General features: G+C 47.1%; 4 protein-coding genes across 7 annotated transcripts; 3 read left to right on the top strand and 1 right to left on the bottom strand.

Annotated features, from left to right (window-relative positions):
• The first annotated feature begins 5,705 nt into the window (after positions 1 to 5,705).
• Positions 5,706 to 48,774, top strand: LEFTY1 (left-right determination factor 1). Of its 2 annotated transcripts, none has more exons than XM_044291877.1 (5): positions 5,706 to 5,859; positions 45,045 to 45,327; positions 45,653 to 45,896; positions 46,163 to 46,402; positions 48,128 to 48,774. In XM_044291877.1, the coding sequence occupies exons 2-5, from the start codon at positions 45,051 to 45,053 to the stop codon at positions 48,465 to 48,467; spliced, it is 1,101 nt and encodes a 366-aa protein (XP_044147812.1). In that variant the 5' UTR covers positions 5,706 to 5,859; positions 45,045 to 45,050; the 3' UTR covers positions 48,468 to 48,774. The 2 variants fall into 2 exon arrangements, with proteins under 2 accessions (XP_044147812.1, XP_044147811.1); XM_044291876.1 differs by having other exon boundaries at positions 44,911 to 45,327.
• Positions 48,775 to 77,547: 28,773 nt separating this feature from the next.
• On the top strand, positions 77,548 to 128,499 carry TMEM63A (transmembrane protein 63A). The gene is made up of 23 exons (XM_044291802.1): positions 77,548 to 77,679; positions 93,527 to 93,731; positions 94,159 to 94,238; positions 95,254 to 95,323; positions 100,007 to 100,044; positions 108,918 to 109,060; positions 110,194 to 110,245; positions 111,606 to 111,714; positions 111,892 to 111,962; positions 112,408 to 112,488; positions 114,346 to 114,469; positions 115,220 to 115,353; positions 115,433 to 115,570; positions 117,543 to 117,696; positions 120,569 to 120,675; positions 121,707 to 121,793; positions 121,871 to 121,936; positions 122,029 to 122,191; positions 123,128 to 123,233; positions 123,939 to 124,106; positions 124,849 to 124,961; positions 125,884 to 125,946; positions 127,853 to 128,499. The coding sequence occupies exons 2-23, from the start codon at positions 93,537 to 93,539 to the stop codon at positions 128,024 to 128,026; spliced, it is 2,436 nt and encodes an 811-aa protein (XP_044147737.1). The 5' UTR covers positions 77,548 to 77,679; positions 93,527 to 93,536; the 3' UTR covers positions 128,027 to 128,499.
• Positions 128,500 to 147,508: 19,009 nt separating this feature from the next.
• CAPN2 (calpain 2) lies at positions 147,509 to 209,711 on the top strand. The gene is made up of 21 exons (XM_044289135.1): positions 147,509 to 147,832; positions 163,606 to 163,675; positions 173,584 to 173,702; positions 174,501 to 174,634; positions 176,669 to 176,837; positions 177,779 to 177,862; positions 177,945 to 178,030; positions 179,894 to 179,968; positions 181,624 to 181,784; positions 183,291 to 183,460; positions 184,286 to 184,297; positions 186,856 to 187,067; positions 197,190 to 197,226; positions 198,094 to 198,159; positions 202,278 to 202,335; positions 203,242 to 203,306; positions 205,408 to 205,476; positions 205,578 to 205,656; positions 207,338 to 207,454; positions 207,610 to 207,668; positions 209,358 to 209,711. The coding sequence occupies exons 1-21, from the start codon at positions 147,596 to 147,598 to the stop codon at positions 209,379 to 209,381; spliced, it is 2,103 nt and encodes a 700-aa protein (XP_044145070.1). The 5' UTR covers positions 147,509 to 147,595; the 3' UTR covers positions 209,382 to 209,711.
• A 3,290-nt stretch (positions 209,712 to 213,001) lies between these two features.
• TP53BP2 (tumor protein p53 binding protein 2) lies at positions 213,002 to 276,038 on the bottom strand. Of its 3 annotated transcripts, none has more exons than XM_044289077.1 (19): positions 275,915 to 276,038; positions 270,596 to 270,720; positions 256,495 to 256,642; positions 254,365 to 254,478; positions 252,112 to 252,191; positions 251,842 to 251,943; positions 248,775 to 248,946; positions 248,469 to 248,650; positions 244,899 to 245,063; positions 242,532 to 242,763; positions 242,109 to 242,219; positions 239,192 to 239,340; positions 236,878 to 237,292; positions 234,805 to 235,592; positions 233,104 to 233,241; positions 231,811 to 231,944; positions 229,986 to 230,152; positions 215,056 to 215,255; positions 213,002 to 213,530 (listed from the first exon to the last, which is right to left on the bottom strand). In XM_044289077.1, the coding sequence occupies exons 2-19, from the start codon at positions 270,620 to 270,622 to the stop codon at positions 213,489 to 213,491; spliced, it is 3,366 nt and encodes a 1,121-aa protein (XP_044145012.1). In that variant the 5' UTR covers positions 270,623 to 270,720; positions 275,915 to 276,038; the 3' UTR covers positions 213,002 to 213,488. The 3 variants fall into 3 exon arrangements, with proteins under 3 accessions (XP_044145012.1, XP_044145011.1, XP_044145013.1); XM_044289076.1 differs by lacking the exon at positions 275,915 to 276,038 and adding an exon at positions 275,712 to 275,868; XM_044289078.1 differs by lacking the exon at positions 275,915 to 276,038 and adding an exon at positions 275,712 to 275,868 and having other exon boundaries at positions 242,532 to 242,736.
• Positions 276,039 to 288,358: the final 12,320 nt, after the last annotated feature.

Below are 288,358 nucleotides of genomic sequence, written 5' to 3'. Positions count from 1 at the left end.
ACTCATTTGTGGCCAGTGCGGCCGCCCCCCCCCCCCCCCTCCCTCCCCTGTAGTTAACTTCTTGGTAGCCAGCCCCCCCTCCCTCCCCTGTAGTTAACTAATTGGTGTCCATTGGGCCCCCCCTCCGTCCGCTTTAGATAACTCATTGGTGGCCAGTGGGCCCTCTCCCCTCCCACCCCCTCCTAATTAAAATCGCCCCCCTATCATTGGTGGCAGTGGTGAGTACCGATCGGAGTCCCAGTGTAAGCGCTGGGGCTCCGATCGGTAACCAGGGCAACCGGGACGCTACTGCAGTCCCGGTTGCCATGGTAGCTTAGCAATTTGTAGAAGCTTTATACTTACCTGAAGAGCAGCGATGTCTGTGACCGGCCGGGAGCTCCTCCTACTGGTAAGTGACAGGTCTGTGCTATAAGCAATGCGCCGCACAGACCTTTCACTTACCAGTAGGAGGAGCTCCCGGCCGGTCACAGACATCGCAGCTCTTCAGGTAAGTATGAAGCTTCTACAAATTGCTAAGCTACCATGGCAACCGGGACTGCAGTAGCGTCCCGGTTGCCATGGTTACCGATCGGAGCCCCAGCGATTACACTGGGACTCCGATCGGTACTCACCACTGCCACCAATGATAGGGGGGCGATTTTAATTAGGAGGGGGAGGGAGGGGAGAGGGCCCACTGGCCACCAACGAGTTATCTACAGCGGAAGGAGGGGGGGGGGGCCCACTGGACACCAATGAGTTATCTATAGCGGACGGAGGGGGGGCCCACTGGCCACCAACGAGTTAACTACAGGGGAGGGAGGGGGGGGCCCACTGGCCACCAACGAGTTAACTACAGGGGAGGGAGGGGGGGCCCACTGGACACCAACGAGTTTACTACAGGGGAGGGAGGGGGGGGGGGGGCGGCCGCACTGGCCACCAATGAGTTAACTACAGGGGAGGGAGGGGGGGCGGCCGCACTGGCCACCAATGAGTTAAAAACAGGGGGGGGGGTCTGCCCCCTGCTGCCTGGCAGCACCTGCCAGGCAGCAGGGGGCAGTCATGTACACAGTTTTTCAGTATATTCTAACCTGAAGCGTCCCCATCACCATGGGAACGCCTCTGTGTTAGAATATACTGTCGGATCTGATTTTCACGATGTAGCTCATATCCGACAGTATATTCTAACATAGAGGCGTTCCCATGGTGATGGGGACGCTTCAAGTTAAAATATACCATCGGATTGGAGAAAACTCCAAACCGATGGTATAAAAGAACTCCAGACTTTACATTGAAAGTCAATGGGGACGGATCCGTTTGAAATGGCACCATATTGTGTCAACTTCAAACGGATCCGTCCCTATTGACTTGCATTGTAATTCAGGACGGATCCGTTTGGCTCCGCACGGCCAGGCGGACACCAAAACGACTTTTTTTTCATGTCCGTGGATCCTCCAAAAATCAAGGAAGACCCACGGACGAAAAAACGGTCACGGATCACGGACCTACGGACCCCGTTTTTGCGGACCTTAAAAAAAAACGGTCGTGTGCATGAGGCCTATTACTGTACTGTGCCGGCAGCAGGGGGCGCACGGCGTCATAGCAACCAGTGACGCCGTGCGCTCCTGCTCTCAGGAGGGATCCAGGCCGCGGTTCCACGGCCCGCACACGGCTGTGAACAACGGCCGTGTGCATGGGGCCTTAGGCCTCATGCAGTATTTTTTCACGGTCCGCAAAAACGGGGTCCGTAAGTCCGTGACCGTTTTTTCGTCCGTGGGTCTTCCTTGATTTTTGGAGGATCCACGGACATGAAAAAAAAGTCGCTTTGGTGTCCGCCTGGCCGTGCGGAGCCAAACGGATCCGTCCTGAATTACAATGCAAGTCAATGGGGACAGATCCGTTTGACGTTGACACAATATGGTGCCATTTCAAACGGATCCGTCCCCATTGACTTTCAATGTAAAGTCTGGAGTTCTTTTATACCATCGGATTGGAGTTTTCTCCAATCCGATGGTATATTTTAACTTGAAGCGTCCCCATCACCATGGGAACGCCTCTATGTTAGAATATACTGTCGGATATGAGCTACATCGTGAAACTCAGATCCGACAGTATATTCTAACACAGAGGCGTTCCCATGGTGATGGGGACGCTTCAGGTTGGAATATACTGAAAAACTGTGTACATGACTGCCCCCTGCTGCCTGGCAGGTGCTGCCAGGCAGCAGGGGGCAGACCCCCCCCCCCTGTTTTTAACTCATTGGTGGCCAGTGAGGCCGCCCCCCCACTCCCTCCCCTGTAGTTAACTCATTGGTGTCCAGTGGGCCCCCCCTCCCTCCCCTGTAGTTAACTCATTGGTGTCCAGTGGACCCCCCCTCCCTCCCCTGTAGTTAACTCATTGGTGTCCAGTGGACCCCTCCTCCCTCCCCTGTAGTTAACTCGTTGGTGGCCAGTGGGCCCTCTCCCCTCCCTCCCCCTCCTAATTAAAATCGCCCCCCCTATCATTGGTGGCAGTGGAGAGTACCGATCGGAGTCCCAGTGTAATCGCTGGGGCTCCGATCGGTAACCATGGCAACCGGGACGCTACTGCAGTCCCAGTTGCCATGGTTGCTTAGCAATTTGTAGAAGCTTCATACTTACCTGTTAGCTGCGATGTCTGTGACCGGCCGGGAGCTCCTCCTACTGGTAAGTGACAGGTCTGTGCTATAAGCAATGCGCCGCACAGACCTGTCACTTACCAGTAGGAGGAGCTCCCGGCCGGTCACAGACATCGCTGCTCGCAGGTAAGTATGAAGCTTCTACAAATTGCTAAGTAACCATGGCAACCGGGACTGCAGTAGCGTCCCGGTTGCCATGGTTACCGATCGGAGCCCCAGCGATTACACTGGGACTCCGATCGGTACTCTCCACTGCCACCAATGATAGGGGGGGCGATTTTAATTAGGAGGGGGAGGGAGGGGAGAGGGCCCACTGGCCACCAACGAGTTAACTACAGGGGAGGGAGGGGGGTCCACTGGACACCAATGAGTTAACTACACGGGAGGGAGGGGGGGCCCACTGGACACCAATGAGTTAACTACAGGGGAGGGAGGGGGGGCCCACTGGACACCAATGAGTTAACTACAGGGGAGGGAGGGGGGGCGGCCGCACTGGCCACCAATGAGTTAAAAACAGGGGGGGGGGTCTGCCCCCTGCTGCCTGGCAGCACCTGCCAGGCAGCAGGGGGCAGTCATGTACACAGTTTTTCAGTATATTCTAACTAGAAGCGTCCCCATCACCGTGGGAACGCCTCTGTGTTAGAATATACTGTCGGATCGGAGTTTTCACGAAGTGAAAACTCACCTCTGAAAAAGCTTTTATGCAGACGGATCTTCGGATCCGTCTGTATGAAAGTAACCTACGGCCACGGATCACGGACACGGATGCCAATCTTGTGTGCATCCGTGTTCTTTCACGGACCCATTGACTTGAATGGGTCCGTGAACCGTTGTCCGTCAAAAAAATAGGACAGGTCATATTTTTTTGACGGACAGGAAACACGGATCGCGGTCTCGGCTGCAAAACGGTGCATTTTCCGATTTTTCCACGGACCCATTGAAAGTCAACGGGTCAGCGAAAAAAAACGTAAAACGGCACAACGGCCACGGATGCACACAACGGTCGTGTGCATGAGGCCTTAGATGTATACATATTGTGTTCAAATTTCAGATCGAATATATCTCACATTTGAAACATTAGAACTTCTGATCTACCATTGAGTCCGGTGCCTCAACATTCTCTTCTGAAAGCTGCCTTTTCTTTCACATGAGTCAACCAAGGTTGCAAAGTCTTCAGGAAGCCTTTTCTATTATTCTGTTCCCACCCTACTACAGCCAGGTCCATAAATATTGCAACATCGACACAATTCTAACATTTTTGGCTCTATTCACCACCACAATGGATTTGAAATGAAACAAACAAGATGTGCTTTACCTGCAGACTGTCCGCTTTAATTTGAGGGCATTTACATCCAAATCAGGCAAACGGTGTAGGAATTACAACAGTTTGCATCTGTGCCTCCCGCTTGTTAAGGGACCAAAAGTAATGGGACAATTGGCTTCTCAGCTGTTCTATGGCCAGGTCTGTGTTATTCTCTCATTATCCCAATTACAATGAGCAGATAAAAGGTCCAGAGGTCACTTCCAGTCTGCGATTTGCATTTGGAATCTGTTGCTGTCAACTCTCAAGATAAGATCCAAAGAGCTGTCACTATCAGTGAATCAAGCCATCATTAGGCTGAAAAAACACAACAAACCCATCAGAGAGATAGCAAAAACATTAGGCGTGGCCAAAACAACTGTTTGGAACAATCTTAAAAAGAAGGAACGCACCGGTGAGCTCAGCAACACCAAAAGACCCGGAAGACCACGGAAAACAACTGTGGTGGATGACCCAAGAATTCTTTCCCTGGTGAAGAAAACACCCTTCACAACAGTTGACCAGATCAAGAACACTCTCCAGGAGGTAGGTGTATGTGTGTCAAAGTCAACCATCAAGAGAAGACTTCACCAGAGTGAATACAGAGGGTTCACCACAAGATGTAAACCATTGGTGAGCCTCAAAAACAGGAAGGCCAGATTAGAGTTTGCCAAACGACATCTAAAAAAGCCTTCACAGTTCTGGAACAACATCCTATGGACAGATGAGACCAAGATCAACTTGTACCAGAGTGATGGGAAGAGAAGAGTATGGAGAAGGAAAGGAACTGCTCATGATCCTAAGCATACCACCTCATCAGTGAAGCATGGTGGTGGTAGTGTCATGGCGTGGGCATGTATGGCTGCCAATAGAACTGCTTCCCTTGTATTTATTGAAGATGTGACTGCTGACAAAGGCAGCAGGATGAATTCTGAAGTGTTTCGGGCAATATTATCTGCTCATATTCAGCCAAATGCTTCAGAACTCATTGGACGGCGCTTCACAGTGCAGATGGACAATGACCCAAAGCATACTGCAAAAGCAACCAAAGAGTTTTTTAAGGGAAAGAAGTGGAATGTTATGCAATGGCCGAGTCAATCACCTGACCTGAATATGATTGAGCTGCATTTCACTTGCTGAAGACAAAACTGAAGGGAAAATGTCCCAAGAACAAGTAGGAACTGAAGACAGTTGCAGTAGAGGCCTGGCAGAGCATCACCAGGGATGAAACCCAGCGTCTGGTGATGTCTATGCGTTCCAGACTTCAGGCTGTAATTGACTGCAAAGGATTTGTAACCAAGTATTAAAAAGTGAAAGTTTGATTTATGATTATTATTCTGTCCCATTACTTTTGGTCCCTTAACAAGTGAGAGGCACAGATGCAAACTGTTGTAATTCCTGCACCGTTCACCTGATTTGGATGTAAATACCCTCAAAGTAAAGCTGACAGTCTGCAGGTAAAGCACATCTTGTTCATTTCATTTCAAATCCATTGTAATGGTGTATAGAGCCAAAAATGTTAGACTTGTGCCGATGTCCCAATATTTATAGACCTGACTGTAGTTCCTCTATGCGACAAATATTACTCATTTTCTCATACCACATGGCAATAGTAGGTGGCTCAACTTCTCTCCATTTCATCAGTATGAGAAGCTTTGCAGCGGATATCATGTGTGTTGGTAAACTTCCTTTATCGGGTCTATATGTGTAAGTGGGTTTCCACAATAATACTAATGGGGACGAGAGGCACCATTGAGTGGAGCATATCTTGTTTATGGACTTTTCAACTTCTGACCAAAATTGTCTCAGTGCTGGGCACGACCACCAAATATGGGAAATGCTACCTGTGCCATCAGTGCACCTCCAACACTGATCAGTTGGAAGAAGGTGTATTCTATGTAGGAATTCAGGTGTCCGATACCATCTGGTCAGTATTTTCAGTGAGTTTTCTTGAATCCATGTGAATGTGATATTATAAACTTTTTACTGTTATCATCTAATTTAATATTTAGCTCCTTCTCCCATGCGGTTAAGTATGTAGGAACCTGCTGATCTCTAGTGGTCAACAGTTGTTTATATATCATCGAAAGAGACACTTTGGTGGCAGAGAGGGTAACTCTGTAATTTTCTAACCAGGTAGGGTCAGGGAGATGCAGGAATTTAGATTTTTTTAAATTTAGCGCATGAGGTCTCAAAGTCCCATTTCTGCAGAGTATTCTCTTTTTTTAATGGTTTTTACCGTGAGTGCAACATAGTAATCCTGTTAAACGTGCTAAATCTTCAATTTTTAGACCTGATGCCGTTGACCAAATTGTTGTCGCTTGAATGGGACGCTCAAACATGATTTGTGTGAGTAAATAAAGAGGCGGTAAAGGTGATAAGCGGTTGCCATATAAGTTAAGTGCATTTGATTTACGGCTCGTAAGCTCACTAGACAGCTTCTCCCTATCCGTCTTTTCCTTATTAAGCCACAGTAAATGTTCTCTATTGTTGCGTAATAAAGCTTTTTCCATATGTAAAGAAGCCGGAAAGGGTCTAGTCAAGGCTAGCCATCTCTCCAAGTGGATGGCTTGAATATATACATTTATATCTGGGAGAGAGAGACCCCCGTGTTTTCTTTTCCTAGTGAGTAAAGAAAAGGCCAATCTAGCCTTCTTGTCAGCCCGAGGATATTTGCTCATGATCACTTTTAGCTTATAAAGGTATATTTTGGGCGCTATTATTGGTAAAGAGCATAATGTGTATAATAACTGTGGTAGGATATACACTCACCTAAAGAATTATTAGGACCACCATACTAATACGGTGTTGGACCCCCTTTTGCCTTCAGAACTGCCTTAATTCTACGTGGCATTGAATCAACAAGGTGCCGATAGCATTCTTTAGAAATGTTGGCCCATATTGATAGGATAGCATCTTGCAGTTGATGGAGATTTGAGGGATGCACATCCAGGGCACGAAGCTCCCGTTCCACCACATCCCAAAGATGCTCTATTGGGTTGAGATCTGGTGACTGTGGGGCCATTTTAGTACAGTGAACTCATTGTCATGTTCAAGAAACCAATTTGAAATGATTCGAGCTTTGTGACATGGTGCATTATCCTGCTGGAAGTAGCCATCAGAGGATGGGTACATGGTGGTCATGAAGGGATGGACATGGTCAGAAACAATGCTCAGGTAGCCCGTGGCATTTAAACGATGGCCAATTGGCACTAAGGGGCCTAAAGTGTGCCCAGAAAACATCCCCCACACCATTACACCACCACCACCAGCCTGCACAGTGGTAACAAGGCATGATGGATACATGTTCTCATTCTGTTTACGCCAAATTCGGACTCTACCATTTGAATGTCTCAACAGAAATCGAGACTCATCAGACCAGGCAACATTTTTCCAGTCTTCAACAGTCCAATTTTGGTGCAAATTGTAGCCTCTTTTTCCTATTTGTAGTGGAGATGAGTGGTACCCGGTGGGGTCTTCTGCTGTTGTAGCCCACCTTTCTTTCCCATTCTGACATTCAGTTTGGAGTTCAGGAGATTGTCTTGACCAGGACCACAACCCTACATGCATTGAAGCAACTGCCATGTGATTGGTTGACTAGATAATCGCATTAATGAGAAATAGAACAGGTGTTCCTAATAATTCTTTAGGTGAGTGTATGTGGTTAATACATTCTTTCTTCCCAACCAAGACAACAAGGGGAGTGAGCTTCTGGTCAAAAAGGATTGTATCTTCCCTAATAATGGAGAATAGTTGAGCTGGAATAGTAGCTTAGGGTTGCTAGGGATGTTGATTCCCAGGTATTTGATTGCACTATGGAGTCATGTCCTTAACTGTCTTCTGTTGAATCGAGGATAGAGAAACTCCTAACGGCTCTGACTTATCTAGATTGATCTTAAAATTGGAGACTCTGGCATAGCCTCTTCTGGATTGGTGATCATTAACAGTAAGTCTTCTGCGAAGGCAGCCATTTTATGGGTGAAGTTACCTACATGCAAGCCTCTAACTCTAGGAGATTGTCTAAACTTTAAAAGCAGAGTCTCTAAGGTAAGTATAAAAAGTGTAGGGGAAAGGGGGCACCCCCGTCTTGTCCCATTTTGAATTTCAAAGGCGTCCGACAGAGTTCTATTCACCAGAATACGTGCAAACGGAGAAGAGTATAGTAAAAATATGGCCGTTATAAACCCTTCCGGGAAGCCAAAGGCTTCCAGGGTACTCCGCATATACTGCCAATCCACTCTGTCGAACGCCTTTTCCGCATCCGTTCCCAACAGAACAAGAGGAGTTTTTCTCTTCCTGGCATGGTACACAGCGTGTAAAACTCTACTGACATTGTGTCTGCCTTCTCTTCCAGGCACAAATCCCACTTGTTTCTCTCCCACAAGCCCAGACAATAATTTGGAAATACGGTGACTCAAAAATTTGTCCCACCACTTCAGATCAGTGTTGAGAAGCGAGATCAGATTCCTGATCCTTCCCTGTGGCAGGCGCAGCACTATGAAGTGCCTTTTGCGCTGTGCCATTAGAAGAATTCCGATATCTCTGACATTTAGTCTAACCAGACTGTCTATTACTCTGTAATTCCTCTAGCGCCGTTCTATGGAAGCAGTAGGTTTAAAGAGCACACCAAATGCTTCAAATAACTTCTTTATTAACTTCAACTTTTCTTCATATAACACTGCCGCCTCCGCAGAAGATAGTCCGTGTACAAAACACGCGTTGAAAAGATATCACAAAATGGCGGTATGCATAAGATGGTGGTTTAACTGTTCAATCTTGTCATTCAACATAAAATGGTGGATATATTTCTCTCTTCAGTATCTGTAAAGTCACTTTAAGTTATTTAAGCACTTTAGGATCTCTCTGAGAGGTATATATGAGGTCTAACTAAGGCCCCTTTCACACGGGTGAGTATTCCACGCGGGTGCGATGCGTGAGTTGAACGCATTGCACCCGCACTGAATCCTGACCCATTCATTTCTATGGGGCTGTGCACACGAGCGGTGATTTTCACGCATCACTTGTGTGTTGCGTGAAAATCGCAGCATGTTCTATATTGTGCGTTTTCCACGCAACGCAGGCCCCATAGAAGTGAATGGGGCTGCGTGAAAATCGCAAGCATCCGCAAGCAAGTTGATAGGAGACGATCGGGATGGAGACCCGATCATTTTATTATTTTCCCTTATAACATGGTTATAAGGGAATATAATAGCATTCTGAATATAGATTGCATAGTAAAATAGCGCTGGAGGGGTTAAAAAAATAAATAAAAATTATTTAACTCACCTTAATCCACTTGCTCGCGCAGCCGGCATCTTTTCTGTCTCTTTCTTTGCTGATTGCAGTCAAAGGACCTGTGGTGACATCACTCCGGTCATCACATGATCCATCACCATGGTAAAAGATCATGTGACGGACCATGTGATGACCGGAGTGACGTCACCACAGGTCCTTTGACTGCAATCAGCAAAGAAAGAGACAGAAGAGATGCCGGCTGCGCGAGCAAGTGGATTAAGGTGAGTTAAATTATTTTTTATTTATTTTTAACCCCTCCAGCGCTATTGTACTATGCATTCTGTATTCAGAATACTATTTTTTTCCCTTATAACCATGTTATAAGGGAAAATATTACAATCTACAGAACACCGATCCCAAACCTGAACTTCTGTGAAGAAGTTCGGGTACCAAACATGCCTATTTTTTTCACGCACGTGCAAAACGCATTACAATGTTTTGCACTCACGCAGAAAAATCCTGCATGTTCCCGCAACGCACCCGCACCTTTTCCCGCAACGCCCGTGTGAAAGAGGCCTAATAGTTCTACTTGCTGAATTTGGTCGCAATTTGCAGTATGCAGTTAACAGTATGATCTGGTATGGTTGTATGCAATTTGGATTGCAATATGGAATTTGGATTGTGAACTTTGTAGTTTGCAATTGGTGGAACTGTAGGTAAACATGCATATAACTGGTTCAGTATACAGTTCTAATCACTATATTAGCAGTAGGAACATTATATAACTGTTTTAAATACCTATTTTGGCCTCTCTGCTTCCATAAAACACAGCTCTTAGTGAAATAAATGTCTGTTCAGCTTTTCTCCTCTGGTGTAATGATTCCAGCAGCTCCTGCTAGGGGAATTTCCCACACAGGCTGTGTGTGAGGCTGGCTGTGATTGGTCAAAACTCCTGCTGTATGTGAGGCTGGCTGTGATTGGTCAAAACTCCTGCTGTGTGTGAAGCTGGCTGTGATTGGTCAAGAAGCCTGCCCAGCAACAACAGTTTAACTGTTTATGCTTTCTGTTGTTTCTGCTGTGTCATTGAGCTTACCTTACATTATATCATTTTTTTTTAATCATATCTTACCTTACATTATATAATGAATCTTAAAGGCATATTATCTTTTCTGCTTCTGTGAACACAACAGTTTTAGGACATCCAAACATGAAGTCACTGTAAATAACTCTGCTTTTGTCTTTAACACATAAACATAGGAACTGTATTAAGGTTATTGGCAGGTCTAGCTGTATAAACATATAAATTATGTTAGCAATCTTATCTGGCCAGCTACATTCCCCTCCTTGTGAATGATAGTGATGTGAGCTGCCTGAGTCTGTGGGGGAAGTGAGCCACCCTGCAGAAGAGAGTTGCATGTCTTAACGAAGTATGGAGAAAGCACATCCTTCAATTTCTTATAGTAGGAGATGGGGTGAACATCTGGTCCAGGGCTCTTACCAGACGGAATGGTTTCTAAAATCTTGTCTACCTCCTCTAATGTGAAGGGTTGTAGTACGGTAAATTAGCCTTATCCGTCTCAGTTATAGTCGGTATTTTAATAGATTTGAGGAAGGAGTCAATGTGTGCTCATAGTTGATAGCGGGAGTCTCCCTGGTTTGGGTCTTCTCAATTTAAGTTGTATAATGAAGTATAGAATCTGCAGAATTCCTTTGCAATTGCTGGGGTAGTGATCAGCCTATTCCCTTCTTCTGATTTGATAGCTTATATAAATGTCTTGTTCCTTTGGGATCTTAACAAATTGGACATTAATTTAGACCCTTTGTTCCCATGTAAATAGTATTTACTATCTTAGCTGTTTTGACGTTTAAAAGGTCTTTCCACTGTGAGCGTAGGGATTTGAGTGAGTTTTGCACATCTTCGGTTTGTGTTGTTTTGTGTATATTTTCTAGGGTTGAAATCTGAAGAAGTAAAGAATTCATCTTCTGTATCCTTTGTCTTTTAACTCTGGTACCCATGCTAATAAGCTCACCTCTGAGGACCACCTTGCGAGTTTCCCATAGAATGGACACAGGAGTTTGAGTGCTGTCATTCTCTTTAAAATATTCAGCAATAATTTTTTTTGTGTCATAAAATTTGTATTTGCCTCATCTTCTAATAGAGTATTACTTAGTCTCCATGTCCAAGTCTTAGGAGGGAGGTCTTGAAATTTCAGCAATAAGCTAATTGGGGCGTGATCCGAAATGGTGATATTGCCTATTTTCGTGTCAGTCACTGATGTCAGTGAGTGGTTGGATAAGAATATGTAATCTAGACGCTGGTAAGAGCCGTGTACCCGAGAATGAAATGTGTAGTCCCTTTCTTCAGGGTTGAGGATCCTCCAAACTCAGCTCCGCCAAAGCTATCTGAAGTCTGCAGATTTTCTTCTTGGGGACAAGTCTAGCCGAGGAAGTAGTGTCTTTGGTATGATCTAAAACTAGGTTCAGATCACCTTCTAAAATGAATATGCCCTCTGCAAAAATCTTTCGGGACTCTAAGGTCAGGAGGAGCTACTTGACCTGTTTGGTGTTGGGGGCGTATATGTTACCTAGTGTGATGACAGTGTTCAGAATTTTACCTTTAATAAATAGAAATCTTCCTTCTGGATCAACAAGTTTTGCCAACATCGTGAAAGGAATATTTCTTCCTATACCAATTGAGACACCTCTCGCAGCAGAAGAGTATGGGGTATGATACCATGTAGGAAAACATTTGCTGGTCATATTAGGGATATGTAAGTGTCTAAAATGAGTTTCCTGAAGGAAGATTATTTCTGCCCCAGCATATGATAGACCTGGCTACGATTTTGTGGGATATTCATTTTAACTCCCGTCATGAATCAAGTGATGTAGGCTGAGAACACGTTCTAATAAATCTGTGGAGGTCGAGAGCGACACAGGATTAGGACATTTGGGGTAAACACATAAAAAACACACTGAAAGGGCGCAAGGAAGCGCCAAATAGCTATTAAAGGCCTAGAGTAAAAGGCCATGGGTGAGAAAGCTCAGTGAGCACCAATTACCCGCCCTATAACATGTAACTTAACAGGTTTACTAAAACACATATTAAGATAGGATTTAGGGGATACAAAGAGGGTCAGCTTTCATACTCCATTGGTCGGTCAGAGTCTCGATGGATCTCAAGTGGTGCCTATAACTACTCAACAGTATCACTATGGAGAAGCTAACACACTAAATGAATATGTTACTGCCTTGAATTCAGGCAAATGGAGGGAGGAACTAATGTTGAACAAAGAGTATTGTTTCACCTCACAACGGTATAACGTTGATTTACAAGGCGATCACTTAGCGAAACCACTGTATATCTACACTCACCTAAAGAATTATTAGGAACACCATACTAATACGGTGTTGGACCCCCTTTTGCCTTCAGAACTGCCTTAATTCTACGTGGCATTGATTCAACAAGGTGCTGATAGCATTCTTTAGAAATGTTGGCCCATATTGATAGGATAGCATCTTGCAGTTGATGGAGATTTGAGGGATGCACATCCAGGGCACGAAGCTCCCGTTCCACCACATCCCAAAGATGCTCTATTAGGTTGAGATCTGGTGACTGTGGGGGCCATTTTAGTACAGTGAACTCATTGTCATGTTCAAGAAGCCAATTTGAAATGATTCGAGCTTTGTGACATGGTGCATTATCCTGCTGGAAGTAGCCATCAGAGGATGGGTACATGGTGGTCATTAAGGGATGGACATGGTCAGAAACAATGCTCAGGTAGCCCGTGGCATTTAAACGATGACCAATTGGCACTAAGGGGCCTAAAGTGTGCCCAGAAAACATCCCCCACACCATTACACCACCACCACCAGCCTGCACAGTGGTAACTAAGCATGATGGATACATGTTCTCATTCTGTTTACGCCAAATTTGGACTCTACCATTTGAATGTCTAAACAGAATTCGAGACTCATCAGACCAGGCAGCATTTTTCCAGTCCTCACCAATTTTGGTGAGCTTGTGCAAATTGTAGCCTCTTTTTCCTATTTGTAGTGGAGATGAGTGGTACCCGGTGGGGCCTTCTGCTGTTGTTGCCCACCTTTCTTTCCCATTCTGACATTCAGTTTGGAGTTCAGGAGATGGTCTTGACCAGGACCACAACCCTACATGCATTGAAGCAACTGCCATGTGATTGGTTGACTAGATAATCGCATTAATGAGAAATAGAACAGGTGTTCCTAATAATTTTTTAGGTGAGTGTATATCAAACCCATAAATCCTCCAATCATGGATCTCAGTCCATAGGAGCTGATTTCTTCCTCGACGACTTGGATCTCGAGGTAGTTTGCTATTGCGGGACTGTCGGTAGCTTCGGTAGATCCCCTAAGGAAGCCGTCGGCAGCCATGATGGAATGTCCAGAGGCTCCATCTTCAACGCCTCCCTTTTTTTGGGCAAACCTTCTGGTAGTCTCACTACTATCGGTCTGCCTTCCACCGTAGTGCTAAGGCCAAATGGGAAGAGCCATCTTACTGTTAATGTCTTATCTCTTAGTGCAGATGTTAGAGGGCGCAGAGCCCAAGCGTTCTGGCAGCCAAGTCCTAGAATAGCAGAATGGTTGTCCAACATAACAATATCACCTTCGCTTGCTGCTTTGAGTATGTCAGCTGCGTCCAGATAATTAAGTAGTGCGCATACTGTATCTCTGGGAGGTTCTCCTGTCGATGGTTTTGGTCTAAGCGCTCTACAAGCCCTTTCAAGAAAAATGGCGCCTGCAGGTTCTTGTCCTACCAGCATGGTGAATATTTGGCGTACAGTATCCATTAAGGCATCTGCAGGAACAGATTCCGGTATGCCTCTTAGTCTCACATTTTTCCGTCTCCCTCTGTTTCTGGGATTTGTGGGGAGCGGAAGCCCCCGTCGAGGTTCAGACCACCTTGGGAATGAGCCAGTGTGAGAATATGGCTCATATCTTCAATTGCATTTTTATATTTTATTTTTTAAATATAAATTTACAACATGTCCTTTTTTAGGGTGGGCCTGCATTCCTAGTAAAACAGGTGTATTGTCCCTCAGTCTGGTCGCTCCCTGTGGAGGTCAGGGAATGTCGCAGGTGCAGGTCTGAATAGGAGAACCAAGACATATTCAAGGGTCTGTTGACACAGAGAGATGCCACACGCCGTGAATCCCTGGAGCTGTATGTACCTTGTCCAGAGGTTGGGAGGAAATATACCTCAATGCTGAGGTTTGTATCGTTATTTAATCCAAACCCCTCTTCCTTCCTGGACTAATTCCTCCAGAAAACACACATTAGTATGTACATCCCATTCTCGCCGTCGGCCGAGCTGCACAGGAAAACAAACACGTTAAAGATATACTTAAATCTTTCTAAATGGGAAGGAGATTTGTTAACCCGGCTGGGGATCTATGAGGTGGGAGTGTAAGAACTGGAGCATGGCGGACACGAGCTCAGCACCAGCCATGGTAATGTAGTGTATATCGAGTGTACACAAAACTCAAAAAGGTGGTAAATAACATGGTTGCCATCGCGGCTCCAACTGGGCATGGAATAGTTATACTGAGAACATATATCACACATATGTCCAAAGGTGGTTATTTGGAAAGTTTCCCCTACCCCGGTTCCCTGCTTTACAAAAATAAAATAAAATGGAAGACCCATAAATAAAGTTCAAAGTGTAATGGTTGTGCTGGGTCACTGCAGCTCCCATTCACATCAGTGGTATCTGCGCTGCAGTAACCCAGCATGGCCACTACACTTTGAATGGCGCTGTGCTTCCTGTTTCATTCATAGTGCCAGTCCCAGCTATGGAGGCTGCAGGGAACAGATGCTCGGCAGGGTGTCAGCCCCCACCAGTCAGATATTAATGACCAGTCCTCAGGATAGGTCATCAAAATCAGAAGGCTGGAAAGCGCCTTTAATTTTATTTATTTTTTATTAGCGTCACCCTTTAATACTGAGTTGGACCCTATCTGAAATATAAGAGCCCCAGACAGTCAAATGATCAGGGGTCTTAGCAAAATCTGTGGGGGCAATGAAAGCTATGTAAAATGACTTCCCCCTCTGCCTACCGTGTGTCATTTATTATAGTGGTGCCTTTGGACCCCCTAAGCCACACGGACCCAATGTGTCATTTATCATAGTGGTGTCTTTGGACCCCACAAGCCACCAGGGCCCATATGTCATTTATTATAGTGGTACCTTTAGACCCCCTAAGCCACAAGGACCCATGTGTCATTTATTATAGTGGTGTCTTTGGGCCCCCTAAGGCACCAGAACCCAGGTATAACTGCTTCCTCTGCACCCCCTATACCCCATACATTTTGTGGGTCGTAATAACAAATGGGCGACATGTTTGCATTAGGGGGTCCATTCATTTAGTATAAGTCTCAGGCAGTGACTGGTGAGCGTCGCAGTGCAGTTGATTGTGGATGGCCCTGAGCAGTGCCTAGGGTGTTTGGCACCTGGGACGGGTCCTTTCTCTAGCAGCCCCCCCAATACTTGACCACAGGGACATCTCCTGTCATGTAGACCTTCTCTTTCCTCTTCTCCTCCGTTAGACCGCCATGTCAAATTCTTTCAGCCGAATCTCGTCTCTACAGAGTTTGGCCTCATGCACACGGACGTTGTTTTGGTCCGCATCCGAGCCGCAGTTTTTGCGGCTCGGATGCAAACCTATTCACTTCAAAAGATGCGGAACGCGCACGGACGCCACCCGTGTTTTGCGGATCCGCAATTTGCGGATCCGCAATACACACAACGGTCGTGTGCATGTAGCCTTTGTAACACAGACAGGTTAGATTTCTCAATTTTTTCCATCAACCTCCTCATCCTGGTGTCCCCACAGTGTCATCCTGCTGCCACCCTCAATACTGTGCCCGTGGTGCCCCCCAATGCCCCAGGTACTATACTGCTGAAAAAAATGGTGACATAATTGGGTTAATTTATCAAACTGGTGTAAAGTAGAACTGGATTTCCAAAAGAGCTGTCAAATATGAAAGGTGGAATCTGATTGGCTGCTATGGGCAACTACGCCAGTTCTACTTTACACCAGTTTGATAAATCTCCCCAAATGTCCCTATAGTGTCCACAGCAGCTATAATGTCCCCTAGAGTGCCCCCAGTAATAATAACACCCTATATTGGGGCATGGCCTGCACGTTGATGGCGGCGGCTGCTTGAACTTTCGGCTCCGTCTTCATCCATCCTAAGCGGCTCAAATAAAGCATCGGAGGGACTCTTCTTGCATCTCAAGCTGCTTCGGTACACCCCAGAGATGGGTAAGATCAAAAAGAGGCAGGCGCCGAAGAAAATAACCAAGTTCTTTGCCAGATTTCCCCCACCTAGCTCTCGGCCCTCAGGGTCACCCACCTCAACAGCGCATATGCCTGCGTCTCCGGTCTCACCTACTGAGCCCGCAAGAGAGGCGCCTTCACCCCCACCAACAGAGTTGGGAACCTCCGCTGTAACAGAGAGCTCCCTGTGCATGATGCTAGACTCCTTACGGTCCTCACTTAGGGCTGATTTCTCCTGCATGTTAAGGTAGCTGAAGCACGATATCCAGGGCTTGGGAGACCGCGTGTCACATGTGGAAGGCAAGATGGCGGAATACGCCGCCTCTCATAACTCCCTGATTGATGCGCTGGAAGACGGCCTAACAGCCATTAAAAACAAAATCCAGGACCTGGAAGACCGCCACAGACGGAACAATGTACGAATCAGAGGCATACAAGAATCAGTTGGGCCCTCAGAGCTGGAATTTTTCCTGCAGAACCTAATCAAAGAAGCTGTTCCTGACCTCTCGGAGCGTGACCTCGAGATTGATCGGATCCACCGCATCCCGAAGCCCAAGGGGCTAGACCCCTCAGCTCCGCTCAACCCTATAGCTCGCATCCACTTTTATCAGGTCAAAGAAAAGTTCCTTAGACAGCTGCGTCTTGATCCAACCCCATCGGACTCCTTCAAGAATATTATGGTTTTTCCAGATCTGTCTGCAGCAACGCTGGCAAAAAGAAAGGAGTTCGCCCAATTTACCAAGATCCTGCGTGACCAGAAGTTTCGATACCGCTGGGGCATCGCAGTAAAACTGCTTTTCTCTGCCAAAGGGCAGCTGAACGCCTGCAACTCCCCACAAGAAGCAGAGGCCCTTCTCAACAAATGGGGCCTACTCCCTGAAGAACCTATCGCCGGAGGCTTTCAAAAGAACAAACTTGACAAAGTCCCCCCCCCCCCCCCCCGAGTGGGAACCAGCTTGACTCTCCAATACATACTCTCCTGATATGCCTTCGGATGGGTGATTTCGAGTTGTGTAAGAACTCTCTACCTTTTTGTTCTCCCCCCCCCCCCCTTCTCCAAAAGTCTGCTTGATCGGAAAAGAGGTGGCCTCACTACCTCTAAGCAGACTCCCTCTATTTTGAATGCATTTTCACAATTTCTTTATGTTGTACATTATGGTTTAACCTTTAATTTATGTTGGTTAATGTACATAGACGGTGTCCTACTCCCACTCCTACATGTCTAAGATTTCATATATCAATGACCGCCGAGGGGCTGCCTATGGCAGGTTTGCACGCTCTTCATATGTACCCTCATGGCTGAGTTAAAGTTCTACTCTAACAATGTGAGGGGTCTGAATTCCCCGTTCAGGCGCTCTCAACTATGGCTTGATGTGGCCTTAATACAGGAATCTCATTTATTGGAGGTAGATCAGCACAGGTGCACTCACCGCCTTTTTCCTCACATTTTTCACCCCCCCCCCCCCCCAGCCGTTAAAAGACGTAGAGCTGGCACCTTTATTTGTGTCAAGGTGTCAGTAACTTTTGCGCTACATCAATGCATTGCTGATAAATTGGGCCGGTATGTTATCTTAATATGCTCCCTTGAAGGAAGAACATACACCATTGTCTCTGTGTATGCACCTAATTCTAGACAAAAGTCCTTCTTCAATAGAGTATAAAAAAAATGCAAAAAGTGGCAAAAGGCACCATCATAATGGAAGGGGACTTTAATATTCCGATAGATGCGGGGATGGATTGCTCCTCTCATGCTGGGGCCCTACGCGATGATCTGAAGCAGCCTCTTAAAATCTGTGGATTGCATGATATCTGGCGCTACCAGCACGGAGGAGAACTTGATTACATGCATATTTCATCCTCGCATCGGTCGCAATCCCGCATTGACTACTTTCTAGTGTCTAGGGACCTTCTGCAAAATGTAGTTAGATCCGATATCATGACAGCCACCTGGTCAGATCATGCCCCAATATCTGTACTAATAAATACGGGCCTACCTAAGCAACCCCTCCCCTTATGGAAACGTAACCAGTACTTACTCAAATGCCCCAAGCGCTTGCAGGAACTCGGATCTCATCTATCTGAGTACTTCGCAATTAATGAAACACCAGAAATCTCACCTCCCATCTTGTGGCAAGCTCACAAGGCATACATGAGGGGTATCCTCCTCCAATACGCCTCTCGAATGAAAAAATTAAGAGACCAGCAGCTCAAGGATGCCCTGTCAATGTTAGAAATAGAAAATCAATGTTATAAAAATAATTACACCCCCGCTCATCTGACCGAGTTGCGACATCATCAGTCGCATCTTCGCTCAATTCTACTATATAACCATGAAAAATCGCTGCGCAGGTTGAGGACCACATATTACCACATGGGAGACCGGGCTGGATCCCTCTTAGCGAATAGATTGAACAAAAAGGGCCACAAATTCTAAGATTGAAAAGCTACACTATGAAGGCAACACTATCACACATCCGCAAGACATATCAAATGCCTCATACTACACGAAACTGTATAACCTTAAAGATGACCCCTCAACTCCTCAACCCGAAATCTCAGATATGTCCTCTTTTCTGAGTACTCTTAACTTGCCTACACTATCTGACGCCCATTTAGCCTTAATCAACCAACCTATTACTGAAGAAGAAATAGCGATAGCTCTCAAATCTACACCTAGCAGTAAAGCTCCATATAATTAATTGCTATAAGGCGTTTCAGTCTCAGCTTCTCCCCCATTTATGCTCTCTATACAACCACTTCTTTACCCCAGGGACAATTCCCTCAGAAATGCTCTCTGCCATAGTGGTTACTCTTCCAAAACCGGGCAAAACTCCTGACACCCCTGCCAATTTCCGCCCCATTCCCCTACTTAATTCGGATTTAAATCTATACGCGAAAGTTTTAGCTACTTGTATTAACCGATATCTTCCGTCCCTTGTAGATCTAGATCAAGTAGGGTTCGTCCCTGGAAGGCAGTGTAGAGATGGTACTAGGCGCATGCTCAATCTGGATCCAGGAACCCCACAATGCTTGTCTCTCTCGATGCAGAAAAAGCATTCGACAGGGTACATTGAAGGGTTCCTGGGCCAGACGCTCCAAAAATTTGGACTGTGTGGGAACATCCAGAAAACTGTATTGGGCTTGTATACGAATCCAACCGCCAAAGTACTTGCTTCGGGTTTTATATCCGACTCATTTGGGATCACTAATGGAACTCGGCAGGGGTGTCCACTGTCACGGCTAATTTTTGCTCTAATAATGGAGCCTCTGGCGGCCACAATCAGAACCTGCTCCCAAATAGAGGGAATTAAAATAGGTAGGTCGTCCCACGTGATCGGACTATACGCTGATGACGTATTACTCACCTTAATGAACCCAGAGAGCTCTTTGGCTGCCTTGATGCGCGTGCTGAACGAGTTTTCAAAGTGCTCATACTATAAGCTTATTGTTACTAAAACAAAAGTTTTGGATTTCTTTATCCCAAAAGACACTGCGAGCGAGCTAAAACAACGCTATGCCTTCCAATGGGAAGATAGATCTGTCACATACCTAGGGGTAGAACTCGCTCGTAGTGTAGCGGAGACGATTTCCATCAACTTCAAAAAGTTACGGGCGGAGCTTCAGGATGATTATTCCCGAATGGCTCAAGTTCAGCTTTCTTGGATGGCGCGCATCAACGCTGCTAAAATGCTCTCCTTGCCAAAAGTATTATATTTTTTCAAGTGTCTCCCGATACAGATACCTAAAAAACTTATCAATCAACTCCAAACAGACCTATATAAGTTAATTTGGCAAAACAAGCGCCCTAGATTCTCAAAAGCCTCCTTCTTCCCTTCCATTAAAATAGGCGGTTTGGGGGTCCCCTCCTTTTATAAATACTATTTAGCCAATCTTGCAGAACAAGCACTGGAATGGTGGTCCCCGTCCGCGCCTCAAAAGTGGTTACAAATAGAAGAGACATATACAGTCAGGTCCATAAATATGAGGACATCAACACAATTCTAACATTTATGGCTCTATACACCACCACAATGGATTTTAAATGAAACAATTAAGATGTGCTTTACCTGCAGACTGTCAGCTTTAATTTGAGGGTATTTACATCCAAATCAGGTGAACGGTGCAGGAATTACAGCAGTTTGCATATGTGCCTCCCACTTGTTAAGGAACCAAAAGTAATGGGACAGAATAATAATCCTAAATTACTCTTTCACTTTTTAATACTTGGTTGCAAATCCTTTGCAGTCAATTACAGCCTGAAGTCTGGAACGCATAGACATCACCAGACGCTGGGTCTCATCCCTGGTGATGCTCTGCCCGGCCTCTACTGCAACTGTCTTCAGTTCCTGCTTGTTCTTGGGACATTTTCCCTTCAGTTTTGTCTTCAGCAAGTGAAATGCTCAATCAGATTCAGGTCCGGTGATTGACTTGGCCATTGCAGAACATTCCACTTCTTTCCCTTAAAAAACTCTTTGGTTGCTTTTGCAGTATGCTTTGGGTCATTGTCCATCTGCACTGTGAAGTGCCGTCCAATAAGTTCTGAAGCATTTGGCTGAATATGAGCAGATAATATTGCCCGAAACACTTCAGAATTCATCCTGCTGCATTTGTCAGCAGTCACATCATCAATAAATACAAGAGAACCAGTTCCATTGGCAGCCATACATGCCCACGCCATGACACTGCCACCACCATGCTTCACTGATGAGGTGGTATGCTTAGGATCATGAGCAGTTCCTTTGCTTCTCCATACTTTTCTCTTCCCATCACTCTGATACAAGTTGATCTTGGTCTTATCTGTCCATAGGATGTTGTTCCAGAACTGTGAAGGCTTTTTTAGATGTCGTTTGGCAAACTCTAATCTGGCCTTCCTGTTTTTGAGGCTCACCAATGGTTTACATCTTGTGGTGAACCCTCTGTATTCACTCTGGTGAAGTCTTCTCTTGATTGTTGACTTTGACACACATACACCTACCTCCTGGAGAGTGTTCTTGATCTGGCCAACTATTGTGAAGGGTGTTTTCTTCACCAGGGAAAGAATTCTTCGGTCATCCACCACAGTTGTTTTCCGTGGTCTTCCGGGTCTTTTGGTGTTGCTGAGCTCACCGGTGCGTTCCTTCTTTTTAAGAATGTTCCAAACAGTTGTTTTGGCCATGCCTAATGTTTTTGCTATCTCTCTGATGGGTTTGTTGTGTTTTTTCAGCCTAATGATGGCTTGCTTCACTGATAGTGACAGCTCTTTGGATCTCATCTTGAGAGTTGACAGCAACAGATTGCAAATGCAAACAGCAGACTGGAAATTAACTCTGGACCTTTTATCTGCTCATTGTAATTGGGATAATGAGGGAATAACACACACCTGGCCATGGAACAGCTGAGAAGCCAATTGTCCCATTACTTTTGGTTCCTTAACAAGTGGGAGGCACATATGCAAAGTGCTGTAATTCCTGCACTGTTCACCTGATTTGGATGTAAATACCCTCAAATTACAGCTGACAGTCTGCAGGTAAAGCACATCTTGCTCGTTTCATTTCAAATCCATTGTGGTGGTGTATAGAGCCAAAAATGTCAGAATTGTGTCCATGTCCCAATATTTATGGACCTGACTGTACTAGACAACAGTCCCTACCTGCTCTCCTAGCTGCTTATAGCTTGAAACAAATCTGGTTTAGCAAGCAACGTTGTTTATATGGTCGCACCTCACGGTCGTTCTAAAGCTATTCACCATACCAAGGGAAAAATTGGTCATTGGACTTAAAAATGTGGTCAAACAGTGGGATACACCATCTCCGCTGCTTATACTCAGGTTCATCCTTGGTGGACTTTCAGCTCCTACATGATATTTACTCCCTCCTGCACACTCTCAATTCTACCAATTCCTCAGAGTTAGACACCTGTCAAACAGCCTCTCGCAACCATGCTCTCAGGCTGGCACTAACATCTGTCAAGCATATTTTTCAGCTACCACACCTTGCCGCCTTAGGTTATCGTCTTTGTACTCAGGGATTTTTTGTAGTCAAGCGGGCACTAAACAACATGCTCAGATGGGAACAATGTCAGCTGAATGTCAGTTTCACAGTTACTCAATGGAAGGCTGCAATGTATTGGTCCTTTAAAAGTTCTAAATGTTTAAATCATGTTGAGCTAGCCAGAAGGATCCAACTGAGATGGTATCTAACCCTTAATATGTTGGCACATTGCTCGCCAGGATACTCGCCTCTTTGCTGGAGGAAATGTGGAAGTATGGGAACTCCCCTGCATATGTGGTGGTCGTGCCCATATACCCGCTTATTGTGGTGTAAAGTAGAGACCCTGATTCACCAAGTCACTGATTTCAAAATTACCCTCACACCAGCACTTTCCATTCTCGGGTTGGGCCTGGAGGATGTCGCTCCAAAAACACGCTGGGTAGTGGCACATATCTTGTCTGCTGCTCGCAATGTCCTAGCCCGCCAATGGAAACGGGCACGCTCCCCTGAAATCACGGATGTAATCCAAACAATTAACCACCATATGCACTGTGAAATGGTTTATGGGCCCTCATCTGCTGCCCGCATCCGTTCTCATAACCACTGGGTCCCTTGGATATCTAGCAGTTTCGCAACTGCATTACCTGAATGCTTGAAGTAATCTATTCCCTTTACTCATATCTAGACCCCCTTCCCCCCCCTCCCCCCCCCCTTGGTGGCACTTAAACAAAAGGGATACTATTGTTTAAGTGCCAGCATTAAACATTAATAACACCCTATATTGTGCTCCAGGCAATAATCCCTGTATAGTGTCCCCAAAAATAATAGAATTGCCCCTACAGTGCCTCCCCAATAGCAAAGCCCCCCACGCTACTCACCTGCGCTTGCTCGCAGAGTCCCGGCACAGGCGCGGGATTTCACTACCGCATAGGCTTCAGGCCTACTAGGCCTGAAGCCTATGGCGGTGATCGGCGGCAGGGGCAGGGAACTATGCGCTCCGCTCCCATGCCCCGCCGCAGTATGTGGACGTCAGCGCTTCAGCAATGAGCTCTTCCATCTGTATTGATGGAAGCGCTCATTGCTTCTGGGCCTGGCAGTGGCACACCCGGGGCCGACCGCACCCCCCTGGGCACGCCACTGGCCCTGAGACCAAGAGACAATGTGTAAGACTCTGTTCAGACTGCTGCCAGACTAGAATAGTGCAAACATACAACTGTATTCTGCTGAGAAACACAACAGGACCCCATTATAAGTCCTTGGGGGTCCATCAGGTGCCAGTATGAACAGAAACCACAAATGCATATGTAAATGGAGCCTATGTTGTGCAATGGGATGCAATTCACATGGCATTAGCGGATTCCATCCATAGACATTATTGGCTATGCCATAAATATCTGACCATATCTGTCCCTCAAGTTACAATATTAATTGGTTGCAGGAGGACCATTGTATGTTAAAACCAATGTAAGTTGAGTAGTTGGTTCCAAAGCCCCAAAATGTCACCCAAGATAAGAGAAGATGAAGATTTAAGAAAAATAAGCAGATAACTAAGACAGATAAAACAAGTCCTTACATATAACAGTCAGGAATAGTAACTAATACCGCTATAATACCAGAGAAGTGGCCTTGATTGGTTGGATCTCAGTCTGAGATGTTATATGTTGAGTCTGGTTTCAACTTACGATGGGTCACAAAAGACTACTGTATGCTGGAGATATTGTATCCTGAGGCCATTGTATCTTGAGGGATGACTGTATATCTGACCCATATAATCATGGTGCTGCTGTAGGTGGTGCAGAGGTAGCAGTTGTGACCAAGCCCTGGTGCCTGAGGAAGCCTCAAGGTCCCTCTGCCAAATAGGAAGACTCCAGTATTATAAATGTAGCTCGGTTACAGGTTTTGCATCAGGGCCATGGGCTTCGAGGGGTCATTCAGGCCTGTAACCCCTTCCCTTCGATAAGCCGTGGTCCAGACTGACCTGCAGTAATCCCAGCGGGCACCGTGCAGAGCAGCATCCGCAATCCAGTTATGTGTGTCCTTGGTGGGATTCCCCGTCAGTCTCCCACTGGGCACACCACTAATCTTATGTACTTAGGAAGCGACGTGATATGGTTGACCAGGCTTAGGATTGAACAGCTCGCTATCTCCGGGGGTAAACAGATTATTACACTGGCTGCTTTTAACTGGATTACGTTGGACATGGAATCCACATCGCGTCATAAAAAGGCTTATGTCATTGCCCCATCTTGTAGCTTTGTGTGGACTGTATAGGAGAAGCTGACCACACAGTCACATCCAGTCCTCCGATGGAGAACTTCTTGTCTGGTCCAGAAGGCTTGTTAGTTGTACAAACTGACGGTGCAGATCAAGGACAGGCAGATATCTCACTTCCAGTGAGCTCTCCATCATATGCATTAGATAAATGACTGCCAAACCTGATGATTTCACTGGGACCAGCCGTACGTCTCATGGATTGGGGCATGAGATTACCCCGATGGCAGATGTTGGGCTTGAGAAGGGCCAGTGTTAGGACAGCTGCCCATGGCCACCACTGTCCTGCTCTCTCCCGTGGGCACAGATGCCGCGCTACTCACTCTGCTCTTGTCTCCATGCTTCTGTCTAGTGCTCCAGGTTCTGTCCCCTGGGGCGTGTGCGCGCCCACCTCTGGCCTCTTAAAGTGTCTGTGCTTCCAAATCCCTCCATAGCCAATGATTAGGAGTCCATTGCTATTTTAGACGACCTCTCCATGCAGGGGGCCTGAGCTTTACGGTTCCTGGTTACCAGCAAAGATGTTGATGCAATTCTGCATTTCTCCTGTGTTTGTTCCTGTCTGTAGTCCAGAACCATTACCAGTGGTGTGCAGTCCAGATCTACGTAGTTACCTGCATGTAAGACTTAGTGTCTGTTCAGACTGCTCCTACGATTCCCGATGCCAGCACTGGTGTCTCTGACCTCAGTGGGTAAGCTGCCAAATACATCCCGGTGGTAGTGGTCCAGTTGCTCCCCTTCAGCGAAGACCAGATCCTTGTATAGGGGTCAAAATGGTATGCTGGACCCGGAGCACGTGACCAAAAACTACACCATGACGTACGTTTCACCTGGAGAGGCTTCGTCAGGGCTGTGACCTTCTTTTCCCTGTCAGCTGGGTTTTTATGAGGGAGGTTGTACATGACCTCTTCACATGAGGTCTCCCCCCCCCCCCTCCTTTACCCTTGTGCCTTATGTCTATATATTTTCGGTTATTTGATTATGTCTTAATAAGTTACATATATTTTATATGTGCGTCTCCCATCTTTCTTTGGGGTTATTGGTTTGGTTGTTTTGTTGGCTCAGTATATTATACTAGACCCCAGTGTTATCTACACATTATGGCCTCATCCACACGACCGTTGTGTGCATCCGTGACCGCTGTGCCGTTTTCCGTTTTTTTTTCGCTGACCCATTGACTTTCAATGGGTCCGTGGAAAAATCGGAAAATGCACCATTTGGCAGACGCATCCGTGATCCGTGTTTCCTGGCCGTGAAAAAAATATGACCTGTCCTATTTTTTTCACGGCCAACGGTTCACGGACCCATTCAAGTCAATGGGTCCGTGAAAAATCACGGATGCACACAAGATTGTCATCTGCGTCCGTGAGCCGTGTCCGTGATCCGTGTCCGTTTTTTCCTATCATTTCAATGGCAAACTTGACTTAGATTTTTTTTTCATTTTTCATGTCCGTGGATCCTTCAAAAAACAAGGAAGACCCACGGACGAAAAAACGGTCACGGATCACGGACCCCGTTTTTGCGGACCTTAAAAAAAAAACGGTCGTGTGCATGAGGCCTATACAGACGTGGACAAAATTGTTGGTACCCTTTGGTCAATGAAAGAAAAAGTCACAATGGTCACAGAAATAACTTTAATCTGACAAAAGTAATAATAAATTAAAATTCTATAAATGTTAACCAATGAAAGTCAGACATTGTTTTTCAACCATGCTTCAACAGAATTATGTAAAAAAATAAACTCATGAAACAGGCATGGACAAAAATGATGGTACCCCTAACTTAATATTTTGTTGCGCAACCTTTTGAGGCAATCACTGCAATCAAACGCTTCCTGTAACTGTCAATGAGACATCTGCACCTCTCAGCAGGTATTTTGGCCCACTCCTCATGAGCAAACTGCTCCAGTTGTGTCCGGTTTGAAGGGTGCCTTTTCCAGACTGCATGTTTCAGCTCCTTCCAAAGATGCTCAATAGGATTGAGGTCAGGGCTCATAGAAGGCCACTTTAGAATAGTCCAATTTTTTCCTCTTAGCCATTCTTGGGTGTTTTTAGCGGTGTGTTTTGGGTCATTGTCCTGTTGCAAGACCCATGACCTGCGACTGAGACCAAGCTTTCTGACACTGGCTAGTACATTTCTCTCTAGAATTCCTTGATAGTCTTGAGATTTCATTGTACCCTGCACAGATTCAAGACACCCTGTGCCAGACGCAGCAAAGCAGCCCCAGAACATAACAGAGCCTCCTCCATGTTTCACAGTAGGGACAGTGTTCTTTTCTTGATATGCTTCATTTTTTCGTCTGTGAACATACAGCTGATGTGCCTTGGCAAAAACTTCGATTTTTGTCTCATCTGTCCACAGGACATTCTCCCAGAAGCTTTGTGGCTTGTCAACATGTAGTTTGGCATATTCCAGTCTTGCTTTTTTATGATTCGTTTTCAACAATGGTGTCCTCCTTGGTCGTCTCCCATGTAGTCCACTTTGGCTCAAACAACGACGGATGGTGCGATCTGACACTGATGTTCCTTGAGCATGAAGTTCACCTTGAATCTCTTTAGAAGTCTTTCTAGGCTCTTTTGTTACCATTCGGATTATCCGTCTCTTAGATTTGTCATCAATTTTCCTCCTGCGGCCACGTCCAGGGAGGTTGGCTACAGTCCCATGGATCTTAAACTTATGAATAATATGTGCAACTGTACTCACAGGAACATCTAGTTGCTTGGAGATGGTCTTATAGCCTTTACCTTTAACATGCTTGTCTATAATTTTCTTTCTGATCTCTTGAGACAGCTCTTTCCTTTGCTTCCTCTGGTCCATGTCGAGTGTGGTACACACCATATCACCAAACAACACAGTGATTACCTGGAGCCATATATATAGGCCCAATGGCTGATTACAAGGTTGTAGACACCTGTGATGCTAATTAGTGGACACACCTTGAATTAACATGTCCCTTTGGTCACATTATGTTCTGTGTTTTCTAGGGGTACCATCATTTTTGTCCATGCCTGTTTCATGAGTTTATTTTTTTACATAATTCTGTTGAAGCATGGTTGAAAAACAATGTCTGACTTTCATTGGTTAACATTTATAGAATTTTAATTTATTATTACTTTTGTCAGATTAAAGTTATTTCTGTGACCATTGTGACTTTTTCTTTCATTGACCAAAGGGTACCAACAATTTTGTCCACGTCTGTATGTGAGGTTTTTCTTATAGGTTGGTTTAACAGGGGTTAAAAGGTAACTACCAGGGGAGCGCTGGAATAACACCCTTAGGGCTAGCCCTACACCTAACTGATCCATAAAAGTCGGGCTGTTGCATTTTAACATGCTCCATCCTTTTGTTCTCAGGGGAGATATGCCCCAGCCAGAGGTGTCCAGCAGTGGCTTATTCCCCTCTCCCCATTGAGAATGCATGCATACTAAATAATACTTCCAAATAATACTACCGTATAGTGCCCTCATAACATTCCCTTTTACTGTTCACAAAATACCGCCATTCAGTGCCTTGATAAAACTACCACACAGTGCCCAAACAATACAGCCATTCAATGCCTAAATAATGCTCAAAAACAGTACACAAATAATGCTACCATAAAGTGCCCTTTTAACACTGCCTTTTACTGCTCACACAATACTACCATTCAGTACCTTGACAAAACTACCACTTAGTGTCCAAAAATACTGCTATTCAATGACTACATAATGCTGAAATATAGTGCCCTTATAATACTGTTATTCAATCCCCTGCTAAAACTACCACCCAGTATCTACATAATACTCACAATCTATGTCTGAATAAAATTAACATTCAGTATCCAAATAATACTGTAATTTATAGCCAAAAAAATACTCAAATACAGTACAGTACTACAAATAATGCTACCATATAGTGCATGCATAACACTGCCATTCAATGGCTTAATAAGATTACCACTCCATATCTAATCAATACTGCCATTCAATGCTCAAATACAGTATGTGAATACTACTAGCATATAGTGGCCCACACAATATTCCCTTTCAATGCCTAAATACTGCTTAAATACAGCACCCAAATAATACTACCATATAGTGCCCTCATAATACTACCGTTCAGTGCCCTGTGTGACACAGTGAGAGGTTTTGTCTGGGAAAACAGGTATTTTCCTCCCAACATGGGTTTTGGCAGCACCTGGCTGTCCTTAAATAGGCAGCTGGTCTCAGAAGCCAGGTCTCTGTGTTGGGATCTGGGAGCCTTGTGTCTGGATGAAGGTTTGCTACCTGTTTGGCGTGAAAACAGGTTGGTGCTGCTATGGTCAAGGACTCTTTGAGGCAGAATTGCCGCATGGTGTGAATTACCACCAACACCGCAAGGTGACTTTTTGCTTGATTATGACTGCTTGTTTTGTCACTTGCCTAAAGTGTGAATAAAACACTGAACTCTATACTGCGTCCGCTAATCCTGTCTACCAGAGCGAGTCCCCACACCTGATATAGCCACCAGTGTCCAAATAATACTGCCATTCAATGCCTAAATAATATATCCATACAGAAACCACATAATACCACCATACATATGAGTGAAGAGCAGAGGACTGTGCGGCACACAGCTCAATGTAAACTAAAACTGACAGGAGCCCCTAAGAAACAGTGACTTTGGAAAGCTGCCCAGATTGCCAGGCCCTGGAACAAGTTCCTGACTTATCTGTTAATTACATGTAACTTTCAGTCTCTGAGGGCCCTGGATAATGGGACGGGGGGTTTAGAAATCTCCATTTACACATGTTTTGAGTTCTAATAAAGTGCTAAGTGGGTGTTTTTGTCATGAGGATGATGAGCTGTGCTACAGGCAATTAGCCAGAAGGGGGCGCTACACCATATGTGGAGAATATTGCAGCCACAGTCACATAAAATGGTAGTTACAAGAATGGTAGTTACAAGAACCCGAACCCGACGGGGGATGGGCAAATTATCTAATTCGGCAACCTCAGAAAGACACGCGTCTGACGGTGGGTCATCTTCTTCAGGAGAAAACCGACCAAACTAAAATCTCACTGCTTCAGCCAGCAGGAGCGGTCGACAATCTAATGTGTATGGTGGCCTCCCAACTCCTCATTGAGAGCTGATGGTCGGGGGTCATCAGGATCAGACACGTTCAATTTCAAATACTTGATCCTTTTGTTCTCCTTCCTCTCCTCTCCCCAATCGCTACATATGCATACTAGGCTGAGCATGCACATATATATACTGGAGGATCAGGAAAGACAGCTATTGGCCAACGAAGCGCTTTCGCCGACAGCTATCTCATGGGTATGGCCAACTTAAAGGGGTATTCCGGAGATAACTAATAGGTCGGTGATGGGTACTACCGCTGGGACCCCCACTGATCACGAGAACAGGGCCCCATAGGAGATAGTGGAGCACTGTACTCTGGTATCTTCGGAACTCCCATAGAAATGAATGCAGCGGTTGCGCTCCACAGGGTACGGGGCCCCTCTTCTCATTATTGGAGAGGGTCCCACTGGTAGGACCCCCACCGATCTAATAGTCCTGTAAAAAACGGATTACTTTATATAACCAAAATACGGTATACCCCTTTAAGTCGCCGATCCTTTGGCCAGCAGGACCAGTCGGCCATCTAATGTGTATTTGGGGACTGCCAACTATCCCCTGGCGGCAGTCGTTGGAAGACAGACAAGAGGCCCCAATACACATTAGATTATCGGCCAGTCCAAAATTGAGTGGTTTAGCCACCATTTTCAGATAATTTCTGAGGGGCAATAAGACAACTCTTACTGGAGAGATTACACATGCACTACGGGGGCACAAATATGTGAACCCCTGAACTTCATATACCATATACTCTTGCTGAGCACTATCCTTTTGTTCTTGAAGAGATGAGCCAGTGGTGTCTGTCAGAGGCTTAGGGTCCTTTCATGTGGGGCGTTCGTTTACAGGGCCTTCTTCACTCCCCAATGCAAAGTGAATGGGGAACGAATGATCGTTATTATGATCATATGGGATAGAATGAGCGTAATTATGATCATATCTGGAGTAACCACTGTGAGGGGGCACAAATCTGGGCATAATTTCTGTGAGGGGGCACATATCTGGCATAACCACTGTGAGAGGGCACATATCTGGCATAACCACTGTAAGGGGGCACATATCTGGTGTAACCACTGTGAGGGGGCACATATCTGGCCATAAATACCGTGAAGGGAGCATATCTAGGCATAGCCACTGTGAAAGGGGCACATCTGAGTATAGCTACTGTGAAGGGGGCACAATGTATGCATAACTAGTGTGAGGGGCACAATGTGGGCATAACTACTGTGAGGGGCACAATGTGGGTATAACTACTTCGAGGGGCACAATGTCGGCATAGCTACTGTGAAGGGGGCACAATGTGGGCATAGCTACTGTGAAGTGGGCACAATGTGGGCATTACTTGGTGATGGTCTTGGTGATAGTGTCCATTAAAAAAGTTGCCAAAATGATAATCATTTCTCCAGATCCCGCTGTCAGAAATACAACCCAAATTAGAACAAAATGAGTCTTCTACTGGATTTATGGGTAATTCTTGGATATTTTCCAAAGCAGTCTACACAATTGATTGTCATTATGGTAAAAATCCAGTAGATAACACAATGAGTAGACCAGACAGACCCATGACAGACCCACCAGATACATGAAAGCATGTAGACGCTTGGTAATTAGTGGTCTTGGTGTTTAAATCTGAAGGGTCATTTAGATGCAGATGTTTGGGTTACAGTTAGTAGCTGCACTGATGTGGACAGCCTGCCACATTCTCTCTGCTCTTCAGTCTATAATGTTAATTGGTGGCCGACGAGACAAAATGCTGTCACCCAAATCCTCACTCCTCGAGATTACTGGTTGAACTAAAATTAGAAGGCTTCTCCAACACAACTACCCGAACTATCAAACCATCCTTACTAGAGGAACATGCTGGTCAGATTTCTCCTACAACCACCATCATTCATGATACTGAAGGTCCTGACGTCAATCTTGACCCTTTTCCAAACCCTTTGGTATAACATATTTTTCCCATGCTTGAGAACCTTATCAAATACTGTAAATCTCAGTGGAAAATTGGCAATGTTTTTTGATTTTTGTGTTCACTTTTTGAGCCTAAAAATCCCTTGTAACACTCATGTGGATGAATGGATTATCCAATGTGTTTTTTGGCACCGACCCAAAGTCATTTATCAAAAGAAGACTAATTACATCTAAAGAGGAAGGCTCCTCAGATACTCTTGTTTCCATCAATGGAACCATGTTTCCCCAACGGAAAGCCATCGTAAAAACCTCTATTTGCTTACATGGGACAAACATTTGAAATGGAAAATTTCAAGATCACTGTATCAGTTACATTGCTAATTTTCAGGGTTCTTCTCAAGCCAACTCTTTAGGCATCCGCTCATGAAAATATTCACGAAAATACAAAATCTTACTCAAAAGAGGACAATTTCCAGGCGCCATCGCATGATAATGGTCATCTGGGAAGTGTTTGAAGCAAGTCTAATAAATGTTCGCACTGGTTGAACAGGTTTTGTCTCCAACATCAGGTGCCAGGTTATAGAGAGGACCTATGGGGCATGTATCCTAGGGCCTCCATCTTATTGGGGACCAAGAGGAGCGTTCAGTCATCCTGTCCAGCTGACAACAAGTGGAGAGGTGGTCGCTCATGAGTGTCTACCACCTCTCCAAGAAAGTCTCCAGCTTGGCTGTCTCCATCCATCCCATCGAGTTTGGTAGGGAGAGCCACAGACAAATCTGCGGACAGCTCATCTGTATGTGGCAAAGACAGGGGCTCAGTTGGAGTCTTTAAACCAGGCATGGGATGGGGGGATCCCACCAAATTTGTGACCCAGAGGCTTCCACCCATCTAAAACCAGCTGTTTTAGCCTTAGGGCCTCCAATATGCCTGAACCCCATAGAAGCTACCTGGAGCTACACATGTAGCGCAGGTTTAGACATTGATAGAACATGTGTCTGCTCTGTCTGTGTACGATGTCTTTAGACAAATCTTTCCAGCTGCTAATTTGCTGCAAGATGCCCTTAGGCTACAAGCCGTGGCTCGGCACAAGCCTTAACACCTCTGTGCTGCAGACACAACTAATGTATTATCACACGTGACTGGGTAACCTGCACTTCCTTCCTCTGTGAACACATTTAGTACCCTACATATGTAATTAAAGGGACCATGTCATATTTTATGTGCACCTGGGGAGATTAAGATCCTTACCTATTAACCTCCAGAGCTGAAAGCGGCTACAAAGAGCATCTCTGTCTCTAGGAGGACCCAGCACATCCATCCTATACATGGACAGCCCATTGAATTCAATCGGAATTGTGTAATTAATGACTCCTAGCAAGGTATATGAAAATGGGTCTTCTAAGTTCTATATACGTTGCAGGGAAGCGCCCCTCTGAGATGAGTAGCGGGTACCGGACACTTCCCTGTATGTCTCTATGGTCTGCCCTGAGGAGATGCTTAATAATAGGTGTAATGGTCTAATAAAGCACCTAACATACTGTATGAAATATGTGCATGTGAGTGTATGGTCTTCTTCTGGATCAACAAGGGTAAACTAGACCTCCTTCTTACTGAATACAATGCATGATACTAAGCATGTAACCGGATTGTCCTGTGGGCACGGAACATGTTATTCCACTACACGTATATGCATGCATTCACAGAAACACAGACTTACACATATATACATACATACATACATACAAACCGGATTCCAAAAAAGTTGGGACACTATACAAATCGTGAATAAAAACTGAATGCAATGATGTGGAGGTGCCAACTTCTAATATTTTATTCAGAATAGAACATAAATCACAGAACAAAAGTTTAAACTGAGAAAATGTACCATTTTAAGGGAAAAATATGCTGAATCAGAATTTCATGGTGTCAACAAATCCCCAAAAAGTTGGGACAAGGCCATTTTCACCACTGTGTGGCATCTCCCCTTCTTCTTACAACACTCAACAGACGTCTGGGGACCGAGGAGACCAGTTTCTCAAGTTTAGAAATAGGAATGCTCTCCCATTCTTGTCTAATACAGGCCTCTAACTGTTCCATCGTCTTGGGCCTTCTTTGTTGCACCTTCCTCTTTATGATGCGCCAAATGTTCTCTATAGGTGAAAGATCTGGACTGCAGACCGGCCATTTCAGTACCCGGATCCTTCTCCTACGCAGCCATGATGTTGTGATTGATGCAGAATGTGGTCTGGCATTATCTTGTTGAAAAATGCAGGGTCTTCCCTGAAAGAGATGACGTCTGGATGGGAGCAGATGTTGTTCTAGAACCTGAATATATTTTTCTGCATTGATGATGCCTTTCCAGACATGCAAGCTGCCCATGCCACACGCACTCATGCAACCCCATACAATCAGAGATGCAGGCTTCTGAACTGAGCGTTGATAACAACTTGGGTTGTCCTTGTCCTCTTTGGTCCGGATGACATGGCGTCCCAGATTTCCAAAAAGAACTTCCAATCGTGACTCGTCTGACCACAGAACAGTCTTCCATTTTGCCACACTCCATTTTAAATGATCCCTGGCCCAGTGAAAACGCCTGAGCTTGTGGATCTTGCTTAGAAATGGCTTCTTCTTTGCACTGTAGAGTTTCAGCTGGCAACGGCGGATGGCACGGTGGATTGTGTTCACTGACAATGGTTTCTGGAAGTATTCCTGAGCCCATTCTGTGATTTCCTTTACAGTAGCATTCCTGTTTGTGGTGCAGTGTCGTTTAAGGGCCCGGAGATGACGGGCATCCAGTATGGTTTTACGGCCTTGACCCTTACGCACAGAGATTGTTCCAGATTCTCTGAATCTTCGGATGATGTTATGCACAGTGGATGATGATAGATGCAAAGTCTTTGCAATTTTTCGCTGGGTAACACCTTTCTGATATTGCTCCCCTATCTTTCTGCGCAACATTGTGGGAATTGGTGATCCTCTACCCATCTTGGCTTCTGAGAGACACTGCCGCTCTGAGAAGCTCTTTTTTATACCCAATCATGTTGCCAATTGACCTAATTAGTGTTAATTGGTCTTCCAGCTCTTCGTTATGCTCAAATTTACTTTTTCCAGCCTCTTATTGCTACTTGTCCCAACTTTTTGGGGATTTGTTGACACCGTGAAAATTTGAATCAACGTATTTTTCCTTTAAAATGATACATTTACTCGGATTAAACGTTTGATCTGTCATCTACGTTCTATTACAAATAAAATATTGACATTTGCCATCTCCACATCATTGCATTCAGTTTTTATTCACAATTTGTTTAGTGTCCCAACTTTTTTGGAATCCGGTTTGTACATATACATACAGATATATACACACATGCTTTGTTGCATATACAGTGAGGTCCATATATATTTGGACACTGACAAAATTTAGATTTTATTACCTGTTTACTAAAAGATATTCAAGTTATAGTTATATAATGACATGGGCATAAAGTCCAGACTTTTAGCTTTCATTTGAGGGTATCCACATTAAAATCGGATTAAGGGTTTAGGAGTTTCAGCTCCTTTACATGCGGCACCCTGTTTTTAAAGGGACCAAAAGTAATTGGACAATTGACTCAAAGGCTGTTTCATGGGCAATTCCTTAATTATTTCATTCTCAATTAAGCACATAAAAGGCCAGGAGTTGATTTGAGGTGTGGTGCTTGCATTTTGAAGATTTTGCTGAGAAGTAAACATGCGGTCAAGGAGCTCTCCATGCAGGTGAAACAAGCCACCCTTCATCTGCGAAAACAGGAAAAACCCATCCGAGAAATTGCTCCACTATTAGGAGCAGCAAAATCTATAGTTTGGTTCATCCTGAGAAAGAAAGAAAGAAAGCACTGGTGACCTCAACAATTCAAAAAGACCTGGACACCTACGGAAGACAACAGTGGTGGATGATGGCAGAATAATTACCGCGGTGAAGAGAAACCCCTTCACAACAGCCGACCAAGTGAACAACGCTCTCCAGGATATAGGCGTATCAATATCCAAATCTACCCTGAAGAGAAGACTGCATGAAAGTAAGTAAAGACCTGGCCGAGCATTAAAAAGGAGGAAACACAGCGTCTGGTGATGTCCATGAGGTCAAGACTTCAGGCAGTCATTGCCAACAAAGGGTTTTCAACCAAGTATTAGAAAGTAACATTTTATTTACAATTATTTAATTTGTCCAATTACTTTTGAGCCCCTGAAATGAAGGGATTGAGTGTAAAAAATGCTTTAGTTCCTCACATTTTTATGCAATTATTTTGTTCAACCGACTGAACTAAAATTGTGGTAATGTACAGAAGAAGGCCTCATGCACACGACCATTCCGTTTTTTGCAGTCCACAAACCGCGGATCCGCAAAAACCGGTGTGCCTTCCGCAATTTACGGAACGGGCAGCCCATTGTAGAAATGCCTATTCTTGTCCGCAAAACGGACAAGAATAGGACATGCTATATTTTTTTTTGCGGGGCAACGGATGCGGACAGCACACGGAGTGCTGTCCGCATCTTTTGCGGCCCCATTGAAGTGAATGTGTCTGCACCCAAGCCGCAAAAACTGCGGCTCGGATGCGGACCCGAAAAATGGTCGCGTGCATGAGCCCGAAAGATTAGAAAAATGCTGTCTCTGTCCAAATATATATGGACCTAACTGTGTGCAAATTATTTATATAAACAGAGACACACACATATACACCTATATATACAAATACATACACCCCCACATACATACACATATATACATACTGTACATACTCATATACAGTACATACACATACTTACATATGGAGACATATATCTACACACACATTATACATACATACTCATATACATACAGAAATATGCACACATACATACACACACAGATATATACTGTACATACTCATACATAAATATGCAGATATACACGCACATATATGCATACATACTGATATACAGTACATACAAATTGAGGCATATAACTACACACATATTATACATACATATATACTCATATACATGCACATATATAAATGTGCAGACAAATACATGCATACTCATATACGGTACATGCACATACTTATATGGAAATATATACCCACACATTACATACTCATATACATACTTAATATGCAGACATATACATGCATAGACATATACATACTCATACATAAATATACAGACATACATGCACAACTATGCATACATACTCGGATACAGTACATGCACATACTTACATATGGAGACATATACATACTCATACAGAAATATACAAACATACACACACATAAAAGCATACATACTGATATACAGTACATATACTCATACATATACAATTACACACATACAGTATACATATATACTCGTATACAGTACATACGTACACACATATAAATACAGTACATAAACATACATCCATATGCCGACATATACACACATACATACTGATACATATACATACATACAAACACAGACATCTTATCTATAGGCCTCGATACATATATCCTGGGGCTCTTTGCCGTCCAGCAGCGTAACTATAATTCATAGGGCCCCATAGCAAAATAATAAAAGGTACATATAATAGCACACTATATCAGAAAACCCACATAGTAAAAAAAAAAAAGCCGCCATATTGTTAATCCCCACAAAAAAAATGTAGAATGTTCTTGCATCAGATTGGGCTCCCACAACCTCTGGGCCCCATAACAAGTGCCATGGCTTCTATGGCTATAGTTACGCCCATGTTGCCGTCCATATTTCACCTAGTGTAATCTCCTGTCTGACAAGCTAAAAGCACCACCAAGCTCCCAATACACAAACTGGTCCAGAGCCTTCCCCAAATTCCAGGCGGCCCTTGTTTGCATGACAAGAGGAGCTGATAATCCAGCAATGGGAACACCACACTGTGAATGTGAAGTGCACCCAATCCACATCTTATTCTCCGCTCGCCTTGTTTGCTCATTAATTTTATGCTATTTGCAGATCCCATAAAGCCACCGCCACAATCCACAGAGCTGAGCAAGAAAAAAAAAAAAAAAAAAGCGGGGCCCCCACCTGACCCGGGGTCATTAAGGCAGGCATTTAGAGTATCAGCGCCAGACATAAAGGAGTAGCAGAGCCCGCCGTGGGCCAGCGAGGATTCTCAGACAAGTGTAAACAGCATGGGGCACAGGAGGGGCGCATGACATGGACGTATCCATGTCTGGCCAGGTCACTTCCAGCATCTGCTGTCTGGAAGACTTCAAAAAATTGTCAACATTTGCAAATTCCTCATACTTAGACCTCCACACAGGCCTTGTATGTGTCTCGTCTTACTGTCTACTTTAACGTAACTCCTTGAAAAACATCTCAGAAGTCATGGAACCTTTTGTCCATATGGGCAAACACCTGACACCCCTGTTATCAGTCTGCGCTAGCTACAATGGGTCAATGTCTCAACCCAAAGGGGACAGGACCTTATGATTTCATGTACTTCTGTGGGACTCAGCCTCATACTTATAATTTGAGATGAGCAATGACCCACCATGGGGGACCGAGGACAGTTTATGATCACCTAATCACTGGGTGGCCTTCAAAAAGTGGACATATGTATTCTACAACCCGCGCTGTGACTAACAGCCTGTGGCTATAGGGGTTTGCATGGAAGTTTCAACACCAACGGACAGGCACAGGCTGCCGACCATATGAACTTTTTGAAAAAAAATACAGCCTAAAAAATTTCAGATTGAAAAGTACATTCTAACGCTTGGCTTGTCTGCTGGACAGATGATGAACCTCCCCACCATACACATACACACTCAGCCTGGCCAGGTGTGCATGTGTCCTGAACAGTGAGGCGGAAGACACACTCAGCTTGGCCAGGTGTGCATGTGTCCTGAACAGTGAGGCGGAAGACACACTCAGCTTGGCCAGGTGTGCATGTGTCCTGAACAGTGAGGCGGAAGACACACTCAGCTTGGCCAGGTGTGCATGTGTCCTGAACAGTGAGGCGGAAGACACACTCAGCCTGGCCAGGTGTGCATGTGTCCTGAACAGTGAGGCAGAAGACACACTCAGCCTGGCCAGGTGTGCATGTGTCCTGAACAGTGAGGCGGAAGACACACTCAGCTTGGCCAGGTGTGCATGTGTCCTGAACAGTGAGGCGGAAGACACACTCAGCTTGGCCAGGTGTGCATGTGTCCTGAACAGGGAGAAGGGGGGACACATTCAGCTTGGCCAGGTGTGCATGTGTCCTGAACAGTGAGGCGGAAGACACACTCAGCCTGGCTAGGTGTGCATGTGTCCTGAACAGTGAGGCGGAAGACACACTCAGCTTGGCCAGGTGTGCATGTGTCCTGAACAGTGAGGCGGAAGACACACTCAGCTTGGCCAGGTGTGCATGTGTCCTGAACAGTGAGGCGGAAGACACACTCAGCCTGGCTAGGTGTGCATGTGTCCTGAACAGTTAGGGCGGAAGACACACTCAGCTTGGCCAGGTGTGCATGTGTCCTGAACAGTGAGGCGGAAGACACACTCAGCCTGGCTAGGTGTGCATGTGTCCTGAACAGTTAGGGCGGAAGACACACTCAGCCTGGCCAGGTGTGCATGTGTCCTGAACAGTGAGGCGGAAGACACACTCAGCTTGGCCAGGTGTGCATGTGTCCTGAACAGGGAGGGGGAAGACACACTCAGCTTGGCCAGGTGTACATGTGTCCTAAACAGGGAGGAGGAGGGACACACTCAGCTTTGCCAGGTGTGCATGTGTCCTGAACAGGGAGGAGGGGGGACACACTCAGCTTTGCCAGGTGTGCATGTGTCCTGAACAGGGAGGAGGGGGGACACACTCAGCTTGGCCAGGTGTGCATGTGTCCTGAACAGGGAGGAGGGGGGACACACTCAGCTTGGCCAGGTGTGCATGTGTACTGAACAGGGAGGAGGGGGGACACACTCAGCTTTGCCAGGTGTGCATGTGTCCCGAACAGGGAGGAGGGGGGACACATTCAGCTTGGCCAGGTGTGCAAGTGTCCAGAACAGGGAGGAGGGGGGGACACATTCAGCTTGGCCAGGTGTACATGTGTCCTGAACAGGTAAAGGGAAGGCACACTCAGCTTGGCCAGGTGTGCATGTGTCCTGAACAGGGAGGAGGGGGGGGGGACACATTCAGCTTGGCCAGGTGTACATGTGTCCTGAACAAGTAAAGGGGAGACACACTCAACTTGGCCAGGTGTGCATGTGTCCTGAACAGGGAGAAGGGGGGACACACTCAGCTTGGCCAGGTGTGCATGTGTCCTAAACAGGGAGGAGGAGGGACACACTCAGCTTTGCCAGGTGTGCATGTGTCCTGAACAGTTAGAGCGGAAGACACACTCAGCTTGGCCAGGTGTGCATGTGTCCTGAACAGTGAGGCGGAAGACACACTCAGCTTCGCCAGGTGTGCATGTGTCCTGAACAGGGAGAAGGGGGGACACACTCAGCTTGGCCAGGTGTGCATGTGTCCTAAACAGGGAGGAGGAGGGACACACTCAGCTTTGCCAGGTGTGCATGTGTCCTGAACAGTTAGAGCGGAAGACACACTCAGCTTGGCCAGGTGTGCATGTGTCCTGAACAGTGAGGCGGAAGACACACTCAGCTTCGCCAGGTGTGCATGTGTCCCGAACAGGGAGGAGGGGGGACACATTCAGCTTGGCCAGGTGTGCATGTGTCCTGAACAGGGAGGAGGGGGGGGACACATTCAGCTTGGCCAGGTGTACATGTGTCCTGAACAGGGAGGAGGGGGGGAGACACATTCAGCTTGGCCAGGTGTACATGTGTCCTGAACAGGGAGGAAGGGGGACACATTCAGCTTGGCCAGGTGTGCATGTGTCCAGAACAGGGAGGAGGGGGGGACACAATCAGCTTGGCCAGGTGTACATGTGTCCTGAACAGGTAAAGGGAAGACACACTCAGCTTGGCCAGGTGTGCATGTGTCCTGAACAGGGAGGAGGGGGGACACACTCAGCTTGGCTAGGTGTGCATGTGTCCTGAACAGGGAGGAGGGGGGGGGACACATTCAGCTTGGCCAGGTGTACATGTGTCCTGAACAAGTAAAGGGGAGACACACTCAACTTGGCCAGGTGTGCATGTGTCCTGAACAGGGAGAAGGGGGGACACATTCAGCTTGGCCAGGTGTGCATGTGTCCTAAACAGAGAGGGGGAAGACACATTCAGCTTGGCCAGGTGTGCATGTGTCCTAAACAGAGAGGGGGAAGACACACTCAGCTTTGCCAGGTGTGCATGTGTCCTGAACAGGGAGGAGGGGGGGACACATTCAGCTTGGCCAGGTGTACATGTGTCCTGAACAGGTAAAGGGAAGACACACTCAGTTTGGCCAGGTGTGCATGTGTCCTAAAGAGGGAGGAGGGGGGGGGACACATTCAGCTTGGCCAGGTGTACATGTTTCCTGAACAGGTAAAGGAAAGACACACTCAGCTTGGCCAGGTGTGCATGTGTCCTGAACAGGGAGGAGGGGGGACACACTCAGCTTGGCCAGGTGTGCATGTGTCCTGAACAGGGAGGAGGGGGGACACATTCAGCTTGGCCAGGTGTGCATGTGTCCTGAACAGGGAGGAGGGGGGACACATTCAGCTTGGCCAGGTGGATATCCAATCAGTGGATATCCAACCCCTCGGACCCCCAACAATGGTGGTCCCATGCTTGTATACAAATGGAGAGGCAGGGGGCACAACTTTTTTCTCTATTGGACAAGAATGAGTTAGAAAAAAGGTAGGAAAAAAAGTAAAATACAAAATGTATTCATGTATTTTAAGCATTTGCATGCTTACTATTGCAAAATAAAAATTACCGCCACAAAACTTATGAACTAGAATTACCTTAAAAACATTTAAAAAATACAAAAACAATTTTGCTGCATTTACAGGTTTCAAAAATTATTTCATTTTTTTTCCCAAAATAAATTTAATAACCACCTACAGTTACAGTCATCACAAGATGTTCAATAAAGTTTTGTTACGTATTTCATGCTAATTTTTTTCCCTCCCAGAGGGATCTGGCCATGGTCTTTTGTTTGGGGGTACTGGTCGAACCAGCCAGGCACCCATGCTCTGGACAAAAGGGCCCAAGCTGAATGTGTACTCTGAAGGGACTGCCGGCACTGACGACTGTCAACAAACATGTATTGATTGTGTAGGTCAGCTCAATGTCTATAAGGAGTCATAGAAGCAGAATAAAATCATATTTGCAACAGTCTGTAACTTATCATGTTCTCAGCATAAAAACAACAAATCGAAAATCAATAGCATATGCCCATGAGGCACCAAGATGAATTTAATTGGGTCTTCGACAGAGGCCTTCCCGTCTCTGTCTTGGCCAACTAACTAACAAGATGTGGAAGTCAAGGGGTCTAAAATATAAAGGTGGCCATATACATTAGACAGAACGAACCATACAGATTGTTGAGCGGCTAATGAACGAATGATCGCCTATAGAGCGATCGTTCTGCCAAACTGACCATACATTTTCAAAAACATTAGGTGGAGGAGGAATGATCTTTCTTGGATCATTCTTTCATGGAAACATTGTTGTGGACTATTGACTATCAGTTAATGTTGATGGACTATGATGGGTTGGCTAAAGTTGTTAGATTCCACCCAATGAATGATTGTTTTGGTTGAAATCGTCCATTTTGATCGACTTTAGACTAATGTGTATGGCCAGCCTAAAAGGAGAAAGTTGTCTGTAACTGACCTGGGCTACTATCACCGTCTCCACCAACATGTCATCGTCTTGTCTAGGTCTAAAGGTGCCCATATACTGTCAATACGCCAGCCAAATGCTCATTCAACTGACAGCAATTCCTCTCGACTTGGCATAGCGTGTACATGTTCTCAATGGAGACAGCGGAGGAAGCTACCACCAGACTCCTCCTAGATAGGAAATTCAACACGCCCGATCCTGCCTAAATAATCAAAATTGACAGGTCCAACTGTTCTCTCATGTGTAAGAGGGCCTTAAGGTGGCAATAGATGTAAGACAGAAGTTGGCTGATGGTTGGACAGCAGTTGAACGATCGTTTCGTAGACATGGCCATACACATTTGAGACCATATTGGCTGTTGAAGTACATCAAGCTGCCCATTGAAACCAGCCGATGGACGAAAGATCTTTCTGGGAACTTTTTTTTTTTAAAGAAAAATCATTCATCCACAAATGATCTTTTCTTTGAACAAACGATCTTTCGTCCTACCGTGGGACAAGAATTTCCAACATGGCTGACTTCCTTTGAGGTCAGTCACCGGTTGGCTAAAACAATCGTCCTTTGTTAAGTTTCACCCAAAGCTTGTTATGGTGGAAATCGTCCTGTTGGTACCGGTGAAAGTCATCTTCGGGGTGGAAATAAACCATGTAAAGAAATGTCCTTTCAAGAACCCATTGACCCAAAAATACTGTTCATGGTTCATGCGGAAATCAGAATCTTCAAAAGTTCATTCCTCTTTATGGTGGAAACAAATGTTGATTGACAACAAATGGCTCAGAGGGAAATAGGAATCAGTTTATCACTACCGTGCCAGTCCCCGGGTCCACTTCCTACTACTCAAATCATATCCATTCAAGGCTCCGTCAGGGAATTAACACCTTTTGAGGAGCAGGGACAGTCATAACAAGAATTATCTATGACAGGGGAGGCCATTGTTGAATGGAGCTGCGTGGACTGGCATCAGTGACCAACTGGTGTCTATGATTTAGATAGAAAAGACCAAAGTGGTTGGAGGCTATAAAGTTTATACAGAAGCTGCAAAATCAGCAAAGGCTTCCACCTTTCAATCAAAGGTCAATAAGCTATTGTTCAAGTTCACTAATGTAACATAATCATTAACACTTGATGAACCCCCCCCCCCCCCCATAATTTCTCTGTAAGAATTCAACAAAAGACATTTACATATAATACCATCCTTACAGCTGGGTTGTGCTTGGGGTTTTATTTTTTAAGGGCCACCTAAGGACATAATATTGTAAATATTCAGGAGGAACCGCACTGCGGATGTGTAAATGACAGAATCTGAATAATGTTATATACAGAGAAATTTTAACAAATATTTAAGATATATTTTATATTATTTTTATCTTATTTATTTATAAAAAAACACATATTTGATATAAAACATAACCCATTATATACATATACGTTCCATTCATAATATATTGTAAGTAAAGAATTGACGATATATTCACTATTATTTATTTCGTATATAATGCAGTAATCTATAGCATCTGCAGTTCAAACCTCGTTATTTTTTGGAAATGATAATTTTAATGAATACTACATTTATTTTAAAATATTTTTTATATCTCAGTCATTGTAGGGATATTGAACTGTACAATGTCAGGGGCTATTGGTGTTATGTACATGTATTGGCAAAATCTCATTATCTATCTGTATCTATCTATCTCTTATCTATCTATCTAATTTCTTCTCATATCTATCTATCTATCTCATTTTATCTATCATCTATCTATCTCATATTATTATAATTATTTCTCTATCTTGTCTATCTATTTAATATCTATCTATCTATCTATCTATCTCATATCTATCTATCTATCTCCTATCTATCTATTATCTATCTATCTATCTATCTATCTCCTATCTATCTATCTCATATCTATCTATCTATCTATCTAATATCTATCTATCTATCTATCTATCTATCTCATATTATTATTATTATTTCTCTATCTTGTCTATCTATTTAATATCTATCTAATTAAAGCATAAATATAACATAAATATAAAATATATATTCAAAGTGACCTTTACATAGATGTAAAATAATAAAAAAGAACACATACAAAAAATACATAATACTAAATACAACAATAATTACATGAACCTTTCTTAAACTCCTGAAATAGAAATAAAATTACTTTGATAAATGTGACATAATTTTATAAGTCCAGCTAAAAACAGAAATAAAAAATTTGCCTTTAAAAATTTTTTTTTAAAAATTAAATAAACATAATAAGTTATTAACATGGAGCCAACACATAAAAGTTATAAGAAGTCATTTTAATGCTCCACTGCTCAAAACAGCCCTAATTATTAGTGTATTTCTTGTCTGAAGATTAAGCTAAGAAAAGTGTCAGACTCTTAATGGGGGTGACGTTGTCCTGTTGTCTTAGCTCTGCTTCTTCTTTTACATTATTGTCTCTCACAGCAGGGCGCCCTTTGGTCTCCTCATAAAAGGAACCACTTTGGCAGCTCTCCATCAGAAATCTTGTGGTGAAGCAAGGAAAGGAACGAGAAGACATCACATCCTCCTTACATCTTGGACTTTTTCTCTTTGGTTAGAGAATTATGAACACCCATCTGGTTATGAAGCTCATCTGGTTCCTCGGTGCCTTCCTTGTATCCACAGCCAGTGGTTTTACTCCTGACGCCCTCAAAAACGCCATGCTAAAGAAACTGAACCTAAAGGAGGTGCCCAGGCTGGTGAAGAGAGACATTGACAATCTGGTGGTCCCAAGACACATCCAGAGCAAGTACATCTCCATGCTCCAAAAGCACAAGGAGAGGACAAGGAGGGCTCTACCCAGCTTGGCTGGCATCCTCAGGGGCATCCCAGGCAATGCAGGTAGGTTCATGTTATCTTTTGCTGGAAATTAGTGATATCTCTTAATGTCTGATAGTACCGTGGAGGAGTGTGTAATGCGTTGGGGTGGTGCACCAGACAGGACTCTGTTTACTGTCTGAGATACCAATTCATTACACAGTATATATACATTGTTATGTAAGTTGCTGAAGTCTTTCATATCCCCATCCAGACTGTTAAACCTTGGATGATGTATGTTTCGTATGTTAATGATGTGTTGATGGCTGTAATAATTACGTGACCCTCCCTGGTTGACCACCGGGACCCTTGAGCAATTACTAAAGGGCTATCTTATAATTCCTTATAGATATCTCTGGCGACGTGCTATACGCAGATGTCAACAAGCAGACCTTAGCGTTCGGGATGGAGTCCAGGATACCCCAAAACAGTGAAGTGACTATGGCGGAACTGAAACTCTTCAAGTTGCCCCCCACTGCCAAGGGGTTGCCTGACAGACGCATCCAAAGACCGGTCAACAATGCCAGGGTCAGTGTCTACTATGTGGAGATGATGAAAGATGGAAGCAACAAGACATCACTGGTGGACTCCAGGTAATGCATTTTTCAGTAATGACCAACGGGGGTGATATAAGCAGTAATACAATGAGACCTCTCCAACAGACCACCTAATTGAGAAGATCACCCCCTTTATCTGGACCAGATGTCCAGTCTATAGCCCATGCATTCTGGCCATCTTGAGAAGACTTTCCCTGAAGAAGGCCACTGTTTATGAATGGCTCTATGTTGTCATGTAGATATACTTTTATATATTGCCATACATTTGTAATTAAAGGGATGCATTTTGCGTACATTTTCAGACTCGTGCCCATTGTGGAATCGGGCTGGAGGAGTTTTGACGTCACCCATGCCGTGCACTACTGGATGAGAAGCCATGGGCAATCCAACATGCATCTGGAAATCAGGGTGGATGGAGAGAGACACGGGAATTACGCTGCTGAGATGGCAAAACAGGTCCAATTCACTAGCCAAAATCCATCTGACAATGCGGTGGGCAAACCGGAGCTGGTTTTGTACACGCTCAACCTAGACGACCACGGGTAGGTTCTCATGTCAAGCTTTTAGTCTCACTGATGTATAATTATTATTAATATTAGGCCTCTTTCACACGACTGTATGGATTTTTCAGTGTTTTGCAGTCCGTTTTTTCACGGATCCGTTGTTCCGTTTTTTGTTTCCGTTGTGTTTCTGTTCCATTTTTCCATTCAGTATACAGTAATTACATAGAAAAAATTGGGCTGGACATAAAATTTTCAATAGATGGTTCCGCAAAAACGGAACGGATACGGAAGACATACGGATGCATTTCCGTATGTGTTCAGTTTTTTTTGCGGACCCATTGACTTGAATGGAGCCACAGAACGTGATTTGTGGGCAATAATAGGACATATTCTATCTTTCAACGGAACTGAAAAATGGAAATACGGAAACTGAATGTTTTTTTTGCAGAACCATTGAAATGAATGGTTCCTTATATGGTCCGTATACGGAACGCAAAAAACGGACCGTAAATGGAAAAAAAAACGGTTGTGTGAAAGAAGCCTTAGTGGTATAATAGTATTAGTAGTAACATAAGAGTAGAAATAGTAGTAAAGTAATACCATTCCTAGTAGTAATATAGTAGTAGAAGTAGAGCAGGTTACATAATTGCAGAAGTGATAGCAATATTATAGTAGATGTAGAAGTAGTAATATAATAGACATAATAGTAATACCTGTAGTAATATTATACTTTTAATAGCGTAACTGATGATATTATAGTAGATGCAATAATGTAATATACAATAATAGGAGAATATAATATAATAGTGCCAACGGTAGTACTAATAAAATAGAAGTAGTAAAATAATAATAATGATAATTATAATAATAATAATTAAAAAGTAATAAGATACCAGTAGTAATTTAATAGCACCAATAGTAGTAGAATTAATAAAGTAGAAGTAGTAAAATCATAGTATTAGTAGTAATAATATAATAGTAGTAGTAGTATAATAGTACCAAACGTAGTACAGTTAATAAAGTAGAAGTAGTAAAATGATAGTATTAGTAGTAGTAATAATATAATAGTAGTAGTATAATAGTACCAAACGTAGTACAGTTAATAAAGTAGAAGTAGTAAAATCATAGTATTAATAGTAGTAATAATAATATATTAGTAGCAGTAGTTGTAAAGTAATAGTAGTAGCAACAGTAGTAAAAGTTACTAGAACAGCAGTAGTGATAGTAACATAACAGCACAGGTGTGACGCCTCCACACAATTGTAATGTACATAACAATACAAAAAAGCCCTATGAGCATAACAATATACAAAAGCACAAAGACATGAAATGCATAATAGTCCTTTAGTGTCTCCAGTAGTAAGAGGCAGTCATCCAGATGTGGGGTAAACACGAAACATTTACCATTTCTAAGACTTTATAAATGGATAAAACACCTTCTCTCCATAATGACCTGAAGAGGATCTTCATTCCTTTATGTATTCATCCCTTCTTCCCATATGAAAATAGGTTAACAATTCTGTGTAGTGTAATAAATGAGTAAAATCCACATAGAAAATAAATGATATTGAAATATACTACTACGACCACTACTACATAATATAAAGATTCTGCAATTAATAGTATATCGCTTATAATAATTCTGATACTACAGTATTAATGCTGCCACTAGTAAATATAACTGATACTACACTTAATACTTCTATAATACCCCATACAGGTGAGCGTCATTCTCACTCTCACCCTTCTTTCCCTATATTTTAGTGCTCGTGGCGACTGCTCCGCTCCAGCCTCTAAGAAAGACAACACCTGCTGCAGAGAAGAATATTTCATCAACTTCCGGGAGCTCACCTGGACTCAGTACTGGATCATTGAGCCGGCGGGTTACAACGCCTACCACTGCACTGGAGGCTGCCGCCAGCCCCACTCTGCGACCGTAAAATACCAGTATGGGGTGAGGATCTGCGCCGTAGTGGAAAGCTCCCCCTTGCCGGTCATGTACTTAGTCAAGAAGGGCGACTACACGGAAATAGAAGTGGCGGAGTTCCCTAATATGATCGTGGAGAGGTGCGGTTGCACAGCGGACAATATCTCCATCATCTAGCGGCGTACGTCTCTTGCCGATCCGCGCACAGTACTTAACGATGTCGGATGTATGTCTACATCCTGAACTTCCCCACGGCTGGCAAACTCTGCTGGAAAAAGTGACCAGACACAGGAACTCTACTGTCCCAGACGTATGTTCACAGTCTTAGGAATGTTAATCGTGGCCGTGTAGAAGCACTTACCTGTACATAGTTCCTGCATATTTATCGTTGACGCTCAGAGAGATCAATGCGATTTTGTTTTCAGTCCTGTATGTTCATTTCGACAGACTTTCCACGTCTGGACTGGAGTTAATAAATGACATTATTACATAGGTGTTCATATTTTGTATTCACAGACAAGTGTGTACTTTCTCTGCAGTGCCTCCGCAGGTGAAATGAAGCATGACACAGTTCTTATTGAAATCAATGGGTTGTCCATGTAAAGCATGGACATGCCGGGTCCTCCAGAACAAGAGACACTCTTTGTAATGGCTGAGGGTTGTCAATAGAGGACCCCCCGCTTAATTTTTTTGTATAACAGATGCCCTCCCCCGTTCCTTCTACTTCCCAAATAGTGGGAATATTCTGTCTTCAGCTGAAGACCTAAGTGACCTGAGACAGACTGGTTGCTAGGAATGTGGCCACCGGCCGAAGCTGTTGTTAGGCATGTGTCCCTAGCAACCAATCCATCACAAATGACTGGAGGTGCGTGACCTTGGATGACCTTGACATTTTTTTATATGATTTTAAGATATAAACATTTTTTATAGTTTAATGTGTTGGCAGTATTGTGTGGGATTCTGTCTATAACTTCTTACACATTTATCAACATTTTGTTACATTTTGGGCATTTCAGACCCGCCCAAACCTACAAGGACTGCCCACTTATGGGTGGGGTTTATAGAAGCCCATATTTTTGGACCACACCAGATTTTTATTTTTTTGTCTCAAAATTCATTAAAATCCTGGTAAATTGGGGACTGTTGACTATTATGATCTTGAATCAGTTTCTGAGAAAGTTGGGTTAGAAACAATATGGGCGCCATTAAATCTCTCATTGGAACTGCCACCCACGTATGCTAATATCCTGGGAGGCAAATGATTGGACATTGGAGGGGACACATTTATAGAGGACCTGTTCCCTCTCCTGACATGTCTGTTTTTACTAAATCATTTTATTCTCCATGCAATATTGATTCTGGAGCATCTTTGCATATAAATCTATGTTGTTCCGTTCCCTCAGTTATTGCCACTAGAAGTTTATTAATGAATCTGCAGCCGGGTGTTTTTGTTTTTTTTTCCCTTTAAACTTTTTATTTCCATTTCATAAAGACATGTACATTTTGCAGCCGGGTGTTACTGCTGAACCCAGGACCTGGGAGCCGAGCCGACGTACCGGCCATAATACTGACATTAAATAACGATACAACAACCTTATACATTCTATTAAATAATAACCATAGGTCACACAGGTAGGTAGCAGCCCATGGGTGATCTAAGGGATATGGGCTTATTATGCAGAATGATGAAGAGAAGGTCGGGGGTCCCAGATCATACACACACTGCACCCAAATGTCTGGAAAGATGGTGGAACCACGGGGCCACCATTTCCCTCTTCAACATTGGGTTGAACATTGGGATGACCTGTATTTGGTCATCACCATTAATGTCCCAGACTAGAACTGTCCAATGGAGTCCACCATATGTATGGCTGCCTCATAACCAACACAGGTGCCCATCTTAGTGTACCTCACTAACAGAAGACGGGGAGATGCGGGGTAACTTGAAGCTCATGGACTCAAATTCAAAACCTGTACCAGGTCCAAAAATATAATGTGTGAACTCAACCTTTTGACTTTATATTTACATGTGCAGTAGGCAACATGATGTAGTGTGCAATTGTGTGTCCAGGGGAGTATTTATAGAGGGTACCAAGCTATGGAGCCTACAGGGGCCTGAAATGTCCCTCAGTGTATGTATACAGGGGGTTCTATAGAGGGTACCAAGCCATGGAGCCTACATGGGCCTGAAATGTCCCTCAGTGTATGTATACAGGGGGTTCTATAGAGGATACCAAGCCATGGAGCCTACAGGGGCCTGAAATGTCCCTCAGTGTATGTATACAGGGGGTTCTATAGAGGGTACCAAGCCATGGAGCCTACATGGGCCTGAAATGTCCCTCAGTGTATGTATACAGGGGGTTCTATAGGGGGTACCAAGCCATGGAGCCTACAGGGGCCTGAAATGTCCCTCAATGTATGTATACAGGGGGTTCTATAGAGGGTACCAAGCCATGGAGCCAACCAGGGGCCTGAAATGTCCCTCAGTGTATGTATACAGGGGGTTCTTTAGAGGGTACCAAGCCATGGAGCCAACCGGTTCAGCTGCACAGGGGCCCGGCGTGTAAGGGGGCCCATTCATACTAGTGAGCGCTTCTGGAAGCGCTCACTAGTATCATACTAGTGAGCGCATCTAGAAGCACTCACTAGTATGAATGGGCCCCCTCTAGTATGCAAGAGAGAGGCGGTGACGGTGGAGAGAAGCGCTTACTTACCCCTTCGGCTCCGCTTCCTCCCTGGTCTCCTCCAGCCTGACTGCGTACAGCGCGCACTATGTACGCAGTCAGGTCACGTGACTATGCACCGCAGGGCAGGCACTCACATCAGGACACCCCGGCGGACATGGAGAGCAGCGGAGCAGGAGAGGTTAAGTTTTAATTATTTATTTTTAGTCTGATCTGAGGTCTGATGGGGGTCTGTCACATCGATATGGGGGGCATGAATGAGCATATGGGGGTGCCTGAATAAATAATTAACAACTGATATTAGGGGGTCCTGAGCAAGTGACATATGGGAGGCCTGCCTATTTTATATACTGGCAGACATGGGGGGCACTATGGAGGGGGAGGAGCACTATGGGGGGCCCTATCTTGTTTACTGGCACACATGGGGGGCACTATGGAAGGGGAGGAGCACTATAGGGACCTGATCTTATATACTGGCAGACATGGGGGGCACTATGGAGAGGGAGGAGCACTATGGGGACCTGATCTTATATACTGGCAGACATGGGGGGCACTATGGAGAGGGAGGAGCACTATGGGGACCCTATCTTATATACTGGCACACATGGGGGGCACTACGGAGAAGGGGGGAAGGAGCACTATGGGGGCATCTTCTGGGGCCCTATCTTATATACTAGCACACATAGGGGGCACTATGGAGAAGGGGGGAGCACTATGGGGGCATCTACTGGGGACCCTAGTTTATATACTGGCACAGATGGGGGGGCACTATGGAGAAGGGGTGAGAGGAGCACTATTGGGGTCATTATATAGGGGAATTATACTGGCGCACATTATGGGGGCATTTTATACTGGCACATTGTCAGGCACCATGGGGACAAGGGGAGGCGCACTATTGGGGCACGATATAGGAGAATTTCATACTGGCGCAAATTATAGGGCACTATGGGGACCTTGTCTCAACTGGGGGCACTAAGAGTTTTTTTGGGGGCACACAGTAGGGGGCATTGACACACATTATGAGGGCACTATGGGGACATTGGCTGTACAGGGGGCACTAAGAGGAGGTATTTTTTATACTGCCACACAACAGGGTACTTTTATTTTTTACTGTAACACAGTAGATAATTTCTGTCTGGTAGATAATTATTTATATTGGTGGGACTTTGGGGAGCACTGTTACTTTAGTGGGCACCCTGGCACAGTATCAGCTTTGGGGAACATTATGTTTACACTATTAGTGTCAGGGACACTGTTATCTGGGCGCAGTTATTTTTTAGGACACTGTGTGCCAGTAATTATGGAAGGGGAACTATCTGTGTGTAACTAGTATGGGGAGCACAGCGGGCACAGTATTGGGGGTGGCAGGATGGGGTGTTCAGAAGGTGGGAGGATGATGGAAAACTAGGAAACTAAGATGTCTGTCTGTCAAACTCTGCAGAGAGAAGAGATGGCTGAAAGAAATCATCATGGCAGTCTGGTCTGAAAGGAGAAGATGAGGACAGAGAACATCTACATCAAAGCAGACGTCACTGGATGTACGAGGTATGTGGACCTGTATTAGGCTATTTTCACATCTGCGTTAGTGATTTTGGCAGGCTCTTCCAGCAGAGAACAGCCTCCACTGCTGGATGCAGACAGAATGCCCGCCGGTTCCATTGGCTGTAATGGTGTACGGCAGAGATCCCGCCACAATCTGGCAAAAATGCAGAGAATCAGAGGGACACAAACCTCTGCATGCCTGAGTTTGTGTCCGGCCAATTCCTTGCATTCTCTGCCGGATCAGGTGGCCGGAGCGCAGTGCCGCAGGAGTCAAAGTAGCCTTACCCTGTATGTTTTTTATTGCTTTAAGTAATGTTAGTATGGAATAGGTTAGGTTGCAAATTTGGCTGGGGGGCAGGCACATTCTTTGCACAGGGGCCCTCTGCTGTCTGTGTCTGCCCCTGGAGCCAACGGTGGCCTTAAAGGTCCCTCAGTGTGTAAGTATGTAAATAGGGGGTATCTATAGAGGGTACTAAGCCATGGAGAGTGCAGGGGCCTGAAAGGTCCCTCAGTGTGTGTGCACTAGGGGTATTTATAGAGGGTACAAAGCCATGGAGCCTCCGGGTGCCTGAAAGGTCCCTCACTGAGTGTGTGTACAAGGAGGTATCTATAGAGGGAACCATGCCAACAGGTGCCCTGAAGATCCCACAGTGTGTGTGTTTGTGTGTGTCTACAGGGGGTATCTATAGAGGGTACCCAGCCATGGAGTCTACAGGTGCCCAAAAGGACCCTCAGTGTGTAAATGTGTGTACAGTGGGGGTATCTATAGTGAGTAACAATCCATGGATGCTCCGGGTGCCTGAAAGGTCCCTGTGTGTGTGTGTGTGTGTATAGAGGGGGTATCTTTAAAAACTACCAAGACATGGAGCTTACAGGTGTCCGAAAAGTCTCTCAGAAGTGTGTACAGGGGGTTATCCATAGACAGTACCAAGTCATGTAGCCTATAGGTGCCCAAAACGTCCCTCAGTATCTATAGAGGGTACAAAGCCATGGAGCACACAGGAGCTCAAAAAGTCCCTCAGCGTGTATGTGTTTACAGAGGTATCTATAGAGGGTACAAAGCAATGGAGCCTACAGTTGTCTAAAAGGTCCCTCAGTGTGTAAATATGTGTACAGGAGGATGTCTATAAAGGGGAACCAACCTATGGAGCCTACAGGTGCCTGAAAGGTCCCTCAGTTCTTACATTTGAGTACAGGGGGGTATATATAGAAGGTACCAAAACATAGAGTCTACAGGTGCCCGAAAGGTCCCAGATGAGAGGCCAGTAATGATTGGCAAGGGGCCCTGCTACAGATTTTCTGTTAGTTACATCTCTGTGTGTAATTCTAGAAACTGCCAAACTTGTTGTCACCCAGCTATCTACTGGACACCCAAGGAGCCAGACACTCTCTGTTTAGGTTTGGTACAAAGCTGAAGGTATTAAATTTTGCTCAAATGTTAAACTGACCCAAGTGAATTGTGGCTATGGTGGCTGACATGGGCCTGGGACCTTTGATGCCCAGAGGCCCTAACCCCCAGGGCTTATCTGACCATCAAAGAGCTATGTATGCTATAATGGAGCCACATCTCGACCCCCAAAAACCTAAAAAATTTTAATGCAGGAAATTAAAAAATATCTAGGGGTGAAGTCGCCCTTCAGGTCCAAGGAAAGTGTGATCCTCCCCGGTCAGACTCTGTCATGGTCCCTCCTGTGAGAAGATCGGATAGACTTGCTGCACGTGAGGCTATCTGACAGGTCTCTGTTTTCCTCTATGTATGTTGTTGTTCGGCAGGATCTCACCTCTCCTCAGGTGCCGCTCGGTATCAGTGATGAGGCTCTATTTAGATCTGCCTCACACTGCTGACCATGCGGTTGATAGTTTCTGCTTGGAGTTGCTAGTGCTGGCTTGTCTTGGATCTCCTGCTTCTCCATACATCTCTAAGCTAAGTACTTGCTGCCTTCGCTGTTTCTTATTATCTGGTGTGTGTTGTTTCTAGGCCTCAGGGAGACGCAGGTTCCTTCATTCTGGAAGGAACCAGCTGTCTCATCCCCTGCTACCTATCCTAGGGCTCGTGAGTTTTAGCAGGGCTTTAGGTATCCGGTGTATGAGTATTTCCGCCATCAGGATCTGCTCATACTGGCAGGAGTTAGGCAAAGGCCTAGGGATTACTAGGAGGTCACCATCCCTCTTCCTTAGCTTTTGAGGCCTAGATTATTGTCTATTCGTTGTGGTGTGTATTTGGTGTTTTCCTTCCCCTTAACCTGTGACAGACTCATTACTGTCGGCCATCTAAACACAGAATCCACATCTCGGCCCCTGAGCCTTTCACTCCCCGGGATGCTGAAAAGACAGCAGGGATGCGGGCAGGAGCCGCATGATAAGTCCGTACACACAGGCCCAGCTCACGAGGAGGATGCATACTATTTCCTGAGCAAATGAACCTGTTTACAAACCCATAGATAGGACAAAGAGCTCCTCGTCAGCCCAGCTATGTAAATGACGCCCATTAATTAGTACATGTCAAATTACCCAAGAGGGGACTAACAAAATACACGACTGGAGGCAATGAAAAAGACAAATAATCCGAGTCACCCGTCACTGCTTAACCCTGTGATAGACGCCAAGCTGCAAAAAATGTCAGCCACTCGTCTCTGGGAAAGTTGAGTGACTAACAAAATGGCCACCACTTCCTAGAGATATCGTTATACAGTATATAGCTATACATAGATGAGCAGCAGATATACATGGTCATATCCCATTATTCTGACCACCAGCTAATATCCAGAGTAACCGCTGTGTGCAGCACGGATATCAGCTGGACGGGCCCGGAATGACTCCATAAGGTCCTGGTAGGTTGTCACAGGTATGTGGATCCATGGTGACTGAAGTGCATCCCACATCTGCTGGAGGAAGCGTGGATCCATAGAGAGAACACGACCGTCAAGGTGGTCCCACAGATGCCCAATTGGGTTCAAGTCTGGGGAATTAGAGGACCAGGGTAGTACTTGGAAGTCTTGGTCATCCTCTTCTAACCAGTGTCGGACATTTCTGGCCATGTGACATGTCGCATTGTCTTGGGAAGACAATCAGCATGTAGGGGTGTACCTGATCTGCAAGGAGGGATTCATACCCAGATTGGTTAAGAGCACCTTCCATATGGATGAGTGGCCCCAGAGAATGCCAGGAAATCCTTCCCAAGACCATAAGGTTGCCCCCACCGGCTTCTGTTCTTCCAGCAATGGCTGCAGGGTATTTGTCCTCTGATGTTTCTCTCCAGACACGACAACGTCCATCCGTTCCATAAAGCAGAAAATGTGACTCATCAGAGAAGACAACCCTTTACCAATCAGCAGAGGTTCAATTCCGATACTGCCGCAAAAATTTCCGCCTTTTCTGCCGACACAACTTCATTAGCAGAGGAGCAGTGACCGTCCGTCTGCTTCAGCGCTCCATACACAGTAGGGTTCACTGACCTACACACATCTGGTCAGACCCCAGACTAAACCTCAAAATGAATACAGAACTCAGAGTCGACCCCTAAATAAATCAGACTTCAGGACAGATATAGACCCAAGGCCACTGCCAACGCACTCCTGGCGCTGTCTGGCATCAAGACCCAGTGTTGCAGCGCTGCCTAGAGGAGAAAGGACCCAGGGGCGAAGAAGATGTTGACCATGTGGTTAGGTACTGGATTTATCTGCATGATGCTTATCAAATCCAATAAATAATGGTTAATACAAAAAAAGGTCATCTAATAGGTGTTTGGAGGAGGGGGGGGGGGTCACTTTCATTTCATTCAAAGCATTAAGCCAATACTAGTCACAAGGGTATAACTACGGTATATGCAGGCAAAAGGGGCAGAGCTGCCTTTGTGGCCACCAGTCAGAGGGATGAGAAACGAATGATGTGCTGGGAGATAAATCTCTTTCTGTATTCTGGAGATCTAAGGTCGATTGCGGGTGAACGGACATATTATCCGCATGCGGATTTCTGTGCCATATCCGCACCAAAATCCACACTTTCTAACAGCGGTTTTTGGTGCACATTTGATGCAGTTTTTCCGCAGTTCTCACCCTTCATTTAAAAAGGGTGAAATCCGCAGCCAAAACTGCAAACATAACTGACATGCTGCGGATTTGGAAATCTGCACGGCAGTTCAATTTCCGCACAGACAAAAATCTGCAAAGTGTACTATGCTGCGGCTTTTCCGCATGGGAATCCGTGCGGAGAAACAGTGCATATTCCGCAAGATGTGCAGGTGGCCTAAGGCCTCTTTCAGACGGGCGTTGAGGGAAAAGGTGCAGGTGCTTTGCGGGAACATGCGCGATTTTTCAGCGCGAGTGCAAAACATTGTAATGCGTTTTGCACGCGCGTGAGAAAAATCTAAATGTTTGGTACCCAAACCCGAACTTCTTCACAGAAGTTCGGGCTTGGGATCGGTGTTCTGTAGATTGTATTATTTTTCCTTATAACATGGTAATAAGGGAGAATAATAGCATTCTGAATACTGTGTGCAGGAACAGGACCTGTGGTGATGTCACTCCGGTCATCACATGGTCCATCACCATGGTAAAAGATCATGTGATGGACCATGTGATGACCGGAGTGACGTCACCACAGGTCCTGTTCCTGCACACAGCAAAGAAAGAAGACAGAAGAGATGCCGGCTGCGCGATCAAGTGGATTAAGGTGAGTTAATTTTTTTTTAATTTTTTTTAACCCCTCCAGCGCTATTTTACTATGCATTCTGGATTCAGAATGCTATTATTTTCCCTAAAACCATGTTATAAGGGAAAATAATAATGATCGGGTCTCCATCCCGATCGTCTCCTAGCAACCGTGCGTGAAAATCGCACCGCATCCGCACTTGCTTGCGATTTTCACGCAACCCCATTCATACTCAAAATAGAGCATGCTGAGATTTTCACGCAACGCACAAGTGATGCAAGAAAATCACTGCTCATGTAAACAGCCCCATAGAAATGAATGGGTCGGGATTCATTGCGGGTGCAATGCGTTCAACTCACGCATCGCATCCGCGCGGAATACTCACCCGTGTGAAAGGGGCCTTAGGGTACGGCTACACAACGATTTTGGGTGTGGCTCGTGTTGTGCACCTGTGTCACACCCAAGTATCCCCACTTCACAGCAACACGTCACAGAAAAGTCGCACAACACAGTATGTGTGACTTGTCTGCAACTTGCTGCTGCGCGACTATTTTAGAGCTGTGATAACACAGCCATGTGGCAGGCGAGCCGCGACTTCCATGAAAGCCAATGGCAAGCAGGTTGCGCGCAACATACGACGTGCGACACAAATTCCGACATGTCTAGACTTTTTTACGGCTGTTGCATCACAGCATGTTGCCTGTCGAATTGTGACACCATTACATGAAATGTCGCCGTGAAGCTAAACCCTTAGTTGGGGGCGACAAGTTAAAATGGGACATAAATGGGAGCTAGACGTCTTTTGCTGCTTATTTAGCGACCTTTTTACATTCCCTGGCAGTTGCAGAGAGAGCAGAGCCTCTAGGTGTAACGGTAACGCCCCCGTTGCTCCTAGAGGCTCATTTGCATATATTAAAATCTTAATTTTTCTCAGCAATGCGGGCACATAGGAACATGGGACCAACACAGATGCATTCAGCTGCCAAGTGCACATGTAACAGGTCAGCCAATGTCATACATGTACGGCGGAAGTTGTGTCTTTATACATGGCGCTCGCTTGCACGAGCAGCAGGCGCAATAGCCACTGGGCTTCTGCTGTTTAAAACAGCAGAGACCCGCGGCACATGTATGTGATCAGCCATAGGGCTAATCGCATACATTTCCCTCCTCAGATGCCGTAGTCAAATATGACCACAGCATCAGAGCAGTCTGAAAGCGGAAGCCATGTGTTTCCACTCCGGTAACAGCGTTCCCCAGCTGAGATTGGGGAACCTGTTACAGTACGCTAATAGCCCAAAGCCTCAAGCAGGCTGCAGAGGCTATTAGATGAATATACCAATATAGACCACTAGGTGGCAGCACTGTATTGTTATATTGAAAATAAAGTGTTCAATGAAGGCAATATAGCCATCAATGAACACAATGGGCAATCTAATGATTGCCAGTTATAGTAAGCCAGGGTGATTTGAAAAAAAGTAAAAAATAAAAAGTTCAAATCCTTCTCTTAAAATAAAAATACTTAACCAATAAAAAAAATAAAAAAACATCATGGGCATCATCACATTTTAAAATGGTATCACTGAAAAGTACAGATCGTCCCACAAAAAATGCCCCCCGTACACATAACTACAAAAAAGTTATAGGGGGTCAATGCTTTAAAAAAATGTTGTCAGTATTAAAACGCAAGGAAAGCTATACAAGTGTGATATCGTTGTAATCGTACTGAGCTGAAGAATGAAGTTAACAGGTCAATTTTAAGGCATAGTGAACGCTGTAAAAAAAAACTGTGGCAGAACTGCAGTTTTTTTTTCCACTTTCACCCCATTTAGAATTTTATTCCCGCTTCCCACTACATTGTATGCAACCATAAATGGTGCCATTAGAAAGTACAAAAAATAAGCCCTTATAAGGCTATGTGAACGGAGAAATAAAAAAGTTAGGACTCTCGGAAGGCGGGGAGTGAAAAATGAAAACGCAAAACTGGAAAATCGCAAGGTCCTCTAAGGGTTAAGTTATGGGACACCTTGTTTTTTGTCTCCTCTATTTCTTCCTGGGGGGGGGGGTTGAACTTATCCTCCATCCACAGGATAGTTGATAAGTATCTGATCGTTGGGCGTCTGACCGCTGACACCCTGACTACATGTACCACAGTGAAGGGAGCGTTGGTCGACCATGCCGCTCCATGCTGCTCCACTCAGGCTACTTTCACATTAGCGTTTTTGCTGGATCTGGCAGGTTCCAGCAAAAACGCTTCCGTTACTGATCATTTTTCCGGTATTGAGCCCCTATGACAGATCTCAATACCGGAAAACTTAAACGCTAGTGTGTAAGTAGCCTTATTTGTATGGAGACAGTGGGGCAGTGCGATCAGCTTCCTTTTGTTGGCAGTACCGTAGAGCGGCAGCGCGTATTACGTGACCAGCGCTCCATTCGTACCAACGTCTCATTCTCATTTGGAGGGACAGTCTCTATGTTTGACCCACGTCCCTCTTTCTCTCCCCTTTGTCTGGTTCCTGTCTGTATGTCAGAGCCCGCCTTGTATATTATCTCATTATTTGATGCCATTTGGATTCAGTAATTTCTCTATTCAGATAATTTTTGTGCTAATAAAACTATTAAAGTGTATAAATATACACGAAAAACAGACTTTCACGCAAAGAACCACAAGTCTCCCTCTTTGACAGCCCAAAAAGTAGGGGGGTATAAATTATGATCAGTGAGGGGTCCCTGTGGTCAGGCCCCCACCAATCTGACTCTTATCCCCTATCCTGTCAGACCCCTTTAATTCAGCTCCCTAGGGCTACACTACACAGTACCACATATAATGTGTAATCATGGCAGCCATTCACCCTCCGTAGGGAAAACTAAAAACTGCTATTTACTGAGGTCAGAATAGGCCAAACATGCCATCTTCCTAATGCTGTACTACTACTACAAATACACACTGATTCCACATATCTCATCTACTGGGAGTTGTAGTATCATCAGGCGAACAAGCTAATACGCATGCGCGCTGTCAGGCTGGGCGCTCTCGCAGTACGCACAAGGTGAAGGCGCTTCCGCCAGTACGCCGACGTCACATCCGTTAAAGGCCGCAGCCAATCAACGAGCGTCACAACTTGTTGACAGTGGAAGTGACGTCATGGCTAAAAAAAAAACGCAAGCAAGCTGTCATGGCGGATAAGAAAAAGAAGAAGATACTGAATCAGTGTGACATTTGCCGCACGACTTGCTCTTCGGCCGTGCAGCTGTGTGAACATGTGGTGGCGCGGAAACACAAGGCGAAGGTCATGCGCTCCTACCCCCGCATCCTTCCCCATATGTATAAGTTACAGTATTTCTTTGACACCTACATGAAGCAGGCTCCCCTGGTTGGCTTGGAGTTTATAGAGGAGATTCAGGGGGCGAGCAGATACCAGTACAAGTGTCTGCAGTGCGGCTTCCATGGTTGTCGGAGGGCGGTCTTCCTGCACATAACTGGGCCGGACCATATCATAAAGTATATCATGGAACACCACCCCGAATTATCAGTGCACGCCGCCATGTACCCCCAAAAGACGGAGTACCTCGAAGCTGTGCAGAAGGCGGCCGCCAAGGTCTGCAAAATCTACGGCAAGAAAAAAATCCAAGAGACCGTTGCCGCCACGGCTGACTGTCCGATCCAGGAAAAGATAGAGAAATATGACCCCGACGTGGAACTCAGGGTCGTCCACGATCGGAACGGAGAGCTCCATGTCAAGCCTCTCTACGTGGAGAGTAAGAAGGACCAGTGCGGGTTCAGTGGGAACGGGGACTTTTTGGATTACCTTCAGACATTTGAGATACGGAACGACGAAGACGCCAGGATCATGAAGCAGATCACGCTAAACTGCACCCATGCGCTGGTGCAGTACTGGCACGATCGAGCGGAGCTGAACGAGCCGCCGGGGAAGGCGTCGGGGGCTCAGAGCGACCCCACACAACTCTTCTTCAACAGCATCAAGAACATGGAGGAGTCGGAGGTGGTGGACACCCTGCATAAGATCGCTGCCACCAACCCGGCCTTCAGGGGGATCGCCGTACCCAATGTCATCAAGTACCTGCGAGACACCGGGCGGTTGAAGGCGGCGTGACGGACTTCTCTGTTACTACGTGAAGACTTGTTCTGGATTTGGTTGCTATGGAGATCGCGCAGTCGATTCCCCGGTGTTTGACAACAATCGGGGGGCTGCATTTTAGTTTCAGGACGGACAGATGTTTGGTTTATCATTTGGGTTACAAATGTTGATTAAAATTTTTTTTATGTGTTTTTAATTTAATTTTTTTCCGGAGCCACCTACAACAGGTTTGAAGTGTCATTTTTTTTTTCACATGAGAGGGGTTCCTCCATAAACTCACCTAATACATGTCTGATCGCTGGGGGTCTGAAAATGGGACCCCGAGCTCTGTGTGTGAATGGAGTGGAGGTGAGCGTGATCACCGCTCTATTCGCTTCTATAGGACTGCCGGAGATAGCTGAGCGCTGTAGTCAGACACGTGACTTGGGGACCCCCGTTCTCATGATCGGTGTGAGTTCCGGGAATGGAGCCCCAGCTTTCATACATTTATAACCCATTCAGAAGAGGGGTTTTCATGTCGATAGTGTTTGTATGTATTACGGCATCTCAATGGAGCCGCTCACTGGGCTGAAAATAGGGAACATTTAAAGGGGTTGTTCAAGACTTTTATGCACAGGATAGGTCATCAATATCTGATAGGTGGGGGTCCGACACCCCATGCCCACGTAGATTGGCTGTTTTGCAGTTCCCCCTAGTGCTGGAACTACAGCTCCGTCCACTGTGTAGTCATGGATGGAGCAGGTTACCATTCACTTCAATGGGAGCTGCGCTGCAGAAACCAAATGAGTCCACTACATAACGGGCAGAGCTGTGTAGTTCCAGAGCTACTTAGGTGTTGTGTCGGACCCCCACTGAGCCTATATTGATGGCCTGTCCTGAGGATCAAAATCATGGAACCCCCCTTTAAATAATACATGAATCTGATGCTCCTATAAAGGGTTATTCCCCTCTCAAGTAGTGATGAGCGGGAGGTGCCATTTCGTGAATATTGGTTGGCTATCTAGAATTAACGAATATAGAGCTATATTCGTTAAATCAAGCAAGAAGCCAATAGGAAAGTTGCCTATGGACAGCTCTAAGTTGGATTCGCAATGCGAGAATATTACTTTGCCTATTTTTTGCAATAAATAGAATAATGACTCAGTAATCTATTTATTGCAAAAAATAGGCAACGTAATTTTCTCGCATTGTGAATCCAACTTAGGCTATTTTCACACTTGTGGCAGTGTGATCCGGCAAGCAGTTCCGTCGTCGGAACTGCCTGCCGGATCCGCCGATCTGCATGTAACTGAAAGCATTTGTGAGACATGCGGACAGACGGATCTGTCTTGTATCTTTTTTCACATTTTTACCGGTCTGCGCATGCGTATTTTACATTCCTATGGGGAAAAATGCTGGATCCGTCATTCATGCAAGTCTTCAGGTTTTTTTTTCACCGGAGATAAAACCGTAGCATGCTACAGTTTTATCTTTTGCCTGATCCGTCAAAACGACTGAACTGAAGACATCCTGATGCATCCTGAGGGTACTTTCACACTTGCGTTTTTCTTTTCCGGCATAGAGTTCCGTCACAGGGGCTCTATACCGGAAAATAACTGATCAGTTTTATCCCCATGCATTCTGAATGGAGAGTAAGGGCTCTTTCACACTTGTGTTGTCCGGATCCGGCGTGTACTCCACTTGCCGGAATTACACGCCGGATCCGGAAAAACGCAAGTGTACTGAAAGCATTTGAAGACGGATCCGTCTTCAAAATGCATTCAGTGTTACTATGGCAGCCAGGACGCTATTAAAGTCCTGGTTGCCATAGTAGGAGCGGGGGAGCGGTATACTTACAGTCCGCACGGCTCCCGGGGTGCTCCAGAGTGACGTCAGAGCGCCCCATGCGCATGGATGACGTGCCATGCGATCACGTGATCCATGCGCGTGGGGCGCCCTGACGTCACTCTGGAGCGCCCCGGGAGCCACACGGACGGTAAGTATGCTGCTTCCCCGCTCCCCACTACACTTTACCATGGCAAACAGGACTTTAGCGTCCCGGCAGCCATGGTAACCATTCAGAAAAAGCTAAACGTCGGATCCGGCAATGCGCCGAAACGACGTTTAGCTTAAGGCCGGATCCGGATCAATGCCTTTCAATGGGCATTAATTCCGGATCCGGCCTTGCGGCAAGTGTTCAGGATTTTTGGCCGGAGCAAAAAGCGCAGCATGCTGCAGTATTTTCTCCGGCCAAAAAACGTTCCGTTCCGGAACTGAAGACATCCTGATGCATCCTGAACGGATTTCTCTCCATTCAGAATGCATTAGGATAAAACTGATCAGGATTCTTCCGGCATAGAGCCCCGACGACGGAACTCTATGCCGGAAGACAAGAACGCAAGTGTGAAAGAGCCCTAATCCGTTCAGTTTGCATCAGGATGTCTTCAGTTCAGTCGTTTTGACTGATCAGGCAAAAGAGAAAACCGCAGCATGCTACGGTTTTATCTCCGGCGAAAAAAACAGAAGACTTGCCTGAACGCCGGATCCGGCATTTTTTCCCATAGGGATGTATTAGAATACCGGAATGCCGGATCCGTCGTTCCGTTATGCGCATGCGCAGACTGAAAAAAAGGTGAAAAAAAATAAATGCCGGATCTGTTTTGCCGGATGACACCGGAACGACGGATCCGGCATTTCAATGCATTTTTTCGACTGATCAGGCATTTTTAAGACTGATCAGGATCCTGATCAGTCTTAGGCTGCGTTCACACGGGCGAGATTTCCGCGCGGGTGCAATGCGGTAGGTGAACGCATAGCACCCGCACTGAATCCGGCACCATTCATTTCAATGGGGCTGTGTACATGAGTGTTTTTTTTCACGCATCACTTCTGCAATGCTTTAAAATCGCAGCATGTTCTATATTCTGCGTTTGTAACGCAGGACAGGCCCCATAGAAGTGAATGGGGCTGCGTGAAAAACGCATTGCATCCGCAAGCAAGTGCGGGTGCGATGCGTTTTTCACTGATGGTTGCTAAGAGATGTTTGTAAACCTTCAGTTTTTTATCACGCGCGTGAAAAACGCATCAAAACGCATTGCGCCCGCGCTGAAAAAACGGAACAACTAAACGCAATTGCAGACAAAACTGACTGAACTTGCTTGCAAAATAGTGCGAGTTTCACTGAACGCACCCGGAGCCAATCCGTCACGCCCGTGTGAACTCAGTCTTACTAATGCCATCAGTTGGCATACATTTTGCCTGATCCGGCAGGCAGTTCCGGCGACGGAACTGCTTGCCGGATCTCTCTGCCGCAAGTGTGAAAGTAGCCTTACTCTCCATTCAGAATGCATGGGATATGCCTGATCAGTTATTTTCCGGTATAGAGCCCCTGTGACGGAACTCAATGCCGGAAAAGAAAAATGCTAGTGTGAAAGTGCCCTATGTTCTGTGTATAGGCAACGTTCCTAATGGTTGCCTTGCTAGAATTAACGAATATAACAAATACGAATATAGCGATATATTCTCTATATATTTTTTAATTCTAGCAAGGCAACCATTAGGACCGTTGCCTATACACAAAATTAAGTTGGATGCTCAATGCGTAATTTTACTCGCATTGCGCATCCAACTTTGATCGTGGTCTAGATGACCGTGATTTTCACATCCAACAGTACATTCTAGCATGGAGGCGTTCCCATGGTGATGGGGACGCTCCATGCGCACGGTAAGTCGGCAGACGCGACAACAGGCACTGACTGGAGCGGGCAAGGAGCACGGAGTCCCCCGGACATGTAGGAAGGACTGCTTTTGGGAAGTGGGAACAACTTTAAAAAATTTTTTTAAATATTCGAATTAGCGAATATATAGCACTATATTCGAAATATTCGCCAAGTGCTGAAATTCGAGATAAAAAATTCGCTAATTGAATATTCGCGCTCAACACTACTCTCAAGCATCTATGGTCAATCCACAGGACTTGCCATAAATATCCAGTGGGTGCAGGTCCCATCCATCTATTGGAAAATCATGGGCCTCCTGATTTCTGTTTAAAGGGGTTGTCCCACTCTTCCCCCCCCCCCCCCAGTCATGTGAATGGGGGTCCCTGAGTCCCCTGATTGGGTAGAGTGATGGTCACGTATGTAAGCTGCTGCTCTGTTCACCTGTATGTATTTACAGCGGGAGATAATCGGGCTCAATTTTCAGCTTTTTTTCCGACGAGCCCATAGAGAGGAATGGTGATTAGTGGAGTCCCATCCGTTGGACCCCCACCATTTAGATACTTATCACATATCCCATGAATAAGTAACAATGCAAAGTGGCTGCTGATGGGACGCCGGACCACCAGTCCATTAGCAAAGGCTGTGGAAATTCCCCTTGTGCATATCATTGCACACAATCTTATGTTACACCCGTCCAACTGATACGTAATTCACCTCTGATCCTGGTAACGTGCTTGGAATGTATCGCCAATGTACAGACTCAATGTTGAGTTTCAGTGGTCATGTATTTAATTTAGGGTTTCCATTCACTCCCAGCTAACAGAAGTCTTGTAAATGGTGAGAAAACATAAAGGGGGAAGTTTATCAATCCCCTGAGCCAGAAAGGTGGCAAAAAGTAAAAAAAAAATTTTTGTGCAAAACAAATGCTACCCCCCCCCCCATTGACACCATGTTCACAGTATTCCATAAAAGTGGGGCCTACGTGGCCTGACACATTTGTCATCGTGCACACCAGAATGCTGTCATACAGTACACCAGCTGGCGTACATTTCATAAGCGCACACGGTCCTCCTGAGATACGGCTTGCGTCTCTTTAATAAATTAGTTCCATCTTTGGCTACTTTGACACTCACGTTTTGGCTTTCCGTTTGTGAGATCCGTTCAGGGCTCTCACACGCGGTCCAAAACGGACCAGTTTTGCCCTAATACATTCTGAATGGAAAAGGATCCGCTCAGAATGCATCAGTTTGCCTCCGTTCAGTCTCCATTCCGCTCTGGAGGCTGCTTGCAGCGTTTTGGTGTCCGTCTGACGAAACTGAGCCAAACGGATCCGTCCTGACACACAATGTAAGTCAACGGGGACGGATCCGTTTTCTATGACACAATCTGGCACAACAGAAAACGGATCCGTCCTCCACTGACTTTTAATGGTGTTCAAGACGGATCCGTCTTGGCTATGCTAAAGATAATACAAACTGATCCATTCTGAACAGATGCAGACGGTTGTATCATCTGAACGGATCCGTCTGTGCAGATTCATGACGGATCCGCCCCAAACGCGAGTGTGAAAGTAGCCTTACTTACACCACTGTATAAAGTGGTGTAAGTTCAAGGTTTTAGAAATGATAGCCTAATTTCAAGATCAGTGTCTGATCGCCAGCCCAGTCGACACCCCGCACCCCAGCCAATACACGGTACACAGCTCCGTCCATTGTGTAGTGCAGGGATCAGCAACCTCTGGCACTCCAGATGTTCTGAAACTACAACTCCCAGAATGCTCTATTTAATTCTGTGGGAGTTGTGAGAACAGCCAAGCATGTTTGCATGTTGGGAGTTGTAGTTTCACAGCAGCTGGAGCGCTGAAGGCTGCTGATCCCTGGTGTAGTGGATGGTTCTGGTTACCATTGACTTCAATGAGAGCAGCGCGGCAGTAACGACCTCCATCCACTACACAATGGACAAAGCTGGAGCTACTCTGAAACAGCTAATCGGTGGGGGCGCGGGGTATCGGACCCCCGCCAATCCGACATTGTAAAAGCCTGGACAACCCCTTTAAAAGCTTGAGGCAAATCAGGGCTTTAAGGTGGTGGTCCTTGCTATCTGGGTGCTCAATGTCAGATCCCATTCATGCATCCCTTCTCCGTGTGAGGTTTATGTGCTGTTTTATATTCCGTTTTTTGCATAGTCTCACCCTGTACCATATCAGTGTTTAGTTGTTTTTATGATTTATAGATTGTGACGGTCCTTCCGTATATATAGTAAACTCATAACCATAGGGATTCGATGACCTTCGTCATTGCTCATGTTTGTGTGGTTTACTGGTTGTGGTCGGTGAACTGGTCTTAGTAGATCTATCCCAAAATATTAGAAAGCCACAGGACCTCCCATAAAACTTGTTGCCTTAGGCCTCTTTCACACAGGCGTTACGGGAAAAGGTGCGGGTGCGTTGCGGGAACATGCGTGATTTTTCAGCGCGAGTGCAAAACATTGTAATGCATTTTGCACGCGCGTGAGAAAAAATCGGCATGTTTGGTACCCAAACCCGAACTTCTTCACAGAAGTTCGGGCTTTGGATCGGTGTTCTGTAGATTGTATTATTTTCCCTTATAACATGGTTATAAGGGAAAATAATAGCATTCTGAATACAGAATACATAGTACAATAGGGCTGGAGGGGTTAAAAAAAAAATAATTTAACTCACCTTAATCCACTTGCTCGCGCAGCCGGCATCTCTTCTGTCTCCTTTTTTGCTGATTGCAGGAACAGGACCTGTGGTGACGTCACTCCGGTCATCACATGATCCATCACCATGGTAAAAGATCATGTGATGTCACCACAGGTCCTGTTCCTGCAATCAGCAAAAAAGGAGACAGAAGAGAAGCCGGGCTGCGCGAGCAAGTGGATTAAGGTGAGTTAAATTATTATTATTCTTTTTTTAACCCCTCCAGCGCTATTGTACTATGTATTCTGTATTCAGAATGCTATTATTTTCCGTTATAACCATGTTATAAGGGAAAATAATAAAGATCGGGTCCCCATCCCGATCGTCTCCTAGCAACCGTGCGTGAAAATCGCACCGCATCCGCACTTGCTTGCGGATGCTTGCAATTTTCACGCAGCCCCATTCACTTCCAAAATAGAGCTTGCTGCGATTTTCACGCAACGCACATGTGATGCGTGAAAATCACCGCTCATGTGAACAGCCCCATAGAAATGAATGGGTCCGGATTCAGTGAGGGTGCAATGCGTTCAACTCACGCATTGCACCCGCGCGGAAAACTCGCCCGTGTGAAAGGGGCCTTAGTTATCCCAACCTTTCCTTGGTATAAGGCCTCATGCACACAAACGTATTTTGTTTCTGTGTCAGTTTTTTTTTTTTTGTGGATAGGATGCAGACCCATTCATTTCAATGGGTCCGCAAAAAATGCGGACAGCACACCTTGTGCTATCCGCATCCGTATGTCCGTTCCGTAGCCCCGTAAAATAAGGCTACATGCACACGGCAGTGTTTTTTTGCGGTCCACAAATAGCGGATCCGTGTTCCTGTTTTTTTTACATCCACATCCGTTCCGTTTGCCCGCAAATTTTGTAGGTTGTGTTTCCGTGTGTCTTCAGTTTTTTTTTGTGGTCCGCAAAAGAAACCCTGAAGGCTGAAATTCTTGAAATTTAAATATCCCCACCCAGGATACAGGTATATACAGGTTTCCCAGCAACCATCCGCAAAAAAAAAAAAAACGTATGCGGATGACATACGAATGGCTTCCGTTGCTCATCCACATTTTTTGCAGACCCATTGACTTCTATGGGTCCGCAAACCGTTTTTTGTGGACAAGAGTAGGACATGCCATATTTTTTTGGCGGACGTGAAACACGCACAGCGGACGCGGACACCGCATTTTTAACGCTCCATAGAAATGAATAGGAAACCATCCAATCCGCAAAAAAAAATTGAACGGAGGCCGCAAAAAAAACACTGCCGTGTGCATGTAGCCTAAATATAACATGTCCTATTCCTGTCCGTTTTAGGCATTGTTACATTGGATCCGCAAAAAAAAAAAAAAACAGATGGCATACGGATGTCATCCGTTTTTTTTTTTTTTTGCGGATCGCAAAACACATTCGGTCGCGTGCATGTAGCCTAAATGTCAGTTCTGCCTCCTATAACTGTACAGTGCCCGGCGGGATTCACAACGTGGCGCTTTAATGATGAAATATATTTATTGAGTTAAGGTAGATTTAGACGAACCAATAATCGGCCAGGTTATCGGAAACGACCGTGAACGCTCATTCTCGAAAATCTGTCCGTCTAAATGTGCCGCAGATCACCCGACAAACGAGCAAAACGCTTGTTCATCTGGTGATCCCGTCGTTAGTGCGGGCACCCCCAACGGAGCGGCCGATTGTCGGAAATGAAGCGTTCCTTCATTACAGTCTGCTGCTCGCTCAGTGAAGGAGAACCCCTGTATTTATGTGCAGGGCAGGAAGGGGTTAATTCACAGCCTGCAGGCTCACAGTAACATTTTTCAGCCAGCAAGGGGCGCTTTCTCATCAAGAAGAGCGCTCCTGGTCGGCTTTTACAATTTACACTGAGATGCAATCGTTGTAGCAGGGTGCTAAAATGATGCCACACATAGGCCCCTTTCACACGGGCGAGTATTCCGCGCGGGTGCGATGCGTGAGTTGAACGCATTGCACCCGCACTGAATCCCGACCCATTCATTTCTATGGGGCTGTTCACATGAGCGGTGATTTTCACGCATCACTTGTGCGTTGCGTTAAAATCGCAGCATGCTCTATATTGTGCGTTTTTCAAGTAACGCAGGCCCCATAGAAATGAATAGGGTTGCGTGAAAATCGCAAGCAAGTGCGGATGCGGTGCGATTTTCACGCACGGTTGCTTGGAGACGATCGGGATGGAGACCCGATCATTATTATTTTCCCTTATAACGTTGTTATAAGGGAAAATAATAGCATTCTGAATACAGAATACATAGTACAATAGCGCTGGAGGGGTTAAAAAATAATTTAACTTACTTTAATCCACTTGATCGCGCAGCCCGGCTTCTCTTCTGTCTTCTTCTTTGCTGTGCACAGGAATAGGACCTTTGATGATGTCACTGTGCTCATCACATGGTCCAATCACATGGTTCATCATCATGGTAAAAGATCATGTGATAACCGGAGTGACGTCACCACAGGTCCTGTTACTGCACACAGCTAAGATGAAGACAGAAGGAGATGCCGGCTGCGCGATCAAGTGGATTAAGGGGAGATAAATTATTTTATTTTATTTTTTTAACCCCTCCAGCGCTATTGTACTATGTATTCTGTAGTCAGAATGCTATTATTTTCCCTTATAACCATGTTATAAGGGAAAATAATATAATCTACAGAACACCGATCCCAAGCCCGAACTTCTGTGAAGAAGTTCGGGTTTGGGTACCAAACATGCGCGATTTTTCTCACGCGAGTGCAAAACGCATTACAATGTTTTGCACTCGTGTGGAAAAATCGCGCGTGTTCCCGCAACGCACTTGCACATTTTCCTGCAACGCCCGTGTGAAAGAGGCCTTAGAGACGGTTTCTGCCGGTCTCGGGCAGGCTTACTGTGACCACACCTGTCTAATGACAGAATGGTTACAGCGACCTATAGCGTCACGGGGCGCCGGCAGATCACAATGTAACCAGACGCTTTTATATAGACAGTAATAAAAAAGCTATGGCTCCAGGAAGGCAGGGAGTTAAAAACAGAAAATGGCCTTGGCCTATAGGGGTTTTCCAAGACTTTCTGATGACCTATCCTCCCGACACCTCGGCCTGTTGGAGAAGGCACCAGCACTGCTGTGCGCGCTGCGGCCTTCTAGCTGCTTTTCCTAGGCCATGTGACGTTACATTCTTCGATCACGTGGCCTAGGACCAGCTCAGCCCCATTCAAGTAAATGCAATACCAAGCATGACCACTACACAATGTACGGCGCTGCGCTTGGTGAGCTGTGAGAAGGAACCCCAACAGCAGATCAGCGGGGGCGCCGGACCCCCACAGATCAGATACTGATGACCTATCCTGAGGATAAGTCATCAGTATAAAAACCCTTTTAAGGGCTCGTTCACACGACCGTGTGAAGCCCGTGCTGTAGACCGCAAATTGCGGTCCGCAATGCACGAGCACAGTCCGTGGGGCAGGAGCATGGGGATCGCAGACCCATTCACTTGAATGGGTCCGTGATCCCTCCGTTCCGCAAAAAGATAGAGCATGTTCTATCTTTTTGCGCTGCGGAGGCACGGAACGGAACCCCAGAAAACACTCCGTAGTGTTCCGTTCCATGCTTCCGTTCCACATTTCCGGATTTGCAGACCCATTGAAATGAATGGGTCTGCATCTGTGATGCGGAATGACAATGGAATGGTGCCCGTGTATTGCGGGTCCGCAAATGCGGTCTGCAATACGGAAACGGGACACCAACGGTTGTGTGAACGAGCCCTAAGCATCCAAGGAATGACAGCCAGCCAGAATCCTACTCCGTACTGATGAGGGGCGAGCACCCTGAAACAGCTCTCTATGGGTGGATAATCTGGCTCGGCATTTCCTCTCGTCATATTCCAAGGCTTGTTAACCCTTTCAGGACCTGTTTTTTTTTTTGTTTTTTTTTTGCTTTTTTGTTTTGCGCTCCTTGCCTTCCCAGAGCCATAACTTTTTTATTTGTCTGTTCACATACCCATATGAGGGCTTTATTTCTGCGGGACAAGCTGTACTTTCCAACGCCACCATTTAATATTGCATATGATGAAAACAGTTTTACGGGTTTTTTTATTACAACGTTCGATGTATGATAAAACTGACTAGTTACTTTTATTCTACAGGTCAGTACTAATCCGGCGATACCTTATATGTATAGTTTTTCTTGCGTATTGATAGTGATAAAAAATTAAAAAGTGGGGGGGGGGGGGGGGGGGACTGAAAACATTTTGACCCCTATAACTTTTTTGGTAATTATGTGTACGGAGCTGAATGGGGGCTCATTTTTTGCGGGACGATCTGAACTTTTTATTGATACCATTCTGGGGTGTGTATGACTTTTTGATCACTTTTTATTTAATTTTTTTGTATAAAATCGCGACACCCATGATGTGTATTTTTTTATTTATTTTTTATTTTATTTTGGGATGATTAGAATTTTTTTTTTTTTTTTTTTTTACTTTTTTTTTTTACACTTTTTTATAGTTCCCATAGGAACTATAACATGCAATCATCTGATTGCTATTATCATAGACTCCAATGCACTTGGAAATACTATGCAGCAGCCTTGTGTTATTCATAAAGACAGGGGCTGCTGCATACACGATCCGGCTCCTCCGATCGCCACACGGGGGAGCCGGAGCACAACCAGTTTCAGCGTGCTCAGATGCCGTGGTCAGGATTGACCATGGCATCTGAGGGGTTAAATGTCCGCGATCGGCATTACTGCCTGTTGCGTGCATGAGCCGCGGGTGTCTGCTAAAAGAAGCAGGCGGCTATGGTGCCCGGAGCAGGCGCCATCTTTAAACACCCGCCCAGCGGCGTACATGTACGGCGCTGTGCGTGAAAGGGTTAAAATGTCGGATTTTTAACTCAGGGAGCCATTTCCACAAGGTGGCGCTGGCGAGATGGTTCTCTTTCCTACAGAGATACCTCTTTGCATGAACACCCCCCCTCCCCCCCACACCAGAATTTCCTGAATACAATTCCCTCTGGGCAAGCGCAGGAATCCACTGAGGTGTGGTGGACATGCAAGAAGAACCTGCCAGGGGGAAAATCTGGGGGCAACCAGGCTCATTTACGTCAATGTATCTGTGCTGCAGTTCCTGTGGACAGTGGGTTGCAGGAAACACAGTGAAGAGGCTGCAGCACTAAATTAGGATCAATCAGGGTGCTTGAGGTTGGACCCTCACAAATTATAAAGTGATGGCATACCCTATAACACCCCTTTAAGAAGACTTGTCCAGAATTAGAAAATAAAAATAAAATCACTGCTTTCTTTCAAAAACAGCACCACCCCTGTCCACAGGTTGTCTGTGGTATTGCAGATTTGCCGCATTTACTCCAGTGGAGCTGAGATGCAATACCAGATACAACCCATGGACAGGGGCGGTGCTTTTTTGGAAGAAAGCAGCCATGTTTGTGTCACTGAGCTTTATGCACACTGGGATATCAATGGCTTAGGATCCATTCACACGTCCGTGGTGTATTGCGGATCCGCAATACACCCGCCCCCCCCCCCCCCCCCCCCCGCAATTGCAGACAAGAATAGGCCATGTTCTATTTTTTTTGCAGAGCCGCGGCCCGGAAGTTCGGGGCCACGCTCCGGAAATGCGGCACATAGTGTGCTCTCCACATCCCATTCGGCCCCATTGAGAATAAATGGATCCGCACCCGTTCCCGATATTGCGAAACGGATACGGACCCATTTGCGGACGTTTGAATAGAGCCTTAGCCTCAGGAAAGGTCATCAGTATCAGATCAGCGAGGGTCCGACTGGCAATATTGTGGCCACGTCACTGCTGGAGCGGTGCATGGGACTAAGCCCATGCACTGCTAGGTGAAAACAGCGCAGGGAGATGGGGGCAGCAGCGGGGAGGCTGCAGGAACTTGCTATAAAATCAATGATGCTGTAAATGGTCGGGAAATGTGTCTGTCCGCATCCATTCCTGCCACATAGAGAATGAATAAGTCTGCACCCGTTCCGCAATTTGCGGAACGGATGCGGACCCATTATTACGGACGTGTAAATGGACCCTAAGGGCTTGTTCACACGACCGTATGTGTTTTGCGGTCCGTTTTTCACGGATCCGTTGTTTTATTTTTGCGGTCCGTTGTGTTTCCGTTCCATGATTCTGCAAAAACGGTCCGTATGGCTTCAGTATGCTTTCCGTTGCTGTTCCATTTTTTGCGGACATAAAACTGAACCATGAGTTAACTTTAGACTCAGCCCATTTTTCATAATTTTCCTATCATTAGAAAATTCACGGATCCGCATTCTGTATGCATTCAGTTTTTTTTGCGGAACCATTGAAATGAATGGAGCCACGGAACGTGATTTGCGGACAATAATAGGATAAGATTCAAAATGTTGCTGAACGGAAATACGGACATATACGAAAACGGAATGCTCACAAAGTACATTCCGTTTTTTTTTGCGGACCATTAAAATTAATGGCTCCGCATACGGTCGGCAAAAAAAAGAAACGGAATGGAAATGTAAGTAAAATACGGTCGTGTGAATGAGTCCTAATACAGTACCAGCAAAGTAAGGCCTATTGCACACGACAGTATGTCCATTTCAGTGTTTTGCGGTCCGTTTTTTCACGGATCCGTTGTTCAGTTTCTTGCTTCCGTTGTGGTTCCGTTTCCGTTCCATTTTCCGTATGGCAAATACAGTATACAGTAATTTCATATAAAAAATTGGGCTGGGCATAACATTTTCAATAGATGGTTCCGCAAAAAACGGAACGGATATGGAAGACATACGGATGCATTTCCGTATGCATTCCGTTTTTTTGCGGACCCATAGACTTTAATGGAGCCACGGAACGTGATTTGCGGCCAAATATAGGACATGTTCTATCTTTCAACGGAACGGAAAAACGGAAATACGGAAACGGAATGCATACGGAACACATTCCGTTTTTTTTGGCGTAACCATTGAAATGAATGGTTCCGTATACGGAACGCAAAAAACGGCCCGCAAAACGGAAAAAAAAAACGGTCGTGTGAAAGAGGCCTAAATGAGATTCAACAAATCTCATGTGAATTTTGCTTTTTTCTTCCATGCGGAAATTGACCTTCCGTACGGATTGTAGGGTACCTGATCTGTATGCAGAAAATCCGCACCCAAACCGCACAAAAAAAAGCACATAATCCGCCCTATATATTGCATTTTTGGTGCTTTTTTGTGTGTGTTTTTATGCATTTTTTTCTACCCCTTCCATTGGAAAATGTGAAATCCGCAAAAGAAAAACGCAAAATCACTTGACATGCTGCAGATTTCAAAATCCTCACAACGGGTCGATTTCTGCACCTAAGGAAGAAGCAAAGGGGCACATTTATACGTTTTAGATGCCGGTCTTAATAAAGTCCTGCGTTGGCGGTGGATCTGACGAAGTTATGAAGAGGCGCCGGCCACTCCCTAACTTCGGCACATCCAGCGCCAGTTCTAAGTGTAAGACGGCCTCCTAGCTGTCTTACATTTAGACCTTTTTCTACGCCCGAAAAATGAGTGCCCACGCCACGGCTACAATTTTAGAACTGGTGTGAGCGGGGTAAAGTCGCCTAAAATACGCCTAATTCAGGCATATTTCAGTATAGTAAATGACCCCCAAAGTGTACATGAGATTTGTCTCATCTCATACACTTTGCTGGAACTGGATTACGCTGCGCTTTTTCTGCACGAAAATCCAAACAGAAAAACCGCACATAATCCACATCGTGTGCAGATCCACAGCATGTCAAATGTTTGTGCGACTCCGCACCTTCTGCAGAGGGTTTTTCCCGACAGACTTCAATGGGGTTGATAAGAAATAGTGCAGATTTATGTGCATTTATTTCTGCAGTTTTGGTACAGATTTCAGGCGGATTTTCTGAACAGATTTTCGCTCCGTATCAGCACCAAAATCTTCACGTTTTACGTCCAGGTTTCGACCCCATTGCAATGTAAGGGGTGACATCTGCTGTGAAAATCTGCACCTTTCATTTTTCACCGCTTCCTTGGAAAATGAGAGATGGAAGCTGATTGGTTGCTACGGGCAACTACGCCAGTTCTGCTTTACACCAGTTTTGATAAATCCCCTCCCCTGTGCATATGGCCTAAGGCCGTACATAGCAGCCACTGTCCAGCTGAAATGCGGGTACTAACCCCTTAAAGGGGGTTTCTGGGTTTGGAATAATTCAAGTGAATGGGACGAAGCTGCAATACCCTGCACGGCCACAAGTAGAGGGCGTGCACGAGCGCCGCGGCCCCTTCAGATAGCTGATCGACAGGGGTGCTGAGAGACTGCAAACCGCAGATCTGCAAAACGCACGCTGGCTGTGTGCACCGTGCATCGCGATGCAGACCCATTGACTTCAATGAGTCCGCGATCTGCAAGATGCGGCCAAAGATAGGAAATGCAGCAAATTGCGGTTCGCAATGCACAGGCACCCACCGTGTGCCCGCCGTCTGCAGACCCATTCACTTGAATGGGGTCATGCGATCCACATCCAGACTTTTTGCGGTGCGGAGAGACTCCGTAGTGCTTCCGTTCCACACCGTATCTTCCAGATTGACGACCCATTTACTCCAGATTGGGATGATCTCATGCCTGTGAATGAGGATTCGCAACCGCGTCCATACGCATCAGAAAATTTCTGCACATTTTTTTTCGTCTGTGAATCAGTTTTCGGGGGAAATTTATCAAAACTGTTGCAAATGGAAACTGGCTTAGGCTACCTTCACATCTGCGTTTTTCCTTTCCAGTATTGAGCTCCGTCATAGGATCTCAATACCGGAGGAAAACGCTTCAGTTTTGTCCCTATTCATTGTCCATGGGGACAAAACTGAACGGAACGGAGTGCACCAGAATGCATTCCGTTCCATTTGGTTGCGTTCCCATCCCGGACAAAAAAAAAAAAAACATGGGATGCGGAGCAAGACGGATCTGGCATAAAACACAATGTAAGTCAATAGTGCCGGATCAGTTCGGACACAAAAGTAAACAGATCTGGTGCCCATTGACTTACAATGGTTTTAGTGCCGATCCGTCATGGCTATTTTTGAGCTAATACCAGGGGTGCACCACCAATAAGGCCCTGGTGAGGCAATCAGGCAGCACCAGGTAGGGGGCAAGAGCGGGGCAGCAGAAGGGCCATGGGTAATGAGCGCTTTCATTGTGGTAAAGGGGTTACGTTAAGAAATTGGCATTGGGGGGGGGCACCATTTCAGTTTTCGCCTTAGGCAGCAGAAAGGCTAGGTGCACCCCTGGATAATACAACGGGCGGCATATCCAGTAAAAACGTGAAAGTATCCTCAGTTGCCCATAGCAACCAATCAGATTCCTCCTTTAATTTTTCACAGCTCCATTGGAAAATGAAAGGATGAATCTGATTGGTTGCCGTGAGCAACTAGAGGTCAGTTTTCCTTTGCACTAGTCTTGATAAATCTCCCCCTTCAAATGCAGACATAAGGAGCATGGCAAATATTATAGGGGGGGGGGGGGGGGGGAGAGATTAATCAAAACTGGTGCAAGGGAAAATAGGCTCAGTTGCCCATAGCAACCAATCAGATTCCAGCTTTCATTTTCCAAAGGAGCTCTGAAAAATTAAAGGTGGAATCTGATTGGTTGCTATGGCCAACCATAAGCCGGTTCTAGTTTCGATAAATCTGGAGGAGGCAGATCCAGCCTCAGAGAAAAATAAATATGTAAGGTGAACATACATGACCAGCCTACACACACGTACTGAGTACATACATGACCTACACGTACTGAGTACATACATGCACAGAGAGCACATACAGCTCTCTGCCAGTGGAGGCGACACACAGCCGCCCTCCACTGAGCATGCGCAGCTAGGACTCTCCCTGCCCCCTCCCAGCCCAGGACCTCCGGGAGCAGCAGCTGCTGACACACAGGAGACACGTACCTGAGGAGGACCCCAAACTGCAAGCTGCCCGCCCCCCATCCATGTGCCGGGGAGAGCAGACAGCTGGTGAGTGCTGGGGTGAAGGGGTTAACCACATATGTGCCGGCGCTGTGTTGGAGTCCCTGCTGTTTCTCTGTGTCTATGTAATGGGAAGTAGAAGTTTTTACAAAGTTGCAAAGTTGTTCCAAGTTTTTTTGTTGTCGTTTTTTGTTTTTGTTTTTGTTTTATTTTGGGGGGGGGGGGCAATTACTTTTTGTGGGTGGACTCATAGTTTCACGTCATGTCGCAAGTGTTGTAGAGAGATTGTCCGTACCTCGCCAGATGGATGAAGTTTCAAAAACTTGCAGTAAACCTGTGACAGACGTTACAAAACGTTCCGCAGAGTCAAAGGAAGCGACGTACCGGCGCAGAAAGACCGTAGATTAGATTGGTGACTGTACTGCGTAAGTATTCACACCCCAGTAATGTAAATACGGCTACGTCCACAACCTTTAGGGCTCACGCACACGACTGTCTCCGTTTTACGGTACGCAAATCGCGGATCTCGGCTGCCATTTATTTTCTATTTTTTTTCAAGCTCCTCTAGAAATGTCTGGACAAGAATAGGACGTGTTCTATGTTTTTTGCAGGGCTGCGGAATGGAGATACGAATGCGAGCGGCACACGGTGAAATTAATGGCGCCGCATCTGATTTACGAAAAAATGTGGACCGGTCGCGTGCATGAGCCCTTAGGGTTCGTCTTCAAGACAATCACGTGCCCAGGTGTCGCGGGGCAAATTGCACATTTGCCGTAATTGCAACCCAAGAACCGCAAAAATAAATAAATCCAGAAGTGTTGGATTTTTTGCAATTCTGCGGTGGTGGCGCACGGGAAAGTTGCGCTGCCAGCCCTTTAATTTTGGTGGCTGCCCCACGACACTGAGAGTTGGGTGCGTGATCGCCTTGTAGCCGAACCCTAAGGGCTCATGCACATGACCGTATGTTTGCTCCGCATTCGGATGCAGACCCGAATGGGGCCACAGAAGATACGGCTAAAACCGCCGGCCGTGTAAGGGTACGTCCACACATAACGCAAATTGTAGCGACAAAAAAACCCGCATGCACTATGTGCGGTTTCTGCTGTGGAGGAGTCAGCAGACTTTTCCCTCTCCATTGAAATCCACTGGGGAGAACTGGCGCATAAATTGTCGCGTTACGGGGGGGGGGCGAGCCCTAAGGCCACCTGCACATGGTGCACATTATGTGACTTCTGCGGGAAAAAACGCAGTGTAAGCCCTGATGCACACGACTGTTCAGTATTTTGCAGTCCGCAAAACACGGATGGCGTCCATGTGCGTTCCGCAATTTTGTGGAACGGCACGGACAGCCTTTAATTTAACTGCCTATTCTTGTCTGCAAAGAATAGGACATGTTATTTTTTTTATTTATTTTTTGCGGACCACGGAACGGAGCAACGGATGCGGACAGCACATGGAGTGCTGTCCGCATCTTTTTAATAAGTCCGCATCCGAGCCGCCTAATCCTGTACCAGCAAAGTAGATGAGATTAGACAAACTGATATACACGCTTTTTTTTTTCGTGTGGAAATTAACCTGCCGTGTGGATTTTAGAAATATACAGAATGTCAATTGTTTGTTTCTTTTTTTTGCGGATTTCACTCTTTTAAATGCAAGGAGGAAAATCCACATCAAATCTGCACCGAAAACCACAAGTAAGGGCTCATGCACACGACCATTGTTGTTTTGCGGTCCGTTTTTTCCGTATCTGAGTATTTATTTATTTTCTCTGATTTAAGTCCTCTTCCGTTCCGTTATTCCACAAAACATATCCGTATGGTTCCCATATGCGATAAGTTTTTTTTGGGATCGGAAACAGAAACAGTAACTTAATAATCACCAAACACATGAGCAATATGGGCTGGGCATAGCATTTCTACAGTATGGATCCGCAAAATACGGATGTGTTCTGTGTGCGTTCCGTATTTTTTGTGGACCCATTGACTCGAATGGGGCCTCGGACCCTGATTTGTGAACAATAATTGGACATTCACTACTTTTTTGCGGAATGGAAATACGGAAGCGGAATGCACACGGAGTACCTTCCGTTGTTTTTGCGGACTCGTTGAAGTGAATGGTTCCGCATATGGTCCGCAAAAAAATTTTTTGAACGAAAGCGGAAAGAAAATATGCTCGTGTGGATAAGCCCTAACCCACCGAAATCTGGACTATTTATCGTGGTCTTTGATGCAGGTTTTCGGTTTAGGTGTGGGATCGGACAAACAACTAACATGCACGGCAGGTCAGTTTCCGCACGTACAAAATACGCGGCGTGTAAATGAGATTTGTCTATTCTCCTTATGTTTGCTGGTTTTGTACTACGCTGCAGAATCTCTGCTTGGAAAAAACGTGCACAGTCTGCACTGTGTGCAATGACCCTATGGCCCTCTGCACACGGACACAAGATCCGCACAAATTTTAGCGTGGATTTCTGTGCTTTTCTGAGGGATATCTGCACCAAAATCCGCAATTTCTGTTTATGAATTTTGGTGTAGATTAGATGCAGTTTTGCAGCAGATCTCACCTTTCCATTGAAAAGGCAGACTTGGAAATCCGCACGGCAGGTCAATTTCCGCATGGAAACAATCCGCAAAGTGTACATTCCGCGCAAATTCTGCAACATGTGCAGGTGGCCTGAGAGAACTCTTTGCTGGAACTGTATGAAGCCTTGTTCATGTATCCATTGACTTTAATGCATGTGTTCACACATCCGTGATTCACCACGGAAGCGCGCCCTGTTTTTGTCCGTGTTTACGGATCCGTCACACTCATCGTAGTCTGAGTGCTAGGGGCTCCTCTGGATTTTCAACGTAACGTTGTCCGTGGACTATGAATGGTACATGGAGGGCAAAAAACGGACACATGGACCAAACACGGATCCTTCATGGATGAACCGCTGATCGTCTTATCACGGACACGGCTCATGCACATGAACGTATTTTTGTGTGGCCCATATGCGGAACGTGTCTGTGCGGCCCATATGCAGAACCATTTATTTATATAGGGATGCAAAAAAAAATAATGGAAATGACGTGTGCATTCCGTGCCCTATTCTTGTCCGTTTTGTGGACCAGGACAAGCATTGTTATAATGAATGGATGTAACACGGACGTCACACGGTTGTCATCCTTTTTTTTTTTTTTTTTTTTTTTTTTTTTTTTTGGCGGACCACAAAATACATACGGTCGTGTGCATGAGCCCTTAAACTGCTGTTTTTCTGCACAGAAAAAACATGCTTAATCCGCAACATGTGCGGGTTCTACACGGACGTGGACCTGCCATATGTATTTAAAATCCGCCGTGTGATCATTCCTGACACGGATTTTCTCCACAGATTTCACCCTTTTTTAATGCAACAGGGGTGAAATTTTCTGGAAAAAATTGGCACGTGCGGACCTACCCCAATAGCTGGTGCAGCAGAACAGGTTACGCCGCTGTGACCCCAGCTCTCTGTCCCCGCTGCCGGGTAGCAGATGACAAATCCCGTCATTGTGATGTGCGATCTGCCACGTGTTGTATGTCACATGCACTCTGTCACATGTAGCAGGTCATATGCAACCTGTTACCCATCTACATTGCAAAACGAGCTGATGGCAGCGCGCAGAGTGTCAGCTCTGTGACCTCGTCCTGCGCAGTCAGTGCTGCAGCGCTCATCGGAACAAGTCAGACTAGTTTCACGTAGCCAAAGGCAGACACGTTTTGGGTCGAGGTTGAGGCCAAAACACCTGGAACGCACACGGTAATGTGGACTTTAAGGGGTTAAGAATATCTGCAGTCAAGCACTCCATTGTTTTAAAGAGGATTTCCCATCTGGGATAATTGGCATATCCCGAGGATAGGTCATCAGGTGCTGTTGGAGAGCGCCGCAACCTCTTCCTAGGACATATGATGTCATCGGTCACATGATGTAGGCGCAGCTCAAGTGAATGGAGCTGAGCTGCGATATCCAGCACAGCGACTATACAATGCACAGCACCATGCTTGGTAAGCTGCGAGGAGGCCGCAGCGCTCACTGGAGCTCCGCAGCCCCCTCATACAGCTAATTGGTGAGGGTCCCGGGTGTCCTGAGGTCATCAATATCAGGATCTCTTACTGTTATGTATATCATAAATGTAGGTGCAGGTTCCACTTCCAGGACTACCAAGATAATGGGGGTCCCTTTCTCCCCCAATCTGCACTCCAGAGTGGAGGAGGCCGTGCATGCATGTGGCTCCCCCATTGTACGCTATGGGTGTTGAGGGTAGTCCGCCCTAGCAGCTCACAAGTCCCATAGACTGCAATGGAGGGTGCCGCCTGCACAGATGGCCAATGCACTAACACAATGGTCCAGGGACCCCATTCTTCGAATATATGGGGGGGTGTCTCAGAGATGGCTACATTAGTATTTGCCTGTCCTTGCTCCTAAGCATGTGTGTTGCTCACTGACATGGAGACCACATAGGTTGGTGCCACATAGAATGGCATGGTGGGCTGCGTTGTGGCCCCTGTGCACCTGTGCCTTAAGATGAGCCTGTACCATGGTCGTTGGAAAGGGAAGCGATGTGTATTCTCCATAATCCCGGCCTTAGGCCGTATCCACAGGGTTGTGTGATCTGTCATTGTGAGCTCTCTAGATTGTAGGACGCACGGGTGACTGTACTGCGTAAGTATTCACACCCCAGTAGTGTAAATATGGCTCCGTCCAGAACCTTTAGATCTCGCGCACACTGCTGTATCCGTTTTACGGTCTGCAAATCGCTGCGTGTGCCTGCCGCAATATTTATTTATTTTTCTTCTTTTCAAACTCTTCTAGAAATGTCAGAACAAGAATGCAACATGTTCTGTCTTCTTTGCAGGGCTGTGGAACGGACATACGGATGCGGTGGGTGCACGGTGCGCTGTCCGCATCTTTTGCATCCCATTGAGATAAAAGGGGGCCGCATCCGCAAAAAATGTGGACTGGACGTACAGTCGTGTGCATGAGTCCTTAGCGCTCAGCCACAAGGCGATCGCGCTCCCCGGTGTTGCAGGGCAGCCATCTCGCACGTTTGCAGTAATTGCAACTCAAAAATCACAAAAAAATCGTTTTTGCAATTCTTCAGTGCGTATGTGCCGGCAATTCTTCAGTGCGAGTCACTCTGCAACCCCTTTCCTTTCGGTGGCTGCCCCGTGACACTGAGATAGTTGGACTTGCGATCGCCCTTAGGGCTCATTCACGTGACCCTATGTTCGGTCTGCGTGTGTATTCTTCATAATCGTGGCCTTAGGCCGTATCCACAGGGTTGCGTGATCTGTCACTGTGAGCGCTGGATCGATCAGTGCAGGGATGTCCAACCTGCGACCCTCCAGCTGTTGAAAAGCTACAACTCCTAGTATGCCTGGACAGCCTACAGTTATTAGGGCATGCTGGGAGTTGTAGTTTTAGAACAGCTAGAGGGCCGCAGGTCCAGCATCCCTGGATCAGAGGAAACGCCTCCTCTTAACCGCAGCCACCCATGATGGGCAAAGACTGCACAATTTTCCATGTAAAGCCAAGTCCTTGCCTAGTGGCCGCTGGGGGTTGCTGGGGTCTCATCTGCATGTACCAGCCGCCCCGCAGATACCCGGCTATTTGTTTATTTGCCCTGAGAATAGGCCATTCATACTAAAAAACTGCAAACCTGTTACTTAAAAAACACAACCTGCAGAACCCGTCTCCTGGCATCTGCTGAACTTTCTGTTGTTTCCTGTAACTTTATTCCTCTGAAGAGGATTGAAATCTGGTTGAACGTGTTCTTCTTCCTGACCATCAGATATGTGGGAGCTGAGAATAACCCCCGGTCTGCTGGACCTTCCTGATGGCAGAGTCCACCCTAGTACAGCACAGGATGACTCCCCAGAAGCTGTCCAGATGTGGTGGCCACCAATAGCTGTCCTGTTCCTCCTCCAGTTGTCTCAATATGGATATGGAGCGGAGGGCTTAGAAGTTTGACATGTGAGCCATGGCTCCAAGCCAGCCCAACCTTCAGCATGCTGCCTGGACTTCCTCTTAGGGCGCATGCACACAAACTTATTTTCTTTCTGTGCCCATTCAGTTTTTTTTTTTTTGTTTTTTTTTGCAGTTCGTATGTGAAACCATTCATTTCAATGGGTGCGCCCCCAAAAAACGGGAGTTACTCAGTGTGCGTTCTGTTTCCATATGTCTGTTCTGCAAAAAAATAGAACATGTCCTATTATTGTCCACATTACGGACAAGGATAGTACTATTTTATTAGGGGCCAGCTGTTCCATTCCGCAAAATACGGAATGCATATGGACGTCATCCGTATTTTTTGCGGGTCCGTAAAACACATACGATCGTGTGCGTGAGCCCTTATAATGACCCCTATAGTTCCCCTAGTCGTATGTGCCCGGCCATCAGCAGTGAGGAGGGCTCGGGTGGCCTTATGCATATTGGCCCACCAGGATCATTTCCTGTAGGCTCTATGGCCAGTCCGCCCCTGGGTCTGCAAATAAAATGCAGACTGCACAAGCACCGCACCTGTATTTTGCGGATCTGCGATTTACGGACCACAAAACAGATACAATCATGTACATGCGGCCTTTGAATGTATCCACCTGTTGTGGTTCACTGTTTTGGCAGAACGTTTGGTGAACAGCCACTGATTTCCTCTCGATTGCAAAAAACAGTGGACACGGGCTTTCTGTGCTTTAGATTCACGTTTTATAGTGCCCCCCGTTCAATTGCATTTTTTCATTGATGCAAAACCGCATAAAAGCAGAAACTGGTAAAACTGAAATTACTCTAACGAAAATCATCTTTGGAAATAGAGCTATGTGTCTCCATGGTAACAGACTACAAACAAACCCTGTGTAGTCGGATCCTGCAGTCATAGTCCTCTTTGCTGTAAGGGCAACACAGACCATCTCTGTAGTCGGGATCTGTAGCCACTGAGTAGGGATTTAAAGAAAAACCCCAAAACACAAACCAAACAAGTAATCCGTGATCCTAGCCGAAGGTCCCAGCAGCCATCTTCCTGCCCCTGACAGCACCACCGGTACCTTTTGAGAACACCAGGTCTCCATAACAGCGGAGCATTGTCACCTGCCTGGCATGCCCTATTACTGGGCAGACCCTGAACGTATGACATTCTCCTTCACCAATGTCAGGTGCCAGCTACATGTATTTACTGTCATTCCCCTTTAAGATAAGACACGTGGCCAAGAGCTGGCACGGTGCGTCTGGCTTGGCTGCTTTATGCCATAGGAGCGCTGCCAGGTTGATTCGTGAGCAAACAGCAAAAGCACATTATATATGAGAGGGTAATGGGGCACTCGGACCTATAGACTCCGCTCTCTCCGCGCCTGGGATGTATAGAAATGCCCAATAATTAGTCCTCAGCTCGTTACAGTTTGTTTACCCCGTTTATTGTACTTATCTGTTTCTGGAAAAGCTGAGTGAAATCTATTATCAAAGCTTCCATGTCCACGCTCACACAGGGATTGTTACCCACCCTCTCCGACTCTCCCCCTCTTCTGACTCCGGCATGTCCCCAAGGGATTGTCACCCAGTCACCACTGACTTCACTGTGCTCCCCCAGGGATTGTCACCACTGACTCCAGTATCACTGTGCTCCCCCAGGGATTGTCACCCAGTCACCACTGACTCCAGTATGTCCACCAGTATCACTGTGCTCCCCCAGGGATTGTCACCACTGACTCCAGTATGTCCACCAGTATCACTGTGCTCCCCCAGGGAAAGTTACCCAGGCTCCTCTGACTCCAGTATGTCCACCAGTATCACTGCGCTCCCCCAGGGATTGTCACCCAGTCACCACTGACTCCAGTATGTCCACCAGTATCACTGTGCTCCCCCAGGGATTGTCACCCAGTCACCACTGACTCCAGTATGTCCACCAGTATCACTGTGCTCCCCCAGGGATTGTCACCCAGTCACCACTGACTCCAGTATGTCCACCAGTATCACTGTGCTCCCCCAGGGAAAGTTACCCAGGCTCCTCTGACTCCAGTATGTCCACCAGTATCACTGTGCTCCCCCAGGGATTGTCACTCAGCCTCCTCTGACTCCAGTATGTCCACCAGTATCACTGTGCTCCCCCAGGGAAAGTTACCCAGGCTCCTCTGACTCCAGAATATCCACCAGTATCACTGTGGTCCCCCAGGGATTGTCACTCAGCCTCCTCTGACTCCAGTATGTCCACCAGTATCACTGTGCTCCCCCAGGGATTGTCACCACTGACTCCAGTATGTCCACCAGTATCACTGTGGTCCCCCAGAGATTGTCACTCAGCCTCCTCTCACTCCAGTATGTCCACCAGTATCACTGTGCTCCCCCAGGGATTGTCACCCAGTCACCACTGACTCCAGTATGTCCACCAGTATCGCTATGCTCCCCCAGGGATTGTTACCCAGTCACCACTGACTCCGGTATGTCCACCAGTATCACTGTGCTCCCCCAGGGATTGTCACCCAGTCACCACTGACTCCGGTTTGTCCACCAGTATCACTGTGCTCCCCCAGGGATTGTCACCACTGACTCCAGTATGTCCACCAGTATCACTGTGCTCCCCCAGGGATTGTCACCCAGTCACCACTGACTCCAGTATGTCCACCAGTATCACTGTGCTCCCCCAGGGATTGTCACCACTGACTCCAGTATGTCCACCAGTATCACTGTGCTCCCCCAGGGATTGTCACCACTGACTCCAGTATGTCCACCAGTATCACTGTGCTCCCCCAGGGATTGTCACCCAGTCACCACTGACTCCAGTATGTCCACCAGTATCACTGTGCTCCCCCAGGGATTGTCACCACTGACTCCAGTATGTCCACCAGTATCACTGTGCTCCCCAGGGATTACCAGGATGGATTAGATGTTAAATGGGTTTTCTTGGTATAAGTGTGTGTACTGACATTGCAGTGCCTGAACTTGGCCCACCCAGGGTGAGGCACCTCCGCCAGTGATGGGCTGGGCAGGCATATACCGTGTGAAGCTAGGACCAGGCAGTAGAGACCAGCAGGGAACTGAAGCAATGTTAGAACTACACTAGTCGATCGTGGGGTTATATTATTTTTAACTTTTTTGGCCTTTTTAAAAAGGTTACCCCCCCCCCCTCCCCCAGACAACCCCTTTAAGTCAGATGTGGATATGTAAATTGCACCCCGAGAGGAAGAAGGATCCATCTGGTGCGATGGCCAAGTATCTCTGAGTCTTAAACATTGAAGTCCGATGTGCCAACATTTCCAAATTTGCAGGGACTGTTCCTGAAAATTCGGTCTGTCCCAGAATGAAAATCGGTGGTGCTTATGTAAGTCCTGGGTGCGGTCCGAGCGGCGGGGTCTGTATGTCCTTAATTTACCAACTACAACGTTGGCAGCTATGGAAATGGCGAGCCTTCGCGCATGATACTCTCAAATCTCCCGCAAGCCGACTTTAAAAAATTCACACGCATGTTGCAGTTGTATGTATGAGGTGTGGGCACCATTCACCCCACCGTGTGGTGACCGTGTCCGTTTTGTGTACTGCAAAACGCGGCCCCGTGTATCCTTCATCGCAGTGCAGATCCATTGACTTCAATGGGTCCTCAGTCCCCAGGTTGCAGCCAAAGATATGGTACGTGTTATCTTTTGTGGCGCGGACACATAGACCCAGACGCACACCCGGAAACGGAAGCGCATGGTCCACAAAATGGACACGACTGTCACGCGGTTGTGTGAACTAGGCCTATTTTTTATGGTCAGCATGTGGTTCCTGCGATCCGGTCGCTGCTTTTTCCGTTGTGTAATTTTACCTCCCGTTGTCTCCTGTTGTAACAGTGGGGTCACATGTGAGGCCTCCGTGCACTGTAAACATGTCGTGGGGACTTCTGTAGAGGAATATCCAAGTCACATGGCTGTCACATGTACGTACAGTTTTCGTATTTGGGTTGTCCCACGAAAAATATTCTACGTTTTTCATGCCAGCGCCTGGATCTGAACATTATACTAATTGCGTGTAATTTTATGGGGTTGTATCATCTTAGACATCAAGAGCATATCGCTAGGATATACCCCCAATGTCTGATAGGTGAGGGTCCCCGAGGAGCCCCAAAGTAAAGAAGGACCCTCCATTCATTCCTATGGGAGCGCCGAAAATAGCAGAGTGGCCATTTTCGGTAGTCCCATTGAAATTAATGGAGAGTGCACCACACAACCGCGGCCACCGCTCCTTTCACTTCTATGGGGCTGATGAAAATAGCAGAACCAGTGCTCGGCTGTTTTCGGCAGTCCCATAGAAGTGAAAGGAGGGCGGTCGTGCATGCGCGGTGCGCCCTCCTTCACTCTGAAGGCTCCGTTCTAAAGATAGTTGCGGGTCCCAGAACTGGAACCCGCCCCTATCGGACATTGTGGGCATATCCTAGCAATATGCCCCCAATGTCTGAGATGATACAACCCCTTTAAAAATGTACTATAGCCACTAAGTTATTCAATAAAATGTATCTGTGTAGCGCCACTTGCTGGCTGGTCTTTTCTTGATTTTTTTTGTCCACCTCAATGAGGTGGTCGCACACGCTCAGTTTAAATCTTCAACTATCACCAGCCATACATTCTGTTAGACATTGTGGCAGTTCCAGGGAAAGAGCTGCAGCGGAAAAGCCATGTCCCCGGAGATGCCAGAGCAGTTTAAGAAATTAAAACTGAGCTCTGATTGGTTGCTATAATGGGCCGTATTTCTGCTACAATGGGTGCAATTTTGTGTCGCAAGCCACAACCGAGGGGGGCCACATCGTGTAAGACACTAATTTCTGGGGACTCTTTAAAGGGGTTTATTTCATAGGGATAGGATTTGCCATAAATGTTCAGTAAATGCAGGTCCCACCTCTGGGTCCGGCTCCTATCTCAAGAATGGGGCCCTCATGTGGATGGAGAGCATGCAGTGCATAAGCGGTGTTCCTCATTCACTGCTCTGGGACTTCCGAAAATAGTAGAGCTTCAGATGCAATCGGATCCCAGAGGTGGGACCCGCACCTACTGGACAATATCATATCCTTTCCATGTACAATAAATGTCCAGATAGGACAAACCCTTTAATGCAGGCATCCCCAAACTGCGGCCCTCCAGCTGTTGCAAAACTGCAACTCCCAGCATGCCTGAACAGCCTACAGGTATCAGCCTACAGCAGGGCATTGTGGGAGTTGTAGTTTTACAACAGCTGGAGGGCCGCAGTTTGAGGATGCCTGCATTAAAGGGTTTGTCCTATCTGGACATTTATGGTACATGAAAAGGATATGATAATTGTCCAGTAGGTGCGGGTCCCACCTCTGGGATCCGATTGCATCTGAAGCTCGACTATTTTCGGAAGTCCCAGAGCAGTGAATGAGGAACACCGCGTATGCACTGCATGCTCTCCATCCACATGAGGGCCCCATTCTTGAGAGACTAGCTGGATCTCCACGAGGAGATCAAGTTCCTTCCAATATTTTCTGGGGAATCCTGCAGACCTGACTCTTCATTCTTAGGGTGGTGGAGCACCCTAGGACCAGCACGTCTTTATTTGCAGATTTTTTTTTTCTCTCCCTTTCCCATGCAGACAGGGTGACGTCATGTAATGGGTCACCTGCAGCCTCATGCGGCTTTAGTATCACAGCGGGATCTTGCCCGCCCGGTTTGCTTATTTATTTGGCAGTAGCTTTTGTCCTTGTGCCAAGTGTCTACCAGCAGCAGTGTACACCCAATGGTCCTGAGCGACGCCGTGCAACCTGACGTATAGTACAGAGCAAATACTCTGCTCTTAAAGGAACATTAAACCAAAAAGTCTTCAGTTTATAACATGGATAACAACTGTCTTTTCCTAAATTCTCCCCCCCCCCCCCCCATAGCCTTTCCTCGGTCTAAAGTGGCTGATATCAGAGAACAATAGTGCAGCCAAGGTAACCACTAGAGGGAGCTACCACGCCTGTATACGGATCATGGCAACACAGTTTTGCCGCCCGGCCAAGGCTGAGGCCTAGATCCAGAGATCTCCCCATTCATTGCTTCAGTTGCTCAACTACCTTCATTTCAAGCTAGCAGCTCAGGGGGGCGTGTCCTTTCTGCTTTAGCTCTTTCCCTGTAACTGCCACAGCTTCTAATCATGGCTGGTGACAGTTGAACATTTAAACTGAGCTCGTATGACCACCAAATTGAGGTGGACAAGAAATGAGGAAAAGAACAAGCAGCAGGTGGCGCTATACTGATACATTATATTGAATAGCTCAGTGGCTATACCAAATCTTTAATTACTTGCAATTACAAAAGTATTCAGATCCAGGTGCTGCTCTGAAAAAATCTATAATATTATCTATGGCACAACCCCTTTAAAGGTGTAGGTAGGGATGAGCGAATCGACTTCGGATGAAACATCCATAGTTGATTTGCATAAAACCTCGTTCTAATACTGTACGGAGCAGTATTAGAACAAAGTTTTATGCGAATCGACTTCGGATATTTTATCCGAAGTCGATTCTCTCATCCCTAGGTGTAGGTCTCCGAAAATGTTCAGTTTTGCCCGGAGTTCCACTTTAAAGTGGTATTCTTGTGATAAGACATTACTCCCTATCCACTGAATACAGGATAAGGGCTCATGCACACGAACGTATTTTCTTTCAGTGTCCGATTTTTTTTTTTGCGGACCATATGCAGAACCATTAATTTCAATGGGTCAGCAAAAAAAACGGAAGTTACTCCATGTGCATTCCGTTGCCGTATGTCCGTTCTGCAAAAAAATAGAACATGTCCTATTATTGTCCGCATTACGTACAAGGATAAGACTGTTCTATTAGGGGCTACTGTTCCGTTCCGCAAAATATGTATTGCACGCGGACATTATCCGTATTTTTTGCGTATCCGTTTTTTGCAGACAGCAAAATACATACGGTCGTGTGCATGAGCCCTAAGCGTGATCAGTGGGGTCCTACCAGGCGGTCCAATGTGCTGCCACTCTGCTATACCATAGGTATTGTATTGAGGTACGGCGTGCCCGATCGACCCACCTGCCATCGTCTTGTCTGCGGGCGCCGCTTATCACCACAAGCGCCAGATTATAAGTAACTGATTAACAGAGTCGTGTCCTCTATGGTGACTAATTATTTACCTGTCGTGTTCATGTCCACAGCAGTGACCTGTGGAACTGTTTTGGGCGCCCTTGACATTAAGAGGTGGCATTATAATGGCTGGCATCAGCACCCACCCGATAAACCCATGACCGCTCACACCGCCCCCTGGTACCAGTTTTCTGACTGACCTAATACTCTTGGATGGTTTGCAGAATATCTGCTCTTATGATCGTTCAGACCTTGGTACAAGAGATTTGTCAAGTTTCTGTTAGCCAGGAGTCTCCCAGGAGTTAGATCAAGCCATGACTGCCCATCGTCTCTCCAAGTAGTATTACCTATAATATTGTGCCAGCCATATAGCGATGCCCAGTGCTCCTACTGTAGTGGGACACAATGTGGGGGGGGGGGGGACTAAAGAGCCACTATTACTGTGTGGGCTACTGAGGGCACTATTACCACAGGCAAAAAATCTGCTGAGATTATTGATGGCCCGGAGTAGACGTCATGGTGATCTGGGCCAGATAGACAAGAAAAGATTTAAAGGCTATGTACACATTCAGGGGGGTGATTTCTTTTATGATTGCATTTTACTCATTTTGGGCTAAATATTTTTTTTTCAATTGGTCTTTATTAAAAAATCTTCAGCCGTTCTGTCACAAAGGGTTAACTGTCTAGCTTTTTTGAAGCGCTCTTTCACGTTATCTAATAAACCCTGTCTCTAAATTACTAAAAGGTCATAAACACTTATCTAAGCCACTGTCTTACCAGTAAGATAATAATTGAGCTATAATGAGTATTACCGTAATAGGGTCCGAGATAAGGAGCCATCTGCTGAGCTGCCTGACGAAACACAGTAAAAATACAGATCCTGCTATTAGGGAATCTCAAGGCTGTACAGAGAAAGGGGCTCAAAATTCTTAATAAAGACCAATAGAAAAAATGATTTTAAGATCGGAATAAGTACAATGCAATAATAAGAAAATTGCCCCCAAAGGTGTACATAGCCTGAACCATAGTTGCATCTTTTCCTTTGTCATCACTGATGAGTTATCTTGGGATTGTATCACATGACCACATGGATATGACATCAGAAGGATGACCCCCATCATAACGGCGTGTACTTAATGCACCGTGTCTGATTAGGGGGCAAAATTCTGACAATTTGGGAGATTCTATTAATTAAAAAAAAATATTTTTGTCATAAAAAGTTAAAAGTCCTGGATACAAAAAATAAAAAATCTCTGTGGTTTTTGGGTATTCCGGTTACTTTAGATCAGTGGTGAGGAAGAGGAAGAAAGACTTGATGTTGGATCACTCCCTGCATCATGTGATTTGTACAACAGGAAGTAAAGTGCTAGAGAACATATGACACGTATTACTTTTACTGCTTCATGAGTTCCCAAAAATCCCTCTGCCTCTTAAAGTGATTTTCTGAGATGAGAAAAAAATTCAGATGTTTCCCCAGAAACTGTGCCATCCTTGTCTATAGGCTGTGTCAGGTATTGCAGCTCAGACCCTTTGGAGTAAATCGCGTTACTGCATTACTAGTCACAAGCCATGGTGATTTGGAACAAAATACCCATGTTTTTTTTATAATATAATACATCCCCTTTAAGAGCAAACCAGTTATATTTAAAGGGAATGTGTCGTCTCAGAATGATCTAATTTTTAAATCAGGTTTTATGTCAAATGTTTTAAGAACTTTAGGTGATTTTTTTAAATAATGTTTCTGTGTCACTACCTGTTCACACCAAGCCTCATAATCCGCTGACACTTCCTGTTCTGTACAGATCACTTCTCAACAGTCATCTCATAATCATTACAGACAGGATTACAATGATAGATAGATCCACCATCCACAAATAGGTGATGTCACAGCTTATCTACTTCCCCTCTCTGCTCAGTGAGCTCTGCACAGAGAATGCCCACCACACCTTCCCATAGAAAGCAATGAGCCATCTCCACTCTACAGTTTCCTATGGTCCACATGCCTGCTGTAAAGCATATCTCTAAGTGCTGTTAACAGCAGCTCTGGTAAGATGACCACCTCCTCATCATGAACAGAAAATAGAATACAAAAATGTACAATTAGAAAATAAAATCATATTTGGGGGGAAAAAGGTACGTGTCAGTATCTGGTTTTAATTCGTCAAAAAAAATAATAATGTAGGTGATACATTCCCTTTAAGAGGGTATGTGGATATGTCTGACTTGAGAATATTCCCTTTAGCTTGGGAGCTTATTGTGAATGTACAAGATGTCCTCCTTTTTCATCTTTTCAGCTGCCAATCTCCGGACTCCTCTTCTACCATCCACCATGGCCGCACCGCTTCTCGGACTACCTGATACACACTGTACATCGGTAGTCCAAGGTACTTCCTGGTTGTCCAGCCCTGCTCTTGGATTGGCCAGCTCTGCTCACATGAGCAGTCCTGGCCAATCCGAGGGCAGCAAGAAGTGTCTCGGGCACAGTATGCATCAGGTAGTCTTTGAAGTGATGCGGCCATCTTGGATGTCAGAAAAGGAGGGCACAGGTAAGTGTTCTGGTTCATGCCCCTTTTTTTTCCTTGAACTGGAGGATCGCTTTCATATATCTTTATAAGAGCTGGAGCTTCATTGTATACAGAGCTCTAACTCCCCTGCATAGACATAGAGGATAGAAGTCTGCTGCCAGCCGCCACCACTAGAGGGAGCTCACTGCAAACTGTGTATACATCCCTATTGCACATGGCAAAACTCTGCGCATACAGCCTGTACAGTGTCACACTAAGGTTCAGGCGCTCCTTTGTATTCCTCTCTTGCAGATCAGGCTGGATGTTCCATTCCTTCCCATTTCGTTTTATGGAGGACTCCACCTCCTTCACTGCCTGGAACGACCTCCGCATCGGGAATAGTTCCAATGATAACCAGAGTTACTGCTACAACGGGCAGGCGGGAAGCACTGTCCTCCAAGGGGTAACGTTTGGAGGAATCCCCACTGTCTTGGTGCTGGACGTCATCTGTTTTGTGGTAGGTGGTCTGTATACAGTGATGTCCTTATAATTAAACCGGGAATTGGGGAAGACATATTCAATGGTATGTTGCCTGGGAGATAAGCGGCATTACTTGTCTGTAGCTGCTTATCTCCCTTAGTTCTATTAAAAATAACACGCCGACGGTAAATGGTGGAAAACTGAAAAAATCCAGTCGTCCTATGTTTGTCATTTCCATTTATGGTGCCCTGGAGATGAGCGTCGGCTTGCATTTCTTGCAGCCCCTTATCTTCCCCAGTTCTATTGACCACTAGTAGTCTTTACGTGGCCACTGTGGATGCACATTGTGATCCATGTACCAGGGACCTGCTCTTCCTCCGTTTCAAGGGGGTGGGGGCTGGGAGGGGTGGAGACCATTAGATGCACCTCCACCAGAAATGTTTATAATTCTTTCTTTTATTTAGTTGTTGCTGCTAGTTTTCTCCATCATTCGGAAGAAATTCTGGGATTATGGACGGGTGGCACTTGTATATGACAATGACAGGTAAGTAGTGTAATGGATGTACAGAGTGACTGCACCAGCAGAATAGTGAGTACAGCTCTGGAGTATAATACAGGATGTAACTCAGGATCAGTACAGGATAAGTAATGTATGTACACAGTGACTGCACCAGCAGAATAGTGAGTGCAGCTCTGGAGTATAATACAGGATGTAACTCAGGACCAGTACAGGATAAGTAATGTAATGTATGTACACAGTGACTGCACCAGCAGAATAGTGAGTGCAGCTCTGGAGTATAATACAGGATGTAACTCAGGATCAGTACAGGATAAGTAATGTAATGGATGTACACAGTGACTCTACCAGCAGAATAGTCAGTGCAGCTCTGGAGTATAATTCAGGATGTAACTCAGGATCAGTACAGGGTAAGTAATGTAATGTATGTACACAGTGACTGCACCAGCAGAATAGTGAGCGCAGCTCTGGAGTATAATACAGGATGTAACTCAGGATCAGTACAGGATAAGTAATGTAATGTATGTACACAGTGACCACCAGCAGAATAGTGAGTGCAGCTCTGGAGTATAATACAGGATGTAACTCAGGACCAGTACAGGATAAGTAATGTAATGTATGTACACATTGACTCCACCAGCAGAATAGTGAGTGCAGCTCTGGGGTATAATACAGGATGTAACTCAGAATCAGTACAGGATAAGTAATGTAATGTATGTACACATTGACTCCACCAGCAGAATAGTGAGTGCAGCTCTGGAGTATAATACAGGATGTAACTCAGATCAGTACAGGATAAGTAATGTATGTACACAGTGACTGCACCAGCAGAATAGTGAGTGCAGCTCTGGAGTATAATACAGGATGTAACTCAGATCAGTACAGGATAAGTAATGTATGTACACAGTGACTGCACCAGCAGAATAGTGAGTGCAGCTCTGGAGTATAATACAGGATGTAACTCAGGATCAGTACAGGATAAGGAATGTATGTACGCAGTGACTTGGTCTTGTTTCTTAGGTTGTTGTTTTTTACCTTACAGTTTGCCAGAGTGGAGTTACCGTAGATTATCCTCACAGTCCTCTTTTAATGAGGAACTAGAAAAGGACAAGGTATGTTCAGCCTCAGCGTCACGTCACACAGATCATGTCCTATGTTCAGGGAGTTATACCGGCAGACTCCTCATGTTAGAGCCTATGTATATATATATATATATATATGGGGATGTACAAAGGGTAATGATTGGGAATGAACCATTTGTTCCCGATTGTTGCTGCATTTAATCTCCTCTCTGTGGGGATGAATGATCACTATTACAATTGTTATTCCCGTACAGATTCAGTGTTTGTCAGCAGCACTCTTCCCTGTTTCCCTGGACTGATGTTCTGTCAGGAAGCAATGGTTTCGGGGGCCACATAAATGACAGATCACCCAAATATGAAAACAGGAATGAATCTCAGACCTATAACACAGTGTAATAAAACGTTATAGGTAGAGGCTTAAAGCATTATCCTGTCCACCTGCCACACGCAGAGCGTTACAATGTATCAGCGCTTTCTATATCCTGTCCACCTGCCACACACAGAGCGTTACAATGTATCAGCGCTTTCTATATCCTGTCCACCTGCCACACACAGAGCGTTACAATGTATCAGCGCTTTCTATATCATGTCCACCTGCCACACACAGAGCGTTACAATGTATCAGCGCTTTCTATATCATGTCCACCTGCCACACACAGAGCGTTACAATGTATCAGCGCTTTCTACATCATGTCCACCTGCCACACACAGAGCGTTACAATGTATCAGCGCTTTCTATATCGTGTCCACCTGCCACACACAGAGCGTTACAATGTATCAGCGCTTTCTATATCGTGTCCACCTGCCACACGCAGAGCGTTACAATGTATCAGCGCTTTCTATATCGTGTCCACCTGCCACACACAGAGCGTTACAATGTATCAGCGCTTTCTATATCGTGTCCACCTGCCACACACACAGCGTTACAATGTATCAGCGCTTTCTACATCCTGTCCACCTGCCACACACAGAGCGTTACAATGTATCAGCGCTTTCTACATCATGTCCACCTGCCACACACAGTGCGTTACAATGTGTCAGCGCTTTCTATATCATGTCCACCTGCCACACACAGAGCGTTACAATGTGTCAGCGCTTTCTATATCATGTCCACCTGCCACACACAGAGCGTTACAATGTGTCAGCGCTTTCTATATCATGTCCACCTGCCACACACACAGCGTTACAATGTATCAGCGCTTTCTACATCATGTCCACCTGCCACACACAGAGCGTTACAATGTATCAGAGCTTTCTACATCATGTCCACCTGCCACACACACAGCGTTACAATGTATCAGCGCTTTCTATATCATGTCCACCTGCCACACACAGAGCATTATAATGTATCAGCGCTTTCTATATCATGTCCACCTGCCACACACAGAGCGTTACAATGTGTCAGCGCTTTCTACATCATGTCCACCTGCCACACACAGAGCGTTACAATGTATCAGCGCTTTCTATATCATGTCCACCTGCCACACACAGAGCGTTACAATGTGTCAGCGCTTTCTACATCATGTCCACCTGCCACACACAGAGCGTTACAATGTATCAGAGCTTTCTACATCCTGTCCACCTGCCACACACAGAGCATTATAATGTATCAGCGCTTTCTATATCATGTCCACCTGCCACACACAGAGCGTTACAATGTATCAGCGCTTTCTACATCCTGTCCACCTGCCACACACAGAGCGTTACAATGTATCAGAGCTTTCTACATCCTGTCCACCTGCCACACACAGAGCATTATAATGTATCAGCGCTTTCTATATCATGTCCACCTGCCACACACAGAGCGTTACAATGTGTCAGCGCTTTCTATATCGTGTCCACCTGCCACACACAGAGCGTTACAATGTATCAGCGCTTTCTATATCATGTCCACCTGCCACACGCAGAGCGTTACAATGTGTCAGCGCTTTCTATATCATGTCCACCTGCCACACACACAGCGTTACAATGTGTCAGCGCTTTCTATATCATGTCCACCTGCCACACACACAGCGTTACAATGTGTCAGCGCTTTCTACATCATGTCCACCTGCCACACACAGAGCGTTACAATGTATCAGAGCTTTCTACATCCTGTCCACCTGCCACACACAGAGCATTATAATGTATCAGCGCTTTCTATATCATGTCCACCTGCCACACACAGAGCGTTACAATGTGTCAGCGCTTTCTACATCCTGTCCACCTGCCACACACAGAGCGTTACAATGTATCAGAGCTTTCTACATCCTGTCCACCTGCCACACACAGAGCATTATAATGTATCAGCGCTTTCTATATCATGTCCACCTGCCACACACAGAGCGTTACAATGTGTCAGCGCTTTCTATATCGTGTCCACCTGCCACACACAGAGCGTTACAATGTATCAGCGCTTTCTATATCGTGTCCACCTGCCACACACACAGCGTTACAATGTATCAGCGCTTTCTACATCATGTCCACCTGCCACACACAGTGCGTTACAATGTGTCAGCGCTTTCTATATCATGTCCACCTGCCACACACAGAGCGTTACAATGTGTCAGCGCTTTCTATATCATGTCCACCTGCCACACACAGAGCGTTACAATGTGTCAGCGCTTTCTATATCATGTCCACCTGCCACACACAGAGCGTTACAATGTGTCAGCGCTTTCTATATCATGTCCACCTGCCACGCACACAGCGTTACAATGTATCAGCGCTTTCTACATCCTGTCCACCTGCCACACACAGAGCATTATAATGTATCAGCGCTTTCTATATCATGTCCACCTGCCACACACAGAGCGTTACAATGTATCAGCGCTTTCTATATTGTGTCCACCTGCCACACACAGAGCGTTACAATGTATCAGAGCTCCCTCTTGTAACAATACATCACCTGGACCTGATGAGGATAAGTTATCAGTCCCTGAAGCTCTCATTTACTGTCAGCCATCAGAGGTCTTAAAAATGGCACGACATCTTAAAGTGAGTTAGAAAATTGCAGACTGTTTAATTGTAAGCATTGATGACCTGTCCCCTGCCGACCAGTTACCTGAAGCGGCTGTGGTTACTTGGCCGAGCGCCGAGTCGTCTCCCTTGGTCTGTGGTCACGTGGCCTTTGTGTAGTGACATGCAAGTAATGAGATTGAACAAATTAAACTAAAATCCCCCGTTACGTGGCCTGTTCGCAGCGCTGCAGGTCTCAAGGCGGAGTGGGTTCAGTTCACACCATAAGTCAACAATTCACAGTAAAAAGACCGCGCTGCTCGAACTGTCCAGTAGGCATCCGGATTATAATGGAGTCAGATAAAGATTTCCTTAATAGACGGACATTGGATAAACCAGCAGAAATCCCTTCTACTTCCAAATTGGTCCGTCTGTAGGAGCCCAAAGCTAGCGCAGATAGTGAAGAACCACCAATAAAGGGAAGATAAATAATGTATTCTACTCAAAGGTTAAAAGGTAATAGGCATATCAAAAACCATCGGCCCTCGTGTCCTTGCCCGGCCTAGGTTTCGCTTCGTCAGGGGCTCATCTTCACTATCTGCGCTAGCTTTGGGCTCCTACAGACGGACCAATTCAGAAGTAGAAGGGATTTCTGCTGGTTTATCCAATGTTCGTCTATATCGGAAATCTGTAGCTGACTCCATTATAATCCGGATGCCTACTGGACAGTTCGAGCAGCGTGGTCTTTTTACTGTGAAGCAATGATTGAGCTGCAGTACCAAGAACAGCCACAGTGCAATCCATGGCGCTGTGCCTGGTGAGCTATTAAAGGGTTATTCTAGTTAGATTTACATTTTCCTTTATTCTACCACTGGGACACCCATCGATCATGAGAACAGGGGCTCTGTACCCCCTACAGCCCCCCTGAAATGAACGGAGCGGCCGGTCAGGCATGCGTGCGGCCAGTCACGAGCGCTGTACACTGCTATCTGTGGTACTCCATAGAAATCAATGGAGCTGCTACACGCATGTGTGACCGCCCACTCCGTTAATTTCCGGGGGTCTGCGTGGGGTATGACCCATGCATGGGGTTCTTGTAATCGTGGGGGTTCCAGCGGTAGGACCCCCACCGATCTAATAGTTATCAGAAGGATAAATGAATAGAAACATAGAATGTGTCGGCAGATAGGAACCATTTGGCCCATCTAGTCTGCCCAATATATCTGAATCCTATGAATAGCCCCTGGCCCTATCTTATATGAAGGATGACCTTATGCCTATCCCATGCATGCTTAAACTCCTTCACTGTATTTGCAGCTACCACTTCTGCAGGAATATACCTGGAACACTCCTTTAAAGGGGTATTCCAGTTGGTAAAAGTTATCCCTTATTCACAGGACGGGGATAACTATCAGATCAGTGGGGTCCTACTGTCGGGAACCCCACCGTTCACAAGAATGGGGGCTCCATACTCCCTGCAGGCTCCCTGCTGCCCCCCTGAAATCACCGGAGCGGCTGGTCACACCTGTGCACAGCCACTCCATTCATTTCTATAGGGGTTCCGGAGTAAAGAGGGGGTAACTGTTACCTACCAGAATACCCCTTTAAGTCTGAGTGCTGCAGCCCCTTCAGGCAGTTGATCGCTGGGGGTGCTGCGAGATGGACACCCATGGGCAGCGATTTATGACCTATCCAGAGCAGGAACAGACCGGCCCCAGTAACATTGCTGTTTTTCTGTATTTCATTCACTACCTTATACTCCTGTCTTTCTTGCAGGGATTTTGCTCCTGGATATCCTCTGCATTTCAGATGCGGTGAGTTCTCTGAGTAAATCTTCTAAACTGTATGTCTTAAGATACGAGCAACAGAAGTGGAACTTGGAGCTCCTGGGCCCAAAGTCAAAGTTTGTAACAGGGTCCCCCATACTGGTGGCTTATTATTTGGCACAGTAGCCTTTGGGACCGTATAGGAATGCGTGACTGATTTGTTCAGGATGCGTCCCGGGTGTACTGCGGCAAACCCGCGCGAGTAGGTACCCAATTGCAGTCAGTTTTGACTGCGATTGCGTTCCGCTGTTCAGTTTTTATCGCGCGGGTGCAATGCGTTTTGCACGCACGTGATAAAAACCTGAATGTGATACCCAGACCCGAACTTCTTCACTGAAGTTCAGGTTTGGGTTCGGTGTTGTGTAGATGTAATTATTTTCCCTTATAACATGGTCATAAGGGAAAATAATTGCATTCTTTAATACAGAATGCTTAGTAGAAGGTCAATTGAGGGTTAAAAAAAAGAAAAAAATTTACTCGCCTCCTCTAATCGCGTAGCTGCCAGTCTCCTGTTCTTTCTTCAGGACCTGTCAAAGGACCTGTGGTGACGTCACTGAGATCATCACATGGTCCATCACCACGGTGATGGACCATGTGATTGTAACATGTGATGTGTCGTCACCACAGGCCCTTTAGCCGGCAGCTCATGATTAAAGAAGTAAGAAGAGATCGGCAACTACGCAATCAAGAGGAGGAGGTGAATTAATATTTTTTTCTTTTTTAACCCTCAATTGACCTTCTACTAAGCATTCTGTATTAAAGAATGCTATTATTTTCCCTTATAACCATGTTATAAGGGAAAATAATACAGTGAATAGACTGTCATCTTAGCAACCATGCGTGAAAATCGCACCGCATCCGCACTCTCTTGCGAGTTTCACTCAGCCCCATTCACTTTTATAGGGCCTGCATTGCGTGTTAAACGCACTATATAGAGCCTCTCGCCTGTGTGAACTCAGCCTAAGGAAAGCTGAAAACGAAACTTTCTATCAGCCAGGCTCCTGGGACATCTCTGACCCTGTGTCAGTGTCCACTAGTCTAGAATTTTAAGAATGGTGTTAAATCTGCTGTGCTTCCTCCCCCTCACTGCACAATGACCTCTGCACATCATAGAGCATGCCCACTACAGTCTCTTAAAGGATATGTACACCTTTGTAAAAAAAATAAAAAAAAATAATAATTAAACTAATTAATTTATTTTGTGGAGAAAATCATTTCTCCAATTGGTTGTTTTTTTTTTGTTTGTTTTTTTATTAAGTTTTCCTTCTACAGCCTGCTGTGCTTCCTATGCACAGCAGCTGCTCCCAGTGCATTTGCAGATAATTCGTCATCTAATTTGTGTCTCTCTCCCTCCTCTACCCGCCTCCCCTTTTCAGGATGGCAGAGCGGTGCAGACTGTCAGCTGTAACATACAGCTGACAGTCTGCAGACATAACCCCTTCCATGCCGTGGTCCTTAGGGACCTCAGTATGGAAGGGGCTAACCATTGGTCTGCTACTCTGCTGTGTCAGCGGCCCGATGGCTAATGGGTTAATGTGGGGAACATGCCCCCAACCCGATCCCCTCCCTGTTCAGTATGGCCGTGCCGTCTGTAACCCCCCCCGACGGCAGCATAGTGGTCCTGCATTCCTCCCCCCAAAAAAATTACCCCAGTACAGGATCACCGAGCTGTGTAAGTAGCCCCTCTCCCCTTTAGGCAGCACAGACCCCAGCCTACCCCCCTTCAGGATGGCTGAGCAGAGCCCCCCTCCCCTTCAGGACGGCACGGCAGCCAAGCCCCCCTTTTCCCGTACAGGATGGCCGAGGGGGCAGATTGTCAGCTGTAATACACTTTCAATTTGGTTGAAACAGGTGACATCGGTGCTGGCACCCATGTCGGACGTTTAACCCCTTCCATGCCGCGGTCCTTAGGGCCTGCTGTATGGAAGGGACTAACCATCGGGCTGCTGCGCTGCTGTGGCAGCATCCCTATGGTTACCATGGCAACCGGACGCCTTCACAGCCATCCGGCTTGCCGTGGTATATCTGAGCCTGATCAGGCTAAGTGTAACTGAAAATACACTGCAGTAGACTATACAGTGTACTGCAGTGTATTGTAACCCATCAGACCCACTGGATCTGCAAGAACCAAGTGGGTCTGGGTCAAAGAAGTGTAAGAAAAAAAAAAAGTAAAAAAATAAAAACCTCTTCCTTTATCGGCACATATAATTGGTTAAAATAAATAAATAAATACTAAACATGTTTGGTATCGCCGCGTCCGTAAGAAAGTAATATTTAAAAGGATTATGTTACTTTCTCCGCATGGTAAATGCCATAAAAAACAAAACTGATAGAATTGAAATTTTGCCCACCTCACTTCCCAACAAATGGTATAAAAAGCGATCAAAAGAGTCATATTTACCCAAAGTTAGCACCAATCAAACCATCTTCTCATCCCGCAAAAAAATGAGACTCTACCTAAGACAATCGCCCAAAAAATAAATAAATATGGCTTTCAGAAAATGGAAACACAAAAATGTTTTTTTTTTTTTAATTTATTAGATTTTTTTTCAAAAATGCTTTTATTGTGCAAAATAAAATTTAAAGAATGCACGTATTGGGCATCGCTGTGTCTGTAACAACCTGCTCTATAAAAATAGTATGTGATCCAGCCCGTCTGGTGAATGCCGTAAAAATAAAAATAAATGTGAGACCCTACCTAAGACAATTGCCCCAAAAATATTTAAAAAGTGATATTTAATTAGTGAAAAGAAAAACACTTTATTCACCCCTGTGGTCGCAACTAGGGATGAGCGACCTTGTGTTTCAAGTTCAGGTTCGGGTTATGTAAGAATTCTGTTATGCATTCTGCTACCACGGGCCATAACTGCGGGTCCATTCACCCGTTCCGCAATTTTGCGGAAGGGGTGCGGACCTATTCATTTTCAATGGGGCCGCAAAAGATGTGGACAGCACCACTATGTGCTGTCTGCATCCACACTTCCATTCCGCGGCCCCCGCAAAAAAAAAAGAACATGTCCTATTCTTGTCCGCAGCCACGGACAAGAATAGGTATTTCTATCATAGTGCTGGCCATGTGCGGACTAAGTACATGAGAGGCCCAGGGCTGTCTACCCAATTTTTTCTATATGAAGAGGCTGCGGTGCTTCGTAAGCGCCAATGTCTCTTCCTAGGCAATATGACATCGTTCACATGGTCCTGGTGCAGCTCTGTCTCATCCGAGTGATTGCGGCTGAGCTGTAATACCGAGCGCAGTGCTATCAAATGGACAGCGCTGTGCTTGGTAACGAGCAAAGAGGCTGCGACGCTCACTGGGACATCGCGGTCTCCTCAAACAGCTGATTGGTGGGGGTGCCAGGAGTCAGACCCCCACCATCTCATAACTCTCTGTGTACAGATGTCATAGATGTTACCTGCAGTCCTATGTAACACAGTGAACTATTGTGTTATGAGGGGTGCTACAAAGGACTGCATGGAACATCTACTACATTATCTGTACACAGAAAGTAATCACTGTGTTACATAGGACTGCAGGTGACAAATACAAATTTTAGTTGCCAAATTTAAAATACATACGATTATGATAAAAAAAGACTTGGAGGAGAAGATGAGACACAGGTCACAGCAGTGAGCCAGCACTACATATAGGATAATACAGCACCACATACCTGTTACATCCAGTGACATCTCCTGTCATGTAGATCCTCTCTTTCATCTTCTCCTCCGTTTGACCAAGACCGCCATGACAAATTCTTTCAGCCGCATTTCGTCTCTACAGAGTTTGTTACACAGACACGTTAGATTTCTCATAATTGGGGTCATTTATCAAACTGGTGTAAATTACAACTGGCTTAGGTGCCCACAGCAATCAATCAGATTCCACCTTTAATTTTCCAAAGGAGCTGTGAAAAATGAAAGCTGGAATCTGATTGGCTGCTATAGGTAACTAACCCAGTTATACTTTACACCAGTTTGATAAATTACCCCAAAGGTCCCTAGAGTGTCTAGAGCAATTATAATGTCCCCTAGAGTGCCCCCAGTAATAATAACACCCTATATTGTGTTCCAGGTAATAATACCTGTATAGTGTCCCCAAAAATAATGTCCCCTAATAGAAAGGCCCCCACACTACCTCCATATAGTAATTTCCCCCACACTGCCCCATATAGTAATTTCCCCCACACTGCCCCCACACAGTAATTTCCCCCTCTGTGCCCCATATAGTAATTTCCCCCACACTGCCCCATATAGTAATTTCCCCCACACTGCCCCATATAGTAATTTCCCCCACACTGCCCCATATAGTAATTTCCCCCACACTGCCTCATATAGTAATTTCCCCCACACTGCCTCATATAGTAATTTCCCCCCACACTGCCCCATATAGTAATTTCCCCCACACTGCCCCATATAGTAATTTCCCCCACACTGCCCCATATAGTAATTTCCCCCACACTGCCCCATATAGTAATTTCCCCCACACTGCCCCATATAGTAATTTCCCCCACACTGCCCCCCAAATAGTAATTTCCCCCACACTGCCCCCCCAAATAGTAATTTCCCCCACACTGCCCCCCCAAATAGTAATTTCCCCCACACTGCCCCCCAAATAGTAATTTCCCCCACACTGCCCCCCCAAATAGTAATTTCCCCCACACTGCCCCCCCAAATAGTAATTTCCCCCACACTGCCCCCCCAAATAGTAATTTCCCCCACACTGCCCCCCCAAATAGTAATTTCCCCCACACTGCCCCCCCAAATAGTAATTTCCCCCACACTGCCCCCCCAAATAGTAATTTCCCCCACACTGCCCCCCCAAATAGTAATTTCCCCCCACACTGCCCCCCAAATAGTAATTTCCCCCCACACTGCCCCCCATATAGTAATTTCCCCCCACACTGCCCCCCCCAAATAGTAATTTCCCCCCACACTGCCCCCCCCAAATAGTAATTTCCCCCCCACACTGCCCCCCCCCAAATAGTAATTTCCCCCCACACTGCCCCCCCCAAATAGTAATTTCCCCCCACACTGCCCCCCCCAAATAGTAATTTCCCCCCACACTGCCCCCCCAAATAGTAATTTCCCCCCACACTGCCCCCCCAAATAGTAATTTCCCCCCACACTGCCCCCCCAAATAGTAATTTCCCCCCCACACTGCCCCCCCAAATAGTAATTTCCCCCCACACTGCCCCCCAAATAGTAATTTCCCCCCACACTGCCCCCCAAATAGTAATTTCCCCCCACACTGCCCCCCCAAATAGTAATTTCCCCCACACTGCCCCATATAGTAATTTTCCCCATATAGTAAGTTCCCCCACACTGCTCCATACAGTAATTTTCCCCATATAGTAAGTTCCCCCACACTGCTCCATACAGTAATTTCCCCCACACTGCCTCCCATGTAGTAATTTCACCCACAAAGTACGGTAATTTGCTGCCCACACTGCCCCCATCAAGTAATAACCCCACACACTGCCCCCCATCAAGTAATAACCCCACACACTGCCCCCCATTAGATCATTTTACCTGACACTGCCATCCATTAAGTAATTTGCCCCCACACTGACATCCATTAAGTAATTTTCCCCCCACACTGCAATCCATTAAGTTATTTGCTCCCACACTGCCATCCATTAAGTGATTTGCCCCCACACTGCCCCATCATTAAGTAATTTGCCCCCCACACTGCCCCATCAAGTAATAACCCCCCACACTGCCCCCCATTAGATAATTTCCCCCCACACTGCCCCCACAGTATTAATTTCTCCACACTGCCCTCACAGTATTAATTCCCCCCATGGTAGTAATTTGCCCCTACAGTATTAATTGTCTCCCACACTACTCCCACAGTATTAATTTTCCCCATACTAGTAATTTGCCCCCCCCTGTTCCTTCAGTAATGTCCCCCAAAGTCGGCAGTTGGCACACAAAAAAATAAAAAAATAAAAGCTAATACTTACCTGTGTCCCAGCCGGCGCTCACTCGTAGATGGTGCAGGCGTGCGCACACACGTCAGTGTGCTGCGTCCGGGCACAGGCACTGCGTGATGACATCATCACGCCCGCCTGCACCAGGATTTTACTACCGCATAGGCTTCAGGCCTGCTAGGCCTGAAGCCTATGGTGGTGATCGGCGGCGGGGCAGGGAACTATGCGCTCCCGTGCCCCGCCGTAGTTTGTGGGCGTTTGGGTCGTTGGGCCCCCCAGCGATGCCGGGCCCGGGGCTACCGACCCAAACGCCCCAATTATAATCCGCCACTGGCGGACTGCAAAACAGTTGCGGACGTGTGAATGGACCCTTATGGTCCGTGGTAGCGCAATCCATAACAGAATTTTTAGATAACCTGAACCTTGTACGCTGAACTTGAAACACAAGTTCCCTCAACACTAGTCGCAACGTTTTAGCTCATAGCTTGAAAAAAAGAGACTCTGTGAATGAGCTGAAAACATTGCGACCACAGGAGTTAATAAAGTGTATGAGAGTGCAGATTTTTTTTCTATATGTGTGTGTGTATATATATATTAGAACACAATGGCGGCACTGGACAGAAAAAAATAAAAATGGCGGGTGCTAGGTCCAAGGGTGTAGCTGCTTACCCCGTAGAAATAGATAGGAAAACCGGACAGCACTCCAGGTAAAAGAAAAATGGTATTTATTCACCCGTGTGGTAAGGCAACGTTTCACCTCATACAAAGAGCCTTTTTCAAGCCATTTGTCTTTTACCTGGAGTGCTGTCCGGTTTTCCTCTATCTATATATATATAATTTAGGGCTGCACGATATGGGAATTTTGTGCGATTGCGATTAGGGCACTAAATATTGCGATTACGGTATGCAATATTTTAAGGGAATTGTGCTAGAGGTCTATTTGCTTGGATTTTCAAAGCAAAAGCACACAAATTACTGATAATGCTGAAATGTAGTTATGCTTATCTCAATTACTGAAATGCACAGTGTTTTTCAAAATAAAACATCTTTTACTAAATTAAATAACATTTGCATTACTGCAAAAGTACAAAATACAAAACTTGCCATTTTCTTAAAGGGGTTGTCTGGGTTCAGAGCTGAACCCGGACATACCCTTATATCTCATGCTCCGATGCGCTCCCGTGCCCTGCGCTAGATCGCGCAGGGCACGGGCTCTTTTGTTTTCAATAACACACTGCTTTTTCTGCTAACTTCCGCCCAGCAGTGTGTTCGGTGACGTCACCGGCTCTGAGGGGCGGGCTTTAGCTCTGCCCTAGCCGTTTTACTGGCTAGGGCAGAGCCAAATCCCGCCCATCAGTGCCGGTGACGTCACCGGGGTTCCTGTCAGCCCCATGGAGAGCCCCGGTACGTCACCGGAACTCAGAAAAATGCCTTTGCCCTGTGCAATTTAGCGCAGGGCAAAGGAGAGCATCGGAGCATGAACTGCTCCGATGCTCATGTCAGGGGGGCTGCCGGGGTGAAAATGGAGGGCTGTCCAGGTTCAGCTCTGAACCTGGACAACCCCTTTTAATAGCGCTGCACAGAACAGATAAATAAAATAGAATAAATAAAAGCACATTTGTTCATTAAAATAAGGACTTGCCTCCAGCCCCTCCTCCCTCCCCGCACAGTAACTGATGTATCGCCGGCCGCTCGGTGCAGCATAGCGGCCGGCGATACATCCGTGTCAGCCACGTAAAAAGTCAACCATCGCTTTATAAGACACACTGCCATTTTCCCCCCACTTTTGGGGGTAAAAAAGATTGTCTTATAAAGCGAAAAATATGGTAATACAATTGCAGCATTTTTGGGTCGGCCAATTGGCGATTGCGATATGGCGATTTATTGCGATTGCTTTGGCGATATATTGTGCAGGCCTAATATATATGTCATTTATCAAACTGGTGTAAAGCAACCAATCAGATTCCACCTTTCATTTTTCACCTTTTATGTGTACATAGCATTGGTGTCATCACATTGTACTAATCTGTGTGGGACAAGTGACCACTCACTGTGCAGACTGCACACAATACTGTATTCAGAAGAGAGTGCAGGTAGTGAGAGCGTCAGTAATGAGATCTATATCAGGCTTATAACGCCATGGTTCTGACTGTAGATGACTGCACTAATGTTACCAGCAGAAATATCTATTGCATCCACAAATAATGGACTTTCTACAGAATGGAAAGTGAGAAATAGATCTGCTGATTACAGGCTGTAGCATACTGTAAGACTCACCATATAGTGGTTTGGAATGAAACCTTACTACCAAGGTACTTGCCAGTTCCAGCAGCCTATATGTAAGTGGCTGCTAGCTGTGCTGTGTAACAGGATGTGGCGGTGGGGCAGGGCTGTGCAATGTAACAGGATATGGGGGCGTGGCTGTGCAATGTAACAGGATGTGGGGGCGGGGCTGTGCACTGTAACAGGATGAGGGGGCGGGGCCAAATGGTTCTTATCTGCCGACACATTCTATGTTTCTATACCAGTAAACAGACAAGTGCAGTTTTATTATGTGCTGCATTACGGTAAAATATGGGTTTATTGATGTTTAGTGCACAAAGGTGTCCATAGCCTTTAAGTCAACGAGTCCATTAAAGTGGTTTTCTCACCTTAAAGTGATAGTTTATGGTCGTATGGGTTGGACCTCAAGGACCTCTACCAATCCTGGGAATGAAGAGTGATAAATAATGTTCTAAATTTTCCCCTCACAGCTGCGCTCCGGGCCTGCAGCTCCATTTAAGAGAAACTGTAGAACAAAGCTATTATTTCTCATCTACCTACTGACTGTATAGCGACAGACATGACACAGTCCCTGTAGGACTGTCGCTGTATGGCTGGTGCTTGGCTTCTCCATGTGTAATCATTTCTAATGTTACGTCTCCTCCTTCCTAGTGATGAAGACTTCTTTGAGCAGTGCGGAGAAGATGCTTGTCACTACCTCTCCTTCCAGCGTCACCTCATATTCTTCCTGGTTGTCGCCAGCGTCCTCTCCATTGCCATCATATTGCCGGTCAACCTCTCTGGGTCTTTACTTGGTAATTGCTTATTTATTGCCTGAGCTGCATCGTTATGTCAGATTATTATATCTGCCCAATATGGAGGGAGCTCTTCATGCTCGTCAGCTGATCCCTACATATTTTAGTGCCCGCACATGAATAGTAGCAGATGTCCCTCTGTACTCTGGACTCGGAGGAATGAACAGCTCCCCTGATCGCCTCACGGGAGAGCCGTTCAGGCCCTGGGAGTGCAGTGCTCCCGGGGAAAGCCACTGCAGATGCCATGGTGGCAATTCACCTTGGCATATGAGGGGTTAAATGTCTGTGATCGTCATTATCATGATCTCTGGAGCAGGCACCATTTTTAAAGGGACATCTCTCGTATATATGTACAGAGAATGTCCTTAAGGAGTTGGTGGATAATTAAAAAAAAAATGTTTTTGAGTATTTTAGCGCCCCTTGAGCCTGTTTTCTTACCCCATGTCCCACTACTTCAGACCATATGTGGGGATCCTCTGGATGCCCTCACTAGTACTCTTACAACCAGCCGGACACACCGTCTCAGACCGGTGACTGCATTTTTTACTTTCTGGGGTTTCACAACTGAGAACACCCCTCATTTTGTATTTTTCTGTTTCAAGGCTCTCCCTATAACTGTGACAACTTCTAACAGTACTTGTGGCTGGTGGCAGTTGAAGGATAGAACTGAGCATGTGCGACCACCTCAGTGAGGTGGACAGAAAAATAAGCAAAAGAACAATTAGCAGGTGACACTACACAGATGCATTGTACTGAATAACTCAGTGGCTATGCTCAGTTCTTAATTACATGCAATTACTAAAGAATTCAGATCCAGGTGCAGGTTGAAAAGATGTTGGATATTATTCCCGTGGGACAACCTCTTTAAAGGGGTTCTCAGGAATGATTTAAAGTGGCCGCATGTAACCTGTCCATGAATGTGAGCAGGACTGGTTAACTCCACTTGCAGAGCTGCCTGCAGTGGGGGCCTCCGTACACACTACACAGGTATGATATGCCATCATGGCTGAGTAGCCTAACAGGAACGCTCACCAATATGTACCATATGCAAGTGCCGGAGCGTCGTGAGGCCTCCCTACACATGTGCCCTTTGACAGATTTTTTTAATTTTTTATTTTTTTTTGTATTTTAAGAAATGGACCCTTATAGCTTCGGCAGGACCACAATAGCAAATTTACAGCATGAGTAAGTATTGGCCGATGTTTTATACTTTGCTTTATTTAAAAGGGCTGTCCCGTTACAACAACTTATCCCCTACACACAGGATTGGAGGTTAAGGCTGAGTTCACATGGGCGTGACTGATTTGTTCAGGATGCGTCCCGGGTGTACGGCGGCGGCAAACCCGCGCGAGTAGGTACCCAATTGCAGTCAGTTTTGACTGCGATTGCGTTCCGTTGTTCAGTTTTTATCGCGCGGGTGCAATGCGTTTTGCACGCGCGTGATAAAAACCTGAATGTGGTACCCAGACCCGAACTTCTTCACTGAAGTTCAGGTTTGGGTTCGGTGTTGTGTAGATGTTATTATTTTCCCTTATAACATGGTTATAAGGGAAAATAATAGCATTCTTTAATACAGAATGCTTAGTAGGTGGTCAATTGAGGGTTAAAAAATAAAAAATTAATTAACTCTCCTTCTCCTCTTGATCGTGTAGCTGCCGGTCTCTTCTTACTTCTTTAATCATGAGCTGCCGGCTAAAGGACCTGTGGTGACGTCACATCACATGGTCCAATCACATGGTCCATCACCACGGTGATGGACCATGTGATTGGACCATGTGATGCAGCCCCATAGAGCTATATGGATCAGCAGCGCAAATGCCTGTCCGTGGCTTCATTCAAATGGGAGAGCATGGGCAGATTTGATCACTTAACCCCTTATCTTCATAGCGGTCAAAGTGACATTTTTTGATACAGAGCTCTATACCCCCTTCAGAGTCATAGACTTAAAGGGGAGATGCCATAAATGTCTGATAGATGTGGGACCCACTCCTACTTCTAGGATGGGTGACCGCAGACCCCGTCATGCTCCACACTGCCCATTTGGCCACTGCATCCATTCTGTGAGAGGTGGCCAGGTATGTGGAAACAGCAGAGCTCACTGGGCTACACTGTTTCTGCAATTCCCAGTCACTTCTGTGGGAGTTGGCCGTTTCTGTAAACCCGTCCACTTTTTGGATGCGTTGACCAGCAGGACAAGCTCTGAGACCCACACCTTCAAATCCCAGACATTTATAACCTGTGGATATACCATACATGTCTGAGATGAGAATATGCCTTTAAATCATAAAATGTCGATTTCCTGCAGCCACCACTAGAGGGAGCTTACTGTATACTGTGCTAGTAATGGCTTCCACTTTGTAGATAAGCAGGTGAATGTTCCAGCTCGTCTGCTAAAGATGTGTTTCATCAACCAACGTTGCTCTTTATTGGGTGTTATCGGGACGTATGTGACCGTTTTGGGTGTTCGATGGGTTCTGAGGTTCGCTCCAGAACACAGCGGACCTCGGTTTCCATGAGCCTTCTGTAATGTCATGTGTATTTGCAGGGACAGTCTCCTTTGGGTCCACACGGTCATAGCCATCATATTTCTCATCCTAATCGTCGTCCTCATGCGACATCACACGTCTGCCATAAAATACAAGAAGGAGAATCTGGTGAGTACAGAAGAGTTCGTCAGCCCTATAAACCCCAACTCCTATGACACGAACCACGTGACCCTGAGGACCAGGTGCTATTCCCTACAGGGACGGGCCACTTGTGGGTAATGGAAAAGCCATTGCCGGATGTTCCTATAATAAATTGATGGGATTTATTGTCCTTCTCTTCCTCAGGTGGAGCAGACGCTGTTCATAACGGGGCTGCCCCGTGATTCTGATAAGGAGACCATCAGCAGTCACTTCAGGTAGGAGCGAGGGTGGCAGCGTTTCTGAGGCTCCGTTCCCCTGCTTCCCTTTAACGGGGTTCTTCGGCTACAGATATTACGATAGGTCATCGATATCAGATCGGTGGGGGCCCAGTGCCCAGCACTTACATCAGGCAGCTCCTGGCACTGAAAACTATAGCCTGGCATGGCCAATATACAGTGCTTGAAGCCTTCTTGTTCCATCTCTGTACAGCTGATCAGTGGAGGTGCTGGGTGTTGGACCCTCACAGATCCTGAAGGTCTTTAATATCTGTAGTCAAGACCACCCCTTTAAATTTATAAAGATCTGACTGCCAACAGCCACCAGTAGGTGGAGCTCATTGAACATGGATTTCTACAGCTCCATATGTGGTAGGCTTCACTACTCCCTCTAGTGGTGACTGCGTAATATGCAGAAAATGATTACCTGCTGTTTCTCTTGTAGTGAAGCCTATCCAACATGCCGAGTGGTCGACGTACATTTGTGCTATGACATCGCTGACCTTCTCCGAGTTTCCAGTGAGAGGTAAAGACAAGTTAGCTTCTTGTAGTTTATAATCCTGCGCTCCTTCTCCGCTCTCCTGTGAGTTTTTGGTGCTTGTAAATAGCAACTAATTACAAAAAGGAGATTTGCAGTGTAAAGCATGGGAGGCACCCAGGAGGAAAATCATCCCCAGCCAGTAACTGAACTGTCTAAAACTGACAACTCTGGATGCTCTCTCGTTTAATTAGTCAATTGGTTGTCAGAATACATTTTGAAGAATTTTGCTTGGAGCGCTAGACAGAACTTCTGAAGAGCCGATCTCCTATTTCCCTGAGATTGGAAGTTGCTAGTACAGCATGTTTGGATTGGATCTGGGGTCCAAGAGCTTAGGGCACGGATAGTCCAACCATATCCCACTTTGACTTATTGCATGATGGAACCCAGTGGGACCTGACGGACGTCAAAAGACTCCTAATGGGTTGCGTCATTTTGTCAAAATATCGTTCCTTCCTGCGCTGTTGCTACCACCAAATACTGATGAAGGCTCTAAACCAGGCGTCAGCAACCTTCAACACTCCAGCTGTTGTGAAACTACAATTCCCAGCATGCTCTATTCATTTCTCTGAGCGTTCTGAGAAGAGCAGAGGAAGTATGCATGCTGGGAGTTGTAGTTTCACAACAGCAGGAGTGTCGGAGGTTGCCTACCCCTGCTCTAAACAAAGGTGTGAATGTAGTACTATAAAGTACCACCGGGTGGCAGCAGATAACAGCATTGGAAAAGAGCCTAATGGAAGTGGCTCAGGGCTGACTTTACTGTAAAATGAGCCTCAAGATGCCCCCTGGCTAAAAAACAAAAACACAAATGCATCCTTTTTTATAAAAAAATTAATAATATATTGACGTAGTGCAAAAATTACTGATTTTTAAAGGGGTATTCCCATCACAGACAGTGGGGCATATTGCTAGAATATGCCCCCATTGTCTGATAGGTGCGGGTCCCCGCACCTACAATGAGAACGGAGCAGGGAAATGAACGGAGGGCGCACTGCGCATGCGCAGCCTCCCTCCATTCGTTTCTATCGGGCCACCGAAAATAGCCAAACGCTGGCTCGGCTATTTTCATCTGCCCCATAGAAATGAGTGGGAGCAGGGGCCACGCGTGCGCTTCCATTCACTTCTACGGGAGCAGCACTTGGTGGTGGATGGACAGCTCTCCCCGCTCTGTTATCGTTGTAGGTGCGGCTCCCAGGGTGGGACCCTCGCCTGTCAGACAGTGGGGGCATATCCTAGCGATATGCCCTCATTATCTGTGATCGGAATACCCCTTTAAGGACTATCTGTGAACTTGCAAATAGTCCTGTTCCAGAATCTGGGACATGCACCAGAAGGTCCATGCGTGACTTCACAGCTATTGGCTTCTTTAGATACTGTTGTCTGTTAGTGGCACCTGGTGGTCTAGGCTTGTGAAGCTGTTACTGGTCATATCCCTGGTGGTCTAGGTTTGTGAAGCGGTTACTGGTCATATCCCTGTGGTCTAGGTTGGCCAATGCCTTATTAGTACAGTATCTGGCTGTATAATGTGGTAAAGTGTTTAATGATATAATCCTCAGTAGTCTTGGGTGTTAAATGGTTAAATGATGAGGTTTTTCAGTGCATCGTGGTGTAGCTGTTAATTATACAATCCCTGGTGGTCTAGGGTGGCGACTGGTTTAATAGTAAAGTTTCTGATGGTATATTAGGGGGAAGCAGGTAATTGTAAAATTTGCGGTGGAGAAGGGTAGTGAATGGTTTAATGGTAAAGTTTCTGGCAGTAAAGCGGTTAATTGTACAATCCCTGGTGGTCTAGGGTGGTGAAGGGATTCAATGAGTGAATTTATTTATAAGTTGTTGTTTTTTTAGGAAACAAGCTGAAAAAAGCCTTGCGTACTATATCAAACTGCATACCAGAACCGGGGAGTACACTTTTATTAACTCCAAGCCATGTGGACAGTTCTGCTGTTGTGAAGTTTCTTGCTGTGAGCGGGTAAGTACCCACAGTGGTCACCTAGGGTCATTAAACCATTAATAAAAAGGGATTATAGGAGGATGTATAGGGCAGATTTAATGTAACTGGTGTAGATTTGATTTTCTGGCGCAGGGGCTGGTCTGTGCCTCTTAACAAGTGGGTGACATTGTGCGCTGATTTGGGAAAACTCACTGCTGAGTAATGTGCAGCCTGCAGAAACTGTGACAGCCGGTTCAGACCTGAGCGCTGTGTATGCGCGATTCTCCGGCGTCTCACATACGCGGCTCCGGTAGTATGCGAACGCCCATCTTCGCGCGTTCCCAGAAGTCTATGTACGGGAACGCGCGACAAGACGCCCCAAAGAAGCTCCTGTACTTCTTGGGGCGTCGGGCGTTTTACAGCGCGATCGTACGCGCTGTAAAACGCTCAGGTGAGAACCATTCCCATAGGGAATCATTGGTTCTTGCCTGTTGAGCTTTTTACAGCGCGTAGGAACGCGCTGTAAAACGCTCAGGTCTGAACCCAGCCTAACCCAGCTTTCCCAGACTCCTGAGTGATGTGAAATATCATTCAAGCCGATGTGACTGCTGAGGCCCGTGATTGTCCACAGCGGTCACAGGACCAAGCTACTTCCTAGTCCAAAGTTGGACAGCCCCTTTAAGCCTATTTACTGGCAGGGTGGGTCAGTGTGTTTTTTTTGCCTTTTTAATGTGTTTTATATTTGTGTATTTTTGTGATAATGTATTTTATATGATATTTTACCCCTAGATTGAAGCTATTGAATATTATACTGCAGTCAAAGAGAAGCTGGAGCTGGAATACGCATCCAAGCTGGAGCAGACGCGTACTATGCCCATTGGGATAGCTTTTGTGACTTTTTCTGATAAGTCCATGGTGACTTTGTAAGTGCAGCAAGCAGTCAGAGAGGACATTATATATGTGGTAAGGTTGTGGAATTATTAGGATTTTGTGTTTTCTCAGCATCCTGAAAGATTTCAACGCCATCAAGTGCCATCGCTACAAATGTGCGACAGAACCGCAGCCATCGCGCTTCAGCAAACAGCTTCAGACCACAAAGTGGTCGGTGACCTATGCCACCTACCCGGAGAACATCTCGTGGTAAGCTGGGTGCTTTTAACCCTTTCCCTGACAAGGACATATATCCTACATCCTTGCAGGGTGGCACTTTAGTTGCCAAGGACAGCTGTATATATCGGGCTGTATAGCAGCTAGAGCAGGTACGGACTGCCCATAGACCCTACAGGGAAATATCCCATGTGGGCCAATGTCGAGGGAGCCACCCAAGCCCTCCTCATGGCTGCCAGCTGGATCCATAATGATCTGATGCTCTCAGCATTAATTAATGCTAGGGGCATGAGGTACTTATGCACCTGGCCAGCGACCACAGGTGCCCTTCTGAACTCAACTGTATCACCGTCCTCAGGATGGTGATACAGTTGAATACTTTGACGAGGGTGGCAATATTTTGTGCGTTTTGCTTCTGCTGGGGCGGTATTTTGTGCTGCACTATGTTCTGTGGTCCCTGCCCACTTGTGTTGTCTTCTGCCAATTTGGACCCGCCTACAACATGGGGTCACTTTTAGGTTTCCAGGGTCACTTCAAGTTCCTAGTCTGCCCCTGAGCTAAGCAGATTGCGGTGCTAGCAGCCATACAGCTGGAAATAGAGCCTAGTGAAGTGGGAGCTGCGTATACTCCCAGCCCAGTCTGTAAAAGCTCTGTTTCCAACTGTATATAGGCTAGCAGCTGAGACGGAGCAGTTTGGCGAAGCCCCTCTTACCTTCACCCAGCTATGATCTAATCAGCATGGGGCACGGCACGACAGGCTGTAGGATGAGGAGGAGAGGTATAGATCCTATTATTCCTATGTTACTGTACATGACCCCAGAGGTGGGACAACATGGACCTCTGTGCATGTCATCAATCCCCCCCCATCAATCAGAGAACATGCCTATTCTCTCACAATACAGAAAAGGAGTGAGATGATGACCGCTTGCCCATCTAATCGCTCCTCTGACATTTACCACCGTTCGGATTGTGCTATGGATAAAGTCCTAGCAAACATCACTCATATACACCCATGCTCCATGACTATCACCATAAATGATCGTTTTCAGTTCGTTGTACAGAAGAAAAAAAAAGTCTACTTTTTATACCAGTGTAATACAGTTTTTTTTTGTTTTTTTTTGGGCTGATATTATGGATGCAAATTCTGGACCTCGAGCGGTTCATCTAAACCTGAGTTATGGCGCTTTTACTACCGTCCTGAAGAATCGCAGGAGGTTCAGGTCTTGTGTCCAAAATCCGGAAGCAATAAAACATCTGGATGACGCCCTTACTTTACTCAATATATTAGGTTTAGGGATTTCTAGTTTTCAGTCAGGATTCCAGTTAGTATAGATATTGCAAACGTTGGTTGGCGCACATGATTGTAGACATGTGGTATGTGTCAACTCCTAACAGCTCAAGGCCTCTTTCACACGACCGTATGGCTTTTTCAGTATTTTGCGGTCCGTTTTTCAAAGATCCGTTGTTCCGCTTTTTGTTTCTGTTCCGTTTTTCCGTATGGCATATACAGTAATTACATAGAATAAATTGGGCTGGGCATAACATTTTCAATGGATGGTTCCGCAAAAACAGAACGGATATGGAAGACATACGTATGCATCCATTGACTTGAATGGAGCCTCGGAACGTGATTTGCGGGCAATAATAGGACATGTTCTATCTTTCAACAGAACGGAAAAACGGAAATATGTAAACGGAATGCACACGGAGTACATTCCGTTTTTTTTGTGGAAACATTGAAATTAATGGTTCCGTATACGGACCGCAAAAAAAAAAAAGGCTCGTAAACGGGGGAAAAAAACGGTCGTGTGAAAGACGGGCAAATATTGCATGGCCTCTCTTTCAGCAATTTTTGAGAGCACATGCTCTCGTGTATGCAGATAGAAATTGATTTTATAATGTTTTTGTGTGCACGTATAACTTAGCTGCAATACCAAGCACATCCTGTGGAGAGGTGTGGCACTGTTTCAGATCTTTACTCACTCTTCATTATCTTTTATTATAGGGGGAATATCTCCAAGCAGGGAGTAAAATGGTGGGCACGGTGCCTGGCAATCAATTTTTTCCTTTTCATTGTGCTGTTTTTCCTCACCACACCATCTATTATTATTACTACGATAGACAAATTCAATGTCACCAAGCCCATCTACTATCTGAATGTAAGTAACTTTCATGGCTTTTTGTATACAAGCATAAAGCCCATTTCGGTGCGGGACATAAAAAAAAATTAAAAAAAATGAGACTACAGCAATATAGATACAGCATGTAAATGAAGTAGAGCTGTTAACTCTTTATGTGACAGCAGCATAGGGTAAAAGGGGAGGGGCTGAGCTAGTGAGTATATAGTTTAATATTTTATTAAATGGGTTTTCACCCAGGTCCCCCCACCAATCAGCTGTTTGAGGAGGCAGCAGCAATCTAGTGAGTGCCGCTCCCTTCTGACAGCTTATCCTAGTCCATGTGCCGATCAAATGTCCTAGAAGCAGCTCAGCCCCATAGAATGGAGTGGGGCTGAGCACAATACCAAGCACAGCCGTCATACAGCGCTGTGCTTGGTAAGCTCTGAGAAGGCCGTAGCGTTCAAAGTAGCGCTGGTGCGTTCTTAAACAGCTGATTGGTGGGTGACCCCAGTGTCAGACTCCCACCGATCAGATAAAAATCTCTGAAAACCCTTTTAATTTATTTAATATAAAATGATGTTTAACTGCTGCTAAGACTCAGAGAGAGTCAGTAAATCCTGCTTCCTCCACCCACCCATAGAAAAGGCTTGCAAGTCCTGCTTTCCCATCCCATTCATAGAGAAAGCCTGTGAGTCCTGCTTCCCCCACCCACTCATAGAGAAAGCCTGTGAGTCCTGCTTCCCCCGCCCACTCATAGAGAAATAATGTGAGTCCTGCTTCCCCCGCCCACCCATAGAAAAGGCTTGTGAGTCCTGCTTTCCCATCCCATTCATAGAGAAAGCCTGCGAGTCCTGCTTTCCCATCCCATTCATAGAGAAAGCCTGTGAGTCCTGCTTCCCCCACCCACTCATAGAGAAAGCCTGTGAGTCCTGCTTCCCCCGCCCACTCATAGAGAAATAATGTGAGTCCTGCTTCCCCCGCCCACTCATAGAGAAAGCCTGTGAGTCCTGCTTACCTCGCCCACTCATAGAGAGAGCCTGTGAGTCCTGCTTCCCCCGCCCACTCATAGAGAAAGCCTGTGAGTCCTGCTTCCCCCGCCCACTCATAGAGAGAGCCTGTGAGTCCTGCTTCCCCCGCCCACTCATAGAGAAATAATGTGAGTCCTGCTTCCCCCGCCCACCCATAGAAAAGGCTTGTGAGTCCTGCTTTCCCATCCCATTCATAGAGAAAGCCTGCGAGTCCTGCTTTCCCATCCCATTCGTAGAGAAAGCCTGTGAGTCCTGCTTCCCCCACCCACTCATAGAGAAAGCCTGAGTCCTGCTTCCCCCGCCCACTCATAGAGAAAGCCTGTGAGTCCTGCTTCCCCCGCCCACTCATAGAGAAAGCCCGTGAGTCCTGCTTCCCCCGCCCACTCATAGAGAGAGCCTGTGAGTCCTGCTTCCCCCGCCCACTCATAGAGAGAGCCTGTGAGTCCTGCTTCCCCCGCCCACTCATAGAGAGAGCCTGTGAGTCCTGCTTCCCCCGCCCACTCATAGAGAGAGCCTGTGAGTCCTGCTTCCCCCGCCCACTCATAGAGAGAGCCTGTGAGTCCTGCTTACCTCACCCACTCATAGAGAGAGCCTGTGAGTCCTGCTTCCCCCGCCCACTCATAGAGAAAGCCTGTGAGTCCTGCTTCCCCCGCCCACTCATAGAGAGAGCCTGTGAGTCCTGCTTCCCCCGCCCACTCATAGAGAGAGCCTGTGAGTCCTGCTTCCCCCGCCCACTCATAGAGAGAGCCTGTGAGTCCTGCTTCCCCCGCCCACTCATAGAGAAAGCCTGTGAGTCCTGCTTCCCCCGCCCACTCATAGAGAAAGCCTGTGAGTCCTGCTTCCCCCGCCCACTCATAGAGAAAACCTTTGCTTTTTGTGGTGACAGTATATAAAATTTGTTAAAGAAAAGAGTCCAAAAATAAATTTAAAGGGGTTCTGCAGTTATTTTAAACTGATGATCTATCCTCTGGATAGATCATCAGCATCTAATCAGCGGACCCCGTCGATCGGCTGTTTGAGAAGGCAGCGGCGCAGGCAGTAGCGCTGTGGCCTTCTCGCTGTTTACCACTGGCCCAGTGATGTCACGACTAGTATTAATAGCCTGGGCGGGGCTAAGCTCCATTCAATTGAACAGAGCTTAGCCCCGCCCAGGCCAGTGATACTAGTCGTGACCTCACTGGGCCTGCGGTAAACAGCGAGAAGGCCGCGGCGCTACTGCCAGCGCCGCTGCCTTCTCAAACAGCTGATCGGCGGGGATCCCGCGTGTCGGACCCCCGCCGATCAGACGCTGATGAGCTATCCAGAGGATAGATAATCAGTTTAAAATAACTGTAGAACCCCTTTAAATGTAAAAGTAGGTCTGTCAGTCCCCCCTGTCTTTGCTACTTTGATTGACAGGGCCAGGCAGTGGAAAAGCAGCCAGAGGAGGGCTGACCACAGAAGGGAGCCCGGCTTAGATGCGACAAGAGCAATGGTGACTCCCTCATTGCACTAAAGGCCTAATTTGAATATTAAGAAAAGGTATCATAACTCAGGATGCAAACTTGGATCTACAAAAGAAAAACAACGTTTTAACCAGGTGACCCCCAGCTAAGTGTCTGCGCAAACAGTTGGAAAGGGAGATTCTCTTTAAACAGCTTTTTTTCATAAAAATACTGAATGCACTCATAAGGAGTATACATCTCGAGCTCAGAGAACTGGCAGACCTGCTTTACTTTTGATAATTTCATTTATTTTTGGACTATTTCCTTTATCAAAATCGTCACTGGAAAAAGTGAAATAAAACAAAGGGAAGGGAAGGAAGAGAGAAGATGGAGCCGCGGCTCTCAGGGAGAGTCACTACTATCTGCCGGTAATACCGCTTGTATTCTTTCTTCTTGCAGAACCCGGTGATCAGCCAGTTCTTCCCCACCCTCCTGCTGTGGTCGTTCTCCTCCTTATTACCAACCATCGTGTATTACTCAACCATCTGGGAGGCCCACTGGACAAAGTAAGATGAGATGTGTTAGTCCTGCTAGACTGGGCCATATAGAATAAATTTATCCCTGTGAGCCGAAATCACAGGGACCCCATTGTACGGATGATTGCTTCCCGAGCCCCGTGTTCTCTGAATACAATCGGCAGAAGGGATGTCACATTGTTCTGCTGCTGTCTGCTCAAACCATTCAAGTATCACAGGCTGCCAAAAACAGCGCCTGATGTCTACTGGCAAAGCAAAGAGGGTTCTGCCTTATTTTTTACATCCCCCTATAGCAGGAACAGTTTCTCTCTTGAAATCAATTTTTTTATCCAGTGCATGCTTGCGGAAAGAAAAAGCATTTTTGCAAATCTACCGTTTCATGTACACAGCCCCTATGCAGATTTATGTGCACCAGACTGACCCTGAGGTCAGTGGGGGACTTTACCACGTGCCTGGTGTGCAGCCGGTTTAACTACACACAGGACCAGGGGGTGAGGGTTCCCTTACCAGCTGTAGAGCAGTGTGCCCAGACTGCAATGTGGAGGTTAGCAGTGCAACAGGGGAGGAGCTTAATGGCGTAATGCAGTGGAGCTTGATGGCGTAATGCAGTGGAGCTTAGCGGAGCAACATGACTATGCTTGGATCCCAGAAATGCTAAATTCACCCATGCCTGCGGTCATGTGTGTGGCCGCGGACCTGCAGCTGAGTGCAGTGGAGGCTGGGCCCGCCACAAGGGGGCTAAGGAAGACTGCCGGTTCCAGATGGCCAGCAAATGCACTTGAGGATGAGTGGAGCAGGATGGTGTCGGTCACAGTCACCGTTGCTATACCATTGCCGTGTACAGTATATCTTTTTAACACATTGGTGGATAACATTCAAAAATCCCAGCTTGAAGAGTCAAATCTATGTGGGGCAGGAGAGGACAGCTGCAGAGGGAACGCCCACTGAGCTCTGAACTTGCAGCTCCACCATCAAGCATGTCAGAAAATGCATTTAGTAAAGTGCCACAAAAGTTTTCCAGCATTTACAGCTTCATCAATCTTTTTTTTTTTTATATACAGGTCTGCAGAAAATCGTATCATGATGCATAAAGTCTACATCTTCCTCATCTTCATGGTCCTCATTTTGCCATCTCTTGGCCTGACCAGGTTAGTGTCCTGTCCTCTGTAACACGTGTCTGACTGGCGGAGCCGCGTCCACCTCTTCAGCCTGTGTTGTTTTGCAGCTTGGACGTCTTCTTTCGGTGGCTCTTTGACAAGTCCTCCCACGTTAACGGTCAAATCAGACTAGAGTAAGTCCGGAGAAATCACAGCGCTGATGGTTACATCATCTTGGCCAATCGTCTGACATGTGATCATGTACGTCTTGTTGCTTCTGTCTTAGATGTGTCTTCCTGCCGGATCAAGGCGCCTTCTTTGTCAACTACGTCATCGCCTCAGCGTTTATTGGCAATCCGATGGAGCTGCTGCGTCTTCCAGGCCTCATTTTGTACACCTTTCGCATGATAGTGGCCAAGTCTGCTGCTGAGAGACGGAACATAAAGCAGGTTCTTACTTCCTTCTAAAGGCTAAAGGGGTTGCCTAAAAGTGACAACCACTCTGTTGGGGTACATGGGCGTCATATGGGAATGTAAACCCCCATAGAGAGCAGAGATCCTCTATGTGAGAGCGGTCCCACTCTGGAGGACTTGGTCTGTCGTTGCATCACATAGGCATGTAATACTACATTTGCCCTGTAGAGGCTGCTGCAGGAGTATTGTATGGTCAGACAGGCCTTCTACCGCCATACAGACGATCTCCGGGGATCAGGGAAGTATGACTCACGGCGGTGTGGTTCTTCCAAAACAACCCCCGTAATACCTTATTTTTTCCTGATTTACATTGCGGAACTTCAATGTGGTCTATTGAATTATAAAAATAGGACCTCTGACCTGACAGCGGCACCGTGCAGAGAACTGCTGTAAAACTCCATTCAGTTTAATGGGGTTGTGATGCCGCTCCCTGCACAGTAGAAGGAGACACTGTGCAGGCAAAACTCTGAAAGGGTCAGAAGCTGAAGCTCCTTCACAAGATTGTAGGGGTCTTTGCAGCTAGGTCCCACAGATCAGGAAGTTTAATGCCATCACTTTTTGAGGTGGAGCACCCCTTTTAAAAACAAAAAAAATACATGGCGCTAATGTGAACAGAGAATAAATCTTGGGTAAATTTTCTAGAATAATTTTGGGTGGAAGGAAAGGAATACTTTGGTGTCAAGAGACTTAAAGAGGTTCCCCAAAAAAAGCGACGCACCTGGTTGTGTGTGGTATTGCAGCTCAGCCCCATTCACTTCAATAGAACTGAGCTTCAGTACCAAACACAACCCATGTGTGGCGCTGTTTCTGGGGGAAAGCAGCCATGTTTTATTCTAATCTAATAGTGGTTGATGATAAGGAAGAGGAGCTGATGAGATCCCCTTGTGCTGATGCCTGTCTCCTGTCCTCTAGCACCAGGCCTTTGAATTCCAGTTCGGAGCCATGTATGCCTGGATGTTGTGCGTGTTCACCGTTATCACTGCCTACAGCATCACCTGCCCCATCATTGTGCCTTTTGGTAAGTCAAAGCATTGCAGGTGGGGGGGGGGGTTCCAATTTGGTTGTGACTGTAAATGGGCATATATCACCTAGATATTTTTGTTTACTCAGATACTAATACATAGTATTTTTTTTTTTTTTTATGTAGATTTTTTAAAATTCTATTTTCTGCACATAATAATTTACAGCAATGCAGAGATTTTCTTTACAGCATAGGAAACTGTAGTCTGGAGATAACTCAATGAGGGGGAGTGTTGCGAGCATGCTCTGTGACCTGTGCAGAGGTCATTGTGCAGTGAGGGGAAGTAGATAAGCTGCGGCATCGCCTATTGTGAATGGTGGATCCTGTGTAATCTGTATATACCGTACGCAATGTCTGTCATTGTAATGATAATGAGATGACTGCTGAGACGTGTTAGCCTTTTATAAGGCTCAGTAGCGGCCAGCATGAAAACTGCAGGATTTTTTATTCCTCTCAAATAATCGGCATGGAAAATTTGAAAAAAAACAAAACAAAAATATATTATCAAACAATTTACAAAAAAAGTTTAAGGTACATTTTTTTTTTGATTTCAACAATAGATTGTTTTCTGGTGCCACATTAACAAGGTGGTTAAGTGCGCATCTACTTCTGGGTCTCTTGCCCCCCGTGGGTACAGATGTAGTGAGGTACCAATAGTGCCAGAATGCCCGCCGGATACTTACGGCAGTTTTTCCTCCCCAGGTTTGATCTACATGTTGCTGAAGCACCTCGTGGACAGACACAACCTGTACTACGCATATCTGCCCACAAAACTGGACGGCGAGATCCACTTTTCAGCCGTCAAACAGTCCCTGGCCGCCCCGATATTGTGCATTATGTGGCTCTTTTTCTTCACTCTGCTTCGAATGGGTATAAACCACCTCCATTCTCCACCTCCCCCCCAATGCTCGGAAGGGAGCGGCAAGTCGTAGATAATAACTGTATATTAGAAGGGGTGTAACGATCGTGGTCGCAGAGGGTGCGGCTGGGCCTGGCGGGGGGAGCCCGGCACTGTCGCTGTACTTCATGCCGGGCACCGTCTGATCGCTCCTCACAGCATCATCACATGCGGTTGGTCTGGCTTCTATCAGGCCCCAGCGCTGCCCTTCTAGGTTGACGGAGCCTAACATCGGTCACGCTCCACCCACCCGAGTCATACGTGAAAACTACTAGTAGGGTAGCGCTGGGGACTGATATATGCAGGGCCTGGCATGACGTACGATGACAGTGCCGGGCCCTGTTACATGTGAGTGAAGACTGGGGGAAAATGACTGGGGGGCACTATAGGGAGGTTACTTGGGGGCAGTGGAAGGACATTACTGGGCGCAGTGGGGAAGGGATATTATTGTTACCAGATACTGAGGTTGTAATGGTCGCAGAGGGTGTGACCGGGACCGGGCCCAGCGGGTGGGGGCCCATAGAACTCTAGTTACGCCATGGTATATTAGTACCATGTATACCGCATGTAGTTGTGTCAGGGATGGGTTCTGGCATCTAAAGGGGGGTTTCTGAAGCTGTATCTGTGGCCAACCGCCAAGTCGACTTGCATTAAAAAAGGCTCCGTCTTCTTGAGAACTGATGTTTTTAATTTAAAGAAAATCTATTTCTTTAGGTTTCCAAGGTGCCACACTGTTCAGCCTGATTGTCATGCTGATAACGATCCTCATCAGTATCTCCTATACTTGTTTCGACTGCCTCAAACATCTCAGTCCTTTGAATTACAAGGTGAGGGTTTCATCTCTGAAATGTACAACGTCATTTTCTCTTCCTTTTACGATTTCTAGGAAACTGGGGGATGGCAGCTGTTGTCCAAACTGGACATCCCATTTAAAGGGAATATCTCCTGTATGTAATTTTGGTTGAATAAATTGAATATCAGTCTGTAAAACACTTTTTTCTTGTTGAAAACTTTTTAACAATTTTTTAATCCTTCCCTGGTGGTGACCATATTAGAGGGACACACTTCCTTCTTGTATTGTCTGTATAGGCAGTGTAGAAGGGTGCCTCTGCTTTATGGCACCTATATTGAGTAGGAGTCAATGGTCAACATTGTCCATAGTCCAAAAGAGTCTCCAGGAAGTGAGGGAATAGAGCCGGACCCCCTGAGACAAAGGAGTGACAGGGGAGCTGCATACAGAGGCTTATCTGTGTGTAAAGGGTAGTTATCCTGCTTTATCTAGGCCTTCAGCAGTACAATAGAGCTGCCATTAAGTCGCCAGCCCTGTAGTGATAATGAGATGACTCTGCTCGTTCTGTCCCAGTCTACACTGAGGTGATGAAAACAGGAAATGTCACAAAGCTCTCCAATTAAGTTTAGTCTAGGTTTAAAGGGATTGTATGGGACTGAAATATTGATGACCTGTTTCAGGATAGTAATCTGCATCTTATTGGTGAGAGTCTGACTCCCGGCACCCCCACCGATCATCTATTGAAACAGTAACACTTGGGCGAGATCTGTGGCCTCTTCCCCGGCCTTTGACGTCATGTCCATTGGTTACATGACCTTTCTGCATTCAAGTGCTTGGTAGCGAATGAAGTGTCCGCAGCTCCTTTTAAACAGCTGATCGGCAGGGGTGCTGGGAGTCTGACCGCACCGATCAAATATCGATGACCATCAATATATAATTATATTTTTATTTCTATGCAGATAGAAGAATCTACTCCTGGAGCAGACACTCCATTCAAGAAAGAAGTCCCTCCAAAGTCACTGGTGAGTATCAGCATCTTCAGATGCTTAAAGAGCCTCTGGCAGCATGATCAACCCTATTAAAGCAGGCATACTTCTTGGTAGGGTTGATCATGCTGATTAAAATGATACCTTTCGTTTGTCTGTATGTTAAACAGCTGCAGAGATATGTGTTTTTATTCATATACAAATTAGCACATTGGAGCACCAGGGGGCACGGCTGAATCCTTGGAGCACTGCTTTTGTAACACCCCTGTTCACTTCCCCCTCCCCTTGATTGACAGGGCTAGAAATCCTAAAGCTGTGCCCTAGCATGTACATATCATCATATACACTACTTACTATATCCTTACTTTATTGAGAAAATAGGTTTTCTTTGCTTAGAAAGCTAATATACAGTATATCACTGGTTTGTTCACAGGCACAATATATGATTATAAAGGCACCAGTAATATGTCATAGCTTTCTAAGTATAAAAACCTCTATTTTCAATATAGTAAGGCTATAGCCTTTTATTGTGGGCTAAATGAAGGAGGAGAAAAATAAATGATTAATACGATTTTAAATTCTACTGGTCCCATATTTGGCAAAACCCCCAAACTGCAGAGAATATTCGCAATTTTCTGAGACATTCCCAGCCACCTTGAGGCTGTCTTGTCCTGACAATGGGCGGGACTTGTGTTAGCTCCACCTTGTATATGGGTGGTCCTGCTGGGTTTGGGTCGTTTCTGGGGGTAGGACCTAAATGCACTGAATTTTCCAACACGAATGGTTGTATAGGTAAAAAAAAATTCTTATGATTTATGTACTTTTGCACTATAAAAGCACTCTTAGTAGAAATAATGTTTTATTTTATTTTTGTTCTGTCGGCAAAGAGTTATATTTTTAAGGTGTCCCATAACTCTGCGGTTTTTATTTGCCCTGCTGCGGCCGCCCCCATTATAGTGAATGGGTCCGGGGCGGACTTCCTGCAGAACACGTGTGCAAACGTTCGTACGGATCCGGTAGGCTGTTCCCCTACCGGACAAGCTAGTGTGAAAGAAGCTTTATTCAGTTTTACTAGTTTTGCACTATTTAAAATAAAAATAAATTTTTTTTTCAAGTCCTGCTATGGAGCTTGAACATTGCACCCTCCCCTTAGGCAGGCCCTAATAGGCACTTAAGCATGGCAGACCGGTTAGGCCTCCTCCCCCAAGCTGGCATGAGGAACCCATTAGCGCGCACAACCTTCCAGCTGTACACATAGCTTTTTTTGAAAAATTCCCTAATATTTTGTCGTTGGATCCTGGACCAGCAATGAATTGCTTTCCATCTGGCCTGTAAATGAAGTAGGTGATAGAAGTATAACTGCAGTCAGACTACACAGGGTTTGTTTGTTGTCTGTTACCTTGGAGACGCATTAGAAGCTGTGGAGACAAAACGGTCATACTTTTTGATAAGGACTATGTATGACGCTGCTCCTATTTCTGTTTTGGATACATTGGAGCAAAATAGATTTAGTGGCAAAGGTGCTCAAATCCTTCAAGGAAATGAAGAGGTGCAGGGTGCTTAATAAATTTGACACATTTTTTTGGCTGTCCGCATGTCAGAAAAGCAAATCTACTAGCCAGCTGGTAAAAAAAAATTTTTTTATTATTATTTATGCCATACCCGTCCCCGCTTATACCCAAGCAAGTCAAAAAAGCTGCAAATTTTTTTGCACCAAAATTTGAGAAAATGGGCACAAGTCACATAATCATGATGGTTGGTGTCGTATACCTGCCTCCCCTAATGACTGCATTGGAAAGATCACCCCTGATCTGAAGGATCAATGTCCTATGTACATTATCCCATTTCTTCGAGAGGAGCCCCCCTCTCCAGCCATTTTTGTGTCCTCTCCCAATTTGTATCACGTTGTTTGCCCCTCTCTGATGCAATGCTGTCATTTCAGACGTACGTCCCCAGTGTCTTGAAAGCTTCGCCATCCGAGAGCACTCAGCTGGAGCAGGATTTCCATCCGTCATACGGAGCCGTGGAGGACACAGAGACGACGACTCACACAGACGAGGCTCACCACGTATCGTGGGACGTCCCTGAGTCTATGGAAACCAAAGACCAGTCCTAGTGCGACAGCAGCGACCAAACACACCAGTAGATAGGAAGGAACTCTGCCTGCAGGATACCTGCTTAATGGCCCATCAGAACCGGAGTTGTCCCTGAAGACAAGCTGCTATGATGGGGGTGATGACTGCATAGCCCATTGCTGCTCCACTGCTCCTATCAACAGGACATCTACAATCTTGTAAAGGGTTTGTCCCATTAGGACGACCTGTATGAATGTGCCCCTTTTAAATCATAGTGGGACACCCGATGTTAGCAATAGCAGAGCGCCACCTCAAATGTTTAAATTGAAATCATGTAATTCCACATTTCTCCTGTAGTGGTCACTAGTATCCAGCTGCAACACCAGGGGGGTCCTTTAAAGGGGTTGTCCGGGTTCAGAGCCTCCATTTTCACCCAGGCAGTCCCCCTGACTTGAGCATCGGAGCAGTTCATGCTAAATCGCACAGGGCAAAGGCATTTTCAGGAGTTCCGGTGATGTACTGGGGCTCTCCATGGGGCTGCCAGGAAGCCGGCCCTGATGGGCGGGATTTAGCGCTGCTCTAGTCAGTAAAATGGCTAGGGCAGCGCTAAAGCACGCCCATCAGAGCCGGTGACGTCACCGAACACACTGCCGGGCGGAAGCCTCCGCCCGGCAGTGTGTTATTGTAAACAAGAGAGCCCTTGCCCTGCGCAGGGCAAAGGAGAGCATTGGAGCATCAACTGCTCCGATGCTCAAGTCAGGGGGGCTGCCTGGGTGAAAATGGACAGCCCCTTTAAGCCCATAGCATACTTGGTCCTATTTCAGTTTTTCCCACCAAATGTTATCTTTTTTTGTTTTTTACTGTATGGATTCACAGACACTGATATTGACCACTGAGGATTCAAGGGAATGTAGTTATGATTGATCCCTGGGGTTTATAGAAAAATATGGCTCTTTTCTTCCAAAATAGTGCCACATCTTTCCACAGATTCAGCCGCATGCGCATTACCATAGTTAAGGCTACTTTCACACAGTTTGGCTTTCCGTTTGTGGGATCCGTTCAGGGCTCTCACACGCGGTCCAAAACAGATCAGTTTTACCCTAATGCATTCTGAACGGAAAAGGATCCGCTCAGAATGCATCAGTTTACCTCTGTTCAGTCACCATTCCGCTCTGGAGGCTGCTTGTAGCGTTTTGGTGTCCGTCTGACGAAACTGAGCCAAACTGATCTGTCCTGACACATGTAAGTCAATGGGGACGGATCCGTTTTCTATGACACAATCTGGCACAATAGAAAACGGATCCGTCCTCCTATGACTTTTAATGGTGTTCAAGACGGATCTGTCTTGGCTATGCTAAAGATAATACAAACGGATACGTTCTGAACGGATGCAGACGCTTGTATTATCTGACCGGCTCTGTCTGTGCAGATCCATGACGGATCCGCACCAAACGCGAGTGTGAAAGTAGCCTAAGCCGCAATACCAGGCAAAACCTATTGCCAGGCGCTGTTCTAATCATGGACAACCCATTGATAGTTTGTATAGGGCATCCTCAGAAGTACATCCTTTTTTTTTATTTTTTTTATGCCATATCAATCCATGCATGATGTATTACGGAGTTAGTCTCCCCTAGTAGCATTGCGGAGACTATCTATAACGTACATCACTCAACAGAACACTATATGGCGGCACACAGTATTCTGCCATGTGCATGAGTCCTAAGGCATTATGTCCATGTCTCCATTAGTGGAGCAGCAATTCACTGACCAGTGGATTTCCATTAGCAGTCAACCACTAGGACTGGTTTGATCTGCATATTCCCAACATGCTGCAGTAGCCTTAAAGGGAGTGTGTCACCACTATGCCTTGTTGGGCTAGCTCAGCTGAATGTGGCGATACCTTTCACTAAATGATTCTTTGCTTCATTCTGGAGAAAAAGGACTTTTATGCCATATGTAAATGAGCAGTTAAGTGCACCGAGGGCGGGCCCAAGCCTTTCTTTGCACCCTTGCTCCTACTACTTTCTGTGCCAGTGCGTTCATCTCCTCCTTCATTGACGGGGTCAGGGCTCTGCATAGTCATGTCACCTGGACCTGTCAGCCAAAAAGAAGAGGGAGGAGCTGGCAGAGGAAGCAGGAGGAGCAAGGGTGCACAGCGTGGCATGGACCCACCTTCGGTGCACTTAACTGCTCATGTGCATATAGACTAAAAGTACTTTTTCTCCAGAATGCGGCTCGGGCTACATGGAGACATATATCATGCAGCAATAAGTCACGCGACTGCAACATGTGTCGTGCAACATTTTTTCCAATGATAGTCAATGCGACTGCGACATGCAGCGACACGACAGTTGCAGAAAAATACAACTTGGATGGATTTTTTTTCAACGGTCGTGTCGCAGCATCTTATGGTGCGATACCATTGACTATCATTACCAGTAGCCCTAGCCTAAAGCAACAGATCGCTACTACATCCTGCTGAGTTAGGCCTACAAGGCAGTGTGCCGGGTTTATCAGTGAATTTCCAGGTGACGCACTCCCTTTAAGGGATCCTGAATACACATAATAATTGCCAAAGACTTGTATATATACTTTTGTGTTACTGTAATATACGGATGTATATTTTATAAATAAATGAATTGAAAAGTAAAAGCGTTCTTGTATTTGGTCAAACCGGCAGTGCCGCGGAGTCCATGACCGCGACCCCTTTATCAGCATTTACAATGAGTGCAGGACATGGCTGAATACAGCTACCAATATAATACGGACGCCCCAGAAGAGAATGTGCGTGCTGAATTAATTTGCACGTCATCAAATCTCTTAAGTTCTTGGGGCTCATCCCAGGATCCTAATGTCCAAGATCCAGCAATATCGCAGCTAGGACGGCACACTTCGGGGTTAATGTCAGCTGAACATTTATTGAGGCTGGAGGACAAACATGAGGCAACATGCTGACTGACATCATTACCAGCAGTAAGGGTACTTTCACACTAGCGTTTTTCTTTTCCGGCACTGAGTTCCGTCCTAGGGTCTCAATACCAGAAAAGAACTGATAAGTTTTATTCCCCCATGCATTCTGAATGGAGAGCAATCCGTTCAGGATGCATCAGGATGTCTTCAGTTCAGTCACTGAACGGGGTTTTGGACGGAGGAAATACCGCAGCATGCTGTGGTATTACCTCCGTCCAAAATTCCGGATCAGTTGCATAAAAAATACTGCAATGCCGGATCCGTCCTTTCCGGTCTGCACATGCGCAGACCGGTAAAAATGTGAAAAAAATATATATCGGATCCGTTTCTCTGGATGATATCCGGACAGACGGATCCGTTCTTGCACCGCATTTGTAAGATAGATCGGGATCCGTCTACAAATGCTATCCGTTTGCATGCAGATTGCCGAATCCGGTGACGGAACTGCTTGCCGGATCACTCTGCCGCAAGTGTGAAAGTAGCCTAAGGGAAGGGGGGTGCTTCAACATGTTCTATCTCAGGCCGTGGAGCTGCTAGAGATATCAGCCAGGACTTCTTTTAACCCCTTAGGGACGCATGACGTACCGGTACGGCATGTTTCCCAAGTCCTTAAGGACCCATGACGCTCGGCAGGCGGTGATCGGAACCCGGTGCCTGCTCAAATCATTAAGCAGGCACCTTGGCTAAATGCGCCGGGGGGCTCCTGTGACCCCCCCATGTCGGCGATCGCAGCAAACCGCAGGTCAATTCAGACCGGCGGTTTGCTGCGGTTTCAGAAGTTTCTGATCCCCGCGGGCATCAGAAACTTCAAATAACCTTTATTTTAATGTTTAACCCCCCCCCCGCTGCCCTCTTTGTTATCTGCCGGCGGGCACAGCGGGGGGGTGGGTGCTTGGGGGGGGGGGGGGCGGGCAGGCATGCGATCATCCGCCCGCCCCCTCTCTCAGGATAGCCAAGCGGTTTGCAGAGTGTCAGCACATTGCTGACACTCTGCTTGAAACGCCTGACATCTGTGCTGGCTGCACAGATGCCATGCGTTTAATTAACACCTTCCATGCCGCGGTCCGTAGGGACCGCTGTATGGAAAAGGTTAAGAGGGAGGGAGCTCCCTCCCTCTCCCATCGGGGGCTGCTGTGCCTTTTCAGCCCCCGATGGGAGAGGTAGGGGGCCCCCCTACCTCCCCATCACCCACTGCTCTGCTGTGGCAGCGAGTGATGGGTACCATGGCAACCGGACGCCTTCACAGGCGTCCGGCTGTCCATGGTACTGATCAGAGGCTGTCCATGGTGCTGATTAGACATCTGCTAAAGGCAGAAGTCTAATCAGACTTTGTAAAGTGAAAATACAGTACACTATATAGTGTAGTGTACTGTATTATACAGACATCAGACCCACTAGATTTTCAAGAACCAAGTGGGTCCGAGTCAAAAAAAATTGAAAAAAATGTGAAAATCAAAAAACACATTTATCACTGATTAAAAATAAAAAAAATAAAATTCCCTACACATGTTTGATACCACCGCGTCCGTAACGACCTGATCTATAAAATGGTCATGTTACTTTACCCACAAGGTGAATGCCATTAAAAATAATATAAAAAAACTATGATGAAATTGAAATTTTGCCCACCTTACTTCCCAATAAAAGTGATCAAAAAAGTCGTATGTACGCCAAAATAGGACCAATCAAACTGTCCCTCATCCCGCAAAAAATGAGACCCTACCTAAGATAATCGCCCAAAAACTGAAAAAACTATGGCTCTCAGACTATGGAGACACTAAAACATGATTTATTTTGTTTCAAAAATGAAATCATTGTGTAAAACTTACATAAATAAAAAAATTGTGTATATATTAGGTATCGCCGCGTCCGTGACAACCTGCTCTATAAAAATATTACATGATCTAACCTGTCAGATGAATGTTGAAAATAAAAACGGTGCCAAAACAGCTATTTCTTTATACCTTGCCTCACAAAAAGTGTAATATAGAGCAACCAAAAATCATATGTACCCTAAACTAGTACCAACAATACTGCCATCCTATTCCGTAGTTTCTAAAATGATGTCATTTTTTTGGAGTTTCTACTCTAGGGGTGCATCAGGGGGGCTTCAAATGGGACATGGTGTAAAAAAAAACAGTCCAGTAAAATCTGCCTTCCAAAACCGTATGGTATTCCTTTCCTTCTGCGCCCTGCCGTGTGCCCGTACAGCAGTTTACAACCACATATAGGGTGTTTCTGTAAACTACAGAATCAGAGCAATAAATATAGAGTTTTTTTTGGCTCTTAACCCTTGCTTTGTAACTGGAAAAAAATTATTAAAATGGAAAATCTGCCCAAAAAGTGAAATTTTGAAATTGTATCTCTATTTTCCATTAAATCTTCTGCAACACCTAAAGGGTTAACAAAGTTTGTAAAATCAGTTTTGAATACCTTGAGTGGTGTAGTTTCTTAGATGGGGTCACTTTTATGGAGTTTCTACTCTAGGGGTGCATCAGGGGGGCTTCAAATGGGACATGGTGTAAATAAACCAGTCCAGCAAAATCTGCCTTCCAAAAACCTTTCCCTCTACGCCCTACTGTGTGCCCGTACAGTAGTTTACGGCCACATATGGGGTGTTTCTGCAAACTGCAGAATCGGGGCAATAAATATAGCATTTTGTTTGGCTGTTAACCCTTGCTTTGTTACTGGAAAAAATGGATTAAAATGGAAAATTTGCCCAAAAATCTACATTTTGAAATTTTATCACCATTTGCCATTAACTCTTGTGGAACACCTAAAGGGTTAACAACGTTTGTAAAATCTGTTTTGAATACCTTGAGGGGTGTAGTTTCTAGAATGGGGTCATTTTTGGGTGGTTTCTATTATGTAAGCCTCACAAAGTGACTTCAGACCTGAACTGGTCCCTAAAAAGTGGGTTTTTGAAAATTTCTGAAAAATTTCAAGATTTGCTTCTAAAGTTTCTAAAGGCTCTATCTCCAGCCGTATTGCAGTTAGCCCCATTTAATTTAGACCCTCCTTTTTTTGAGGCACTGTCACCACATAGATGAACTGCAGCCAAAACACTTCTCATAGTGCTGTGCGCTGCAAAATCGGACAAAATTTAAACCGCCTACTACCCCTCCCTAGGCCGCCCACTACACCTCCCATCACCCCCTTGCTGTCTCCTCCTGTTTCCTCCCACACAGCCTCGCTATGACAAGCAGCGAACCCCCACCTACCCTGCGTGCTGTGGGTTGACCGGCCCATTTCATGATCATGTGGGGCTGACTCAACTATTTGGGCAGGGATTCTGACAGAGGGGATCATGGGAGACCTGGTTGTGATGTCAGCCTTTAGAAACCTGGTATGGAGTGAAATCTGCAGGTATTAGCTTCACATCTCACTCCCACCCTGCTTTCCAATGGTTGTGTCAAGGCTTAGGTTTTTAGCTTTAAAAGAAGTCCTGGCTGATACCTCTAGCAGCTCCGAGGCCTGAGATAGAGCAGGTTGAAGCACCCCGCTCTTCCTGCTGGTTATGATCTCAGCCAGCATGTTGACTCGTGTTTGTCCTCCAGCCTCAATAAATGTTCCACCCAGCATTAACCCCATAGTGGACTGTCCTAGCTGCGATATTGCTGGATCTTGGACATTAGAATCCTGGGATGAGCACCAAGAACTTAAGAGATGTGATGCCTACACACAGGGCGCAGTCACGTGACTAGGGATGAACGAACGTCAAGTTTTGAAGTTTGGGTGTATGCTGAATTGCGTTATGGATTCCATTACCACGGACCATAACACAAGTCCGTCATGGACTTGTGTTATGGTCCGTGGTAACGGAATCCATAATGCAATTCAGCATACACCCAAACTTCTAAACTTGAAGTTCGCTCATCCCCACATGTGACGACTCTCCTGATCTTTGGAGAGAGACAGAAAACGTGGCACCAGTACATTAGTAAGTTGCAGGGCCTGGTGCGGAAGCACAGAGAAGGAAAAATTTATATATGGATAACCCCTTTAAGACCATCTGCGTCCACTGCTATCTGTAATTGTCCGCTATCTCTGTATACACACGTATTATGGCTTCTGACTGCTAATGCCTTTTCTTCATAGAAATGGTCACGTTTCCCCCCCCACCGACTGTGGAGACAGCTGGTTGGGTTGTACGTGTCCGCCGCACCTTAGTAAATTCCTGTGATTGCCCCAGGAGGAATAGCAGACAGGAAAGACTGGTGTGGGGTGTTGCTATGTTCTATGACAATGACATTAACCCCTCCAAGACCCTGTCATTTTTCACCTTCCTGACACAGCCTATTTTTGCAACTCTGACGTGTGTCACTTTATGTGGTGATAACATTAGAATGCTTTTACTTATCCATCCGATTCTGAGAATGTTTTCTGACACGTTCCATTTGAGTCGCTTATTAAAAATAATCCAAAATTTACAGAAAATTTGGAAAAACTCTATTTTGTAAATTTGAATTTCTTTGCTTCTTTTTTTTTAAACCTGGCATCATTTTGTAACTTTCATTTTATTTTTTTAAGATGTTAGAAGGCTTAGAATTTAAATGATTAAAACCTACTTTTTTGTAAGGACCAATTCAGTTATGAAGTCACTTTGTTGGGCTTAAAGGGGTCGTCTCACTTCAGCAAATGGCATTTATCCTGTAGAGAAAGTGAATATGAGGCACTTACTAATGTACTGTGATTGTCCATATTGCCTCCTTTGCTGGCTGGATTCATTTTTTCATGACATTATACACTTCTCGTCACCATGGTTACGACCACCCTGTAATCCAGCAGCGGTGGTCGTGTTTCCACACTATAGGAAAAAACACTAGCCTATGTGTGCTTCCATGGTCCCGGCCACCAGAGAGGCCAGCGCTTATAATGTGTGCAAGCACGACCACCACTGATGGATTGTAGGGTGGTCGTAACCATGGGAATGAGTAGTGTATAATGTGATGGAAAAATGAATCCAGCCAGCAATATGGACACTCACAATACATTAGTAAGTGCCTTGTATTAACATGGTAGTGCATGAAAGTCTTCTGTGCCGGTCCGAGAATTTTGTCGCTCAAAATAATTAATTCACTTTTTTCATAAAATTAAATCTTTTTTTTTTTTTTTATAAATAAAAACAACTTAAAAGTGAAATAAAGAAAATATATAAAAAAAAGTTATTGATATACAGTACAGACCAAAAGTTTGGACACACCTTCTCATTCAAAGACTTTTCTTTATTTTCATGACTATGAAAATTGTAGATTCACACTGAAGGCATCAAAACTATGAATTAACACATGTGGAATTATATACATAACAAAAAAGTGTGAAACAACTGAAAATATGTCATATTCTAGGTTCTTCAAAGTAGCCACCTTTTGCTTTGATTACTGCTTTGCACACTCTTGGCATTCTCTTGATGAGCTTCAAGAGGTAGTCACCTGAAATGGTCTTCCAACAGTCTTGAAGGAGTTCCCAGAGATGCTTAGCACTTGTTGGCCCTTTTGCCTTCACTCTGCGGTCCAGCTCACCCCAAACTAGGGCTGAAACAATTTGATTAAACCGAGTCAAAAAAATCCTCGATGCACTTTCCCTGCATCGAGTAATCGTTTACATCACATGATCACGGAGCGGGAGTAAAATGAAGCATCTCACTCACCGCTTCCGTGTCCTCCGGAGTCCAGAGAGATGGCACCGCCCTGCAGGCAGGACTTTGCATAATGCGCAGTTGCGCACATACATAGTCAGCACGCTGGCTAACGATGTGTCTGTGACGTCACGTAAGGTCCCAGTGCATGCTGGGATGAAGACGGTCTTGGACTCCATGTGTCTGCGGCTGCGCCCCCCTCACTAGTGCCAGTGCCATTAGGTAATTTAAGTTAACAGCGCTAGAGGCACGCCAGGGGAGGGGGGAATCGGGGGCACTCACTGTAAATTGATATTGAAAGGCAGATGGAGAGTGGTTAATGGAAGCACCACCTTGGCATGTATAAAGTTATTGGTTTAGAGGGGTTAATGGAAGCACATTGGCAATGGGCATGTATAAAGTTATTAACCCCTTCAAACCAATAACTTTATACAGCCAAGTCAACATGTGTGTGCAATTATTTGCTATACCATACCACCACTGTAAGAAATAAAAATATTGTTTTTATAAAGAAAAACGTAATTACGTACGTTATTTTAGGGTTTTTCTTATTAGATTACTCGATGAATCGAGAAATATAATCAATAGAATACTCGATTACTAAAATATTGGTTTACTGCAGCCCTACCCCAAACCATCTCGATTGGGTTCAGGTCCGGTGACTGTGGAGGCCAGGTCATCTGGCGCAGCACCCCACCACTCTCCTTCATGGTCAAATAGCCCTTACACAGCCTGGAGGTGCGTTTGGGGTCATTGTCCTGTTGAAAAATCATGCTTCACGGTGGGAACCAGGCATGTAGAGTCCATCCGTTCACCTTTTCTGCGTCGCACAAAGACACGGTGGTTGGAACCAAAGATCTCAAATTTGGACTCATCAGACCAAAGCACAGATTTCCACTGGTCTAATGTCCATTCCTTGTGTTCTTTAGCCCAAACAAGTCTCTTCTGCTTGTTGCCTGTCCTTAGCAGTGGTTTCCTAGCAGATATTCTACCATGAAGGCCTGATTCACACAGTCTCCTCTTAAGGCCTCATGCACACAAAAGTTTATTTTCACTGTCCGCAAAAACGGGGTCCGTGGGTCCGTGATCGTTTTTTCGTCCGTGGGTCTTCCTTGATTTTTGGAGGATCCACGGACATGAAAAAAAAGTCGTTTTGGCGTCCGCCTGGCCGTGCGGAGCCAAACGGATCCGTCCTGAATTACAATGCAAGTCAATGGGGACGGATCCGTTTGATGTTGACACAAGATGGTGCCATTTCAAACGGATCCGTCCCCATTGACTTTCAATGTAAAGTCTGGAGTTCTTTTATACCATCGGATTGGAGTTTTCTCCAATCCGATGGTATATTTTAACTTGAAGCGTCCCCATCACCATGGGAACGCCTCTATGTTAGAATATACTGTTGGATATGAGCTACTTCGTGAACCTCAGATCCGACAGTATATTCTAACACAGAGGCGTTCCCATGGTGATGGGGACGCTTCAGGTTAGAATACACTACAAACTTTGTACAAGACTGCCCCCTGCTGCCTGGCAGCACCCGATCTCTTACAGGGGGATATGATAGCACAATTAACCCCTTCAGGTGCGGCACCTAAAGGGGTTAATTGTACTATCATATTCCCCTGTAAGAGATCAGGGCTGCCAGGCAGCAGGGGGCAGCCCCCCCCCCTCCCCAGTTTGAATATCGTTGGTGGCACAGTGTCACGGACAGTGTACAGGAAACAATGAAAAACAACATGCATAAATAACTCGCTGGATCCAAAAGCTAAGGAACAAAAGGGAGACCCCTGTAGAAGACCTGGCACTTTCCCTGGCTGCTCAGCCTATGCATAGATCCAAATGGTGGAGGTATGCATATCCACGTACCTTGACTATATAAGCCCTGAGCACCCTACAATAGTGAGGGGACACGACCACCGGCTCCCTACACCAGACACGGAGGGAGTCAGGGTCACCTGGGATCCAACAAACAGAAAATAACAGATAACAGTTAACACTTAACACTTAACTTAGTAGAGGAGAGGAGAACCAGCTTGGGCATGCACACATACTCCAGGAAGAAATATAAGCCGCCCAGAAAAGCTTTCTGGGGAAGAATTTAAAGGGAAGCCATTAGTCCAACATATGACAGCTGAGAGAGACTAACGAGAGGAGGAGCTGAATACCACAACACAGAAACTCAAGGGGGAGGTTCTGAAAAGCCTCTGTCAGAGCTTCTCAGCTGTCTGGTTGTGACAGTACCCCTCCCTCTACGAGTGGACTCCGGACACTCAGAACCCACCTTCTCAGGATGGGACCTATGGAAAGCCCTGATGAGACGAGAGGCCTTAATGTCCGTCACTGGGACCCACATCCTCTCCTCAGGACCATACCCCTCCCACTGAACAAGGTACTGAAGAGAACCGCGGACAAGACGAGAATCCACAATCCTAGAGACCTGAAATTCAAGATTCCCATCAACCATAATCGGAGGAGGAGGCAAAGGCGAGGGTACAATGGGTTGAACATAAGGTTTCAATAAGGACTTATGAAAAACATTATGGATCTTCCAAGTCTGAGGAAGATCAAGACGGTATGCAACAGGATTGATGACAGACAGGATTTTGTAAGGTCCAATAAACCTAGGACCCAACTTCCAGGAGGGAACCTTCAATTTGATATTCTTGGTAGACAACCACACCAGATCACCAACATATATAAGCCCTGAGCACCCTACAATAGTGAGGGGACACGACCACCGGCTCCCTACACCAGACACGGAGGGAGTCAGGGTCACCTGGGATCCAACAAACAGAAAATAACAGATAACAGTTAACACTTAACACTTAACTTAGTAGAGGAGAGGAGAACCAGCTTGGGCATGCACACATACTCCAGGAAGAAATATAAGCCGCCCAGAAAAGCTTTCTGGGGAAGAATTTAAAGGGAAGCCATTAGTCCAACACATGACAGCTGAGAGAGACTAACGAGAGGAGGAGCTGAATACCACAACACAGAAACTCAAGGGGGAGGTTCTGAAAAGCCTCTGTCAGAGCTTCTCAGCTGTCTGGTTGTGACACACAGTGTGCGCCCACCATCGCCCCCCCTCCCTCCCTCTATTGTAATAAATCGTTGGTGGCACAGTGTGCGCCCACCATCGCCCCCCTCCCTCCCTCTATTGTATTAAATCGTTGGTGGCACAGTGTGCCAACCACCATCGCCCCCCCCCTCCCTCTATAGCAGTAACATTGGTGGCAGTGTGCGGTCTCCCATTCCCCCCCCCCATCATTGGTGGCAGCGGAGTTCCGATCGGAGTCCCAGTTTAATCGCTGGGGCTCCGATCGGTAACCATGGCAACCAGGACGCTACTGCAGTCCTGGTTGCCATGGTTACTTAGCAATAGTACAACAGTAGAAGATTCATACTTACCTGCTTGCTGCTGCGATGTCTGTGTCCGGCCGGGAGCTCCACCTACTGGTAAGTGAAAGGTCTGTGCGGCGCATTGCTAAAGAACTGTCACTTACCAGTAGGAGGAGCTCCCGGCCGTTCACAGACATCGCAGCAGCAAGCAGGTAAGTATGAATCTTCTACTGTTGTACTATTGCTAAGTAACCATGGCAACCAGGGCTGCAGTAGCTTCCTGGTTGCCATGGTTACCGATCGGAGCCCCAGCGATTAAACTGGGACTCCGATCGGAACTCCGCTGCCACCAATGATGGGGGGGGGGGAATGGGAGACCGCACACTGCCACCAATGTTACTGCTATAGAGGGAGGGGGGGGGGCGATGGTGGTTGGCACACTGTGCCACCAACGATTTAATACAATAGAGAGAGGGAGGGGGGGCGATGGTGGGGGCACACTGTGCCACCAACGATTTATTACAATAGAGGGAGGGAGGGGGGGCGATGGTGGGCGCACACTGTGCCACCAACGATATTCAAACTGGGGAGGGAGGGGGAGGTCTGCCCCCTGCTGCCTGGCAGCCCTGATCTCTTACAGGGGAATATGATAGTACAATTAACCCCTTTAGGTGCCGCACCTGAAGGGGTTAATTGTGCTATCATATCCCCCTGTAAGAGATCGGGTGCTGCCAGGCAGCTGGGGGCAGTCTTGTACAAAGTTTGCAGTGTATTCTAACTAGAAGCGTCCCCATCACCATGGGAACGCTTCTGTGTTAGAATATACTGTCGGAAATGAGTTTTCACGAAGTGAAAACTTAGATCAGAAAAAGCTTTTATGCAGACGGATCTTCGGATCCGTCTGTATGAAAACAACCTACGGCCACGGACACGGATGCCAATCTTGTGTGCATCCGTGTTCTTTCACGGACCCATTGACTTGAATGGGTCCGTGAACCGTTGTCCGTCAAAAAAATAGGACAGGTCATATTTTTTTGACGGACAGGATACACAGATCACGTCCTCGGCTGCAAAACGGTGCATTTTCCGATTTTTCCACGGACCCATTGAAAGTCAATGGAAAACAGCACAACGGCCACGGATGCACACAACGGTCGTGTGCATGAGGCCTAACAGTTGTTCTAGAGATGTGTCTGCTGCTAGAACTCTGTGTGGCATTGACCTGGTCTCTAATCTGAGCTGCTGTTAACCTGCGATTTCTGAGGCTGGTGACTCGGATGAACTTATCCTCCGCAGCAGAGGTGACTCTTGGTCTTCCTTTCCTGGGGCGGTCCGCATGTGAGCCAGTTTCTTTGTAGCGCTTGATGGTTTTTGTGACTGCACTTGGGGACACTTTCAAAGTTTTCCAAATTTTTCGGACTGACTGACCTTCATTTCTTAAAGTAATGATGGCCACTAGTTTTTCTTTACTTAGCTGCTTTTTTCTTGCCATAATACAAATTCTAACAGTCTATTCAGTAGGACTATCAGCTGTGTATCCACCTGACTTCTCCACAACGCAACTGATGGTCCCAACCCCATTTATAAGGCAAGAAATCCCACTTATTAAACCTGACAGGGCACACCTGTGAAGTGAAAACCATTTCAGGTGACTACCTCTTGAAGCTCAACAAGAGAATGCTAAGAGTGTGCAAAGCAGTAATCAAAGCAAAAGGTGGCTACTTTGAAGAACCTAGAATATGTGTTAATTCATAGTTTTGATGCCTTCAGTGTGAATCTACAATTTTCATAGTCATGCAAATAAAGAAAACTCTTTGAATGAGAAGGTGTGTCCAAACTTTTGGTCTGTACTGTAGTTACTGGTATTAGCAATAGTATAGCGCTGACATCGGGAAACAAAGGGGTGGTGTGGGAGAGGCAGAGGGGGTCTCGGAGAACGAGATAGGTGTGATAGCGGGGAGATGAGTCGTGACTCCCCTCAGACAGAACAACGCCCCACTGTCTCCACAACGTACCTGGTCACGATGTCAGAGACATCTCAGAGTTTTTTTTGTTTTTTTTTACAATACTCTTGAGCAGAGACAAAGTCAGTTTAGTAATGACGTAATGACTGGAGGATGCGCAGTAAGAATATTTCATCAGCTCCACATTAATCCTGATGACGGGTTCCTTTTAAGGAGGTGGTTCCTAAAAAAGAAAACGCTGATTACCGTCAGATGAAGTCAGTCTCTGACCCCTAGTCTTACCGCGCGATTTCCATGTAACATCACTAATTGTCTCTGCTGTGGCAACATCGGGTCCTGGAATCACCGGCGAGTGGTTCGGTATCGAGGGGTATCTAAGCGGCTCATCCATCACCTGCCTCCTGTCATATCCCTGTAGATTACAATACAATGGGGGCAGCAATACTCATCCAGGGAAATCCAACCAAGTTCTGCAAAAGTCCATCATCGGGATCCCAGAAATCACTGGGAAGATTCTCTAGACTCGTCCATAGGGAGGATTATTGGACCTTCCGGCTCCACACTTTGATGCTGGAGGGTCTGTCTAAGGCTACTTTCACACTTGCGCTTGATCGGATCCGTTCTGAACTGATCATATTAATGCAGACGGAGGCTCCGTTCAGTACGGATCCGTCTGCATTAATAACTTAGAAAAATTTCTAAGTGCGAAAGTAGCCTGAGCGGATCCGTTCAGACTTTCAATGTAAAGTCAATGGGGGACGGATCCGCTTGAAGATTGAGCCATATGGTGTCCTCTTCAAGCGGATCCGTTCCCATTGACTTACACTGTAAGTCTGGACGGATCCGCACGCCTCCGCACGGCCAGGCGGACACCCGAACGCTGCAAGCAGTGTTCAGCTGTCCGCCTGTCCGTGCGGAGGCGAGCGGAGCGGAGGCTGAACGCCGCCAGACTGATGCATTCTGAGCGGATCCGCATCCATTCAGACTGCATCAGGGCTGGACGGAAGCGTTCGGGTCCGCTCGTGAGCTCCTTCAAACGGAACTCACGAGCGGACCGACGAACGCTAGTGTGAAAGTAGCCTAAGGCGACTGAAGTAGTAAAACAAGAAATAAACAAATCTTTACTGCACAGTTGTTGTTTTTTTATTAGTTTTTACTTTTTTTTATTGCTCTTTGATGATTTTATTTTATAAATGTAATTTTTTTTTCTTATAATTATATTTTTATATCACCCAGTACAGGTTTTCCTATATCATTTGGATCTGTGACTCTTAGGGTACAGAACTATGACATGGGGTTCAGGATGGCACTTGGGGTACAGGATAATGACACTGACACTCGGGGTACAGGATAATGACACTGACACTCGGGGTACAGGATAGTGACACTGACACTCGGGGTACAGGATAATGACACTGACACTCGGGGTACAGGATAATGACGCTGACACTTGGGGTACAGGATAGTGACGCTGACACTTGGGGTACAGGATAATGACACTGACACTTGGGGTACAGAATAGTGACGCTGACACTCGGGGTACAGGATAATGACACTGACACTCGGGGTACAGGATAATGACGCTGACACTCGGGGTACAGGATAGTGACGCTGACACTCGGGGTACAGGATAATGACACTGACACTCGGGGTACAGGATAATGGCACTGACACTCGGGGTACAGGATAATGGCACTGACACTCGGGGTACAGGATAATGACGCTGACACTCGGGGTACAGGATAATGACACTGACACTCGGGGTACAGGATAATGACGCTGACACTCGGGGTACAGGATAGTGACACTGACACTCGGGGTACAGGATAATGACACTGACACTCGGGGTACAGGATAGTGACGCTGACACTCGGGGTACAGGATAATGACACTGACACTCGGGGTACAGGATAATGACGCTGACACTTGGGGTACAGGATAATGATGCTGACACTTGGGGTACAGGATAATGATGCTGACACTTGGGGTACAGGATAATGACGCTGACACTTGGGGTACAGGATAATGACACTGACACTCGGGGTACAGTATAGTGACACTGACACTTGGGGTACAGTATAGTGACACTGACACTTGGGGTACAGTATAGTGACGCTGACACTTGGGGTACAGGATAATGATGCTGACACTTGGGGTACGGGATAGTGACACTGACACTCGGGGTACGGGATAGTGACACTGACACTCGGGGTACAGGATACTGACACTTGGGGTACAGGATAATGACACTGACACTTGGGGTACAGTATAATGGCACTGACACTTGGGGTACAGGATAGTGACACTGACACTTGGGGTACAGGATAATGATGCTGACACTTGGGGTACGGGATAGTGACACTGACACTTGGGGTACAGGATAGTGACACTGACACTTGGGGTACAGGATAATGACACTGACACTTGGGGTACAGGATAGTGACACTGACACTTGGGGTACAGGATAGTGACACTGACACTTGGGTACAGGATAATGACACTGACACTTGGGGTACAGGATAATGACACTGACACTTGGGGTACAGGATAATGACACTGACACTTGGTACTGGATAATGGCACTGACACTTGGGGTACAGGATAGTGACACTGACACTTGGGCACAGGATAGTGAGAGTGACACTTGGGGTACAGGATAATGACACTGACACTTGGGGTACAGGATAGTGACGCTGACACTTGGGGTACAGGATAATGACACTGACACTCGGGGTACAGGATAATGACGGTGACACTTGGGGTACAGGATAATGACACTGACACTCGGGGTACAGGATAGTGACGCTGACACTCGGGGTACAGGATAATGACACTGACACTCGGGGTACAGGATAATGACGCTGACACTTGGGGTACAGGATAATGATGCTGACACTTGGGGTACAGGATAATGATGCTGACACTTGGGGTACAGGATAATGACGCTGACACTTGGGGTACAGGATAATGACGCTGACACTTGGGGTACAGGATAATGACACTGACACTCGGGGTACAGTATAGTGACACTGACACTTGGGGTACAGTATAGTGACACTGACACTTGGGGTACAGTATAGTGACACTGACACTTGGGGTACAGGATAATGATGCTGACACTTGGGGTACGGGATAGTGACACTGACACTCGGGGTACGGGATAGTGACACTGACACTCGGGGTACAGGATACTGACACTTGGGGTACAGGATGTTGACACTGACACTTGGGGTACAGTATAATGGCACTGACACTTGGGGTACAGGATAGTGACACTGACACTTGGGGTACAGGATAATGGCACTGACACTTGGGGTACAGGATAATGATGCTGACACTTGGGGTACGGGATAGTGACACTGACACTTGGGGTACAGGATAGTGACACTGACACTTGGGGTACAGGATAGTGACACTGACACTTGGGGTACAGGATAGTGACACTGACACTTGGGTACAGGATAATGACACTGACACTTGGGGTACAGGATAATGACACTGACACTTGGGGTACAGGATAATGACACTGACACCTGGTACAGGATAATGGCACTGACACTTGGGGTACAGGATAGTGACACTGACACTTGGGCACAGGATAGTGAGAGTGACACTTGGGGTACAGGATAATGACACTGACACTTGGGGTACAGGATAGTGACGCTGACACTTGGGGTACAGGATAATGACACTGACACTCGGGGTACAGGATAATGACGGTGACACTTGGGGTACAGGATAATGACACTGACACTCGGGGTACAGGATACTGACACTCGGGGTACAGGATAGTGACACTGACACTCGGGGTACAGGATAGTGACACTGACACTTGGGGTACAGGATAGTGACGCTGACACTTGGGGTACAGGATAATGACGCTGACACTTGGGGTACAGGATAATGACGCTGACACTTGGGGTACAGGATAATGACACTGACACTTGGGGTACAGGATAATGACACTGACACTTGGGGTACAGGATAGTGACACTGACACTTGGGGTACAGGATAGTGACACTGACACTTGGGGTACAGGATAGTGACACTGACATCTGGGGTACAGGATAGTGACACTGACACTTGGGGTACAGGATAATGATACCGACACTTGGGGTACAGGATAGTGACACTGACACTTGGGGTACAGGATAACGACACCGACACTTGGGGTACAGGATAGTGACGCTGACACTTGGGGTACAGGATAGTGACGCTGACACTTGGGGTACAGGATAGTGACGCTGACACTTGGGGTACAGGATAGTGACGCTGACACTTGGGGTACAGGATAGTGACGCTGACACTTGGGGTACAGGATACTGACGCTGACACTTGGGGTACAGGATACTGACGCTGACACTTGGGGTACAGGATAACGACACCGACACTTGGGGTACAGGATAGTGACGCTGACACTTGGGGTACAGGATAGTGACGCTGACACTTGGGGTACAGGATAGTGACGCTGACACTTGGGGTACAGGATAGTGACGCTGACACTTGGGGTACAGGATACTGACGCTGACACTTGGGGTACAGGATAATGACGCTGACACTTGGGGTACAGGATAACGACGCTGACACTTGGGGTACAGGATAACGACGCTGACACTTGGGTACAGGATAACGACGCTGACACTTGGGGTACAGGATAGTGACGCTGACACTTGGGGTACAGGATAGTGACGCTGACACTTGGGGTACAGGATAATGACGCTGACACTTGGGGTACAGGATAATGACACTGACACTTGGGGTACAGGATAATGACACTGACACTTGGGGTACAGGATAATGACGCTGACACTTGGGGTACAGGATAGTGACGCTGACACTCGGGGTGCAGGATAATGACACTGACACTTGGGGTACAGGATAATGACACTGACACTTGGGGTACAGGATAGTGACACTGACACTTGGGGTACAGGATAATGACACTGACACTTGGGGTACAGAATAGTGACACTGACACTTGGGGTACAGGATAGTGACACTGACACTTGGGGTACAGGATAGAGACACTGACACTTGGGGTACAGGATAGTGACACTGACACTTGGGGTACAGGATAGTGACACTGACACTTGGGGTACAGAATAGTGACACTGACACTTGGGGTACAGGATAGTGACACTGACACTTGGGGTACAGGATAATGACACTGATACTTGGGGTACAGGATAGTGACACTGACACTTGGGGTACAGGATAATGACACTGACACTTGGGGTACAGGATAGTGACACTGACACTTGGGGTACAGGATAGTGACACTGACACTTGGGGTACAGGATAGTGACACTGACACTTGGGGTACAGGATAGTGACACTGACACTTGGGGTACAGGATAATGACACTGACACTTGGGGTACAGGATAGTGACGCTGACACTTGGGGTACAGGATAGTGACACTGACACTTGGGGTACAGGATAACGACGCTGACACTTGGGGTACAGGATAGTGACGCTGACACTTGGAGTACAGGATATTGATAACACTTCGGGCGCTGTCTCAGCAGCAGCTGCGGTTTCCTCCGCTGGATGTGACTGTGCACACAGAGCAGTCGGGGCCGCACCCTGCAGCAGGCGGTTGGGGCGGGGCCTCTCTCCCGGTGACGTCACTGTGCTCTGCAGCCTCCGCTCAGCTCCCCGGTCCCCGCTGTGTTCCCAGGAGCAGTGAGCGCAGGATGTTCGGCGCCGCCGCCCGGGTGGCCTATGACAGGGCAGTGGCCGATGGGTACGGCTCCAACGAGAAGGCGGTGAGGTACCTGGGCCAGGACTACGAGGCGCTGCGGAGCGAGTGTCTGCAGTCCGGCAGCCTCTTCAACGACTCCTACTTCCCGGCCATCCACTCCTCGCTGGGCTTCAATGAGCTGGGGCAGAACTCCTCCAAGGTGCAGGGAGTGGTGTGGAAGAGACCCCCGGTAAGTACCTGCCGAGGAACTACAGGTCCCATCAGGGTAGGAACACGAAAGGACTTGTAGTAGCAGAGCAGCCTGACTACAGGATGGGACCATGTGATATACTGCTGCATCCTGACAACTGACAACTAGATGTAGATTAAATTAATAGAAATCTGTGCAGCATTACTGTATGTGCACCGTATGGCAGTATACATAGCATCTGTGTGCGGCATTACTGTATGTGCACCGTATGGCAGTATACATGGGATCTGTGTGCGGCATTGCTATATGTGCGCTGTATGGCAGTATACTTAGGATCTGTGTGCAGCATTACTATATGTGCGCTGTATGGCTGTACAGGATAATGACACTATGTATACATAGGATCTGTGTGCAGCATTACTGTATGTGCACCGTATGGCAGTATACATAGGATCTGTGTGCGGCATTATTATATGTGCATTATAAGTCAGTATACATATGATCTGTGTGCAGCATTATTATATGTGCACTATATGGCTGTATACATAGGATCTGTGTGCGGCATTATTATATGTGCACTGTATTGCAGTATACATAGGATCTGTGTGCAGAATTTTGTAATTCGCCCTTAGGTGGTGAAGACTCATGCACATGGTAGCATTACGACTCTGAGCTGGACACTTATGGGGCCACTGTAGTGTTAATAGTAATTTAAGGACATGTCTGATCAGTGCAGGTCCGACTTCTAGGATCCCCACTGATCTCGAGTACAGGGGTCCCGCACTCCCCCCATCTGAATGGAGTGGCAGCCGTACGTGTGCTGCTGCTGCTGCTGCTCTATTCACCTGTATATGGAGAGAACTACCGCGCTCACCTGTCTGCAGCAGCTGCCACAGACCATTATGGGTGTGGTATTATGTTCCTGTATAATTCAGAAGATGCACATGGGTCTAATGACACATCATAGATCCTGGTGATGCTGCCGGTTTGGGTCATTGGTTGTGCCAGGATTGTGCTTCTGTAAAATGGCCCAACAAGAAAAATACAGCCGCCAGTAGAACTAAGTAGTTAATTCATTGTTCATTGTGAATAGCTGTGCCGTAACCTAAGAGTACGAATACACCATTCATGACGCGGTTGCAACCCGGCCGCGCTGCGATTGATTACCATGCAGCTGTATGGGCCCAGTTCTTCACCACAAGCGCAATACCACCGCACCATGTGCCTATACACCAAACACATAGGATAGCTGCTCATTCAGCTGACTGCTATCTCTCCTGACCACACATACACTTGCATGCTCGGCTCTGGAAGCGGCTTAAAGGGGTTGTCCCACCTGGAGCATGTATGGCGTATCGATACCTCTGGGTCCTTTTGCCTTGAAGTAAATGGAGAGCAAGCCGAGCACGCACAGACACCTCTCCATGGTAGTTCCATAGCAATAAATGGAGGAATAGTCGTGCATGCATTCACTCCATTCCCTTTGGGACCCCAATCATGAGATAGGAGGGGGTCCCAGAGGTAGACATTTCCGGCATATCCTATCAATATGCCCTAAATATCCCAAATGGGAATTCCTCTACCCCAGGGGTGTAGGAGATGGGTATACCCCGAAAAGGGTTTACGCATGTATTGTAATGTACAGTAAATTGCAGAATCTGAATGTGTTCTAGGGGGTCCATGTCTGTAGTGTAGGGGCCACAGGATTCTATAGGTCCGTACTGTGCCGCCATACACCTGCAACTTCACACAGGCACACAAAGCTAATTTTTCCTTAATAAACGTCCCCCATATCTGCCCAAGGGTCTGTAATACAGACATGTCTATGGACTTCATGTGCCACCATATAGTGTAAATTAATATAGTTTTATGTGGTAAAATCTCAGAGCACATTTACCTAGAAAGTGATTAGTGTACGGTAATTACTGTATGAGGCGCTCCCCGGAGAGGTCCTCTGTCAGAATGGATTCACCTCTTACCCATATCATTAGTCTATTTGTGAGGGAGCACCTGCTCCTGGGCATGCCACTCGGATTTTGCATTGCAAAGTGCTCGGTGTCGCCCCCTCCCCCCACAGGATGCTCACCTGTCGGAGAATACAATGTGGGGCGGCCATTTTTGTTCTTTTCATAATAGGTCGGATCAGTTTCTGACTGGAAAGCAGAGACTTTCCATTCTTTTCTATGCGGCCAGAAACTGGGTGTAACCTCATTAGTGACCCCACCACCACCTGCAGATGGCTCAGATCTATTATATATAATTATTTGAAAGGAAATTGACAAAAAAACTGATTCCCTCATGTTCATTATTCCCTCAGAACGGGCGAAGTCCTCCTACTAGCCCATGTGTTCAGGCCGTCGCCTAGCAACAGCAGGAATCATGGCTGATGGGTCGCAGGCCTCGGGCCTAGGTGTTGGAAAATGTGTATAAGATGGGGACTTCTGTTCGGTCAAACCGTGGACTGCCTTGAGTAACGCTCACAAATGGCGGTCTGACCACTGGGACCCCATAGCGAGCGTGACAAGTAAGAGTCTGAAGGTTGAGCAAGCACATGGGATACACCTCTGATTGGTGGCGGTCCAACCGCTGTGAAGCCCGCCGATCACAATAACGGGGGGGACTTTGTGTCCGTACGAACGTAGGATTGTAAATTACAAACACGGGGAAATTGATCAAACTTGGTGCCAAGTAGCCCATAGCAACCAACCAGTTTCCACCTTTCATTTTTCAGAGCTCCGTTGGAAAATGGAACTGTCAATCTGATTGGTTGCTATGGGCAACAAAGCCAATTTTAATTTTGACCAGTTTTTATAAATCTCCTCCATAGTTGCCAGCAGTCTCTAATTTGTCAGAAACAGTCCATGCAAATTTGGGCCGAAATTAGGTGGGGCTTACATAGCAGTTTGAAGAGTTTGGTTACTCAGGGGCGGGGCCTATTTATGTAACGTCGTTAAGTATACCAACACCTATTACTAACTAATAAGTGCTAAATGAAGTGCATAATGAATTAAACACGCATACACTAAGCTCAGAGGAGATAAAATTGGCCGCGGCCATCTTAATTAAAGAGTAAACATTTAATATAAATCAGAAATCGGTCATAAATGTTCACTTTAATAAAAAATGTATTATGTAATTATTTACTAAAATTGAATGTCCCCTCACCTGAGGGGTGAGCGAATTACCCCTCCTTCTAAAAAAGAGGCCATGACAACCCATAAAAGACATAAACAGCAAGATGGACGTCAGAAAAGGTGGGGTCACGTGGATTTTATCAGTCCAATGACCTACCTGTCACCTTCCCTAGCCGCTATATCCACATTGGACCGTATTATAAGGGGTTGTCCGGGCTTTTTCATATTGATGACCTATCCTCAGGATAGGTCATCACTATCAGATCGGTGGGGGTCCGACATCCGGCACTCCCGCCAATCAGCTGTATGAGGTGTATTGCGCATGCCGTCTACTCATACAGATGATTGCCGGGTGTCGGCTCACCCGCCGATCTGATAGTGATGACCTATCCTGAGGATAGGTCATCAATATTAAAAGCCTGGAGAACCCCTAATGTCTAAGGAAAGATCCACATAGGTAATTATAATTCCACTTGCATCCCTCCTTGAAGGGGATGTTCCATGGCGGATGTAAAAAAAGAAAATCGAACATATAGTACATGACAATCTAGACAAAGCTAGAACCGGCCCTGTACCTCACATGGATCCAGAGATCTCCCCATTCATTGCTTCAATTGCTCTGCTAGATTGTCCTCAGCTGGCAGCGCAGGAGTGTGTCCTTTCTGCTGCAGCTCTCTCCCTATCAGAGCTCAGGGGTGTGTGTCCTTTCTGCTGCAGCTCTCTCCCTATCAGAGCTCAGGGGGGGGGGGGGGTGTCCTTTCTGCTGCAGCTCTTTCCCTGTAACTGTCACAGTTTTTTACAGACACAAGACCCCCATTCTTATGATCGACGGGGGTTTCCACTGATCAGATAACTGTCACCTATCTTGGGACATCCCCTTTAATGGCATATCCCACGTTACACTTCCTGTAGGTATTGGTCATCGTCCATATTTCAACATATTTCACACTAATCAATCCTCACCCTTCCCCCCTCCCCCGACCTTGAACACTGATTATTTTGGGTTCCCGTTTATTCAACTCAGTATTTAGTCCTTCATCGATAAAGGGTATCTAATGAAATACGACAGAAAAAAAGTTTACTTTCATAAACAGCAAGCAGAGGTTTTGAAAACGAAAAGTTTTAGATGCCTTCACAAAAAAAGTGGAAAAGCCCTTTAAATGACTGATCCGTTCTTATGGACTAATCACAACATAGATGGTGGTCGCTGCTAAAAGCCAAGAATCGCCAGTGATCGTCCATTAGCAGGGATCAATAATGGAAGGGTTTTACGGAGCCGGACGTCTGCAGGACGCCCCAGAGAGTGATGTATATAGAGGTTAATAACGCTCTGAGTGCCGTACACTTGGAATACTTAATGTTTTAATGGGATCTGTCTCCATGTTTGTTACTTTGCAAACTTTTCACATTAAGAATAATTTTCTTTTTAAATCATTAGAATTTCTCGTGAAATGATGGGTCACATCTGTAAAACCTGTCTGTTCATATTCAGGGCTCCGAGTATGTATGGCGGAGCATGGAGGACATACAGCTCCTTAGTGCAGATCCCCATGATGTCTGCTGCTGCACAGGAGCAATGCAGCAAAGCAATATCTCCGTACGTAAGGAATCCAGTGGAGCATGGCATAAGGATATCCCCTGTATACCTCTGTATAAAATGGAGGTACAGTGACAGCCCAGAATCGGCTTCACACAATTCAGTGGCCGTTCAGTCATCATGAGATCGTGTGCAGGACTTCTTATTACAATGGTGCTCAATTTAAAGGTCCCATATAGTGTCCATATGAATAGCGCCACACAGTTATCACACATATAGTGCTAAACAGTGATTATAGTAAAGGCTATGTACAGCTTCAGAGACCAATATATATATTTTTTTTATTGCAATATACTCATTTTGCACAAAAAAAAACATTTTTTGAGTTGGTCTTTATTAAAAAATATTGAGCTGTTTTTTGTCACAAAGGGTTAACTGTTTCTCTAGCTGTGCAACTGGTACTTTTTAGGCCCCATTTACATGTCCGCAATTTCGTTCCGCATTTTGCGGAACGGAATTGCGGACCCATTCATCTCTATGGGGCCGCACAATGTGCGGCCTGGCACCGGAAATGCGGAACTGCACTTCCGGGTCCGCAATTCCGTTCCCGAAAAAAATAGAACATGCCCTATTCTTGTCCGCAATTGTAGACAAGAATAGGCATATTCTATAAGTGCCGGCGATGTGCGGTCCGCAAAATGCGGAACGCACATTGCCGTGTCCATGGATCCGCAAAACACGCTACGAACGTGTGAATGGACCCTTACTTTCACTTCTAAGGGGGCATAAACACTGAGAACTGAGCTATAATGAGTGTTTATAATGTCAGAGATAAGGAGCCCTTCAGATTAGCTGGCTGACTGAACAGAGAGAAAATTCAGATCCCTCTTTAGAGCATCTCAGTCCTGTACAGAAAAAAGGGCTCCATATTTGTAATAAATACCAATGAAAACATTATTTTTAGTGCAAAATGAGTACAATGCAATAATTTAAAAAAAATGACCCCGAAAGGTGTACATAGCCTTTAAAGGTTTTTCCAGGACTTGGATACTGATGATCTGTCCTCAGGATAGGTCATCAGTAGCAGATTGGTGGGGGTCCGACACTGGTCACCCTTTCGGATCAGCTGTTTCGAGCAGGTGCCAAAAACTGTACAGTGGATGCAAGTGTGTAACCTCCGGTGTACTGCAGTTCAGCTCCCATTCAATTGACCTGCACGGTCACTACACAATCAGCGGCACCTTCTGCATCCCGATTCCGTCCACTTCATAGTTTCCGGGGGCTCCCCGAAACAGCTGATCAGTAGGGGTGACGGGTGTCGGACCCCTGCCGACCTGATATTGATGGCCTATCCTGAGAACAGATCATCAGTATCTAAGTACCGAAAAATCCCTTTTAGTTTAAAAATATATACCCAAAAAATTGGCTTATTGACAAAATTTTTACCCCAAGCAGAATCTACAATCCCAGCCAGAAGCGTAGAGATTGGGAACCAAAACTACCGGGCACATAATAGGAGGTTCTGTGAAGGCAACACAGACCATACGATCGTCCCCTGTAGATCAGTTCTTGTCTGCAGAGTCACTGGTATCGCCGTATGTGCAGGCAATCTGTAGAAAAAAAAAAAGGCCTTTTATAATATGCAAATTACCCAGTAGGTGCAATGAGGGCAGTGCCGTTGCACCCAGAGGCTCCGCTCCCTGTCTCTTATGCCGCGTCCGAGCGCTGTGACAGACATTCATGCCTGGCCCTGAAGTCTTACAGGAGTGCATTGAGCACATGCACAGTAAAGGGATGAGGATTGTTCATCTGTCTCCATACCTTTACTGCGCATGTGCGAACGTGCTCAGACTTCAGGCCAGGCATGACAATATTTTCACTGCCTGACCTCTCTGTCACAGTGCTGGGACGCGACACAGGAGACAGGGAACAGAGCCTCCGGGTGCAACGGCACCACCCTCATTGCACCTAGGGGGTAATTTGCATGTTATAATAAAAGCCTTTTTTTTCTACAAATTGCTGGCACATATGGCGATATCAGTGACATCATCAGACTCTATAGCCGCCGACCGTTTCACCTACTGGTTTGTGATGACAGAGGCCCTTTAACTCTTTGTTCTCAACATTTATATGGGGTTCGGATAGACCTAAACTAAAACTTGCCACCCTCCAAAGACCTAAAGTGTTAGCGGGCGCTGCCGTCCCTAATTTATTTTTGTATTATTTAGCACACAGCTCAGATTTATATCTAAGTGGGTCTCTGACTCTCCTTTACCTAATTCTGAACATCGGCTGCAATCTCTGTGGCCCGGGGACTATAGTTGTGGACACCTCCTACCAGTCCTTAGAATAGCCAGACAGGTTTGGTCGCATTCTATAGTGGTGTCTCCCTTCACTGCATATATATAGGGGAAATTCCCTTATGATGCAACTCTGGCCTCTCTCATTAAAGGGGTTCTCCGGGAATTAAGAAAATGAAAATACTTAAATATTACTTCATTATAAATATATTCCCAAATACCTTACATTAGTTATAATGGCTCGTTTTGTCTAGAGAGCAATAATTAGGAGAAATAAAATGGCCGCTGTCTTATTAATACACACAAATCCTGTCCTAATCACACAGCAGGACAAGGTACTTCACAACACTGAGCTAAAGAGCTGCCTCATCCTCCTCTCCTCTCTACCTGTCGGGGATTATGATCCTGAATACAGATGATAAGATCATTAGCTGAATCTCTGATGGAATAGAGTTCATGAGCAGATGTGGATAATGAGCATCAGCACTTGTATGCAGTCTCCATGGTGCCCTATGAGCAATAACTTCCTAAACTTATTAACCTAAAACATCTTAATAAAATAATGACGCATAAACTTTCTATGGTGAAATAATTGCCGCGGTCCTTTATCAAGGGTTAATTTACATACTGAATAAAAAACTCATAAATAATTAATCAAATAAATAAATATCCATTAAAACCAGTACTTCAGTACTGTTCCCCCAGCAAAGCTGGGTGTCTAACCCCCCTCTAATTCAGGACCGTGACTTTAAACTGGGGAGTGTGGGCGAGACGACGTCGTCTTCTTTCAGTGTTCAAGGACGGACAAGCTCCGGACCTGCTGGACACCTGTATAAATAGTCGAATTTCCCGCCTCTAAAGCTTGGCTGACCAATCGCTGATGGGCAGAAAACAGGTACCCAGCAACAGGTAGGCAACCAGAGGACCAATCAAAACCTTTCTCTAGAATTCACCTCAGATGAGTAGAAAATACCTGTGATATAGGGAAAAAAGGAGGGAAAAAACAGTGAAAAGGGGGGACAAAGCAGCATCACAAATATTCTAATATGTTCAATGTCACCATGGTGGTGACTTCGGCATATGCCTACGTGCCCACTTACATGGTGCCATATGAGCAAAAACTTCCTAAACTTTTTGACCTAAAACATTTAAATAAAATAATGACGCATAAACCTTCTATGGTGAAATAATGGCCGCGTTCCTTTATTAAGGGTTAATTTACATACTGAATAAAAAACTCATAAATAATTAATTAATCAATAAATATCCATTAAAATCAGTACTTCATTTCTGTCCCTCCAGCAAAGCTTGGTGACCCACGAGACATGCGGCTATTAACCAGCATGTCCCCCCTAAAAACCGCGGCCTTTTCTATCATCGGAAGACCAACATTGAAAATATCCAGGCCTATATCTGACAAATGAACTAAGTCGTGCCGATATAAGCCTCACACAAAGCCTTCCAATTCAGTATGTCCGGAGCTCCAACCATTTAAAGGGAATCTGTCACCTGGTTTGAGCATATTACGGTGTTACTACTGCCATGTACAATAAAATACCTTATTTCCAGCTGTAGTCTTCATTTTAAGTTTCATGGTTTCATGAGCGATAAAATCAACTTTATACAGGGAGTGCAGAATTATTAGGCAAATGAGTATTTTGAGTCTTGATGGGCCAGATGGATGGGGCCGTGGCTGGATTGGTAAAGGGCAGAGACTTTAAACTGGGAGGGTGGGCGACACACTGTAATGGGGGATGTGTGGACGACACACTGTTATGGGGGGTCTCTGGATGGCACTGTGATGGGGGGGATCTATGGATGACACATATATAGCATTTTATGCTATGTTCCATCCACAGATCCCCCCCATAATCGTGTCCCTGCAGTGTGAAGAGGCTGGGGCAGTCCCTGTATTCTAATGCACCGGCCCTGCTCACTGTTGTATAATATTATCTAACCTGTAGGCATTGTTAAAATATAATAATCCTGTATAATCCAGCTGTATTACTTACAGCTAAATTCTGTAAGAGGGAGGAGGCAGAGCGCGGGGACGGGCGGGCGACGCGTCACTCACTACGTCACTTAACCGCGCCGCCTGCTTCATTCATAAAGTGGACGGATCCGGTGCATGACGTAGTGAGTGACGCGCCGGCCTGCCTCCTTCCTCCTCTCTTTTATGGAACTTGGCTGTAAGTAATACAGCTGGATTATACAGGATTATTATATTTTAACAATGCCTACATGTTAGATAATATCATACAACAGTGAGCGGTGCATTAGAATACAGGGACTGCTCCGGTCCCCACTGTCATTCCTAATACAGATGCCGGCCCCCAGCCCCTCCTCCCTCTGTGTATAGGTAATCGCAGCATTTTTGGGTCTGCCAAATCACCATATCGCAATAGTCGATTATCGCGATACGATTGCTTTGGCGATATATCGTGCAGGCCTAATAATAACGTCCCTCTGGGCACCTTGGACACTTTAGGTAATAAAGCCTTTATATAGCTCCAGTTCGCTTTCATCTGATTTGAAAATTCTATAGTTCTAATTTTCCCCAAATCATTCTCCCCAGCATGAATAATCAAAACATCAGGCTGGGGTGAAGACTGCAACGCTCCTCTTAAAGTTTGAATGATCTGGTTCCATTTTAAGCCTCTAAATCCTAACCCAAAAACTGAGATAAATAACGAACCAATAAATGAATTCTGAGAATAATTACGCTCCGCAGCCTTCCTTTCAGCCCAAAAGACGAAAGATCGACCCAGAATCCAAACGATCAACTGGTTTGTACCTAGAAGAGATTAATTCAATTCATAACAATAAATTAGGCCGAACATAAGATTTTTATCTGTTAGACTCCCACCTACCAATTCTTTTAATTTCTGCCTCATTCAAACCCAAATTGGCAGCGACTGTCGCTGCACCAGTGCAAAATGAATGAGACGAGTAATGATCAGCCCTCAAGTTCAATGACGGTAAACATTTCTTTAACATTGCATTGAATTGATAAACGGACTTGCCGAACCCATCTTCATGCATCAAAAAGGAACCCTCCTTCCTGGGTCTAATTTCCAGAAACTCTTTCACCGTTGGGCCGCTAACTTGATCCATGCCCCTCTCGCTAACTGATCTGTTTTGGACTTTCTAATAAAGATAACTACTAGATTCTCATTCAATTTCACATCTTCCACTCTCAATGGAGCCAAGGCATGTTTATTGCAATTAGCTCACCTATCCGGGTAGCCCCAAAATAGGCCAAGACAAAAGCTGTTTTAAATAATGTTGCCTCATAAACAGAAAACGTACAAAACTTCAAAACTGAAACAATTTTTTTCCAATAATTCAAACGAAATTAGTCTTCTCGCATCTGAAACAAACTTTCAAAAACTGTTTAACTATAAACTGATTAGAAAACGACTGATAACCGGCCAACTTAAAGAAAAAAGAAACACCAGAAACAACTTTATGAACGGCAGAATAACCTGAACCGTCTTCCAAAAGAGAACATATAAGCTGAAAAAATTAATTCAGGTCAAAATTGAAACAAAACACATTCCTGATGGAACAAAAAAAACCACTGCCTCTTCCATGCTAGGGAATAGCCATACCACGTCCGCTGAGCTAAAGACTTCTGAATGAAGCTGCTGATCATTCCCGGATAATAAGACTCCAAACCTGTTCCGGACAAGGAATCCCCACTGTCTCCGCTTCTGGCACTAGTGAAAATAATCTTTCCCACTGAGCACGGGAAAGGGAGTCAGCTATCGGATCCGTGTTGCATCTGTGGTTTTCACGGACCCATAGACTATAATGGGCGTGATGGATCCGCAAACTCAGACAAAATAGAGCATGCATCCGTGCAAAAAAAAAAAAGACCCACGGACCGTGCTCAGACACTGATGTGTGAATACATGTGCTGTCCGTGAAACACTGACGTGTGAATGAGGCTTTAACGGGATCCACGATCACCTGAGCATTTCCATCCTTGGTATTATCCCGGGAGATGTGGGGTCCTATCATGAACAGGTCCTATTGCGAGGAGCGTTATTTTACACTAAGGAGAGCTATTGATATGAGATGGATGGGGGAAAGTCCTCCATCTTTGTCACAGTGGAGGAATCTGGTAAATAGTCTCCTTCCATATAAAGTAAAATTAACATCAAAAATTCCATCAGGAGTGGGGGGTGGGGGTGCACCTCTCCTCAAACCCTCTTTAAAGGGTTTCTGTTACCCCAATTTTTGCTATTAAACAGGCCTGCACCGTCCCATTCAGTATTCGGCGCAGTGAGCTCGCCGGCTGCTGGCTTCCTTACTGCGCCTGCGCCGAATACTGAACGGGACGGCGCAGGTGCGAGATTTACACAGCAGACAGGGCCAGCAGGAGAACCAATGCTGGCCTGGCCCTGTCAATCAAGACAGAATGGCGTGGAAATGAGGTGGGCAAATGGAGCCTCTAGGAGCAGGTGCAAGACCCCCCCCCCCACCTGCTTCTAGAGGCTAATTTGCATATAATAAAAATTACACGAAAACGGGGGCATACTTATATAAAAGAAATGCAGAGTTAAGTTCAGGTGACATTTTCACATGCATAATGTCAGCCTGTTTAATAGCCAAAAATTGGGGTGACGGAAACCCTTTAAAGGGTTTCTACCACTTCAGTTTGACCAAATTAGCTTTCAGACACTAGCGATCTGCTAGTGTCTGATCTCCATAACCATGCAATTCTCAGACCTTTGTGTGGAGCCGTTTCATTAAAAAACTAACTTTTATTCCTATGCAAATGAGCCTCTAGGTGCTATGGGGGCGTCTTTTCAGCACCTAGAGGCTCGGTCTACTCACACTGTATGCCGCCCATCTCGTCTTGAATGCCTGCCTCCATCACAGCCATCGGACGAATTCTCGCGCCTGCGCCGTTCACTTCTGTCTTCGGCACAGGCGCAGTGAGTGAAGGCCGCTCTCCTGATGCCGGCTTCCTCACTGTGACGTAGTCGGCGCAGGCGCAGTGAGGAATCCGGCACCAGGAGCGTATCATTTACTCACTGCGCCTGCGCCGATGACAGAAGTGAACGGCGCAGGCGCGAGAATTCGTCCGATGGCTGTGATGGAGGCAGGCATTCAAGACGAGATGGGCGGCATACAGTGTGAGTAGACCGAGCCTCTAGGTGCTGAAAAGACGCCCCCATAGCACCTAGAGGCTCATTTGCATAGGAATAAAAGTTAGTTTTTTAATGAAACGGCTCCACACAAAGGTCTGAGAATTGCATGGTTATGGAGATCAGACACTAGCAGATCGCTAGTGTCTGAAAGCTAATTTGGTCAAACTGAAGTGGTAGAAACCCTTTAAAGGGCATCTGTCAGCAGTTTTGTCCCTATGACACTGGCTGACCTGTTACATGTGCGCTTGGCAGCTGAAGACATCTGTGTTGGTCCCAAGTTCATATGTGCCCGCATTGCTGAGAAAAATAAAGTTTTAATATATGCAAATGAGCCTCTAGGAGCAACGGGGGCGTTGCCGTTACACCTAGAGGCTCTGCTGTAACGGTAACATTAATGATTAAAAACATCATCACACCCGTTCCTATCAATGAAAGTGCAGAGGGTGCAGCAGTTGCTGAGTGATAGAAACAGGTGTAGAATTGCAGAGAGAGCTGAGCCTCTAGGTGTAACGGTAACGCCCCCGTTGCTCCTAGAGGCTCATTTGCATATATTAAACCTTTATTTTTCTCAGCAATGCCGGCACATATGAACATGGGACCAACACGGACGCCTTCAGCTGCCAAGCACACATGTAACAGGTCAGCCAGTGTCATAGGTACAAAACTGCTGACAGAGGCCCTTTAATGTTCAAAGATTTAATGACCTAATGGCAACTATTTACATTTCTTAACGCAATGGCTGGACTGAGGAAGGGGGCAGAGCCCTTTAGGGGAGGCCCACATGACAGGGGGTTTGGTTTAGGGAGCCCCCTGAAAGTATAGGATTGGTGGGCAGGGAAAAATGGGTTTGGTTAGGGGACCCTGGGAGAGTGGGATTGGGTAGTTTAAGTAGGGGGGAGGAGTGAAGGGGTTAAATACAGGAGGGAGGGGGAATACGGTAGCCATTTTGGTAAGAGAGAGAAGCTCCCACCCTCCCTATGTTGGTGAAGGTTGTTATGGGTTGGACCAGCATTTGGCAATGGGGGTTGTGCATGTCACGACGGCTGTGGCGGTGGGGGGTCCTTGGAGTTGGGTACATTGGAACTTAGAGACATTGGGAGGGCTCCACGGTTGGGGCTGGACTCCCATGATGGGCGAGCTGTTGTGGTGGATCGAGGGGGCCATTCTGTGGTTCTTCCGAGCTGGGGGTAACGGCTGGAGGCAAAGTGGCTCACCCCGGTTCGGCAGCTCAGTGTTTTGGGGCTGACACAGAAGGAAAACACGTTTGTGTGCGTGAGGCCTAAGGCAACTTTTCTGCCCTGTGACAGAAAACCAATACGAAAATACCTGACACACCCTAAACTCTTCTGAAAATTGAGAATTTTCTGTAGATCGAAAGTGAGCAAGAGGATAATGGATATTGATCGGGAATGGAGATTTCTGGAGATACTTTCCTTGAGCCAGAAAAAGGAGCACCATGAAAACCGGGCAAATAGCTTGGCCTTCATCCCAACCCAAAGAGGAGCTGTAGAGGGCTTATTCTAATCTAGTTGCTCTGTGATACTTAAAGGGGTTATCCCATGATTGATGTAAAAAATTAAAATCAGACATCATATAGCACATGACAGAACCAGCCCTGTACCTCACATGGATCCAGAGATCTCCACATTCATTGCATCGGTTGTTCTGCTAGATTCTCCTCAGGCTTACAGCTCGGAGTGTGTCCTTTCTGCTGTAGCTCTCTCCCTATCACAGCATGTTATTTTAGCTGTAGCTCTTTCCCTGTAACTGTCACCGCATCTAACAGTAGATATGGCAGGTGAAGATTTAAACTGAGCACGTGCGACCACCTCAATGAGGTGGACAGAGAAACAAGGAAAAAAAACAAACAGCAGGTGGCGCTATACAGATATTTTATTGAACACCTCACTGGCTATGCTTAATTTTTAATGACATGCAATTACAAAATTATTCAGATCCAGGCGCTGGTTTGAAAAATTTAGAAAATTATTCACGGCACAAGCCCTTTAAACGAGCCGAGAGAAATGAATCTACGGTGTGTAAGGCGTGGTCCACTAATGCCCACCGCAGAGAGAGGTTGTCAAATGCATCTTCTATGTTGATGGCCAGGAGGAGGATGATTGAAGTTGATTTTATTTTTATACTGAGGATCTTACAAACGTTATCAGGGGCTTCTCTATTGAGTGTAGAACCCATTGGATCCTAATTAATAAGATCAGAATCTCAGGACGGAAGCCATTAAGTCTACAGACCGAGATGGAAGTGGAATGTTTTCCATTCAGATTAAGGTGAAATTGGCCTACAGTTGGAAGGGGATAAAAAATATTCTTGTTGGGTTTAGGGATGACCGGGAAGGGAGAGCGTACTCAACGCTTCGTCAGCATCTTTTCTCTGATAATCCATTGGTTAGAAAGTCACCGGGGGGGATTAATGACACAACTCCATCTTGCGGCACATGAGCGAGCTGTACCCACCAATGGCAGCACAATTTTACAGCGAAATTTTGCAGCTATTATTTGCCATAGATGTGTGTGGCTTGGCTGCATGTAGACAGCCGCACTGTGGGGTTGTGCCCGCTCAGATCCCTGCACGTTATGTGAGTATACCCGTTACATGGTAAAGTAAATAAAACTTGCGGTCCTAGTTCAGGACACATGCATGCTTGGCTGAGCCAAGTGTGCATGTACAGGGAGGAGTCGGAATAGACACTGTAGTCGTCGGCAGTACAAGTGTTATGTCTAATGTGTATGGCTGGCCTTAGGGGAACTTCACACTTTCTCTACTATATATTGATCCAGTCATTGTGATCAGATTGATGGAGGGACAAAAAGGGACTGATGGAGGGACAAGAAGGGACTGATGAAGGATCTGATGGAGGGACATGTAGGGACTGATGTATGGACTGATGGAGGGACCGATGGAGAGATTGATGGCGGGACCGATGAAGGGACATGAAGGAACTGATGGAGGGATGTGGATGGACAGATGGAGAGACAGATGAAGGGACTGATGGAGGGACAAGAAGGGACTGATGTATGGACTGATGAAGGGACATGAATGGACTGATGGAGGGACCGATGGAGAGACTGTTGGAGGGACTAATGAAGGGACATAAAGGAACTGATGGAGGGATGTGGATGGGCAGATGAAGGGACATGAAGGAACTGATGGATAGATGTGGATCGGAAGAGTAAGGGACTCATGGAGAGACTGATGGAGGGACATGAAGGAACTGATGGAGGGATGTGGATGGGCAGATGGGGGGACTGATGGAGGGACAAGAAGGGACTGATGGAGGGACAAGAAGGGACTGATGTATGGACTGATGGAGGGACTGATGAAGGGACATGAATGGACTGAAGGAGGGACCGATGGAGAGACTGTTGGAGGGACTAATGAAGGGACATGAAGGAACTGATGGAGGGATGTGGATGGGCAGATGAAGGGACTGATGAAAAGACATGAAGGAACTGGTTGAGGGATGTGGATGGGCAGATGAAGGGACATGAAGGAACTGATGGATAGATGTGGATCGGAAGAGTAAGGGACTCGAAGAGACTGATCGAGGGACATGAAGGAACTGATGGAGGGATGTGGATAGGCAGATGGAGGGACATGAAGGGATAGATGAGGGACTGGATGGAAGACTCACGTGCTTTGTTTTTTTTTATCTGTCTTTCAGGAACTGTGTTCCAACCCACAATTCATCACCGGAGGGGCCACAAGAACTGATATTTGCCAAGGAGCGCTGGGTAAGATACAGAATATTCCATTACTTATATTCAGACTTAAGAAGAGATTTCACAGGTTTCATCCCAAAACAGCGCCCCCTCCGGTCCACAGGCTGTATTCAGTACTGTACTTGCAGGTCTGCCCCAGTGCAGTGTATCTGATACTCCACGTACAGGGTTTTGCCCAGCAAATAGCGGTGAAGAAACCCACGACTGTAGGACCAGACTACACAGGGTTTGGTTCTAGTCTGTAACCATGGAAACACATTGGTCTGCATCATCACTGTAGGCACAAAATACATATAGCACAGAAACATTTTTCATAGAAGTCCTTCTGTATTTTTATGTTTTTTTCCCATTCATTGCTGATTTTGCATCCAAAATAAAGTAGCAATTTTATGTTCTAAACTCCCCATTTTTCTGCATCCCCTCCCCCCCAAAAATTTTACGTTTGCACAAAAATCACTGCTCTGCAGTAGCAACCTGTTACTGTATGACTGACCCAACACAGACCGGCAATAATCTTGTCCCGGCAGTGTATACTGGTGTATTTCTTGTCTCGGCATTGTATACTGGTGTATTTCTTGTCCCGGCATTGTATACTGATGTGTATACTGGTGTATTTCTTGTCCCGGCTGTGTATACCGGTGTATAGCTTGTCCCGGCTGTGTATACTGATGTATATCTGGTCCCGGCGGTGTATACTGGTGTATAGCTTGTCCCGGCGGTGTATACTGGTGTATAGCTTGTCCCGGCGGTGTATACTGGTGTATAGCTTGTCCCGGCAGTGTATACTGGTGTATAGCTTGTCCCGGCGGTGTATACTGGTGTATAGCTTGTCCCGGCGGTGTATACTGGTGTATAGCTTGTCCCGGCGGTGTATACTGGTGTATAGCTTGTCCCGGCGGTGTATACTGGTGTATAGCTTGTCCCGGCGGTGTATACTGGTGTATAGCTTGTCCCGGCGGTGTATACAGGTGTATAGCTTGTCCCGGCGGTGTATACTGGTGTATAGCTTGTCCCGGCGGTGTATACCGGTGTATAGCTTGTCCCGGCGGTGTATACCGGTGTATAGCTTGTCCCGGCGGTGTATACCGGTGTATAGCTTGTCCCGGCGGTGTATACCGGTGTATAGCTTGTCCCGGCGTGTATACAGGTGTATAGCTTGTCCCGGCGGTGTATACTGGTGTATAGCTTGTCCCGGCGGTGTATACTGGTGTATAGCTGTCCCGGCGGTGTATACTGGTGTATAGCTTGTCCCGGCGGTGTATACAGGTGTATAGCTTGTCCCGGCGGTGTATACTGGTGTATAGCTTGTCCCGGCGGTGTATACTGGTGTATAGCTTGTCCCGGCGGTGTATACTGGTGTATAGCTTGTCCCGGCGGTGTATACAGGTGTATAGCTTGTCCCGGCGGTGTATACTGGTGTATAGCTTGTCCCGGCGGTGTATACCGGTGTATAGCTTGTCCCGGCGGTGTATACCGGTGTATAGCTTGTCCCGGCGGTGTATACCGGTGTATAGCTTGTCCCGGCGGTGTATACCGGTGTATAGCTTGTCCCGGCGGTGTATACCGGTGTATAGCTTGTCCCGGCAGTGTATACCGAGGTATATCTTGTCCCGGCAGTGTATACTGGTGTATATCTTGTCCCGGCAGTGTATACCGGTGTATATCTTGTCCCGGCTGTGTATACCGGTGTATAGCTTGTCCCGGCAGTGTATACCGAGGTATATCTTGTCCCGGCAGTGTATACCAGTGTATATCTTGTCCCGGCAGTGTATACCGAGGTATATCTTGTCCCGGCAGTGTATACTGGTGTATATCTTGTTCCGGCAGTGTATACCGGTGTATAGCTTGTCCCGGCAGTGTATACCGGTGTATATCTTGTCCCGGCAGTGTATACCGGTGTATATCCTGTCCCGGCAGTGTATACCGGTGTATATCCTGTCCCGGCAGTGTATACCGGTGTATATCTTGTCCCGGCAGTGTATACCGGTGTATATCTTGTCCCGGCAGTGTATACCGGTGTATATCTTGTCCCGGCAGTGTATACCGGTGTATATCCTGTCCCGGCAGTGTATACCGGTGTATAGCTTGTCCCGGCAGTGTATACCGGTGTATATCTTGTCCCGGCAGTGTATACCGGTGTATATCCTGTCCCGGCAGTGTATACCGGTGTATATCTTGTCCCGGCAGTGTATACTGGTGTATATCCTGTCCCGGCAGTGTATACCGGTGTATATCTTGTCCCGGCAGTGTATACCGGTGTATATCCTGTCCCGGCAGTGTATACCGGTGTATAGCTTGTCCCGGCAGTGTATACCGGTGTATAGCTTGTCCCGGCAGTGTATACCGGTGTATATCCTGTCCCGGCAGTGTATACCGGTGTATAGCTTGTCCCGGCAGTGTATACCGGTGTATATCTTGTCCCGGCAGTGTATACCGGTGTATATCCTGTCCCGGCAGTGTATACCGGTGTATATCTTGTCCCGGCAGTGTATACCGGTGTATATCTTGTTCCGGCAGTGTATACCGGTGTATATCTTGTCCCGGCAGTGTATACCGGTGTATATCTTGTCCCGGCAGTGTATACCGGTGTATATCTTGTCCCGGCAGTGTATACCGGTGTATAGCTTGTCCCGCAGTGTATACCGTGTAGCTTGTCCCGGCAGTGTATACCGGTGTATAGCTTGTCCCGGCAGTGTATACCGGTGTATAGCTTGTCCCGGCAGTGTATACCGGTGTATAGCTTGTCCCGGCAGTGTATACCGGTGTATAGCTTGTCCCGGCAGTGTATACCGGTGTATATCTTGTTCCGGCAGTGTGTACCGGTGTATATCTTGTCCCGGCAGTGTGTACCGGTGTATATCTTGTCCCGGCAGTGTGTACCGGTGTATATCTTGTCCCGGCAGTGTGTACCGGTGTATATCTTGTCCCGGCAGTGTATACCGGTGTATATCTTGTCCCGGCAGTGTGTACCGGTGTATATCTTGTCCCGGCAGTGTATACCGAGGTATATCTTGTCCCGGCAGTGTATACCGGTGTATATCTTGTCCCGGCTGTGTATACCGGTGTATAGCTTGTCCCGGCAGTGTATACCGAGGTATATCTTGTCCCGGCAGTGTATACCGGTGTATATCTTGTCCCGGCAGTGTATACCGAGGTATATCTTGTCCCGGCAGTGTATACTGGTGTATAGCTTGTTCCGGCAGTGTATACTGGTGTATAGCTTGTCCCGGCAGTGTATACCGGTGTATATCCTGTCCCGGCAGTGTATACCGGTGTATATCTTGTCCCGGCAGTGTATACCGGTGTATATCCTGTCCCGGCAGTGTATACCGGTGTATAGCTTGTCCCGGCAGTGTATACCGGTGTATATCTTGTCCCGGCAGTGTATACCGGTGTATATCCTGTCCCGGCAGTGTATACCGGTGTATAGCTTGTCCCGGCAGTGTATACCGGTGTATATCTTGTCCCGGCAGTGTATACCGGTGTATATCCTGTCCCGGCAGTGTATACCGGTGTATATCTTGTCCCGGCAGTGTATACCGGTGTATATCCTGTCCCGGCAGTGTATACCGGTGTATAGCTTGTCCCGGCAGTGTATACCGGTGTATATCTTGTCCCGGCAGTGTATACCGGTGTATATCCTGTCCCGGCAGTGTATACCGGTGTATAGCTTGTCCCGGCAGTGTATACCGGTGTATAGCTTGTCCCGGCAGTGTATACCGGTGTATATCCTGTCCCGGCAGTGTATACCGGTGTATATCTTGTCCCGGCAGTGTATACTGGTGTATATCCTGTCCCGGCAGTGTATACCGGTGTATATCCTGTCCCGGCAGTGTATACCGGTGTATATCCTGTCCCGGCAGTGTATACCGGTGTATAGCTTGTCCCGGCAGTGTATACCGGTGTATAGCTTGTCCCGGCAGTGTATACCGGTGTATATCCTGTCCCGGCAGTGTATACCGGTGTATATCCTGTCCCGGCAGTGTATACCGGTGTATATCTTGTCCCGGCAGTGTATACCGGTGTATATCTTGTCCCGGCAGTGTATACCGGTGTATATCTTGTTCCGGCAGTGTATACCGGTGTATATCCTGTCCCGGCAGTGTATACCGGTGTATATCCTGTCCCGGCAGTGTATACCGGTGTATATCTTGTCCCGGCAGTGTATACCGGTGTATATCCTGTCCCGGCAGTGTATACCGTGTATAGCTTGTCCCGGCAGTGTATACCGGTGTATAGCTTGTCCCGGCAGTGTATACCGGTGTATAGCTTGTCCCGGCAGTGTATACCGGTGTATAGCTTGTCCCGGCAGTGTATACCGGTGTATATCCTGTCCCGGCAGTGTATACCGGGTATATCTTGTCCCGGCAGTGTATACCGGTGTATATCTTGTTCCGGCAGTGTATACCGGTGTATAGCTTGTCCCGGCAGTGTATACCGGTGTATAGCTTGTCCCGGCAGTGTATACCGGTGTATAGCTTGTCCCGGCAGTGTATACCGGTGTATAGCTTGTCCCGGCAGTGTATACCGGTGTATAGCTTGTCCCGGCCAGTGTATACCGGTGTATAGCTTGTCCCGGCAGTGTATACCGGTGTATAGCTTGTCCCGGCAGTGTATACCGGTGTATAGCTTGTCCCGGCAGTGTATACCGGTGTATAGCTTGTCCCGGCAGTGTATACCGGTGTATAGCTTGTCCCGGCAGTGTATACCGGTGTATAGCTTGTTCCCGGCAGTGTATACCGGTGTATAGCTTGTCCCGGCAGTGTATACCGGTGTATAGCTTGTCCCGGCAGTGTATACCGGTGTATAGCTTGTCCCGGCAGTGTATACCGGTGTATAGCTTGTCCCGGCAGTGTATACCGGTGTATAGCTTGTCCCGGCAGTGTATACCGGTGTATAGCTTGTCCCGGCAGTGTATACCGGTGTATAGCTTGTCCCGGCAGTGTATACCGGTGTATAGCTTGTCCCGGCAGTGTATACCGGTGTATAGCTTGTCCCGGCAGTGTATACCGGTGTATAGCTTGTCCCGGGCAGTGTATACCGGTGTATAGCTTGTCCCGGCAGTGTATACCGGTGTATAGCTTGTCCCGGCAGTGTATACCGGTGTATAGCTTGTCCCGGCAGTGTATACCGGTGTATAGCTTGTCCCGGCAGTGTATACCGGTGTATAGCTTGTCCCGGCAGTGTATACTGGATGTCTTGGCTGTTTACGTGCTGTAGTTGCCCTGCTTCTCCCCGTGGAGTTGTGGGAAGCTCATTTGTGGTTTCTGACTAGAGTTTGTCTTTCTCAGTTCATTTTCCCTTAATTCGTCCTTCACGTTGCGAAGTCTGTGTAACCTGTTCATTATTGTGCGGGCAGGACAAGTCCACACACACCCAACATGACTCAGCGGCTGAAAACATCGGCCTCATAGCTGTGGTGGTGCAGACATCACGGTACCCTGAGACAGGACGGGTCCGGCTCTGCTATACCGGGGTATTCCAGGATTCTACTACTGATGGCCTATAATCAGGATGGAGCATCAGTATCTGACCGATGGGAGGCTGGCACCCTGCACCCCCGCAGTCAGCTGTTCCTTGTGTAGTGGATGGACGGGGTTACTGCAGCGCTGCTCCCGTTGAAGTGAATGATAACCAGCTCCATCCACTACACCGTGGGCTTCTGGAGCCGGGGCTTCTCGGGTACTGTTAGGCCTCATGCGCACGGATGCGGACCCATTCACTTCATTCTTCAGGTTGCAACTTTATAATCTACATTTTATGTTAATTACTCACCACGCTAAAGATCTTTGCTTGCTGTCAGTGAATGGAAGCCTTTATTGCTTACATTCAAAGGTTTTAAACTCGTCCTGGTTTTGCGCTGCCGACCCAAGTGCTCAAATACAGCTGTGATACATTGCAACAAGCTCTGCAGCTGTGTTACCAGCCCAGCGGGGAGCGTGTCAGCAGGAAATTCACCGATAAACCAGGCACGGTGCCTTGTAGGTCTAGCTCAGCTGACTATAATGATGTATTCCACTTAGAGATCTGCTGCTTCATTCTGGAGAAAAAGCACTTGTATTTTCTATGCAAATGAGCAGTTAAGTGCACCGAGGGCGGGTCTAAACCACTCTGTGCACCCTTGCCCCTCCTCCTCTCGCTCTCCAGGAAAGATGACTATGCAGGAACCTGGCCCTTTTAATCAAGGATAGGGAGATGCTGGCAGAGGGAGCAAGGGTGCACAGAGTGACTTGGGCACGCCCTCAGGGCACTAGGGGCGTCCCAGGTTTTCTATATTAATCACCAATCCTCAGGATAGTTCATCAATATCTGAGTGGTTTGGGTCCGACTTCCAGCACCCCCGCCAGTTGGCTCGCCAGCCTCCTCGCAGCATACCAAGCACAGCGCCATCCTTCATACAGTGGCTGTGATTGGTATTGCAGCCCAGGCCTCATGCACTTGAATGGGACTGAGCTGCACATAGGCCAGCTAGGAAGAGGCAGCAGCGCACACAGGAGCGTCGTGGCCTCCTCGTACAGCGGGGTGCCGGGAGTCAGACCCCCTCCAATCAGATACCAGGTCATTGATATAGATTAGACATTACAAACTGCTAATTTTGACATAAAGATGACAAGCAGAGATCTTAAAAAAGAAATAACATTCTGCAAACAGTCGACAAGCTGTAGGTTTCCATGGGTTGTCAGAGGATATTCTAGCAGGTTGTCATAATAAAGAGTTACAGTGAGGTTTCCTTTTTACGTTTTTTTCACTATGATTCAGTGTGTGAGTCACCAGTGAGCGATTTCAGCAGGATGAGGGAGGAATGCGTCACCCTCGTGTTTTTCATTAAGTGTTAATTATTATCTGGTGGGTGTGAACGCCCCCTGCACTGGCGGCAGAATGTTAAAGATTTAAAGGGCATCTGTCAGCAGTTTTGTACCTAGGACACCAACCGACCTGTTACATGTGCGCTTGGCAGCTGAAGGCACCTGTGTTGGTCCCATGTTCATATGTGCCCGCATTGCGGAGAAAATGTATGTTTTAATATATGCAAATGAGCCTCCAGGAGCAATGGGGGCGCTACCGTTACACCTAGAGGCTCAGCTCTCTCTGCAAACCCTCTGCCACTGATTGACATCCGCAAAAAAAAAAAAACAATGATGTCCGTATGGCATCTGCGTTGTAATAATGCCTATCCTTGTCCGCAAAATCGACAAGAATAGGACATGCTCTATTTTTTTTTGCAGGGCTACGGAACGGACGTACAGATGCGGATAGTACACGGTGTGCTGTCAGCATTTTCTGCGGATCCATTGAAATTAATGGGTCCACATCCTATCCGCAAAAAAAAAAAACAGAACGGACACGGAAACAAAATACGTTCGTGTGCATATAGCCTTAAAGGCCTCTTGCCTCCTTTTACGTTCCGTTTTTTGCATTCCGTATACGAAACCATTCATTTCAATAGATCCGCCAAAAAAATGAATGTACTCCGTATGCCTTCCGTTTCTGTATTTCCGTTCCGTTCAAAGATAGAACATGTCCTATTATTGCCCGCAAATCACGTCCCGTGGCTCCATTTCAAGTCAATGGTTCCGCAAATTTTTTTTTAATGCTTAAGCCTTACAGAATGCATCCTATGTCTTCCGTATCCGTTCCGTTTTTACGGAACCATCTATTGAAAATGTTATGCCCAGCCCAATTTTTTTCATGTACTACTGTTTAAACATTATTGTATGCTTCCGTTTCCATTTGCTATCCGCAATAAACGTATCACAAACGGAAACCAAACAGAAAAACGGAACGGCAAAACGGAATGGAAACGGAAACACTACTGAAGCAGAAATAGGATCCATTTAAACGGACCGCAAAACCATACGGTCGTGGGCAGGAGGCCTTATTGAAATGAATAGGTCTGTATTCAATCCGCAAAAAATGCGGGGAAAAAAATATATGGTCATGTCCATGTTCTAAGAGGCAGGAGTGGAGCATTGGGGCAATAGGTTCGTCCGCACCTGTGGGCCCATGTGAGCCAGAGAGGGACCATGCAGACCCTTAGTTACAGCACTGCTTGGAAGTCCTGTGTGCAAAGAAATGAAGCAAAAAAGTTTCAGATTTTTGCCCAAGACCAGTTTTGCTAAAAATAATAATAAATAAAAAAATGATATCCTTATCAAGTGTATCCCAGTTATAAGGGGGGGTATGGGGTCGGATCTTTCGGGCTGCCCCTAGCTCAGGCACTGTCGCTGTGTGCCGGGATGGTCCACCTCTCGCCTACGTGGACATTTCCTGCTTTGCCATTTCTTCCTGGGCTGCAGCTGAACGTTACTGGAGTTTTTCCATCTCGTCTGGAATGCGGTTGTGGGATTCAGGATCCGCCGAGAGCACAAACCTCCTTTTCATGAGATCGGTCACATTATGTCCAGAATCACAAGGTTTAGGAAACGGGTGATAATTCTGTATTTCGGTCACACAATTTCTTGCAGATACAGAATTTTATATTCTGGGTTCCAAATGAAAATCTTCCTCCTTCTTATTTTATCAATGGATATGGAATTAGCATAAAACATTCCAAGATGTAGAAACTCTTATTATAATTAGTAGAATTTTTGTAATTTTTTTATTTTATTTTTTGCCCATAAGACCTATTGGTCCTAGAGGAGGCTGTGCTCGTAACCTCTGCAGTGCCGGCCTCCTCTGGGGACGTAGCCTTCTTGTAGGCTTCAAGTCTGAAAATGTTACAGGTCAATTGCAATCACTTCTTAAGAACCTTGGTCAGAAAGTGACATCGATCGACCTGATCTTGATCGTCAGGCTGCCGCCCCTGCTCTAGAGGAAGCTTCCCCCTCCCCTAGCAGTGTGCTCACATTACACATTAGCCTCCAGACTGGGCCCTTTCTCTAGTAGTGCGGTGACATACTTACTGACATAATAGATGTAGCAGAGCTGAATTTGTCTTATAACTGTGTGCTGTTATTGGCGGGCTCTTCCCATACATACCAGTGTTTAAGTTGATAAATTCAGGGCTCTTAATCCCCACCCATTGGAGGCTTGGGTGAGGTTCTCATTCGCCCCACCCATTTTAGGTCTGAGACAGCCCGAATTTGCCAGAACTGTCTTTGCAAATCGGGTACAGCCATGGTAAATTCAGGACAGTTGGCATCCATGTCTTCCTGATGTTGTTCTCTGAGCCAATCAGATGCCGCTGAAGCCCCAAGTGAAAAGCTGCAGCTGCATCCCCCTCCTCCCTGTTTATTGATTCGCACGACATAGATTGCTTCATGATTGTGGACATTTAGGCCTCATGCACTCATCCGAGTCTGATCCGCATTCTTTTGCAGATTGCACATGAACCAATTATTTCTATAGGTATGCAAAAAAAACACAACAGCACACGGATGTGAACTGTGAGTTGTCCGAATCTGTATGTTCGTTACGCAAATTATAGAGCAAGTCCTATTCATGTCCGTATTGCTGAGGAATGTGTACGTATTTTGCGGATCTGTAGTTTGTGGACCGCGTTAAGGACATAGTCGTGTGCATGAGGCCTTACAGAGAGCCTGCCGGCATGCAAATAAGTGCTCTAGGGCAGTGTTTCCCAACCAGTGTGCCTCCAGCTGTTGCAAAACTACAACTCCCAGCATGCCCGCACAGCCAAAGGCTGTCCAGGCATGCTGGGAGTTGTAGTTTTGCAACAGCTGGAGGCACACTGGTTGGGAAACACTGCTCTAGGGTGAGGAAGATGTATTGAGCTAAATAAGATATATTATAAAGTTTCATGTAGTCGCAGTATACATTCTAATATCACATGGAGTTGTGTCAAATGACAAACTCAGCTTTGCTACAATCTGTGACCTTAGTGCTGATACGGCTTTATTGCATCTGTAATGTAATATCAGTTCCTTCTGCCTGAAATAACCCCTCCTCCTCCTCTCCTCCAGGTGACTGCTGGCTGCTGGCCGCCATCGCTTCCCTCACTCTCAACGAGCAGGTCCTCTCTCGTGTCGTCCCTTCAGACCAGAGCTTCCAGGAGAACTACGCAGGAATTTTCAGTTTCCGGGTATTTTAAGGAATTTTCCATTTCCAGGGAACAAAGTCTTTACATTGAGTAATCGAATTGTATTTAGGCTCCACACCTGTTCAAAATCTCTGCTTGCTGTCAGCCAATGAAATCAATGACTGTTTGCATCCAGAGGCTGACCAGTTGAGGATTGTGTCTTGCTAAGTGTATCAGGACTGTTTCATTTACACATGATGTGGACAGGTTTTCAGTGAATGTTTCTGTTCACTGACTACAAGCAGAGATCTTTACAAATTACTAAAGGGGTTGTCTCACTTCCGCAAGTGGCATTTATCATGTAGAGAAAGTTAATACGAGGCACTTACTAATGTATTGTGATTCTCCATATTGACTCTTTTCCATCACATTATACACTGCTTGTTTCCAGGGGTTATGACCACCCTGTAATCCATCAGTGGTGGTCGTGCTTTCAAACTATAGGAAAAATCATCAGCCTCTCTGGTGGCCGGGACTGTGGGAGCGTACATAGGCTAGTGCTTGTTCCTATATTGTGCAAGCACGACCACTGCTGCTGGATTGCAGGGTGGTCGTAACCATGGAAACGAGCAGTGTATAATGTGATGGAAAAAGGAATCCAGCCAGCAAAGGGGGCAATATGGGTAATCCCAATACATTAGGAAGTGCCTTGTATTAACTTTCTCTACATGATAAATGCCATTTGCTGAAGTGACACAGCTGCTTTAATTGATTACATTTTAGTTACACAAAATCAGAAAACCTTTGTAATTTTTTTATGATTTTTTATTATTTTAATTGACTCTTCCCCTTGTTTTCTAGTTCTGGCAGTTTGGAGAATGGGTGGAAGTGGTGGTAGATGATCGGCTGCCGACCAAAAACGGTGAACTTGTCTTCGTTCATTCTGCCGAAGGGACTGAATTTTGGAGCGCGCTGCTGGAGAAGGCCTATGCCAAGTAAGAGCATAGACACTAATGGCAATGTCCACCCCAGAGAAGCCCGTCCATCCAACAGGTGGTCCCCATAGACGTGAATATAGAAAGCTGCAGTCACCTTGGCCGAAAGCCACCTCACCGTGCATGGCAGGGGTCCCAAATAGGTGGGGTCTAAAGTGGGGTCGCATCGGGTATCGAATTATCGATACCCAATAGATACTTTTGTACTGGAATCGATTCGATACCGGGATTTGTCTTTTACCGATACTAGGCTGCGCTACTGCGGAGCCTAGTATCAGAGAACATGGCGCGCGCTGCTCTCAGCGTGCACCATGTTCTCTCAGCAGCACTGGGGAGAAGGAAGCAGTCTCTCCCTCGCCCCTATGCCGCTACCACCAATAAGAAGAGAGAGGGGCGGAGGAGGAGCTGCGATCCGCGGAAGTTAACCCCTTAGGTGCCTGTCATAGAGGTCGGCTATATGATTCTGCAGCCGGCACCCGCCTCCTGTATTTGAATTAATGGGTGAGTTATCTTCATTGGTGGCGCCCCCTCCCTTAATCCCCCCCAACCCCAGTATTAAAAACATTGGTGGCGCAGTAAAAAATATATAACATGTCCTATTCTTGTCCGTTTTGCGGACAAGAATAGGCATTTCTACAATGGGCCGCCCGTTCCGTTCTGCAAATTGCGGAAGGCACACGGGCAGCTTCTGTTTTTTGCAGATCCGCAGTTTGCGGACCGCAAAAAAACGGCACGGTCGTGTGCATGAGGCCTTAAAGTCATTGGTGACAGTGGCCACAGGGTCCCCTCCTCCTCATTGGTGGTGCAGTGGCAGTTCCAATCGGAGCACCAGCAGCGTAATTGCGGGGCTCCGATTGGTTACCATGGCAGCCAGGACGCTACTGAAGCCCCGGCTGCCATGGTAACCTCCCAGCTGCTATGTGTACTATGCACAGGGCAGCAGGGGGAGTGTGAAGTTCTATTCACCCTAATTGAGCTCTATCAGGGGAAATAGGACGAGGGATTAAAAGCTCCCAGGTTCTAGCCCCTAAGGGGGGGAAATAGTAAATAAAGAGTAAAAAAAAAACAACACATACACCAAAATATTAAGTATAAATCACCCCTTTTCCCTATTTAACATATAAAACATATAAATGATAAATAAACATATTACATAAAAATAAAAAACGTGCGATTCGCAATTTTTTGGTCAGGTGGTGGGGCTAACAGTCTGCAGACAGGGCGGAGGGGGAGGCTCCTGCTGCAGCCAGTTTTCTTACAGCCAGACACTAAACAGTGAGAAGAAGCAGGGGGGACATGGCCGATCTACTGGGACATTTATAACTTTTAAGTGGAATATTAAATAAACTAGCATCAAAGGATGGAGGAGTAAATTCCGGGTACAGTATTTTGGCCTTAAAGCCATAACTGATTTATTATTCTGTCAACCTAGCCATTGAGGACCAGGATCGGAGTTATCAGTCGGCACCCTCTGGTGATGGTGACACCATGACGTAATAGTACGGCTATTTGAAGAACCAACCTGGTTACCGTGATATATTATTGCACCATGGGACTGGAAAGGGTTAAAGGACCTAAGCAATTTTTGGAAACCTTTGATCATTGCAGAGGACGTTGGTGGCAGTTTTTTATTTTTATTTGCAAGTATGTAGAATCCAAACTACAAACCTGCAATATGTCTGTGGTTACATAGAAGTGTGTAGTCACATTCCTCCATCTTCCTCCAGGTTAGCAAGAAGAGGACGGGATGGAGCAATGGTTGACCGCAGGATCAGACTGCACACAGGGTTTTCTTGTAGTCTGTAACCATGGAGACACTTAAAGGGGCTGTCTCACCTTTTTGGAATAAAAGCTGTTGCCTATCTCTCTAACCCCTAATGGCCATAGGTTATAGATGGGGGAAACTGCATCTGACTATATTTTTCCCTAGTAGGGGCAAATTTTAGGCGTGGGATACATTGAGTACACCCAGAGGGGGAACCTACCTCTTTGATGTCCACATACCCTAATGTATTTGTGTGTTGTCCGATGCAGGCTGAATGGATCTTATGAAGCTTTATCTGGTGGTGCCACCACTGAGGGCTTTGAAGACTTCACTGGAGGCCTGGCAGAGTGGTATGACCTGAAGAAGGCTCCAAACGATCTATACAAGATCATACAGAAGGCGCTCAAGACCGGGTCTCTCCTGGGCTGTTCTATAGATGTGAGTGTGGTCTTATCCCTGTCTATGTGAACGTGGTCTTATCATAGTCATATCACTGTCTTATCCTAGTCTTCCGTGTTTCACTTTGCTCATGGAGATAAAGGTGTTAGATACCTTCTTGTGAATGGGAAATGGGAAGCTGCTAAAGATGTTGAGTTCCTTCCTGAAGGTTGTTATTAGTTCCTTGGTTATAAAGTGCTCAGAACCAGATAAGTGGTCTCTGTGGTAGTTAAAAGGTTTGTCCACCAGTAGGTATTGTGTTTATTGTACAGTAAATATTTGCCATTTGCCGTGTACAGCATAGCAATGTGCACGTCCACCTAAGGGCTGGTGGACACACATGCCTAGTCACTTTTCCCACTGCCGTATTAGTCCTTTTTTCTGCCCTCCCACAATAGTATATGCTAAGGCAGCACCCTTCTGGTGGACTCCACTGATGAGTGATATGGTAGAAGACATAACTTTAACAATTCTGACCTTCTGGCTTTTGTATGGGGAAGTCCAGGATCCAAAACTCTTGTAGCTTCTTTTTATAAACTACTGGATGGGATGGTAGTAGTAGTCAAAGAAGTGGTAGATAGGAGATCAGTGTAGCCCACACTGGAATATCTTCCAGCCACCATTTTGGTCAGTTGGAGAACTGTAGCAGTCTCAGCGTGTTCATCATATGGTTATCGATGAATCTTCTCCAGGCACTTCATGGTGACCATGTGTTTGGTCTGTATTCATTCAGATTTTGAACGCAGCGACTTTAGTTAATACTGTCTTCTGTGAAGTAGACATGGAAGACGTCCCAATGAGGTAGAACTCTCAAACACCTCCCATCCTTCCATTGGTCAACATTTTCGAGAACTTTCTGCTGATCGTCAGGCACCGGACTCCCACAGATGAAACCCTGGTGGCCTGTTCGCCTTCCTTCATGATACTCTTGCATCTTTCAGATCACAAGTGCGTCGGAGACAGAAGCAATCACCTTCCAGAAGCTGGTGAAGGGCCATGCCTACTCTGTAACCGCTGCAGAAGAGGTGTGGACTTTTTTTTTGCGTAGTAATATTTCACAACATATTCTGCATGTCTAAATTTTTTCGACCATGTTTAATCAATCAGGTCAACTGCAGAGGCAGCCAGGAAAAACTCATCAGGATACGAAATCCCTGGGGAGAGGTGGAGTGGACCGGAGCATGGAGTGATAAGTGAGCGCTGGAGGGAAATATCATTAGTGGCACGTTATATGGTGGACGGTTTTATAATCATCAGCGCTATTGTTAGGCTGGGATCACACATACCAAAGCCAAAAGAGTATTGCAAAGGAATAGGAAGGACTTCTCCTTCTCCTTCCTGCTGGATCTACTTCTGATTTGGCTCAAAAGAATACACCAAAAACTGTCTATGTGATTTCAGCCTTAAAGGCTATGGACACCTTCGGGGCAATTTTTTTTGATGATTGCATTCTACTCATTTTGGGCTAAAAAAAAAAATTTAAATTGGTATTTATTGGAAATTTCTAGCCGTTTTTGAGCTACAGGTGTGAAAAAGCTGTTTGTTTGCAGAGTTTAACTTTTCGGCCCTGTCAGCTGACGGCTCATGTGAAGCCTTATCTCTGATTTCTTGACCTCATAAACACTCATTTAAGCTATATACTTATCAATTTTGATTAGGGTTTAGATATAATGAGTGTTTATGAGGTCAGGAGATCAGAGATAAGAGCTACACATGAGTCCTCAGCTGACAGGACTAAGAAGTCATACTCTGCAAACAGACTGATTTTGTAACCCCTGTACTCAAAAATGGCTGAACATTTTTTAATAAAGACCAATTGAAAAAATGATTCTTAGCCATAAATGAGTAAAATGCTATCATAAAAAATGCCTAAAAGGTGTCTATAGCCTTTAAAGGGGTTCTCCAGGATTTTAATATTCATGACCTATCCTCAGCTAAGCTGTTGTGGGTGTGTATCTGAAAAGTGCAACAAACAAATTGTTTTGTCCAGGGGTTGTCCATGATTTTAATACTGATGGCCTATCCTCAGGATAGGCCATTAATATGAGATAGGTGGGAGTTGAACACCCTGCACCCCTGCTGATCAGCTCCGGTTCCAGAACTTGGCACAGGTACTACACAGTTCCATCCATTACAGCTTAGCTGAGCTTCCATATTCACATATTCACTCAGTTGATCATTACTTACCTGGCAGATCCCAGGCGGGATCTGTTTACTCAGCCAGTGACAACACGTCAGTGCACCGCTGAGGCCAATGATTGGCTGCAGCGGTTATGCGTTGTTTATGTGACGTCACTGCTGCTTCTGGTAAATAGATCACGGCTAGGAATACCGGAGCTGCGGCCAGGGATCTGCCAGGTATGTAATGAGCGATTCTTTATTGCAGGAAGGATCCCAAGTGTTGTCTGGTCTTCTGAAACTGGACAACCCCTTTAAGCAGACAACACAAAAAGGTGTACACCAGATTACAGGGAATATGGGGGGCTCAGCTAAACTGTTATGGGTGTGTATCAAAAAAGTGCAACAAATAAAATGTTCAATGCAGCTTTGGATGTGACTGGAGTATAAGGTAGACAAGCCATCAATGGGCAGGCAGATCCCTTTAAAGCGTCAAACAAATACTGGGTTGTAACACTACATCAGCCACGATGCAGCGCAGCAGAGCATAGTATTCACAGATGCATAGCCAACCTTTGAGAATTTGCAGAGACCTGATAGGAAGTCAGCAGAATTATGAATGCAGCTCTGGATGAGACAAATACAAAGAAACCGAAGACCACTGCGTGCTTATGTCGTCAGCCCACCCTCAGCCCACAGATTGGGGGCAGATTATGAAGGATGGGACTTTCTTATCTTCCTCCACATCAGCAACGCAGAGGGATCACTAATGTGAATGCTGGTCTTGGGGTTCCTTCATGCTGAGTCGGTCCCACAATAGGTCAAGTCCCCTCTTCTGCAGTTTGGGAGTGGGGGGGCTGATTAGTTGGTGCACATATGTGTATGTCTGGATGCATAATATGAGATCTGATGATTTCACTCCATTGATTCTTCTCCAGTTCTAATGAATGGAATTACGTTGATCCAAGTGAAAGGGACAGACTGATTAAACGCTGCGACGACGGAGAGTTCTGGTAGGTCGGCCTCTGCCCTTTGTGGCCTAATGTATGAGTTTCGAAAAGACATAGCTGCTTTTTTTCCAAATATTCAAAGGAATTGTTTGACAATCCCAAATCTCTGAAATTTGAAGTTAATAGAGGAAGACCCCACCTGTTCAGGCCCCTCTTGCTCTGGAGGACCGGGCATTACACCCAGTGACCATTGCTTTCAATGAGAACAGTGTAATACCTCACTTCTCCTGCTGTGGCGCTGCAGGGCAATCGAACACCCCGAAGAGCCCAGCACTTGGCAATCTCCAACAGGTGCATAGAAAATGAACAGAGTGGCAGGGCACCTTCTCAACTTGCCGCTCCATCGGGAGAGGGGTACGGGAACCTCATTCTCAGGATCGGCAGGGGTCCATGTGGTCAGAATAGTCTAAAAGAGGAGAATCCCTTCAAGTTGTAGTAAAATTCACAGCCAGCAGGTCTGGTTTTACAAAAAAATACAGTTTTATTTTTACAGGGTTATACAGTGAATTACAGGATTAAGGGGAATAATAGAATGGCATACTGACTTCTGCCCCCGGGTCTGGTTACCGGTGAGCCACGCAAGCTATTGTAAAGCCCTGAATAGGGGCAATGGTCACCCGCGGGCGTGTCCTCTTCTGATTTATAACAAAATAAAAGAAAGTGACATGAAACCAGGGGTGAGTCATAGAACCTCGCCCATGAGAGCAGGAAATACCTCTCATACACGGAGCTCCTTCGCTGCAAATCGGAAACCACAATCTCGCTCAGGGTCAGATCAATCAATATTGTAGCAGAGCCGGTTCTACGAGCCACGTCAGAAGATCTCCGGCTCCAGGTGGCCTCAGTGACCAAGTGATGATGTGTGCATTTTGCACTCGGTTATACGATATAACTTTACTCTATGACAGGATGGGCCATTTTTTATTAAAATTTTTATATGCAAGGATAAAAACAATACATTTTTCAAGAATAATGTATTATTGCCAATCACCTAGCGGAGCCTTACAGGGGTTCATCATAGACATTGGTGGCATATCGCTAGGACCTATCACCTATATTCACCTTGCTCCAGTACGGGACCCCCCTGAAGTGAGTGGAGAGCGGCCATGAGTGTGCGGACGCCCTCCATTCATTTTAATGGGACTGCTGAAAATAGCTGAGCGCTGGCTTAGCTATCTCCGGCAATCCCATAGAGGTGAATGGACCAGTGGCTGCGCTTGCGCAGTGCGCTCTTCATTCATCTCTATGGGACTTCTGAAAATAGCCCCAGCACTGCATGGTTATATGCCAGTAAAAAATACAGCTTGTCCCGCCGAGTACTCCTCAAAAAGAGGTGCATTATATAGGACTTCATGCGGTCTGCCACTAGGGGGAGCTGTGACAAGAATTCCCCCTCTCTATCGCATGTGCTGATAGATCCCGGGGGGCAGGAATAGCAATTTATTCTCCCAGGCCCATAAACAATGACCAGTGGAGAGTCCGGGGTATAGATTATCTTTGGCCATCACATGGTTAATCCTTCCTGGGTAGTGGAAGGGTTAAGAGTCACTCGGGTCTCCTCCAGGTGCTGGGTTAAAGCATGGCAGACACACCAGGAGCTATGAGAATTTGGGACAACCACCCCCATCATGGTCTGATCTGGTTTCTCTCCTGCTCAGGATGTCTTATAATGATTTCTTACGACAATACTCGAGACTGGAGATCTGCAATCTCACCCCGGACACCCTGACATCAGATAAGTACAAGAAGTGGAGCCTGGTGAAGATGGACGGCATGTGGCGGCGAGGCTCCACCGCTGGAGGGTGCAGGAACTTCCCAGGTGAGACGGGAGCTCTGTCCTGAGCCGTAGTCCATAGGGTAATCTCTTTATATAGGGATCAGCTGCAATGTTATGGGGTCTCCCCCCATTGAGGGCCACTCGTCACCTTCTGCCTGGATCTGCACTGCTCAGGTCTAAAGCATACGGTGTATAGATAGTGACAGCCTTTCCTCCCGACCCCCATAACAGTGACATCTACTGTGCCCCTATAACAGTGGCATCTACAGTCTTCCCCCCCCCCCATAAGTGACATCTACAGTGTCCCCATAACAATGGCATCTACAGCTCCCCCATAACTGTGACATCCACAGCTCCCCCATAACTGTGACATCCACAGCTCCCCCATAACAGTGAACACCATGGTGTCCCCATAACAGTGACAGCCTCAGTACCCCCATAACAGTGCTGCCCTCAGTACATCTAAAAGACACAGTGCTCCCGTAACAGTGACAACTACAGTGCCTCCATAACAGTGACTACTACAGTGCCTCCATAACAGTGACTACTACAGTGCCTCCATAACAGTGACTACTACAGTGCCTCCATAACAGTGACATCCACAGTGCCTCCATAACAGTGACTACTACAGTGCCTCCATAACAGTGACTACTACAGTGCCTCCATAACAGTGACTACTACAGTGCCTCCATAACAGTGACATCCACAGTGCCTCCATAACAGTGACTACTACAGTGCCTCCATAACAGTGACTACTACAGTGCCTCCATAACAGTGACATCCACAGTGCCTCCATAACAGTGACATCCACAGTGCCTCCATAACAGTGACATCCACAGTGCCTCCATAGCAATGAACGCCATGGTGTCCCCATAACAGTTATAGCCTCAGTACCCCCATAACAGTGCTGTCCTCGGGACATCTATAAGACACAGCGCCTCCACAGTGCCCTCATACACATTCAGTTTGGTCAGTCGTGTACAAGTTTTCTATGAGGAGAGAGGTGAAATCTGCCCCGACACCTCTGATGGCAGATTAACCCCCTAGAGAACAAAAGCATCACCCGATCCTTCTCTCCCCTGATATTGTTTGTCTGGGAGAGTCGGGATACCCCCATATACATCAGGTTGTTGGCTGACCCTGCTGCCTCATGCACACAACCGTATGTATTTTGCAGTCTGCAATAAATGTGTTAACAAAATACAGATGATGTCCATGTTGCATTCGTTTTTTGCGGACCCATTGACTTCAATGGTTCTGTGGTCCGCATTTTGTGGCCAAGAATAGGACGTGTTCTGTCTTTTGCAGAACGGAAATACGGATGCAGAAAGCACATGGATGATGGAAATTATAGAACATGTCCTATTCTTGTCTGTACTGCGGACAAGAATAGTAATTTCTAGTAATGAGAAAATGTGGATTGCACGCGGAAGGTGACCGTATTTTGCAGATGCGTAGTTTACGGACCACAATATAGACTTGGCTATGTGCATGAGGCCTAATGTATATGGGAGCGTGTCCTCAGACACAGCTGCTTTCTGCCCACAGACACCTTCTGGATGAACCCGCAGTACCTGATAAAGCTGGACGAGGCAGACGACGATCCAGACGACGGGGAGGATGGCTGCACCTTCATTGTGGCCCTCATACAGAAGAACCGCAGGAAGGCGAGGAAGATGGGCGAGGACATGCACACCATCGGATTTGCAATCTATGAGGCAGGTCCATTCACAGGGGCGAAAAACATGAGTACATAGACATGTGGAATGCAACAACAAAAAGGTTTGGACAGCAGGATTAATTTCTTATATGGCTTAGAGTGGGTTAAAAAAAAAAAGAAGTGTCACTCACCCTCACCGTACCCCCGCCGCTGCCGTTCCAATGCCTACCCTTCCTGCAGCTCTCCGCTTCCTCGTTGTGTCTTGACCAGCAGGAAAAAATGCCTGGAGACATCTGCTGAGCCAATCACAGGCAGAGGCGGGTCATCACTACAGCCAGTGATTGGATGGGTGGGCATCTCATTCTATTTCCTGTGTGTCAAAATCTAATCAGAAAGTGGAGAGCACGGGGATCGGAGGGGGATCGGTAAAATGAGTATATGGAGTCTTCTTTTTTTATTTTTTTTTAACCCACTCTAAGCCTTATATAGAAAATGTATTCCTGTTGGACACCCCTTTATTGCTTAATTTCCTTCTACCAAAAAGTGATCTCCTTGAACCCTATTTCTCAGGTTGTGTTCACAAGTTCTATTTTTCCAATCATTTTAAGAAAAAAAAAAAATTGTGTGTACATTGAAAATAGAAATTGAGTTATTTTTGTTGGTAAATTTGAAATGTTTAAGCCCCGCCTATGGGCCAGACACTTTTTCTAGAAACACCCACTACCGGGTGGGGCATAAACTCCACCCATTTTGGGACTATGGGTAACTACGGACCTCTGGGGGTCCAAGCAACCTAATTTATATGCCATCAGTGCCTATAGCAGACATTACACTGTATGTATGAAATGCTTCTAACAATAATTTGGTTGTGTTATGCCCACAGGTTCCCCCACAGGTATGTACATTGTGCATCATCTACTTATTGAATAGAAGGTAAGTCGGTACACATTACTGGAATCATACACGTTCCTCCTGTATGGGTGTTCGCTTTATGGCCGCTGCAATGAATCGGAGTTAATGGACAGAAAAGCGCCCAATACAGTCTCCAGGAAGTGATGGCATACAGCCTCTTCCCCAGAGAGCAGGAAGTAATGGAGTACAGCCACTCCCTTAGAGAGCAGGAAGTAATGGAGTACAGCCACTCCCTTAGAGAGCAGGAAGTAATGGAGTACAGCCACTCCCTTAGAGAGCAGGAAGTAATGGAGTACAGCCACTCCCTTAGAGAGCAGGAAGTAATGGAGTACAGCCACTCCCTTAGAGAGCAGGAAGTAATGGAGTACAGCCACTCCCTTAGAGAGCAGGAAGTAATGGAGTACAGCCACTCCCTTAGAGAGCAGGAAGTAATGGAGTACAGCCACTCCGGCAGAGACCAGGAAGTAATGGAGTACAACCTCTCACTCAGAGAGCAGAAAGTAATGGAGTACAGCTCCTCCCTCAGAGAGCTTGAAGTAATGGAGTACAGCCGTTCTCTCAGAGAGCAGGAAGTGATGGAGACCAGCCCCTCCCGCAGAGACCAGTTAGTGATGGAGAGAGTAGAAAGTGATGGAGTACAGCCCCATCCCCCAGAGAGCAGGAAGTGATGGAGTACAGCCACTCCCTTAGAGAGCAGGAAGTGATGGAGTACAGCCACTCCCTTAGAGAGCAGGAAGTGATGGAGTACAGCCACTCCCATAGAGAGCAGGAAGTAATGGAGTACAGCCACTCCCTTAGAGAGCAGGAAGTGATGGAGTACAGCCACTCCCATAGAGAGCAGGAAGTAATGGAGTACAGCCACTCCCTTAGAGAGCAGGAAGTAATGGAGTACAGCCACTCCCTTAGAGAGCAGGAAGTAATGGAGAACAGCCCCATCCCCCAGAGAGCAGGAAGTGATGGAGTACAGCCACTCCCTTAGAGAGCAGGAAGTAGAGTACAGCCACTCCCTTAGAGAGCAGGAAGTGATGGAGTACAGCCACTCCCTTAGAGAGCAGGAAGTGATGGAGTACAGCCACTCCCTTAGAGAGCAGAAAGTGATGGAGTACAGCCACTCCCTTAGAGAGCAGAAAGTAATGGAGTACAGCCACTCTCTGAGAGCAGGAAGTGATGGAGAACAGCCCCATCCCCCAGAGAGCAGGAAGTGATGGCGTACAGCTGCTCCCCAGAGAGCAGAAAATAATGGACTAAGGCCTCTCCCCCAGCAACCAAGAAGTGATTAATTTTAGCCCCTCCCATAGAGAACTGGAAGTGGAGTACAGCACCTCCCCCAGAGAGCAGGAATTGATGGAATTTAGCCCCTCCCCTAGAGCGCAGTAAGTGATGCAGTACAGTCACTTCCCTAGAGAGCAGAAAGTAATAAAGTATAGCCCCTCCCCCAGAGAGCAGGAAGTAATGGAGTACAGCCACTCCCTTAGAGAGCAGGAAGTAATGGAGTACAGCCACTCCCTTAGAGAGCAGGAAGTAATGGAGTACAGCCACTCCCTTAGAGAGCAGGAAGTGATGGAGTACAGCCACTCCCTTAGAGAGCAGGAAGTGATGGAGTACAGCCACTCCCTTAGAGAGCAGGAAGTAATGGAGTACAGCCACTCTCTGAGAGCAGGAAGTGATGGAGAACAGCCCCATCCCCCAGAGAGCAGGAAGTGATGGCGTACAGCTGCTCCCCAGAGAGCAGAAAATAATGGACTAAGGCCTCTCCCCCAGCAACCAAGAAGTGATTAATTTTAGCCCCTCCCATAGAGAACTGGAAGTGGAGTACAGCACCTCCCCCAGAGAGCAGGAATTGATGGAATTTAGCCCCTCCCCTAGAGCGCAGTAAGTGATGCAGTACAGTCACTTCCCTAGAGAGCAGAAAGTAATAAAGTATAGCCCCTCCCCCAGAGAGCAGGAAGTAATGGGTAACAGCCCCTCCACCAGAGAGCAGGAAGTGATGTCATTTAGCCCCTCCCCTAAAGAGCAATAAGTGATGGAGTACAGTCACTTCCCCAGAGAGCAGGAAGTGATGGAGTTTAGGCCCTCCATCTGAGAGCAGGAAGTAATGGTGTACAGCCACTCCCTCAGAGAGCAGGAAGTAATGGAGAACAGCCCCTTCCTCATAGAGCAAGAAGTGATGTAGTACAGCCCCACCCCCAGAGAGCAGGAATTGGAGATTAGCCCCTCCCCCAGAGAGCAGGAAGTGATGGAGTAAAATCCCTCCCCCAGACCAGAGAGCAGGAAGTGATGGAGTACAACCCCTCCCCCAGAGAGCAGGAAGTGATGGAGTACAACCCCTCCCCCTGAGAGCAGGAAGCAGCAGGGGAGCTGCGTACATCAGCCCCTAGCATTACATCAGAGCTGTCATTGAAGAGATTGTCCTACAAGGAATTCATCACATATCCACCAGATAACGTTGCGGGCCCCAACAATCACTAGAATGGGGAGCCCCCTTTTCCTCCTCATGTGGCCATTACCATGTTAACCCTTTGTCAATGTGTTTCCCTTTAGCTGCAAGGTCAGACCAATGTCCACCTGAGCAGAGACTTCTTCCTGAGGAACAAAGCACGAGACCGATCGGACACGTTCATAAACCTACGGGAGGTCCTCAATAGATTCCGCCTTCCACCGGGAGAATATGTCATCGTCCCTTCCACTTTTGAGCCTAACAAATTAGGAGACTTCTGCCTTCGTGTCTTTTCTGAGAAGAATGCAGAGTCTCAGTAAGTGTCTTGTACCAGGGATTTGGTGTCTTAACGCCACATGTTGCTCAGGTCATGCCCCCCCCCCCCCCATAAATATTCACCCAGCTCAGCCACCATGCATGTGTTCTCAATAGGGAGCAGGTAGTAAACTGCTGGATGATTCCTCTGGTGGCAGCTCAAAGGGGTTGTTGACCCATCTCAACATTTATGGCACTTCCACAGAATATGCTATACATTTCCAATAGGTAAAGGTCCCACCATTGGGATCCTCTCCTGTCTCGAGGAGGCTGCACATGCATTGCTCTCTCCATTTACTGGGCCTGAAAATAGCTAATGATTGGTCATGTTGAAGTTCAGCTGGCTGATCCTTAATTCTGCCAACATCAGGCATTGGGGCACCCCTATACAGAGATTACACCCCTGTTTGAGATTGTCGACCACAAATAGCAGCTTTGGCCAACTTTCTTTTAACGTGTATAGGCCTTTTAATACTGCTGTTGGACTGTCTGAATGGGGCCCATGGATGTTCTCTGTTACTGTGAACAGTTAAGTAAGTTGAAGATGAAATGGTCTCCAAAAGGCATAAAGTTAAAGATGACGCATTCTCTTTGTATTTTAAGCAAAAACTATTTTTTTTTAAATCTTTTATCTTTTCAAAAAAACGAAAAAGAAAAAGGGCCCAAAGCAAAACGTCGGGCACCCTGCATGGTTAGTACCTAGTAGCCCCCCCTTTTGCAAGTATCACATCTTGTAAATACTTTTTGTAGCGGCCAAGAGCCTTTCAATTCTTATTTGAAGGAGTTTCATCCATTCTTCCTTGCAGACATCTTCCAGTTCTGTGAGATTCCTGGGCTGTCTTGCATGCACTTCTCTTTAGAGGTCTATCCATAGATTTTCAATAATGTTCAGATCAGGGGACTGTGAGGGCCATGGTAAAACCTTCAGCTTGTGCCCTTTGAGGTCGTCTATTGTGGATTTTGAGGTGTGTTTAGGGTCATTATCCATTTGTAGAAGTCATCCTCTTTTCAACTTCAGCTTTTTTACAGTTGGCGTTACGTTTGATCCCAGAATTTTCTGGAATCTTATTAAATCCCTTCTTCCCTGTACCCGTGACATGTTCCCAATGCAACACAACCTCAAAGCATGATTGATCTACCCCTGCGCTTAATGATTGTAGAGGTGTTCTTTTCATTTAATTCGCCGCTCTTTTTTTTCCAAACATACATTTCCTCGTTGTGGCCAAAGAGTTCTAGTTTAACCTTATCGGTCCACAGGACTTGTCTCCAAAATGCATTAGACTTGTTTAGATGTTCTTTTACAAACTTGTGACGCTGAATTTTGTGGTGAGGATGCAGGAAAGGTTTTCTTCTGATGACCCTTCTGTCACGAACTATGGATCCGACCGCTCCGGATCCCACAGCTGTGACGTAGTGGTCTGTGACGGAGTCTGCGCACACACAGAGACCTCACGTGACCGGGGTATTACCACTCGGCTAACACCCCCCACTACACTTCGGTAACTGCCACCACGTGGGTTCCCGGTCCACGAGCCGACTATCCGGGTCATTCACTATCACACAGATCAGTGGATGAACCGGATATCACTTACTGACCAACCGCAGTCAATCACCCCCAGCTACAATTCCTAAATGCAATGTAACTAACTACCTGGTAACGTCTCTTCAAAGGCAAGGTACGTTGTTCAGCAGCTTAGAATATGGAAGACTTGGCTATTTAGATTTTATAATCTTTAATAAGCGGTAAAAAGCAGTGCATACAAGTCTAATGAAAATGACTATAAATCTACAGAATAATAATAACAATATAAATAATCACGACAGTTCAAATGAAAGGGAAAAAGATGAAAGAATACTTAGTTTCTCTGGGTTTCAGATGGTCGTTCATATGTCCTTTTTGAATCCTTGCAAACCCCTTTTCAGTATGTATCAGGGGAGACCCTCAAAGTTCTTCTGATACAGGGATATGCCGTCAATGTCCAATTAAGTGTCTGGTGATGTTCCATGGGTCTCTCTCCTCTGTCCTTGTGCATGGATTTTTATGAACTCTGCCATGGGCAGGAGACTTACTCCTGTCAGCCAATGGCAGCAGAGTGACTGTCAATCCTAGGGATTGCCCCCAAGTGTTTTATGACCCCATCAAAGTTCAGTTCCTACAAGGAGGATTATACTTAAGCCCGTATCTCCTTGATACATCGGCATATTGTTATACAGAATACATATTTGCGATCCTTATTTATTTACCTACAGAATGAGACCACACACGGTAATGCTGGGACCTGTAGTTCTTCTACCACCCATAGGTCAGCTAAGGAATCACATCCTCTAGTCATATTGGATACCCAATTAACCACAATACTCTGTAGAGCCTGGATCTGGTGTCAGAAAGGGCATAAGTTGATTCATAAATGAAATATGAAAGTGGACTGGTTTTATGCCCAGAGCTAATTAAGGGCTATTAGCTCTCCTCAAACCAGACCTGGAAATTAATGACGTCACGCTCCAGCCAGGCTTGACAGCGAGCTGGGCCTGGTATAGCTTTTATGACCTTTTATTGCTGGCCTTACAGAGTAGTGGTAATAAAAGTGTCCATCTATATCATAGGTAACCCAGGCTTCAAGAAGATGAGAGTTCACTGGTTTTTTACATAGGCCAGAAGCATATAAGATGGCTACCCAGAGGAATTATGTATGTATGCCGGCACACCTCCCTCTTTTAAAAGGTTGCCTGGGGAAATGGCCACAAGCCTATTCCCCAGCAACCCAGCCGTCTCCGGACGATTCTCCCTGCCGCGACAACCCGTCGGCATTTCCATGTAAACTACCTTTTCTGTGCTGCACGGTGAAGTTGTACTGCTGCAAAATCAGGCTCCATCTCAGCAGTTTCGCATTGTCTCCTGCGAGACGTGCCAACCAGCTGAGGGGATTGTGATCAGTGATCACTGTGAAATTGCGTCCATACAGGTAGTGTTGTAGCTTTTGCAGGGACCACACAATAGCTAAACACTCCTTCTCTATTGTGGAGTAGCTGGTCTCCCTGGCCAGTAACTTACGGCTCAGGTATAGTACAGGATGCTCCTCCCCGGCCTGGTTCACCTGACTCAGGACTGCACCCAGACCAAAGGCGGAAGCATCCGTGTGGACCACAAACTTCCGAGTGAAATCTGGGGCCTGAAGCACAGGAGCACTGGCTAGTGCATCCTTCAGGGCCTGGAAGCCTTGCTCGCATTCCGGCGTCCATGACACCATCCTGGGCAGCTTCTTCTTGGTCAAGTCTGTCAGAGGCTTGGCCAGGGCGCTATAGTTCGGGATGAACTTCCTATAGTACCCGGCCGTTCCCAAGAAAGACATGACCTGCTTCTTGGTGAGAGGTGTTGGCCATCTCGTAATGGCTTTCACCTTCTCTATTTCCGGCCTCAGTGTGCCTCCTCCTACTCTGTGGCCTAAGTAAGTGACCTCATTCATGCCCAGCTGGCACTTGCTAGGCTTAACAGTTAGTCCAGCCGTAGCAAGTTTGTCCAGTACTTGCGACAGGTGCACCAGATGCTCCTTCCACGTGGGGCTATACACGGCAATGTCGTCTAAATAGGCGACAGCACATTCTTCTAGTCCTTCCAGCAAGTCATTCACAAGCCTTTGAAAGGTGGCTGGCGCATTCTTCATCCCAAACGGCATTACAGTAAATTCGTATAAGCCGAAAGGGGTGATGAAGGCCGACTTCTCCTGAGCCTCCGAGGTCAGGGGAATCTTTCAATACCCCCTGCTCAGGTCCATGATTGTCAGGTAGCTGGCTCCTGCCAACTTATCTAACAGTTCATCAATCCTGGGCATGGGGTAAGCATCCGAGGTTGTGATGGCATTCAGTTTCCGATAATCCACACAGAACCTGGTTGTCTGATCTTTCTTCGGGACCAGAACCACCGGTGAGGCCCAAGCGCTGTGGGATTTCTGAATGACCCCGAGCTGCTTCATTTCCTCGATCTCCCTCCTGAGGTCTGCCTGGACCTCCAGTGAGACACGGTAGGTGGACTGCTTTGTGGGAGCATGTGTACCTGTGTCCACATGATGGACTGCAAGGTGAGTTCTCCCGGGTTTCCCTGTAAAAGTGTCACGGTGAGCCGTCAACACTTCTAAGAGCTGAGATCTCTGCTGGGACGAGAGTTGAGGGTTGAGGGTTAAGTCCACCTCCAACTCTCGAGTGTCAGCTAGCAGATCTAGTAGGGGGTCGGCCTCCTCCCTTTCGGGCAGGCTGCAAACCGGCATAACATGTGGCGTTCTCTCGTGATGCTCCTTGAGCATGTTGACGTGAAACGTCTTCTGTCTCCTACCTCCCTCTCCAAGGCCCACCACATAATTTACCTTACTCAGACATTTGACAATGGGGTACGGCCCTTCCCATGCAGCTTGCAGTTTGTTTTGCCGCATTGGCAGCAGGACATAGACCTTCTGCCCCTCCTGGTAGATTCTCTCTCGGGCAGTGCGGTTATACCACTGCTTCTGTTTGCTTTGGGCCTGCACCATATTCTCCTGTACCAGACCTACCAGCGACTCCATTTTGTCTCGGAACCTGAGGACATAGTCTACTACAGAGACTTCAGTTCCGGCAACCCTGCCTTCCCAAGACTCTCTGATTAGGTCTAGGGGACCTCTTACTCGTCGACCATACAGGAGTTCGAAGGGCGAAAACCCGGTTGACTCCTGGGGAACCTCTCTGTAGGCAAATAGCAGGTGAGGTAGATATCGTTCCCAGTCCTTCCCTTGCGCCTCCACAAACGTCTTCAGCATCTGCTTCAACGTCCCGTTGAAGCGCTCACAGAGGCCGTTTGTTTGTGGGTGGTAAGGGCTGGCTACGATATGGTTCACCTGTATTTTCCTACAGAGCCCCTGCATTAGTTCAGACATGAACTGAGGTCCTTGGTCGCTGAGAAGCTCAGCTGGGAACCCCACTCTCGTGAAGATCCCCAGCAGGGCGTCTGCAACCTTGTCCGCCCTAATGGAGGATAACGCCACTGCTTCCGGGTAGCGCGTCGCGTAATCCACCAGGGTTAATATGAACCGTTTACCCGAACTGCTGGGGATGGCCAGTGGACCAATGATGTCCACGGCCACCCTCCTGAAGGGTTCATCAATTATTGGTAAGGGATTCAATGGAGCTCGGTGACGGTCTCCTGCTTTGCCAACTCGCTGACAGGTGTCGCAGGACCTGCAGTACTTGGCGACATCTGCCCCGAGGCCAGGCCAGAAAAAATTCTGCATCACCCGGGACTTTGTTTTGGTTATTCCCAGGTGACCAGCTAAGGGGATCTCATGAGCCACTTGCAGTAATTGTTCCCTGAACTGCACAGGTACAATGAGCTGCCTCTTGAGTGGCCCCACCCTACTGTCACTGTGGGAGATGTCCTCCTTATACAGTTTCCCATTGTCCCAGCACACTCGGTATTTGTCTCCCTCAGTGGGAGGGCTGGCAGCTAACCCTCTTAGCTGCTCCAAGGTAGGGTCATCTCTCAGGGCCTGTTCAAAGGCGGCACTACAAGTCCCAGCCAGCTGTCCTGTGGCGAACAGGGACAGTGGCTGAGGCTCTGACGCGGTTAAGTCCACAGGGTCCGAACCGGTGGAAGGGGACACTTCCACTTGCTCTTCCCCAATGGAGCGTTCCGCTGCGGCTTTTGCAGCCCTGCGAGTGACGGGCAACACGGGCACAATAATGTCATCACATTTAACATTTGCACAACTTGAATCAGTTAAACACATGTCCACTATCTGCGTACATACACCCGCCATCCCCTCTACATCTCCTGTCATAGGAGAACTGCTCCCACACACCCCACCTCCCACCTCCCGAGGTCCATCCCCGAGGTTATCTGATGCTACGCAAACATCCTTGCACAGTACCTCGGTATGTCCAGTGACCTCCATAGGGACGGGTGAGTCCTGTGTGCTTCCAGGGGGCACGTAGCACGAGACCAATCGTCCTAGGTCAGTGCCTAATAAAACATTTGTGGGGATCTCCGCAGAGACTCCCACCTCCCTTACTCCACTCCCAGCCCCCCAATCAAGGAAAACACGAGCTAGGGGAACATTAGGGCTCACCCCCCCAACTCCCGTGATGGTGAGGCTTTTGCCGGGAATAAGGTCTGCGTCATCCACTAGTTCAGGCCGAACTAGTGTGACTTCGGCTCCTGTATCGCGGAAGCCTGTGGTGCACCGGTTGCCCACAGTAACCGACTGTAGGTTGTCTGCGGTGTGTCTTGCAGCTCCATTCACTAACAGCACAGATGATGGGTTGCGGGCAAGCTTGCCAGGAGGTGCTGTCTTCTTCTCCGGGCACGAGTGGCTGAGGTGTCCTGGCTTGCCGCACGCATAGCACTTGCGCGCGTCTGTCGGTGCTGGCTTGACTCCTTCCGGTCTTTGTGCAGGCCTGTGAAAGGGTCGCTGGACAGGAACCGACAAAGCTGGCCGTGAGGAAGAAGCAGATGAAGAGGTTCCTCCCAGACGGGACAGAGTGTCTTTGAATGCCCGAGTGCTGGGCATGGCGACATATTCATCGGCTAGCTCAGCCGCCTCTCGCGCACTCTTCGGCTTGTGCTCACATACATATTTTTGCACATCTGTGGGGCAATTGGAGACAAACTGTTCTCGGACCATCAGATCCGCCAGGGACTGCTTGGTGTCCTCTGTGAGGGGATCAGACCACTGTTGGAAGGTGGTCTGCAACTTGCCCAGATGGTCCATAAAAGTATCTCCGGGCCCTCTCCGCAGGGACCGGAACCGTAAACGGTAAGTCTCTGGAGTCAGCTGGTACTTGACCAGAATAGCCTTTTTGATGACCGCGTAACTGGTACGCTCTGCTAATGGTAGTCCGACCAGGGCCTCCATAGCTTTGCCCTTCAGTGCGGACATTAGATGTCCCGCCCACTGTGGCTCTGGTACCTGGTACTGCTGGCATGAGGTTTCAAAAGCATGCAGGAAAAGATCAATGTCACAGTTCTCAGACTCCATCACAGGCAGTTTTGGCTTGACCATCAGGGATGGGCCTGTGGCTGTGGCATGCCGGTCGGACCCCTGAAGCTGTACTCGGGCCAGGTCCAGTTCATGCCTGCGGACAGCTTCCCGTTCTGCAGCCTCGCGCTCAGCCTTGCGCTCTGCAGCCTCGAGCTCAGCCTTGCGTTCTGCAGCCTCGAGCTCAGCCTTGCGTTCTGCAGCCTCGAGCTCAGCCTTGCGCTCTGCAGCCTCGAGCTCAGCCTTGCGCTCTGCAGCCTCGAGCTCAGCCTTGCGCTCTGCAGCCTCGAGCTCAGCCTTACGCTCTGCACGACGTGCCTCCAGCAGCCGAAAATATAAGTCCGGGTTACTGAGCATTAGTTGGTCCAGCCCATTTTGGGATGGCATAGAGACAGAGTTATGTCCAGCTAGAGGACTGCAAGCCCCAGCAGGCTGTCCTCCTCCCAGTTCATCATCCTCATTCTGGAAGGGGTCACCTGGCTCAGGGGCCCCAGAGTCTCCTCCATTCTCTGAATCCTGCAGGGATGACTCTTGACTCCTCCGTGCACATAACTCCTGGATAAGGACAGTCTTATTTTTCCCATATACTCGGATGCCTTTGTGCTCACACAGAGCTGTGATATCAGCCACGCTCAGGGCGTCATAATTCACGGATTCGGACATTATTGCCAAATAAAAGATAGGACAGAAAACAAGAGAGAGGGGAGGGTACTGTCGTGAATTATTATTCTATCAAAACTAATGCACTGTGCTTCGTCTTCCAGAATTTTTCAATCCTTTAGTACAGAGTTATGGACATAACTTCATGCACTAATATTCTAAGCATGCAGAATCCCGTAAGCTGCCACCAGAAAATGTCACGAACTATGGATCCGACCGCTCCGGATCCCACAGCTGTGACGTAGTGGTCTGTGACGGAGTCTGCGCACACACAGAGACCTCACGTGACCGGGGTATTACCACTCGGCTAACACCCCCCACTACACTTCGGTAACTGCCACCACGTGGGTTCCCGGTCCACGAGCCGACTATCCGGGTCATTCACTATCACACAGATCAGTGGATGAACCGGATATCACTTACTGACCAACCGCAGTCAATCACCCCCAGCTACAATTCCTAAATGCAATGTAACTAACTACCTGGTAACGTCTCTTCAAAGGCAAGGTACGTTGTTCAGCAGCTTAGAATATGGAAGACTTGGCCACTTAGATTTTATAATCTTTAATAAGCGGTAAAAAGCAGTGCAGACAAGTCTAATGAAAATGACTATAAATCTACAGAATAATAATAACAATATAAATAATCACGACAGTTCAAATGAAAGGGAAAAAGATGAAAGAATACTTAGTTTCTCTGGGTTTCAGATGGTCGTTCATATGTCCTTTTTGAATCCTTGCAAACCCCTTTTCAGTATGTATCAGGGGAGACCCTCAAAGTTCTTCTGATACAGGGATATGCCGTCAATGTCCAATTAAGTGTCTGGTGATGTTCCATGGGTCTCTCTCCTCTGTCCTTGTGCATGGATTTTTATGAACTCTGCCATGGGCAGGAGACTTACTCCTGTCAGCCAATGGCAGCAGAGTGACTGTCAATCCTAGGGATTGCCCCCAAGTGTTTTATGACCCCATCAAAGTTCAGTTCCTACAAGGAGGATTATACTTAAGCCCGTATCTCCTTGATACATCGGCATATTGTTATACAGAATACATATTTGCGATCCTTATTTATTTACCTACAGAATGAGACCACACACGGTAATGCTGGGACCTGTAGTTCTTCTACCACCCATAGGTCAGCTAAGGAATCACATCCTCTAGTCATATTGGATACCCAATTAACCACAATACTCTGTAGAGCCTGGATCTGGTGTCAGAAAGGGCATAAGTTGATTCATAAATGAAATATGAAAGTGGACTGGTTTTATGCCCAGAGCTAATTAAGGGCTATTAGCTCTCCTCAAACCAGACCTGGAAATTAATGACGTCACGCTCCAGCCAGGCTTGACAGCGAGCTGGGCCTGGTATAGCTTTTATGACCTTTTATTGCTGGCCTTACAGAGTAGTTGTAATTAAAGTGTCCATCTATATCATAGGTAACCCAGGCTTCAAGAAGATGAGAGTTCACTGGTTTTTTACATAGGCCAGAAGCATATAAGATGGCTACCCAGAGGAATTATGTATGTATGCCGGCACACCTTCCATTAAGGCCATATTTGTGCAGGTGTCGCTGAACAGTAGAACTATGTACCACAACTCCAGAGTCTACTAAATCTTCCTGAGGGTCTTTTGTAGTCAAGCAAGGGTTCTGATTTGCATTTCTAGTAATCCTACGAGCATCTGTCTCTGAAATTTGTCTTGTTCTTCCAGACCTTCTCTTGTCCTCCACTATTCCTGCCTTTTATTATGTATTAAATTGAGGAAATTGCAACCTGAAAACACTTTGCTATCTTCTTATAGCCTTCTCTTGCTTTGTGGGCCTCAACCATTTTCATTTTCAGAGTGTTTAGGCAGCTGCTTAGAAGAACCCATGGCTGCTGTTTTTTGGGACAAGGTCAGAGGACTCTGGGTATTTATAAAGCTTTGAAATTTGCATCACCTGGCCTTTCCTAATGATGACTGTGAACAAGCCTTAACCCTAAGAGGCTACTTAATGTCTGAGACCTCGGTCAAAGTTATCAGAGCGCTCAAATCTCCTTGGGTTCCCATACTTTTCAAAGATACACCTTTCCTTTTTTGTACAAAACCAAAATAATACGCTGATATTGCTTAAATTTTGAAAAGTGAGTTTCATCTTGAACTTAATGCCTTTTGGAGATCATTTTGTCTTCAACTTGCTTACCTGTTTACAGTAATTTTGACATGGGGTGCCCAAACTTTTGCATGCCACTGTATATGCGGAAGCTTTCCTGGTGCTTACGCCAATGTGAACACAACTTCATCAATGTCATTGCTAGCTCAAGTTTAACCAGATGCCACCTTTTAGGTCCAGCATGATGCACATGTGGATTTGTGCCTATTGGGTGGCCTCTGGGCTACTATGGGATGGGGCGTCGCTCTATGGCAGTAGTCCGCCATTATATGTATATGACGTTTTATTGACTTTTCTTCTCTCGATGATTTCAGGGTCGTCGACGATGACATTGAGGCTAACATCGACGAGGTAATCTGCTGACTAACTTGTACGAATAATGCATAACTCCTACTCCACATTTCATGTCTGTATCTCATTGGCCAGTATGTAGTGCCATTTTTAAAGGGGTTGTCTAGGATTTTAATATTGATGACCTATCCTTCGCAAAGGCCATCCATATTAGATTGGAGTCAGATTACCAGAACCCCCAGTGATCAACTGATTGAAGGGGCTGCGACACTCTTCATTACTGGCCACAGTGCCATTCATCCTGTAGTGGTTGTAGGTGGTACTACATATAGCTCTGTCATATTCACTTGAAAGGGGTGGAGTTGTACTACCATGCCCAGCAGCTATGTTGACGACAAAGTAAAAACATCATGGCTTTTGAAACTAGATAAAAAAATAATAATAATTTTTAAATAAATACGCTGGGTCCTTGAGGGGTTAAATCTATGCATATGAAAGGTTTTCCCATCTGGACAATCCCTTCTCCTAGAATGGAGCCAGTGGAGGTCCTCTGATCGCCGCTGATCACTGCTGAAACCCCTGACAATTAACCTGTGAGGGAAGCTGCAGTGGCCACTACAGGAGACATGTGGTATTGCATGGACCCATTCGAATAAATCAGGGATGCTCAACCTGCAGCCCTCCAGCTGTTGTAAAACTACAACTCCCACCATGCCTAGCTGTAGGCTGTCCGGGAATTATGGGAGTTGTAGTTTTGCAACAGCTGGAGGGCCACAGGTTGAGCATGCCTGAAATAGATCATATATCACTCAGTCCCCCCTAAGCTGAGGGCACTTCACAGTGACGCTCCTAGATTGCATGGACCGAAACCCGTAGATCCTGATGGGCCAAACCCTTTAATTTGATTATTTTTTTATTTTTTTAAAGCCTGATCTTGATGAAGATTATATCGATCCCAATTTCAGAAAACTGTTTCTGCAGCTGGCCGGAGAGGTGAGTCCTCGTCAGTGGTTTAGTCCCTTCTTACGGACAGGAGAAGGGTGTAGAAGTGCGTTCACACTGTAAAAAACAAAAACAGGAAAAATCTTTGTGTATTTGCTGCAAGATCCACGTTAGAAAGCCAAGGTTGGCCTTGGTATTTCCGCCGCGGTTTTCTAGTTTTTATGTTGCGGATCCGCGTATGGCTCATATCAATGGGACTAATTTACGTGCGGATACCGGCTGCATTTTCTGCATGGTGAGGGGGTGCATTTCGCTTAAGCGCAGAAAAGATCCAAAAGGTTGAATTCAGATGTGCTCCAGTCAAGCTTCACAGCTGTACGAGTTCTTACATACATGTACAGTATATACATCCGCACTGATGTGTGAGCGATGAATGCATTTCAGGCAGTATCCAATACCGTATCCAATACCGTATCGTTTACACTGCTCGCTACCCAAAAAACCCTTCAAGGGGCATTTGTACCTATGACACTGGCTGACCTGTCGCATGTGCACTTGGCAGTTGAAGGCGTCCGTGTTGGTCCCATGTTCCAATGTGTCCACATTGCTGAGAAATATGATGTTTTATTACATGCAAATTAGCCTCTAGGAGCAACGGGGGCGTTACCATTACACCTAGAGGGTCTGCTCTCTCTGCAACTGCCACGCCCTCTGCACTTTGGTTTCACTGCCTGGTCCTGTCAAAGTGCAGAGGGTGCAGCAGTTGCAGAGAGAGCTGAGCCTCTAGGTGTAATGGTAACGCCCCCGTTGCTCCTAGAAGCTCATTTGCATATATTAAAACATCATTTTTCTCAGCAATACAGGCACATAGGAACATGGGACCAACACGGACGCCTTTAGCTGCCAAGCGCAGATGTAACAGGTCAGTCAGTATCATAGGGACAAAACTGCTGACAGATGCCCTTTTAAGATACTGTGTAAACCTTTAAAACCATGTGTTTTTTTTTTTTTTTTGCTCTAATACTTCAAAAATAAGAAAAGTGATGCAACTTTGCAAAAAATATGCATCTATTTTGCATATACAGGCCTGTGTGTCTCCATGGTGACAGACTACGGACAAACCCTGTGTAGTCGGACCCTGCAGTCCTTTCATAAATGTACGATGTATCAGTCCGGGTGCAGGGCCCTGTTTATAGGGGTTTTCAGGATTTATCCAACTAATTAATAAGTAATTACTGAATATTGTAAACTTCTAACCTACATTGTGTTCAATTCACAAGGTCTCTGATTGAAAAACCTGCCAAGACCTAATGCTTCTCACAGCTGAGGGTTTGTTACAATTGTATCTGGTCTAATAGACAATCCTCTGTGAGCTGCCTACGTCAGCAGCACAATTCTCTCTGCTGTCCTGATGGTTTGTTACATTTTATCTGCACTGATACATTGTATCAGTCTGAGGATGGTCTGGACTGGATACAACTGTACCAAACCCTCAGCTGTGAGAACTGTTAGGTCAGTTTTTCAGCCGTCTGATTTAAACAAGATGCTGACGTCCGCTGACAGGAAGCAGAGCTCTTGAAGCTCAAAGTTGTAGAAAGTTCCAATATACAGTGATTACTTTTTATTTATGGGAAGAATGGCGCTGCTGCCGCCATGACCGTTGATAAGGTTTAGGGTCCATGACTAATCGCCTTCATCAGGATCACTGTTTCATTCTGCAACTAACCTCATGATTTTGGATTTATTTTGCAACCGGCAAAGACCCCGGCAGAGGTATGACTACAGTGTGCGCCGTTCACAGCCCCTCCGCGCCCTTCCCTGCGCTGCTTCCCTGCCTCCATGCTTTGGTTATGTGTCTTGAGCTTTGAGAAGGACCTTTCTAGGCAGTCCACCCTCTCTGGGCATCCAAGGTCTGCAGTAACCTGTTCTGACCAGCAGAGGGGGCTCTAGAGAATTAATAGCCACTCGCTATTTTTGTAACTTCATCTTCTTAAAGGGATTGCCCAGGATTCGGGAAACATGGCTGTTTTCTTCTTGAAATAGCACCACTACCATCTACAGGTTGTGTCTGGTATTGCAACCTGTGTGACAGGTGTGGCACTGTTTTTTATGAAGGAAGCAGCTAATTCTGGACAACCCCTTCAATACTTGTGTCTCAAATTAGACTTGAAGTCGCTGCATGCGCCGTGTATTCCGATCTAGCATGTGTTGGACTGGCTGCAATGTGACCCTGATCCGACCAGCGTTCCGGTATTCCCCAGGATGCTGCTTGGTAAAGGGCCACACATTGCAAGATATTTACAAGAACTGGGATGGATCTCCAATGTTGTAAATATCATCCTTGTACATTTCTTCACGGGTATATTCTTGTAGATAACTGGGGAAACGTTCTGATGGTCGTCGCTGTTGGTTTCAGTCCCTTTCACCTAATGATATTGGGCTGTCAGCGCTGCAAATCTGAAGCCACCACCAGGGGGAGCTCACCATACAGCTAGCATTGACCAGTATGAATCCCTGTGCACTGAGCTCCCCCTAGTGGTGGCTGCAGGAAATGAACCCCAGGTGATATTCTAAGGCCTCATGCACAAGATTATATATTTGGTCCATGTCCGATCTGGATGTGAACCCAGTCATTTGTACGTGGCTGCAAAAAAGAGGGACAGCACTCCATTTTGGGACCAAGGGAAGAGTGGGATACTCACAGTAGGTATCTGTATTTAGCGGATCCAGGTTTGGGGACTGCAGAATCCATAGTAGTGTGCAGGAGGTCTAATATTTTCAATTTCCTTGGCAGTCACTTGTCCTCATAGACATTTCTTTATTCTTTCTAAAGTCTATGTACCCCTTTGGGGCATTTTGTTTATTGCATTGTACTCATTTTGAGCTAAAAATATTTTTTTCAATTGGTCTTTGTTACAAATGTTGAGCCCCTGTCTCTGTGCAGCCCTGAGATTCTCTAGTAGCAGGATCTGAATTTTCAGTCTGTTCCATCAGGCAGCTCAGCTGATGGCTCCTCATCTCTGATCTCTGACATTATATCATTACAGCTCAGTTCTTATCTTACTGATAACAATGTGGCTTAAATAAGTGTTGATGACCGCTTAGTAATTTAGAGATCAGGGTTATTAGATGATCGGGCACAAAGTGAAAGGGCAAGTACCATTCACACAGCTAGGCAAACAGTTAACCCTTTGTGACAGAACGGCTCAATATTTTTTAATAAAGACCAATTGAAAAAGTGATTTTTAGCCCAAAATGAGTAAAATGAAATCATAAAAAAAAAATTGCTCCCAAAGGTGTACAGAGCCTTTAACAAACAACCTACAATCTTTTGCCCTCCAACTGTCGCAAAACTACAACTCCCAGCCTACCCTGAGGGTCATTGACTGATGCTGGGGTTCGTAGTTTGCAGCAGCTGGGCTACGCTGTGCTGCCGGTTCTGCCGTGGGTTTTCACGTGGACCTGTCCTAGGTTTAGCTCTATTGAATGGAGCTAAACTGCGAGCAGGCTGCTGCTGTGGCTTTGCGAGGGGTCTATACAGTCGCTAAAAATGGATCTGTATATTCTTGGCGCACGCTTGAAAACCACGTGGCATAAAGCCTCGGCTGCATAAACCGTGGCACAGCCTCCCATTGAAAACAATGGGAGGTGGCTCCAGCGCAGATTCGGCCCGTTTTTCGGCACCAAATCCACGGCCCAAAATCCTCTACGTGAAGCTACCCTTAGGCCGCCGGCCTGTGAACTGCAGCATTGTCCACGCCAAAATCCCACTGTGTGAATGGACTCTTAGAAAGAGGATTATCATAAATCCATCATTAGACTGTTTGGGTGACATGATGGTAAGAACCGCGACTTCAGCGCGATGTGTTAATTCTTATCTATTTATTTTCTGCACTTACCGTATATAGCGCTGACATATTCCGCAGAGTCCACAATGGGGCTCACAATCTAAGGTCCCTATCGGTATGTCTTTGGGGTGCAGGAGGAAACCGGAGAACATAATAACTCCATGCAGATGGTGACCTTGGTCGGATTTGAACCCAGGACCCCAGTGCTAACCACTGAGCGACCGTGCTGTCCGTGATTGAGCCCTCCTTGCTGGGTTGTCATGCCCGGTACGGCCCACGTCCCCAGGATCCACAATCTAACATGTCGTCTTTTCTCCCCAGGACGCAGAGATTTCAGCTTTTGAACTTTGCAACATTCTGCAGAAAGTGATATCTAAGCGTAAGTTCCTGATGTACAATGATAAACTCCATATTCTCTCCTGGTAGTGGCGGCCAGTCATCATTCCCCATTCATAGGCAGAGACCGGTCAGGGTGCCCCCTTCATAGGCAGAGACCGGTCAGGGTGCCCCCTTCATAGGCAGAGACCGGTCAGGGTGCCCCCTTCATAGGCAGAGACCGGTCAGGGTGCCCCCTTCATAGGCAGAGACCGGTCAGGGTGCCCCCTTCATAGGCAGAGACCGGTCAGGGTGCCCCCTTCATAGGCAGAGACCGGTCAGGGTGCCCCCTTCATAGGCAGAGACCGGTCAGGGTGCCCCCTTCATAGGCAGAGACCGGTCAGGGTGCCCCCTTCATAGGCAGAGACCGGTCAGGGTGCCCCCTTCATAGGCAGAGACCGGTCAGGGTGCCCCCTTCATAGGCAGAGACCGGTCAGGGTGCCCCCTTCATAGGCAGAGACCGGTCAGGGTGCCCCCTTCATAGGCAGAGACCGGTCAGGGTGCCCCCTTCATAGGCAGAGACCGGTCAGGGTGCCCCCTTCATAGGCAGAGACCGGTCAGGGTGCCCCCTTCATAGGCAGAGACGAGATGAAGGGCTTCCCACTCCAGTTGGGTGACCCCCATATGCATTGGCAGCTGAAGTGCTTCACAGCCACTGATGAGCCTGTCCACCACAAGAGCGACCAGTCAGCCACCCCCCCATAATGATATCCAGGGTGCCTCAATGTTAATGACTGACAGCCATAGTGCCCCCATAGTGAATACACTTATCACTTGTCAGCCACTACATCTTTTAGCACCGGTTGTGCCTTTGTGTGTGCTGACTATCTTCAGGACGCCTCGCCATTTTCCGGACCCACGCACATATCCAGACGGTGTGTTCTAATATTTCTCCTTTCTGTCTCGTTAGAGGTGGACATCAAGTCTGACGGCTTCAGTATGGAAACCTGTAGGACCATTGTGGATCTGCTGGACGTATCCTTTCATTAGTGTGAACCTGATCGTATGCAGGGAGACCAGGAGCGACTGCAACCACTGCACCTCCACAGCTACTCCCCGATCTATGCCTGCACCTCCACAGCTACTCCCCGATCTATGCCTGCACCTCCACAGCTACTCCCCGATCTATGCCTGCACCTCCACAGCTACTCCCCGATCTATGCCTGCACCTCCACAGCTACTACCCGCTCTATGCCTGCACCTCCACAGCTACTCCCCGATCTATGCCTGCACCTCCACAGCTACTCCCCGATCTATGCCTGCACCTCCACAGCTACTCCCCGATCTATGCCTGCACCTCCACAGCTACTCCCCGATCTATGCCTGCACCTCCACAGCTACTCCCCGATCTATGCCTGCACCTCCACAGATACTCCCCGATCTATGCCTGCACCTCCACAGCTACTCCCCGATCTATGCCTGCACCTCCACAGCTACTCCCCGATCTATGCCTGCACCTCCACAGCTACTCCCCGATCTATGCCTGCACCTCCACAGCTACTCCCCGATCTATGCCTGCACCTCCACAGCTACTCCCCGATCTATGCCTGCACCTCCACAGCTACTCCCCGATCTATGCCTGCACCTCCACAGCTACTCCCCGATCTATGCCTGCACCTCCACAGCTACTCCCCGATCTATGCCTGCACCTCCACAGCTACTCCCCGATCTATGCCTGCACCTCCACAGCTACTCCCCGATCTATGCCTGCACCTCCACAGCTACTCCCCGATCTATGCCTGCACCTCCACAGATACTCCCCGATCTATGCCTGCACCTCCACAGCTACTCCCCGATCTATGCCTGCACCTCCACAGCTACTCCCCGATCTATGCCTGCACCTCCACAGCTACTCCCCGATCTGTGCCTGCACCTCCACAGCTACTCCCCGATCTATGCCTGCACCTCCACAGCTACTCCCCGATCTGTGCCTGCACCTCCACAGCTACTCCCCGATCTGTGCCTGCACCTCCACAGCTACTCCCCGATCTATGCCTGCACCTCCACAGCTACTCCCCGATCTATGCCTGCACCTCCACAGCTACTCCCCGATCTATGCCTGCACCTCCACAGCTACTCCCCGATCTATGCCTGCACCTCCACAGCTACTCCCCGATCTATGCCTGCACCTCCACAGCTACTCCCCGATCTATGCCTGCACCTCCACAGCTACTCCCCGATCTATGCCTGCACCTCCATAGCTACTCCCCGATCTATGCCTGCACCTCCACAGCTACTCCCTGATCTATGACTGCACCTCCACAGATACTCCCCGCTCTATGCCTGCACCTTCACAGCTACTCCCTGATCTATGCCTGCACCTCCACAGCTACTCCCCGATCTATGCCTGCACCTCCACAGCTACTCCCCGATCTATGCCTGCACCTCCACAGATACTCCCCGCTCTATGCCTGCACCTTTACAGCTACTCCCCGATCTATGCCTGCACCTCCACAGCTTCTCCCCGATCTATGCCTGCACCTCCACAGATACTCCCCGATCTATGCCTGCACCTCTACAGCTACTCCCCGATCTATGCCTGCACCTCCACAGCTACTCCCCGATCTATGCCTGCACCTCCACAGCTACTCCCCGATCTATGCCTGCACCTCCACAGCTACTCCCCGAACTATGCCTGCACCTCCACAGCTACTCCCCGATCTATGCCTGCACCTCCACAGCTACTCCCCGATCTATGCCTGCAGCTCCACAGCTACTCCCCGATCTATGCCTGCACCTCCACAGCTACTCCCCGATCTATGCCTGCACCTCCACAGCTACTCCCCGATCTATGCCTGCACCTTTACAGCTACTCCCCGATCTATGCCTGCACCTCCACAGCTACTCCCCGATCTATGCCTGCACCTCCACAGCTACTCCCCGATCTATGCCTGCACCTCCACAGCTACTCCCCGATCTATGCCTGCACCTCCACAGCTACTCCCCGATCTATGCCTGCACCTCCACAGCTCCACAGTCCATAGCCTTTACCAGTGTGACTAGATTAATATGTGGAAATGGTAAAAATGACCAGTTGTCAGGCTTTGTTTTCCTTTAACCTGCGCCAATGTTCTAGTCTGATGGAAGCGGCAAACTGGGACTGAAAGAATTCAATATTCTGTGGTCAAAATTCCAGAAATACCAGGTAAGGCCATAGATGGATAGATAGATAGATAGATAAGAGCCCTGCTCTGCTGCCATCTAGTGGCTGCTTTTAGAACTGACATCTCTATATTTTTGTGTTAGAAAATCTATAGGGCCATCGATGTGGATCGCTCAGGGACAATGAATGCCTACGAGATGAGAAAAGCTGTAGAAGCAGCAGGTCAGTCGCATTTTAATACTGTCATTTTCCAATGTGTGTATGGGAATATGATTTTGTGGTGATTTTCGAGTAAATGATGCAGCTTTTTTTTAAGGCCTTGTCCATTTAGACAGATGCGGTCCATGTGCCGTCCATATATTTTTTTTGCAGACCCATTGACTGTAATGGGACAGTGTTCCGTCTTCTGCAGATATATTCTATCTTTTTGACATACAGATATGAAAAACACATGGACAGATAGATCTGTGTGCTTTCCTCATCCATATATCAGTTCCAAAAAAAGATAGAATCTGTCCTATACGTGGTCACAAAAAGCAGACCCATTGAAGTCAATGGGTCCTCAAAAATGCGGCTGCAACACGGACGGTGGCCGCTGCAAAATGCTTAAATGGAACCTGTCATCAACTTTATGGTAACCTCACTGAGGGCAGCATAAAGTAGTGACAGAAATGCTGATGTCAGCGGTGTGTCACTCATCAGCTAAAAGTAAGTGGTCGCCGAGAACCAGCATCATAATCATTGCAGATTCTCTAAATCGTACTGTGGATGGTGAGATATTCAGATATTACATTTTACATTGAGGAACATTTTTAGACACAGTTTCTCAAATTGTTTCTCCGGCTGTTTTTTATTACTACCACTTACCGTATTTTTCAGACTATAAGACGCAATTGTTTCCTCCAAAAAGTGATAGGAAAATGGCAGTGCATCTTATAGTCCGAATGCTAATGATCATCAGTATGCAGGAGGGGCGGGCAGCGGTGAGGGAAGCGCTGCACTGGCTGTACTCACCGCTCTTTGGTCTTCATCCAGGCGCATCACTGAACACGTCCTGACTGCATACAGTGTAAGGGTGTAGTGATTGTACGCTGTGCAACGTCAGGTCATAGTGCAGCGTGGACCACAAGCAGACCAGCAAGCGGTGTTAGGGTCCATTCACACGACCGTAGAATGGGTTCGGAACGGGTGCGGACCCATTCATTTTCAATGGGGCCGGAAGAGATGCGGACAGCACACAGTGTGCTGTCCGCATTTCTGGTCCGCGGCTCCACAAAAAAATAGAACATGTCCTATTCTTGTCCGCAGCTGCGGACAAGAATAGGCATTTCTATTGGGGTGCTGGCGGATCCGCAAAACACTGCGGACGTGTGAATGGACCCTTAGTGTGGTCCGGAGCAGGAGAGGTAAGTTGATTTATTTGTCTAAAGAGTTTTGGGGGATCTGATCTGAGGTCTGGTGAAAGATATATATTTTTTTTTCTTATTTTCCTTTTTTATTTCCTAGGTGTGTCTTATGGTCCAAAAAATACTGTACTTTTCCAACCTTTTGTTGCCCCTGTCACAACCTTTTTTTCTTTTTAGATGTGTTGCTGCCATCAAGTTATAAATGAGTACATTTTTTTCTGAAATGGTGAAATGTTTTACTTTCAGCATCTGATACGTGTTCTCGATTGTGAATACAATACGGGTCTATGACATTTACAGATCTTTGCATTCCATTTTTATTTCCATTTTGTACAGCGACCCATTTAAAAAAATTGGGATTTTAAAAAAGAAGCAACTTTGCATATCGTCTTGGTTAAAAGTCTGCTAGCGCCTATGCCGACCCGTGCATCTATGGTCACAGACGACTAAAAAGAAAAACAAATCTAAAAACCTCACTTGACGTCTTGTGTTTTCAGGATTTAAGCTGAATTCCCAGCTGCATCAGCTGCTTGTGGCGCGTTTCGCTGACGACAATCTCTGCATTGACTTCGATAACTTTGTGCGGTGTCTTCTTCGGTTGGAGATTATGTTTAGTAAGTGACGGGTCACCAATCAATGAACACAATGCGGGGCTAGATCACCACAAATCCCAGCATATCCTGGGAGCCCTAGATCGAAGTACACCATGTACCACCCATCCACTGGAGATTTCGTCAACCTCACTGTTAATTCTACTTTTTATCTGCAGAAATCTTCAAGCGAATGGACACGGAAAACAGCGGCGTAGTGCCTCTCACTATGACCTCAGTGAGTATTACTGTGTCACACATGCGGAGGATGAAGCGGCGGCCGGGCACTTCTGAGCGACGCCCTCAAAATCATCCTTTAAAAGTTCTGCAACTTTCCCACAGACTTTATGTTTCAATGCCTCGCCATTTACAAGATCTCTGCTTTCTGTCAGCAGATGGGAGCATTCTTTCTTACAGAAGGGAAAAAAACTGTACAGATCAGAGAATACTTCTTAAAGCTGAGGGTTTGTTACAATTGGTTGCAGTCTAGGACTACTGTAGTGTATCAATGACCAGGAAAGCAGAGAGATTTGGGCAGCTGCTGCTGAAATGCATACCGAGACTGGAAGCAGTTGTAACAAATCCTCCACTGTGAGAAGTTTGGAGTCCAGACAGATTTTCACTCTTTGGATGTAAGCGATACGTTTTCCCATTCACTGACAGCAAGCAGGGTATGGTTAGGAATCAAAACATGTAGATTTAGGCTGAGTTCACATCGCCTTTTAGATTTCTGTTCTTCTGATCCGAAAAATGAAGACTCGGACTGACCCGGAGATTAACATTACGTTTTACTGCACAGTGAACTCTTTTAGGCTACATTCACACAACTGTATTTATGGGTCCACAGTTTTGCGGAACGGGTGCGGACCCATTTATTTAATGGGGCCGCAGAAGATGCAAACAGCACACAGTGTGCTGTCCGCATCCGCACTTCCATTCCGCAGCGCCGCAAAAAAGAGAGAGCATGTCCTATTCTTGTCCGCAATTGCGGACAAGAATAGGCATTTCTATCATAGAGCTGGCCGTTCCGTTCTGCATTTTGCCGGACCGCAAAACACATACGGTTGTGTGAATGTACCCTTAAAGTGAAACCCCCTAAAAAAAAAAAGTGGAATTTGTGGGTTTTTTCCTCCCCATTCCTCTAAGGCCCCCAGAAATGAGTAATAGGAAGGTCCGGAACATGGAGGAGTTTTTCAGTGGTCTGTTTTTCCCGCAGACCCATTCGTTTCAGTCTTGTGGGAAATTTGGACCACGATAGAATATGGTGCAATTTAAAAAAAAATAATTTTTTCCAGCAAGGACTGATAGGTCTGCGCAGAATATCACCCTCGTGTGTATACCCATTGAATTTAATAGGTCCGCGTTCAGTTCGGGGGCAGTCTGTTCCAAATTCGGACAACACCCTTTAGCGGCCTAAGGCCTCATGAACACGGCTGCAGCCTGGCTCTGGCCATATTGCGGCCCACAAACAGCGGGTCCGCAATATGTGGGCACCGTCCGTGTGCTCCCCGCATCACTGATGCAGACCCATTCACTTAAATGGGTCCACAATCCGGAGCTGTGATGCGGAACGGAGGCACGGAAGCGGAACGGAGGCACGGAACCCCACGGAAGCAGTACGGAGTGCCTCCGCACCATTCAAGTTGAATGGGTCTCGATCCGTCCCGGCCGCTGCACGAACGGCCATGTGCATGAGGCCTAAAGGACCATTTCTGTGGATCTTACCATATGATCCTGTCGCCGCCATCCTTATAGGACGGGTAACATTACTGAGTGGTCGCTGGACAATGGACACCAATACTACCCCCCCCCCCCCCCCCACCACCATATTAGTACACAATACCAGTCAGCCCCTTTAGAGGCCCTAGTGTTTGTCGATACGAGCATTAACTCTTTATTAACACGACTGATGTTTTTCTTTTTCCAGTGGATGTCGTTCACCATAATGTAAGGAGACCGGAGAACTTACTGTGCACGACCGCAATAACCATGAATGCAAGAAATACGCGACCAATTGCGGGACATTTATGCAATGCGACCTGTAACAGCCAATCAGGGTTCAGCAGACATTTTTATATTTTAATGGAGAATAAGAAAAAAGGAATCTGATTGTTTAATGTTGGTCATGGCTGATTGCTTATATTCTAGTTTTTGTGAGGGCTTGTTCACACGACCGTGCCGTGCTTTGCGGACCCACAAAACACGGATGCCGCCCGTGTGCCTTCCGCAATTTGCGGAACGGAACGGACGGCCCTTTATAGAAAAGCCTATTCTTGTCCGCAAAACGGACAAGAATAGGACATGACTTATAATTTTTGCGGAGCAACGGATGCGGACAGCACACCGAGTGCTATCCGCATCTTTTGCGGACCCATTGAAGTGAATGGTTTCGCACCTGAGCCGCAAAAAATGCGGCTCGGATGCGGACCCAAACGACGGTCGTGTGAATGAGCCCTAAGTCTTGAGAGTTGGATTTAGAACTTGGGTGCCTTCTGGTGAATGTCTGGGAATCTACTGTTAAAGGGGTTGTCTGGGATTAGAAAAATCGAATATTTTTTCCCCAGAAACAGTGCCACACTTGCCCGTGGTCTGAGCCTGGTATTACAGTTTCTCTCTAGTAAAGTAAATACTGCAATACCACACATAGCCATATGACAGGAGGGGGCGCTGTTTCTGGAAAAAGAGCATGCCCTTTTTTTTCCTCTTTATAGGACATGTCTTTAGAAGACTTGATCCTCTAATACACACTGTGATGTTGGTACATAGCAGGGATGCCCAACCGGCGGCCCTCCAGCCTATAGCTAACAAGGCATGCTGGGAGTTGTAGCTTTGAAACAACTGGAGGGCCGCAGGTTGAGCATCCCTGGTATATAGGATAGTGCCCTCGGAGCTGTAGTGTCGTTACTATTCACCTGTAATCACCTGATTGCCTTCAACCAAAATGCCTTGACATTCCTTCCTGCATAAACCAAATATTACAATGAGGGTGTAGATTAGCGCCACAAGAGCATATACGTCTCCTCTCCAAAGATAGGCGAGACCTCCCACAATGGCTGCTGGCAACCATCACAAAGGGCAGCTTGCTGCATATAAATCCTTATTATAGATTACCAAAGAGCTCCCCCCAGTGGTGGCTGCAGACAGCTAAAAAAAACATCTTTAGCCCTGGCCTTTTTTTAGCCATGTTACATTTGGGCTCAGCTATGATCAATCAGTGACTCCAGCTTAGTTGCATTGTCTGTTGGAGCAAGTCATAGTTGGACATTTACCTCCTGACACCTCACAGCTTCAGGTTGCTACTCTGTGCCTCCTCGCCCCCATGCTTTGCACTGCAGCTCTGCTTTGGTCCACATTGGCTGCTGTGTATAAGCACAAGCTCAGCAGGAAGTCAGTGCATTCCATTACAGCAAGGACAGAATGATTAAGAGGCTGAGTATTCAGGGACGACTTCTCTAGTACGGAGACCTATGCAAAACGGGAACCTGCTAAGCTACGATATATATATTTATAGACTATGAGATTGTTCGGCGCATTATGGGACATTTTTATTGAATGCTGATTAATAAAGACTTTAAATCAAGAGATGTTATCTGCCGATTTCTTCTGTCTAGATGGGAAACGATAATTAGATATCTTCCACCCATTTAGGGCTCATGCACACGGCCATGTTTTGTGGTTCACAAATCACGGATCTGCAAAACACAAGTACCAGCCAAGTGCATGCCGCTATTTTTTTTATTTTTAACGCCTGCAGAAATGTCCTATCCTTGCCTTGAAAACAGACGCAATCTATTTTTCGCCAGACTGTGAAACAGACTTACATGTGCGCTGTCCACACCTTTTGTGTCCCCATGGAGATGGACGGGTCCGCAAAAAACACAGATCAGATGTGGACCAAAATTACGGCCGTGTGCATGAGCCCTTACTGATATTTTCACTGCAGTTGTAAAGGGGATAACTCCTAGTTAGTAATCTGCATACGGCTAATTTATGAGTCTGGTCTAACAGTCTTCAAAAAACTACTACCCCCAACAGGTCACGGCACAGAGGTGCCAGAACTTTGACGATGGGGAGGGGGCGAGTTACAGCAGATAAATCTGCAGCCCTGGTCCATGACAGACAGGCCCTCCGCTAAGGAATTCTTTTTTTTTTTTTTTTTTTTTTAACTAATTAAAACAAGGTACTGAAACAATTTTTTATGCTATTTTTGTAGATTTTTTTTTTTTTTTTCGGGGCGGCCATCTTGCCTGAGCTGCTGTTAACAGCAGAGATTTGCTTCCCTGTGGTCCATGTGGCTGCTGTAAAGTGTAGATTGGAAATGTTGACTTCTATGGGAGAAAGTGTTGTGGGCATGCCCTGTGAGCGTTGCAGAGGTCATTGTGCAGGGAGGGGTAGTAGATAAGTTGTGGCATCACTTTTTGTGAGTAATAATTTCTCTGCTGAAACAGCCTGCCGGATTTCTACAGATCCTCCCATTCACCAAAGAAGCCCATTGACTATAATGGGAACCAGCAGGGATCCGGCCACTCCCGAGCATAAATGGCGTGCAGCAACATCTGTCCGGCCGAATTCTAACATTCCCGGTGGTTGCCATTCATGGTGTCCAGTGGGCACGCAGCACTATCCGACTAGTGTGAAACCAGCCTCACACATTGGTGGCATATTCTAGTGATACACTACCAATGTCAGATAGGTGCGGTTCCCAGAAGTAACTAGAACGGGGCCCCACCAAAGTGAACAAGGGTGCACTTTGGGGGCCCCACAGAAGAGGTTTAATCAGTGACTGACAGCCATCTCTGTATACACACTTAGGGCTCATGCACACGGATACCGGCCGTGTTCATTCTGCATTTAGCAGAAAGGAAAGGCCGACCCCTAATAGAACAGTCCTATCCTTGTCCGTAATGCGGAGAATACTAGGACATGTTCTATCCTTTTGCGAAACGGCCATGCAGACACAGAATGCGCACACAGTCAATTCCGTTTTTTTTGGGCCCCATTGAAGTAAATGGTTACGCATACGGGTAAAGAAAACAGAACGGACATAGAAAAAAAAAAAAGTTCATGTCCATGAGCCTTACACAGAGAATGCTATCACGGATAACACCTCCTCTGTCTACAACTATCAGTGACTGACGGCATTCTCTGTGTAAGTGTGTATACAGAGATGGCTATCACCGATAACACCTCCCTGTGTACAACTATCAGTGACTAACAGCTATGTCTGTATACACACTTACACAGAGAATGCCATCAATCACTAATAACACCTTGCATTTCGTGGTGACAGGAGCAGAGCAGTGGGGGAGGGCTCCTGCTGCAGCCAGTTGCCTTGCAGAAAAACAATTCAGATTTGTGGCATTTAAGAAGTCAGGGGAGGGGGGGGGGGGGGGATATAAAAGGGTTCTTAAAAATACACACAATGGAAAAATAGATAACGTCTGACACTCACACTACCCTGCCGTTCTGCCTAGAACTAAACCAGTGCGACACGTGTTTCTGCCACCACCCCGATTAAGCGCCAGTAATTGCCACCCTTATAAACGTCCTTTGTACAAAGAAATCTGGAAAGACACTGAAACCCGGAAGCTTTACTGATTTTCATCTCATCCAGTTTATGTTTCACACATTACAGCGAGACATTTTTATTAAAACTTTTTTTTTTTTTTCTTCCTTGCAGTTTACCATGTCTAAGCTACTGGTAAAATAAATATAACAATGTTTTTAGTAAAATACCTAAATCTATGCGTCACCAACCGTATAAGAGTGATATTAGTGAAGAAAAAAAAAAAATATGAATTCAAGATGTCCATAGAAAATATAAAGTCCATAATCTGAATGTGCTACAAGATGCGGCCAGATCTCATCGTATGATGGAGAATGAACATTACAGAGCCGGCCTCCAGGGGGCGCCACGGTTTCCGGGAGGCCTGTCCCATTAATATCAAGAGTTGCTGTGTAAATCCATTCAAATACTTGAGTCTAAAAGCTGAAATCCTTCATTTCTTTTGGAGAAGGCGACACGTGGAGGAATGAATATTGACTCCAGGCGTTACGTTTACGCCAAAGTTCTCTGTCTTGGTTTGATTCTTGGGTACAGCTGTGAAAGACACAAACATAATGAAAATTACTTCGGCTATAGAGCATACATGAAGCATAGAGGGGACCCCCTGCTCAGTACTCTCCAATAGCTGTTACATGTCCGGAGCTTCACCTTAAAGGGGTTCTCCGGGAATTAAGAAAATGAAAATACTTAATTACTTTATTATAAATATATTCTCAAATACCTTTCATTAGTTATAATGGCTCGTTTTGTATGGGAAGCAATCAGGAGAAATAAAATGGCCGCCGTCCTATTAGTTCACACAAAACCTGTCCTAATCACAGCAGGATGAGTTACTTTACAACACTGAGGTAAAGAGCTGCCTCATCCTCCTCTCTACTTGCCAGGAATTATGATCCTGAATACACATAAGAACTTTAGCTGAATCTCTGGGGAATTTAGTTCATGAGGAGACATGAAGTACAGAGAGGACGGACAGGACGGACTGTGGTAATGGAGACTGCTGCTCATTAGCCACACCTCACCCTCCTCATCATCATCTCCATTCCCACACAGATTCACCTGTATTCAGGATCATAATCCCTGACAAGTAGAGCAGAGAGGAGGATGAGGCAGCTCTTTAGCTCAGTGTGAAGTAACTTGTCCTGCTGTGTGATTAGGACAGGTTCCGTGTGTACTGATAGGATGGTGGCCATTTTATTTCTCCTAATAATCGCTCCCTAGGCAAAACAAGCCATTCAAAGTAATGAAAGGTATTTGTGAATTTATTATAAAATAATATTTAAAGGGAACCTGTCACCAGGATTTTGGGTATAGAGCTGAGGACATGGGTTGCTAGATGGCCGCTAGCACATCCGCAATACCCAAAAGCACACAGAGCTATGGGGACTGGGTATTGCGGATGTGCTAGCGGCCATCTAGCAACCCATGTCCTCAGCTCTATACACAAAATCCTGGTGACAGGTTCCCTTTAAGTATAATACCATTTTTAATTTCTGGAGAACCCCTTTAAAGTAGCATTTAGGTAGGTAAAAGCTATTCCCTATCCTCAGGAAAGGGGATAACTATCAGAGCGGTGGGGGGTCCTACTGCTGGGACCGCCATTGATCACAAGAACGGGGGCACCGCAGCTCCCCTGAAACGACCGATGTGGTCAGTTGCACATGTGCACGGTCGCTTCATTCATTTCTATGGGAGTTCCGGAGATGGGTGAGCGCTGCACTCTGCCATCTCCGGAACTCCTAAAGAAATGAATGAAGCGGCTGCATGAATGTGTGACCGGCTGCTCTGGTCATTTCACGGGGGCAGCAGAGGGTACGGGGTCCCAGAGGTAGGAACCCCACGATCTGATGCTTATCCCCTTTCCTGTGGATAGGGGATAACTTCTACTTGCCGGAATACCCCTTTAACTGATCAGCTATTATGTCCTCTTTGGGGGAGATGGGGTTTTCCTAGGAGGAGGCAGAATAACACCATGTGCTGCCCCTCAGCACTACAGATTCTGTTTCTATGCAAATGTAAGAGAATCTAAAATTTCAGGTATGATGGGAGTAGTACTTACCCCGAGTAGATTACGTGGGACGTATCCTTCCTTGTCCTGTAAGCGAGCCCACCACCAATCTGTTTCATTGTCGTCCTCCCTGCGCAGAACCGTCATGCAGTCCCCTTCCTTCAGGGTCAGCTCGTCATCGTTTTCTGCCTCATAGCCCCATAAGGCGTAGATGACACCGCGGTTCATGATGCCCATCTTCTCCTGAACACCTGCACACACATCACACACAGTTAGCCTCAAAACTAATGTGAGCGGATCCACCAACAGTCTAGAATAACTGCAGCACAAGGGTGTGCGGGTGACCTACCCACAACCAAACCGCACAGGGAAACCTGCAAAGTACGTCGTTAGACATGAACAGTCACAACGACAGCATGCTTCATAAGAGGCAAATATTCTTGTACATAGGAGGCAGTATTATAGTAGTTATATTCTTGTACATAGGAGGAAGTATTATAGTAGTTATATTCTTGTACATAGGAGGCAGTATTATAGTAGTTATATTCTTGTACATAGGAGGCAGTATTATAGTAGTTATATTCTTGTACATAGGAGCAGTATTATAGTAGTTATATTCTTGTACATAGGAGGCAGTATTATAGTAGTTATATTCTTGTACATAGGAGGCAGTATTATAGTAGTTATATTCTTGTACATAGGAGGCAGTATTATAGTAGTTATATTCTTGTACATAGGAGCAGTATTATAGTAGTTATATTCTTGTACATAGGAGGCAGTATTATAGTAGTTATATTCTTGTACATAGGAGCAGTATTATAGTAGTTATATTCTTAACCATATTTCTTTTTATTGAAAGAAAAATCAAGGCCGGAGCCCACACATGACATTTCAATGATGACAATAAGGCTTCAGATGGCAATCAAGCATACATGACATGAGTAAACATTACAAGCTATCATCGCCAATGATCAATAACTGATATCAAGTAAAAAGGGGAAAGAGAGGGGGGGAGGGACAATCAGGGGGGGAGGGAAGGAAAACATGGAAGTGAAAGAACTTCTGCTCTATTATGCAAAGTTTCTATGAGCTTTCCATGGAGACCACAATTTTAAGAATCGAGAGCGTGAGTTATTCTCCCAATGCGCTAGCTCTTCAAAACGGTAGATCTGGTCCACCTTGTCAGTCCACATGAGAAGAGTCGGCGGGGAATCATTCTTCCACAGAAAGGGGATGAGTAATTTAGCCGCTGTAAGCAGCATCGTTGGAAGATCATGTTTAGCGGGGGTGAGAGAGCTATTGGGGCACCATAATAGAACGAGCTTAGCGTCCAATGATATCTTAGTATTTCATATTTGGTTGACTAATGCCTCAATTGATTTCCAAAACGGTTGAATCTTATGGCAGAGCTACCAAATATGTGACAGAGAGCCAGTGCCTGAGCCACATCTCCAACACAATTCAGGGACCTCCGGGTTTAGTTTGTGCAAAAACTCAGGTGTCTTATACCACCTACTGAGAAGCTTAAAGGAGTTCTCCTGGATCCTCACACATCGACTGAAGCCGTGTGAATGGGCCAGGATAAACGCCCTCTCCGGCTCTGTAAGGGACAAGGAAAGCTCCCGTTCCCAGGAGGTCACGTAACGTAGCTCCGGGGGTAGGGAGGAGAGTATTTCTTTATACATCTGAGATAGCGGTCTTATGGGAGGCCTGGTAGCCAAAACCTTCTTTTCAAGCCAAGAGGGGGAGCTATTACCCGAAAAAGGTCCGATACACTTTCTAATATCCCTTCGGAAATTTGCTAAATGGAAAAAAGGTGCAGCCTTGACCTCAGGGAGTTCCATTACTGAATCCCAGTTCAAACTGCCATCCGGGAGAAGGACATCCCGCAGAGAAATGTCAGCGAGCTTAGACCAAATCCTGGAGGGGTTTTAACACAGCAGGGTGAATGTGGCTTTGTAGTAGGTTAAGTGGCATACCGGGATTAGGAAAGCTAAAAATTTGAGACTGAACCATCTTGGACCATTCCACTAACATACCTTTCCAAACCGGAGAGGAGTAGTAGTGATTGGCCGAAATAGGCCTAATGCCCCACAAAGTAAGTAGCTCTTGGCTTGTAAATAGTGCATTTTCAAGACGGGAGCAAAGGGAGTTAGAATGGCGAGACATAATAGCTACACACCTACAGAGCTGCACAGCAGTGTAATAAAGCTTCACATCTGGCATCCCAAAACCTCCAAACTTCCTATCTCTTGTGAGAACAGAATAAGCTATACGAGGCGATTTGCCATTCCATAGGAAGCGTGTAAACACTCTACGCACTTCAGTGAAATATGAGTTTGGTAACCAGATAGGGAGGGTTTGCAGCAAATACAGAAATTTGGGAAGAATAAAGGTCTTAAGGTAGTTTTTTCTCCCTACCCAGGAGACAAATGGAAGTTTCAAATTTTGTAGATGCGTGCGTACAGATTTCAGGAGCGGTATATAGTTAAGGGAAGCCAGATCCTGAACATTGGCCGATATATGAGTCCCCAAATACGCAATGTCCCTGGAGGCCCAAGTGAATGGAGTTGCACGCTTAAGAGCATTAATCACAGCTTGTGGGCAGGAAATGTTGAGTGCCATGGATTTCCCATAGTTAATTTTAAAATTGGATATAAACCCAAAGTCTTCGAATATGTCCAATAGTTTGGGCAAGGCCTCCTTAGGGTTGGAGGTCATGACTAGAAGGTCATCCGCGAATGCTGCAGTAACATGAGTATAGGAACCGATCTGAAGGCCTTTAATATCTGGGTCCACTCTTATTTTACACAGGAGGGTCTCCATCACTAAAATAAATAGTGCAGGAGAGAGGGGGCAACCCTGCCTCGTCCCATTAGTGATGCGAAATGGCGGCGACAATGCGCCGTTAACTTTGACCCTGGCAGAGGGGGACGAATATAAAGTATAAATGGCTGCAATGAATTGGTCTGGGAGGCCAAACTTCGACAGGGTCCGCGACATATAGTGCCAGCTGACCCTGTCGAAGGCCTTTTCCGCATCAGTACTCACCAACACTAAGGGCTTAGAGGATCTTTTAGCCCAATTTACAAGATGGAGAAGCCGTACCGTATTTTCCGACCCCTGTCTGCCATGGACAAAGCCTACTTGTTCTTCATGGACAATGTCAGGAAGAACATCCTGAAGCCTGGTAGCCAAGATCTTCGCCCACCACATCACAATTAAGCAAAGAGATCGGCCTATAGTCACTGCAGCAAGTCGGGTCCTTATTCTCCTTATGCAGGACAGTGATGTGCGCCAACAAGGAGTGAGGAGCTAGGGAGCCTCCAGTAAGAAGGTAGTTGCACAAATCCCTGAAGCGGGGAATTAAAACATCCTTAAAGGACTTGTAATAAGTGATGGAGAAACCATCTGGGCCCGGGCTTTTGCCCGAAGGGATGGACGTGAGCACCTTATGAATCTCAGAATCAGTGATGGGTCTAGTTAGTTGAGATGCCTTAGTTGAGGATATAGAGGGAAGATCCAGAGTCTGGAAAAACTTATCTGTGGCCTCTGAAAGATCACCAGCAGTGGCCCCTTCAGGGGAAGGTAAGTTGTATAGAGCTTCATAGAAGGCGCAAAATGCCTTGGCAATATCTGGAGTGGATTTGTGCATTTTACCTTTGGGGTCCTTAATAGAGGAAACAAAGGAGTCAGAGAACTGCTTCTTGGCAATCGCCGACATCAGTCTGTTTCCTCTATCCCCATGCGCATAGGCTTTAAATCGTGAGCGTAGGATCAGCTTAGCAGAAGTGACATTTAATAGGTTTTTTTTAAACGCACTCTAGCTTCAGTAAGATCCGCCATACAACGCTTGGCCTGTGACTCCTTGTGAGAGGATTCAAGGCGAGCAATCTCCGCTAGCAAAGCATCTAAGGCCTGCGTCCTCTGCTTCTTCACATGAGCCCCTAATGCGATAAGTTCCCCCCTTATTACTACCTTATGGGATTCCCATAATATAGAGGGAGAAGGAGGGGAATCAGGCGTATCGTTAAGCTCCAAAAATTCGGAAATCACAGCCTTGATTTTGCAAGCGTGGGTGGGATCCAAAATCAAGGTGTCATTGAGACGCCATAAGCGTTCTTTTCTTTGTGGCCCACACAGGGAGAGGTTAATGATAACCGGAGCGTGATCAGACAATGTGATACTACCAATCCGCGCCCCAGAGACATTACGTATATGCGAGTCAGACAGGAACAAATAATCTAATCTATGGAAGGACGACTTGGCATGTGAATAATATGTATCATCTCGGCCACTGGGATTCAAAGTGCGCCAAACATCTCGGACCTTCAATTTTCTCAGGGAGGTTTCAAGCCTTTTCAAGAGCCTATAGGACACAGAAGGTCTGCCCACTGAGGTGTCCACCGCCGGTTCTAGGGCAACATTGAAGTCGCCCCCTAAAACTAGCAGTCCATCAGAGAAAGATGATAATAAATCAAGGGTCTGAACGAGCCATGGTACTTGGCCTCTATTAGGCGCATACAGATTGGCAAATGTAACTGGTGAGTCGCCTAGTACACCCTTTACAAAAATGTACCGTCCCTCAGGGTCCGCTGAGGTAGCGGTGTGCTTGAATGGTAGATTTTTGTGCATAGCCACACTAACTCCTCTACTGGCCGAGTCATGTGTACTATGAAACCACTGGACAAATTTCTTAGGGGGGAGGTTGGGGATTTTACCTGTTCTGAAATGTGTCTCCTGCAGAAAAGCCACTGAGACTTTATCCCTCAGGAGGAGAGAGATGGTTTGAGACCTTTTGCATGGCTCGTTCAGCCCATGAACATTTAGGGGGGCGACTACAATGGAAGACATATCAGCAGATGTTCAAAGGAGAAATAGCGCAATATACCCATGAAAGTGTCAAAGAGCGCATAGTATGTATGAGCAGAATAAGGAAAATTAGGAAAAGGGGGGGAGGGGAAAACAAAAAATAAAGTAAGAAAAACAACAATCAACATGTTAAACTGGCAATAAACCAGCTCAGATAGAGCATACATCCAAAAAGGAGTGAGTGCTTCACCTATCACCATCCAAGACAGGGTTGGACTGGCGAGGGGGCAGGAAAAGCACCCGATGGTCTATTACAAAAAGAGACCAACAACAAAAAATGCGTCCAGCACCGGTAACGATCCGGTCATTACCCTTCAGGTGGGGAACAAAGTTCTCAGTTCAGAGATAACGTTCAGCATAAGATAAAGAAGCGTTACACTTCTTTCGTGACCTCATATTCCAACAGCAAACGTGGAAAAACAAACAAACAAACCAGGCCCAAAAAACAGGAAAAGAAGCCAGGTGCTCCTCTAGCCATATTTAAACTGGAGGATGAAAAGCAGACATCTCTAAGCCCGGTGAAAAAAGTGACACCGCAGGCCTCCAAACTTATACTAAAAATGACGTAAATCAGGTGGGGGCCATCTCCATCTTGCCTCTACCCGGGCGCTCCGGTCTGCCTGATGAGGCCTTCTGCCAGGCCGAGACACGTGGTGGAGCAGGTAGGGGGCCATCTTGGTCGGCCGGCAACCATGAAGGAATATCCACCGGAGGGACATCCAGCGAGTTCCAGACCGAAGCGAGATCAGCAGGAGATCGTATGGTGAGTACTTTACCGTTTCTGGAGACAGCAAGTCCGAAGGGGTATAGCCACCGAAATGGCGTAGATGTTTTCCTCAGGACATCCAGGAGGGGCTTCGCTGGATGGCGCCAGATCTTGGTACATCTGAAATGGTGTGCCTTAATACTCCAGTACATCCATCTCTCTTTGTTTTTTTCAAGAGGGCCGCAGTATCCACGTAGCTTAATAGGCCGCAGATGACGTCGCGTGGAGGTTCTTGTGGCTTAGGCCTGGGGCGCAGCGCCCTGTGTATTCGCTCCACCACAATTCCCGCCGCTCTGTCAGGATCCAGCAACATGGAGAAAATTTCGCGCGCCACTGTTGGTAGGGCCTCAGCCGCAATCGATTCAGGTAGGCCGCGGATTCGGATGTTGCGCCTTCGGCTGCGGTTCTCCTGGTCTTCAAGCTTTAAGAAAGCCTCATTCAGTAAAGCCTTATGAGCCGCCAGCACCTCCGATGCTTTACTTTCATAAGATATGATAGATTCTTGCGCTTCCTCTAACGCGACCACCCTCTGGCCTAGATGCCTCAGGTCATCCTTTATATCAGAAAGATCCTGTTTAATCGGTGAAAGGGCGGATTCCAGGACACGTCGGAGAGTCCGCTCTGACATAGGTGGTTCTCTGGGCCTCCTGTCCGAGATATCGGAGCCGCTGCATGCATCGGAGAGGTCTCCTATATCGGAGTCATGCGCAACAGATTCCGCCATATTGGGGCCTTTCTGTGCCACAAGCCTCGGCGTTTTCTGGAGAAACTTCTCCATCTCGGACTGTTTGGAATGTCGCGGGGTCGTCTCTGCACTTCCTCTAACCTTGTCCTTGCCAGGTTTCCCCATAATAAGGCAAAATTATAGGCTTAATTAGGGCAAATGAGCCGGATTGCTGGAGGAGCTCAAGCTCGTGCGGCCATTCAGCAGCGTGGCTAGGCTCCGCCCCCTATAGTAGTTCTATTCTTGTACATAGGAGCAGTATTATAGTAGTTATATTCTTGTACATAGGAGCAGTATTATAGTAGTTATATTCTTATACATAGGAGCAGTATTATAGTAGTTATATTCTTGTACATAGGAGCAGTATTATAGTAGTTATATTCTTATACATAGGAGCAGTATTATAGTAGTTATATCCTTGTACATAGGAGCAGTATTATAGTAGTTAAATTCTTGTACATAGGAGCAGTATTATAGTAGTTAAATTCTTGTACATAGGAGCAGTATTATAGTAGTTATATTCTTGTACATAGGAGGCAGTATTATAGTAGTTATATTCTTGTACAGAGGAAGCAGTATTATAGTAGTTATATTCTTGTACAGAGGAAGCAGTATTATAGTAGTTATATTCCTGTACATAGGAGGCAGTATTATAGTAGTTATATTCTTGTAGATAGGAGGCAGTATTATAGTAGTTATATTCTTGTACATAGGAGCAGTATTATAGTAGTTATATTCTTGTACATAGGAGCAGTATTATAGTAGTTATATTCTTGTACATAGGAGCAGTATTATAGTAGTTATATTCTTGTACATAGGAGCAGTATTATAGTAGTTATATTCTTGTACATAGGAGCAGTATTATAGTAGTTATATTCTTGTAGATAGGAGCAGTATTATAGTAGTTATATTCTTGTACATAGGGGCGGTATTATAGTAGTTATATTCTTGTATATAGGAGGCAGTATTATAGAAGTTATATTCTTGTACATAGGAGGCAGTATTATAGTAGTTATATTCCTGTACATAGGAGGCAGTATTATAGTAGTTATATTCTTGTACATTGGAGCAGTATTATAGTAGTTATATTCCTGTACATAGGGGGCAGTATTATAGTAGTTATATTCTTGTACATTGGAGCAGTATTATAGTAGTTATATTCCTGTACATAGGAGGCAGTATTATAGTAGTTATATTCCTGTACATAGGGGGCAGTATTATAGTAGGTTTATTCCTGTACATAGGGGGCAGTATTATAGTAGTTATATTCCTGTACATAGGGGGCAGTATTATAGTAGTTATATTCTTAACCAAAACTCTTTTTATTGAGAGTGCATATGGTCTGGACAAAAAATCATGCATCAATATAAAGCCATTCGCAGATGGCAGCAGTATAATGGGTGCCAATATTCTCACAGACCATGTCAGATCTACTAACATAGTGAGTATAAACAATTTAGTAACAACGAATGAAAGAAAAGACACAGACAAGATTGGAGGGTGGGGGGTTGGGAGAAGGGGTAGAATTGGGTGGGTAGAGGAGGAGAGGGAGTTCTTCCAATTCACTCGGGGTTGCGGTATTTCTCCCATGGTCGCCACAGTTTGAGAAATTTGGGACGTGTGCGAGTTTCCCAATGGGCTAATTCCTCAAATCTAAACAGTTGATCTGTTTTCTCGGTCCACATTAACATTGAGGGTGGTGAGTCATTCTTCCAGAGAAGCATGGTCGGGAGGTCTGCTTTGGCAGGAGTAAGGGAATCGTTGGGACACCAGAGGAGTACTAGTTTCGCATCCAGACGTACCTTAGAGGCACATATCCGGTTAATTGTGTTCTCTATTTGAGACCAAAAGGGGCGAATTTTACTACAAGACCACCATATATGTGACAAAGAGCCGACTTCTGTTCCACACCTCCAGCACTGCGATGGAATGTCAGGGTTGAGCCTATGTAGGAATTCTGGCGTTTTGTACCAGCGGGTCAGTAACTTGTAGGAATTCTCCTGAATTTTGATGCATCGGTTGAAGCCATGTGAATGGGCTAAGATAAAGGCCTTCTCCGGCTCAGTCAGTTGGATTGTGAGCTCCTTTTCCCAGGCAGACATAAAGTGCAGTGCTGGAGGAGCAGAAGAGAGCAGCTCCCTGTAGAGTGTCGAGAGGGGCTTTTTCGGTAACTCGGGAACACAAAGCTTCTTTTCTAGCCAAGTAGGTGTATCATCAGTGGGGGAAGGTAGCTTGAGGGCTTTAACATCTCGGCTAAAGGCCCCAATAGAAAGGAAGGAGAGGGCTTTAACCTTTGGCAGAACCTGAATCTTGTCCCATGCCAAGTCCCCAGACGTGGAAGCTATATCTTGTAAGGTAAGGTCAGATAGTATGCTCCAGACTCCGGAGGGTCTGAGTATATCGGGGTGGATATAGTTCTGTAGTAGATGTAGGGGGAGGTGGATATTAGGAAATCTGATGTCTCGGGATTTATACAGTTTGGCCCATTCCACCAACATACCTTTCCAAATGGGAGAGGCAAACGCGTTATTCGGGGTGCATGTGCGGATTCCCCATAGGATAAGTCCTTCTTTGTAGGTGAGAAGAGCACGTTCCAGTTGTACGCAAAGATTCGGGGGTTGGCGTGAGAGGAGAGAAAAGCACCTGTTCAGGAGCGACGCTGTGTAATAAGTTTGGATGTCGGGCATACCAAAGCCCCCAAATCTCTTTTCTCTTGTCAATATTGAGTACGCTATCCTAGAGGACTTGCCCGCCCACATGAACAAAGAGAACACACGGCGTATTTCCATAAAAAAGGAGCGGGGTAGCCAAATTGGTAGTGTCTGAATTAAATATAGAAGTTTGGGTACAATGAAGGCTTTAAGGAAGTTCTTCCTTCCCATCCAGGAGATGAAGGGGAGTTTAAGGGACTGTAGATGTGTTCTAATATCTTTGAGTAGGGGGCCATAATTCAGACTAAATAGGTCATCTTGGTTAGCCGAGATTCGTATCCCTAGAAACTTAATATCACGGGGGGCCCAAGCAAAGGAGGTGGCGCGTTTAAGGTCCTTGACTACATATGAATTGCATGAAACATTCAGGGCCATGGATTTGCTATAATTAATCTTGAAGTTAGATATCCACCCGAACTCTTCGAACAGATAGTGGAGCCGAGGGAAAGAAATCGTGGGGTTGGTGGTCATAATCAATAGATCATCGGCAAATGCCGCGGTGGTATGCATACAAGAGCCCATCTTGATGCCTTCAATTGCGGGGTCTTGTCTAATCTTGCATAGCAGCGTTTCCATAACTATGACAAAAAGGGACGGGGAGAGGGGGCATCCCTGTCTAGTGCCATTGGATATGGCAAAGGCAGGGGAAAGAGTGCCGTTGACTTTGACTCTGGCAGAGGGGGACGAGTATAAAGAGAAAATAGCCGCGATAAACTGATCAGGGAAGCCAAATTTTGACAGTGCCGCAGACATGTACTGCCAACTGACCCTGTCAAAGGCCTTTTCCGCGTCTGTACTGAGCAAGGCTAGCGGAGTTGAAGTGCTCCGTGCCCAATTCATGAGGTGAAGGAGGCGGACGGTATTTTCGTTCCCCTGTCTGCCAGAGACAAACCCAACCTGCTCCCTATGGATGATATCGGGGAGAATCCGCTGAATTCGCTGAGCCAATATCTTAGCCCACCACTTTACGTCCGTGTTAAGGAGGGAGATTGGGCGATAACTACCACAATTTAGAGGATCTTTGTTCTCTTTATGAATAATCGTAATGTGGGCCGAAAGCGATTGGGGGGGGAGGTGGCCACCGTTCAGAAGGTGGTTACACATGGAGCAGAAGTGGGGGACTAGGACCTCTTGAAAATTTTTATAATACGTAATGGAGAAGCCATCAGGTCCAGGGCTCTTCCCTGAAGGAATAGAGGCCAGTACCTTCCGCGCTTCAGTATCTGTTATTGGGGCTACTAGTTGAGTTGACTGGGACTGGGTGATATTAGGGAGATGTAAGGATGAAATAAATTTTTCCGTGGCGTCCGTGAGGGTATTGAGCGACTGATTCGAGGGGGGTGGAAGATTGTAGAGCTCCGTATAAAAGGTGCTAAAGGCCATCGCAATGTCAGGGGTGGACTTCAGGTGAGTTCCTTTAGCATCTTTGATAGCAGAGATAAAAGAATCAGAATGTTGTTTTTTAACCAGCGCTGCCATAAGTTTGTTCCCCTTATCGCCATGAGCGTACGATTTAAATCTAGAGCGTAAGAGCAGTTTGGCCGATGTAACATTTAGTAAGTTCTTAAGCTTAGTTCTAGCATCACTAAGTTCAGTGGCACAACTAAGCGCCTGTGATTGTTTGTGGGTAAGTTCGAGCGACTCAATTTGGGACATAAGGGTGGCAATGGCTTGAGCACGTTGTTTTTTAACATGGGAGCCGAGGGCGATAAGTTCACCTCGGATCACCGCTTTATGGGTCTCCCATACAATCGGTGGCGAGGGAGGTGTGGGACCTGCGTTATTCCGTTGGAAGAACTCTGTCAGAGAGGAAGCTAGCTTCTGGGAGTTGGCTTGATCTAATATGAGGGTGTCATTGAGGCGCCAATTCCATTCCCTTTTTGGAAGAGAGGTCAAGGTAAAATGTATAAAAATTGGGGAGTGATCTGACAAAGTAATATTACCTATTTTGGCGTGTAGGAGCAGTTGGGCATGTTTGGAGGATAAGAAGAGGTGATCCAGTCTATGGTATGAGGACTTGGCATGGGAAAAGAAGGTATAATCCCTACCAGAGGGGTTTAGAGTGCGCCATGTGTCAAACACACCTAATTTTTTCAGGGCCAATTTCAAACGCCTCAAACGTATGTGCGTAATAGCTGACTTTCCGGAGGAGGAGTCTAAGCTAGGATCAAGGGAAACATTAAAATCTCCCCCTAAAATTACAATGCCCTCCTTGAAGGAGGATAGGAGCGTGAGGGTCTGAATCAGCCATTGGACCTGTCCCCTATTTGGAGCGTAGACGTTAGCTAGTGTGATCTGAGTGTCAGCAATTACGCCCTTCACAAACAAGTACCGACCATCTGGGTCTGAGGAAGAAGCCGAGACTACGAAGGGTAGTTGCTTGTGAATGGCGATGCTAACACCTCTGCTAGCCGAGCCATGTGTGCTGTGGTACCATTGTGAGAATTTTTTGGGTGGAAGATTAGGTATCTTACCCGACCGGAAGTGGGTCTCTTGGAAGAATGCTATGGAGACTTTGTCTTTCTGCAGTAGAGATAGGATTTGCGACCTCTTACATGGCTCATTCAGACCTCTCACGTTGAAAGAGGAAACTATGACTTCAGCCATCTCCGGGCGGTGGTTGGGTACATTGCATGTCATCAGTGGTAGACCAATCAAGCGTGGAAGAAGGAGGGAAAGACACGGTAGGAGAAGGGAAGACACAGACAAAATGAACAAAACTTCTGCAAATAAAATAACAGAAAGTAAAATGCAAAAACCAGCATAAAACACTGAAAAATGAAAGCTCCACAGGGCGCCCGGTGGTGAAACGATCCATTTGCATAACGGCGGACAGCCGGGATCTACCGGGCGGGGGGTCTCGTGGAGCCCTTAGGGGCCAGAAGGAGGCCATCAGGGGGTAGGGTCGTAAACCGGGTTAGACGCTGGTTAAACCCCAGCTTCTCGGGGGGAGGGGGGGAAAAGTAATGTGAACCATAAAACGTAGCATAAACAAGGTCCCAAAGAGAACGAAAAGGGAAAGTCTCTTTCGTGCTGTAACAAGGGACGCCATCTGGGTGACATCAGAGGTCACAGGCCGGGTGACCAGCGAAGGCAGTGCCCTTTTATTGGGCTGTAGAGTTGATTCGTGTCCCATATGCGACATATCATCTCAGCGGTGCGGAGGAAACTCGGAAGTGGCGGGGAGATGGCGTTCCCGGTTAGGTCTGGTAGCTTTACCCGAGGTGGCAGTATTCCACTGGTCCGAGCTTGGAGGCGAGGGTATTGGCTCTCCCTGGTCGGCGGGCATCCAGGACGGTATCTCCAGCGGTGAAATACCCAGGTGAACCCAGGCAGCGTTTAGATCCTGAGGGGAGCGTATAGTAATCTGTCTCCCGTTCTTCATAACGGCCAGGCCGAATGGGTAAAGCCATCTGAACTGGATGGCAGAGGCCTTGAGAGCTTCTAGGAGTGGCCGGAGAATTCGGCGCTTCGCCAGCGTAGTAGGAGCCAGGTCTTGAAAAAACAAGATCGGTGTGCCTTCAAATCTCAAGCTGTCTGCTTCTCTACTTGCCTTCAGCAGAGCCGCAGTGTCCACAAAACTTAGAAGGCCACAAACAACATCTCTCGGCGGCTCAGAGCCTTTAGGTTTAGGTCTCAAAGCTCTGTGTATCCTCTCAATTGTGATTTTCGCAGCTCTGTCCGTTCCCAAAAGATTCGCAAAAATTTCGCATGCGATTTTTTCCAGAGCTTCCGATGCGAATGATTCAGGCAGGCCCCGGATGCGAATATTTCGCCTGCGGCTGCGATTTTCTTGATCCTCGATGCGCAGCAAAGCATCATTAAGGAAGTCTTTTTGCGAATTTAATACTGCGCATATTTCTCCCTCGTGGCGAATAATCGCATCATGCGAATTTTCTAAGTCCGCCACCCGCTGCCCCATGCTGCGCAGATCTACCTTGATCTCTGCTAGGTCTTGTCTCAGGGGAGCCAGAGCGGCGTCCAGGACCTCCCGAAGTGCTGTCTTAGATAAAGTACCACTCCGTTTTCGGGCTTTGTAATCCGAGATGTCAGAAGCGCTTCCTGCTTCAGAATAATCTTCTCCCTCAGAATGCTGAGAGGCAGCCGGCGCCATCTTGGGGGTCTCAGCTCCACGGGCCTTGGGCTGCTTTTTCAGGTATTGCTCCATGTCTGGCTGCTTGGAGCGGACCCGGGTGGTCTCTAAAGGTTCCTTGCTGCGGTCTCTCCCCGTTTTGACCATTTGTGCAGGTAAAAAAGTGCTTTTAATGGGGTTAATCACCAGCTAGCCGGAGGAGCTCAGCAACAGGCAGCCATCCAGGAAGGCAGCCAAGCTCCGCCCCCCATAGTAGTTATATTCTTGTACATAGGAGCAGTATTATAGTAGTTATATTGTACATAGGAGCAGTATTATAGTAGTTATATTCTTGTACATAGGAGCAGTATTATAGTAGTTATATTGTACATAGGAGCAGTATTATAGTAGTTATATTCTTGTACATAGGAGCAGTATTATAGTAGTTCTATTCTTGTAGATAGGAGCAGTATTATAGTAGTTATAATCTTGTACATGGCAGGCAGTATTATAGTAGTTATATTCTTGTACATAGAAGCAGTATTATAGTAGTTATATTCTTGTACATAGGAGGCAGTATTATAGTAGTTATATTCTTGTACATAGGGGCGGTATTATAGTAGTTATATTCTTGTATATAGGAGGCAGTATTATAGCAGTTATATTCTTGTACATTGGAGCAGTATTATAGTAGTTATGTTTGAGTACATAGGGGTAGTAATATAATAGTACCGCTCTGGATATAGGATTCATACTGTCACATACAGGAAAGATGCCATATTGTCAGATTACTAGAAAGACCCACAAGGATTTCAAGTGCTCTACGTTATACACATCTATCGGAGGTAGGTGGCCACCGTATTACAGGGTACAATACTTTGGCTGCAGGTTGTGAGGAGTCTGCAGTGGAGATGCAATGTGACCCTGATAGGACAGTGCAGCCCCATGCCATGGTGTGCGCTCCTGCGAGCTCCTCTGTGCAATGAAAAGCTGGTCATGGACACAACCATCTCCAACCCATAAACTGTTCTATTCATCTTCATAGGGTGGGAGCAGAGAGAAGCGGCAGCCGACGCCTCTTGTGCCGCTTATCAAACAGAAAACAGCTGGATCCACAGACAGAACTGTCATGTCTATGGGCAGTATTATCAGTCCCATCATGACCGTGTAATAATCACTGGGGTCGGTCCCCATCACCTGCAACTTACACAACTGACCACAAAGGGTTAATGCAAGTTCACTGGTGAGTAATCTAATCTGCAGGCAAGTGATTATTTTCCCAGCCTGGAGCGGTGAGAGCTGGAGACCTGTAATCTGTCACATTCCAGGGATTCATAGTAATCCGCCGCCAGCCTGGAGCCGAGAAGACCCCGGCACCCACCGCACGGGGCCATAGAGCTGAATCAGCCTATAATGAGCAGCTGTGCCACTTTCTCATGTATTGTGCGTGTTCAATCCTTCACCATTTGCTTGTTGTCAGTGAATGGAGACATTCTGAACCGACTTGCACACAGCTGCAGGAAATGTTAAAGGTCTGTACAGGGTTACAAAAACATGGCTGCCTTCATCTAAAATCAGCTCCATGCCTGTGTCCGATATTACAGCTCAGCTCTAGGTGTGGCGCTGCTTCCGGGAGAAGGCAGCCATGTTTTTTCTAATCATTTACTACTCCTTTAATAATCCTCAGCAGGACTAAGTCTAATAAACTGCTAATTGCTGCACTGTACCGAGCCCCTAGAACAGGAGTCTGGTTTTGAGGGTGGACTTCCCCTTTAAGAAAATATTACTTCTATACGGCCAGATGCGGATGAGTTGCCATACAGCCCTGGTACTCACCATACAAGAACTGGGAGCACTGGCTGTACCCCTCCTCCATCTCCTCACACTTGTCCGCTGCCGTCTGTCGGTCGCTGTAGGTCATGGCGAATACGGCCGCTCCGGACTCCACCAGGAATTTACACACCTGCACGTTGTTACACGAGGCGGCGCAGTGCAGCGGGGTCCTGACACCCAGACAAAGAGGAGAAGAATGTAAGGAAACCCATCCAAGATTTAAAATAAATAAATAAATACATTTGATCTTTTTTCTAAATTTTAAAAAAACAAAAAACAAAGTGATGGGATAAAAAAAAAAAATGCCTGTCTTAAAACGCCACGTGTTCTACTATTTGCCAGCATGTAACATCTATCTAGCTGTGTTTTTTTTTTTTTTTGCTTGAAACAAAAAAATATATTACTTTAATGCAGTTTTAAAAAAAAAAAAAAAAAAAGTATAAAACCAGTTTCACAACTTTCTTGAGGTATTTTTTTCTGCCATATTTTCCATGGAGATATATTAACTGGAGCAACCTTTTTAGTAGTGCCATTTACTCACAGCATGCGCTAGGTCTTGTGTTTTTGGCCCATAGACCTCTACTGGTTTTTAAAAAATATAGAAATGTGTGCTGCATTTTTTAAGCCACTTTCATAGTTTTTTTAATGCTAATTTGCAGAGGAAGAGACATCAGATGGGGTACATCTTTCCTGTAGAAAAGAATGTCTGCCATGTCGTGGGGTTTAAAAATGGTGCATGCTGAAAAACGGAGTGGGCACCATAACCAACTGGTGCCTGCTGTTTTACACAGCAGGCACCCATAAGTATAGTCTGTGATCGTCGAAAACACCGATCACTGACATTTACCCCTCAAATGACATGGTCAGTTACAACCACGGCGGTGAGAATCCGGGAGCGCAGTGCTCACCGGACCCCAACAGCTTTACCGTGCCAAGAACGAAGGAGCCACTTGGTGCCTAACGCCTCCTCAGGCCTTCTGAATGGTCAGAGGCCTGCCACACTGATGTTCCTGTGAATCTCCCCATAGGCTGCTAAATCATTGCAGTCTATGGGAGAAGCGATTAAAGGACTGCAGGTGTATGTCCCCTAGGGGGGAGTAAAAATAAGTGAATTTTTTTTTATAAAAATATATAAAAAATTAAAATCACCCCCCTTTCCCCATACTAACATTAAATTAAAAAATAAATAAAGATCATTTGCACCGCCGTGTCCCAAAACGACTGAAGTATTAAAATGTAAAAGTATTCAGTGTGGTGAACACCATAATGTTAGAGTCGCCGCTTTTTTTTTTTTTTTTTGTCACTTCTTCACTACGTAAAAAAATATTGAATAAAAAGTGATCAAAAAGTCCAAAATGGTATCAAAACACGAGAGCATACGGAAGGCCGTATAAACGAAACCAAATCATACTGTGGTGGAATTGCGATTTTCCCAATTCCATCCCATTTGGATTTTTCCCCAGCTTCCCTCTACATTGTACGCAATATTAGAAAGCACAACTTGTCCTGTAAAAAACAAGCCCTCATACGGCTGTGTGAACTGAAAAATAAAAAGGCAGGGAGTAAAAAAAAACAAAAAAAATTGGCCCAGTCCTTAAGGGGTTAAAACCTCTGCTTGCTGTAAATCAATAGGAACCCCTAATTGTTTACTTACAGTGAATAAGCACCCATCCTGGTCATGCGATGGGCACACAGATGTGCAGCTCCGTACGTGATGCCGCCCAAGCCGTGCACCTGTGTGCCCACCTCATGACCAGGACAACAGATTTATTTAACCCCTGGAAATCCACAGGTTCCTCGTAGCCACCCCTCCGTAACACGGACGTACCAGCCGTCGCTGTCTGCCGCATTAACGTTCACTCCGAACTGTACCAGGAACTTGACGATCTCGGTGTGACCGGCGCACACGGCGTTGTGGAGGGCGGTTATCCCCTCGTCGTTGGGCTGACTGGGATCTTCCACCTGCGGATGAGAAGGAAGGAAATACAACATCACTGCTCCAGTCACGTCCAGGAACACAAAGCACCCCCCCTCCATCAAAGGGCGCGAGCGGGACAGGACGGGGTGACGACCACATTAATGAGCAGAGGGGACAAGGACGGTATTCAGCAGCCACTTCCTGAGAAATGTTATGGGGGGGGGGGGGGATTTCTAATTATAACCCCCCCCCCCCACCCCCGAGCACACATGACCCTCTGTTCACATCTGCACCGTGCCAGATCACTTGTAAAGCGGCTGCCATGGACCCCACGTGACGGAATTACTTGCGCGCTGCAACGTTCTTGCCGTCAACAGCAAAACCGCCAGAAAAGGAACCAATACTCCCAGTATCATCGCCTCTCATCAATTTCACCAGGAGGACAGGGCATAGTCCACACAGGATGAAAAGGACACTGACCCCCTGGCCTGAAAATCTACGGTCAAATCTGCAGGATACATGCGAATTTCACGTGCGGATACACAGCGGCTGCGCAGGTCTCTGAAAATCTGCAGCATTTCCTCAACTTTTCTCCGCTCTGGACTCCACAGCAAATCCTCCATAAAGGAAACCCGCACGCGGAGGAGCGCACAAGATCCACACTAATTTCTGTACAGATTTCGGTGCTTTTCTGAACCCAAACCGCACCAAAAGCAGCAATTTCTACCAGTGGATTTTGGTGCGGATTAGATGCCGTTTTGCCGCAGATCTCACCCGTCTTTTGAAAACGGTGAAATCCACAGCTAAAACTGCAAACGTAATTAACACGCTGCGGATTTGGAAAACCACACAGAAACTGACCCGTTTTTTTACAGAAAAAAACTGCAGCCGGCAATGAAAACTGTGCTGCTTTGTGTGAATGCCAATGCGATGTGACATGTGGACCCTACAGCATCGGCACACGTGAACATGTCTTACCGGCACGTCTAGTACCAACCAAATCACATAAACCCGGTCATGGACACGGGACATTTGTAGTTTGGTGAGAGCCTCAGCAGTAAGAACCATACACTATGTCCCTCCATACAAGCCATGGAGGGACACACAGGAGATCCATCCCGTCCCTATGACCGCTCCGATTATCTGAGAATCCATAAACCGGCCGTCCATAGAGGAGGCGTCAGCTATAATCCCATCACTCACCTCATAGATTATCCTCTGGACGAGGTCGAACTCTCCTTCCAAGGAGGAGTCCAGCAGCAGAGCCAGAGGGTTAAACTTCACCCTCATCCCATGACTGATCCTCTCGGAGCCGTTCTTCCTCAGATTCGTTCTTTTACCCTGGAAGTAAAAAAACAAAAGGTTCAGGTGTAAGCCGAGCGCTGTAGGCCGCACCATTAGGGCTCATGCACACAAACGTACGCTGCCCGCGCCGCGCATTGGGGACCGCAAATAGCAGTCCCCAATGGACGGGCCCCGTGCGTTTGGCCTGCGATGACAGTTGCAGACCTATTCAACTTGAACTGGTCTGCGATACGTCTGCACCACAAAAAAAATAATAATAGAGCATGTTTTATTTATTTTTTGCGGTGAGGACGCACGGGCCGAAATGCCGTGGAAGTGCTCCGTATCTTCCAGATTGCGGACCCATTAAAGTGAATGGATCAGCATTCATGACATGGTGCATACCCGACCGATGCCCGTATATTGCGGACCTGCTGTTTCCGGGCACGGCTGGTACACGTTCGTGTGCATGAGCCCTTACACTTATAGCCACATGTTCCCTACCGGCTCCTCACCTGCCAAATCACAGGATATGCCATAAACGTCCGACAGGTGCAGGTCCCAGAGGACAAACCAGCACCTGTCTCACAGCAGGACCCATCGTGCACTGCTATGAATGGAGACGTGGCCACGCATGCGCAGCTCTCTCCAGTCACTGCTATGGTGGTTACTGGTCGCTCGTAAGTTTTCATAAGTCCACCAGCCCTTTTGGCCACAAAAGTCTAAGAGAGGTGGACAACGCCTTTAATGAACAGACCAAAAAAAAAATAAGAGTGTGACTGCAGGATCAGACTACAAAGGGGGTTGTTTGTAGTCTGTAGCCATGGAGACAAAAAGGTCTGCGCAGGCGCAGTAGAAGTAAAACTTTGCATGTACTTGATCAATTAAAATATTGCAGAACGTAGCTTTCACTACTTTCTTCTTGACCATGGGTTTTACAACTGCACTGTTCCCCCTGTACCGGGTCAGAGTGACGGCGGCATCACCCAAATTGTCAGTTAGGCGACTTCAGCAACTCTGTCTCTTTATAAGGGACTACAGGAGTGGATTGTCACCGGCTGGTGGACTGGAGTAGGATACTGACCACTAAATTGACAAAGAATCGAGATGTCCCCGACAACCAATCTGATTGCCTCATTAAAGGGGTTATACGGTATATTATATTGATGACCTATCCCCAGGATAGGTCCTGAATATCAGATCGGTGGGAGCTCCGTGAGCGCAGCGGCCTCTTCGTAGGCCATGTGACATCACCTTACATTGGTCACATGGTCTAGGTGCAGTGAATGGGCCTGAGCTGCAATACCAAGCACTGCCACTATACTGTGCACGGCGCTGTACTTGGAAAGATGCTGGGAGCCGGCTGCGCTCACGAGAACGCGGCGGCTCTCTGAAACAGCCGATCACCAGGAGTGTCGGAAATCGGACCCCTGACAATATGGTAATGACCTATCCTGGATAACCCCTTTAAGTAAACTGTCTGGTAAGTATCTGACTGGCTGTCATGGGGAACCTCAAAACTATTGGGGGAAAAAAGTGGACGACCACCACCGCAAGACACAAAAGCAGTATTCTGCTATAGCCATACAAGACGTGATTGGTCCGGCATCTGGTACTTACTGGAGGGAGAGAGAACTGTCCGGTGATCTCTGGAGGACTCAGGTTACTGGTATCCTCCACTATATTGTCCTGGTCTCCGGCAATGGGATAAGGAGGTGGGGGATAAGGGGGGTATTCTTCCACATATGTCTCAGGGGGCTCTGGCAGCTCTGGATTCGGATCAGTTTCCATAGCTGGAGGTGGGAGATCCTCAAAGGGAATTCCCTCCGGTATACTGTCAGGACCCAGCTCTGGTGAAGGCATCTCAATGTCCTCGGGAAACAAATTTACAGTCTCCTCGGGAGGAACAATGTCCATGACGTGTAGCGTGGAGGAGGTTTCTGAGGAGACTTCAGTGTCTATGTCTGCAGGTACCGGGCTACCTTCTACAGTACTTTCAGAGATGGAGGTGACAGTCTGTTTAGGGGCAGAGATAGTCTCCATGGCGGCCAGAGTAGTCCTCTGGTACAGGAGCTTCTGAATATTTGGTCCGTTAGGTCCTTCGGGCTCGGTGATGGAGCTTCGTTTTTTCAGAGGCCTGGGAGCGTTGTAAAGCTTCTTCCTGAGAGCCTCCAGGTCTGCGTCGCTCTGGTTCCGGTAGGGGTTCGATAGGAAGGGAAGGAGTTTGGTTGGACTCAGTGGACGAGGGATCCTTTCGGTCTCCTGGCCCTCGTTCCCAGGTGCTGGGATGTCACCCTCGGGCACTGGACTGGCGGATTTACTATCTACCTGGGTGCTGTCCGTGGTGGATAGGTTACCATTCTGCAGATTCTGAACAGCTCCTCCACCAATCACTGGCTTACCGTACACTGTGGAGAATAGACAATGTCAGTATTCAGACCTGGAGGCATAAATTAAAGGGATCTTCCTGCTTTATGTAAATGAGGTATGAAACTGGTTTTTAGAATACCCCGTTATTAAATTCTGGTTAAAGGGGTTATCCAATCCTATAAAAAGCTCCCCCCAATATGCCGGGCCCCCCACACTGAACATACTTACCTGGGTCCCCTCTCCCTGCGCCGCTCCTGCCTCTTCCCATGCGCCGATGAAAACATCCGTTGTCGGGGAGGGAGCAGCCAATGACGGCGGCGGCGACAGGGACGTGCCTCCCTAGCGTCAATCGCGGGACCCAGGTAAGTATATTCAGTGTGAGGGGCCCGGCATATTGGGATGCTTTGTATAGGATTGGATAACCCCTTAAAAGAAGGGGGCCACAAAGAGCTCCTCTGTCTCTGGAGGACCAAGGCAATGTAATGCCTCATTTCACCTGCGGTAGTGCTGCAGAGGAATTCACTGAAGATTACCAGCCATTGTCAGCAATTCCAGCAGACACCCTGTGTTAAAGAAGTTGTCCAGGATTAGGAAACCATGGCAGATTTTTCCCCCAAATACAGCACTACCCCTGTCCACAGGTTGAGGGCAGTATTGCAGCTCTGCCTCACTGACTCCAATGGAGCCGAGCTGCAATATCAGACACAACCCATGGACAAGAGTGGTGCTGTTTTTGGAAGAAAGCAGCCATGTTTTCTCTAATCCTGGGCGACGCCTATAATATTGCATTAAATCTTTACTATTGGAAGGGGTTGCCTGACTCCATCACCAATGCTTAAAAATAACTAAAAAAAAGGCCACTCGCGTCTTCAATCCTCCGCCGATCCAGCATAGAGGCAGTAGCTTTCTCCACCCTTCTTTGTTTACAGGCTGCCAGCACTTGACTGCTACAGCTAATCCGTGCTGTACTAGGCATCTGCGCTGGATCGGCGAGGTATTGCAAAGGGGAGCACATTTTGTTTTATACTGTTATTTTAGAGCATTTGCTGAACTTTTTAATTTTTTTTATTTTTTCCAAGGGCCGACAATCCCTTGAAATGTTCTGCAACTGATTGCAGTCAGTGAACAGAAGAATTCTGCTTTCCATACAGTAGCTGAAAACCTGCACAGACTTATTCCAACTGGCTCGTGTCCGTTCTTACCGATATTTAAAAATTACCCATTTCTCGATTTAATGGTTCTATTCACCAACAGCAAGCAAAGCTTGAAAACAGTGAGGGATTAGAACACAAAGTAGGTTAGAAAATACGGCGTTAATCTTACCACTGGAAAACTGTGGCCGCGTCTGGGCTCTGGCGAGGGCACCCTGCACACTGTGGTTCTTCCCTGGCTTTTGATGCTGGGTGTACATGGAATAGATGGAGCTAGCAGCCACCATCTGAGGTTTGCGCAGTGGTGGAGGCGGCGGCTCTTTCACTGGTTGGGGTGTAAATGGGCGCACTGCCGCTGCAGGCGGAGTTTCTATCTGGGCAGGAGGAGGGGTTTCCTGGCTAGGAGGCACAGGGACCAGCTGTTGAGGTGCTCCTTTTTGCTTGCCTGCTGCAGACGTCTTACTTGGGACGTCAGTCTTTGATACGGCGGGAGGCGATGGAGCGGCTTGACCATAGTAAGGCAGGTTGATCTGTTTCGGTTTGGAGGGAACCGGCGGGGGCACCTTTGTCACGTTTTTATTAGAAGTCTGTGGGTTTTAAAAAAAGATCATCCAGTTAGAAAGGTGGATATGAAGGCAGCAACACACCTGGCTAAAGGTTGGGTGTGGTATTGCAGCTTTGAATTAACTTTGTAAGAAAAAAAAGCTTTATTTTTATTTTTTTATTCTGCACAACCCCTTTAATGGGAGTGTGTCAGTAGTTTTGACCATGCTATACCACTGATAGCACGAGGTAGGGGCCAGATACAGCAGGACAAACATACAATGTGTAAAACTTTTCTCATCAGGGGTAGTGTGAATAGGAAGTTTTATTCTGCCAGATTCTGCACCTGCAAGTGCCTAGGAGGCAGAGCTTTAAAGGGAACCTGTCACCAGGATTTTATGTATAGAGCTGAGGACATGGGTTGCTAGATGGCCACTAGCACATCTGCAATACCCAGTCCCCATAGCTCTGTGTGCTTTTATTGTGGAGAAAAAACGATTTGATACATATGCAAATTAACCTGAGATGAGTCCTGTACGTGGGATGAGTCAGGGACAGGACTCATCTCAGGTTAATTTGCATATGTATCAAATCAGGTTTTTTACACAATAAAAGCCCACAGAGCTATGGGGACTGGGTATTGCAGATGTGCTAGTGGCCATCTAGCAACCCATGTCCTCAGCTCTATACACAAAATCCCGGTGACAGGTTCCCTTTAATGTGAAGTGCCCCCTGCATTGAGCGGCTTCACAGCCCGTCCACTCTCCAGTAGCACCCAACCAGGAGACCATTACTGCAGTAAAGCTCAATGAAGAGAGCACTTCACGGTGAAGCTCAGTCACCTGGACACTCGCAGGAGCAGAATCTGGCAGAATAAAACTTCATATTCACACTACTACTACTCCTCCCGATTACAAAAGCTGCACAAAAGTTATGTTTGTTATTCTCTCCCCAGGCCCAGGCCAGAACTACTGCTGTCAGCAGTTTTGCATGGTCAAAACTGCTGATAGACTCTCTGTAAGGGGTTTCATGATCACAGAATAATTTCCGGTTTTGTATCATAAGAGTTAATACAATAAAGAGGTACACAGTAAGTTATGGCCTATTACTAAGAAGACTGACCCATTGGGATCAACCCATCAGAGCCCCCATCAATCCTTAGAATGAAGGGGCCACAGCGCTGGCTACAGACTGTGCCCTGCAGCGCTCCGGTTCACCCGCTGTGTATTCCATTACAACACTGAATAAGGGGGCACTGCTCCTCCCTGTGGGTGGCGGAGAGCGCCAATGTGAAGAAACTAAGGCTACTTTCACACTTGCGGCAGTGTGATCCGGCGGGAAGTTCCATCGTCGGAACTGCCCGCCGGATCCGCTGATCTGCCGCTGACTGAAAGCATTTGTCAGACGGATCCGTCTTGTATATTTTTTCAAATTTTTACCGATCTGCGCATGCGCAGGCCAGAAGGACGGATCCGGCATTAATACATTCCTATGGGAAAAAATGCTGGATCCAGTGTTCAGTTTTTTTCGCCGGAGATAAAACCGTAGCATGCTGCGGTTTTATCTTTTGCCCGATCAGTCAAAACGACTGAACTGAAGACATCCTGATGCATCCTGAACGGATTACTCTCCATTCGGAATGCATGGGGATAAAACTGATCAGTTATTTTCCGGTATAGAGCCCCTGTGATGGAACTCTATGCCGGAAAAGAAAAACGCTAGTGTGAAAGTACCCTTAGACATAGGGACCTCAACCCCTTTGTTTCTCAGAGGCGAGTCCCCCCCCTCATCATAATATTAAAGGATCAAATATCCCCTTAAGGGTACAGATTATAAAACCACCGCCTCCATTCCTCCAGGCGGTGTTTTCATTCATTTTCAATGATAGTGCGGGATTTATTTGGATTGTAGACCCCACATCCAGCACAGCAGAGAAAACCTACCTGGGCGTCCCTCAGGAGATCTTCACTGCTCTGATTTTTCCTCAATGTCCCAAAACTAGGGGGTGCCGGAGGCTGCTGGACAGAGTCAAACATTGAGCTGGGTCGGATCTTCTTGTCTCTATCCCTCACAGACGGGTCAAAGTCTGGAGCTGTAAACAATGCAGAGGTCAGTTATATATAACGGGTGGGAGCGCGACTCGGACCTCAGATAACTGAGCAGAAACCATTTGGACCGTTGTCGTCGCCCATTAGTGCAATACTGTTTGGTGCCAACACCCCCCGTAACCTACTGACAGTCAGGATTTTCATTGTTTTGCTGACAACCATGCCCAGTTTAAGGGTCCATTCATACGTCCATATGTGTTTTGCGGACCGCACATCACCAGCACTCTCATAGAAAATGCCTTTTCTTGTCCGCAATTCTATTTTTTTGCGGAACGGAAGTGCGGATCCGCAAATGCGAATGCAGACAGCATATTCCGGCCCCATTAAAAATGAATGGGTCCACACCTGTTCCCGCAAAATTGCGGAACGGATGCAGACCCATTTTGCGGACGTGTGAATGGACCCTTAAGAGGTTGTGCCAAATTTATGCCATCTACAGGATAGGGGATGACTAGCTGATTGGTTGTGGTCAGACCCCCAACAATCACAAGAATGGAGGTCCTGTTCCCGCATTCTGATGGAGTGACAGGATGTGCGAGCACGCTGCAGCTCCATCCATTCTCTAAGATAGTGTCAGAGATAGCCGGGTACAGAGCCTGGCCATCTCTGGCGCTCCCATAGATAATAAACGGAGCAGCAGCGTGCTCGCACGACCTGTCTCTTCATAACAACGGAGAAAGGGGACCCCCATTCTTGTGATCTGTGGGAGTCCCAGCAGTCGTACTCCCAGTGATTAGCTAGTTATCCCGTCCTGTGGATAGGGGATAACATATAAACGTGGCACAACCCCTTTAAATTGAAGGATTTCATACACAGACATTGATGGGGTCTTCTGCATGTTTAGCAGCAACTGTTAAAGTGTAACTGTCACTTTTTTTCTTATTTGTGTAATGTGTAGGGGCAGCGATAATGACCATTTTTGTAATATACTTTAATTACTGAAATCGTACATTTCTATTAGAAAAATAGCCGTAAAGTGGCCCATTTTGAGCCTTAGCAACGCTCCCCATTCTGTTTACATAACACAGTCAGTGTGGAGCCAGTCTCCACAGTTATGTAAACAGAAGCGTTGCTAAGGCTCAAAATGGGCCACTTTACGGCTATTTTTCTAATAGAAATGTACGATTTTAGTAATTAAAGTATATTACAAAAATGGTCATTATCGCTGCCCCTACACATTACATAAATAAAAATAAAAGAAGAATGACAGTTACACTTTAAAGGGGTTATTCGGGAATTTATATTGAGGACTTTGGGACCCCCACAAGCAGCTGTAAGAGGCAGGGGGTCCGCGATCGCCGCTGCCTCCTTCTAGACCATATGACATCACGTCACCATACATCAGTCACATGGACTAGTGGCAGATCAGCCCCATTCAAGTTTATGGGGGTCGAGCTGCCATACCAAGCACAGCCGCTATACAGTGTATGGTACCGTGCTTGGTAAGCTGCCTGGAACCCACAGACTCCCTAAAACAGCTGATCGGCCGGCAGGGGTGCTGGGACTAAGACCCCCGCCAATGTTTTAATGACGACCTACCCTTAGCATAAGGCTGAGTTCACACGGGCGAGATTTCCGCGCGGGTGCAATGCAGGAGGTGAACGCATTGCACCCGCAATGAATCTGGACCCATTCATTTCTATGGGGCTGTGCATATGAGCTGTGATTTTCACGCATCACTTATGCGTTGCGGGAAAAAAAAAATCGCAGCATGCTCTATATTGTGCGTTTATCACGCAACGCAGGCCCCATAGAAGTGAATGGGGCTGAGTGAAAATCGCAATCAAGTGCGGATGCAGGGCAATTTCCACGCATGGTTACTAAGATGTATTATTCACTGTATTATTTTCCCTTATAACATGGTTATAAGGGAAAAAATTTGCATTCTTTAATACACGTCATATCACATGGTCCAATCACATGATCCATCACCGTGGTGATGGACCATGTGATCTGACGTCACCACAGGTCCTTTAGCCGGCAGCTCATGATTAAAGAAGTAAGAAGAGACCGGCAGTTACGCGATCAAGAGGAGAAGGTGAGTTAATTATTTTTTTATTTTTTAACCCTCAATTGACCACCTACTAAGCATTCTGTATTCAGAATGTTATTATTTTCCCTTATAACCATGTTATAAGGGAAAATAATAACATCTACACAACACCTAACCCAAACCTGAACTTCAGTGAAGAAGTTCGGGTCTGGGTACCACGGTCCGGAATTGGGTACCTACTCGCGTGGGTTTGCCACAACGCATCCGGACCATATCCGGACACGCTCGTGTGAACTCAGCCTAAGTCATCATTATCAATTCCTGGATAACCCCTTTAAGTGGAGCAACTATCATAAGCAAAGAGCCAAATGATCGCTAATGTGATTGTTCCTCCCCATACAGTTTTCATTTGGTGGCAGCAGATCCCATTTACATGGGGCAACGTGCTGCCGGCAAACCACGTATTTCATTACAATCATCAGACAAGCCAGCTTTTTCTGGGTGGTCGGCACATGTTTACACGTGGCAGTGATCGGCTGAGCATGCCCACACGCCACTAAGGACCCATGGGATGCCAAAACAGGGCCCTTTTAACCCCTGCCAGGGCTTTGGCACTGCAAATAAAAAGTACATACCACACACTACATTATGTTCTCATAATGGTGGGCTATGGGCGACACATGCAAATGCAGCCTACTACTACTGTCAGACAGCGAATGGGATAAATCAGTGCACTGCTATAATGTCCTGCGCACTCACCTGGTCCGGCCGTATTCGGGATGCCTTTCCCTGGTCCCTGGCTGTTGCCATTTACAGCGCTCCAGTCTGTGCCAGCCGGCTGCTGAGGTTTGAGGCTGTGAATCCCTGTCCCTGGCGAACACAATCAGGAGGCACAAACATCAGCACAATGCGCACTTCAGCTGTCAGCGAGGCCTCGACACAAACAGTGGAGCCATTGTGCATCTGGATGGACTTGTCACAGGGTGGACACTGTCACAATCTAGTAGCTGCATCGGCTCTGCATGAGCGGCTTTTAGCGTCATACGGTCGCCTCGAAAAGCATGCAGCCGAAAATGCAGCGTCTAGAGGACAACAGTATCACATCAAAGAAAGCAAATAGAAAAATTCACCCTCTGCTTTTGATCGGTTTCCTTAGGGGGCAGTGAATTTGCGCATATTTACCGGGTGGAGCTTTGCTCTGGGAGGCAGTCTTCATGTTGGGCAAAGTTTGTGACTTGAGCGGCACATCGGGCACCTGTGTGGTTGCGGTGCCCTCTGGGTGAGCAGCTTTAACCAACAGCTCGGGCCTGGAAGGTAGACGTGGCATGGTGGCAGACTGGATGTAAGGGCCGACGGCCGCCACTCTGCTGGAGCCGCCCGCTACCTGCTGAGGTACATTCCCATCAGATGAAATCTAAATTGAAGAGAGGTGGCAAGCTATTCAACACAAAAAAACACGCACAGCGAGATGGCAGAAGATGGGTGGCATGCACGATGGGGGAGGGGTGGCATAACAGGTCTGGCATGGGTACAAGCAGGCAGTTGCAGATTATATTTTTTTTAACTAAATCTAATTGTATAAGCTGCAATCGTTGCCAAGCATAGGTCTGGTGTGATATGTGTGTCCCGCGCCTATCTTGCACCTATATGCAGGTGGCAGGATGGCACCCATGCTGTCGGCCCAGGCAGTAGCGTTCAGTGCTCTCTGCCCAGCACAAATAAAGAGGAATGACTGCGCAAGGAAAGATTCTGCGACTTTCTAGTGTTTCAAATCCAAGACCTCTGCTTGCAATTAGTAAAACGGAAACATTCTTGTTTACATCCAGAGGCTGAAAAACCTGTCCAGGCCTACTACTTTTCACAGCTGAGAGTTTGTTACAGTTGCATCCAGTCTAGAGAACTCTCCGTGAGCTAAACAGACAACGCCCCCTGACTGACACATTGTAACAAACTATCAGGACCAGAGAGAGATTTGTGCTGCCGACGTGTTTGGCTCGCAGAGGATTTCCCAGACTGTAACAAACCCCCAAGCTGTGAGTATTAGGCCTCATGCACACGGCCGTTGTTTGGGTCCGCATCCATTGCTCCGTTCCGTGGTCGGCAAAAATAAAAAAAATATAAACCTGTCCTATTCTTGTTCGCGTTTTGCGGACAATAGGGCGTTTGTATTAATGGCTGCCCATGCCGTTCCGCAAATTGCAGAACGCACACGGACGCCATCCGTGTTTTGCGGATCCGCAAAACACACAACGGCTGTGTGCATGATGCCTTAGCCTTAGTTAACACAGCAGATACTTCACTTGGATTTTAAAGTGATGCGCCAATTTCTGCCCACAAGACACATTCCGTTTATTTCAATGGGAATTCCATACTGTGTTTTGCAAGGTTGCAGATTTTTTTCACAGGAATACACACTGTCTGAACATGCAAGTTTGTCTGCACAGGTATGTAGCCTCTGACTGTAAACTAACATTTTTCCCTTAAAGGGGTTGTCCGCTTTTTACGATTGATGACCTGGCAAACCTGCGAAGGGAAGCATACTGCTGCTCCGGCTAGGTCCCTGAATGTAAACTTCAGGACTGACATCGCTGCAGCCAATCACTCCTCCCCTCATGTTAAATGGTCATGTGACGCAAGGGGAGCAGGTCACTGCTGCGGTCAGTGATTGGCTGCAGCGGCAGAAAAAAAAAAAAAAGGAGGTTCACATTAAGGGACACAGCGGAGGCCGGAGAGGGAAGGAGCTGGAGGCAGGTAAGTATGATTCCTGCACGTCTGCCTAGGAGAGGGTCGGGGGGGAAAACAGGCTTTGCTGACATGCACAACCCCTTTAAAGGGGTTATTCCATGTTTTAAAGTTATCCCCTATGCACAGTTTATTGGTGGGGGTCTGACCAGGGGGTCCTGTTCTCCTAGGTCAGGCATGCTCAACCTGCGGCCCTCCAGCTGTTGTAAAACTACAACTCCCACAATGCCCTGCTGTAGGCAGTCTTTGCATGCTGGGAGTTGTAGTTCTGCAACAGTTGGAGAGCCACAGTTTGCCTATCACTGCCCTAGGTGAATGGAGCGACAGGTCGAGCATGAGAAGGCGCTTTCTGTGCACGCGTAAGCAGGGGGTCATTCACAGCAGGAGAAATATGTTCTTTCTACAGCCATTTAAAACTACAGACCCCGCATTTCATGCTTCAGGGGGCACAAAAAGCAAAACATTGCTGCCAAAGGGCTGGTTGGCGCTAGGGAGAAGCCTACCCAACACACACGAGCTGACATGAGAACCATCAGCCGTATATCAGGACGGCTATAAAAAGCCGAATATATTATCCTGAGGGCCACACGCCCCAAATCCAGGCTGATTTATAGGACAGCGCGGCTCATAACATTACCGAGGACTTATGCAAATCGAGGTGTGGGAACTATAAAGGATCTATTCCAGGGAGGCTATTAATAGAGAAGGCGACCAGCGTGACAGGTTAAGTGACCCTTTCATTTATTAAGTTCGTTACTAAGGCGGCAGGACAGGGGTTAATACTAGACATTCGAGCGTGCCACTTACCGGTACGTTCTCCTTTTGCTGCAGAGCCGCTTTCTTCTTCCAGAGCCGGTCCCGCAGCTCATTGACACGCTTGTCCATGGCGACCACCTCCGAGTTGCGCTTGTTCAGACTATCCCTCTGCTGCTGCAGCTTGGCATTCTGCTCCTGATTCAGCTTGTTCCTCAACTGAATGGAGGCACACAACGACAAAACACTGAAGACGCGGGGCTCCAAAAGACAGGCTAAGCAAAGCCCTGCATGCTAATTGCGCAGGAGGGAGACAGCGCGGCTTCACTTCCTGACAATCCCGAATCTACCTATATGGGGACTATTCAAGGGAACGGCCAAAACCGCAGAGCAACCGACACCGTGCAATTAGGACGCTAAAAATACAGGGCTGCAAAAAGAGGAGAAAGGAGCCATCGGCCACATGGAGAGGCACTGGCTTCACTATCGTGCACAGCGACCATCTCTTAAGGCTCATACGCACGGCCGTTCTGTGCATGTGGGACCGCAATTTGCGGTCCCCAATGCACGGGGCAACATTAGTGAGGATTCCGCAGATGGATCCAGACCCATTCAAGTTGAATGGGTCAGCGATCCGTCTGCGCGGCAAAAAAGTAGTACATGCATGGACAGAAACCCAACGTGGTGCTTCCGTGGGGTTCCGTGCATCCGTTCAACACCGGACCTACTGGATTCCGGACCCATTCAAGTGAATTGGTCCACATCAGTGATGCGTTGCCCGTATATATTACAGACCCGCTGTTTGGGGGCCGCAACACGGGCCCGGCCGACACACGGTCGTTTGGATGAGCCCTTAGAAAGTTCTTATATCGATCGATGAGCTGGTCACAGTGGGGGAGGGGGGTTACAGGGGTCCCGTTAAAGCCTTCTCTTCCCAGCAGAAGTCTAAAATGAATGGGTGGTCCATGTAACGCATAAATATGCCGGAGCCCTCAGAGCCCCGAGGAGGGAGCCTACTGTGAACAAACCATCACTATATGAACCCAAAATATCCTGATGGCTTTAGGGTACTTTCACACTTGCGGCAGAGGATTCCGGCAATCTGGACGCAAACGGATGGCATTTGTCAGACGGATCCGGATCCGTCTGACAAATGCATTGAAATGCCGGATTTATCTCTTTGGTGTCATCCGGAAAAACTGATCTGGTATTTATTTTTTGCATGCTGCGGTATTTTCTCCGGCCAAAAAACGTAAGAGGGACTGAACTGAAGACATCCTGATGCATCCTGAAGGGATTGCTCTCTATTCAGAATGCATGGGGATGAAACGGATCAGTTTTTTTCCCCGGTATTGAGCCCCTAGGACGAAACTCAATACCAGAAAAGAAAAACGCTAGTGTGAAAGTACCCTTAAATGTAAAATCGGTCACTTTGACAAACCAGAAAATTGGTTATTAATTGGTTATTTACATTAAGCGATGGCATTTTTTAATACAGTTTTTAAAACCTCTGCTTGCTGTCACTTCATTGCTTCCAGGGGATGAGAATCTGTAATCTATTTGGGTCATGTGATGGACACGTGTGGCTTGTTAAAGAGTTATCAAGGTGGTGTGCCACGTAGAGGCAACAGGTCACAATGCAGAATGCAGAGGCCTACTTAAAGAGCGATACCTCTGAGCCTGACCCGGTGGCATCACGTAGCCACATACACGGCACTGTTCTGTAAAGAACTCATGGATAAGGTCACGTAATACAACTCAGCCAAAAGTAGCACACCCAGAACCGCTCAGCTGAGCCAGATCGTACAGTGGCCTCCAGCACCGTAGCTGTGGGGAAACTATGACTCCCAGCAGGCACACTAGCTTGACTGGTCGTGGATCAACCACAGAAGTCAATGGAGCATGCTGGGAGTTGTAATTTCACAACAGCTGGCGTGCCAGAGGTTGCTGACCCCTGTCCTGCATAGCCAGGGTCTGCGACTTTTGGATCTCCAGATATTGCCCAATTACATTAAAGGGAACCTGTCACCGGGATTTTGTGTATAGAGCTGAGGACATGGGTTGCTAGATGGCCGCTAGCACATCCGCAATACCCAGTCCCCATAGCTCTGTGTGCTTTTATTGTGTAAAAAAAACTATTTTATACATATGCAAATTAACATAAAAGAGTCATCTCTTACTTGTGTGACCAGAGAAGAGTCATATTTTCAAGCTCTGACTCATCTCAGGTTAATTTGCATACGTATCAAATCGGGGTTTTTTACACAATAAAAGCACACAGAGCTATGGGGACTGGGTATTGCAGATGTGCTAGCGGCCATCTAGCAACCCATGTCCTCAGCTCTATACCCCAAATCCCGGTGACAGGTTCCCTTTAAAGGGATTATCCAGGATTTTTATATTGATAGCCTGTCCTCGGGATAGGTCATCAATACCAGATCAGCAGAGGTCTGAGACCCTGGACACTCACCGATTCTGCTGTATGAAGAGGCGGCAATGCTCCATGAGCGCCTAGGCCAGTGACATCACCATACATCAGTCACGTGGCCTAGATGCAGTTGCAATACCAAGGACAGCCACCACACAACGTACGGCGCTGTGCTTGGAAAGGTGCGAGAAGGCCGCAGTGCTCAATGCAGCTCCGGTGAGCGCCACGGCGGGGGTCCGAGTAATCGATGATCTATCCCGAGGACAGGACATCAATATGAAAATCCCAGAGAACCCATTTTAGGTTAAAGGAACCCATCAACAGGAAGCTGACCGATGACCCCAACACAATGCCTTGTAGGCCTGGCCCTGCCGACTGTAATGATACCTCACAGTTGGCAATCAGCTGCTTCATTTTGGAAAAAGCATTTTTAATCCACATGCAAATAAGTAGTTAAAGGGGTTGTGTCATTTCAGACAATGGGGGCATATCGCTAGGATATGCCCCCATTGTCTGATAGGTGCAGGTCCCACCATTGGGACCCGCACCCATCTCATAAACCCAGCCGGCAAACTGAAGGAGGGCGCACCGGGCATGAGTGGCCACCCTCCATTCATTCTTATAGGGAGTTCGAAAGTAGCCGAGCGCGCCACTCCGCTATTTTTCGTCAGGCCAATAGCAACGCTTGGTGGTGTCTGGAGCGGCATTGCAGGCCACCACTTTGCCGGCTTAGTTTTAGAGAGGGGTGTATCCTAGCGATATGCCCCCATTGTCGGAGATGGGAATACCCCTTTACGTGCACCGAGAGCGAGCCCAAGTCACACTGCGCACCCCCAAGCTCCTCCCATTTCCTCTGCCAGATCAGGTTCCTGCACAGTCATCTCATTTGCATATGGATTAAATGTACGTTTTCTCCAGAATGAAGCAATGGTTTGATAATTGTGAGACATCATTACATTCGGCTGATCGAGTCCCACAAGGCACTGTCCCTGCTTTATCAGTGCATTTCCTGGAGACAGGCTCAATTTAACATAAAATACTCAATACATTGGAGAGCCGCTGGATAACGGACCACCGCGCTGTACGAGGGGAAGGCATCTTTAAAGATTGCAGTCACAGAAGACCCACCGAAGGCTACACGCACTTGTGACCCGGCAGCCCGCTTGTCTCAGAGTATTGCCGTCTCCATCGCTTACCTGAAGCTCTTTGTATAGACGGTCTAGTTCGGCGACAGCAGTCTGGTTGTCATGATAGCCCTCAATGCGTCCGTTCTTCAGCATTTCCAGCTGACGGCTCATTTCTTCCACTTTGGACACGGCCACCATGAGTTCCTTCTGCTTCTGCTGGAACAAGTTATTCATCTGTTCAATCTCCTCCACTGCAAGATCACAGGGGAGAAAGGAAAAGAAATGACCCAAGTTATTACACAAAGTACACAGGACCAATCACTCCTTCCATAAGAGTGCCCACGGAGCGGCTTATGTACAGGGGCAGATCCTCACCTAGTCGGCCATTGCTGATCCTCTTTTGTTCTACGTGACCCTTCAATGCCCGCACTTTCTTCAGCTTGGCCTCCTGGTTTTCTGCGATCTCCCGCAAGCGTTTCAGCTTCTCCTGCTCGCTGGCCTGCTGCTGACGCTGGTCCTGCTGCTTCAGGTACTTCAAACGCTGCTCCTACAGGCATCAAAAAGTGCACGTTATACGCAGAAGGGATGCACCGGCAATTCACAAAGGCGCATAGCAAAATGACCTCCCAAAAAAACAAGAACTTTCATATTGGTGGCTCCCTCAGCCTACAAACCCGACAACGGATGTCATGACTGCTACTGTGTGCCTATGCTTACACTGACGGACAGCGCCGGTACACAGCTGGGGAAAGCTCCAACGGTAGCAGTTATGCCCGCTGTGCACATACATACCCTGCATGAGGCTCCAGCAGCAGAATAGTGAGTGCAGCTCTGGAGTATAATACAGGATGTAACTCAGGATCAGTACCAGTGGCGTACCTCCAATAGAGGCAGACCACGCAGCTGCTGTGGGGCCCCTGGGGGAAGGGGGCCCGCAGAGGAGGATAGGCCCCGCCCATTAATTACACTTGTATGGCTACCTGAGAAAGTAAGAGGTGGAGAAGGACCTTTGGTGATGTCATCAACCATGTGACCAGTGCAGGAAGCCAATGAATAGCAGAGCAGCAGAAGTCTAAAGGACCTTTGGTGATGTCATCAACCATGTGACCAGTGCAGGAAGCCAATGAATAGCAGAGCAGCAGAAGTCTAAAGGACCTTTGGTGATGTCATCAACCATGTGACCAGTGCAGAGGACTGGTGAAAGACCTGTGGCATATCACTGTGAGGGGGCGGAGCTTCTGTGTGGTGCCTGGAGGAGAGGTTAGTGGTGTTCTGGGATAACCCATAACATCCTAGAAAAGCTGGGAGTTGTAGTTTTGTCGTATTATATGTTTCTCAATGTAATTTAAACGTATGCCCTAGTACAGGCTGATAATGCTGGGGGTTGTAGTTCTCTCCTCTTATACCCCCTCTTTGGAATGTATACTGATGCCCCATAATAAGTCTGGCCATACTGGGGGTTATAGTTATTTATTTTTAAAGCTCTTACCTGGTACAACTAGATGATGTCCTATAATCTGGACATGCTGAGAGTTGTAGTTCTCTTTTTTTAGGCTGGATTCGCATCACAGTTTAGTTTTCCGTTTTGCATGCAGGACTTTTTTCTGTCTAAAATAACGGATCTCCGACAGAAATGGCATAAACGGATGCCAAATGTGCAGAACTGATGCTTGAAATACAGGATCATTTTTTTTCTTTATTTTTCTGTTCATCTGACGGATCAGAAGAACTGAAAACTAAACGGTGATATGAACCCGGCCTAATACTCTGTGTAATGTCTGCTTGTATCTGATCATAACAGCCTGGACATGCTGGAAATTGTAGTTCTCTCCACTTTCACCTCCCTGTGTTGCTCCCTAATTTCCAATAATAATCTGGTGATGATGAGACTTGTAGTTCCCTTGTCACTATTATAATGTTCTGCAGCAGCTGAGGTGTGTATTACTTGTTCACTTCTGTGCTGGTGACGGTCGCTGTTCTGCTGTCATAGGAGCAAATCAGCGAAAATCACTGCAGTTCCGGATCTGGCACTTCATGGACGACAACACCCGACGGATCCCGCTGACTATGATGAGATCTGTCAGGTTTCCATCTTCCAGGCTATAAAATTGTGTCCAGCATTTATGACCTGATCCACGAATGAGGCCCCAACACAGATGTGAACGAAGCTTTATATGTTCTGCAGCAGCTGAGGTATGCATTAGGAGGTTCTGACAGTTCATAAGGCAAGGGGGGATATGGTGGCACTGGTATACTATTATGCCAGCACCACCATAGCGCCCCCCCCCCCCCCCCCCCCCGAGCTGTGCCTGTGTGCTGCTTATAGTGGACAGTGCCCTCAGACAATGAATGGGGACAATCAAAAGTGTTTTTTTTCCCGGTATTGAGACCCTATGACGGATCTCAATACCGGAAAATAGAAACGCAAGTGTAAAAGTAGCTCCTAATGTCTACACGGCTGCAACTGCTGGGGGTATGGCAGGGGAGAAGCCAGGGCAGGTGGTGGGATGGGCCAGTGGACGGAGTTAGTCGGGCCCCATTAAGATTCTTGCTATGGGGCCCAATGATTTCTATGTACGCGCCTGATCAGTACAGGATAAGTAATGTAATGTATGTACACAGTGACTGCACCAGCAGAATAGAGAGTGCTGCTCTGGAGTATAATACAGGATGTAACTCAGGGTCAGTACAGGATAAGTAATGTATGTACACAGTGACTGCACCAGCAGAATAGAGAGTGCTGCTCTGGAGTATAATACAGGATGTAACTCAGGATCAGTACAGGATAAGTAATGTAATGTATGTACACAGTGACTCCACCAGCAGAATAGTGAGTGCAGCTCTGGAGTATAATACAGGATGTAACTCAGTATCAGTACAGGATAAGTAATGTAATGTATGTACACAGTGACTCCACCAGCAGAATAGTGAGTGCAGCTCTGGAGTATAATACAGGATGTAACTCAGGATCAGTACAGGATAAGTAATGTAATGTATGTACGCAGTGACTGCACCAGCAGAATAGTGAGTGCAGCTCTGGAGTATAATACAGGATGTAACTCAGGATCAGTACAGGATAAGTAATGTAATGTATGTACACAGTGACTCCACCAGCAGAATAGTGAGTGCAGCTCTGGAGTATAATACAGGATGTAACTCAGGATCAGTACAGGATAAGTAATGTAATGTATGTACACAGTGACGGCACCAGCAGAATAGCGAGTGCAGCTCTGGAGTATAATACAGGATGTAACTCAGGATAAGTAATGTACACAGTAACTCCACCAGCAGAACAGTGAGTGCAGCTCTGGAGTATAATATAGGATGTAATTTTGGGGTCGGTACAGGATAAGTAATGTACATTAATTATAGTGGAAGTGACAGGAGTTATTATACAGAATGCTAATACAATATCCAGTTGAACATCGGGTGTCGGTCATACCTTTGTGGCCAGCATTCGCTGCTGGGCCTCGATCTGCTGTTGCTGTCTCGCTGCCATTTCCTGCAGTTCAGCCAGAGTCATGTCCATCCTGGGGCCGTTCACCTGTGTAATCCAGAAAACAAGAAAAAGTCATTATGGTCTCTAAATGCGCTGGGTGCGAAAACCTGCCTCCACCACTACCACTTGGGCTAATGCAGAGCAATACAGGAGCGGTGAGCAGCTTCCTAAGGGCTGGGGGATACGGGCAAACAGTGCGTGTAACATACTTACCCCATTTTCAATCCTCCTGTCAGAAGAAACCTTCACCCCATTCCGCTTCAGATTGGGATCATGGGATCTTTGTAGATTTCCTAGAATGAAAAAAAAAAATACACATACAAAATCACTAACAAAGGGATTTTTTTTTATCCAGGTACAATAACCCTAAAAATTCTTAAAAAAAAAAAAACGTACGCGCAACCAATAACATTGCAGCATGCAGGTCTTCCGGGTAATCCAATTTAAACTCCTAAGGGCATGTTCACATCTGCATTGAAGGCTCCATTCGATTTTAGATTTGGTCAAAAATAGCAGAGAGAAAAATTTGCAATACATTCATCGAAACAAAACCGAACGGATCCCGTTATAGTCAATGGGATCTGTTTGGCTCCATGCCTGACAGTTTTGCCCCGAATCCAGCACCTCTGTTATTTTCATTGTCCTGCTCCTACTCCAAAGATATACCGATAGGGAATTTAGATTGTGAGCTCCACTGGAGACAGCAAGAAATCATAATATCTGTAAAGTGATGCGGAATATCAGTGCTGAATAAGAGTAAAAAAATAAACTGAAATAAAGAACGCTCATGCGAATGAGGCCCAACACGCATATGTGTTACAATTACTGAAATATAACCGGGATCCAGTTTGGGGACCTTCTTCCAGGTCTCATATCAAAAATCAGATGTCTAATGCCAGCTTTATGGTTGGTTCTGTCATTTAGTTAGAGAATTTTAGCTTTGCAACGTCAGGCAGGTGATCCTGTCAAAATGGACGACAAACCAAGTAGTCTCCTTCTATACACTGCATGTGCACCCGCACACAACGTCCATGAAATCTAGGAGGCTCCCAGACTGCTGCTCCCATGCCGCTTCTCAAACTTGTTCACATCCCTGGCAGAAGAACAGAATACCGGAGATACTGGAGACCGGCGCACACTGCAGGATCCCCACTGACTATGAAGGGACCCGGCGGTGTGCAGCAGTCTACAGTATCTTCAGTATTCTGTTCCTCTGCCAGAGTTAAGTGCTGGAGATGTGAACGAGGGTTATGGTTTCCTCCTTCTAGCCAGAGATACCAGCAATAAAGCTACCATTAGACATCAGATTTTTATTTTTCAACAGTACATTTTTATTGGTTTACAGTATATTTTAATTTACAAAAAGTTACAATCATGTTTTGTTATATGAAAATTAAATAAATACAAGTTTGACATCAGTATCTTTGGTTTTGTTGCTATTTCTGATTTGAATAGTTATGTTGTAGTATATTAATTAGTAAATAGTAGGAAATGTGAAGAATAATTTGCCGTTATAGTACTATATTTCATTTTAGCTTGTATTATTTGAATTTTGTATATAGTAATTAATACAAGTATATGAATTTTATATTGATAGGAATATAAATGACAAATTATTCTGATAATTATTAACTATTCAAAATTGTATTTAGTTAAGGCTCCATTCACACATCCGCAATTCTGTTCCGCATTTTGCGGAACGGAAGTGCGGACCTATTCATTTCTATGGGACCACACTATGTGCTGTCCTGATCCAAAAATGCGGACCCGCACTTCTGGGTCCACAATCCCGTTCCCGAAAAAAAATAAAACATGTCCTATTCTTGTCCACAATTGCGGACAAGACTAGGCATTTTCTATTATAGTGCCAGCGATGTGCGGTCCGCAAAATGTGGAACGCACATTGAAGGTGTCCGTGTTTTGCGGATCCGTGGATCCACAAGACACATACGGATGTGTGAATGGACCCTTAACAGGGATGGGGATAGTTGGACATGCAGATATAAGCTATAAAATAACTAAAAAAGTAAATATTTAAAAAACAACAAATCTATAAATAAAAATATAGCTGTTTGCCATCGCACAGATCAATATATAATTGTAACCTCAGATTTTTGTGTGTCATGTACCTGCCGACACTCCAGTGACTGTGAAGCCTGGAAGACAGTCGCCAGAACCAGATCCTTGTTATATTTCAATAATTGAAACACACAACGTGTTAAGTCTCTTTTATATTGGCGTTCTTTATTTCCGGAGACTACCACAGTTATGTGAACCTACCCTGAGAGAGGGAAAAAAAAAAAAACACTGCAGCTGCATCCCCCTCCCCTTACTACCGTATTACTGTACCTGAGAGCCTTCAGGCAGAGAGAGGGGGGCCACACACTACAGGAAGATTACGTGGATGCTACTTTTCACTGATAACATATTAGAGTTATACTGAATATAGGCATCAGGGCCACTCACCCGATTCTCTAGATGGCGGGCGCTCATGGCGTAGGCAGAATCGGACCTCGTTGCGTTGCATGCCGTACTTCTGCAGAATATCAATCATGCGCTCGTTGTCTGCCACAGGGCGTTCTGGAACACAACGTTATTGGCACGTTCACAAGAAGAATGAAGTACATGAGCAACACACACTTCTTCCCTGTCCAAGACGGGGCGGGGGAAATACACTCACATGTACCAAATATACACCCATTGCCGTGCTTCGCCACATCTCTGCTGTTAAAGGGGTATTCTGCATAGATTAAGTTATCCTCGTGTTAGGGGATAAGTATTAGTTCGGAGGGGTCCTACCGCTGGGACTCACACCGATGACAAGTGCTAGGGCCCTGTATGCCCTCCCGTCCCCTGAAATGAAGAGAGACTGGTCGGGCATGCATACGGCCGCCATTCATTTCTATGGGATAGCCAAGCTTTAAAAGCCCCTCCTGTCCAAAGGCGGTGCGTGGTATTACAGCTCAGTCCTGATCAACTCAATGGAGCTAGGCTGCAATACCAGACGTAATCCACCGACAGGGGTGGCACCGTTTCTGAAATAAAACAGCCATGTTTATTTAATAATGGACAACCCCTTAAAATAAAAATATATATATATATATATATATATTTATTTGATATGCTTAGAAAAAGTGTTTTAAGCTGTAGAAGAGATGCAAATAATGTTATATCAGATATCTGAGGGTCAGTACAATTCATCCTGAGGCTCCTGATTCATGATTAGAATGACAGAAATACAGTGAAGACTGACACAGGGAGTGAGTGGAGGATTAGTCTGTGTAGCTGTGCTGATATATGCCTGGCTGACCCGTGCTGTGAAGGCCAGCACGCTGGCTGTAAGCTGCTCCACCAGCACAGCCTTCGCATTCCTCCCACGAATAGAGAGTAGCGGGCGCTTTGTCCTGCCGACACAAAGACCCTTTCTTCTCCAGGACAAACAGCATTGCACAACCGTCGTCCGCACTGTTATCCCCGCGGCACAACCCTAAATTTACCCACAGATATAGTTAAAGAGCTCATGGACCACGCAGAGCCCGTGACTAAAGGGACAGCGAAGAGAGCGAGAAAGCTGTCAGCGACCAATGTGACAGATCAGGACGTCTCCCTCCACCTTCCTATAAACCTGAACACCCTGGGTATTTGGGAGTGGTAGGAAGGCTGCTGCCAGTCAGAGCACCCAGCATACAGCCGTCACATCACTGGACTCGAAATTTACGCAACAGAAAATAAATTATTTTTAGATCAATTTTATACTTCCCTGGTGGTCTAGGGTGCTGAAGAGGTTAATGCACATTTTCTTGGTCTGATGGGTCATTACCAGCTTCCCTGGTGGCCTAGTTAAAGTGGTATTCCAGTTATGTAACGTTATCCCCCATTCAGAGGTTAGGGGATAACTATTAGATAGGTGGGTATCCCACGGATGACACCCTGCACCCAGCGGGGCCCCTTGGAATGAACGAAGCGGCGAGACGGGCAGCCAATCCATTCTTTATGGGAGTTCTGGAGGTAGCCGAGTGCACATGCCCGACTCGCTGCACCATTCATTTCAGAGCGCCCACAGGGTGTGGGGTCCCCGTTCTCTTGAACTGTGGGGCTCCCATTGGTAAGACCACCACAGATCTAAGATCTGTGAATAGGGGTGACATCACAAAACTGGGAAACACACTTGATATCAGTTTCTCTGGTGGTCTAGTGTGGTGGATGATTTAATACCAAATTATCTGGTGGTCAGTTATAGTAAATAGGTTAATACGAGCATATGTGGTGGTCTAGTGGACTGGGCGAGTTACTGCCAGGTTCCCTGATGGTCTAGGGTAGCGGAGGAGTTAATATGAGGTTTCTCTACTGGTCTGTAGTAGTGGATGAGTTACTACCAGCTTCCATGGGGATCAATAAATGTCCGTCGGGACCAATAAAGTGTATTGTATCGTAGTGTAGTAGAGGAGCTAATACCAGTTCCCCTGGTGGTCTAGGGGATGATGTAACTGGTAGTCTAGGGAGGTGGGAGAGTTAATTCTAGCTTCCCTGATGGTCTAGGGTTGTTCAGGAGTTACATATCAGCCATGTTTGGCCAGAGATACAGAAGAGACATACCTGTGCCTCGCCAGACTTCAGACAGGTGGCACTCGGTCTCTCCAGGCTCCTTGCACAGCTCCACGACGTCTCTACAGGTGGTCTCAGGAGTGACCGGCACCTCGCTAAAATGGTGCTCATTGTTACTTAGATACACCGTGAGAAACATCTAGAAGAAAACCAGGAAAAAACAAACAGGTAAATGACAATGAAGAGCCACACATTGCAGGCAACTACACTGGTCTATGTGTCATAGCCAAGGGCCGGAGGACCAGCAAAGAAACTGCCGCAACCCACTGTCTTTATGGAAATAGATGTACTAATCCAAGCACAATTACCATAGCAATGGTGGGCACCACGAGCTGTATGGGGCACCTGAGGGCTCTTACTGCCACCCTGTGCCTTCTTTTCCCATCTGTACATCTTATAAGTAGAATAACAATGTACACCCGCTGAGCAAAGATAATATCGCCCCAAGGAGGAGAGGAAAAACTCTGCGAGACTGTAATAATGATAAATGGACGTGCTTGCAAGAGGAGACCCGAGCCCGAGCCCGGACCCAAGAGGAGACCCGAGCCCGAGCCCGGACCCAAGAGGAGACCCGAGCCCGAGCCCGGACCCAAGAGGAGACCCGAGCCCGAGCCCGGACCCAAGAGGAGACCCGAGCCCGGACCCAAGAGGAGACCCGAGCCCGAGCCCGGACCCAAGAGGAGACCCGAGCCCGAGCCCGGACCCAAGAGGAGACCCGAGCCCGAGCCCGGACCCAAGAGGAGACCCGAGCCCGGACCCAAGAGGAGACCCGAGCCAGAGCCCGGACCCAAGAGGAGACCCGAGCCCGGACCCAAGAGGAGACGCGACCCCAAGAACAAAGGCGACTGTGGCTAGCAATGACAGGACACGTAATGAGCGCCATGACACCAAAATTTCCTTCTGCTACATGCCTGCAAATGTTCCGGGCAGAGATGTGAGTAATGAAGGGGCCACCTGTGTCTGGATGGTGGACAACAAAACTCTGGGAGTTGCTTGTGCTCGTCAGCGGATCAAACGATGCTTTCTACTGGTGGTCTGCCTGGGCTGCCCTCATGTAACCACTGCTCTCACCACCTCCTAAGTCAGAATGGCCTAGATCAGTGATGGTTAACCTTTTACAGACCGAGTGCCCAAACTGGAACCCAAAACCCACTTATTTAATTACAAAGTGCCGACACAGCAATTTACCCTGAATACTACAGTCCAGTATAGTATATCTTCCAAAATCTCAAAATCTGTCAACTGGGCAAGACGTCTTCCAGTGCGTCGTAAAGGCACGTCTATCAGTCAATGACCTCTCACAGGAGGTTAACTACCCAAAAGAAGCATCTGGGAGCCTGGAAGCAATTTTACGCCCCATTGTGGCAAGACCCAGTATCTAACCAGAGCACACCTGTAATCAGTTACATTTATACTGATGCCTGATGAGTTTTGCTGTCAATCTGGGGGCGGTATTCTTTATATATATTTTGTTTTGTCAAGGAGAGAACAATCCTCTGGAGCCCGGTGACTCCTAGAAATTCGTCTCCTATAGATATTTCTGTTTCTGGAATACTAAAAAATGCAAACTGGCCGCCCCTGCCACAGATCAGGGCATGCTGGACGCTCTCTAGCTGGCCTACATGTAAAACAGTTCATTATCTGCAGCCATATGGAAATATTAGCTTTACAGTGGAACGGTTTGAGCAAACAGATCTCGTCAGCACAGACAAGTGATTCACACGACAGCCGGATGTACAATAAGCGAGACGCATCCGCGAGCGGTCGCTGAAAAACAACCACCCCACCCTAGGGGGATCAAATGGTTAAAAGGGGGAAAAATGCCTCCCCAATGATACAGCAGACATAATACCCCACCTCTATAACCCGGCTCCATCCCCAGACGGTAGCCAGCCACAATGGAGAGGATTAATACTTTCTTCCCTGGTGGTCTTGTGGAGGAGCAATGTCAGAATCCATGATGGTCTCGGAAAGCGAGGCATGAATACTAGCCTCCCTGCTGGTCTAGCGAAGGCGTTATTTCAGAATCCATGGCGGTTTCGGAAAGCAGGGGATTAATACCAGCTTCCCTGGTGGTCTAGTGGAGGAGCAATGTCAGAACGCCTGGTGGTCTAGTGGAGGAGCAATGTCAGAACGCCTGGTGGTCTAGTGGAGGAGCAATGTCAGAACGCCTGGTGGTCTAGTGGAGGAGCAATGTCAGAACGCCTGGTGGCCTAGTGGAGGAACAATGTCAGAACGCCTGGTGGTCTAGTGGAGGAGCAATGTCAGAACGCCTGGTGGTCTAGTGGAGGAGCAATGTCAGAACGCCTGGTGGTCTAGATTATGGTTGTGTTAATATCATAATGCCTGGTAGATATCTCTATCTCCTGGATATGGACAGCACTGTTGAGCGATGCAATGCCACCGCTGGTCGATGACTGGTCCCTCCTATAACCTGCAGGCTTCTCCCTGTAGCGCGGTCGGACAGATCAGACAGTCAGGATGTGGTGATCAGCAATTGGGGAAAGTCCAGTCAGTCCATTGGGTATTTTTGGTTTGATACCGTGTACATTGAGATAACTAGTTACAAGCCATATCAGTGCATTTCGTATTCTTGGAGGGTATTTTTGGGGCGTCGTTGGTATGTGATGAGAGGGGCATAAGCTTTCTCCCTGATGTGGGTAAGCACGCCTTACAGTACTGATGAAATAGTTTTCCAGGAGTCAGGATGCAGCAATCACTGCTGATTTTTTGCACAAATTAACTTACATCTAAGGGGAGAGATTCATCTGCAAAACGGGAGGTGGCGATCGCTACGCAGCAGATGCGAAACGTGCACATTGACTAGACGTGGCATGGAAAACCAGCAGAACAGAGGCCCAAGAGGACAAAACCTGACATTTCCTGGTGGCCAGGGGCAGTGCCATCACGCCATTCTGCCTTGGTATATTCATATAGGGCTAGTGAAACAACTGGAACCAGTGATATAAGCTATTATGTGCAAAGATGGCAGCTGGGTACGGGCACCAATACAGCTGTACCAAGGCTTCCCTTCACCTGAAGGAAAAAATAAATAAAAATCTGCATATTTTCGCAGACCTGTATCTAAACATTAAAAGGAGTGATCGCATGACTAATGTAAAAAATGAAAATCAGACCTCCTATAGCACATGACAATCTCTCCCCATCACCGCTCAAGGAGGCGTGCCCATGCTCTCCCCATCACCGCTCAAGGAGGCGTGCCCATGCTCTCCCCATCACCGCTCAAGGAGGCGTGCCCATGCTCTCCCCATCACCGCTCAAGGAGGCGTGCCCATGCTCTCCCCATCACCGCTCAAGGAGGCGTGCCCATGCTCTCCCCATCACAGCTCAGGAGGCAGTTGAAGGATGAAACTGAGCATGTGCGGCCTTCTCAGTGAGCAGGACAAAGAAATAAGAAAAACAACAAACATCAGGTGGCGCTATGCAGATACATTTTATTGAATAGCTCAGCAGCTATGCAACATTTTTTATTACATGCAATTAAAAAAGTATTCAGGTGAGATGCTGGTTTGAAAACTGTAGAATATTTTTCGTGGGACAACCCCTATAAGGGCAGAGTGGCTTCATGACCCGCCATCCCTCTAGCCCCCAGGGCCAGGTTTAGGGTTGGTTGCAAAAAAGTGTATCACCTGGGCACCCCAACTCCCACATGGTGCCATTACTTATGGATGGGCACGTTCTAGGATGCAACTACATTACCTACCTACATAGGTAACCCTTCAAGGCACAGTTTGTATTATTTGGGCATAGTATGGTAAAGCATAAGGGGGTCAAGAGAAAACGCCATACAGGGCACTGTCCAATGTCAGGCGAGTGCTGCCGCTATCTACGCCCACATGCGAAACAGCACAGCTGAGAACTGGTTATAGATAAGCGGCGGCACATGTGGCTCTTGCCGCTGGCGCACAGCACTGTCCAGGAGCACACTGTGTGAATACCGTACATGTACAGTAAGACAAGGATGATGCACATTACACCGTCCTGGGGTGACTCACGTGCTCTGTATCGTTCTGTGGGCAATGATGTCACCAGTATCCAGGCGCACAGCGATGCCGGCGTGAGTCATGGCGGGCACCTCCTCCACCTCCTGATAACTGGTTCTTCCTGTTTCCTGGGCACAGGCTGATCTGTCAGTATCACTGCCCTGTGCGACTAGGAAGAAGCCTCATCCGGATAATGGCACAGCCCGGCGGAGGCATCGAGACATGGGCCCGAGACCAGAAGATGCCCCTAATGTTTATAGAGCAAATGCACCCCAATACTACTGATAAATGTGCCAGGGGTAAAGCTGTGCCCCTCATTAACTCCTCGCAGCCATAAAATCTAAGAATCGTCTCCCTGTTGTAGAGCAGAAAAGCAGGAGCGACAATTCTGTCGCGCAAGTAAACCCCTTCCGGGCATGCCCAGAAGGAAGCTCAGGATGCTGGGGCCCCAGAGATTGGGGTGTAAGGGCTACACTACTATTACTGGGTACATAACATCTGGGCGCCGCCCCCTTCCCCCCCCCCCCCCCCCAAAAAAAAACAAAAAACAAAACATCATCAGGAAAAGAGGCCATTTACATTATTGCCTTTAAACTGGAAAATCTCTTTACAGCTGTTGCCCGGCCGTGGCTCTACAATAAGTGGGCACTGGCCGTGTGCTCCCCGCATCACTGATAAGGACCTTTCACCTGAAAGGGTCCGCAATCCTGAACTGCGGTGCGGAACGGAGGCACGGAACCACTACGGAGTTCTATTTTTTTTGCGGTGCGGACTGATCACGGACACAGATTGCAGATTGCGGTCCCCAATGCACGGAGCGGCCTCACAACGGCCGTGTGCATGAGGCCTTAGAGTAATTCCCACTGTATAAAGTGATTCCATATCTCCAGGATGTGCCATCAAGTTATGATCGGAGTGGTCTGACCTCTGGGAACCCCACCACGCCTGTTAATTAGGGGCCACCGTGCTCATTTAGCGCAGCACCCCCTGCCACCAAACGGCAGCCAGTCTCATTCACGATGCTAAATCTGTGCTGTGGCCCCCTGCGTTTTCAAGAGGAGTGGGGGGGTTCTCAGGTCGGACCCCCACTGGTCATAAAGTGATGGCATATCCTAGTCAAGCAAGTACCCCTTTAATCTTTACACAGCACCATTCTTATGTTGTGTTCTTCAGTTCCTCACAATGAGCAAGATCTCCGCCTGCTATCAGTGAATGGAACAAAGTTCAGCAGGGGTACCGGCTCTCATTGAAGAGGCTACAGGACTGTTTTGGGGGTGCTTGCCCCTCATCAGTACAGGGCAGGGTACTGGCTGGGAGCACCAGATCACTCAGACGACTCCCAAGGTTGGACAGGCTCTCAGAGAACAGACTCTGCAACATTTAAGCAATCCTATGCAGCCCCCCTCCTGTACTGATGAGGGGCAAGAACCCCCAAACAGTCCTGTCGACAAAAAGGTGTCTGGTTTGGCTGCTAGGAGGCCATGCTTCTTTCCCATGGAGCCCTGCCCCTCTTCAATGAGAGCCGGGACCCCTGTGAGCTGCACTGGTATCTCAATCAGCCAAACGGTACCCAGCGCTGCACTGATGAGGGGCAAGAACCCCGAAACCGTGCTATCGACAGGTAGGTCTCTGGTTTGGCCAATAGGAGCTAATTTGCATATTTACAGGCTACAGACTTGTCTTGAACCATTACTTTTCACAGCTGAAGGTTTGCTGCTACTGTATCCAGCTTCGTTTTCGTCCGCTGACAGCAAACAGAGATCTTAAGAACGACAGGCAGCATACATGAGAAAGCTGCGGAACACTACACACACAGGCCACAGGGACCTAAAATCGTTTTAAAGGGGAAGTCGGACTCACTAGAACATGTACGCAGGTGCCTCGCTGTGGCGGTACGCTCAGTGCTGGGTGGATGGGCGGCGGGTGACAATGTGTACTCAGCGCTCGCTCAGGTTCTTATCTACGTGTCACACATTCCAGGAATAGTTCTCCGCAGGAGGAGAACCGCACAAGGCATCATGGGGTTCCATTCATTCTCACTTTCTAATCCGTGTGCAGTTCACCCTCCATCACCAGGGTGACAGACGGGTGCTGTGGGTAAGGCAGGCAGGTAAGTGCCCCACGCTTCATTAAAGCGGACCTCTCACCTCTCCTGACTGGTTTACTATGGTAATAATTCTGGAGCGTCTATTCTTAGGACTATATTGTGACAGTCCTCTATTATTCCTGCTAGCAGTTTGCAATGAAGGTTCAGCTGGTTGTTCCCAGTTGGGGGTGAGGTCCCTGCACAGTCCGACACTGGTAGCGCTGATTGGATAATGTCAGACTGCGTAGGGACTGGTGACACCCATTGCAAACTCCATTCATAAACTTCTAGAAGGAATAATAGAGGAATGGCGCATCATAAAGATGTCCGGAGTGGTTACAGGTCCTCTTTAATAAAATTGGCGCAAGCAAGCAGGCTTTATTTTCCCCTGCGCCATATTTCTATAATATCAGGCTGCCATTTTTAAATGTCCTCTTTGTTGCCAATGGTAAAAAAAAAAAAAAAAAAATTGTATGTCCAACCCAAGTTTTGGTGTTTAAAGGGATAGTCCAATCTTATAAAGGTAGGGCTCATCACTAGGACATGCCATTTCTTTGGTGTCCCCCCCCCCCCCCCCCACCATTCCTAAGGATAAAAGGCACCACAATGTTGATTTAGTGCCGTGTCCTCTAACAGCACCCACCCAGCTATGTACAGAACTGCAGCCAACCCATTCATTTAAAGGGTAGTGCCAACTTGGAAACGCATCCCCTGTGCCTGATCGGCGAGGGTCCAAACACTGAAACCCCCACCAATCTCAAGAACAGGGGTCTTGTGCCCTGTATAAACGGAAGGGCAGATTGCAGGTCCGACGCAACGCCATTCATTGTCTACAGGACGAGCGCTGTGCTCTGCTATACGACATTGTACACCGCTACGTAGGGGTGTGGATAGTTTATCACACCAAAAACTGCCCCCTTAGGAGGACGATAGCGTCTATGGATTTAGTAATCTTCTCCGAATAAATCCTGCGAGTGGGTAACCGGACGCCGAAACCCTGAAAATGATCAGCGCCAGAAGAGACGTCTCCGGTAAAACAATGCAGGTGGGGAAGGGAGGAAGACGCCCCGAGGAGCTGACAATCTGACGGACTGGTAAAGAGCGGCTGCAGACTCCTTCATAACCCGAAGCTCAGAGAGAAACATGCGGGGGATAATCATGGCAGACCTGTGTACCCGGGCTCAGCGCCGACTCGGCTCTGCTAGGTCTGGGACAGTGTGGATTGTTTACGTGGACGGGTTTTCCTTTTAATTGTACTGGAGGAAGAACGCATTGTTCACGCCGGGATGGTGTTCGTGGAGGAAGACGATGGCGCCTGGAAAAAACAAGGGGAAAGAACTGCAGCTGCAGAAACAACATCGAGTGACGTGGGAGTCCTGGAGCAAACCCCCAGCTGTGAGGAGTGCCTATGAATGCAAACCATCGTTTTCTATTCACTGGCGGCAAGCAGAGATCCTAAAACCGGCGAGAAATTGAGGCAGAGTATATTTACAAAGCTGCTGAGCAGAATTATATCTATTTCTAGGGAAACTTACTAGGGGGATCACTTACCAAGCCCCCCGCGGTCATATATAGAGGTATACGCTGAAACTGTTCCCACGGGGTAGTCACATCCCTATCATTGTGTCCTGGAGAACACTTTTTTGGGAATAGCCCCCCTCCCCCCATTAAAAAGAATGAGTCAGCCTTCTGCAAGACCCATTATAGTGCAAAGGCCGAGAATGCACAAAGAAAATCCTGGGCGAGAGTTCAGAGGAAGAAAAGCCATAAATCGCGGAGGGGCGAGCAGATAACCCCCATAAATCGTGGAGGGGCGAGCAGATAACCCCCATAAATCGCGGAGGGGCGAGCAGATAACCCCCATAAATCGCGGAGGGGCGAGCAGATAACCCCCATAAATCGCGGAGGGGCGAGCAGATAACCCCCATGGCCTTCCTACATATCTGTCCCAATCAAGTGACTGGGATTGAGCTGCTAGATTTCAACATGTCTTCTCCTTTCCCAGAGGAGTCGGGCAGCGGTCTCCCCCTTAAGGGGACAAGCATGCATGGATAGGGGGATGCCAGTTGAACGAGTATTCGCCCGATACAGGTAGTATATAGATCGGCTTCAGCACACACTGGGCTGGCAGGCGTCTGCTACACTGCCCTAGGCCGAGGGACACGGTAAAATAAGCTACTAGATGCAGAAAAGTGCCGCAAGTGTGAACAGCGCCTAATACAAATGAATGGGGCCATCAATGTTGAAGGGGTATTCCCATCTCAGACACTGGGACCATATCGCTCGGTTTCTTTTCGCTTCTATGGGAAAGACGGAAAATAGCCAAGCCGTCGCTCAGCTATTTTCGCAGCCCCATAAGAATGAATGGAGGGTACCCACGCCTGCCTGATGCGCCCTCCTTCACTTTGCCGGCTGGGTTTATGACATTGGCACGGGTCCCAGAGGTGGTATCCGCACCTATCAGACATTGGGGGCACATCCTAGTGATATGCCCCCCATTGTCTGAGATAGGGAAACCCCTTTACCCTCCAGAAACCTGCCCGGACCTTATCCCTAGGACGGCCGGGGGTTGGTTACAATTGTATCCAGTCTACATTATCCTCTGACGTTATTTACACTGCACTGATACATTGTAGCAAACTATCAGGAAAGTCAAGAGAATTGAGGCCAAGGCTCTGTTCACACTTTGATTATTGCACAGCGGATTCACATGGCGACTATCAGATACCAACGACGTATAACGCTGAGCATTACTGCCCTCAAAAAGTGAACCAGACGACCCCCCCCCTCCCCCAAAAAAGAATGCTACAGTGCAGGAGGAGGGTGCAGACTGCCCACAAGGGTTCAAGATTTCAGCTTTAGGCCTAGTTCACACAAACGTTTTTTTTGCGAGTGTACGGGCCGTTTTTTTGTGTTCCGTATACGGAACCATTCATTTCAATGGTTCCGCAAAAAAAATGGAATATGTTCCGTGTGCATACCATTTCCGTATTTTAGTTCCGTTGAAAGATAGAGCTTGTCCTATATTTGGCCGTAAATCACGGGTCGTGGCTCCATTCAAGTCAACGGATCCGCAAAAAAAACGGAACACATACGGAAATGCATCCGTATGTCTTCCGTTTCCGTTCCGTTTTTTCTGAACCATCTATTGAAAATGTTTTGACCAGCCTAATTTTTTCTATGTAATTACTTTATACTGTACATGGCATACGGAAAAACGGAACGGAAAAACGGAAAGGAAACAACGGAACTCAAAAACGGAACAACGGATCCGTGAAAAACGGACCGCAAAAAACAATAAAAGCCATATACGGTCGTGTGAACTAAGCCTTAGATTATGAGAATGTCCCCATTCACTGACAGCAAGCCAAGATCATGAGAAATGGTGAGGACCGGTGTGGCTGGCGGCTACTGAAGGTGTACGGGCCCCATTACCCTCGTGTCCCCGTCCTCAGCCCTGCTGTATTTACAGTACACACCCAGACCCCGTCCTGCCCTTATCTAACAGATAACAGAGTGGATATGGAGGTGGCCCCCGGGGGTCTCAAGTAGTCACCGGCCATTAGCTGTTGTGTGCACAGAAATCCCAAACACAACAAAAGGGCCCCCGCCCCTCCGCTTATAGATAAGAGGTGATCTGTTGTGTACACAGCATTACCACAGTATACAAACACTGCAGCACAAAACAGGGCCCCGCCAGTCTACAGGGGCCCCGCAGCCAGACTACTGAGCTATAAAGAAGAAGGGACACAAGCTCCAGTGTTATACACCAGGGATGCTCAACCTGTGGCCCTCCAGCTGTTGCAAAACTATAACTCACACCATGCCCTGCTGTAGGCTCAAAGCTGTACGTTGTCCGGGAATGCTGGGAGTTGTAGTTGTGCAACAGCTGGAGGGCAGGTTGAGCATGCCTGTTATAGACGATACAGAGCAAGAGGCCTGACACAGGAACAGAAGATATCAGAGAAGTAATCTACATATACCGTTCACTGTGTACATACAGTCAGTTACTCCAGAGCTGCACTCACTATTCTGCTGATGAAGTCACTGCGTACATACATGACATTAGTATTTTTTCACATTAGCGTTAGTTAGGCTTGCCCGGCAGGGGAACAGCCTGCTCGATCCATACTAACGTTTGCACACGTGTACTGCCAGAAGTCCGCCCCGGCCTTATTCACTATTACAGGGATGGGCTGGAGATGCAGCGTGCTGCGTTTTTTGTCTGGCCGCCTCTCGGCATGTTTTCTGTGCTGCGGACGCATCTAAGTCCCATCCGCCGGGGCGGACTTCTGGCAGCACACACGTGCAAGCATTAGTACGGAACCAGCAGGCTGTTCCCCTGCCGGGCAAGCCTAACGCTAATGTGAAAGAAGCCTAAGGTCATGTATGTACTAAGTGACTGCACCAGCAGAATAGTGAGTGCAGCTCTGGAGTATAATACAGGATGTAACTCAGGATCAGTACAGGATAAGTAATGTAAATTGTAGGTTGATTATACACACACACACACACACACACACACACACACACTGTAGTATAAAATACTGTAGGATTAATACACACTGACGATCTTATCTGTTCACACACAAATAAAAGGAACAGTTTCCTCTGTAAGACTCCTATCATCACCCTGCGAGTAGGATGTTGGGAGTTTCAGGTGCACCTGTATCCTGTGACACAAGCACAGTATACAATGAATACAATGCTGGCCTCCGCTCGGTTCATATAGACAATCCTCTCGTTATTCTCTGTAATTGTCCTCCAATTATCACTCCGAGGACATAAAGGCTGTTCCCGGACCGCCCGCTCGTCAGTCACCCCCACACTGTATGCGAAACATACGGGGGAGGGGCTGTAAAAGCCTCACTCTGCTATTATCATTTATCACCTGTCCAACCACTGGGGCCCCCACAATCATGAGAACGGGGGCCCCCTGCAGTGGAGTGTGGACCACTGTACTCGCTGTGCTGGTGTAGTGGGAAGGAATGGGGGTTAGGGACCCCGGTTACAGTGACCAGTGGGGGGTCCCTGCAGTGGTATCCAGTGGGGGGTCCCTGCAGTGGTATCCAGTGGGGGCTAGCTGTCATTGTTCTTTAGCTCATCCAAAGTGTACAGCAAGTCAGGTTTTCTCACTTTGCATGCAAACAAGACGTTTTCTTTCACTGACTGCAAGCAGAGGTCTCCAAAGCAGCAATCTATTCAAGCTCCTTAGTGTCACATACAAGGTAAACTGAACAGGAGCAGGTAGATTCCACTGGCAGCGTGACCTTTGCTCTCCGACAACCCAGTGCATTTTTCAAAAAGATTCCTGCGAGAGGCCGACACAGACGAGCAGAGAACTACTCGGCTCAGACACAGCAGAGCTGACCGTGCGCAGACACTGCCGACACTGGCTCTGCGGCACAGACAATAGAGACCTTGTGTCACTTCACAAATCACAACCAAAAAGTGCCGAAAAAGAGGCAGAAGCTGAACGGCCAGCGGTAATCTGAGGGGGGAAACTGGCAGCGCCACCACAGGGGCTAGAGCGAGAGGGGGGGGGGGGACACTAGAACGAGAGGGGGGGGAACTAGAGCGAGGGGGGGTGAAACTAGAGCGAGAGGGGGGGTGAAACTAGAGCGAGAGGGGGGGGTGAAACTAGAGCGAGAGGGGGGGGTGAAACTAGAGCGAGAGGGGGGGTGAAACTAGAGCGAGAGGGGGGGGTGAAACTAGAGCGAGGGGGGGGGTGAAACTAGAGCGAGAGGGGGGGGGTGAAACTAGAGCGAGAGGGGGGGGGTGAAACTAGAGCGAGAGGGGGGGGGTGAAACTAGAGCGAGAGGGGGGGGTTGAACTAGAGCGAGAGGGGGGGTGTGAAACTAGAGCGAGGGGGGGGGGACACTAGAGCGAGAGGGGGGGGGTGAAACTAGAGCGAGAGGGGGGGGTGAAACTAGAGCGAGAGGGGGGGGTGTGAAACTAGAGCGAGGGGGGGGGGGTGTGAAACTTAGAGCGAGAGGGGGGCGGGGGTGAGAACTAGAGCGAGGGGGGGGGTGATGTGATGAAACTAGAGCGAGAGGGGGGGGGGGTGCTGAAACTAGAGCGAGAGGGGGGTGGTGAGTGAAACTAGAGCGAGAGGGGGGGGGGTGTGAAACTAGAGCGAGAGGGGGGGTGAACTAGAGCGAGAGGGGGGGGTGTGAAAACTAGAGCGAGAGGGGGGGGTGAAACTAGAGCGAGAGGGGGGGTGACACTAGAGCGAGAGGGGGGGGTGAAACTAGAGCGAGAGGGGGGGGGTGAAACTAGAGCGAGGGGGGGGTGAAACTAGAGCGAGAGGGGGGGGTGAAACTAGAGCGAGAGGGGGGGGTGAAACTAGAGCGAGAGGGGGGGGTGAAACTAGAGCGGAGGGGGGGTGAAACTAGAGCGAGAGGGGGGGTGAAACTAGAGCGAGGGGGGGGTGAACTAGAGCGAGAGGGGGGGTGAAACTAGAGCGAGAGGGGGGGGGGTGAAACTAGAGCGAGAGGGGGGGGAAACTAGAGAGCGAGAGGGGGGGGTGTGAAACTAGAGCGAGAGGGGGGGGGTGAAACTAGGCGGAGGGGGGTGAAACTAGAGCGAGAGGGGGGGTGAACTAGAGCGAGAGGGGGGGGTGAAACTAGAGCGAGAGGGGGGGGTGAAACTAGAGCGAGAGGGGGGGTGAAACTAGAGCGAGAGGGGGGGTGAAACTAGAGCGAGAGGGGGGGTGAACTAGAGCGAGAGGGGGGGTGAAACTAGAGCGAGAGGGGGGGGTGAAACTAGAGCGAGAGGGGGGGTGAAAACTAGAGCGAGGAGGGGGGGTGGAAACTAGAGCGAGAGGGGGGGGGTGAAACTAGAGCGAGAGGGGGGGGTGAAAACTAGAGCGAGAGGGGGGGGGAACTAGAGCGAGAGGGGGGGGGAACTAGAGCGATGAGGGGGGGAACTAGAGCGCGAGGGGGGGGAACTAGAGCGCGAGAGGGGGGGGAAGAAAAAAAAAAGGGAAAATGGAAAAAGAAAAAGGAAAAAGAAAAAGAGAGAGAAAACAGAGGAAATGAGGGGGGGGGGGGAAGGGAAAAGGAGGGGAAAGAGCAAAGAAAGGGAAAGGGGAAAAAGTAGAGGGAAAGAAGTTGGGGGGGGTGGGGAATAAAAGAGAAAAGGGGAAATGAGAGAGAAGGAGAAAAAACCCAAAGAGAGCGGTAAACCAGAGCACTAGTGATCAGGGCGTGAGCGCCCCCTTTGCACCGTGTTCACACCAGCATTGTGAGGGCACGGTTTTCACACTTACGCGCAGGGTCGGGTGAGGTAACCCCCTGACATATGGAGCCAGGACCCTGCCGTGACTTATCACATGACGAATGTAAAGCCGCAGCATGTGAGGAGAGCAGACGTGGCGCTAACCTGCCGGTAACCCCCGCCGCACCCACGCTGTGACAGGTTTATAGAGATCTCTGCTGTTTATATACATCTGGGAAAGTTCTGAAACCTGTAGGGCTGCGGCTGCCACAATGAGAAAAAGCAGACCCACAGCAGCACAGAGGACGTAAGCCTAGAACAAACATCGAGATTCTTCATGGAACCAGCCACCGTACCCAGCCTTAGGGATTGAGAGAAGATTATAGAGAATTTACCCCTCCCCCTTCATATGATAGCGGTCGTATCCCCACCCATCCCAAGAATGTACGAACTGGCAGTAGGGACCTCCAGCTGCAGGATCAGCCACCAGACCCCCATAATCACCCCTTTCACACCATTGCTAGATAGGTGACATATCATAGGTGATAATACACAGGTATGACAGCTGGCGGTGTATTCAGTGCAGCCCCCCCCATCCCCCCCTATTTATATTACAAAGCCAGTAACCAGATACACCACTGCACAGGTACATAGCGACCAGGTGACTGACGAATGAGGGGGGGTCTCACCTGATACTACAGATAGAAACCCGCACAACCCAACGACAATGCAACAGAAAACCCTCATCATCCCCACTGTATCCTCGCAGCCTCCATGGACTCACCGGCATCATCTTGGCTCCGTACCGCATTTATAAAAGCCGGATGCAGCGTCCGCTCCACAGAAGTAATGACGCCGACCGGGTGACGGACGGGGCTCATTCAGGGTGCAGGGAAATGAAGCCGAGACCTGCGGAGGAGAAGAGAAGGTATAAGTCCAAGTACTATAGTATGGACTCTGTGTGCCGCCATATGGTGCTTCCATGAGGCACTGTGTTCTCCCCTACAAGCCGCACCGCCTGCTATGGGACAAGCCTCAAGTTTCTTACACATATCCTTAGAAATCCATGAGGAAAAGAAATACAAGAACAAAGTCATGTGCACAGTATAGGCCCACAGCAGTGCACGGGCGCCCGCGGTATAGGCCCACAGCAGTGCACGGGCGCCCGCGGTATAGGCCCACAGCAGTGCACGGGCGCCCGCGGTATAGGCCCACAGCAGTGCACGGGCGCCCGCGGTATAGGCCCACAGCAGTGCACGGGCGCCCGCGGTATAGGCCCACAGCAGTGCACGGGCGCCCGCGGTATAGGCCCACAGCAGTGCACGGGCGCCCGCGGTATAGGCCCACAGCAGGGCACGGGCGCCCGCGGTATAGGCCCACAGCAGTGCACGGGCGCCGCGGTATAGGCCCACAGCAGTGCACGGGCGCCCGACGGTATAGGCCCACAGCAGTGCACGGGCGCCCGCGGTATAGGCCCACAGCAGTGCAACGGGCGCCCGCGGTATAGGCCACACAGCAGTGCACGGGCGCCCGCGGTATAGGCCCACAGCAGTGCACGGGCTGCCCGCGGTATAGGCCCACAGCAGTGCACGGGCGCCCGCGGTATAGGCCCACAGCAGTGCACGGGCGCCGCGGTATAGGCCCACAGCAGTCTACGGGGCCCGCGGTATAGGCCCACAGCAGTCTACGGGCGCCCGCGGTATAGGCCCACAGCAGTCTACGGGCGCCCGCGGTATAGGCCCACAGCAGTCTACGGGCGCCCGCGGTATAGGCCCACAGCAGTGCACGGGCGCCCGCGGTATAGGCCCACAGCAGTGCACGGGCGCCCTCGGTATAGGCCCACAGCAGTGCACGGGCGCCCTCGGTATAGGCCCACAGCAGTCTACGGGCGGCGGTATAGGCCCACAGCAGTCTACGGGCGCCCGCGGTATAGGCCCACAGCAGTCTACGGGCGCCCGCGGTATAGGCCCACAGCAGTCTACGGGCGCCCGCGGTATAGGCCCACAGCAGTCTACGGGCGCCGCGGTATAGGCCCACAGCAGTCTACGGGCGCCCGCGGTATAGGCCCACAGCAGTCTACGGCGCCCGCGGTATAGGCCCACAGCAGTCTACGGGCGCCTGCGGTATAGGCCCACAGCAGTCTACGGGCGCCTGCGGTATAGACCTGGATCTGGAAACATTTTGTTTTTCCTACAATCTTCTCTATAGGATTTGAAAAATGTCAGGAAAATAAATAAAATGTAAAATTCTAAAAAAATACAGAACACACACTAAAAAACATTGGTGTGATGTAAGCTTTAACTGTAGGGACTCCATTATCGCCATACGGGGTCCTAAAGCCGGCCATACACATTAACAAACAGCCGACCATCTACGGCCTCGTGCACACGACCGTATTTACAGTCCGCAAAATACAGAGACCGCCCGCGTTACGTCCTCATTTTTTGCGGAAACCATTGACTTTAACATGGATTACCTGTACGTCCGTTCCGCAAAAAGATAGAACATGTCCGCAAAATGCAGACCATAGATCCACTGAAGTCAGTAGGCCGGACCGCGATCCACATCCGTATTTTGCAGAAACGCGGACCTCCCCAATGGCAGATGTCGAAGAGGAAGGATCGGGCTGCCGGATCTCAACATGTCCAATCCCTTTGTTTGTTGAACCCCCACCACCGCCATCTGGGAGGGGGGGGGCACCACAGTCCGGCAGCAGCTACTGCAGTGACTGGAGGCCAATATACCACTAGCAAACCTCCCACTGATCAGGACCCCCACGGCCTGGGTGACATCACCCCCAATATTTGCAAGCCTGTGATTTCCCCATCCTCCTCCTCCTCCTGTCTGCCATAGGTCTCCTGACAACTACCTACACACTGAAACGCTCCCTCAGCAGTGTCAGCCATGTGTCAGTATTTTCAGAATGAAGTACCGCACACCGTGGTCGCTGGTGCTAGCAAAAGACTGTTAGTCGTAATCTAGTAGAAAGAATGGCTGCACACGGCCGGCTCAATCTGCCACGGATTAGTGTCATTTATTATTCACTATTATTTCATGTTGCAGACATGATCCAGGGGCTGCCCATACGTCTCAGTCACATGGCATCAGTACCGTACGTTTCGGCCTTCTTCAGCGGTATACGATCTGGCAGGAGCGCTGGTGATCCACTGGATCGTGTTTGCAACATGAAATAATAGTGAATAATAAATGACACTAATCAGTGGCAGATTGAGCCGGCCGTGTGTCAGTGACCTGGATGAGGATCATCTGCCCCTGTACGTCCCACACAGATCTGATGCTGCACCATCCCCAAGACCCCTACCTCTCACAGCTGGGGGTTCGTCACAATGACAGCAGCAGCCCCAGTCTCCTTCCTGTGGGGGATTGTTTGCTACAATGTTTCAGTCTGGAGTCTGATGGTCCGGACTGGATACAATTGTAACAAGCTGTGAGGGCTTCTATTCACTGACAGCAAGGAGAAATCTTGAAAAGAGTGACAGATGGAACCACAGAATTGCAAAACTTTTTGACATCCGAGCAACAACAACCCCCCCTGGCCCTATCTGACATTGGGGTGGGGCTGTTAAAGGGGCACGCTCCAGGAGATATGTACATGGCCAGATCCCTTCAAGACTGAGAGCACATACATGTAACATATGTACATGTCCCAGGGCTGACCCCCCCCCCCCCCCCAGTGCTGATCTGGAGTAGGACCCCCCCCCCCCCAGTGCTGATCTGGAGTAGGACACCCCCCAGTACTGATCTGGAGTAGGACACCCCCCAGTGCTGATCTGGAGTAGGACGACCCCCCAGTGCTGATCTGGAGTAGGACGACCCCCCAGTGCTGATCTGGAGTAGGACGACCCCCCAGTGCTGATCTGGAGTAGGGAACGACCCCCCAGTGCTGATCTGGGAGTAGGACGACCCCCCAGTGCTGATCTGGAGTAGGACGACCCCCCAGTGCTGATCTGGAGTAGGACGACCCCCCAGTGCTGATCTGGAGTAGGACGACCCCCCAGTGCTGATCTGGAGTAGGACGACCCCCCAGTGCTGATCTGGAGTAGGACGACCCCCCAGTGCTGATCTGGAGTAGGACGACCCCCCAGTGCTGATCTGGAGTAGGACGACCCCCCAGTGCTGATCTGGAGTAGACGACCCCCCCAGTGCTGATCTGAGTAGGACGACCCCCCAGTGCTGATCTGGAGTAGGACGACCCCCCAGTGCTGATCTTGAGTAGGACGACCCCCCAGTGCTGATCTGGAGTAGGACGCCCCCCCAGTGCTGATCTGGAGTAGGACGACCCCCCAGTGCTGATCTGGAGTAGGACGACCCCCCAGTGCTGATCTGGAGTAGGACGACCCCCCAGTGCTGATCTGGAGTAGGACGACCCCCCAGTGCTGATCTGGAGTAGGACGACCCCCCAGTGCTGATCTGGAGTAGGACGACCCCCCCCAGTGCTGATCTGGAGTAGGACGACCCCCCAGTGCTGATCTGGAGTAGGACGACCCCCCAGTGCTGATCTGGAGTAGGACGACCCCCCCAGTGCTGATCTGGAGTAGGACGACCCCCCAGTGCTGATCTGGAGTAGGACGACCCCCCAGTGCTGATCTGGAGTAGGACGGACCCCCCAGTGCTGATCTGGAGTAGGACGACCCCCCAGTGCTGATCTGGAGTAGGACGACCCCCCAGTGCTGATCTGGAGTAGGACGACCCCCCAGTGCTGATCTGGAGTAGGACGACCCCCCAGTGCTGATCTGGAGTAGGACGACCCCCCAGTGCTGATCTGGAGTAGGACGACCCCCCCAGTGCTGATCTGGAGTAGGACGACCCCCCCAGTGCTGATCTGGAGTAGGACGACCCCCCAGTGCTGATCTGGAGTAGGACGACCCCCCCAGTGCTGATCTGGAGTAGGACGACCCCCCCAGTGCTGATCTGGAGTAGGACGACCCCCCAGTGCTGATCTGGAGTAGGACGACCCCCCAGTGCTGATCTGGAGTAGGACGACCCCCCAGTGCTGATCTGGAGTAGGACGACCCCCCAGTGCTGATCTGGAGTAGGACGACCCCCCAGTGCTGATCTGGAGTAGGACGACCCCCCAGTGCTGATCTGGAGTAGGACGACCCCCCAGTGCTGATCTGGAGTAGGACGACCCCCCAGTGCTGATCTGGAGTAGGACGACCCCCCCAGTGCTGATCTGGAGTAGGACGACCCCCAAGGGACCCCCCCCATTGCTGATCTGGAGTAGGACGACCCCCCAGTGCTGATCTGGAGTAGGACGACCCCCCAGTGCTGATCTGGAGTAGGACGACCCCCCAGTGCTGATCTGGAGTAGGACGACCCCCCAGTGCTGATCTGGAGTAGGACGACCCCCCAGTGCTGATCTGGAGTAGGACGACCCCCCCAGTGCTGATCTGGAGTAGGACGACCCCCCAGTGCTGATCTGGAGTAGGACGACCCCCCCAGTGCTGATCTGGAGTAGGACGACCCCCCCAGTGCTGATCTGGAGTAGGACGACCCCCCCAGTGCTGATCTGGAGTAGGACGACCCCCCAGTGCTGATCTGGAGTAGGACGACCCCCCAGTGCTGATCTGGAGTAGGACGACCCCCCAGTGCTGATCTGGAGTAGGACGAACCCCAGTACTGATCTGGAGTAGGACCCCCCCCCCCCAGTGCTGATGTGGAGTAGGACACCCCCCAGTGCTGATCTGGAGTAGGACCCTCCCAGTGCTGATCTGGAGTAGGACCCCCCCAGTGCTGATCTGGAGTAGGACCCCCCCAGTGCTGATCTGGAGTAGGACATCCCCCCTCCCCCTACCTGCTGACCCCCTCCAGCAGTCCTGTGACCAGCCCCCACACACACACAGCCATATCTCTCCCTCAAGGACTTTACCATGACCCACCTGTTGCTGCTGCCAATACCGCCGGGCCTCTCCCGGTCCTAACGACAAGCCTGCGTCTCCCCCGGGATCCCAGCTTTGTCCAGCGGAGGAGGGAGGCGCCTGTCCGCTGCCTGAGAGGCCGACCCTGCACCGCACGACCGCTCCTCCCCCCTCAGCGGCGGCCGTGACGCATAACCACGCCCCCTGTTGCAACGTCAGTTTACCTTCGATCACGTGACTCGCCTCTCGGTCTCGGGGTTATCCCCGGCCTCTGATGTCGGCGATATAGCTCGGTTATTATGAAGGGCTGGGGACTTTTTGCGGTAGTTGCGAGAAGTTAAAATGGCGGCCGCTACCCCTTCACGGGGGCACAACACGGGTTGTCATGGTAACAGCCGAGGCACCCTCTCTGGCATTGGTCAGGGAGAGAGAGGCTGCGCTCCCTCATCGCGCCTCTTGCTTAGAGCGCCCTCTAGTGGGCAGCCGCTCGTACTGCCATTGTGTGTCTGACCATGGAGGCTATAGCCATGTCTAGGAATAGACACGCAGGCATGGACATTAGTGATCACTGCTCCCCATACCGAGGAGGAGATCGCTGCATGCAGAGCAGCGGTCTCCTCCACCAGCGAGCTGGCGATTGTCAAGAAGGAACGCTTAGCTCCCCCCTCCCCGATAATCTGCTGCTCTGTCGTCCTGTGTAAAGGGACATTCATAGTCCACTCACTGCAAAGATCATTTAACATCACATGGAAAGTCATACACGTAAACTGAGCTCTGATGCACTACCACCGCCAGCTGGACAGAATCAGAACAAGATTTTTTTGTAAGCAGGAATGGTTCTATTCACTAACAGCAAGCATAGATGTTGAAAATAGTGAGGAAATTAAACACCAAAGTATATTAGAAGGTAGCAGAACGTTTGGTTACACAATGAACATGTTACTGGTGATCAGTGGTGAAGACGATTCCTGGTCCCTGGTGATCAGTGGTACACCTGGCATCTGGTGATCAGTGGTACACCTGGCATCTGGTGATCAGTGGTACACCTGGCATCTGGTGATCAGTGGTACACCTGGCATCTGGTGATCAGTGGTACACCTGGCATCTGGTCCCTGGTGATTAGTGGTACACCTGGCATCTGGTCCCTGGTGATCAGTGGTACACCTGGCATCTGGTCCCTGGTGATCAGTGGTACACCTGGTATATGGTCCCTGGTGATCAGTGGTACACCTGGTATCTGGTCCCTGGTGATCTGTGGTACACCTGGTATCTGGTCTCTGGTGTGCAGTGGTAAACCTGGCATCTGGTGATCAGTGGTACACCTGGCATCTGGTGATCAGTGGTACACCTGGCATCTGGTCCCTGGTGATCAGTGGTACACCTGGTATCTGGTCCCTGGTGATCTGTGGTACACCTGGTATCTGGTCCCTGGTGATCAGTGGTACACCTGGCATCTGGTCCCTGGTGATCAGTGGTACACCTGGCATCTGGTCCCTGGTGATCAGTGGTACACCTGGTATCTGGTCCCTGGTGATCTGTGGTACACCTGGCATCTGGTCCCTGGTCATCAGTGGTATACCTGGCATCTGGTCCCTGGTGATCAGTGGTACACCTGGTATCTGGTCCCTGGGGATCTGTGGTACACCTGGTATCTGGTCCCTGGTGATCAGTGGTACACCTGGTATCTGGTCCCTGGTGATCAGTGGTACACCTGGCATCTGGTCCCTGGTGATCAGTGGTACACCTGGCATCTGGTCCCTGGTGATCAGTGGTACACCTGGTATCTGGTCCCTGGTGATCTGTGGTACACCTGGCATCTGGTCCCTGGTCATCAGTGGTATACCTGGCATCTGGTCCCTGGTGATCAGTGGTACACCTGGTATCTGGTCCCTGGGGATCTGTGGTACACCTGGTATCTGGTCCCTGGTGATCAGTGGTACACCTGGTATCTGGTCCCTGGTGATCTGTGGTACACCTGGTATCTGGTCCCTGGTGATCTGTGGTAGACCTGGCATCTGGTCATCAGTGGTATACCTGGCATCTGGTCCCTGGTGATCAGTGGTACACCTGGTATCTGGTCCCTGGGGATCTGTGGTACACCTGGTATCTGGTCCCTGGTGATCTGTGGTACACCTGGTATCTGGTCCCTGGTGATCTGTGGTACACCTGGCATCTGGTCCCTGGTGATCTGTGGTACACCTGGTATCTGGTCCCTGGTGATCAGTGGTACACCTGGCATCTGGTCCCTGGTGATCAGTGGTACACCTGGCATCTGGTCCCTGGTGATCTGTGGTACACCTGGCATCTGGTCCCTGGTCATCAGTGGTATACCTGGCATCTGGTCCCTGGTGATCAGTGGTACACCTGGTATCTGGTCCCTGGGGATCTGTGGTACACCTGGTATCTGGTCCCTGGTGATCAGTGGTACACCTGGTATCTGGTCCCTGGTGATCTGTGGTACACCTGGTATCTGGTCCCTGGTGATCTGTGGTACACCTGGCATCTGGGACCGGTGATCAGTGGTACACCTGGTATCTGGTCCCTGGGGATCTGTGGTACACCTGGTATCTGGTCCCTGGTGATCTGTGGTACACCTGGCACCTGGTCCCTGGTGATCAGTGGTTAGCTGATGTCTGGTTTATTGCTATATAACAGTGCCAATACGATAGCATGTCCGTGAATTTACAGACAGCAGATCGGCCAACCCCCGGCATCTAGAACTGTGATAGGAGAACAGGATAGTGATAGGGTCAGTATTAGAGAAAAAAGGACTGCGCAGTCCGGGTCATGATCCACTGGTTGAGGACTACTTCCCTATCGTCTCCTGCGCATGTATTAGAGCTCCCTGCGGTACGGTTCATGGACCTTCACTGTACTCCTAGAAGCCGCGTGTTTCTGTACTAAGGAGTAGCACCCCCCGAGGACGTCCACACAGGCCCCTCTACATGAGCCCCTACCCTGTTCCTAACCTTACAATCCAATGCTATTGCCATCACCAGAGCTGCTGTGACCTGCAGCTTCCCAGTCGCCGCCTGACATTTGGGCCCCATGCAGCTACAAAGAGAATATGTTGGCCCTGGCCTCCCACAGTTATGGGGTCCTGCTCCACCGCACAGTGGACCCCCTTACCCTGGCCTTGCTATTTTCGGAGGTGACTCTTACAGTGCAGTTTCTGTCTGGTGTCTTCTTACATAATTGCGGTATGGATGACAGGACGCCGGGGGAATTTTCTCAGCTCTTCTCTCTTTCAGACGTATCATTTCCTTGTCGCTTGAGGCGAGAACTGTATATCCAGAAGTAACAGCCACACCTGACGTACCACGGATGAAGCCCTGACGTACCACGGATGAAGCCCTGAGGTGTGTGGCCCCCTGGACTAATCCCAATGTCACAGTCTCTATTAATTCATGGGATAAACGGTCTGGGTCCAAACATGACCAAAACAGGGGCTGACTTATGACAACCACTTTTAAAGACAGGCTATAAAAGTAAGTTAGTGGAGGGTCCAACCCCGCGGACCCCCGCCATTGGCCATTGCCGAGAAGGAGAGCCCTGAGGCCACATTCTCAGACTGGAGAGCAGGCAAACTACATAGAGGTCAATAGGATCGTCAAACTATTCTGCTGGTCTTGATTCCCCCGTTTCCCTCTATGGAGAGGGATAACACATGCTCAGCTCACTCTATGGAGAGGGATAACACATGCTCGGCTCACTCTATGGAGAGGGATAACATATGCTCGTCTCACTCTATGGAGAGGGATAACATAAGCTCGGCTCACTCTATGGAGAGGGATAACACATGCTCGTCTCACTCTATGGAGAGGGATAACACATGCTCGGCTCACTCTATGGAGAGGGATAACACATGCTCGTCTCACTCTATGGAGAGGGATAACACATGCTCGTCTCACTCTATGGAGAGGGATAACACATGCTCGGCTCACTCTATGGAGAGGGATAACACATGCTCGTCTCACTCTATGGAGAGGGATAACATATGCTCGTCTCACTCTATGGAGAGGGATAACATATGCTCGTCTCACTCTATGGAGAGGGATAACATAAGCTCGTCTCACTCTATGGAGAGGGATAACATAAGCTCGTCTCACTCTTTGGAGAGGGATAACATATGCTCATCTCACTCTTTGGAGAGGGATAACATAAGCTCATCTCACTCTTTGGAGAGGGATAACATATGCTCGTCTCACTCTTTGGAGAGGGATAACATAAGCTCATCTCACTCTATGGAGAGGGATAACATATGCTCATCTCACTCTTTGGAGAGGGATAACATAAGCTCATCTCACTCTATGGAGAGGGATAACATAAGCTCGGCTCACTCTATGGAGAGGGATAACATATGCTCGTCTCACTCTATGGAGAGGGATAACATAAGATCGGCTCACTCTATGGAGAGGGATAACATATGTTCATTTCACTCTATGGAGAGGGATAACATAAGATCGGCTCACTCTATGGAGAGGGATAACATGCTCGTTTCACTTTATGGAGAGGGATAACATATGCTCGTTTCACTCTATGGAGAGGGATAACATATGCTCGTTTCACTCTATGGAGAGGGATAACATATGCTCGTTTCACTCTATGAAGAGGGATAACATATGCTCGTCTCACTCTATGGAGAGGGATAACATATGCTCATCTTACTCTATGGAGAGGGATAACATATGCTCATCTCACTCTTTGGAGAGGGATAACATATGCTCGTTTCACTCTATGGAGAGGGATAACATAAGATCGTCTCACTCTATGGAGAGGGATAACATATGCTCGTTTCACTCTATGGAGAGGGATAACACATGCTCGTTTCACTCTATGGAGAGGGATAACATATGCTCATCTCACTCTATGGAGAGGGATAACATAAGATCGTCTCACTCTATGGAGAGGGATAAAATATGCTCGTTTCACTCTATGGAGAGGGATAACATATGTTAATTTCACTCTATGGAGAGGGATAACATATGTTCATCTCACTCTATGGAGAGGGATAACATAAGCTCATCTCACTCTATGGAGAGGGATAACATATGCTCGTTTCACTCTATGGAGAGGGATAACATATGTTCATCTCACTCTATGGAGAGGGATAACATAAGATCGTCTCACTCTATGGAGAGGGATAACATATGTTCATTTCACTCTATGGAGAGGGATAACATAAGATCGTCTCACTCTATGGAGAGGGATAACATAAGATCGTCTCACTCTATGGAGAGGGATAACATAAGATCGTCTTACTCTATGGAGAGGGATAACATATGCTCGTCTCACTCTATGGAGAGGGATAACATATGCTCATCTCACTCTTTGGAGAGGGATAACATATGCTCGTCTCACTCTATGGAGAGGGATAACATATGCTCGTCTCACTCTATGGAGAGGGATAACATAAGATCGTCTCACTCTATGGAGAGGGATAACATATGCTCGTCTCACTCTATGGAGAGGGATAAAATATGCTCGTCTCACTCTATGGAGAGGGATAACATATGCTCGTCTCACTCTATGGAGAGGGATAACATAAGCTCATGTCACTCTTTGGAGAGGGATAACATATGCTCGTCTCACTCTATGGAGATGGATAACATATGCTCGTCTCACTCTATGGAGAGGGATAACATAAGATCGTCTCACTCTATGGAGAGGGATAACATAAGCTCATCTCACTCTTTGGAGAGGGATAACATATGCTCGTCTCACTCTATGGAGAGGGATACCATAAGATCGTCTCACTCTATGGAGAGGGATAACATATGCTCGTTTCACTCTATGGAGAGGGATAACATAAGATCGTCTCACTCTATGGAGAGGGATAACATATGCTCGTCTCACTCTATGGAGAGGGATAACATATGTTCATTTCACTCTATGGAGAGGGATAACATATGCTCGTCTCACTCTATGGAGAGGGATAACATATGCTCGTCTCACTCTATGGAGAGGGATAACACATGCTCGTCTCACTCTATGGAGAGGGATAACATAAGCTCGGCTCACTCTATAGAGAGGGATAACACATGCTCGTCTCACTCTATGGAGAGGGATAACATAAGCTCGGCTCACTCCATAGAGAGGGATAACATAAGATCGTCTCACTCTATGGAGAGGGATAACATGCTCGTTTCACTCTATGGAGAGGGATAACATGCTCGTCTCACTCTTTGGAGAGGGATAACATATGCTCGTCTCACTCTATGGAGAGGGATAACATATGCTCGTCTCACTCTATGGAGAGGGATAACATAAGATCGTCTCACTCTATGGAGAGGGATAACATATGCTCGTCTCACTCTATGGAGAGGGATAACATAAGCTCATCTCACTCTATGGAGAGGGATAACATGCTCGTCTCACTCTATGGAGAGGGATAACATAAGATCGTCTCACTCTATGGAGAGGGATAACATAAGATCGTCTCACTCTATGGAGAGGGATAACATAAGATCTTCTCACTCTATGGAGAGGGATAACATAAAATCGTCTCACTCTATGGAGAGGGATAACATAAGATCGTCTCACTCTATGGAGAGGGATAACATATGCTCGTTTCACTCTATGGAGAGGGATAACACATGCTCCTCCTCTTTTCCAGCTGAAAATCAGGACTAAGGACCCTAGCAACAGTGAAGACCCCAAAATTTGGACCCTCATCTACCTTAGGGTCCTCTTCCACGGAGACATGCCGGGCCAGAAACAAATCTGAATAAAGAGCCTTTCACATGGCCTGATGTGAAAGCAATGGTGGATGAACGATCGTTATTAGGATCATTTGACTGCCACAGGACAGAGGCATCGGAGTAATGACTGGCACAGAGCGGAGGCATTGGAATAGCAGTCAGGGCTCATGCACATGACTGTGTTTTTTGTCTGCATCCGATCCACATTTTTTGCGGATCAGATGCGGACCCATTCACTTCCGTGGGGCCGGAAATATGTTCATTCTGCTGCCCTGCTAAAAAATAGAACATGTCCTATTTTTGTCCGTTTTGTAAACAAGGATAGGACATTTCTACAGAGGGCAGGAAGTAACGTTCCGCGGAATGCACACAGCCAGTATCCGTGTTTTGCGGACTGCAAAAATGAGCATGAGCCCTTAGACAGAGCCTGGTTGCTGTACTCAGGATAGATTGGGGGGGGGGGAACTGGTGAGGGGGAGCCCTATTAATAGCGAGTTACAGTAATCCAGACGGGAATGAATCAGGGCAACAATGAGAGTTTTTGTTGTTCCCACAGTAAGAAAAAGGCGGATTCTAGAGATGTTTTTGAGGTGCGGGCGGCATAAGCAGGTGAGTGACTGAATATAGGGGGTGAAGGAAACATTATACCAAGGCGTGCTGCCTAGGTGTGATGGTAGTGCCACACACTGAGAGGGAGAGATCAGGTTTAGGGCTCATTCAGGCAACCGTAAGGGGCCCGTGCTGGGGGCCGCAAATAGCGGCTGTGTGACCCATTGACTTGAATAGGTCTGCGATTGGCAAGATATGGCCAAACATGGGACATGTCCTATCTTGATGATGTAGAGGAGAGAGCAGACAGATGTTAGAGGCAGAATGATCATTACTACGATCGTTTGTCCCCTATACGATCTTGTGGCAGATCATCATCCCGTGTAATAGGACACTTACATTTATATCCTGTTTAACCATTTAAATGGGTTTTGCCAACAGATATGCAACCTTCCACTCCATTCACCCAGGGGTTTTAAAGATTTAAATAACATCTGTCAGCAGGATCAACCCCATCAAACCAGGCATAATGTGTCTGGTAGGGTGGAACCTGCAGAGTAAAACGATACTTCAAATATGCAGAGTAATATCAATTGTTCTTAATATGTAAATTAGGTCTTTGGTGCACCAAGGCACCGGCATAGGGGCAGAACTCCGGTCTGTAATGGAGGTCCGTTGTCCGCAATTTTGCGGAACGGGTGCGGAACCATTCATTTTCAATGGGGCTCCTATACAGGACTCACTGAGTAAAGAGCGTCTCCCCCTCTACAGGACCTGATACCTCAGTGCATTACATGGTCAGCCATTTAATTTCCATGGAATATGTGTAAGGGCTCATGCACACGACTGTATGTATTTTGCGGTCCGCAAAAAATAAGGATGACGTCCGTGTGCATACCGTATTTTGCAGAACGGAACAGCTGGCCCCTAATAGAACATTCCTATCCTTGTCCGTAATGCGGACAATAATAGGACATGTTCTATTTTTTTGCTGGACAGAAATACGGGCATACGGAAACGGAAAGCACACGGAGTAACTTCCGTTTTTTTTGCTGACCCATTGAAATGAATGGTTCCGTATGCAGTCCTAAAAGAAAACGGAATGGACACGGAAAGTATATAGGGTTGTGTGCATGAGCCCTATTTCTTCATTTCCTAGGACCCCTGCTCTTCTCTATCTACACCCTCGGCCTGGGACAGCTCATACAGTAGAGTCCCATGGCTTTCAGTATCACTTTAATGCTGGCGACACACAGAATCCCACAATGCCTATCTTCCATATCCTCCTTCTCCTCCTCTCGCTTACTAAAACTTAACATGAATTCATCATCTTTCCCCCAATCTCCGATCCTCACAAGACCCCCTTCTCTCCTCTCCTCTCATCGCCTCTTCCCACAATCTCCTTCAGGATTTCTCCCGTGCAGACCCCACACTCTGGAACTCGCTACCCCAACATATCAGACTCTCACCTACAGTGGGATCCTTTAACCCCTTAGTGACCACCCATACGTGTTTTTACGGCGGTCACTAAGGGGCCTTAGGCTGGGCCGCCGCGTTTTTACGGCGGCCCGGTCTAAGCGCTGCACGGCTCCCCCGTGCAGCGGGGAGCGCGGACCCGGCTTTCACATGAGAGCCGGGGCCCTGCTCTAACAGCCGATCCGGGCTGTTTAACCCTTTAAATGCCGGGCGCAATGGCGCCCGCTGCATGTAAAGTCGTGACAGAGGGAGCGGACTCCCTCTGTCTCCCATCAGCACCCCGAAAATGCGATTGCGGGGTGCTGATGTGTTCGGAAGCTTACTTTGCTTCCGTTCAGGGCCCCGAGCCGGTCTGTAGTTCTCTCCAGCAGGCTGTGCCTCTCTGGCGCAGCCTGCTGGTCAATGTTTGAAATGCATTGCTATTGAAATGTAATGCTTTATAGAGATAATGCATTACATTTTAAAAGCAATCAAAATACTGTATATTATAGTCCCCTTGTGGGACTTTTAAGTAGTAAAAAAAATAGAAAAAAAATACACATTTATTAAATAAAAAAAATTCCATAAAATAAAAAAAATATGTTTTTTTTCCATTGAAAATACGCTTTTCAATGAAAAAAATTGCAAAAAGAAAATATCCCCCATATGTTTGGTATTGCCGCGTCCGTAACGACCCGGACTACATAAATATTACATAAATTTTCCCCTATGGTAAACGCCCCAAAAAAAAAAAAAAGACAGAATTCCTAATTTATTCTTAGTTTCCACCGAAAAAAATGTAATAACAAGAGATCAAAAAGCGCCATTTACTCCAAACTGATACCAATGAAAAATACAAGTTGTCCTTCAAAAATCAAGCCCTCACACAACTCCATAGAAAAAGAAAAAAAAAAGTTATGGGTCTTGTGAAGTGGCAATGCCAAATCATCTTTTGGGTTAATAAAAGGGGTTTTATTGGAAAAAAAAAAGTAGTAAAACGTATTTAGTATCACTGTAATCGTACTGACCCAGAGAATAAAGATATTATGTTATTTGTACTGAAAAATGAACGCCGTAAAATTTATAATTTAAAAACGCAGTGGCAGTATTGCTATTTTTCCCCATCTCCCTCCCAGAAAGAGTTAATAAAAGTTAATCATAAAGTTATGTGTACCCCAAAATGGTGCCATTAAAAACTACAACTTGTCCCGTAAAAAAAAAAGCCCTCATAAAGCTATATAGACGAAAAAATAAAAAAGTTATAGCTCTTGGAACGAGACCATAAAAAAGGAAGAAAAACGCTTGGTCACTAAGGGGTTAAAAGAAACCTGAAAACGCACCTCTTCAGACAAGCCTACAACCCGTGACCCTGCTGCCTCTACACCGCCATGACCAGATTCACCCTCCCCTACTGTGTCCTTCTCCCATACCTTGTAGATTGTAAGCCCTCGCGGGCAGGGCCCTCTCTCCTCCTGTACCAGTCTGTAACCCGTCTTGTTCATGCTTAGTGCAATTGTCCGTATTATGTATGTGCACCGCTTATCATATGTACAGCGCTTTAATAATAAATAATAATTTCTCCTGTAGGTGGCGCTGCAGGGAGATTGCTGAGGCAGATCATAGCAGATCTCTGGGGGTCCAAGCAGTGGGAAACCCTGTGGTCAGAGACCCGTCTAACAAACAGGAATTGACTAAAGCATGAAAGACTAGGACCGAATTACTTTACTTTTTTACTCTGTACCCGCAGCAGAATGGGGATCTTCTCATGGTGATAGGGTTGCCTATCAAATGGAGGAGTATTCCCATCTCACACAATAGGGGCATATCGCTAGGATATGCCCCCATTGTCTGATAGGTGCGGGTCCCACCTCTGGGACCCGCACCTACAACGAGAATGAAGCGAAGGAGCGCTGTGGTTGGAGGACCCCGGATTTCCCAGGGTCCATCCACCACCAAGCTCTGCTCCCATAGAAGTGAATAGGAGCGCACCGCGCATGCGTGGCCCATGCTCCCATTAATTTCTATTAATTAATTTTCGGCAGCCCCATAAAAATGAATGGAGGTCGGCTGCGCATGCGCAGTGCGCTCTCTGTTCATTTCCCGGCTCCGTTCTCATTGTAGGTGCAGGTCCCAGCGGTGGGACCCGCACCTATCAGACAATGGGGGCATATCCTAGCGATATGCCCCCATTGTCTGCGATGGGAAAACCCCTTTAAATAGGGCCACAGAAGATGCGGACAGCACAGCATGTTCTGCCGGCCTGCAGAAGGATGGAACATGCCTTATTCTAGGATAGGACGGTTCTATAGAGAGCAGGACGTTCTGTTCCGCAAAATACGGACAGCACGCAGCCGGTATCCGTGTTTTGCAGATCCATAAAAACGGCTACGTCCCCTTAAAGGGGTTTTCTGATTAAGACAACCCCTTTTTCAGTGACAGCGGCCACAGTCATCAGTGCACGTCCAGCATCTGAAATGGCTGAAAACGTGTAGCTGCGGCTGGACAAACATTCACCCTGCAGCGGCCGCTACAGGGAAAGTGTGGTATTACATGCTGGCAATTCAAATGAACCAGCTTCCAGATAACCCAAGGACTGGCCGGGTCCTCCAGAGTGAGAGACACTCTTTGTTAGGCTGCTTCCACATCTCCGGTTTGAATTCCAGAGAAGAGCTTACCAGAATTCTCCACGGATACGAACGGAAAGTCTGCTGGTCCCATTAAAGGGGATGTCCCACAAAAAATATTCTATGGTGTTCAATCCAGCACCTGGATCTGAATACTTTTGTAATTGAAATTGTAAAATTAAAATTTAGCATAGCCACTGAGCTATTCAATAAAATGTATCTGTATATATAGTTCTTTTTCTTATTTCTTTGGCTTACTCAGATGGTCGCACATGCTCAGTTTCATCCTTCATCTGCCTCCTGATAGGCAGAGCATGGACACTCCCCTGAGCTGTGATAGGGAGAGCATGGACACGCCTCCTGAGCTGTGATGGGGAGAGCAAGGACACGCCTCCTAAGCTGTGATAGGGAGAGCATGGACACTCCCCTGAGCTGTGATGGGGAGAGCATGGACACGCCTCCTGAGCTGTGATGGGGAGAGCATGGACACGCCTCCTGAGCTGTGATTGGGAGAGCATGGACACGCCTAATGAGCTGTGATGGGGAGAGCATGGACACGCCTCCTGAGCTGTGATGGGGAGAGCATGGACACGCCTCCTGAGCTGTGATGGGGAGAGCATGGACACGCCTCCTGAGCTGTGATGGGGAGAGCATGGACACGCCTAATGAGCTGTGATGGGGAGAGCATGGACACGCCTCCTGAGCTGTGATGGGGAGAGCATGGACACGCCTCCTGAGCTGTGATGGGGAGAGCATGGACACGCCTCCTGAGCTGTGATGGGGAGAGCATGGACACGCCTCCTGAGCTGTGATGGGGAGAGCATGGACACGCCTCCTGAGCTGTGATGGGGAGAGCATGGACACGCCTCCTGAGCTGTGATGGGGAGAGCATGGACACGCCCCCTGAGCTGCAGCAGTAAAGACACTCCCCTTGAGCGGTCAGCTTGATATAAATCTAGCAGCGCAATGAATGGGGAGATCTCTGGGTCCATGTGAGGTACAGGGCTGGTTCTGGCTTTGTTAGAAGGAGATTGTCATGTTCTATATGATGTCAGATTTTCATTTTTGACATTAGTGATGGGATCACCCCTTTAAGTATAATGGGGTCCGACAGAGATCTGTAAGCATACCGACAGACAAGCGGAGAAGTGGCCAGACACAACCGGCTGCATGCCGGAGTTTCCCATCGGAGGTTAGCAACTCTTGGTTGTTGCTACCAGAGAGGCATCCTGAGGGCAGAGCCCCCCTCCATAACATAAATAGGCTTCCAAATGGAGAAGAACACTGTACATACTTTTTAAGGCTGCATGCACACAAACGTATGTGTTTTGCGGACCCA

The sequence above is a fragment of the Bufo gargarizans genome, chromosome 4 (genome assembly GCF_014858855.1).
Source record: "Bufo gargarizans isolate SCDJY-AF-19 chromosome 4, ASM1485885v1, whole genome shotgun sequence".
Lineage (NCBI taxonomy): Eukaryota > Metazoa > Chordata > Amphibia > Anura > Bufonidae > Bufo > Bufo gargarizans.
This window is presented reverse-complemented; position numbering and strand designations above follow the sequence as displayed.

Excerpts from the sequence above, each read along its gene's own strand:
- LEFTY1 (XM_044291877.1), top strand. The coding sequence starts at position 45,051 with ATGAACACCCATCTGGTTATGAAGCTCATCTGGTTCCTCGGTGCCTTC. Across the intron at positions 45,897-46,162 it reads ACATCACTGGTGGACTCCAG|ACTCGTGCCCATTGTGGAAT; the intron begins GTAATGCATTTT and ends GTACATTTTCAG. Across the intron at positions 46,403-48,127 it reads CTCAACCTAGACGACCACGG|TGCTCGTGGCGACTGCTCCG; the intron begins GTAGGTTCTCAT and ends CCTATATTTTAG.
- TMEM63A (XM_044291802.1), top strand. The coding sequence starts at position 93,537 with ATGTTCCATTCCTTCCCATTTCGTTTTATGGAGGACTCCACCTCCTTC. Across the intron at positions 120,676-121,706 it reads TGGGAGGCCCACTGGACAAA|GTCTGCAGAAAATCGTATCA; the intron begins GTAAGATGAGAT and ends TTTTATATACAG. Across the intron at positions 121,794-121,870 it reads CCATCTCTTGGCCTGACCAG|CTTGGACGTCTTCTTTCGGT; the intron begins GTTAGTGTCCTG and ends GTTGTTTTGCAG.
- CAPN2 (XM_044289135.1), top strand. The coding sequence starts at position 147,596 with ATGTTCGGCGCCGCCGCCCGGGTGGCCTATGACAGGGCAGTGGCCGAT. Across the intron at positions 197,227-198,093 it reads TTGAGGCTAACATCGACGAG|CCTGATCTTGATGAAGATTA; the intron begins GTAATCTGCTGA and ends ATTTTTTTAAAG. Across the intron at positions 205,657-207,337 it reads AAAAGCTGTAGAAGCAGCAG|GATTTAAGCTGAATTCCCAG; the intron begins GTCAGTCGCATT and ends TTGTGTTTTCAG.
- TP53BP2 (XM_044289077.1), bottom strand. The coding sequence starts at position 270,622 with ATGCGGTACGGAGCCAAGATGATGCCG. Across the intron at positions 248,651-248,774 it reads GATCAGCAATGGCCGACTAG|TGGAGGAGATTGAACAGATG; the intron begins GTGAGGATCTGC and ends GTGATCTTGCAG. Across the intron at positions 245,064-248,468 it reads GTCTATACAAAGAGCTTCAG|TTGAGGAACAAGCTGAATCA; the intron begins GTAAGCGATGGA and ends GCCTCCATTCAG.